This window comes from Carcharhinus amblyrhynchos, chromosome 4 (assembly GCF_965287045.1).
Source record: "Carcharhinus amblyrhynchos chromosome 4, sCarAmb.v2.hapA, whole genome shotgun sequence".
NCBI classification, from domain to species: Eukaryota; Metazoa; Chordata; class Chondrichthyes; order Carcharhiniformes; family Carcharhinidae; genus Carcharhinus; species Carcharhinus amblyrhynchos.
In genome coordinates this window covers 124,398,276-124,656,620 of record NC_137327.1, presented here as the reverse complement: position 1 = coordinate 124,656,620, position 258,345 = coordinate 124,398,276, and the positions used below count along the sequence as shown (strand labels likewise).

At 44.3% G+C, this 258,345-nt stretch overlaps 3 protein-coding genes across 3 annotated transcripts in view; 1 reads left to right on the top strand and 2 right to left on the bottom strand.

The window, feature by feature from the left end:
- Positions 1-52,048: 52,048 nt before the first annotated feature.
- On the bottom strand, positions 52,049-175,884 carry LOC145342327 (uncharacterized). Its single transcript, XM_080187815.1, has 12 exons — positions 175,678-175,884; positions 111,646-111,722; positions 98,936-99,098; positions 94,415-94,547; positions 85,988-86,146; positions 85,100-85,168; positions 77,587-77,787; positions 70,100-70,217; positions 63,484-65,094; positions 56,931-57,118; positions 55,293-55,419; positions 52,049-53,766 (listed from the first exon to the last, which is right to left on the bottom strand). Exons 1-12 carry the CDS (start codon positions 175,716-175,718, stop codon positions 53,600-53,602), a joined length of 3,054 nt encoding a protein of 1,017 aa, XP_080043941.1. The 5' UTR covers positions 175,719-175,884; the 3' UTR covers positions 52,049-53,599.
- A 47,634-nt stretch (positions 175,885-223,518) lies between these two features.
- ids (iduronate 2-sulfatase) lies at positions 223,519-246,076 on the top strand. The gene is made up of 9 exons (XM_080187814.1): positions 223,519-223,744; positions 228,619-228,755; positions 231,796-231,973; positions 233,629-233,717; positions 235,504-235,704; positions 239,234-239,404; positions 240,246-240,372; positions 241,452-241,625; positions 244,472-246,076. The coding sequence occupies exons 1-9, from the start codon at positions 223,633-223,635 to the stop codon at positions 244,927-244,929; spliced, it is 1,647 nt and encodes a 548-aa protein (XP_080043940.1). The 5' UTR covers positions 223,519-223,632; the 3' UTR covers positions 244,930-246,076.
- Positions 246,077-252,793: 6,717 nt separating this feature from the next.
- Positions 252,794-258,345, bottom strand: part of lygl1 (lysozyme g-like 1) — a 16,817-nt gene continuing 11,265 nt past the window's right edge. Inside the window, exon 5 of the mRNA XM_080188261.1 lies at positions 252,794-253,050. Within this exon, the coding sequence (XP_080044387.1) occupies positions 252,917-253,050 (134 nt within the window). The 3' untranslated portion in view covers positions 252,794-252,916. The remainder of the gene's footprint in view (positions 253,051-258,345) is intronic.

The window sequence follows — 258,345 nt, the reverse complement described above, 5'->3', positions numbered from 1 at the left end:
TGTGCCTGCTACCCACCAAACTACAGCTAACAGTCATAAAGGTTATGCTATTTTTGGTGAAGGTATTGTACAATGAGTAAACATGCTTATAAATTCCCACCTCTGCTAATTTACCGAAAGTGTTAACAAGTTGAAAATAAATAGAGCAACATTCCAGTTAGTATAGAACGGGTTAAGCATCTTGAAAATTTTGAGACTAATTTCTATCCGAAAGGTTTCAGAGTAAGACCAACTGCTGTGCTGTGATAGAAATGGAGGACAGACATGACTCAGACAGAGTGTTGCAGGAGTTTGTTCAGAGAAGATCTATAAATCTATCACTTGAACGAATCTCTCTGCGTTCCCTAGCACGGCTGATCATGATCATTGTCTCGTTTAGAGACAGTATTAATGGACTGAAAGCTGCCAAGAAAAATAGGATTTCTTCTTTTGCAAGATCATATTCACCCTTTAAATGGAAACATCCTTCACATCACTCTTTTGGGCAGACAAAGGTCACAAGTAGAAGAATATCAACATTGCACAGGAACACTTTTTTTTGGAGATAACTCACCCCTATTCATTGCTTTCTGCCCCATGAGAAAAATCCGTCTCCCAGAGAAAATTCTTTGTAATAATGATCTGAACTCAAAGGCATTTCTGCAGTATATCTCATCTCCTCGGGACATCTGAAAGCACTTTACAGCCAATGAAGTACTTTGGAAGTATAGCCACTTTTTTAATAGAGGGAGCTGATACATTTGACTTATTGTGAAGTTATTGCAGAAGACCTCATGTTTTCTAAAATTAAGTGCCGTTTGCTACCTTGCTTCAGGAATTTTGGAATCGCAGGAGTTTTCCCGCCATACATTTTATGATATTGAAAAGGGCAAGGAAGGTGCAAAAAGGACGGATTGAAAATCCTCCTTTCAGCTTTGGGAGAGTCAGGGGACATATTTACAAAGCTGCTGACACCACTGTAGTGGGTTAGATCTCAAACAATGATGAGATAAAGTACATGAAAGAGATACAGAATCTGGTGAATTGTTGCAATGACAATAATTTCTCCCTCAATGTCATTAAAGCAAAGGAGTAAGTCATCATCTTCAGGAAGTTTAGTGAAGATGATGCCCCTGTCTATATCAACGGTAATGAAGTAGAAATGGTCGAGAGCTTCCAGTTTCTAGGTATCCAGATCTCCAACAACCTGTCCAGGTCCTTCCATGCCGACACTATAGTTAAAATAAGCCCACCAATGTTTTTACTTTTTCACATAGCTAAGGGAATTTGGCATGTCTGCTATGGCTCTCACCAACTTTTACAGATGCACCATAGAAAGCATTCTTTCTAGTTATATCGCAGCTTGGTATGGCTCCTGCTCTGCCCAAGACCGCAAGGAACTACAAAGGGTCATGAACTTAGCCAAGTTTATCACAAAAATCAGCCTCCCTTCCATTGACTCTGTCTACACTTCCGACTGCCTCAGAAAAGCAGCCAGCATAATCAAGGATGCCACGCACCCCAGACAGACTCTAATCCACCTTCTTCCATCAGGAAAAAGATACAAAAGTCTGAGGTTATAACCAAATTGACTCAAGAGCAGCTTCTTCCCTGCTCCCATCAGACTTTTGAATGGACCTACTTCATATGAAGTTGTTCTTTCTCTACACCCCAGCTATGACTTTAACACCATGTTCTCCACCCTCTCCTTTCCTTCTCTATAAATAGTATGCTTTGTCTGTATGGCACTCAAGAAACAATATTTTTCACTGTGTACCAATATATGTGACAATAATAAATGAAATGAAATCAAATCAAGCACTCTGAACACTGAAGGCAACATGGTGCATGAGATCATCTTGGGTAACTCATGTCCCCAGACTTCTTTAGTTTTTATAGCTGTGGCATTGCCTTGGTACGGCATTGCCCAAATGATGATGAACCCTCTCCTCTCCCAGCTTTGCATCAACAGTTGTGAGGCTTGAGTTCTGGATGTGGCAGACTTATTGAAAAGAGAATATGGCAGAAAGCCTCCTCCTCAATAGGGGCCATGATCATACCTGATAACAGCTCAGAGCTTCAAGAGTAAAATATAGTTTGTTTAAAGAGCTGTGATCTATTGAAGATTCAGTAAGCACAGTGGTTAGCATTCCTTTCTCACAGCGGCGGGGACCCAGGTTTGATTTGACCTTGGGTCACTGCCTGTGTGGAGTTTGCATGTTCTCCCTGTGTCTGCATGGGTTTCCTCCGGGTGCTCCAGTTTCCTTCCACAGTCCAAAAATGCGCAGATTAGATGGGTTGGCCACTCTAAATCGCCCCTCCGTGTCAAGGGATTTGAAGGGTAAATGTGTGAGGTTACGGGGCTAGGGCCTGGATGGGATTGTTGTCAGTGCAGGATTGATGGGCTGAATTACCTCATTCTGCACTGTCGGGACTCTATAATTAATGAGGTTTTGTAAACCAACTGCCAATTATTATTGGGAAAAAATGGCAACTCGTGATTTTTGTGCCAAACCATTTGATTTACGAGATGGTGGTGGTTGGCATTTCTAGAAATCTGTCCCATAATTTCAAAAAGAACATGTTGGAGGGTCGATGTTTGCCTTTGTTAGAACAATGGTGATCCTAACAGCCAGACAATAACTTGTCTTTATTTATATCGTCCACATACAGACGGCAAAGGTGTGCCTTTAAATAATGATGATGTGGCGATGCCGGCTTTGGACTGGGGTGGGCACAATAAGGAGTCTCACAATGCCAGTTTAAAGTCCAACAGGTTTATTTGGTATCATGAGCTTTCAGAACGCTGTCCCTTCATCAGGTAAGAAGTCCATTCACCTGAAGAAGCTTTGAGTGGCAGATACAGTTGGGTCTTCCAGATTGGTCAAGCAATAGATTTATCTGCAATCTCTGACTGGACCACAATGACATTCCAACTGAGTTCAATGACATCTGATGCTTTCCTGAAGCTTTTCTCACCACTCAGTTGAAACAGGATGGAATGTAACACATTAGCAACTTTACAGATCTCTGGCGATTAAGAGTCTCAAAGATGCGTGAATCATCGGATAAAAATAACAACTTGATTTTATCAACAGTCTCATCCTGTCATAGAAGAGGATTAACACACATGAGCCTTACGCGGAGCCCAGTTGGCATTCCAGTTTGAAGCTTTGAGCTGGTGGGATTAAAACAGAAAGGGGAATTCAATTTAAGTGTAAAAGCCAGGGGCTAACCCCTGGGAGAAAATTTAAACTGCTTTTATACTGGTGTGCTCCTGTACTGTGCTAAGCAGCATTGCAAACATGGCAACTGTTCAAAGTCTAGTCCAGAATAAACCCTTTAAATTCCACAACCATGAGAAATATCATGGAATTGTGGGCTGAGCTAGCTCCCTCAGAATTAGTTTCTTTATCTTATGATAAACTATTCATAGAACAGTTTAATTATGGAACAATAATGTCAGTGGTGTATAACTGAGCTCTTTACTAATACCCTGCCTCATTACCTGTGAGCAAAATAGAACAATTTTAAAAATCGGCAGATAGGAAATGCATGTGCTGCTTGCCACCCACAACCGATTTTGACCAAAGGTCAGGAGAGAGATTAAGAGCGCCGGCCATTTAAGCGATGAAAAAAAAAATTAATGAGAGGAAGGATGAGCAGGAAATATGGCAAAGGAATAAAAAAAGAATGAAAGGTTAAAAAACAGAAACACCTCTTCAAATTTTTTTTTTACTCATTGGATGTGGCTGGGCCAGCATTTATTGGCCATCCCTAATTACCCTCCATTTCAGAGGGCAGTTAGGATTTGACCACATTGCTGTGGGTCTGGAGTCACATGTAGGCTGGACCAGGGGCGTATGTGGGACATGGGTGTCATTGGCTGGCCAGCATTTATTGTCCATCCCTATTAGCCCTTGAACTGAGTGTCTTGTGAGGCCATTTCAGAGGGCAGTAAGCATCAACCACATTGCTGTGTCTCTGGAGTCACATGTAGGCCAGACCAGGTAGAGGGCAGATTTCCTGCCCTAAAAGACATTGGTTAACCTGATGAGTTTTGCCGTCAATCGGCAATGGTTTCATGGTCATCAGTAGATTCTTAATTCCAGATTTTTTTTATTGAATTCAAATCTAACCATTGGTTGCGATGGAGTTTGAACCCAGGTCCCCAGAACATTAGTCAAATTTCTGGATTAATAGTCTAGTGATAATACCACTAGGCCAACGCCTTCACTTGCATTTATAAAGCTTTCACAAACACAAGTTCTCCCACAGTACTTTAGAGCCAATGACATGCATTTTGAAGTTTGCTCACTGTTCTAAGGCAAGAAATACAGCAGCCAATTTGTGCACAGCTCGATCCCATAAATACCAATATGAGTAAGATCAGATACTCCTTTTTATGTAGGATAATTATTGGCCACAATTTCTTTGCCCATTTTCAAACCAATGCAGCATGATCTTTTGGATTCAGCTGAGAGGCAGATGGAGACGTGGTTTAATATCTCAACCAAAAAGAAGGCACCTCCAACAATGTATCACCTCTCTTAGTGCTGCTATGGGAGCTTTAGCCCAGACCGAATCAAATAAATGGAGAAATGATTATGGAAAGATTTACTTTCTTTTCTTTTGATCGTATCAATCGAAACAAAATGTTCATTTTGTGCAAAAAAAGGAACATCTTATTATTGAGTAACCCAATCAAGTGAATTACCAAGTTCCTTTCATCCGTTGCTGCATATGAGCTCCTCCAGGAGATTTATGGCATCAATGCATTTTGTTCCATCAGATTTTCACATTCAGGCTTGAGCTGATAAGTAGCAAGTGACACTTTCTTCATGCAAGTGCCAGGCAATAACCATCTCCAACATGAAAGAACCTGACCATCTCACTTTGACATTCAATGGCATTATCATCACTGAATCCTCCACCATCAACATCCATGGACCAGAAGCTGAACTGGACCAACAATGTTAAAAACCGTGGCTATAAGGGCAATGAAAAGGCAATGAGTAACTTACCTCCTGATTCCCAAACCCTGCCCACCATCTACAAAACACATGTCAGGAGTTTGATGGAATACTCTCCACTTGACTCGATGAGTATAGTTCCATGCCCAAATGCAGCAAGACCTGGACAATATCTAGGCCTGTGCCGACAAGTGGAAAGTAACATTTACACCACACAAGTTCCAGGCTGTGACCATCTCCAATAAGAGAGAATCGAACCATCACTCCATGACATTCAATGACCATTACCAACACTGAATCCCCCACTATCAATATCCTGGAGGGGGGTGCGGGGGGGGAGGTGGGTGCAGAAACCTATTTGGACCAGCCATATAAGTACTGTGGCTACTACATCAGACCAGAAGCTAGGAATCCTGCAGCAAATAAATCACCTCCTAACTTCCCAAAGCCCATCCACAATCTGAAAGGCACTAGCCAGGAGTGTTGTGAAATATTCTCCTCTTACCGAGATGAATGCAAATCCAATGACACTTAAGAAGCTCAAAACCATCCAGGACAAAGCAGCCTACTCGATTGGCAACCCATCTACTCCCTCCACCACCGACGCATAATGTTAGCAGTGTCTACCACCTACTAGATGCACTGCAGGAACTCATCAAGCCCCCTTAGACAGCACCTTTCAAATCCACAACTGAAGGTGTTTAGAAGGACAAGGACAACAGATACATAGGAACACCACAACCTGCAAGATCAGCTCCAAGATCAGCTCCAAGTCATTCACCACCCTCACTTGGAAATACATCACTGTTCCTTCATTGCTGCTGGGTCAAAATCCTGGAACACCACCCCCCCAACAGCTCTGGGGGCATACCATGCCACATGGACTGCAATGGTTCAAGAAGACAGCTCACCACCACCTTTTCAAAAGGGGTTACAGAAAGAAAATGAATGCTGGCCAAGCCAGTGACTCCTTACATTCCAAGTACAAATAACAGAAAATGACCAACTATGTTCTCAGCTTTGTTCTCTGCCTTTACCGGTTAGTTACTTTTCAAAGTCCACTCTCAGTTGCACAAACAATACTTCCAGTATCTCCCCCTCAGTTATAAGTTATTTTGACAGTTCAATACACCTGAACTCTCTTGACCCTCACAACCTCCCTCAGTAGGGGGAGACAATGGTCTAATGATATTATTGCAGGACTATTAATCCAGAAACTCAGCTGATATTCTGGGGACCTGGCTTTGAAGCTTGCCATGACAGATGGTGGGATTTGAGATATCCGGAATTAAGAACCTACTGATGACCATGAAACCATTGTCGATTGTTGGAAAAACCCATCTGGTTCACTAATGTCCTTTAGGGAAGGAAATCTGCCATCCTTACCTGATTTGGCCTATGTGTGACTCCAGAGGAACAGCAATATAATTGACTCTCAACTGCCCTCCAAGAGCAACTAGGAATGGGCAATAAATGCTGGCTAGCCAGTGCCGCCCATGTCTCACGAATGAATTTAAAAAATGTTCAGTTTATACATCTCCAGCTCCATATGTAATATAATGCCCCCTAACCCTCCCAGACTCAGACCTATCCCATTTCCCACTTGATCTTCAGCAATAATGCTTTCAGCCATTTTAGTCCCATTCTATATATATTACACAGTGTTCACAGCACAGGAACATGCTGTTCAACCCAACTGGATTATGCCAGCATTTATGCTCCACACCAATCTAGGTTCACTGTCCTTCTGTTGGTACTTCTTTCCTCCTTTCGCTTTCTTGTCACTTTTCCCTTCTCTTACAACCCTCTTAAAAACTTACCACTTTGACTAAGTTTTAAATCCTTTTAAATCTGCTTAGCATCCCTGTTTTCATTCACTCAATGAAGTGGGCATCTCAGCCTAGGCCAGCACTTATTGCCAATCCCTATTTGCCCATGAGAAGGTGGTAGTGAGCTGCCTGCTTGAACTGCTGCAGTCCGTGTTGTGTAGGTACATCCACAATGCTGTTAGGGAGAGAAACTTTGATCCAATGACCAGTAAAGGAATGGCGATATGGTTCCAAGTCGGACTGATGTGAGGCTTCGAAGGGAGCTTGCAGTTGGAACTGTTTCCATCCGTCTGATCCCTTGTTCTTCTGGATGATAGAAGTCATGGGTCTGGAAGGTTCTGTTGAAGGACGCTTAGCAAGTTGTTGCAATTCATCCTGTAGATGGTACATGCTCCTGCCACTGTTTAATGTATATTTATTAGTGTCACAAGTAGGCTTACATTAATACCGCAATGGCGTTACTGTGAAAATCCCCTTGATGCCACACTCCGGTGCCTGTTAAGGTACAGTGAGGGAGAATTTAGCATGGCCAATACACCTCGTCAGCATGTCTTCTGGACTGTGGGAGTACCTGGAGGAAACCCATACAGACACGGGGAGAAGGTGGAGACTCCGCACAGACATTCACCTGAGCTGGGAATTGAACTCGGATCCCTGGTGCTCTGAGGTAGTAGTGCTAATCACTGTGCCACCATGCCACTGTGGCCAGTGGTAGATGGAATGCATATTAAAGGTGGTAGTTGGAGTGTCAATCAAATAGGCTGCATTGTCCTGGATGGTGTTGAGCTTCTTGAGTATCGTGGGAGTTGAACTCATCCAGGCAAGTAGGGAGTGTTCCATCACACTCCTGACTTGTGCCCTGTAGTTGGTGGACAGGTTTAGAGGAATCAGGAGATGAGTTATTCCTAGTCTCTGACCTGATCTTTAGTCACAACATTTATATGGCTGGTGCAGTTCAGATTCTGGTCAATGGTAGTCACACCCCATCCCCCCCCCCCCCCCCCCCCACCAACACACACACACACACACACACACACACACACACACACACACACACACACACACACACACACACACACACACACACACACACACACACACACACCACCCCTCTCCCCCACCCCGGGTAGTTATGGTTTATATTATGAAGCACTGTGGGATTTTTTCATTGTGGTAAAAGTTTAATATGAATAAAATTTATGTGACACATGAGGAAGGACATCGAGACCTTGAAGAAGGTAAAGAGGAGAATTACTAGAACGGGGCCAGGAACAAAGAATAAAAGCAAAATACCGCAGATGTTGAAAATCTGAAATAAAACTAGAAAGCTCTGGAAATACGCAGCAGATTGGGAGCACCTGCAGGGACAGTCACAGAGAGCAGAAGGAGTTCTGAAGATGATTTGGCTCAATACATTGGCTGGAATTTTACCACTCTGCTTGCTACAGAAATTGGGGCTGGCAAGGGGTGGACAATAGGAAGGTCCGTTGACCTCAGTGGTATTTTGTGGTTTTGGGAATAGCGAGGCTATAAAATCCTACTCATTAACTCTCTCTCTACAGATGTTGCCAGACCTCCTAAGTATATCCAGCACAATCTATCACAGGAACGAAGAGTGTCATTTATCTGATACCTGGGATTGTTCTTCTTTGGGAACACAGAATTAAGGGAAGTTAATTAGGGCAGCACGGTGGCACAGTGGTTAGCGTTGCTGCCTCACAGCGCCAGGGACCCCGGTTCAGTTCCAACCTTGGGTCACTGTCTGTGTGGATTTTCTTCAGGTGCTCTGGTTTCCTCCAGCAGTCCAAAGATGTGTTAGTTTGATTGGACGTGCTAAATTGCCAAGTGTCAGGGGGATTAGTAGGGTAAATATTTGGGGTTACGGAGGAAAGGACCTGGGTGAGATTCATGGGAATTGGTATCGAGTGGTTTCCACTGGCAGGGGAGTTAGTAACCAAAGTATACAGGTTTCAAATAATTGACTAACAGATCAGCAGGAAATGGGAAGAGATGTTTTGACCCAGCGAGTTCTTGTGATCTGGAATACATTGCCAAATAGTGGTGCTGGAGGTTATATTCAATAGTAATATTCAAAAAGAAACTTAATACATGCTTTAAGAGGAAAATTTTGTGGGGCTTTGGGGGATAGGAGAGGTTAGTAAATCAAACTGGATAGCTCTTTTGAGGAGACAGACAGTAACAAAGAGCAAAATGACCTTGTTTCTTGCTGTATAACCTTATGAAATAATGGAAAATTTCTGAAGAAGCTACAAGTTTCCATATTCCAGTTGAAGTTTATAGAAAGACAGGCAGGAAACAGCCTCAGACATTGAAAGCAAAGAAGGATGAGAGAAATTACAACCTCTCCTCTTTCTACACTTCAAATAAAACTTAACACAATTTTAAAATTGATACTAAAACTGCCTGTATCAAAGAATCCCTACAGTGCAGAAGGAGGCCATTTGGCCCATTGAGTTTGCACTGAGAAGAACATCCAAAAGACTATCCCACCCAGATCAGTAAAGTTTATTTATTAATCATAAGTAGGCTTACATTCACACTGCAATGAAGTTACTGTGAAAACCCCCTAATCGCCAAACACATGAGCCTGTTCGGGTACACTGAAGGAGGATTCAGCTTGGCCAATCCACCTAACCATCTGTCGGAGGAAATCGGAGCATCTGGAGGAAACCCACGCAGACACGGGGAGAATGTGCAGACCCCACACAACCAGCGGAGCGGATCCCTCGAACCCCAGAAATTTACCCCACTAATTCCCCTAACCTATATATTTTCATAGAATGATAGAATCCCTACAGTGCACAAGGAGGCCATTAGGCCCATCGAGACTGCACTGACCATAAACCCACCACGACCTATCTCCATAACCCCATGTGTTTACCCAGCTTGTCTTCCTGACACCAAGGGGCAATTTACCATGGCCAATTAATCTCACCCACAACCTTTGGACTGTGGGAGGAAACCAGAGCACCTGGAGAGAACTCATGCAAGCACAGGAGAAGATACAAACTCCACACAGACAGTGACCTGAGGCTGGAATTGAATCTGGGTCCCCACCACTGTGAGGCAGCAGCTCTAACCACTGAGCCACCGTACCTTGAGTATACGGGATTGAGGGACTATCTGACTGACCTATTCAAGATGTTAGGGTTTAATGCTGTAAACAGAGCGAAAGACTCTCTGCTGGTGCAGAATGAAGAACAGACCCGAGTAATATTAGAATTCAAGTCACACCATTTACTATCTGTCCACAAGTCCCAAATAAAATCAGGAAATGCTGCAAATATACAGCAGGTCTGGCAACATCAGCGGAGAAAGAAACAGTTAATGACTGGACCTTCCAATCCCGAGCGTGGCAGGAATTGCCACGGGTTAGATGTCATATTTAACCAACCAGTCAACGCCCCGTTATACAAAGAACAACAACACAGCACGGGAAACAGGCCCTTCGGCCCAACGAGCCCGCGCCGCCTTCAGAAGGTGCCAGGGAATCCCTGCCAATGTTTCAGGTCATGGCCGTTCTGATGGCCATCAGAATGACCAACGTTAACGTTGCTTCTTTCTTTGCTTCTTTTAACTTTGCTTCTCTCTCCGCAGATGCTGCCATTCCTGCTGAGTATATCCAGCATTTTATTTTCTTAAATTACTATTTATCCATAGTTAATTCTAAATTAGATTCATTGGGCTGCCTCTGATGTTGGCAGCACTAACCAATAGAGCAGAATGGTTATGCTAGAACAGGAAGGAAGCCTCTGGTTAGGCCGTAGCTGGACTATTGAGTTCGTATTGCCATGACAAGAGATGGTCAATAACCGGAGGGAATAGATTTAAATTAATTGGTAAAAGGGTTAGAGTTGGTTAGAGGGCAGCATGGTGGCACAGTGGTTCGCATTGCTACTTTACCGGAGCACTCAAAGAAAACCCATGCAGATATGGGAAGAATGTGCAGACTTTGCACAGCACTATAAACCTGGGTTTGATTCCCGGCTTGGGCCATTGCCTGTGCGAAGTCTGCACGTTCTCTCCGTGTCTAGTTGGGTTTCCTCCTGGTGCTCCGGTTTCCTCCCACACTCCAAAAGACACGCTGGTTAGGTGCATTGGCCATGCTAAATTCTCCGTCAGCTTTTCACAAACAGGCCCCAGAATGTGGCGAGTAGGGGATTTTCACATTGCAGTGTTAATGTAACCTACTTGTGCCACTAATTAATAAACTTAAATTTAACTTAGAAGTTAAGGAGAATTGCATTCACCTGGAGGGAGATGGGGGTCCGGGACTCATTGAAAGTGCGATAGAAGCAGAAGCTCCATCACAGTTCAGAAGTACTTGGACATGCAGCAAGTGATTTAACCTAAAGGACAATGAACTAACAGCTGGAATGCGGGATCTCATTGGGTAACACATGCTCGGATAATAAGGACACAATGGAATAAATAACCTTTTGTTTCAGAAATCTTTCTATAATTCTGTTTCCCCCTTTCAAGTAGTCTTGTTAGGTTATTAAGTGAGAATGCTCCCTCACTTGCCTACTTGGGTGCAGCTCCAACAATACTCAAGAAACTTGACACCATCCAGGGCAAAGCAGCCCCACTTGATTGGTACCCCATCAACAAACATCCACTCCCTCCACCACCAATGCTCAGTAGCTGCAGTGTGTACTATCTACAAGATGCACTGCAGCAATTCACCAAAGATCCTGAGACAGCACCTTCCAAACCCATGACCACTTCCATCAGGAAGCACAAGGGCAGCAGATAAATGGGAAAACCACCACCTGCAAGTTCCCCTCCAAGTCACTCACTGTCCTGACTTGGAAGTACATTGCCATTCCTTCGCAGTCACTGAGTCAAAATCCTCCTTAATGACATTGTGGGTCAGCCCACAGCAATTCAAGAAGGGAGCTCAGCACCATCTTCTCAAGGGCCACTTGAGATGGGCAATAAATGCTGGCCAGCCAACAACGCCCATGTCCCACGAATGAATAATAATAAAAAAATTACCCAGTCTTGCTAACCGGTAGCCTTGGTTACCCTATTGGCTTTGGTGTGGCAAAAGTCCTTTGCTTTGCCTCCACAAGACACGAGTGTCCCAGGGCACTGACACCCAACATTAAAGAGTAAATTAATGAATTTGCATTTTTTTTAGTGCTTTCATCCACCTCAGGGTGCCCCCAGTGTGCTTTACCGCTAATAATGTGCTTTTGAAGTCTCATCATTAGTGCAATGTTGGGAAACGGTGCAGCTCGCCCACAGCACATTCACATAAACAGCAATAATGGCCAGCTGAGTTCTTTATCGGACATGCCGGATCAGAAATGTTCCCCCAGCTTGTTTTCAATAGAGTGCCGTCGGATCTGGATATTCAGGTGGGGCACAGAGAGGTGGGTGCAACGTCTCATTGGAAACACAGCGTGGGTTTGGGTGAACAGCAGGATAGCCAGGTCGCATCAATTCATTTACCTTGCCGATTTAAATTACCTGCCCTGCCATTAATGATATCAAGATTAACAAACAGCTCGCATCTCTGCCTATTAAAAATCCTTCTGGAAATGAAGCATGAGAGAGAGAGCAGGAATAAACAAGTAGTTTTATTAAGTAAGAGCAAATGACTGAATAGAACACCTGGCAGTGTTATATAAGCTATTGCTGTATTCATTAAGCTTGACTGGTATTATTGTGTTGTAGAGCTCCGAGAGGCAAACAAATAGATTGCCAGTAAACAGATCTTTCCTTCTGCTTAGATGGTTGGGCTACAAATAGTCCAATTATATAATTTATTTGAAAGGAAGATTGCCACATTGTAATGTCACCCTAGTAACAGTGACAGATATTGTTACCGACTGTTACTGTTTATCCATTCGTGAGATGGTACATCGGGGGAGGTGGCGGCCTAGCAGTAATGTCACTGGACTAGGAATCCAGAGGCCAGGACTAATGATTTTTGATTTGATTTGACATTATTTATTACTGTCACATGTCTTAGTATACAGTAAAAAGTATTGTACGCTATACAGGCAGAGCAAACCGTTCATGCTAGTGATATTTAAATTCAATTGATTAATAACATCTGGAATTGAAAGCTGGAAGTGTCAGTAAAGGTGACCATAAAACCATCATCAATTGTCAAAAAACCCATCCGATCCTTTCGGGAAGGAAGTCTGCCATCCTTACCTGGCCTGGCCTCCATGTGGCTCCAGGCCCACAATAGTGTGATTGATTCTGCAGTGCCCACTGAGATAGCCCACCAAGTGCTCAGTTGTACCAAACCGCCACAAACACAGAACGAAATGAAACTAAATGACCCTCCAGGCATTGACCAAGGCATCAGAAATGGCATGCCCAGGCCCACCATCCCTGCAACATCCTCCAAACTAATATCAGAGGGCATATTGAGAGAGCTGCTTCACAGACTAGTCAAATAATAGCCTCACATCGTCACACTCACGGAATCATACCCAACCACCATCATCTTTCCTGGGTGTGAACTGTTTTACCAGAGGAGGAGGCGATACAAACATCCCAATTCTCAATGATGGGGGAGCTCAGATTATCAATGCAAAATACAAGCCTGGTATATTTGCAAACAAGAACTAAGTTTAAAGTTTATTTATTTTTGTCACAAGTAAGAAGTTACTGTGAAAGTCCCTTTGCTGCCACACTCCGGCGCCTGTTCAGGCACACTGAGGCTCAATTTAGCATGGCCAATGCACCTAACCCACACATCTTTTGGACCGTGGGAGGAAACTGGAGTACCCGGAGGAAACCCACTTCAAATCAGCCATGATCTTATTGAATGGTGGGGCAGGCTTGAAGGGCTAGATGGCTTACTCCTGCTCCTATTTCTTATGTTCTTATGTAACCCACGCAAACATAGGGAGAACATGCAGACACCCAAAGACAGTGACCCAAGTCAGGGAGCCAACCCAGGTTGCTGGCACTGTGAGTCAACAATGCTAACCACTGTGCCACCATGCCGCCTCCCCTACACACCACCCTGGCATTCTATGAAAGAATTTTATAAAAGATGAGGCCGTTGCTGGCAGGACCATCTCTAATTACCCTTGCGGAGGGAGTGGGGAGTTGATTTCTTGAACCACTGCAGTGTGCATGGTCGGATACTCCACAATGTTGGCATGAAGGGAATTTCATGATTTTGATCCTGTAATTGCGAAGGAACAGTGATATGAGTCGGGATGGAGGATGCCCCAAAGGGAGCTTTCAGGTGGTGGTGTTTCCATGCGTCTGTTGCCTTTTGCTCTTCTAGGTGGCATAGGTTGTTGATTTGTCGAAGGACCCTTGTGCATCTTGTTGATGGTGCACACTGCTGTTACTGTGCACCAATGGTGGAGGGATGAATGCTTAAGGTGCTGGGTGCAGTGCCAGTCAAGTTGCTGTTTTGTCCAAATTGATGCTGACTTATTCTTGTAAGCACAGTATTATGAGGCTCTTCCAGTTAAGTTTCTGGTCACTGGTGACCTCATCCTGCAACGTAATGCAGTTGTATTGTATACACTCTTATTTATTGACTACAGCTCAGCCTTCAACACCATTATTTCTACAAAACCCATCTCCAAACTGGCCTGGGCTCGGCTCCTCCCTCTGTGACTGGATCCCAGACTTCCTAACTGACAGACTATAATCAATAAGGAAAGGCAACAACACCTCCTCTACAATCATCTTCAACACGGGTGCCCCACAAGGCTGTGACCTCAGCCCCTCAATATATTTATACACCTATGATTGTGTGGCCAAATTCCCCTCCAACTCAACTTTCAAGTTTGCTGATGACACCATCATAGTGTGTCGAATCTCAAAGAATGATGAGATGGAAAACAGGAAAGAGATAGGGAACCTGGTGAATTGGTGCAATGACAATAATCTCTCCCTCGATGTCAGCAAAACAAAGGAGATAGTCATCGAATTCAGGATGTGTAGTAGAGGACATGCCTCTTAACACGTCAACGGGGATGAAATGGAAATGGCCAAGAGCTTCAAGTTTCTAGGTATCCAAATCACCAACAAATTGTCCTCCACGCTGATGCTATAGTTAAGAAAGCCTACTAATGCCTCTACTTTCTCAGGAGGCTAAGGAAATTTATCATATCCACCAACTTTTACAGATGCCACCATAGAAAACATTATTTTTGGTTGTATCGCAGTTCAGTGTGGCTCCTGCTGTGCCCAAGACCATACAGGTTGTGAACGAAGCCCAGTCCATCATGCAAATCAGCCTCCCATCCATTGACCCTGTCTACACTTCTTGCTACCTCTGAAAAGCAGCAAGCATAATCAAGGACCCCACGTACCCTGATCATTCTCTCTGCCACCTTCTTTCATCGGGAAAAAGGTACAAAAGTTTGAGGTCACCAACCAACCAACTCAAGAACAGTGTCTTCCCTGCTGCCTTCAGACTTTTGAATAGGCCTACCTCATATTAGAATCATAGAATAGAATCGTAGAATCCCTACAGTACAGGAGGAGGCCATTTGGCTCATTGAGCCTGCACCAACAACTGTCCCATCCTATCCCCATAACTCCACTTATTTAACCTGCTTATCCCCCGAAACTAGGGTCAATTTAGCATGGCCAATCAACCTAACCTGGACATCTTTGGATTTAAGTTGATCTTTCTCTACACCCTGGCTATGACTGTAACATTACATTGTGCACCCTCCCCTTTCCTTCTGTATGTATGGCATACTTTGTCTCTATAGCGTACAAAAAGTAATACTATTAAATGTGACAATAATAAATCAAATAAATCAGATTGCACATCCAGGAGAGGTGGTTCAATTACCTTGTGCTGGAGGTGGTCATTGCCTGGCATTTGACTGTGTCCATATGGCTTTTTAACCCGAGTTCAGATCTTGCTGCATGTGAGAATGAACTATTTTGTTATCAGTGGTATTGTAAATGGAATTGAACACTATGGGCCCCATTTTACCATTTTGTTTCTAAGTGCTGGGTGGACTTGAAACTGGGAGTGTTTCAGGTCTGACTTTTTGTCCCGTTCTCAGGCACCCCCTTACGCACTCTGCCTGATAAAATAGCAGTGATTCTGAATCATGCTGTCACTCTGTGTGTGCAGGACTTAATGCATCCAAAATCCTGCAGCTTCGACTGACGCCTCCAACTGCATGTGTGCAGAGCAAAAAGGATAGAGAAACGCTGCCCTCCCACATCGCTCCTGGGCTGGATACTGCCTCCCCCTGGTCCCACAGACATTGCTCCACCCCCACAATATAACTGACCCCCATACCCCCCCACAACCCCTGCCACCCCGACCGATCGTGGGCCCCTCCCCCCCAGCTCCCCACTGATTACACGCAGAGTGGCAGTGGATCCCCCTGCACCCCACTGATCGCATACAGAATGGCAGCGGACCCTCCCACACCCCACTGATCACACACAGAGTGGCAGTGGACCCCCTGCACCCCACTGATCATATACAGAGTGGCAGCAGCCCCCCTGCCCCACAGTTCCTCACCAAAAAGCTATTTTACCTGCCTCCCTCCCCGCTAACCAGAGAGCCATCTGACCCCTCCCCCCACCCCTCCCACCAGAGAGCCATCTGACCCCTCCCCCCCACCCCTCCCACCAGAGAGCCATCTGACTCGCCTCCCTCCGCACCCTCCCTCCCCCTCCCACCCCACCTACCCACCACCGATCTGAGTGAGAGAGCCGTTGGAAGCTCCGACCTTACCTCCTCGGAAGCTTGAGCCCGAATCGGACCTTTGCAAGCCATATCTGTTTTATGCTGAACCTGGACGAGGCCAACGCGGTGGTAAAGGGGGAGGTGCCCTAAGACTGGGTGGGCAGCCCATTAAAAGGCCTGGTCCTGACAGCGGCCATTTTCAGTCCTTGGTAAAGGGGGAACTGGTGTAGAGGCGGGCGTGGATCACGCTACTCACCTCACACCCAACTTTACCAAGTTTTTGTGCCTGAAAATGGGCGCAACTTGATAGTAGAATCAAATCCCAATTATGAGTGAACGTTTGACTTTATGATGGAGGGAAGGTCATTGATAAAGCACATGAAGGGAATTGGGCCATGGCCATTGCCCTGTGGAACTCCTGCAGCAATATATCGGGACTGAGGGTTTTCAACAAAATAACCATGTTCCTTTGTGCTCGGTACTCTCCAACCAGTGGAGAGTTTTCCCCCTGACTCCAGTTGACCTTGGTTTTGCTGGGGCTCCCTTGTGCCGCATGCGATCAAGTGCTGCCTTGCTATCAAGGGCAGTCACCCTCGCCCAGGCAGCAATGAAGTCAGGAGCCGAGTGGAGCTGTTACACAAAAGAACTGAATTGAAGAGCTTAATTGCCGTCGAATGTTACACAACAGAACTAAGAGGTAACCAGAGAATACATGTACACAGGCGTATAATTTAAATTGACTTGGAAACCAATATAATTGAAGGGTTTAGCAAGCCGCATGCACTTCCAGATTCTTCACAGCCACCTGTCGCATTATTCAACCAGTTATTATTTCTGGTATATGTAATCTTCAGGCTTGTTGCTTTGGCTTTTAACCATTCATTGGGTGCAAGTCTATTGTTTCATGTCAGCAGTCAAATCTTGTTTTTATTAACTGGGTTTCTGCAATTTATACTGCAGTTTTGAAGAGAATTTTGCATAAATCTCTCCATTGTTCTGCAAAGCACAAACCAGTATCCTTTATTGTCTAAGTAATAAAGGGCAACTGCCATCTTACCAACCGATTTTTTTTTATGCACATAGTAAATGTAATTATAACGAGATCCCGGGTAGTTTCCCAAGGATAATACGGAAACAGTGCAGTTATCAGTGGAAAGAGTTTTTCTAACTTTATTTATTAGTGTCACAAATAGGCTTATATTAACACTGCAATGAAGTTACAGTGAAAATCCCCTAGTCACCACACTCCGGTGTCTGAGGGAGAATTTAGCATGGCCGACACACCTAACCAGCACTTCTTTCGGACTGTAGGAGGAAACTGGAGGAAACCCACACAGATACGGGGAGAACATGCAGACTTCGCACAGACAGTGATCCAAGCTGGGAATTGAACCCACATCCTTGTGCTGTGAGGCAGCTGTGCTAATCACTGTGCCACAGTCGACCAAATTGAAGGAGGTGCAAGTAAATGCTGTTTAACCTGAAAGGAGTGTTTGGATCCTTGGACAGTGAAGAGGGAGAAGGTAAAGGGACAGGTGTTGTACCTTGTGCGGTTGCATGGAAGGTGAAGGTGCTGTGGGAAGGAGATGATGAGTTGGAGGCGTTGGAGAATTGGACTAGCCTGTCACAGAAGGAGCATTCCATCTGGAATGCTGATGGGGGGGAGAGGGGGGAGGAAGGAGGAGGAATGATGACATTGGGATGGGAGGGTGGGGGGAATGATGTGTTTTGTTGCAGCATCATGCTGGAGTTGGGAGGTGTAAGGTACATGCCGGAGAAACAATAAATTCTCAAGGGTGAACAGAAAGAGAAAATTAAGTTTTGTTTGGTGTGGAATATTAGGCCTGTTATTAACTTGAGTTCTTTTGGAATGTTGGTATCTTAGAAGCTTTCAGACATCTGGTCAAGAGGCGGCTGTGATTTTCGTTATCAGATGGACTGAATGACCTCAGCAGTGGCATTGTGGCTGGAACTGGGGATAGCGGCAGAAGTTCTCTGCCTTCCCAATAGCAGAGTCTGAATCCACATCAACAAGGCCCAGGGTCACATTCTGCCAGCGTAGCTGTGTCCCTACTGCGGATGGTCACCCTCCCTCAAGAGCTGCTGGCCAATCAGAAGACGGGCAACTCAACAGTATCTGCGGAATGACCACTTCTGGAAGATACATGATGAAAATATGCACTCACAACCAGGCATGTGAGGTCTGGGACCACGAGGATCTTATATGCCTTGTTTGTGAACAAAACTCCCACTTACCTGATGAAGGAGTAGCGCTCAAAAGCTAGTGGGTTTTGTTACCAAATAAACCTGTTGGACTTTAGCCTGGTGTTGTGAGATTTCTTACCCCAGTCCAATGCCAGCATCTCCACATCAGGACCACTGGAATCAACGATAGAATTCCTAGACTGCAGAAGAAGGCCATTCAGCCTATCAAGTCTGCACCATCCCTTCAAAAGAGCATCCTTATCCAGGCCCTCACCTCTGCCCTATCCAAGTTACACTGCATATTCACTATGGCTAATCCACCAAGCCGACACTTCTTTGGACATTGAGGGGCAATCTAGCATGGCCAATCCACCTATCCTTTGAACTATGAAGGGAAACCGGAGTACCTGTAGGAAACCCACGCAGTCACGGAGAGAACGTGCAAACACCATACAGACAGCAACCTGAGGCCAGAATTGAAGCCGGACCCCTAGCACTGTGAGGCAACAGTACTAACCACTGTGCCACCGTGCCGTTCCAACATCCAGGCACTGACAGTGTGAAAAGGGTTTGTGAAGGCAGACAGTGCTGTTGTAGTTGGGGGCAGCCTTCGCTATCTGGAGGACCTCCAAGGGTCAGCAAGTGCCCACACTAAAGGAAACCAGCCAGGAGGCTATCAAGGTTTATCTGCTGTTCTCCCGGCATGGCAAAGGGGCAAAGGACCCTTAGTCAAATGTAAGGAGAGGTGGCTAATTGGCTACTTAAGGGGTTCAATTGGGCTCTCCATAGTTTGCAATCTTTTCCAGTGCTTGCCAGAGGGCATGGCAACAGAAAGACATTGGGCACTCCACTCCAATCTCCCAGATTCCTGCATCTTGTCAGCCTTCCCATCTGTTACCTGTCCCGAGAGAGCTCTTATTGTTTCCATGAACGATGTGTATCTTTCTCCTTCAGTCTCTTCCTCTCCCTGTTGTTTTTTTGAGTATTTATGCCGATGTACCTCGCTTGCTTGAATATCTATGTGTGTGACACAAGTACAAATTGGCCCACATGCTTGTATATGCATGTGTTCATTTGCTGTCTGACTCCCAATCCCTTTTCATTTGTCTGTCCCCTTCACATGCATTATCCCTCTCATCCTATGGGCAGGGTGGAGGTGGGAATTTTCCCTTCCCACCTGCCACAGGAATCATAGCAGATGGCCGGGTGGGCGGAACATGCAAAGGTCCATTGACCTTGGGTGGGATTTTCCAGTTTTGGGGTGAGCCAGAAAATCCAGCCGCATATCTGTATATCCCATCAGCTAATCCTTACAGTTTAGGTTCGATTGGCCATTTGGTTTATGCTATTGAATTAAAATAATAACATCTAATTAGACTACGAGTGGGAGCTTATTATTAACATGCATCTTATTGTGTGACATTGTCAAATGTTCTCCTTGTGATATCTAGTCACAATCAAGTTTTAATTGAAGAGTTCCTTTGTCTCCATTTTCCAGTTGAATTTAAAATAACTCTAATGGGAAAGTCTTGGTCATTATCTCAATTTTATTTACTTTAAAGATTATTAGAAGAAACAATGATTCCTCCACTGCATATAATTATTGCCAAAGTGCCTGTGTGGGTGTTTATAAATGAGGCTGAGAGCTGTCTTTGCTGATGTTAGAATAATCTGGGATGATTTAAATGGTCGAGTTGTTCAGGCTGCTTTGCTTTCGCATTTTTGCCAGAAATGTGGAGAAAAGGGAAAGCTCCTTTCCTCTGTGTGGGAACATGTGGGAACCGCTCACTACTTTCATTGCATCAATCACAGATAAATCCATCCCTGGCCTCCTTCTGCTCTGTAGGGGTTCTATGATCTATAATAAAATCCACAGTGCAGAAGCAGGTCATTCAGCCCATCGTGTCTATACTGACCCATCCATACACTATGCCCATAATCCCATGCCTTTACCCTAGCTAGTCCCCATGACGCTAAGGGGCAATTTTTAGCACGGCCAATCCACCTAACCCGTACATTTTTGGATGGTAGGAGGAAACTGGAGCAGCTGGAAGAAACCCATGCAGACACAGGGAGAACATGCAAACTCTACACAGTCAGTGACCCAAGCTGGAAATCGAACCCGGGTCCCTGCCACTGCAAGGCAGCAGTGCTAACCACTGTGCTAATGTGCTACCCTTCCTTCTGCCCACCTGTTTTCTTTGTGTGTACCAAGCATTTGGCCACCATCTCTAATTTCTTCTTGTATGTGGCTTGGTGCAATACTTTGCATCATAACACTCCTGTGATCTAGCTTACCAATTACAGGACACACCACCACCCTCTCTCCCCACCAGGATTCACTCTCCATTCTGACTAGAAACAGCTAATCGCTGGTCCTTCAGTGCCCCTGGGTCAAAGTCCTAGAATTCCCTGACGAACAGCAATGACCGCATTGTTCAGGAAGGAAGCTCACCATCACCTTCAGGAGAAGGGTAATTAGGGTTTGGCAATACATTCAGGCATTGCAGCTGAAGACCCACATCCAAAAATGTATTGATAAAAGTCTGAAACCTGGTCACACTTGACTCTTGGCTTTTTTTTCAGCTTTGCCATTACCCAGTTAGTTACTTCATTAAGATTCTGAGTGATGAGGTCACTTCAGGCTGAAGCATGTCTTACATAAAATAACATACAACTTACAGCACCTAGACAATCCGTTTGCCCCATCAATGCTAGTATTTATGCTCAAAATGTGTTTGCTTCCTTGTTTCTTCTAACTCTGCCAGCATAACTCTTTATTCCCTTCTATCTGAAATACTTGTAGAACTTCCCCATAACTGTATTTAGATTATTCACTTCAACTGCACCCTGCGGTCATGAACTCAATAATGCCATGATAGATAAGTTAGTTTACACCTTTCATTCTCCATCTTTCCTCGCTGGTAAACAGGGTTGATTCCAGGATGAAGAAGCAGATGATTCTCGCTGGTTGGACTGAAAGGCATCTGAGTTGATTAGATCAAGGGTAGCAGTTCAAGAGTCAAAGCATAGCCAAGTACAGTTCAAGAGAGAAAGGTAACCAAATGTGGAAGTTGGAAATGAAGACCTGACAATCTAGCCCTAATTGAGGACAATCAAAGGAGAAATTGAATGCAAAAAGAGAAGAAGAAGAAGAAAAATTGGATGGGTGGATAACAAAAAGATATGGACTGAAGGAGGCTTGACGAAAACAGCAGAAGAAGCACGATGATGTCAAATGGTCCCATAAAATCTATTGACTGAAGAAAAGAGGATCCAACAACAGCCATTAATAAGCCGGGCTTGCCTTCTTTGCAAAACTAATTGAAATAAAGATATGCAGTTTTATAGAACATTCCACAAGTTAGACATCCCCAAAGTGCTTAGCTGCAGATTAAATACATTTGCAGTTGAAATAACTCCTCAGTTGCCAGAGTCCCTTCACCAGATTCCCTTCATTTACAGACTTATTTCTATTCTTAAGAGTGCTGCAGACACAAAGACAGGATCCAGAGTGCCAGTATATGTATATATTTATATACAGCTGAGACTCCCTGATTGGACAAACACTCATTACCTCAATCAGGGAGCTCATACTCCAAGAAGCCAACTTCATGGCTTCTTGGAGTATGGCTTCATTACAGAAGAGTAATCACTGTTGGAGTACAAGGTAACACTGCAGCCAATTTAAACACAAGATGACACAGTCAACAAGGAAACAAATCACCAGATCATGTTTTTTTTAAAAAAATACTCTATCCTTAAAATTACAAAGCCAGTATTCAGATTGGACTGGGGGCATCTGAATCCAAGCTAAGTTCATAATCCAATTGAATCTAATTTATGATTCCCACAAGACGATTTACGATCCCCACAAGATCCAAGCTGACAAGATAATCATAGAATTGTGACAGTGCAGTAGGAAGCCACTCGGTCCATGGAGTCTGCACCAGCCACAATCCACCCAAGCCCTATCCTCATATACTTATCCTGCCAGTCCCCCTGACACTAGGGTCAATTTTAGCACGGTCAATCAACCTAACTCGCACATCTTTGGACTGTGGGACGAAACTGGAGCACCCGGAGGAAACCCATGCAGAGAATGTGGAAACACCACACAGACAGTGACCTGAGGCTGTATTTGAACCTGGGTCCATGGTGCTGTGAAGTAGCAGTGCTAACCATTGTGCCACCTATAAGGCATACCACCCCACCTTGGGCTTGATCTGACGTTTGATTTTAGCTTGAGGGATCAGTGTTGGCAGGGAATTTTCTCTTAATAGTGTCTTGGGATCATTAAAGGCAGATGGGGATCTCATTTTAACATCTCAACTGAAAGATGGATTGTACAGGTACCCCAGGTAGCCATTGGTAATGGCAGTTTATCGACCACGTTCTTTCAGAGTGATTTTCAACTGTTAAAAGTTCAAAACCTTTTTATTGAAAGGAACTACTGAATAATAAAGAAGAGGTGAAATGGGGATTCTGAATTCAGGGAATGAGATGAAGAAGAACTTATCAGATTCTCTCAGAAACTAGTCAGCCCTTTTATGATAGAAGTGATAGGAGTTGAACAGCAGCAGATTGTTAGTTGCATCTAACAAGCTCATCAGTTTTGTTGTGATGGGAATGGATATTATGGCTAAGTTCAAGCTTCTTTCATGCTGTTGTAATCAGAAGATGTAACATTTCATCTTTGCATTTCGCTTCTAAGCAGAATCGCTTTTGTTTTTGATTTATTTTAAATGAATTCACCAGTTCAGAAGAGCCTTTATGTTCCATTCCATTCCATAATTTCAGGACAGAAAATTCTTGCATCATTGAGCCAGAGAGTATGTTATTAGAACAGAGATGTTGCATTTTAAAGACGCGTTTTGAGGCTGATTGTTGCAATTTTCTTGCATTCATCGAATCATTGAATCCCTACTGTGCATAAGAAGGCAATTTGACCCATCGAGTTCACACCAACTCTTCAACAGAGCATTTTATCCAGTTGTCTCAACCACACATATTCACCCCTCTAATCCTCCTAATCTACACATCTTGGAATATTGAGGGGCAATTTAGCATGGCCAATCAACCTAACCAATGCATCTTTTGGACTGTGGGAGGAAACTGGAGGAAACCCACGCAGACACTGGGAGAATGTGCAGACTCTGCACAGACAGTGACCCAAGGCTGGAATCGAACCCTGGTCCCTGGTGCTGTGAGGTAACAGTGCTAACATTGTGCCACCATGCCGTCTACAGATATGGCCTAGTTAGAGAAATAACTTGCATCCATAACTCCCTCAATCAGGATGTCCCAAAGCACTTCATAGCCAAGGAAGAAATGACATATTTTTTTAAAATTTATTATTGTCACATGTATTAGCATATAGTGAAAAGTATTGTTTCTTATGTGCTATACAAACAAAGCATACCGTTCATAGAGAAGTAAGTGAGGGAATGCAGAATATAGTGTTACAGTCATAGCTAGGGTGTAGAGAAAGATCAACTTAGTGTGAGGTAGGTCCATTCAAAAGTCTGATGGCAGCAGGGAAGAAGCTGTTCTTGAGTCAGTTGGTATGTGACGTCAGACTTTTGTACCTTTTTCCCACCAGAAGAAGGTGGAAGAGAGAATGACCGAGTGTGGGGGGCCCTTAATTATGCTGGCTACTTTTCGAGGCAGCGGGAAGTGTAGACAGTGCCATTGGCAAGTAGGCAACAAGGTAGCAGGTCTATGCACAGCCACCTACCACAGACAGCCACTTAATAACAGCCAGACAATCTGTCTTTCATTGATATCGGTTGAGAGATAAATATTAGCTAGAACACTGGGGAGAATTCCCCCGTTCTCCTTCAGAATAGTGGCATGTAATTAAACCCACCTAAGGGAAGACTGTATCTTGGTTTGATCTGAGCGAGTGTTTTGCTATGGAGATGCCAGCGCTGGACTGGGGTAAACACAATAAGAAGTCTGACCACACCAGGTTTAAGTCCAACCCATTTATTTGATAGTAAACTCAGTAAGTTTACTATCAAATAAATGGGTTGGACTTAAACCTGGTGTTGTCAGACCTCTTACTGAATGTTTTGCTGCCAGTGCAGTACTCCCTCAGTGCTGCGATTCCCTTTAAAACTCCTTAATCTTTTTCTTCCCACTATTGCAATTCCTACCATTGCACCATGACAAGACCATGCAAACACTACGACCGTGAATGAATCAATACCACTCAACAATCACCAGGCAGGAGTGCTTTCTTCCTGTCAGGGAACACTCCAGCAATCAAAGGCATTCAACCTCTGATCTTCAGGTAAGTGTTCTCAAAGGCAGCCTTCACGACACATGACAACACAAAATCACTGAGCAGAAACTGATAGCCAAGTTCCAGACACACATGATGACGGCCTCAACCAGAATCTTGGGTTTGTGTCACACTATCTGTAACTCCCACAGTTTGCCTGGGCTTGCAAAATCTCATAACTGTCCTGACTTGACACAATTCACATCTCTTTAACCTGTGCTTAACCCTCTCTCCATTCGCATTGTCTGCACCTGTAAAGACTTGATTACCTGTTCAGACTCACATTCCAACCATTACCTTGTAATTGAGTTTGTGTCTGTATATGCCCTGTTGGTGAAACAAATCCTGCACTCACCTGAAGAAGGGGCAGCACCCCAAAAGCTTGTGCTATCAAATAAACCTGTTGGACTTTAACGTGGTGTTGTGAGACTATTTATTGCACCTCAGTGCAGTCCTGACATCATGAGTCTAGTCTAGGACATGCGCCTGTCATGGTGAATGTCTCTGTGTTGGTGGACAATGCAGGTGAATGCTGTGATGGGAATCCTCTGAGGATTCTGAGTCATCAGTTGAGGTGCAAAGTGCTGGCTGATCGCAATTCCCTCTGGTGGGTACCCTCTGGCAAAGACTTAGAGGGCCCTGGCCTGCTAATGGCATCCTGTACAGATGCATCCTCCTCGGCCAGATCTGCTGGAGGCCACGGAGGCATTGACAAAGGAGAGGCAGAGCTGCAGGACACGCTTAGAGTTTCCTGAGATGATGCCTGGCTGGTGCCTCTCCTTCCTGTCAGTGCCCAATGGTGCGTCACTGACTCCTTGAGGAGAAAGTGCACCTGGCAGAAAGGTGAAGGTGTCCCATCCCCTCTTGCCTAGCCGCTGCTATATTGCACCCAGGACTGGGGTGATGGAGTGCAGGTCTGAGTGCAAATCTGCCAGCCATTGTGTTCCCTGCTGGATCTGGGTCTACAATGTGGCCACTAGCTTTTCAATGGTGGTAGCCAAGTGCCTGCACACCCAAGTCATAATTCACCCTCAGTGTACCCAATTAGGCGCTGGAGTGTGATGAACAGGGGATTTTCACAGTAACTTCACTGCAGTGTTAATGCAAACCTACTTGTAACATGAATAAATAAGCTTAAACTTAAACTAAACCTCTACTCCAGAATGGAAGGTTCTACTCTTAGGCTAGAATTTTATGACCTCGCTTGGGCGAGGCCCGTAAAATCCTATTCCGTTCTGCGAGCCTTACCCATCACGATTCTGGATCGGGGATGCCGGTAAAATTCCAGCTTTAGTATCCAATTCAACTCCTCCATTGTTCACTGCTTACATCTTCCTTAAGTTGTCTCTCTTTTGTTCAGATGTTTCTGATTATCTGTTTTTAAGGCAAAGCTGTTTCTGGATTGCTTGAACAGTATTTGTTCCATCAGAGCTCCATTTCTCATTCAAAGGTCAGTTTCGAATCAGAGCTCTATCTCTTCTGCTTGGTGAAGACTGTCCTTCTCCAATGCATTCCAGAAAACAGCTTTTAAAAAAAGTTTAATGTTTATTTATTAGTGTCACAAGTAGGCTTACTACAATGAAGTTACTGTGAAAATTCCCTAGTTGCCACATTCCGGCTCAGAAATAGGTTTCTAATCTCTTAAGGTCCTTCTCTTTCTTTCCTTACTCTCTTATTTGTGCCTAAGCCCTGATTTGTGGATGTGTTTGATCCCCATTGTTGGGGAGATGGAGAGGGGCTTGGCCCCATACTCACCCTGCTTGCCAAGTCTGGTCAAATTAACAAGGTAATGCACAAATATGTGTAAACCGATACGGCCTGTTAAGGTGGAAGTGTTAACTTTGCCTCTCTTTGGTTACTATTTCTGCATTTGCTAATCTGTACTACTGAAGCATTATTTATTTATTAGTCACAAGTAGGCTAACGTTAACACTTCAATGAAATCACTGTGAAATTCCCCTAGTCACCACAGTCAGGTGCCTGTTCGGGTACACTGAGGGAGAATTTAGCATGGCCAATGCACCTAACCAGCACGTCTTTTGGATTGTGGGAGGAAATCAGAGCACCCGGAGGAAACCCATGCAGACATGGGGAGAATGTACAGACTTACGCAGACAATGACCCAAGTCAGGAATCGAATCTGGGTGCCTGGCACTGTTAGGCAGCAGTGCTAACCACTGTGCCATCCATCATCAAAATAAGTTTGATCTAAGCTGTTGAATAACCCTAAGGTTTGATAGTAATTTATATTCCTGTCACCTAACCAGTGCTAAAGGAGTGCAGACAGGTAGTTGATAACCCAAAACACAAGGTGAATTAAATCAAACTATTTACTGCCTATTTTAAACTTCATTCTTTTCAATTAAGCATATTGCCAGATCTGAAATAAATGAAATGAAAAACTGATTGCAACAGTGAGAGTACTCCAGAAGAATTAACTGGCTGTAGAATGCTTTGGGATATCCCTGACGCCATGGTGGCACAGTGGCACAGTGGTTAGCACTGCTGCATCACTGTGTCAGGGACCCATGTTCAATTCCGACCTTGGTTGTTTGGCTGTGTGGAGTTTGTACGTTCTCCCCGTGTCTGCGTGAGTTTCCTCCGGGTGCCCTGGTTTCCTCCCGCAGTCCACAGACATGCAGGTTGGGTGGATTGACCATGCTAAACTGCCCCTTAGTGTCCAAAGATGTGTAGGTTAGCCATGGTTTATAAAGTTCAAGTTTATTTATTAGTCGCAAATAGGTTTACATTAACACTGCAACGAAGTTATTGTGAAAATCTCCTAGTTGCCACACTCTGGCACCTGTTCAGGTGCACTGAGGGAGAATTTAGCATGGCCAATGCACCTAACCAACACTCTTTTTGTCTGTGGGCAGAAACCTGAGCCCCTGGAGGAAACCCATGCAGACATAGGGAGAATGTGCAGATTCTGCTCAGACAGTGACCCAAGCCAGGAAGCGAACCTGGGTCCCTGGCACTGTTGGACAGCAGCACTAATCACTGTGCCACCATGTGGCGTTATGAGGATAGTGCAGGTGGGATGCTCTTTCTGAGAGTTGGTCCAAATTTAGAGTCGTAGAGTCATAGAGGTTTACAGCATGGAAACAGGCCCTTCAGCCCAACTTGTCCATGCCGCCTTTCTTTAAAAAACTCCTAATTTAATCCCAATTGCCCCATTTGGCCCATATCCTTCTATACCCATCGTACCCATGTAACTGCCTAAATGCTTTTTAAAAGACAAAATTGTACCTAATTCTGACAGCTTGTTCCAGATGCTCACCAGCCTCTGTGTGAAAAAATTGCCTCTCTGGACACTTTTATATCTCTCCCCTCTCACCTTTAACATATGCCCTCTAGTTTTAGACTCCTCCACATTTGGGAAAAGGTATTGACTTTCTAGCTGATCTAAACCCCTCATTATTTTATAGACTTCTATAAGATCACCCCTCAGCCTCCTGCGCTCCAGAGAAAAAAGACCCAGTCCATTCAGCCTCTTCTTATAACACAATCCATCAAGTCCCAGTAGCATCCAAGTAAATCTTTTCTGCATTCTTTCTAATTTAGTAATATCCTTTCTATAATAGGGTGACCAGGATCAACCCCTTGAGATTCCTGCACAAGGACACCTAGGTCCCTCTGCACAGCAGCATGCTGCAGTTTTTTACCATTTACATAATAGTCCACTTTGCTATTGTTCTTACCAAAATGGATGACCTCACATTTACCATTGACCATGGCTCCCAACGCTGAGCATGTGATCCTTACCTAGGCCTTGGGCAGCTGACAAACAGGCAGATCTGACCACCCTCGGAGATAAATAAGATAAATAACCCTGGCTTCTGTACTTGTTAAACAAGCAACTCACCAGCAAACCACTAGAGGGTGCTCCTGCTGCCACACTCCAATGTTACATAATCTTTGTGTTCTAACATTGTGAAGGATGTAGGGATCTGTTGGCCTCTGCATTAGGAGGTACAGGAAGAATTTTACTCCCGTATGAAACTTCATGCTATAAACTATGGTAGTGAAGCAGCAAGTGTGGTGGGGATGCTGAAACCCCTGCTATTAAGGGGCTTTTAAAACAAATGAGCTAGTCTAAAATAGGGACTATAATGTACATTATTTATACCAAAGATACCACAATGTGCCTCCTACATATATTGTATGAAGTTATTGTCTTAACCCCGTGTGTAACCAATACTATTGAATTTTTAACAAATGTTGTAACTTTTAAGTGTAGTTTTAAAGGTGTTTGTGAGCTTTGGCCAAAAGCAACTGCCCCACAGCATGATGGGAAAAAGCAGAACCAGACAGGCCACATTCAAATGGAACAGTGAAGTTTAGAACTTAATCAGGGAAAGGCTTTGGAAGACTTTGCAGCTGTGAGGTACTAGATAATGGAATGAATAGAAGGATTCAACTGCTAATTAAAATGAATGGGAGAATTCCACTGTTGGCTTGATAAGGTGTAGCCAGTGAGACAGATTGATTCCCTTTTAACTCTCATAGTATGCAGGTGGTGGGAGCAAACTTTGAACCTGTCAGATATGTGTAATCAGGTTGCTGAGCAATGGAGGGAAGACATTTGGGTCCAGTTAGCCAATGAATTCCTAATTGTGCCAAGAGGTAGAATACTGTTGGCCAAGGTAGATAATGTGTATTAATGTAATTGGACCATCCAGTTTGTATGATAGATTAAGTGGGGAATATGAATCTTCAAAAACAGTATATCTGATGTGTTCATGTGGTGTAATTTTAGAGAGTAGTCGGACTCCATCCAGCATCTCTCCCCCAATGCATATTGGTCAAATGAAGAGCATCTTTGACTGCATACTGTCTCTCATTAGTTTTGTTTCAGCTGAATTCGGCTGAATGCAGGACTCCCAGAGGGAAGCCCCAGAAAATTCCCCTAACAGCAAGATACAAGAATAAAGCATAAATTATGGTCAACATGCCGAGGAAAGAACTTGCATTTATGTAGCACCTTCCAAAATGTCCCTGAGTACTTTACAACTAGTGAAGTAATCATTGTTTTATTGAGGGAAATGCAACAGTTAGTTCGCACACAGCAAAATCCCACAAGCCACAATGTGATAGCAACAGGATTATTTGTTCCATTGATGTTCCCTGGCCAGCATTTATTATCCATCCCTACTTGCCTGAGGGCAGTTGAAAGTCAGCCATTTTGTTGTGGCTCTCAAGTCACATATAGGCCAGACTGTGTAGGGATGACAGATTTCCTTCCCTACAGGACATTAGTGAACCAGATGGGTTTCTCTGTCAATCAACAATGGTTTCGTGGTCATTAGCAGATTCTTAATTCCAGATTTTTTTTGTGTTGAATGCAAATTCCACCATCTGTTGTAGTGGGATTTGAACCTGGTTCCCCAGAACATTAGCTGAGTTTCTGGGTTAATAGTCTTCCGTTAATACCACTAGGCCATTGTCTATCCCAGCTGTAGTCATATTTAAGTGATACTTTTTTAGTTCTGGGAAGATTAAAGTTCAACAATGCAAAATGGGCCAAATGTAACTAAAGCCTTTTGGCTTCTAAAGGTTTGGGATAATGTTTATTTCAGGAGTTCACAGTTGGAAAGGTAAGCTCATAAAACAGCAGGCAAACTTCCTTAGCTGGAGAATTGAAGACAAGGGGTGAAATTTTCCAGCTACGCTCAACCCAAGATTGGAAAATCTTGCCCGAGGTCAATGGACATTTGCATGTTCCGCCCCATCGCTTGGCATGGTTCCAATGGTGGGCAGGAAGGGAAAATTCTGACCAAGATCTCTACACTGTTGGCAAACAAATGCAGTCATGATGTGGAGATGCCAGCATTGGACTGGGGTAAACACAATAAGAAGTCTCACAATACCAGGTTAAAGTTCAACAGGTTTATTTGACAGTAAATGCCACAAGCTTTTAGAATGCTGTTCCTTCATCAGGTGAGTGGAAAGCTATGATCAGAAACAGGGGATATAAAGGCACACAGTCAAGGGCATTGGGCCTCTGATCTTCGGGTAAACATTTTCCAAAGCGGCCTTCACAACACATGACAGCACAGAGTCGCTGAGCAGAGACGGATAGCCAAGTTCCGCACACATGAGGACGGCCTCAACCAGGATCTTGGGTTCATGTGACACTATCTGTAACCCCCATGACTTGCTTGAACTTGCAGCATCTCACTTACTGTCCTGTCTGGAGACAGTACACGTCTCTTTAACCTATGCTTAATGCTATCTCCACTCACATTGTCTGCACCTTTAAGACTTGAATAGCAGATTAGCTGTAAAGACTTGCATTCTGATCAGTATTCTGTAAACTGTGTGTGCCTTTATGTGCTCAGTTTCTGATTAGAATGTTCCACTCACCTGATGAAGGAACAGCATTCTGAAAGCTTGTGGGGTTTACTATCAAATAAACCTGCTGGACTTTAACTTGGTGTTGTGAGAATTCTTACTGTCTAAACAAGTGCAGCTCAGTGAGTTGTTTTGTTTTGAGGGTTAAAGCTATAGTTAATTTTGAAGCATTCAGTGAGCAAGGGCACATTGCCATTGAGATTGGAAGAATTTAAAAAGGTTCTTGTGTTTGCTGGGGGTGCAAGTGTTCTGCAGCAGGGAGAAGGCTATGTCACAAAGGTGTCCCGTTAGCAGGCTCCAGGCAGCAAAGATGTTCCTGCTTATTGCAGCTCAGGAGACATCCCAGGAGCTGTTTGATAACTCTGAACAGCTACGGCTCAAGAGACTTCCTGAGGAGCTGAGAAGGTGGCAAATGTTCACTTGCTCCATGCTGGAAAAGGTCAGGGCTCAGAAGAAGTCCTAGAAGCCATGGATAATTTAAAGCAACTGGGGACATTAAAGACCGGTGAAATCCGGGGGCTGTGCCGACTCAGTGAATTTAGCTGGTTATTAAAGAAGAACTGAAATTCCACCAGTAAATAGAGGTTAGAGTTCCATCGTGGAAATTCAGGGGAATGACATCTCAGGAGCGGCACGGTGGGTTAGCACTGCTGCCTCACAGCTCCAGGGATTGGGTTCAATTCCGGCCTTGGATCACTGTCTGTGTGGAGTTTGCACATTCACCTTGTGTCTGCGTGGGTATTCTCCGGGTGCTCTGGTTTTCTCCCATAACCCAAAGATGGGTGGATTGGTCATGTTAAATTGCTCTTTAGTGTCCAAAGATGTACAGACTAGGGGGATTAGTGTGCTAAAGATGTGGGGTTACAGGAATAGGGCCTGGATGGGATGTCAGAGAGTTGGTGCGGACTCAATGGGCTGAATGGCCTCCTTCTGCACTGCAGGGATTCTATGATTACAGTTCTATGATTCTATGATTCTTGGACATGAGACTGAAACCCTGGGAGGTGTGATCACTGAGAGCTGGAGCTGGAGCTCACAGTGTGAGCTTGGATCACTGTCTGCGTGGAGGTTACATGATCTCCCCATGTCTGTGTGGGTTTCCTCCAGGTGCTCCAGTTTCCTCCCACACTCCAAAAGACATGCTGATTACAGCGCATTGACCCGAACAGGTGCTGGAGTGTGGCGACTTGAGGAATTTCACAGTAATTTCATTGCAGCCTTAATGTAAGCCTTACTTGTGACTAATAAATAAACTTTAAAAAGATCCCAATGGAACTAGCACAATTTTGAAGATGAGATTGGGAGTTAGCCCCCATTGCCCTGGCCAATAGTTATCTGACCACCCATCAACATCACAAAACAGGTTATTTGGTCATGTTCACATTGTTTCTATGGCTTCAATGTTCCCCTCGGCTAAAACAGCGACAATACTACTTGGGTCACTATCTGTGTGGAGTTTGCACATTCTCTCCGTGTCTGCATGGGTTTCCCCTGGGTGCTCCAGTTTCCTCCCACAGCCTGAAAGACGTGCTAGTTAGGTGCATTGGCCATGCTAAATTCTTCCTTGGTGTACCCGAACAGGTGCCAGAGTGTGGCAACTCAGGGATTTTCACAGTAACCTCACTGCAGTGTTAACGTAAGCTGACATGTGACCAGTAAATAAACAAACTTTAAATAAATAAAAATGTGCAAACTCCACACAGACAGTCATCCATGACTGGAATTGAACCTTGGTACCTGGTACTGTGAGGCAGCAGTGCTAACCAGATGGATCCCATGGTACTATTGGTGTCTTGGCCAATAGATATACCTCAATCAACATCATTAAAAAAGGTGCCAGAGTGTGGTGACTTGGGGAACTTCACAGTAACTTCATTGCAGTGTTAAGGTAAGCCTACTTGTGACTAATAAATAAACTTTAGGTTAATCGCAATCACCATATTTACAAATTAAAATTAAAAGCAGCAGCTAGGAGAGCTGACATAATTGAAATAATAGCACAGAGTTTGGAAGAAAGAGTTATTCGGAAGGTGTTGTGTTGTTAGAATTCAGTTGCATACAAAACAGCTCAGAATAGAAAGAAGCAAAGAAATGAAAAAAAAAACCTGAGACACAAAAAACTGAAAAAGCCCCATATTAGAAGAGGAAAAATAAAAAAGGAAGGGTAAAAGAAATGGAAATGGGAAAGTTTTAATTTGAACTCTGGGGAGAGAAGTTAGCAAAGGAGAAAACAAATAAGGAAAGAGATAGAGAGCTTCACAGAGAGAAAGAGTTCAGACAGAATGAACTGCATGTGTCCCATTGGCAGGGGGTGACACATTGTTTGCTTGCTGTGGGATTCTCTTGTTCCACCGCTGTCTTGGGAATTTCCATTGATGTCACCCATGGGTGGGGGGAATCTGTGGGTGAGGGGTACGCTTCTGGCAGGATCGGAGAATCCCGCCAATGTGAATGGCCAGATAATTCCAGCCCAAATGTTTTGAGCATGCAAAATGAACTTAAAAAGGAAGATATGAATGCAGTGGAAGAAGATAACTTAATTGCGGACTTAACACTGAAGCACTTTCTTGTGAAGTTTACAGATGAGAAAGACTGGACTTTTCCCGTTTTGTCCGCCACGGGAATTGTAGCAGGGGAGGGGAAAGACCATTGACCTTGGGCGGGATTTTCCACTTCTGGGGTGAGTTCAGCCTAAAAAACCCACCCATGGACTCCAATAAAGACCAAAAGATGGAATTGGCACAGATTGTTTCAGGTGCTGAACTTGAAAACTCACTTGAGGATAAAAAAGGAGGAATCCGGACATGGACTTTTGAACTTTGAGAAGAAAATGTTCAGAAAATGTCATCGAAATATCTTTCTCTTAAAATGGACATGGAATTCAGCAGATTGCTGATGGAACTGTGAATTTTACTGAGCAATGTGGGTGTGGGGTGGTGGGTAATTATAATGTGCGCATGATTACAAGGAGATCAATACTAGGAACAAAATATAGAGAGGTTTGTAACTATTCGTAAGGACGGAAAGGAAGGAAAAGATAAGGAACAAAAACGAAATATAGGCCTTTATTTCAAAGGCAATGGAGTATAACAATTGGAAAGTTTTGCTAAAACTGCGCAAGGCATTAGATGGAGCACACCGGGAATAATCTGGACAGTTTTGTTTAAGGAAAGATATATTCATATTGGAGACAGTCCAGAGAAGATTCACTAAGCTGATTCCAGGTATAGAGTGATTCTCTGATGAGGAGAGGTTGAATAGGCTGGGCCTGGAGTTTAGTAGAATGAGAGGCAACCTTATTGCGATATATTAGACTCTCAGGGGGACTGACAAGGTAGATGCTGAGATGTTGTTTCCCTTTGTGCAAGAGTCTAGAACCAGAAAGCATAATCTCAGAGTAAGAAGTCACCCATTTAAGATAAAGATGAGAAGGAATTTCTTCTCTCAGAAGGTAGTGAATCTGTGGAATTCTTCACCATGGAGGACTGTAGAGGCTGGGTCATTAGTATGTTCGAGACTGAGATTTTTAATCAGTAAGGGAATCAAGGGTTATAGGGGTAAGTCAGGAAAGTGAAGTTAAGGATTATACCAGAGATGTCATGATATCATCGAATGGCAGAGCAGTCTCGATGGGCTGAAGGACCTACTTCTGTCTTATGGGCCAAAATTCTCTGATCTCACATGCCCTGCCACTGCTGTCAGCGAAAACGGAGAATTTTTCACTCAGCCAAATCTCCATTCACAGCAGTGAGACTGGAGAATCCCAGCCATGGGCGAGGTTGGAGAATTTTGGCCATGATCCTGTGGTAATAGTGTACTACTTACTTAGATTAATTCTAATATATATGACATATTGTAAGTTGCTACATTCTGAATGATGACTGAAAACGCATCATGAGTGATGTGTTTTCATTTTCCTTTAGGCAGAATATGTTTTTAATGCTTAGTTCATGAATCATAGTCATATTGGGGAAGATTAAAGTGTGACAATACTGTGCCTATAAGAAATGTATTTTAGACATGTTTCTGTGCAGGATGTTTCTAGCAGTTCCTTCCATTTTATTGGAGCTGTTCTGTCTATAACTGGCACCCTGTACTGTTACGGCAGCAACTTAATTGATCATAATTGATGTAATGTTTGTTTTAATCTGACCAAATGCAGTATTCTGTTGTTTAGTGTTTTCCCCTGAGATTTTGCAGAGTGTGGCTTGATTAGACTGATTAACAGGTATTGTCATATAACTGGGTATAGCTGGGCTTACACAGAACATTCACATCAGATTATGCTTTTGAGTTGAGAGAGGGAGCATCTCTTTTCTCCCCTCTTTGAAATTGGAGACTGGAATCTGCCAGGAGATAAGTTTCTTTCTTGGAGATTCTGCTGTGCAATAGTGGATCTTTCCCTGAGAGTTGCTGTTTTGGAAGCTGCAGAAAGAGGAGTATCCCTTTCTGTCTCTGAAGTCTAGAGACTGGGAGCTGCTAGAGGCTAAGTTTACTTCTCTGAAGTTTTGCTGTTTTGAGGATATATCCTTCTCTGGAAATTGCTACCTGGATCTCTGACCAGAAGTGTTAAAAAGCTGAAAACCCAGCATCACGTGAGCATACTAGTTCTTGTGCTAACTAATTCTGAAGAAGGGCGAATGTCTATACAATATTGCTTTAAATTGGAACAATAGAGACAATTAGCAATTAAGGATTATACTTTGCCATGTCTAAATATTTTCATTGGTAAAGTTATGCTAATTCTTTTTGTTATATTCTAACTATGTTTGTAAAAATGTTTGTTTTGATGAAAGTTTCTAAGTGCATCACATTGCTCATACTGGGAGTTAAATGCTTTATGCTCACCCTAATGTCAAAATCAAAGGTAAAAGTTAGAGTCTAGTCTAACTTCATCATATATCTTGGAGTTTCTGATCTGGTCCTTAACAAATTGGATAATTGGATAAGGTTAACTAAAGCAGCTTGAAAACTATTACACTTAAAATGTTGGGAACATGTTGACTTAATGGGTTCACAGGCAGAAAGGTAAGATCATCAAACTGTTTACATAGCTGAAGAAGTGGAGATAAAAGATCTCTAAACTGCTGGCAAAAAAATTCAGCCCAGTGAGTTGTTTTGTTTTGGGTGTTAAAGTTACAATCAATTTAAAAATATTCACTGAGTCCCGGAATGGCAAATTGTCATGGAGGTGGGTAGAGATTAAGAAAGTTCTAGGGTTTCAATTTATCTGTGTGATTGCTGGCAGAGTGAGTGTTCCATAGCAGGGGAAAGGCCAAAATACAAAGGTTCTGCTGTTTGAGGCTCCAGGCAGCAAAAGGGTTGCAGCTGACTGGCTCTGTATGGGACGCAGGAGTAGTCCTAGGAACCATTTGATAGCTCTCTGCAGTTAGGACTCAATATAAGTCCTGGGGAGCTGAAAAGGTGTTCCAGCTCTGTGCTGGAAAGGGTTAGGGCTCAGTGGAAGCCCTGGGAGCCATTTTCTTTTAAATATTATTTATTGGGATGTGGGTATTGCCAGCAATGCCAATGTTGTTCCTCCCTAATTACTAGGCCATCGTGCACATTGTTGTGGGTCTGGAGTCATATGTAAGCCAGACCAGGTAAGGATGGCAGATTTCCTTTCCTATGAGCCAGGTGAGTTTTTACAACAACCAATGATTATCTTAAGCTCACCAGTACTGAGACTAGTTTTCAATCTCAGATTTTGTGAACTCAATTGAAATTCCAGCAGCTTCCCTGGGGCAATTTGAACACATGCCCAAGCGGCATTAACCTGGACCTCGGAATCACCAATTAGTGAAGATACCACTATGCCAGCTTCTTTCCATTTGTACCTTGGGAAGATTGAAGCTGGGTGACAACCAAGAACAGTGCCAGCCCATTAAAAGCTAGCCAGCTATTAAAGAGCTGAATCACAGCAGCAAGTCTTGAAAGCTCCAGGGAAACCGGACACAGTGATGAGATTGAAAACTTTAGAGTTGTGCAATCAGTGAAGCAATCCAGGCTGGTGTGGCTTAGTCTTCAAAAATGAAAAATTGGAGTCCTGCGTAAGGCAGATGGAGTTTAAATAAGATTGGTTAACTCATAGGGTGAAATTTTATGAGAATAATTCTAAGTGCCCAGCTAGCATGAAAATGGGGGGAGTTCCTGATCCGTTTTTGGGTGCGTTTTCAATCCCAATCTTACAGGCTTAAACATTGAAAATATGGTCTAAACCATTTCGAGCTGCTGCAGACGATGGGCTGTGCTTAAATCACCAACTAGCGTGCAGAGGGAGCTATCGTACATGCACAGAACTCTGTGTTTGCACATGCACAATAGCAATAGCAGAAGGAACTATTGTGCATGTGCAGACCTGATTCCACACTTGCACAGTTCCAACAGCAAGGGTCTGACAGACAGAGAGAGAGAGAGCTGTCAGGCTCCTGCTGCTGCAGACAGCCTCAACACAGACATCCCAATAATCACAGCAGACCTGGAGTCCCACACTGCCCAAAATACAGCTCCCACTGCCCAGACCAATTGTTCCCCCATGCTGCCTCCCCACACTGATTGGAGCTGCAAAATAGCAGCAGCAGGTCCCCCTCTCTCCCTGATTGGACTGCCCCTTCAGGCCATGCCCCTAAAATTCCCATCCTGTAAGACCCACCCCTACAAGCCCCACCTGCATAGGCCCCACCCCCATAGCCTTCTGAGGCTCTGTCCCTAAAGGCCCTACCCCTATAGGTCAAGCCCCCTGGCATTGCCCAATGCCATGGTGCCTGGTGAACATTGTCAAGATGCTAGACTGGCAGTGCCAAGGTGGCAGGCTAGCATTGTCGGGTTGGAACCCCCCCTTACCCTCAATCTCCCCGGGAGGCCTCAGTGGCCTCCAGTTCTACCCATGAGGGCAACACCTGTTCCCCATTCATGGCGTATTCCTTGCCAGAATCTCTCCCGGTGGGGCCATAAAGGCAAGTAAGGCCGGCTTGCTAAAAGATGCAAATGAAGACTTGAATATATTTTAAAACGTTATTCTGCCTCTAGCACATTTCTGATGAAAGACTGACCTCACCAGAAATCTGGCTGGCATAAGATCGCGAGAGCCGAGAAATCAGGCGTGACCCTGATTTTGCAGTGCTCACATGATTTTACCATCTCACTCCACCAATCAATGGGCAGGGCGAGCCAATAAAATCCCAGCCATAGTGTTTACTGAATGAGTTGCTGAGAAATCCATGGGACCTGGCTTGGTTACATTTGTTATTTACTATATCATGTCTTGTATTTGACCACAGTTTACCTATTAATTTATATACCCCTCATGTTAACCCTGAACAATAGAAAATAGACATTGCAAATTACATAATTTTGACCTTATACGATAAAGTTTATTTTTGTTTGTTCCAAACACATGGAATCGTCTGGTCTTATTGATTGAGCAAGTGTCGTAAATCTCAAGTGTCGTCTACTTTAAACAAAATATTATTGGTCCCTATCTGATTTTACTTAAACCTTGTGCATCTGGCCTAGGATCATAATGGCACACATGAGATGGCAGGTAGAGCTGAGGTTTAATACATATATTTAAAAGACAGCACTCAGAGTATCAATCTAGATTTTGATGTTTAAAGCTCTGTAATGGGACTTAAACTTACAGTCTTCTGACTCAGGGACGCTATCCACTGAGCCACAACTGCCACTTAATGATTCATCCCATTATTTCTTCACATTTATTATATTTTAACAGTGACAATGATTGCTGCATCATTATTGTGACAAAAAGTTTCCATCAAATTCCAGTCCAATTATACTAATTGCCCACTTATAGAGACCTCCAGAAACATCACTGGATGGCTTATTGAACAGTCGTTATCAGGTTTTTTTTAACTCAAAAAGATTCCACTGTTAAAAAGATCATTTCTATGGCTTATAAAGAAGAGATGTTGGATTTTCCGGCCTCGCTTATCCCAGAAACGGAAAATCCCACCTGAAGTCCCTTGTCAGGCCTCATTTAGAGTATTGTGCGCAGTTCTGGTCGCCTCACTATAGGAAAGATGTAGAAGCTATTGAGAGGGTACAGAGGAGATTTACAAGGATGTTGCCTGGACTGGGAGGCATGCCTTATGAAGTTAGGTTGAGGGAGCTGGGACTCTTTTCCCTGGAGAGACGAAGGTTGAGAGGCGACCTGATAGAAGTTTACAAAATGTTGAGAGGAATAGATAGGGTGGACTCTCAGAGGCTATTTCCCCAGGTTGAAATGGTTGCTACGAGAGGACACAGATTTAAGGTGCGGGGAGGGAGGTTCAGAACTGATGTTAGGGGTAAGTTTTTCACTCAGAGGGTGGTGAGTGAATGGAATCGGCTGCCGTCAGTGGTGGTGGAGGCGAACTCGCTGGGGTCTTTTAAAAGACTTCTGGATGAGTATATGGGGTTTAATGAGATTGAGGGTTATAGATAGGTCTGTAGGTTGGTAGGTGTTGATGTGATCGGCACAACTCGTGGGCCGAAGGGCCTGTTTGTGCTGTAGTGTTCTATGTTCTATGTTTAAGTCAATGGAGCTTTCCATGTTCTGCCCCTCGCTGGCTCCGATCCCCGTGGCAGGCAGGACGGTAAAATCCTGTCTCTAAGTTCTGGTATTGGCTTGGATTAACAGACCCTGTTAATATATCCACAAAGGGGCAGTGTTGTACAAGTATTGTGGAAGGGGCCTCAATATATTTTATTCCAGCAGCAAAGCAATCTGTTTGTGCGCTCAAAGGAATGTAGAATCTCCCTAAAAATAATCCCCCCACTGCCCCACCCAACCCCCCTCCCGAACCTCTCAAGTTCTGTCACCAGGCACGGCCGAAACACTAAATGGTGATTATTTCGATCTGAGGGCGGGGACAATTTTGTGGGTGGAGTCAGGCTGTCGCGAACTTTGTTCGAACAAGCACAGAGGATTACAGGAACTAGATTTGTACTTGTCATATATTACACTTGAAATCCCACAAATTATGTGCTTGTTACTTTAATTTTGAACAGATCAGCCAAAAAATCAACACAACTGAGCAGAACCTCCCAGCGGTTAAGTGTTTTTTTTTGATTTGATTTATTATTGTCACATGTAATGTGATTCGGTCCGCCTTGTCGTCCAACAAGGGGCATACACGCGATGGGTCGTGCGAGGGCTGCTCTTGGATGTTGCTTCGAGAGTTGCCTAGTGCTTCACGTCGTTAGTGTATGCTTAAACTGGACCAGCTGACGGGCAACACCACAGCTCAGTGACTATCACTGTTTGCTGTGCAGATACATGGATTTGGGCCGGTGTCTGTGGGAGTTTGCACATTCTCCCTGTGCTTGCGTGGGTTTTCTCCGGGTGCTCCAGTTTCCTCCCACACCCCAAAAACGTGCTATTAGGTTGATTGGTGTTAACAAATTGTCCTTAAATTAGTCGTCCCTCAATCTGGTTATGGTTCCTTTATTGTGGAGTCCAATAGGCGTAGACAAAGTTCATAGGTAGAAGAGAGCACTCACAATGTTAAAATGGCGGCATGGGCTCGTTGGGCCGAAGGGCCTGTTTCCTGTGCTGTCTTGTTCTTTGTTCTTTGTTCTTTATGTATTAGTAAACAGTAAAAAGTATTGTTTCTTGCACGCTATACAGACAAAGCATAACCAAACATAGAGAAGGAAAGGAGAAAGTGCAGAATGTCGTATTACAGTCATAGCTAGGGTGTAGAGAAAAATCACCTTAATGTGAGATAGATCCATTCAAAAGTCTGATGGCAGCATGGAAGAAGCTGTTCTTGAGTTGGTTGGTACGTGATCTCAGACTTTTGTTTCTTTTTCCTGATGGAAGACGGTGGAAGAGAGAATATCCAAGATACGTGGGACCCTTGATTTATGCTAGCTGCTTTTCCAAGACAGCAGGAAGTGTAGACAGAGTTAATGGATGGGAGGCTGGTTTGTGTAATGGCCTGGGCTTTATCCATGAACCTTCATTCTTTCTTGCAGTCTTGGTTGGAGCATGAGCTATACCAAGCTGTGATACACTGGCAAAGGATGCTTTCTATGGTGCCTCTGTAAAAGTAGGTAAGTTGTAGTGGACATGCCAAATTTCCTTAACTTTCTGAGAAAGTAGAGGAGTTACTGGGTTTTCTTAACTATAGCGTCAGCATGGGGGGACCAGGACAGGTTGTTGGTGATCTGGATACCTAAAAACTTGAGCCCTTGACCATTTCATCCTCAGTGATGTAGACAGGGGCATGGCTTCCACCATGCTTCCTGAAGTCGATGACAATCTCCTTCATTTTATTGACATTGAGGGAGAGATTATTATCATTGCCCCAGCTCACCAGATTGCTGATATCAGCGATATTAACTCCTTATAGTTAATCGATGAAGATCCAAGTCTGTCAATTCAGCGGATAACGGTTGAATCTTCATCACTTTCTTCCTTCACCTATCTCACTAGTTCACATCCAGGCTGTGATTCTCCCATCGCGATCCACAACTTTCCTGGCGGGTTGGGGTGGGAGATGCACATCGCCGGCCTTGTTCCGGGATTTGTGCATGTGCCAGGAATGCATGCACAACTCCCAAGTAGTCACCGGTCAGACCACACTGGAAACCGGCAGGAAGACAGTTAAATAATTTGAATCATTTTTTAATATGTTTTATGTGTAGTTTGAATGTATCATCCGCAACTTATCAGTCCCGATAATGTCTCCCACCCCACCAAGAGTATGTCATTCCTGTGGGCTTTACGCTAGCTCCCCACATTTGAGGAACTAGTGAGAGACTCAGCCGAAATGAAGGGGAGGCAATCAGGGGCCCCCAGGGGGCCGGGTGGTGAAGGAGCTGGTGCTGCCTGGGCATGGGCACCCTGCCAGCCTGTGCCTCCTGGCACTGCCCATCGGACATCAGGCAGTGCCAAGGGGGCAGGGCATAGGAGTGATTGGTGGAGGGTTCCATCGCCACTCTGCATGGTGATTGGTCTGGAATGGCGAGAAGGCAGCGATTGGAGCAGGGTGGGGGGGGTGGGGGATGGCCTCCAATCCTCCTCTGAGGGGGAGTCAGCGGGTCCACTGCCAGGGATCAGTGGATGGGGGGATCACCACTGCAGGGAGAGAGGTGGGCTGCACATCAGGGTGCTCCAGGACTGGGGGGAGACCTCCATCCACTGGGGGGTGCTGGAGGGGCAGCACTGCAGGGGTCCCGGGCTGGCCAACGATCGAACTGGCCAGCAAACGGGGAGTCAGACAAATCGGGGCCACTGCGCAAGCACAGAGTTCCAGACTCCGGCACGAATAGGCCCTTGGGTTTTTAATGAGATTCATGTAAGGGGACCTCTGCAGTGATGATGTGGATATGCTGGCGTTGGACTGGGGTAAACACAGTAAAAAGTCTGACAACACCAGGTTTCAGTCCAACCGATTTATTACTATCAAATAAATCAGTTGGACTGAAACCTGGTATTGTCAGACTTTTTACTGTGTTGACCTCTGCAGTGCACAGGATGTGGAGATTCGGGTGAGAAGTTGAACTGAGAAAACAGTCGGGATTTAGAACAGTTTTCCCACCAATTCAGTGCTTTTGGGAGAATTGCAGCCATAGTTTCTAAAAGGAGGGAAAATGTCTTTTGGCCCACATTAATAAATCTGTCTGCACAATTCAGTTCTCCCCAGGTTGCAACAGCTAATTGTTTCATGAATAAAATAATCATTACTCTGTCCAGAAGTCCATTCCAAATGATGATCGCACCCTCTGTGTGAAGAAGTATCTGGCATAGTCCTAGAGGTCCCCTTTCTGAGCTTGAAGCTGTTTTCCATGGTTTAGTTACAAGTAGTACTTTGAATCAACACTCACCAAATATGTGCTGGTTAGGTGCATTGGCCATGGTAAATTCTTCCTCAGTGTACCTGAGCTGGTGCCAGAGTGTGGCGACTGGAGGATTTTCACAGTAACTTCATTGCAGTGTTAATGTAAGCCTACTTGTGACAATAATAATAAATAAAGTTTACCATTTCCTATCTGGTATCTCTCCACATGCTATCACTCCATCACAAGTGGACCTGGGATAGAACAACAGGATGGAACCATTGCACTTCTCATTTATGGGAAGACATCTGAGCAGTTTTGATGCCGGGGCGCTGGAAACTTCCATTATGAGGATAGATTTGAGAGATTAGGACTGTTGTCCTTGGAGAGAAGAAGGCTAAGAGGAGATTTGATGGAGATGTTTGAAATCATGAGAGGGCTGGATAGAGAGAAACTACTGCAGTTTGTAAAAGGATCAAGAATGCGAGGGCACAGATTTAAAGTGATTTTGAAAACAAGCAAATATGATGGAGAAAAAAAATCAATGAGTGTTTTGGGGTCTGGAGTGCACTGTCTGGATGTGTAGTGGTGGCAGGTTCAATTGAGGCATTCAAGAGGTCCAAAGTCCAAAGATGTGTGGGTTAGGTTGATTGGTCATGCTAAAATTGCCCCTGAGTATCCTGAGATGCATAGGTTAGAGAGATTAGCGGGTGGGATATAGGGGGTATGGCCTGGGTGGGATTGTGGTCGGTGTAGACTCAATGGGCCTCTTTCTGCTCTGTAGGGTTCTATGAAGAGGTCATTTGATGATTATTTGAATATAAAAATGAATTAAGGTACAGGGAAAATGCAGAAGAATGGACACTAAGTCCAAATACTCATTTGGAGAGCTGGTGCAGATACGATGTGCCAAAACGATTCTATGTTAAACAGAGCTGAGGTGTAGGCCATCAGGTGGGGAGGGGTTTGGTGTGGGGAAGGGCAGGAAATTCAGCCATTGAACCAGGGTTGGATGTTAAACAGGGAGGGGCAATCACAGAGGTAGATCAGCAACTAAGGGCCTGACAGTGAGTGGGAAGATTTCTGTAGGATCAGGAGTAGCATCCATGTACAATGAATAGGTTAGCATCTGGTTAAAGGTGTTGTGATCAGAAATGCAGGCATGAATGTCAGTTACGCTGAGATGTTGGAATTGAAAGATGGCCTCCCTTCATAGAAGTGTTGTTTCCAACACAGGCCACTGGATGATTCTCAGAAGTACAAACCCAGTCATTTCCCTCCCCAGCCTCTGTTGTGACCTCACTTTGAGGGAATATACAAATGAGCAAGTAGCCAGGATGCAGAGCAACATGTGACCAGCAGCCAATCGTGTGTGTGGGAATTACTGCTGTGTTGTCCTCGTGAACAATAGCTGTTGAGTCCTTAAAGTCCATAAGTTGATCTGTTTGCTGAACAACCTTGTACAGTCTCTTCGGAAAGAGGATGCAATGGTCAAGTGATATTATCACTGGACTAGTAATCAAGATACTCAGCTATTGTTCCGGGGACCTGGGTTCTAATCCTGCCACAGCAGGCGGTGGAATTTGAATTCAACAAAATATATCTAGAATTATGAATCTATTGATGATCATGAAACCATTGTCAATTGTAGGATAAACCCATCTGGTTCACTAATATTCTTTAGGGAAGGAAATCAGCCATCCTTACCTGGTCTAGCCTACATGTGATTCCAGAGCTATAGCAAAGGGTTTGACTCTCAGCTGTCCACTGAAATAGCCTCGCAAACCATTCAGTTCAAGAGGAACATAAGAACATAAGAACGTAAGAAATAGGAGCAGGAGTAGGCCAACTAGCCCTTCGAGCCTGCCCCGCCATTCAATAAGATCATGGCTGATCTGTCGTGGCTCAGTTCCACATTCCCGCCCTCTCCCCATAACCCTTAATCCCCTCTCTTATCAAAAACCCATCAACCCGCGTCTTAAAAATATTTAGCGAGGTAGCCTCCACCATTTCAACGGGCAGAGAATTCCAGAGATTCACCACCCTTTGAGTGAAGAAGTTCCTCCTCAACTCCGTTCTAAACCACCCCCCCTTTATCTTGAGGCTGTGCCCCCTAGTCCTACTATCCTTTCTGAGCGGGAAGAGTCTCTCCACCTCTATCCTATCCATCCCATTCATCATCTTATACGTCTCAATGAGATCTCCCCTCATTCTTCTAAACTCTAACGAGTACAAGCCTAATTTATTCAGCCTCTCCTCATAGCTCAACCCCCTCAACTCTGGCATCAGCCTAGTAAACCTCCTCTGCACTCCCTCCAAGGCCAAAATATCCTTGCGTAAGTACGGCGCCCAAAACTGCACACAGTACTCCAGCTGCGGCCTCACCAATGCCCTATACAGCCGCAGCAAGACCTCCCTACTTTTATATTCAATCCCCCTCGCTATGAAGGCCAGCATCCCATTCGCCTTCCTGACCACCTGCTGCACCTGCAAGCTGGGTTTTTGCAACTCATGCACAAGGACCCCGAGGTCCCTCTGCACCATCGCCTGCTGCAGTTTTTCGCCACGTAAGTAATAATCCTTCCTACCATTCTTCCTACCAAAGTGGACCACCTCGCACTTGCCAAAATTAAATTCCATTTGCCATTTCCTGGCCCATTTTCCCAGCCTATCTAGATCCTTCTGTAGACTCTCCCCACCCTCCGCACAATTTGCCGTTCCACCAATCTTGGTGTCATCAGCAAATTTCGACACCCTACACTCGGTTCCCTCGTCCAGATCATCTATATAAATGGTAAATAGCTGAGGCCCCAGCACCGACCCCCTGGGGCACTCCACTAGTCACCATCCGCCAATCTGAATAGCACCCATTGACCCCCACTCTCTGCCTCCTATTTGCCAACCAATCCTCTATCCACGCTAACACCCTAACCCCAACTCCATGCCCTCTGACCTTCTGTAATAACCTCTTGTGAGGTACCTTGTCAAACGCCTTCTGAAAATCAAGAAAGACCACATCCACCGGCTCTCTTCTATCCACCGCCCTAGACACATCCTCATAGAACTCCAGTAAATTTGTCAGACACGACTTCCCTTTAACGAAACTGTGCTGTGTCTGCTCTATCAAGCAGTTCCCCTCAAGATGCCTCGCTATTTCCTCCTTGATGACGGATTCTAACATTTTACCTACAACAGACGTTAAACTAACCGGCCTATAATTCCCTGCCTTTTGCCTGGCACCTTTCTTAAACAACGGCGTAACATTAGCCGTTTTCCAATCTTCCGGCACTTCCCCAGAATCCAGCGACGTCTGGAAAATAACCACCAAGGCATCCACTATCACCTCCGCCATTTCTTTCAGGACCCTCGGATGCATTCCATCCGGTCCTGGGGGCTTGTCCACAATCAGCCCCTCCAGCGGATGGGCAATAAGTGGTGGCCAGTCAGTGATGCCCATGTCGCACGATTGCATAAAAACTAAATCCATCTAACCTACATATATGCCAGAATGCTACTGCCTCATCTGCCATGGAATTGGAGCAGGCGAGCGGCAAATGATGTTCGAGTGAGACTGTAAAATTCCACCCATAGCTTCCTAGTCCTGGTGTGAGATTAGTTAGTTTGTGTAAATCAGATGTAGATCCCCAACAAGCTCCATCTCCATCCCTGGCACAGGATCTCTCAGATATAATACCTGCTTTGTGAATCCATAGGTCCAATATAGTGTAGTAAGTGTTGCAAAGTTGAATGGCGTAATTGTAGATTGAGGGGTAGGATGTTAGAATTTGATGTGTGTAAAATTATTTTAAAATGGTAAAATGCTAAGAAAGCAGTGAATGTTTCTGTTATAAATTTGTTTTTGTGCTTAGAAAAGTAAAAAAAAATGCAGGTACATATGGCCGGTCCCAGACTGAAACATTTATATCAAAGGCCAAGCAGCAGGGTTACTTTGATAACAGGCTTTTGAATTTCTTTTAAATTTACCCAATCAGTTTGAAATAGAACAGGCTTTTGAATTTACTCAGTCAGGCACTTGGATACCAGCAACCTACCAAATTCAAATCTAATGATTTTGGCAACCTGGGACCAAAAGTATAGTTGGGGATGTTAATATGTTATCACAGATATAAAAGAAGAGGGTAGTGGGAAAATAAGCAGAAGGAGCAACTCTCTTTTCTAAAAGTCTCATCCATGTCTTAAAAGAAAGCCTCATCTTGATAGCGAAGGTACCAAAGAAGACAGAAGTTCCAAACAGAAAGCCCAGAATATTTTAGAAGAGGCCAAAACTGGTTGTAATTTGGAGAGTGACTAAATCTCTTTTTTTTGTTCATTAATAAGTGGGGATTGTATCCATTAGAATCGTGTTTTATTCAGCTTGTTAATAGTTAGTTAACTTGCTCCCTGTTAGATAAATAAATTGTTACTTGTTGAATGAGAATGTCAGGTAGTTATTTTGGTTTAACCAACAAAAGTTGCTGAAGCGCAGATAATACTACTTCACACTCGCTTTTATGGATTATAAGGAGAGCTGTTCCTTTTTCAGTGGTTAGTTATTTTCATAGAGGGAGATCCACCTCCGCTTCTTAACACAGGTAAATGTGGGGCTCCATTCTGCATTGTCAAGTGTAGTTGCTCCATTCAGCCTTTGGGGATTCAGAAATCGGAATACTCTGCACCTTCAGATTGCTTATTCAGTGTATTAGAGTAGCAGAAGTCCTAGTTTTCTTATGGATTGCCCATCACTATACAGATTACAATGGAAAAAATCATAATTGGGAATTCTCAGGCTTGTACATGAAAAAGGTTTTATTGAATAATGATTGAAAATAGAGTTTCCACATAATACAATAAAGTATACAGAATAAATAAATATTGGGGATTGGGCTGTGAGCTGGAATGTATGCATACTCCATGAGGCAATAATACATTCTACTCACTCCTCGCTTCAACCACTGGCTGGTTAATCACCGAAAATGCACACAGTAAACAAGCTGAGAGTGAGCGAGTAACACTGTATTCGGCTTGTTGTTCTTGGTAAGCATCTTGAGTATTGTTGAGAAAAAAAAACATGCTATCGAATCTTTTCATCTTGCACTCATCAGGTCAGGCTTGCAAGAACACCAAGGGTGGGATTTTCTGCCTGCACTCACCCCAAGGCCTGAAAACCCAAAGTGAGCTCAACGGAACTTTGCATGGTCCTATGATTGCTGTGGTGGGCTGGACAGGAACATTCCACCCTAAGTCTCAAAGGGAGAAACTATATAACAGTTTACATTGCATAAGAGGGTGCTGATTGGTTGGCAAGTGGACTTAGAAGCAGAGTCATAGAGGTTTACAGCATGGAAACAGGTCCTTTGGCCCAACTTGTCCATGTGTCCTTTTTTGTTAAACCACTAAGCTAGTCCCAATTGCTCACATTTGGCCCATATCCCTCTGTACCCTGCTTACCCATGTAATTGTCTAATGCTTGCAGCCTACAGTGCTCCATGTACATGGCTCACTACCACCTTCTCAAGACATATATGCATGGGCATTTTATGATGGACTTGCTGGTGACAGAAACATTCCAGGAATGAATTTAAAACAAAATAGTCTGATGACTGATGAACGAAACCAATTTCTTTCGTCTGATCAAATTGTCAAACTTTACAATGTTGAGGAAGCTGATTCCTTGTGCCTGTGCCAATACTGAACTATTTATTTAACCCTTGGCCTTTCCTTATCGTGCTTCAGTTTTTTCCATTCCAAATGCTTATCCACTTCCATTTCATTTTCAACGCCATTGCGTATTGTGCACCACAAGCTCCAACAGCCATCCATCCCCATCATGATGTGGGGAAAGGAGACAGAAGTTCGAAGTAGGCCTTTCAGAAGTGAAATTGGGAGGGATCTTTTCACAGCAAAGAGTTGAAATCCAGAATTCACCCTCACTCACTAAACCTCCACCCACCCCCACTCCCACCATGAATGCTACCACCATCCCACCCCTCTCCCCAAACTCTGCCACCCCAACCAGCCCAGGAAAGCTCTGGCTACTGGGGACAGTTGGAGCTCTCAAGACTGAGACTGATGGACATTTATTGTGTAGATTATCCATGCATGTGGAGCAAAGACAGGTGAGTGGTACAATTCCACCATGATCAAATTGAACAGTTGAACAGGACAAAGTCGATGAATAGACTTCTGTTCCTCATCTTCCAACATTCTGAACCTTCTGTACAAAAGAAAATTCCTAAGTTTTCCCATTGGCAGCCAACAAGGCTAAAGCCTTTGTGAATATAACAAACAGAGGTACGTTACAAGGCAATTGAACATAGCACCTGATAGCCACTACAATAAATGGGTACAAAATTTAATTGTTGAGATCTGGATTCATTGATAAATCCTTCTAATACAAATGTTGTATCTATGGGCGGGATATTCTGGCCATGCCTCAAGGCTGGATATATCCACCCGAGGGCAACGGACCTTTGCATGGTCCATTTCCCTCCCACTCATTACGATTCCTGTGGCATGCGGGACAGGAAAATTCTGCCCACCACATTAAGAGCAACAAAAACAACACCGTATAAAGTATCATGATAGTCACAATCTCATTTATTATCAATTCTAAAGATATTTAGCAAAACTGTGGGAAAATAAGAGATTTGGCTGCATTTCTATCAGAATCTGTATGAATCCATACCTCCTACAGTCTGTTCATTTGCTTTGACGTATGCTCAACGAGAGACATTATGAAGATGTTGGAACTGAAGCACTTTCCATTTTGGGCACTTCCACGGTCAGATGTGATCCAGTTCTGCTACATTTAAATGATGAGTTTAGCCTCAGAATGACATCATTTTGGATGTGCACTGGATGCAAATTGGCAATGTGAACCAGGACCCAAGCCAAGCTCTCTGCGGAAAGTAGGCAGTGTGAATTTAGTTTGACACAGTGTGCGGAGTTTAAACCCAAGGTTCTCTCACAAACCATTGAATTGCTGAGCTCTCTAAAGGACAGTGCAGTGGCACAATGGTTAGCACTGCTGCCTCACAGTGCCAGGGACCCAGGTTCAATTCCTAGCTTGGGTCACTGTCTGTGTGGAGTCTGCACGTTCTCCCTACGTCTGTGTGGGTTTCCACCGGGTGCTCTGGTTTCCTCACACAGTCTGAAAGATATGCTGGTTAGGTGCATTGGCCATGCTAAATTCTCCCTCAGTGTTCCTGAACGGGCATTGGAATGTGACGACTAGGGGGTGTTCACAGTAACTTCATTGTAGTAATGTAAACCTACTTGTGACTAATAATTAAACTTTACCAAGAGGCTGAAATTTTCTGGCCCTTCCCACCAGTGGGATCTTGCAGTCCCACCGATGGCGACTCCCCGTGGCATGTTCCCCGGGCATGGGGCACGTAAAATCTTGTAGACCTCAGAGGGACCAGAAGATCCCACTGGCAGCTAATGGTGGGACACTGGTGCCACTAGAAAATACGCCATGGGTGAGGGGAGTGGGGAGGGCCGGGGGAGGAGGGGGAGGGCGGCGAGGTGAAAATTCCACCCATAGTAAATAGGTAAGGACTGTGGGCCAAATTCTCTGACTTCATCCAGGGCTGGAATTCTCTGGTTCTGCTGCAATGAATGAAGACTTGGCTGAGCGCCAAATTCTCCATTTGTACTGACGCGTTGGCAGGGTGTGAAAGGCCAGAGAATTCTGGCCTCTTTCTGCTGGTTGGGGTGTCAGCAACAGAATGATCATCATTTTTAAATCATCACAAACAGAGTGGCGATACTGATTAAGGATAACGTCATTATACAGAGTGTTGTTGGGGGATAAATTACCACAGGGAGTCATTAAAACAGTGACCATTACTTGCATTAAGGGAAAACTGGATACATACTTAAAGTAGAGAAAGACAGAAAGCTATTGACAGAATACGAGGCAGTCGGGTTAGTTTTGGATTGCTTTAGCAAAGAGATGGCACTTAAACGATGGGTTAGATTGTGTTCCATGAACTTCCGTGTTAACCCTCTTAATCCAATTAGTGTGGGATTCATTCTGCGCACACTCTCCAACACTCTATCAAGATTTCAATGGTTGGCCAGTTGTACCCTTCACAGTCCAGGGGACAGTAACATAGTTGTTGGCCGCAATTCTGCCATCCCTCTCCTCAAATATTTAGCTCAGTGAGCCAGGAGATTGTCACATCAGCCGATTTGCGGGGTTAGCGCGCAGGCTAAGACCCTATTAGCATCTCCCAGTGCTAGATTTCCGGTGGCAACTGCTACACGCCAGGAATCGATGGAGAGGCACAAAGACTATTAAAATAGTCATTTTAATACAATTTGAACGTGATTAGTGGTACCAGGTATGAAGTCTCCAGGCCCACGAGCATCTCCCATCCCCGCCAGAATGTTTCACTCCAACGGGGATTACAGTAGCTCCCCGCTCTCGGGGAACTAGCAGCCTGACCCCGCTGTAGTGAAGGGAGGCAACTGGGGGCCTGCAAAGGGTTGGGTGGTGGGGAGGGGGGGGTGCATGGGGCAGTGCCAAGACCATGGGCATATGGGAGGGGCAGTGCCAAGTGGGTGGGGGGAGTCTATGTCAATCTGCATAGATATCGGTGGAGGAAGGAGGGAGGGAGGCCAGCGATCATGGTAGGCTGGGGCGGATGGGGGAGGGGGCTGGTGGCGGGGGGGGGGGAAAGCATGGTCAGCCCGGTGGGCGGCATGGCACTGTGGGTGGGTAGGTTGGGACTGTCGGTGGGGGGGAAATCGGCAGTGGCGGGGGGGGGGTGCTGGAGATCGGGGCAGGCCGGGGGGAGAGGGGGATTGGAGTTGGGCCCAGGAATAGTACAGGGGCCAGCGACCGAGCCATGGGGGGGGGGTGCGGTGCAGAGAAGCGGCATTGTGGGGTCGCAGGGCTGGCCAGCGATCAAGCTGACCAGCGATTGGGAGGCCATCAACGTGGGGACACTGTGCATGCACCAATCTCGGCATTGACAGATCGACACATGTGCACTGGCCTGCTCAGCACGCTGATGTCAGCCTCTCCAATGTAGGCCCTGCCCCCTGAAATTTAATGATATTCACGCCGGCAACCTTTGCAGTGCACAGTGTGTGGGAGATTCTAATGTGAACTCTCGCTGAAAAAAATCAACGTAAATTACTCCAATGGTCGTGCGAATTTGACACTTAGAATTTTTTTGGGAGAACTTCACCTGTAATGTTACTACACTTGTAATGCAAAGGCCTGGACAGTTGCTCAGGGAGTATGAGTTCAAATCCACCTCCCCCCCCCCAAGGCAGCTGGGGCAATTTTAACATAAATCAATAAATCGGAAATGAAATTCTAGTCTCATTAATAATGATCACAAAATTTTGAAAAAACAATCTGATTCACTCATATTCTTCAGGGGAGAAAATCTGTCACCCCTTCCTGGTCTGCCTACATGTGACTCCAGATCTACAGCAATGTAGTTGAATCTTAATCGCACGCTGAAATACAATAGCAAGTCACTTAGTTCCCAGATGGAAAAAAACAGTCTGGGCCAGCATTCTTATTTCCCCATTTTACTGGTGTTCCATTGTAAAGACTATGACAAGACTATTTTAGACCAGCATTCCTATTTCCTCATTTTACTATCTATTTTTTGCCTTTTGGGTTCTGTAACAAACTGATGCAGGAGAAAGGAAGCACTGTAGGTGTACCTACTGGACTCCAGTTGTTCAAGATGGTAGCTCACCACCACCATCTCATGGCCTGTAAACGCTGGCTTTACCAGTGAAGGAACAAGTCCAAACCATTGAGCTGGTAGTCAGCTTTCTGTGAATTGATCAGACCCCATTCCAAATAGTTCCAGTTACCAGGAAAGCTGTTGTGCTCGGAATTATTGGCATTTACACAGTTTGCACTTCATCCCAGAAGTGAATGGGGTCTGCCATTGCGTGTTGATCAATGGTAACTCCCAGATATTCCAGTAAGCAATTTAAGAGATTATATGGTTAAATCACTGGGGCAGACAAGTGTAAAATAATTTGGAAATAAGGGGAACTATTTAGAAATAAAAATTGACAACGAGCTTGGACGTTCCTTCTGGTGAGGGAAGCTGAGCATACCTTGCCTCTCCCAGGCTACCAGAGATGTATCTAAAGCAATTTCAGACATGCATTTGAACAGTGAAGAGGGGAACACCACACAAATGCATTTTGCTGGCGAAATTGGAATTGGAAATGAATGCAAAATGGGGGGGGTTGTTTTGGCTGTTTGCCATCCACATCTCCAAATATTTGGTTCTATGGAAATCTTGGGGACATGGTATAATGCGCAGCCTATCTGACACGCTAGCACCACTGGTTCCAGACAAATTCCTGCGCTTCAGAGTTTGTTTTTCCACCGAATGCCTCCAAGTCATTTCCCAGCTATGGTCTGTGCCACAACAGCCGCAATATCACCGTTGATGCCAGTCACAGTTTGGGGGGAGGGGTCTCAGAAACACTTTGGAGAGCATCCTTCTTTTGACACCTGGTTGAAGTTCTACTGGACAGTCTGAGGCATGTCACTCCACGCTTTGGCCTTCTTCTTGGCAATGGCCAGCCAAGGAGGCTCCACCGTCGCCAGCGGAGCAATCTTCACATTGGGCACTGGCCGTCTCTCTCTCATTCCCGCTCCACAGGCTTGAAGTTTTGGCTGTAAATGTGAACCTAGTGAATGTGAAAGAGAAGGGTCAACTTCACAGTATCATGAAAGACATCGCACCAATGTAGACTCAAGCTGATATCAGCCCACATAAAAATTATTCGATTACATATTGTGTTTATTCAGCAAATGATTTATATTAAAGACTGTAAGTCCAATGGTTTCAAGGTGGGCGCTGGCAATGCAAAACAGATAATGCTGGCTTCAACTCCAAAGTTATCTTCAGTGAAAATTTTGTAATTAGGCATTTTCATAATTTTTGAAATAATTGAATTGTTTGAGTTCAGATTGCTGAGGAATTGGAGATGATCTGTCAGGTGCAGAGTGAAATAGCAGGCTATCCTCAAAGCCAGCTCCATAAGGAAAGGATTTGCATTTACACGTTACTTTTCATGATCTCAGGAAAAGTGTTGCGGCCGAGTAAATGTTGTAAATGTGGTGGTCAATTTACACGCAGCAGGCTCCCATAATCAACAATGTGATATTGATCCAGTAATCTGATCAATTAATGATGTTCTCTGAGAAAAGATTATTAACCCTATACACCAGGGAACCCTGCACATCTTCAAAATGGTCATCCCTCCTGGGAGGTTAGCCAAGACCCTCGTTTGATAACTTACCCAGAAGATGGAGAAGGAGCCAATTTAGTATTTGTCGATTGGCACCCAGACATGATGCTTACTTTAGGCACCTGTTAGAATTTTATAAGTTTCAATGAGATCCCCTCTCACTTTTCTAAACTCCAGTGAATACAATCCTAATTAATCTCTCCTCATATGACCGACCTGCCATCCCAGGTATCAGCCTGGTAAACCTTCGTTGTGCTCCTTTCATAGCTCCTCAAATAAGGACACCAAAACTGCACACAATATTCCAGGTGTGGCTTCACCAATGCCCTATACAATTGCAGCAAAACATCCCTATCTCTATAATCAAATCCTATCACTATGAAGGCAAACATATCATTTGCCTTCTTCACTGCCTGCGGTGCCCGCGTACTTACTTTCAGCAACTGATGCACGAGGACACCAAGGTCTTGCTGAGTTTCCACCTCTCTCAATTTACACCCATTCAAATAATAATCTATCTTCCTATTATTGCTACCAAAGTGGATAATCTGTTTACACTGCATTTGCCTTGCACATGCCCACACACTCAGCCTGTCCAAATCCTGCTGAAGCATCTCTGCATCTCCTTCACAGCTTACCCTCTCACCCAATTTTGTATCATCTGCAAATCTGGAGATAATACATTTAATTCCTCTTCCAAATCATTGACAAATAACGTGAACATTGGAGTCCTAGTGCTATGGTAACCCACTAGTCACTACACCAATCAGAAATTAAGCCATTTATGCCAACACTTTGCTCCTACTTGCTAATCAGTTTCTATCCATCTCAAGACATTATCTGCAAACCCAGAGAGTGAAATATGTCCTTAGATATTGGGGAAAGGCAATTATATCCAGCACCTCCTTATTTACAACTGTATCTGTTCATTTTGATAAACTCTGTGTTAAGTTTTTTTTTACCAGTTCCAGGTGGAGCTTTGGTCTTAGACTGATCTTCCTCCTTCACATTGATATTAATTTCCTTGCTCTGAAAGCTGGGTAAGGGATTCTTGTTTTCACTTATTTCCCACAAGGGTTTTGCTGCTTCCTAAAGGAGAAAATAAATTAAAATGAGTGGTCCAACAACAGGTTAATTTGATAATATCATTTGCTTTAATGACTGCCGATACTGGGCATGAATTTAATATTCAGGCAATTTTTCCAAAGAAGCCAATCTCCAGTGTTTTGACTTTTGCTGATGTCAAACTGTAGAGACTGAATTTCATTTGGGGGGGGGGGGTGGATGGGTAGGGAGGGGGGTGGTGGTGATGGGGATGCTGCTGAGAGCGTATTGTTAGTTCCTGTCAACTTCAAAATGACTAGCTTAAGAAAAACCCAATCAGAAACGTAAATAGTGTAGTCCCACTCCCCTCTCGTTGTTTTAAACCCCACTCCCCTCTTGTTGTTTTAAATCCCACTTCTGTCACGCTGTTAAATCCCATTTCCCTTTTACTGTTTTAAATCCGCTTCACCCCCTCCCCCACCCCTCCCCCCCTCCCCTCCCTCTCCCCTCCCCCCCCCTCCTCCCCCCCAGTCTGCTTCTCAGTGATCCTAGCCTATTTCACACTCTTCCCAGACTGCCTCTCCAGTTCTGACTTTTCCTTTTGAGATACTCCTTGCAATCTACCTCTTTTAAACAAGTCTTTGGTCACTTGCCATAATTTAGTTCAGTGCCAAATGTTGTTTGATAACAATCCTGTAAAGTGTCTCGGGCCATTTTACTAAGTTTAAGGTGTATAGAAGTTATTGCTGCACCAAACTTTTTAAAATTAGTATTAATCCTTTTCCACTGTTTCCTACTAGGACAGGAGTTGATTTGCTCCCAGGGATTACACAATATTCCGTTGTGAACAAACATTTTGGATTTGAGGATCTTCAGGAGGAACGAGCAGATGGGTGACGGGTGCAGTTCAATTAGGAAAGTTTGAGTGACTACATTCCACATGTAGCCAGATATCACCTTAAGCCACTTGTGTCCACTTCTCATTACTGAAACGGGGAGCATCCAAGAGGCAAGCTACCATTAAGACTGAACGGGAAACACTGCTTCAAACTGAACTATGAAAGTAGGGCAAGGATTTTTTTATTAATTTGTGAGAAATGGGTATCGCAGGCTGGTCAGTATTTATTGCCCATTCCTAGTTGCCTGAGGGCAGTTGAGAATCAACCACGTTGCTGTGGCTCTGTGTAGATCAGGCCACATAAGGAGGGCAGATTTCCTTCCCTAAAGAACATAAACGATCCAGATGGGGTTTTCCAACAATGGTTTCATGCTCCACCTAGCAAGTGAGAGTTTAGGATTGATATCAGGAAATTTCTCTTCATATTGGTATTGGTCAACTCCTAGGACTGACTCCCACATAGAGCAGCAGAAAGAAAGTTTGGAATTATTTAAGGTGCAGTTGAATGTTGGATTGATGAGGATTAGGCTTTCAAGATGGATTGAATGAATGGATTTCCAAGAAAAAAACACAATCTTGCTGCAAACATAAACCATTTATTCCTCACAAATGAATTGCCAATATGAATATACCATTAGTTTAATGAAAGGGATGTTACCTTTTTTGTATCCGTTTGAACCAAAGACTTGTTCTCCGAGGTTTGGGGTCTGTCCTGCGTGCCTGCATACTGACCCTGGAAACCTTTCCGTTTTTGTCTGGCCATGGAGACCCAAACTGGCTCCAAGGAACCGACTCCAGTGCTCGCATTGTCCGCTGTAGCAAATTTCTCAGGCAGTGAGTTCCTCTCTGTGTAACAGATTTGTGCAATTATAGATCGTTTCCACAGGGAAAAGTGCAATCTGAACATCTTATCTCGAACAGGCAGATTCAGACAGTGCAAGGGTTGGTTTCACTTAGACGCCGACTGGAAGGCTTCCCTCAGTTGCATAATTTTAACAGTATGTAAATAAAAGCTGGAAAAGCCCAGTTATTCTGAGTCTGCATTTGATGATGAATTAATGACTAATTTTAAACTTTCTCGAAAAAAGAGAGGACTGAGGGTGACTTTTTTTCAAAATGGTGCTGGAGCGAGGTGACTTCGAGCAAGCTGTGCCCAGCATACCTTCTAATTCTATCTTTTACTCTCGTTCTATGCTTCTAAAACTTCAGTCTGACTCTTTAAAACTCTCACTCTCTCATTTCTTTCTCCATGAACAGTATGCTTTGTCTGTATAGCGTGCAAGAAACAATACTTCTCACTGTATGCTAATACATGTGATAATCATAAATCAAATCAAATCAAATCAGATCTAACATGGTGATTGTTCATTTAAGGGTAACAGGGCCGAGTAAGGGTCACATGGCTTAGGCAACCAATCAAGATTCAGGACGGGGAATCATTCCTCAACAGGCTGCTGTTCTTGTAGATCCGGTAAATAAATCCTTTGTTGTTCATTAGTGAAGTCCCTGAAAATGCATCATTACAACAACCAAATAGATGGTTAAAATATGAAGAGGTTGGGATGTAAAGATGATAGACGGGATTTTATTTCTAAGTGTTGTCTCCGGTGGGAAAAATGACAGCCCACCAGTTGCCTTGCTGGGTTTTCCTGTTGGGTTTTTAAACACTTTGGGCGCGAATTTACCTGCTGTTCATACCACGCTCCCACTGCAGTGAGGTCGGGGAATTTGCTGACCAGATCTCCATTCGCTGCAGCGGGACGGGAAAATCCCGCCAGTGTGAACGGTGATAAGGTTTTGGCCTTTGAAAAGAAAGCCCTTTCAGCAACCTTGACTGCCGGAGGCAATGCCAGGGGTCGGTGCCACAGCGCTGTACTTACCTGTGCCCTCTTGGCAAGTGCTGTTTGCCAGGTCCCCGTTTGTCAAGATCTATTGTGAACCCCATCAAGGTGACACCAGGCCAATGGGTGGAACATCTCTAAAGTGGAGGGGAGGGGGGTGATGTGATGGTAATGATACAATGGGGAATATGTTAAGTGGATGTTGATCGGGTTCCCGACCTTTCATGTTAAGAATTCCATTACATCATTGGCATGAGGTGGGGACGATCTCAGTGGGAAATTCTCCTGGGGTAAAAGCCATTTTGGGAATCCTGCTGGATTCTCCACCCCCTCCGACCTTCCTGCCCACCAAAAACAGGGGTGGAAATTCCACCACCCACCAACGTTTCCACTTGTGATGGAGACAGAACTTGGGGCTTTAAAAATCAGGCAGACACCAATTAATCCAAAATGAAATCAGGAGACAGTGATTTGAATGTCCAAGATCACAACATGTCATTCAGATGAATAGCTGCATGCATGTAAGTAAACGCTGGTGACTTTATGAGGGAGGGAGGAATTGATGGATTTTTAAAACAATCATTCTTGGGGTGTGGGCATTGCTTGCTGGTCAACATTTCTCAGGGAGAACATGCCCCTGTCTACATCAAGTGGGACGAAGTAGAAAGGATCGAAAGCTTCAAGTTTCTCAGTGTCCAGATCACCAACAACCTGTCCTGATCCCCCCCCATGCCAACACTGTAGTTACGAAAGCTCACTACTTTCTCAAAAGACCAAGGAAATGTAACATGTCATACCCGACTCTCACCAATATTTACAGATGCATCATAGAAAGTATTTTTTCTGGTTGTATCACAGCTTGGTCTGGCTCCTGCTCTGCCCAAGACTGCAAGGAACTACAAAGGGTCATGAATGTAGCCCAATCCGTCACGCAAACCAGCCTCCCATCCATTGACTCTGTCCATGTTTCCCACTGCCTCGGCAAAGAAGCCAGTATAATTAAGGATCCCACGTACCCCAGACGTTTTCTCTTCCATCTTCTTCCGACAGGAAAAAGATTCAAAAGACTGAGGTCACGTACCAACTGACTTAGGAACAGCTTCTTCCCTGCTGCTGTTAGATTTTTGCATTAAGTTGCATTACCTCACATTAAGTTGATCTTTCTCTACATCTTAGCTGTGACTGTAACACTGTATTCTGCACTCTCTCATTTCCTTTCTCTATGAACGATATGCTTTGGCTATATAGTACACATGAAACAATGCTTTTCGCTGTATACTAATGCATGTGACAAGAATAAATCAAATCAAATCAAATTTATTGCCATCCCTAATTGCCCTTGAGAAAGTGGTGGTGAGCTGCCTTCTTGAACTGCTGCAGTGGTGTATGTGCAACCACAGTGCTGTTAGGGAGGGAGTTCCAGGATTTTGATCCAGTGACAGTTCAGAAGTGGCAATATATTTCCAAATCAGGATGTTGTGTGACTTGGAGGGGAACTTCTGGGTGGTGATGTTCCTGTGTATCTGCGGCTTGGATAGTAGTGGTTATATGTTTGAAGGTGCTGCCTTAGGCAGCTTGGTGAGATCTTGCATTGCACCTTGTAGATGATACACATGGCTGCCACAATGCCTCGGTAATAGAGAAAACTACTGTTTGTGGATGGGGTGCCAATCAAGTGGGCTCATTCCTCCTGGATGATATCAAGCTTCTTGAGGGTTGTTGGAGCTACATTCATCCAAAGTGAACTGTATTGCATCATACTCCTGACTTGTGCCATGTAGATAGTGGACAAGCTTTGGGGATTCAGAAGGTGAGTTACTCACCACAGGATTCCTAGCCTTTGATCTGCTCTGGTAGCCATGGTGATTATATGACTGGTCCAGTTTCTGATCAACGATGCCCCCAGGATGTTGATAACAGGGGATTCAGAGATGGGAATTTTTAAAATTTACTTTTGGGACATGGACATCACTAGCTGGCCAGCATTTATTGCCCATCCCTAGTTGCCCGAGGGCAGTTGAGAGTCAACCAGATTGCTGTGGCCCTGGAGTCACATGTAGGCCAGTCCAGGTAAGGACGGCAGATTTTCTTCCCAAAGGGACATTAGTCAACCAGATGGTTTTTTCCATCAATCAACAATTGTTTAACCATTATCAGTAGATTCTTAATTCCAGATATTTTTTACTGAGTTCAAATTACACCATTTGCCCTGGCACGATTCAAACTTGGGTTCCCAGAACATTAGCTGAGTGTCTGGATCAATAGTCCAGTGATAATACCACTAGGCCATTATCTCCAATGGGTAATGCCATTGAATCTCAAGGGGCAATGATTAGATTTTCTCTTGTTGGACATGGTCATTGCCTGGCACTTGTGTGGCATGGACCTTACTTGCTACTTGACAGCCCAAACCTGGATATTGTCCAGGTCTGAACGTTTGGTCATAGTAAAAAGTCTGACAACACCAGGTTTTAGTCCAACCTATTTATTTGATAATATACTCACAAGCTTTCGAGGGGACTGCCTCTTCGTCAGGTGAATGGAGAGTTCTGGCCTCAGACAGAGCATATAAAGCACAGACAGTTTAGAGATTACTGATTAAAGTGCGAATCCTTACACCTAACCTGCTGTTCAAGACCTGAAGTGGCTGATAATGTGAGTGGAAGGAGCACTGATCACAGTTTAAAGAGATGTGTATTGTCTCCAGACAGTACAGTAAGTGAGGTTTTGCAAACCCAGGCAAGTCACGGGGGTTACAGATAGTGCGACATGAACCCAAGATCCCTGTTGAGACCGTCCTCATGTGTGCGGAACTTGGCTATCAGTCTCTGTTCAGCAAACAGCTTCAATATCTGAGGAGTTGCAAATGGTGATGAACATCGTGCAGTCATCAGAAAACCTCCCCACTTCTGACCTTATGATGAAAGGAGAAACACTGATGAAGCAGCTGAAGATGGTTGAACCTAGTACACTATCCTGATGAATTCCTGGAACTGAGATGAATGACCTCCAACCACCACAACCGTTTTTCTTCGTGCTGGATATGACTCCAACCACTAGAGATTTTTCCCTCTGACTCCCATTGATTCCAGTGTTGCTTGATGCCATTCTCGGTCAAAGGTAGCCTCAAAGTCAAGGACAGTCACTCTCAACTCTCTCTGGAGTTTAGCACTTTTGTCAATGTTTGAACCAAGGCTGTACTGAGGTCAGGAACTGAGTGGCCTTGGCAGAATCTATACTGAGAATCAGTGGGCAGATTATGGCTAAGCAGGTGTTGCTTGAAAGCATTGTTGATGGCCCCTTCCATGGCTTTACTAATGATCAAGAGTAGACTGATGGGGCTGGGCTGGAATTGTTCTGCTTTTTGCATACAAGACAAATCTGGGTACATTACCACATTGCTGGGTAGATGTAACTATACTGGAAGAGTTTTGTGAGGGGAGCACCAGTTTTCAGTACAATTGCTGGAATATTGGTAGAACTTATTGCCTTTTCAGTATTCAGTGCCTTCCGCCATTTTTTTGTATCAAGTGGAGCGAATTGAATTGGCTAAAAACTGGCTCCGAGACACTAGAAACCTCCGAGGAGGCCAAGGTGGATCATTCACTCAGCAATTCTCACTTATGACTGTTGCTTCAACCTTATCTTTTGCACTGATGTGCTGGGCTCCTCCATCATTGAGGATAGGGATATTAGTGGAGCCTCGTCCTCCAGCCAGTAATTTAATTGTCCACCACCCATTCACGATTGAATGTTACAGGATTGCAGAGCTTGGATCTGATCTGTTGGTTGTGGGAATGTGAGTGGTGAGGAAGATCTTAAGATGCTCCAGGATAATTTAGACAAGTTGAGTGAGTGGGCAAGCACTGGTGTGGTATAACGTGGATAGCTGTGAAATTATCCATTTTATACAGAGAAACAGAATGGCAGGGTATTCTTTAAATGGTGATAGATTCAGAAGTGATAACATACAAAGGAACTTGGCTGTCCAAGAACATCAGTCACTCAAAGCAAACATTCAGGTGTAACAAGCAATTAGGAAGGCAAATTAGGGATGTCACAGTGGTTAGAACTGCAGCTTCACAGCGCCAGGGGCTCTGGTTCGATTCCTGGCTTTGGTCACTGTCTGTGTGGTGTTTGTACATTCTTCCCATGTCTGCGTGCGTTCCCTTCCTGTGCTCTGGCTTCCTCCCACAGTTCAAAGATGGATTGGCCATGCTAAATTTCCCCTTAGTGTCAGGGGCACTAGCTGAGTAAATGCATGGGGTCATGGGGATAGGGCCTGGGTGGGATTGTGGTCAGTGCAGACTAGATGGGCCAAATGGCTTCCTTCTGCACTGGATGGATTTGATTTCTGTATCGATGTCAAATAGTATGTTGGCCTTTATTACAAGAGGTCTTGAGTACAGGAGTAAGGGTGCCTCACTGCAGCTGTATAGGGCCTTGGTGAAACCACATCTGGAGTACTGTGTGCAGTTATGGTCTCCCTACCTAAGAACGGATATACTTGCCATACAGGGAGTGCAGCAAAGGTTCACCACATTGATTCCTGGGATGGCAGGCTTGTTGTGTGGGGAGAGATAGCGTTACTGGGCCTGTATTAACTGGAATTTAGAAGAATGAGAGGGGATGTGATTGAAATGTATAAAATTCTGACAGGGCTAGATACAGGGAAATTATTCCCTCCATCTCGAAGGGTCACAGTATTAAGATATGGGCCATTTAGCACAGGGCTGAGGAAAAATTTCTTCACTGGGAGGGTGGTGAACCTGTGGAATTCTCTGCCACAGAAAGCTGTGGAAGCCAAATCGGGGTAGATTTAAGCAGGAAATGGATAGATTTCTAGACTCTAAAGATGTCATCAGTTATATTGTTGAGATAGACGATCGACCATGATCCTGTTGGATGGCTCAAAGGGCTGAATGGCCTACACCTGGTCTGATTTCCTTCCCTAAAGGGCTTTAGCTGTTCATAACAATCAGCATTGGTTTCATGATCATCATTAGGCTTTTAATTCTGGATTTTTATTGACTTCAAATTCAAATTCCACCACCTGCTGTGATGAGATTCAAACCTAGGTCCCCAGAGTATTACTGTGGGACTCTGGACTGCTCACCCAGATACACCACCACCACCACCTCCCCTGGACTGATAGAGTTAAAAGAAGTGTAAATGGCTCAGTGCAATTATCATAACTATTGAGAAATCACACAATGATTGAGAAATCAAACATTGCTATTTCCTTCTCAATAGCAACACAGTGAAACAGATTGTAGTCATTATTAAGCTCGTCATCAGCCTAATCTTCCTCAATCCCCCTCAAAAATGAGCAAAACGCCTGATAGTTCGAGACAAACTCATGTTCCATACCTGATGCTTTACTGAAGTCTAGCTGGGTTTGACTATCCTTTCTTTCATAGTTTCCTCGTGCAGCATTGTATTTCTCTTGCGTTACAATCTTTGTTGAAGCGTCCACGGAATCAGCTTTCCCTGCCGGGCGGTACCTGGACCTGTGGCTTTCCGGGAGTAATTTGCTGGCACGTTTACCATTGTCCTTCTCCGTTCTGTTCATCGAGGCAGCCTCTCCCTCACCGTTGGCTCCGGCATCACTGCTCTCAGGCACTGGAGTCTGCGTCCCTGCCCCTGGCGGTATTCCCATCGGCTGCTGGCTGTCAACTGCTTTCTGTTCACAGTTACTTTCAGTCGAGTATTTGTGTAGAGGAGAGGTTCTCCTGAGTTTGACTCCAAATGGGTTTTCTTTGGTATCCAATCCAGTTTTTGTTTGCTGTTTTATGGCATTCTGGAGACGTGGCTTGTCAGCAGAATCTGGTTCAGTGCTATCCGATTTCACCTTTAGGGGCTGATTAAGAAACCGTTGATATTTCACGCAACTCCCCACCTTTTGACTGGACAATGCTTTATTGCCATTCTCTTCAGATGTTGTTTCATTATGCTCAGATTTTGGTGCTGTCAAATGACTACAGTCAGCGTCCAGACCTTCATTCTTTCTATTGGCCTCCAACAGGGACCTCTGCCAGGCAGATGCGATAGAGAATTTGACGGAAGCTTGATTAGAAAGCCTGTTATCTTTTTGCAAGGACTCATCAGGTGTTGAAAGCTCCATCTGCCCCGGGCTGGAAAGTAACTGTGGAGTTGAAGGACCAGATTGGATTACTAAATCTTCATGTGCATTTTCTGATGTAAATCCAATATCATCTGTCAACACATCGCTTGAAGTTTGCTCACATTCTGCCCTGTGATTTAATAAGCTCTTGATGTCCGCTGCCCCAGTTATTGAGTCATCTGCCGGGATATTTTCTTCCTGTCCTTCTTTGTCTTTGAATGAATGCAAAGCCTCATCAGGAGGAGCAACAGAACTCTCCCCCTTCATTTGTTCACAAGTTGGGCTATGCTGGATTATGTTTGGAGACTGTCCCTTTCCAGTTTCCTCTGTGTGCACTGCGATTGAGATGTTTTCCTCTGTTGGAGGTTTGTCAGCACTGGGGGGAAGCCAATCTTTCTCGGTGTTCTCAAATGTGGCATTTTCAACAGATCTAGTTCCATCATCAGCCTGATCTTTTGTCTCTGAACATTCTGTTGAATCAGTGCTGGCCATTGGTGGCATGGGAGAGGAAGATTCAATGTCTTCTTCACCCTCCATGCAGGACTTCATAAAAGTTGAGCTGAAATCTTCTTCATGGATGGCCGACACTCCCGGTGACAATCCTTGAATGGTGGGAAGCTTCTCAGGATCAGGTACATTTTCAGAGGCGATGACCTTCCCTGAATCAGATGTTACTCGAATTGGAAGATTTAGCGATACATCCCCATTCTGATCTTTATCGCTCCCATCACTGGTGGCTTCAGGTTCTGGAATGTGACTAGGAGAAATCTCAAGCTTTTTGGAATCCTTAGGAATGTTTTCTGCAAATTCCTCTCCAATTGTTTCAGATTTTATATCATCCCCTTGTGCCAACAGATCTGTTACACAATGGAGAAAAGAGGAAATAATATTTTAACATCACCTAACAATGTTAAAAATGACATGTAACAGTTTAACTTTAAAGGTTGTACATACCACTATCTCATAATATATATTGAAACACTCAACCAGCTCTTACTGCACACATTATAGATTCCCTTATTGTTCACCCCAATATATATCACTTCCATAACTTATAAATCACAAGTGGAAACATATAACCAATATAAAACCAGGTGTAATACGTTGATCCTAAATTATTCAGCACAGAGATTAAAGAAATTGTGATTGTTCTACTTAGATCAGAAAAGGTTAAGGTTGGTTTTGATAGAGATGTTCAAAATTAAGAGGTGCATTGATAGGGTTAAAAGGGCAAAACTAGTAGGGAGCTTGATAGTCAGAGTGCACAGATTTCAGAAGTTGGGCAAGAGCCTGAGGCAAGATGAAAATAGACCTTTTTTTAACAGTGAGATTTAAAGGTTGGCATGGCGGCACAGTGATTAGCACTGCTGCCCCATAGCACCAGGGACTCGGGTCCGATCCCAGCTTGGGTCACTGCCTGTGTGGAGTTTGTACTTTCTCTCCGTGTCTGCGTGGGTTTCCTCTGGGCGCTCTGGTTTCCTTCCAAGCCCAAAGATGTGCAGTTTAGGTGCATTGGCCATGCTAAATTGCTCCTCAGTGTCAAGGAGACTACCTTGGATAAATGCATGGTTTATGGGGATAGAGCCTGAGCGAGATTGTGTTGGGCCAGATGGCCTCATAGAGTCACAGAGGTTTACAGCATGGAAACAGGCCCTTTGGCCCAACTTGTTCATGCTACTCCTTTTTTCAATCCCTAAACTAGTCCCAGTTGCCTGCATTTGGCCATATCCATCTATACCCATCTTACCATTGCAATTGTCTAAATGCTTTTTAAAAGACAAAATGATATCTGCCTCTTCTACTGCCTCTGGCAACTTGTTCCAGCCACTCACCATGCTCTATGTGAAAAAATTGCTTCTCTGGACACTTTTGTATCTCTTCCCTCTCACCTTAAACCTATGCCCTCTAGTTTTAGACTCTCCTACCTTTGAGAAAAGATATTGACCATCTAGCTGATCTATGCCCCTCATTATTTTATAGACCTCTATAAGATCACCCCTAAGCCACCTACGCTTCAGAGAAAAATGTTCCAATCTATCCAGTCTCTCCTTATAACCCAGCACCATCAAATCCCTGTAGCATCCCAGTAAATTTGTTCTGCGCTCTTTCTAGTTTAATAATATCCTTTCTATAACAGGGTGACCAGAACTGTACACAGTATTCTAAATGTGGCCGTACCAATGTCTTGTACAACTTCAACTCCTGTTTTCAATGTTCTGAACAATGAAACCAAGCATGTTGAATGCCTTCTTCACCACTCTGTCCACCCGTGATTCCAATTTCAATGATCTATGAACATATACCCCCTAGGTCTCTTTGTTCTATAACTCTCCCCAATGCCCTACCATTAATTGATTAAGTCCTGAACTGATTCGATTGACCAAAATACATCACCTTGCATTTATCTAAGTTAAACTCCATCTGCCATTCGTCAGCCCACTGGCCCAATTGATCAAGATCCCATTGCAATCCTGGATAACCTTCTTCACTATGCCACCAAGCTTGGTGTCATCTGCAAACTTAATAACCATGCCTTCTAAATTCTCATCCAAATCATTAATATAAATGACAAATAACAGTGGTCCCAGCATTGATCCCTGAGGCACTCTGCTGGTCCCGGCCTCCAGTTTGAAAAATAACCCTATACAACCACCCTCTGTCTTCTGTCATCAAGCCAATTTTGTATCCATTTGGCTACTTCACCCTGGATCCTGTGAGATTTAACCTGATGCAACAACCTACCATGTGGTACCTTGTCAAAGCCCTTGCTAAAGTCCATGTAGACAACATCAACTGCACTGCCCTTATCTACCTTTTTGGTTACCCCTTCAGAAAACTCAATCAAATTTGTGAGACATCATTTTCCACTCACAATGCCATGCTGGCTGTACCTATTCTGTCCTTGCGTCTCTAAATGCCTGTAAATCCCATCTCTCAAAATACTTGTAACAACTTACCCACTGTAGATATGAGGCTCACTGGCCTGTAGTTCCCAATCTTTTCCCTGCAGCCCTTCTTTAACAAAGGCACAACATTTGCCACCATCTTCAGGCATCTCACCTGTGACTATTGATGATTCAAATATCTCTGCTAGGGGACCCGCAATTTCCTCCTTAGCCTCCCACAGTGTCCTAGGATACACTTCATCAGGTCCCGGTGATTTATTTACCTTGATGCTCTTTAAGACTTCCAGCACCTCCTTCTCTGTTATATTTACACTCCTCAAGGCATCACTATTTATTTCCACAAGTTTCCTAACAACTATGCTTTTCTCAACAGTGAATATTGATGAGAAATATTCATTTAGGATCTCACTCATCTCTTGTGGATCTGCACATAGAGGACCTTGTTCATTTTTAAGAGATCCACTTGTTCCCTAGTTACTCTTTTGCCCTTTATGTATTTGTAGAAGTTCTTTGAATACTCCTTTGCCTTATCTGCCAAATCTCATATTCACTTTTTGCCCTCCTGATTTCTGTCTTAACTTTACTCCTACACCCTCTACTCTTTAAGAGATCCACTTGATCCCAGCTGCCAATGCATGTCATGTGCCTCTTTCTTCTTCTTAAACAGGGCCTAAATATCCCGAATCACCCAGGGTTCCCTACTTCTACCAGCCTTGCCCTTCACTCTAAATGGAATGTGCTTACCCTGAACCCTGAAAGCCTCCCACTTAGCAGATGTCCCTTTGCCTTCTCACAGACTCCCCCAATTAACTGTTGAAAGTTCCTGCCTGATACCATCAAAATTGGCCTTACCCCAATTTGTAATTTTAACTTTTGGGCCAGATATATTATTCTCCTTCTGCACTGTAGGATTCTATGATTCATAGGAATATATCTTAAAAAAGATTTGGAATGCAGAGTCTGAAACAGTAATGGAAGCACAATCAATAGTAACTTTAAAATAATAATAGTAAATATTATAATAATAACTAATTTAAAATAATAATAGTAAAAATAATAATAATAGTAACTTTGTGGTTTTATGGTCTTAAAAAGGATTTTGATGTTTTGTGAGTCTCCACCTCCATCACCCTTTCAGGCAGTGAGTTCCAGACTCCCACCACCCTTTCCTCATATCCCCTCTAAACCTCCTGCCTCCTAACCTCAATTCTATGCTCTCGGTCACTGATTCGTCTACCAAGGCAAAAAGTTTCTTCCTGCATACTCTGTCTATGTCCCTCATAATTTTATACATCTCAATCATGCCCCCCTGCCCTCATTCTCCTGTACCTTGAAGAAAAGTCTATCCAATCTCTCCTCATAACTAAAGTTCTCCAGTCCAGGCAACACCCGGGTAAATCTCCTCTGCACCCTTTCCAATGAAATACATGGTCATTAGAAAAGGAACATTGCTTGGCTGAATGAACCATAATTTTTCACTGTCACTAATCTGTAGTGAGTTTGATTAAATATAAATATTTGATTTGCACCAATAATGTTATGCCTTTGGAGATTTATATTAACAGTTCCTATCCTTATATCTCATAAATATCTCATGAAATTTCCAATAAATGGAATGAAGGATTTTTTCCTTTAATTTTTTTTTCAGGAACTTCTCAAAATACGTTGCATACAATTAATTGACAATGTCATCACCACTGTTAAGCAGGCATTATGTACACACAAACTTGTGAATTCAGAGCAGGAGTAGGCCATTCAGCCCCTCGAGCCTGCTATGCCAGTCTATAGGATCATAGTTAATCTGACTGTGGCCTTAACTCCACATTCTGCCTATCCACATTAACCTTTCCTTTTAATCAAGTATCTGCCCACTGCCGCCTTAAAAGTATTTAATGCCCTACCTCCATCAGTCTCTAGGAAACAGGGCTCCGAAGACTCACAACCTTCAGAGAAAAAAAATCTCCTAATCTCCATCTTACAAGGGAGACCCCTTATTTTCCTACTATATCCCCTCATTCTAGTCTCTCCCTGAAGGGGAGACATCCTTTCAGCATCCACCCTGTCACCTCCCCTCACGATCTTACTCTTTCAAAAAGGTCACCTCTCATTCATCCAAACTCCAATGGATACAGGCCCAGCCAGTCCAACTTTTCCTCATAAGATAAACTCTCATCCCAGGTATCAGTCAAGCAAACTAACTCTGAATTGCTTCTGATGCATGTATGTCCTTCCTTAAGTAAGGAGAGCAGGACTGTACACACTACTCCAGATGGTTTCAGCAACATCTGTGATAGCAAGAATCAAGAAACAATAATGGGTGGCATGGTGGCTCAGTGGTTAGCACTACTGCCTCACAACTTCAGGGACCCAGGTTCAATTTCCGGCTTGGGTCATTGTCTGTGCGGAGTTTGCACACTCTCCCCGTGTCTGCGTGGGTTTCCTCCGGGTGCTCTGATTTCCTCCCACAGTCCAAAGATGCGCGGATTAGGTTCATTGGCCGTGCAAAATTGCTCCTCAGTGTCCTGGGCTGCATGGGTGAGAGGGATTAGCAGGGCAAATAAGAGGGATTATAGGAATAGGGCTTGGGTGGGATTGTTGTCAGTGCAGACCCGATGGGCCAAATGGCCTCCTTCTGCACTGATTCTGGATGACTAGTGGGGAGGAATGTTGTCCAACACTCTTTCTCTTCTCTGAGTAGGAATACGGAATGTACAGGGCCTTGATTTTCTCTCTTGTTTGAAAAAGCAATATTACTGTCAGCATCAGCCTATGTGATACTGTCTACTCTTAAAGGTGGACATGAAACCATAAGCTCCTCGTTCTGAATAATGCTACCAACTGCCATAAGCTATTTACTCATCACCCTGAATAAAGAGTGGCAGCATAATGACATAGTTCCAGTCAGTAATTCATTTCATCTCATAATTAAACCTGATGGCAGTAAATTAAGTCATACCAATTTCTTCTTCATTTTTGCCCAGTGCATCATTGATAGAGGATGTGACTTGATCTCTTTTGTCTTTACTTTCAAATAAGCTACATTTGGGTGTCTTTGGACTTTTAGAATGTTCTCTCTAGGAGAAAAAAAAAGATTTGATTTGACTTATTATTGTCACATGCATTTCTTGTGCACTATACAGACAAAACATACCATTCATAGAGTACATAGGAGAGAAGCAAAGGAGAGGGGGCAGAATGTAGTGTTACAGGGATAGCTAGGTTGTAGAGAAGGATCAGCTTAATATATGGTAGGTCGATTCAAAAGTCTGATGGCAGCAGGGAAGAAGTTATTCTTGAGTCAGTTGATCTCAGACTTTAGTATCTTTTTCCTGACGGAAGAAGGTGGAAGAGAGTATGTCCGAGATGCATGGGGTCCTTAATTATGCTGGCATTAAAATAATATTATGCGTGCTAATGTATCTGCATCTTAAATATCCATTCATGACAAACTATATTTTCTCATATGTTCCCAGTGGTGGGGGAATCCAGAACTAGGGGTTGTAACTTGAGGATAAGCAGTAAACCTTTTAGAACTGAGGTGAGGGAAAATTTCTTCACCCGGGGGTGACGAATGTGTGGAATTCACTGCCACAGAATGTAGTTGAGGCCAAAATGTTTCTCATCGCAAGGAGAAATTAGATATAACTCTTGGGGCGAAAGGGATCGACAGATATGGGGAAAGGGGGGGAATCAGGGTATTCAATTTGATGATTAGCCACGATCAAAATGAGGGGCAGAGAAGGTTTGAAGGGCCGAATGGCCTACACCTGCTTCTAGTTTCAATGTGATCTATGGCATAGAGTGAATATTGCTTCAAGAATATCACTGTGAAGGGGGAATTCCACCCAGACAGCTGTTATGTAATTAGCTTGATGACAGTGAATATCTGTCAAACAAGTTAGAAATACCCTTTAATCTTACATCATCCTAGAAATATTAACAATCCACTTCCAGAAAGCTAGCCTTTTCATGTTACATAAGCACAAACCGCAAAAAAACAGCTAACAGCTAGGTACAAGTCCTGTTAGTTTTAACACCATTTGCAGCAGTTTATAATTTCTACTGGCATCTGCTCTTTAAAATAAAGCACAATATTTATTGAAACTAGGTTGTTCCTGATCTATACATAGAACGATGCAGTTCTTTGAAGATGCCAAGAGCATAATTTCATTTAGAAAAGATGATAATGAACTTTTGGGATTTTAGTTGACTAAACAGAACTATGACTCATCCCTAATCCTCAGCAATTACTGTCCTTTTTTTTCAGCTTTTCCTGTGGAAAATCATGACCATAGCTGGTAGGTGGTGATTTAAAACATCAAGCTGTTTACAATTGTGAACGGGGACTTTTCTGCGTGGGAGTGGGACGGTTCTTAATAGGATGAACAGAAAAACATACGGACTAGGAGCAGGAGTAGGCCATTTGGCCCCTCGAGCCTGCTCTGACATTCAATAAGATCATGGCTGATCTTTTCGTGGAATCAGCTCCACTTACCGGCCCACTCACCATAACCCTTAATTCCTTTACTGTTCAAAAATTTATCTATCCTTGCCTGAAAAACGTTCAATGAGGTAGCCTCAACTGCTTCTTGTTTTTCCCACCCTTTGCAATTCTAAAAGGGGTGGCACGGGAGCACAATGCTTAGTGCCTCGCGGCGCCAGGAACCCAGGTTTAAATCCGACCTCAGGTCATTGTGTGGAGTTTGCACGTTCTCCCCATATCTGTGTGGGTTTCCTTCGGGCGCTCCAGTTTCCTCCCACAGTCCAAAGGTGTGCGGGTTAGGTTGATTGGCCATGGTGAATTGCCCCTTAATGTCAGGGGGATTAGGAGGGTAAATGTGTGGGATTACAGGGATAGGACAGGACCTGGATGGGATTGTTGTTGGTGCAGGCTCGATGGGCCAAATGGCCTCCTTCTGCATTGCAGATTCTATGATCTATGCAGGAGGAGAGGGATCTGGGGATATCAGTGCACAAATTGTGTGGCAAGGTAGGTTCAAAAGTGGTTAATAAAGCGTTCAGGATCCTGGGTTTTCTATTTCAATACAAAATTAACAAAAGCAAGAAAATTACGTTCAACATATATTTCACACTGGTTTGGCCTCAACTAAAGTATTCTGTCCAATTTTGGTGGCCACACCTTAGAAGGCTACAGAGATGGTGCAGAAAGATTCCTGAGAATGTTCCAAAGATGAGGGACTGCATTGGCAAAGCTGGGACTGTTCTCATTGGCGAAGAGAAGGTGGAGAAGAGATCTTGATGGAGGTGTTCAAACCATGGGGGATTTGAACAGAGTAGATAGGCAGGGGGGTACTGTTCCCATCGGTGGAAAGACTGAGAACCAGAGGGCACAGATTTAGGGTGATTGACAAAAGAACCAATGGCAAAGTGAGAAAAAAATTGGCGGGATTTTCTGATTGCCCCCGACTTTGAGACCAGAAATTCCCACTCAAGGTCAACAGACTTTTAAATGGTCCACCAATATTTCCATCCTGCCTGCAACCCCATGGAAATTTACTCCAATGTTTCTATGCAGTGAGTGTCCAGGACCTGGAACGCACTGCCTGAGAAAGTGGTGAAGGCACAATCAATCAGTACTTAAAAGAGGAAATTGGAGGTACAGCTGAAGGTGGATGATTTATAGCATTACTGGGGAGTGAGCCAAGCTGATGTGTTGGTGTAGGGAGGTGGCGATCAAGATGGGCTGACTGGCCTCCTCCTGTGTTTCAGCCACTCTATGATTTATTGTAACATTAACAAGCCGAAATGAAGATGGACGTATGTTCCCTGGAGTTTAGAAGAATGAGAGATGAGCTCATCGGAACAGGAAAATTCCGCAACAGCTTGACAGACTGAAAGGCTGTTTTCCCTGGCTGGAGTGGCTAGAACATTGAATCACAGTCTCAGGATAAGGGGTCAGCTATTTTTCAGGAGAAATTTCTCACCCTTGAGGATTGTGATTTTGTAAAAATTTCGCTACCCAAGGGAACTGTGAATATTCAGTTGTTGGTATAATGCGTTCAATAGATAAGTGAATCACAGGATTCCTACAGTGCAGAAAGTCATTCAGCCCATCAAGTCTGCATTGACTGTCCGACAGAGCATCTTACACAGGCCCTATCCCCATAAGCCCAAGTATTTATCCCGTTAATCCTCCTAACCTACACCTCATGGGCACTAAGGGGCAATTTAGCATGGCCAATCGACCTAAACTGCTCATCTTTGGAGTGTGGGAGGAAACCCATGAAGACATAGGGAGAATGTGCAGACTCCACATAGACAATGATCCAGAATTGAACCCAGGTCCCTGGAGATATGAGGCAACAGTGCAACTGTGCCACCCATCATATATGCAAATATATATATATATGATATACTGCTTCATAGACTCTCAAAGTGGGCAGTAGTATTAACTGCATTAAGGAGATTAAGGGATGTGGAGATCTGCTGGGAAAGTGAAGTTGAAGAAGAAGATCAGCAACAATTTTACTGCACAGTGAACAGGTTTCAGGGGCCTTAGCCTACTCCTGCTCCTATTGCTTCTGTTTATATAACGTCTAACAAACTGCTGGTCACACCACTAACACCCACATCCCATAACTGAATTAAAGAAAAACTCCTGTGTTGGTCAAATCTCAGGTGGACAATCTAACAAGCAATCTAGGGCGGTACAGTGATACAGTAGTTAGCACTGCTGCTTCACAGCATCAAGTACCTGGGTTCGATTTCTAGCTTGGGTTACCACTATCTGTGCAGAGTTTGCACATATTTCTCGTGTCTGTGTGAGTTTCCTCTTGACGCTCTGGTTTCCTCCCACAGTCCAAAGATGTGTGGGTTAGGTGGATTGGCCATGCTAAATTCCCCCTTTGTGCCAGGGGGATTAGTTAAGATAAATGGGACTGTGGGGATGAGGACTGGGTGGGGATGTGGTTGATGCAGACTTGAAGGGCCGAATGGCCTCTGTCAGTATTGTAGAATTTTATGATCCCACTGATACTTTCTTTTGTACAAAAGTATCTTAGCCTCAGATCTGCCTGCTTATTTCTGTTGCTGAAGTATTATGATATAAACTGGGTGAGGAAGCCATGCTGAGGAAGGGCGGTGAGGGATTGGAATGCCCTGCCTGCTGCAGTTGTAAATGCACCTAGTTTGGGGGCGTTTAAGGGATCCGTGGATAGGTTTATGGATGGAAAGGGATTGGTTTAGGTTAGAGGGTCATTGCTTTTTAACTGGTCGGCGCAACATCGTGGGCCGAAGGGCCTGTTCTGCGCTGCAGTGTTCTATGTTCTATGTTCTATGCTGACAGCTGAGGGGTGAATGGGAGTGGACGGTGGTTATGTGGGAGGATGGCTCCATTGGAGGAATCTCTTTAGAGGAATCTCTGAACCTTTACACACGGGATTTCATGCCTGTATTCTCCATTCATGGGGTTAGCAGCGGAGGTTCAAGATCCGGTAGAACCCGATTTTTGTCACCCCCTCACCAGTTACGTTATGAGGTTCATGGCCAGCATGGAAGAAAACTTGTTTTGCATTCATTCAGATAAATTTTCATCTAGTTACTGACCCCCCCTTTGCCAGATTCCACCCAACCTCCTCCTCACTATTTTTTTGTACCTTGAAAATGGGACGTCATGTCATTGAGGTTCAAAACAGGTTTAACCAGATTTGAACAAGTTGAGGGGGATTCCCTTGGAGATGCAAAGGTCACCATAGTCCCAGAGGGAGAGGGACATAGCCAGGCAAGGCCAAACTGGTGGCACAAACCTGTACTGGAACAGACCCTAGGTGGGGAGCCCTGGCACAGGGATGTACGGGGATAAATTTATTTGTGGTGGAGAAGCAGAGGGAGCAATCGCCGAATGGGGAAAATGGGCGGTGCCGTTAATGATAAGGGGGGGAGGAGGGGGAAGCGGGAGCCAATACCCGAGTACCCAGGGACCCCACCTCACCAGGCTGACAGCAGAAATCAGGCCCAATCTTTTCTAGAGTGACGAGATTCAGAGAGAAAACCGGCCAGTGGAGTTGGAGAGTTACATGTCATCTTGCTTACCAGAACTGGCATTCTGCCAAATTCTCGTAAGTTGCACCGTAAAATGTTGGCGAGCAGGCTCTCTGCTTAACATCATGACCATAAAAATATGGTGGAGGAATCTCGGGGCAGGTGGCTTCCATGCCCTTTATCACGCCCACTGCAGCACTCATTAATAGGTTAATTCCGCACGCCGTCAGTAAATATGACCCTGGGGTTCTGTCCCTCTCCCTGCTTGTCAACCTGCCTCAGTATTTGACCTGGTTCACTGCACTGTCAGTGCGATTTTCCAGCCCCGACTTGGTGGCACCAACCATAGAGGATGCTGTGGGCCAGCCAGAAGACCTCTGACTCTTGGAGGGTAGGGAAGATCCTTGTGGTGAGGGGGAGGTGGAAAATCTCGGCCCATACCTCTCCTTCATTGCCCACCTAAGTGAGGCGGCCATTGCCTAGTTCCACTCTGGCCTATAGAAACATGGGAACATAGAAACTAGAAGCAGGAGTAGGCCATTTGGCCCTTTGAGCCTGCTCTGCCATTCACTTTGATCATGGCTGATCGTCAAATTCAATATCCTGATTCCCCTCCCTTTCCCCTGTCCCAAGAGTTATGTCTAATTTTTTCCTGAAATCATACAACGTTTTGGCCTCAACTGCTTTCTGCGGTAGTGAATTCTACATATTTACCACCTCTGGGTGAAGAAATTTCTCCTCACCTCAGTTCTAAAAGGTTTACCCCTTATCCTCAAACTATGACCCCCTCGTGCTGGACTCCCCCAACATTGGGAACATTCTTTTTGAACCTACCCTGTCTAACCCTGTTAGAATTTTATACGCTTCTATGAGAAACTTCTGGTCATTTCTATCTGCTCATTAACTGCAGAATGCAGTGCAATTGCTCTCTTCCTGCTCCTGCTGTGTTATCCCATTGTTGTCCACCAAGACTTCAGCCTTAGCCCACTATTTCTCATCCACCCATTGCACTATAGTGAAAAATATGTGTCAGATGGTATGCTGCTGGCACCTAACTCCACTTTACCAGCCTCTCTCCTTGTCCTTCTGCTACCTCTGTCATTTTGCTTAGACATCACCGTGTCATCCTCCATTCCTCCCACAATCCAGAGGTGTGCTGGTTGGGTTGATTGACCATGCTAAATTGACCATTAGTCATTAGTGTCAGAAGCATTATTACGGTAAGTAGGTGGCATTACAGGGATAGGGCCTGGGTGGGATTATTATTGATCAGGCACAATGGGATGAATGGCCTCCTTTTTGGGCAGCACAGCGGTTAGCACTGCTGCTTCACAGCCCCGGGGGCCTGGATTCAATTCCCAGTGTAGGGCCCTGTCTGTGTGGACTTTGCACGGTCTCTCTGCGTCTGCATGGGTTTAATCTGGGTGCTCCGGTTTTCTCCCATAGTCCAAAAATATGCTGATTAGGTGCATTGACTATGCTAAATTGTCCTTTCGTGTCCCAGGATGCATAGGTTAGAGGGATTAGCGGGGTAAATATGTGGAGTTATGGGAATAGGGAGTAGGTGGGGTTGTTGTTGGTGCAGACTCGATGGGCTGAATGACCTCCTTCTGCACTGTAGGGACTCTATAATTGTGTTCGATTTTGCTTCACTTCTATGGGTAGTGAAATTAAGATGGGCGGACAATTGTTTTGAACGATTCAGCGAAGAAAATAACCAGAAATCTACTGAGGAGGCGACTCATGAAAATGTAAGTAATGAGAGATGATAGGTTGTGAATAAATGCCAAAAACAATTGTGTCAAACTTCTTGTTTCCATTTTAACGGCTTATTTTTCTCAATTAGGGTCTAAGGAAATATTAAATTCTACTAGGATGGGAATAAACTTTTGATTGCATTAATTCTAAAACAAATGCATTCTCGTCAATTTCTTTTTATCAATGCAGCTGCTTCATTATTAAAATACGGCGGCACAGTGGTTAGCACTGCTGCCTCACAGCGCCAGGGACCCAGATTTGATTCCCGGTCTGTGTGGAGTTTGCACATTCTCCCCGTGTCTGCATGGGTTTCCTCTGGTGCCCCGGTTTCCCCTCACAGTCCGAAAGACATGCTGGTCAGTTGCGTTGACCTGAACAGGCACTGGACTGTGGCGATTAGGGGAATTTCACAGTAACTTCATTGCAATGTTAATGTAAGCCTTACTTGTGATGAATAAATAAACTTTACTTAATATCAAAATTGGATTAAATTATGAAACAAAACCTACTGTGTATTTTTCTTTTCAATGACATTTGATAAGTTTGGTTTGAATTAAAATGTGAATTTAGATTCACAGTTTGCATTGCAGTTCATACAACATGAACATTATTGACAATGTCCAAGATTCATGTGTTTCTGGTTACTGTCTTTTGTTTTGTTGTCAGTGGATTCTGCATTCTTACAATACTTGCCTTCATCTGTTTGGCAAAGGGCTTGTGTCTGCGAGGATTAACAGCAATCCTGTGCTTTGCCGCAGAGTTATCCAAGCAGGCAAATGGGACCGCTGGGGAGCTGAAGTCAACAGGAAGTGAGTCAGAGCTGGTTGTCATGAAAACCAGCGGCGAGAGGGGACTCAGAGGTCTGGAAGAAGGCTTCGAGGATGTCTGAAAGAGAAAAATGCAGATGACAGTTTGGATTACCATTACAATAAATCATATTTATGTGGGACTTTAGTGCACCAAATGCACAAGAAAGAGATCTTTCTCACTTTGTTGTATTAGCCATGGGTCACATATCACGAGTCCCTTAAGCTACATCAGTAATGCGCTTCCACCCCTGCACTGCCAGGGAAATACTTCTCTCTGTCTCACAGCCAGAGTGAATCTGCTTAGTTACTGCAAATTGATTGATGGTTATTTAATATGACCTCTCGATGGTGAAAAATGAATTGAACAAAATGAGGAATTCCAATTTGCATAATGCCTTTCATGACCTCAGAGCCCGAAGGCACTTTACGTCTAATAAAGTGTTTTTAAATTATAGTGATTGTTGGAATGTAGGTAACGCGGGCTGACAATTTTCACACAGCAAGATCCCACGCACATCAGTGAGATAAAGGATCAGCTAATCTACATTTTCTTTCAAGTGATGTTGATTGAAGGGTAAATATTGGGCAAGGTCAAGTAAGAATGTCAGTGTTGTGTGATCCTAAATGTCCAACCAGAGAAGTCGTCAATTTAAATGTCACATTCATATAATGACAATTCTGTTAACAGCAGCAGCGATAGAACTGACATGAGGGCTGGGGGGGGGGGGGGGGGGGGGGCGGTGATCTTAACTTTCAGTCCTATCAGTTGATGGGCGGGACAAGCCGGTAAGATCTCCAGGGGGTGGAGATGATTGACAGATCTCTCTCTGTTCTGTTGCACAGAACAAAGAGAACTATGTTGTGCAATTGTGCCCTCTACTGTGAGCTGCAGGTTTTCTGGTGCATTTAGGTCCCGTCCGCTCCCCCTACTGGCAGGAAACAGGTTGTGCATTACTCGTTGCACGGAGTGTGTTGACTTTGAATTTGTGGCTTTGCTGATAAAGTAGACCTGAAACTCTGCCATTTCCACGTTTGTTCAGGACTTCAATTTTTTTTTGGTAAGATCACCCCCTAGATCCTTCATTACAAAGGCAAGGTATCTAAGATATATTTTAGGCAGACGCTCTGGATGCCCAATAATCATTCAAAGCCGATGTAGTATCAAATGTTTCCCAGCATCTTTGAGGCCCAGGACTCAAGTATATAGCCATTTTTAACTCTACTTTCCACATAGAAATCCGATCCATTAGTGACCAACTTCAATCTAGATTTCGCGGAATACATTTCTAAACAGAGCACCACCTCGGTGTTATCTCTGAAGGTCAAACACTGAAATTTGAACCAAACATTTTATTGAAATGTAAATAGAATATTCCTCTCCAGGGGCTACAGCTGGGATGTTATATATTAAATCCAGCTGAGAATCACACTGCCATAATTGATAGTTTCTGCCAAGAAATCCTCAGATGGAATCAAAATGAGAAGCAACTTGTCTAAAAAGCCAGAAACTATTATGAGGCAGGACCGAATATAACAGTCCATTCTCTCTAGAGTTTTATTGGATAACTTCTGGGATCCTGAGCCTGCAATGAAAATTAACTTTCCACAAATATAATCTCACTTCCAGAAGTGGCAAATATTATACATAAATTACTTGTCATCGCAGGATCATTCCTTTTTAATGTTTAACTTAGTATTTTGACATAGAGGAAAATTGCATTTATGAATTGTGTCTTTTGGGCTCTGAGGATGTCACCAAAATGTGTGACTAAGCATGAATTACAAAACAGTGGGACAATGGGCAGCCATAGAGTCATAGAAGTTTACAGCATGGAAACAGGCCCTTAGGACCAACTTGTCCATGCTGCCTTCTTTTTGGGATTAGCTTAGGGGAACCCCAATTGCCCACACTTGGCCCATATCCCTCTACATCCATCTTATCCATGTAACTATTTAAATGTTTTTTAAAAGACAAAAGTGTACCTGCCTCTACTACTACCTCTGACAGCTTGTTCCAGACAATCACCACCCTCTGTGTGAAAAGATTGCCCCTCTGGACACTTTTGTATCTCTCCCCTCTCACTTTAAATCTATGCTCTCTAATTTTAGACTCCCCTACCTTTGGGAAAAAGTATTGACTATCTAGTTGATCTGTGCCTCTCATTATTTTATAGACCTCGATAAGAATACCCCTCAGCCTCCTACGCTCCAGAGAAAAAAGTCCCAGTCTATCCAGCCTCTCCTTATAACCCAAACCATCAAGTCCCAGTAGCATCCTAGCAAATCTTTTCTGCACTCTTTTTAGTTTAATAATATCCTTTCTATAATTGCACACAGTGTTGCAAGTGTGGCCTTACCAATGTCTTGTATAATTTCAACAAGACATCCCAACTCCTGTATTCAATGTTCTGACAGATGAAACCAAGCATGCTGAATGTCTTCTTCACCACTCTGTCTATCTGTGACTCCACTTTCAAGAAGCTATGAACATGTACCTCTAGATCTCTTTATTCTGTAACTCTCCCCAATGCCATCAACTGACTAAGTCCTGCCCTGGTTTAATCTACCAAAATGCATCACCTTGAATTTGTCCAAATTAAACTCCATCTGTCATTCATCAGCCCACTGGCCCAATTGATCAAGATCCTGTTGCAATTGGAGATAACTTCCTTCACTGTCCGCTATGCCAACAATCTTGTTGGCATCTGCAAACGTGCTAACCATGTTTCCGATATTATCATCCAAATCATTAATATAAATGACAAATAACAGTGGACCCAGCACTGATCCTGAGGCACACCACTGGTCATAGGCCTCCAGTTTGAAAAACAACCCTCTCCAACACCCGCTGGCCTCTGTCAAGAAGCCAATTTTGTATCCAATTAGATACCTCACCCTGGATCCCATGAGATTTAATCTTATGTGACAACCTAACATGCAGTACCTTGTCAAAGGCCTTGCTAAAATCTACGTAGCCAATATCAACAGCACTGCCCTCATCTACCTTCTTGGTTATCCCTTCAAAAAACTCAATCAAATTTGTGAGATATGATTTTCCACTCACAAAGCCATGCTGACTGTCCCTAATCAGTCCTTGCATCTTTAAATGCCTATAGGTCCGGTCTCTCAAAATACCTTCCAACAACTTATCCAGTACAGATGTGAGGCTCACTGGCCTGTAGTTCCCAGGCTTTTCCCTGCAGCCCTTTTGCCACCTCACCTGTGACTATCGATGATTCAAATATCTCGGCTAGAGGACCCGCAATTTCCTCCCTAGCCTCCCACAATGTCCTGGGATACACTTCATCAGGTCCCAGGGATTTATCTACCTTGATGTGCTTTAAGTCTCCCAGCACCTCCTTCTCTGTAATATGTATGCTTCTCAAGACATTGCTATTTATTTCCCCAAGTTCCCTAACATCCATGCTTTTCTCAATGGTAAATATTGATGAGAAATATTCACTTAGAAATATTCACCCATCTCTTGTGGATCCGCACATAGATGACCTTGTTGATCCTTAAGAGGCCCTACTCTCTCCCTTGTTACTCTTTTGCCCTTTATGTATTTGTACAAGCTCTTTGGATTCTACTTTGCCTTATCTGCCAAAACAATCTCGTGTCCCCTTTTTGCCCTCTGATTTCTCTCTTAACTCTACTCCTACACCCCCTATACTCGTCAAGGGATTCACTTGATCCCAGCTGCCTATGCATGTCATGTGCCTCCTTTTTCTTCCTGACCAGGGCCTCAATATCCCAAGTCATCCAGGGTTCCCTACTTCTACTAGCCTTGCCCTTCACTCTAAGAGGAATGTGTTTACCCTGAACCCTGGTTAACACACTTCTGAAAGCCTGCCACTTACCAGATGTCCCTTTGCCTTCCCACAGACTCCCTAAATTAACTTTTGAAAGATCCTGCCTGATACCATCAAAATTGGCCTTGGCCCAATTTAGAATTTTAACTTTTGGGCCAGACCTATCATTCTCCATAGCTATCTTAAAACTAATAGAATTATGGTCACTGGTCCCAAAGTGATCCCTCACTAACACTTCTGTCACCTGCCCTTCCTTATTTCCCAAGAGGAGGTCAAGTTTTGCCTTCTTTCTAGTCAGGCACCCACATACTGAATGAGAAATTCCTCCTGAATATACTCAACAAATTTCTCTCCATCCAACCCTCTAATACTATGTCTGTAGTATTGCCATATTGCAATCCTGATGTCTATTGAAACTGGGGCAGCGGGTTGCTATCGAGTGATCAATGAAAGAAAAACTTTAGTGACAAAACAAATTGCAATAAAACAATCTACAGCATTTTCCAGCTGCGCTGGCCTCAAAACTGGAAAATCGCACCCGAGGTCAACAGACCTGTGCATGGTCTGTCCCCTGACCCGCTATGATTCCCATGGGGGTTGGGGCAGGAAAATTCCGCCTCGTGTGTCAAAGCAGGAACTATACAATGTGACTGTCACAAAATCCACGCCTGAATTCACCTTTGTAGGATCTCACACCATTCCATTGAGTATTACATTGTGTTTTATCAAGCCTTATTTTTGTCGATTAGCGGTATCGTGCTTTCAATTATTGTTAGCGGTCATGATAAATAAGACCCATGGTGACGAGCACAAAAGTGCTTCAAACAAAAGAAAAACTTTCACCACCTACGCACTCTGCAGACAATGAAGCACAGAAGTATATTTTAAGTGTAGTCATTGCTGGAGGGGCTGATTGTGGACAAGTCCCCAGGACCGGATGGAATGCATCCGAGGGTTCTGAAAGAAATGGCGGAGGTGATAGTGGATGCCTTGGTGGTTATTTTCCAGACGTCACTGGATTCCGGGGAAGTGCCGGAAGATTGGAAAACGGCTAATGTTACGCCGTTGTTTAAGAAGGGTGCCAGGCAAAAGGCGGGGAATTATAGGCCGGTTAGTTTAACGTCTGTGGTAGGTAAAATGTTAGAATCCGTCATTAAGGAGGAAATTGCGAGGCATCTTGAAGGCAATTGCTTGATAGAGCGGACGCAGCATGGTTTCATTAAAGGGAAGTCGTGTCTGACAAATTCACTGGAGTTCTATGAGGATGTGTCTAGGGCGGTGGATAGAGGAGAGCCGGTGGATATGGTCTTTCTGGATTTTCAGAAGGCGTTTGACAAAGTACCTCACAAGAGGTTATTGCAGAAGGTCGAGGGACGTGGAGTTGGGGGTAGGGTGTTAGCGTGGATAGAGGATTGGTTGTCAAATAGGAGGCAGAGAGTGGGGGTCAACGGGTGCTATTCGGATTGGCGGATGGTGACTAGTGGAGTGCCCCAGGGGTCGGTGCTGGGGCCTCAGCTTTTTACCATTTATATAGATGATCTGGAGGAGGGAACCGAGTGTAGGGTGTCAAAATTTGCTGATGACACCAAGATTGGGGGAACGGCAAATTGTGCGGAGGGTGTGGAGAGTCTGCAGAAGGATCTAGATAGGCCGGGCGAATGGGTCAGGAAATGGCAAATGGAATTTAATGTTGGCAAGTGTGAGGTGGTCCACTTTGGTAGGAAGAATGGTAGGAAGGACTATTACTTACGTGGCGAAAAACTGCAGCAGGCGACGGTGCAGAGGGACCTTGGGGTCCTTGTGCATGAGTCGCAAAAACCCAGCTTGCAGGTGCAGCAGGTGGTCAGGAAGGCGAATGGGATGCTGGCCTTCATAGCGAGGGGGATTGAATATAAAAGTAGGGAGGTCTTGCTGCAGCTGTATAGGGCATTGGTGAGGCCGCAGCTGGAGTACTGTATGCAGTTTTGGGCGCCGCACCTGCGCAAAGATATTTTGGCCTTGGAGGGAGTGCAGAGGAGGTTTACTAGGCTGATACCGGAGTTGAGGGGGTTGAGCTATGAGGAGAGGCTGAATAAATTAGGCTTGTACTCGTTGGAGTTTAGAAGAATGAGGGGAGATCTCATTGAGACGTATAAGATGATGAATGGGATGGATAGGATAGAGGTGGAGAGACTCTTCCCGCTCAAAAAAGACAGTAGGACTAGGGGGCACAGCCTCAAGATAAAGGGGGGGCAGTTTAGAACGGAGTTGAGGAGGAACTTCTTCACTCAAAGGGTGGTGAATCTCTGGAATTCTCTGCCCGTTGAAGTGGTGGAGGCTGCCTCGCTAAATATTTTTAAAACGCGGGTTGATGGGTTTTTGATAAGAGAGGGGATTAAGGGTTATGGGGAGAGGGCGGGAAGGTGGAACTGAGCCGCGACAGATCAGCCATGATCTTATTGAATGGCGGGGCAGGCTCGAAGGGCTAGATGGCCTACTCCTGCTCCTATTTCTTATGTTCTTATGCTGTGATGTAGGATATGCAGCAGCCAATTTGCACACAGCAAGATCCCATAAACAGCAATGTAACAATGATTTGATACTCTGTTTTGCTTTTGTGATGTTATTTGAGGGATAAATGTTAGTTTATGAACATATTACTCACATGGACTCATTAGCATGGAATCAGGGGCAGCACGGTGGCACAGTGGTTAGCGCGTCAGGGACCCAGGTTTGATTCCCGGCTTGGGTCACTGTCTGTGTGGAGTCTGTATTTTCTCCCTGGGTTTCCTCTGGGCGTTCCAGTTTCTTCCCACAGTCCGAAAGACATTAGGTGCATTGGCCATGCTAAATTCTCCCACAGGTGAACAGGTGACAGAGCGTGGTGACTAGGGGATTTTCACAGTGACTTCATTACCACGTTAATGTAAGCCTACTTGCGACACTAATAAATAAACTTTAATATACTTTTCCATTAAATTAGCACAAGAGTCAAGAGCCCAAGATTATTGGCAAAAGCATCAAAGGTGCTGTGAAGAAAAATGTTTTTACGCATCGGCACAGTGGTTAGCACTGCTGCTGGGGATCAGATTCAATTCTGGCCTCAGGTAACTGTGGAGTTTGCATGTGCTCTTCTTGCCTGCGTGGTTTTCCTCCGGGTGCTCCGGTTTCCTCCCACGGTTAAAAAAAGGGGTGTGTTTAGCGGATTGGCCATACTAAATTGTCCTTTAGTATTAGGGAGATTAGCATAGTAAATACATGGAGTTATGGGGATAGGACCTGGGTAGGATTGTTGTCGGTGCAGGCTCAATGGGCTGAATGACCTCCTTCACTGTAGGGATTCTACGAGCGGATAGGATCAGGTAGGCACTGCCTGGGAGTGTGGTGGAGGCAGATTCTTTCAAGCCCTTCAAGAAGGAAATGAATAACTAACCAGTTGAGAAAAGATTTTCAGGGAGGTGGGACAGCACAGGGAAGTTGGAGCAGTTGAGTTCTTGCAGAATACTAGCATAGACACAACTGGCTGAATGGCCTCCTACATAGTAACAACTTCGATTCTATAAATATCGCCTCCAAAGGAAAAAGCTAAACATTTACCTGATCTTCGTCTTCACTTTCCATTCCACCGAAACTCAAGGAGCTGTGTCGCTCAACAAGGGCAGTGGGCTGGAAGGTAGAATTAGGAAAAGGGTTAGTGGAGGCCAAAGACTGACTACTTTTTTTTGGCTAGTGCCTGTATGGTTAGGAGACAATAACATCTTATTACAACAAGAACATAAGAATAAGCAACCGCAGGAGACCAAAGGGCCCTCAAGTGTGGCATGGTGGCACAGTGCCTCACAGTGCCAGGGACTCGGGTTCGATTCTTGGCTTCAGTCACTGTTTATGCGTTGTCTGCATGTTCTCCCCATGTCTGCATAAGTTTCGTCTGGGTGCTCCGGCTTCCTCCCACAGTCTGAAAGACATGTTGGTTCGGTGCATTGGCTGTGCTAAATTCTTCCTCAGTGTACCCAAACAGACACCGGAGTGTGGCGACTAGGGAATTTTCACAGTAACTTCACTGCAGCATTAATATAAGCCTACTTGTGACACGAATAAATAAACTTCAACTCAAGCCTGCTCCACCAGGCCTTTTGGAAGAATAGAACACACCAACACATTGGAGTAGGCTTTGGTTTCTGTGGTTGATGCCAAAATTGTTGGTGAAATGGATTGCAGCCCTATTTGAGAACCCACCTCAGACCATTCAAATGCCAGTCAAGCACTGAAAATGAACCGATCATCTCATTATCTCCTTTGTCAGCCCTTTTACCAAACATTGTAAGATTGATAGAGAATGGAGAATTTCTGTCCAGGAGGTCCATTTGGCTAACTGCCAGGCAGGAGGCTGTTGAACCTTAATGAGGCCTTGCCATCAGCCTTCTTGGACCTCTGGCCAAGTTCAGCCTCCCCACACCCACTCCAGCTCCCCGTTAATGTCTGTACCTTCGGCGTGGAGCATCTCAGCACTGCATGAAGAGACGATATTTCCGGGGGGCTCCTGGGCAACCCATCATCCTCTGACAGAGTTCCTGCATCATCAGTCTTTTTGGCGGAAACCGGCAAACTTGGAGAAGCCAATCGGATGTTCTGCTGAAGTTGTAACTGATGGAAAACAATTATTCATTCAGTAAAATGAAACAAATGAAACCTATCTAAGTAGAGGTTCTGAACCAATCACACTTCAGATCTGAAACATTGGAAAGCTATCAACTTTATGCTGCTGAGTTCATACAGAAATCAACAAATCAGTTACTTCAGGATCGCTTGAGTCAGCAGCAATTACACTTTGAGACCTTAAAGAAACACTGCTTTAAATATTGTGGCATTGTTGTGTAATTGTTGGTGCATTGCTAGTTAACACTGTATCAAATGACTTATGTAAAGGAGATATACTAATTTCATCAGTAATTTGCAGATATATATATATGTATATAAAATCACATCAAATTACAACTCCTTTTGTGACATATCATTGTCCAACATTGACAAGTCCAACACTGTCCAATAATATCGGGAGAGCAGCAATTTCCTTCAATTGCTGAGAAGAGCAAAGGGAAGCTTTTGAGACATAAATACTGCGATCACAAAGACAGGTCAAGTACAGGGAAAGCAGCAACGAAAACTCACCTGCTGCCTCCCCAAAGCTTGTCCACAATCCACAAGTCACAAGTTAGGAGTGTGGTGGAATAATCTCCACTTGCCTGGATGGGTGCAGCTCCAACAGCACTCAAGTAGCTCAACACCATCCAGACAAAGCAACATCGCTTCATTAGCAACCAAACCATCATCTTAAATATTCACTCCATTCACCTCCTTGACAGCACCATGTAGCATCAACAAGATGCAGTGTAGCAACTTAAGAAGATGACGCTGACAGCAGCTGCCAAACTAAAGACTATGACCATCTGGAAGGACATGGGCGACAGGTACATAGGAATAGCATCTCCTGGAAGTACCCCTCCAAGTCACTCACCATCCTGACTTGGAAATGTATCACCATTCCTTCACTGTCACTGGGTCAAACCCTTGGAATTCCCTTCCTAACAGCACATGAACTGCAGAAAATGACTCACCACCATCGTCAAGAGCAATAAATGCTGATCTAGCCAGCGATACCCACATCCCGTGAGTGAATAAATATTTTAAAAATCACCCATGTTCACTGATCTACACTAGCTCACGGGCCAGCTAAGCTTTGGTTTTAAAATTTACAAGCTAGTTTTCATATTCCATTATGGCCTAGCCCTCCCCGTTTTTGTATCTCCTCCAGCTCAACAACCCTCTATGAATTCTGCATTCCTCAAACTCTGGCTTCTTGAGTATTCTTGATTTTAATGCCACCACCATTGGCAACTGCTTTCAGCACCCTGGGTCCTAAGCTCTGAAATAATCCCTCTAATCCTCTCCACCTCCTTCCCTCTCTCTCTTCCTATAAGACACTGCTTAGAATTGACATCTTTGATTAAGCTTTGGGTTTACTCTTCTGATATCCCCGTATGTGGCTCAGCGTTCATTTTGTTTGAGATACGACTTTTTGGGATGTTATAGATGCTGAATAAATGCAACTCGCCGCTCTTCGCCCTGGTGTTGTTTCATTGCTGGAAATACGCAAAATCAGAAGGCCACAATCACCGGTATCCACAGTTTCAGAAATTGGCAGAATGATACGAACATTCACGCAGCCCGCACAAGAAATACTAGGAATTGGCATAAAAATGACAAATTTTAAGATTAACACAAAATCTTCATCCTTCTAGAATAATTCTTAATACAACAAGAACCTCTTGGGAAATTTGACTGAGCAATGGGCCAGACTAAGTGACTCAACTTGTGGGTAGTGAGTAAGCATCAGGAAAACATTTTAATCTGTCCCTGTGGTGCTTTTGCAGTGATTCGGCAGAATTCCTGTGGAAGCTTTATGGCACGAATGGCTGGGAAAAAGCACATAAAAATAAGGGAAGATTTCCTCTCGATGCCGGCCACGGGGCTAAACTCATTGACAAAAAAATCGAATTGCAGCGTGAGTGTAACTAACGCAGATAGAAAACCTTCACACGCAGGACTCATTTTACTCAAAGTAATGAATTCTTATAGGCAGGGGAGGTTAACTTAAAAAAACCAAATTCTCCTTTTACTATCCAGAAGGTGTTTTTAATTTGCTTCTGCCTTTATAAGCCATAAGTGTAATTCCCAACTCCTCCGCTTTGATGCGATCCAATTTCTATCAATAACCCCCACAGCAACTCGTGATCGGGTGAACTTAGAGTGCGTTTAATGCACACACTTAAACACATAAAACACTTACAGGGAGGTGATAGTGTAATGGTTTTGTTGCTGGACTAGTAACCCAGAGACCCAAGGTAATGCTCCATGTACTCAGGTTCAAATCTCACCTCGGCAGAGATGAAATTTGAATTCAGCAGAAATCTGGAATTAAAAGTCTAATGCTGATCATGGCACCATTGTCGATTGTGGTAAAAACCCACCTGGGTCACTAACAATCCTTTGGGGAAGGAAATCTACCATCCTTACTTGGTCTGGCCTACAAGTTGTAGAGATGCCAGAATTGAACTGGGATGGGCACAGTAAGAAATCTCACAATACCAGGTTAAAATCCTTCATCAGATGATAAAGGAGCAGCACTCTAAAAGCTCATGATCCCAAATAAACCTGTTGGACTTTAATCTGGTGTTGTGAGACTTCTTACTGGCCTACTTGTGACTCTAGGCTGACTGGATGAGGTTGATTGGTAACTGGCTTAGCAAACCACACACTTCAAGGGCAATTAGGGGTGGGCAATAAGTGCTAGCTCAGCCAGTGATGCCTACGTTCCCTCAATGAATAAAAACACAGGAGCAGGGCTGCCTATGGAGTTGTGTAGTAGAAGGAGGATAGAGGAAGGAATGATTTACAGAACAGACGCCACAGAGAAAATAATAATCATTTTGCATGGGTCCAGAATCCAAAATAATTTCTTCACAGAGGGCAACAGATTGAAAACTCATGCTGTATAATTCACTTTTCCAGTAAGTTGGCTTCACACGAGGTGTTTTTTTTTGTTTATATCCAATTCAACCCAATCAAAGTCCATTCAAAGTCTCAGCAAGTGAGACATTCCAGATCCAAACTGACAAGGCAGGCCTCCCACTTCTTGGCTTGGGCTTGATCTACTTGATCCAAGCTGATTGGAGCAGGCTTTGCACCTCCTACAAGGCTTGATCCCATTTGCATCTTAGCCAAAAGGCTGAGACGCCGCTTAAAAAAAAATGCTTCAAATGAAGTCTCAGTGTCACCTCGTGACTTCAACCAACTGCAGGATGCCAAAACTACACTTGATCTTAGCCAAGAGGCTGAGAAGCGAGGCGATGGGCGATGCAAAGATAAATCAGAGTGGTTGGTGATGGTACGGAAACAGGGTAGATGGGGGCAGGAATCTAATCAGGGCACTTTTCTGAGAGACTGATTGTCGATGGTAAAATGGCAGACTGAGCATCCAGTCAAGATTACCAACAATTCATAAGAACATAAGAACATAAGAAATAGGAGCAGGAGTAGGCCATCTAGCCCTTCGAGCCTGCCCCGCCATTCAATAAGATCATGGCTGATCTGTTGTGGCTCAGTTCCACTTTCCCGCCCTCTCCCCATAACCCTTAATCCCCTCTCTTATCAAGAACCCATCAACCCGCTTCTTAAAAATATTTAGCGAGGCAGCCTCCACCACTTCAACGGGCAGAGAATTCCAGAGATTCACCACCCTTTGAGTGAAGAAGTTCCTCCTCAACTCCGTTCTAAACCGCCTCCCCTTTATCTTGAGGCTGTGCCCCCTAGTCCTACTGTCTTTTTTGAGCGGGAAGAGTCTCTCCACCTCTATCCTATCCATCCCATTCATCATCTTATACGTCTCAATGAGATCTCCCCTCATTCTTCTAAACTCTAACGAGTACAAGCCTAGTTTATTCAGCCTCTCCTCATAGCTCAATCCCCTCAACTCCGGTATCAGCCTAGTAAACCTCCTCTGCACTCCCTCCAGGGCCAAAATATCCTTGCGCAGGTGCGGCGCCCAAAACTGCACACAGTACTCCAGCTGCGGCCTCACCAATGCCCTATACAGCTGCAGCAAGACCTCCCTACTTTTATATTCAATCCCCCTCGCTATGAATTCATGTCACATGACGCCCACTTCTTCACAGTACCTTTGAGAAAAAGGGCTGCATCATGCATTGGGGTCCCCGAGATAGTTAAATGTTCCCTACTTACCTGTGGGGAATACTCACCTGTGCCCCACCTCCCACCCCCTGGTTGGTTTCCTTTGACTGTCTCACGCTTTTCAAAAGCAGTTCTAAACCTGACTAACACAACAGAATTATAAATGTGGGAAATCATATGACAGGGAAGCATGATACTTGTATTTAAATTTGCTAGGATATATTTAAATGAGGTTCCCACTCGTTATGCCAGCAGCAAGGACAGGGAAAGTGAAATCCCATCTCGGCAGAGATTCTTGTAGGCCAGACCAAGTAATAACAACAGGTTCCCTTCCCTGAAGGATATAAGTAAGCCAGATAGGTTTTTACAACATGATGACAGTTCAATTTTTGATTTTATTGAATTCAAATTTCACCAGCTGCCATGGTGAAAATCCAAGTCTCCAGAGCATTATGCTGGGTCTTTGGATAACTAGTGTAGCGAGAATAGCACTACACCACTGCTTTCCACAGTGCTGAGATAGAGTTGAGACCTCAATCAGATCAACCATGATCATGGGACAGTGGGACGGCGGCGCGGGCTCGTTGGGCCGAAGGGCCTGTTTCCCGTGCTGTGTTGTTCTTTGTTCTATATTGAGCAGATGCAAAGAGTTAAGTGGCCTAAAGTCCTATGTTCCCAAGCTGGACAGCACTATTAGCATTGCTGCTTCACAGTGCCAGGGACCCAGGTTCGATTCCCAGCTTGGGTCACTGTCTGTCCGGAGTTTGCACCTTCTCCACATGTCTGCATGGGTTTCCTCCCACAGTCAGAAAGATGTGTGGGTAGGTGGATTGGCCATGCTAAATTCTCCCTTAGTGTGCCCCAACAGGTGCCGAAGTGTGGGACTAGGGGATTTTCACAGTAACTTCATTGCAGTACTAATGTAGGCCTACTTGTGACACTAAATGACGTAATTATTTTCCTTTAGGAGCTTGATACTGAGCTGGATGCATTGGGAATTTGAGTTTTAAATTTGATTTGGCAAACCAAAACAATTGGATATGTGTGAGTGCACAACTGCTGGTCATGTGGTGAAATGACCAAAAGGTTTTTCATCTGACAGTGAAATTTATGGAGTCCTGGTGAATCTGCGCCAGAATGTGCGCATTACCATAAACTGGACCTGTTGTCCTCATTCCCAAGCATTTATCCCCCAGATACTGCCAAGTTTGCAGAGTATCTTAAACATTTCCTGTTTTTATATTCGCTTTCCAGCATCTGCTGTATTTTGCTTTCCTTTAAACTCCTTCAAACATCTGAAAGGTTCACATTCTCCTAAATTGTTTTTAAGTGCCTGGAATTTGAACTCCTGTGGTGCCAGTCCTTAAATATAAGTCTGGTGAAAACACAGGGGACAGTAATGGCTGCCTACGGAGGTTTTAAGGTTAGAAATACCAAGCAAGAGATGGTTTTGTGGATATACAGGAATGTCGGCCATTTAACAATAGCCCTTTCAATGTTGTTTTATGACGGCATAACATTTAACCCAATAAATACACTTTATTTTGAGCTTTGGGGACATTGTCAGAGAGTCTGACTGAAGCAGGGGGCTTTATGTTGACACTGGGGACGGAATTTTTCCATCCCGCCTGTCACAGGAATCACAGCAGGTGGGGAGTGGACCATTCAGAAGTCCGTTGACTTTGGATGAGAATTTCCAGTCTTGGGGTGAGCATGGCTGGAAAGTCCCATCCTGGAAATCTGAAATATGAAGGCCGATTCTCTCATTCGCTCTAGTTTTCATTATTTTTAGAGGTGTTCTTGTTCAAAATGAATTGGTTCACCGCTCCACTAAAATAACAAGAAGGAACATTCATAATGGCCACTTAATCCTTTCCATATCACTCCCTCCCTTATAACTTTATTTTTTTTTAATCCTGTGTACAGATCGAAGAAAAGACATATTAGCATCAAAGACAGTTCAGAGAAGATTCACGAGGAAGTCTGGAAAGAATGCAGCTGAGATGCTGTAAAAGCAAGATAATTACTCATTTTAGCCATATAGTGTTTATTCAGCAGAAGGCCAACACACTCTTGTTTATAAATAGAAAGGACCCCTGGGGTTGTTTGATTAAAGTGATAGAAGGTGAGTGTAGACATATAGGGTCATATGATCATGAGTTTGATAGGAGGAGCTAGTTTTTAGCAGAGAAGCAGCTTTCTGTGGTTAGTTGCTGACTGGAGCTGTTTAAAGACAGAATCTACTCTCTCCCTGCAAAGTCTCACTGACAGCTTCAGGATCTTCTAGACTAATTTAAAGCGATTGTGCCCGAGTTTGCTAACTATAATTAAATGAGTTTAAGCCTATGGGAAGACTGCTGCTTACTTGGAACTGAAATGATGATAAGTTAGAAAATAGAGTTGTTTCTTTTCATGTTTAAATGTGGTTCAATTGTTACGAGTTACATTGTTTCATTTTGTTGGAGCTACGGTTAAACTGTGTTACGAAGAAAGCTTGTTTTGATAAAAGATCCTGAGAAGCATCCTATCCTTACATTTATGCCAAAATGAAAAGAATTGTTGGGGTTTAGTCTGGCTCCAGAACCTTAAGGTTCTGATTGGGATCCTAACAATTCCTTTCTCCAAAGTGCTTATTTAGCTTTTCATCACAAATATTCCTTGCGGTGCTGAATTCCTGGGTAAAGAGGTTTCTCGCAAATTCTTTAATGGATTTATAACTGACCATCTTAAACTCATGGCCAATAGTTCTGAACTTGCCTCACAAGTGAAAGCATCAGTGAGGTGCCGTGGCAACAACCTCTGATGTACTCTGCATGCAATTCAGATGGATAACAATGACAGACTTTCCATGTCATGGTTCTCACAATGCTAAGATTAGACTAACCTCTCTGCCCCCACACCACAACAGCTACTGACGCGCCCAATCCTAAGCCCCAGTGCCCACAGGAATACTGTTCCTGCTACTTAGTGGCATCTGGTGGGAAACTATATTTTACAATGAACAGTTTTGACTTATTTATTATACATTTGTTAAGTGTCTCTCTCTCTCTGTTGCAGTTTGAAGCTGTAATTTTAGAGACATGCAGCACTTGCACCTGCTTTCAGAGACGTCAGTCAATAAAAATGTGCATTTAAATAGTCAAGCGATGGCAGTGTCATCTATAAATCAGGGCAAATAACAGGAGGAAAAATGGTAGAATAATGTGGGTGGCACTGTGGACAGTGGTTAGCACTGTTGCCTCACGGCACCAGGGACCCAAGTTCCATTCCGGCCTTTGGTGACTGTGTTGAGTTTGCGTGTTCTCTCCACGTCTGCAAGAGATTCCTCCCACAGTCCAAAGATGTGCAGGTTGGGTGGATTGCCCATTCTATCTTACTCCTTAGTGTCTCAAGAAGTGAAAGTTTGGGGAATTGGCAGGGCAAATATGTGGGGATGGGGCAGGGATGGGCTTGGGTAAGATGGTCCGCCGGAGAGTCAGACTGGGGCTCTGTTGAACATCTGATTTGAAGAACAGCGCGTCTGACAGTGCAGCACCCCCTCATTACCACATGGAGTATCAGCCTTGATTCTCTTTTTTCCACAGAAGTTAAACTTGAAGCCATGAACCTTTGACTCAGTGACAGGAATGCCTGAGCCAAAGAGGACATTTTGGGCGGGATCTCCAGCCTTGCTTACCACAAGACCGGAAAATCCCGGCCGGAGTCAATGGAGCCCTTTGCATGGTCCCGTCCCGCCCGCTATGATTCCTGTGGCAGGCAGAATGGGAAAGTTCCACTCTTTGAGTTTGTTTGTTTAATATCTAACATACATATTAAGAGAGGCAGGAGGGATAGAAAGCGTCAATCAGGAAAGGACCAGCGCCTTTGGAGTGGGACAGTAAGAAGTCTCACAATACCAGGTTAAAGTCCAACAGGTTTGTTTGGAATCACAAGCTTTAGGAGCACTGCTTCTTCATCAGGTGAGTGGGAGCAGTGCTCTGATTCCAAACCAATCTGTTGGACTTTAACCTGGCGTTGGTGAGACTTCTCACTGTGCCCATCCCAGTCCAAGGCTGGCGTCCCCACATCTTTGGTGTGGGACAGTCCCGATGAACCATTTAATCTCCTTCTTTGTCATTAACGTTTGTCCGTCTGAACATTCCGCTGCTGCTCTCGCTCACTCACCTGCAAAGCTTTCACTCTGCCAGGCACATTTTCCTGTGACGTCACTCGGACCGGTACGGTCTCCGAGGTGGATAGTTCCGGAATAAAGATGCTGTCATGTGACACGGCTCTGTTTCCAATGCTGCCCTGAGAACTGAAATAATAAATATTAATGGATAAAGCACCGCAGATTATTGTTTAACACCTCTGAGGAAGGAAAAGCACATTAGGAGATTGTTTTCTCTTAATCACTCACTTTCAATGTTATCAGTGATATACTGGCACCACAGCAGGAAGCAAGACATTATTTCTAAACAGCAGTAAATGCTGACATATGTTCCTTTTCATTTCATATCCTAATTCCAAAAAACTGTTGTTCACTCTATTAACAGTTGAGTAATCATCCTCCTGATTCCTTCCCACTGTTTTGTCTGGGATGTTGGCCGACTCATTTTAAATGGCGCGGTACCGTGCAACAGAATAGTGGGCCTACAGGTCGAATGCTTGTTTCCTAAGCTCAGTAACAGCACCTTCTAAGCCAGGAGTGGCCTCACCATTCTCACCTGATGAAGGAGCAGCGCTCTGAAAGCTCGTGATTCCAAATAAACCTGTTGGACTTTAACCTGGTGTTGTGAGACTTGTCACTGTGCCCACCCCACCCTAACACCGGCATCATGGCCTCCATCGACACTACAAGCCGCTGACTCAATGTGGAAAGGAACTCCACTCACCTGATGAAGGAGCAGCACTCCAAAAGCTCGTGATTCCAAATAAACCTGTTGGACTTTAATCTGGTGTTATGAGATTTCTTACTGGGTATGTGAATCTTTTGCATCCACCAACCCAAATCTAACTTGACTGGTCCAGTCTGATTTCTGGGATTTGACCACATAGCCACACCCCCCACCACCGCACCACACCACACCGCCCCTCCCCCTCCCCCCCCAACCAGTAGCTGCTGTTCCCACGTGTAGCCTGTAGAGCACCTTGCTGCACTGGATTGTCTGCTTGCTGTTGCCTCAGCTGTGGAGGGATTGTTGCCACTGAACTGGGGTAAAAGAGCGGTTGGGGGGGAAACCAAAAACAGCTAGAGGTGACCAGAAAAGGCTGGGTGGGGTGTAGGGCTGTGTTTGGGGGGTGGGGAGTTGATAGGTGGGGTGAGCGAGAGCAGGCATGGAGGGTGGGGAAGCTAAGAATCAGGACCTAGGATTTGGGCCCTGGAAGCCACTTCGCTTCACTCCAGCTCTCCCACATCTGGACAAGGTGGAAAAATACAGGTAATGGCAAGGGTGAAGTAGGAGGAGGGGATGAGTGAGTGTGGCTGAATGGAGAGGGTAGGCGTGAGTGAACAGTGACTGAGTTGGGAGGGAGGGCATGAATGAGTGAGTGAGTGAGAGAGTGAGTGAGTGAGTGTATGGTGGCTGAGTGCAGAGGAAGGGCAAATAAGTGTGTGCAATAATCATAAAACAGCTTGCCTGTATCTTGGGGCTTATGAATATCTTAAGATTACTGTATGCAGCTCAAGGGTTCTGAAGGTTTGACATTCCTTGTTCGAGGCTAAACTGAAATTGAATATATTTCTGTGAGGCAACAATATTAAGACTGGATGGAATTAAGATACGGGTTAGCCATGATCCTACCTCCTGACTCCCCAAAACCTGTCCGCCATCTACAAGGCACAAGTCAGGAATGTGATGGAATATTCCCCATTTGCCTAGGTCAGTGCAATCCAGCAATGCTAATGAAGCTCAACATCAGTTAGGATAAAGCAGCCCACTTGATCAGCAGCCCCTCTATTAGCTTAAACATTCATTCCTTCCACAATAGGAGCACCATGGCAACTATGTGTGCCATCTACAAGATGAACTGTAGCATCTTGCCAAACCTCCTTCAACAGCACCTTCCAAACCCACCTTGATCTATACCATTTGAAAGGGCAAGGGCATGAAAACACCACCACCTTTAAGTTCCCCTCCAAGTCACACACCATTCTGACTTGGAATCTGTATTCCTTTGAGGAGAGAAGCCCAAGGGAAGATTTGATAGAGGTATTCTGTAGGGATCTAGGACTTACCCAAAACCGTAATCTGTCTGGTGGAAGCTGAAAAATAGCGGGACAAAAAAAAAATGAACCCCTGAAGTGTAACAGCCTTAAAATTGTCAAGAGAAGAATTTCAAGAAACATGCCTGCCTGGACGCCAATTGCCCAGAGCACAACTTCAGCTCCCAGTTGTTAATGATGGGTCGGGGAAGAAGGAATGATCTAAAGTTGACTTGCTCCAAAACTTTGCTGCCCTTGTCCTAACACATATTCGCCCATCAACTTGTGCTCACTGATTGCACAGTTTCTGGTTAAAGCAATGCTTCAATTTTTAAATTGCCATCCTTGTTTTTGAATTTTGAGGTCTGGTCTGTGCCAATCCTGCAATCTCCTCCAGTCTCACAACCGTCTGAGGTCTCTGCACTTCTTTAATTCTGGCCTCTTGACTATTCTTAAACTGAAATTGCTCGACCATTAGTGGCCACATCTTCAGTTGCAAGGGCCCTAAGCACAAAAACTCTCTTTGAAAACCTCTCTGCCTCTCTACTGCACTTCCTTCTAAGAGGCTTCTTAAAACTAATCCCTTTTATCAAGGGTTTAGTAATCTGCCCTCGTATCTCCTGATGTAGTTTGATGTCAAAGCATTTTATATTATTACTATGAAATGCCTTGGGGTTAATTAATAATAATTAGCCAATTATGTTGGATGCAATTTGGTGTGGCTTGATTTGATTTATTACAGTCACATGTATTGGGATACAGCGAAAAGTATTGTTTCTAGCATGCTATACGAACAAAACATACCGTTCATAGACTACATATGGGAGAAGGAAAGGACAGTATAATATCGTGTTACAGTTATTGCTAGGACTTAAATATATGAGATTGCATTGCCTTCTAATGCTTGAGAGCTAAACAGACTAAGTGTAGAATTGCAACTTTGAGAAGTGATTTTTAGAAGTGAATGGGATTAGATGTAATTCAGGTATAAAGCAGAAATTGCTGGAAACTCTGAGCAAATCAGATAGTATGGGCATGGGCAGAGAAAGTTTCAGATTAATGACCTTTCATTCCAACTGGTCGAGTTATGCTGGCAAAAGGCTATTGAGCTTAAACACTAGCACCAGAACTCTCTCACCTTGCCTGCGGCTAAGGTTCTTTGGTGCTGCTGAATAGAGTTCTAGCTGAGTGCCAAATTCTCCATTCTCATTGGCAGCGAGGTGGGGGGGGGGGGCACAAAACTGGAGACTCCAACCCCTATACCTGGTTTCCCTCGCACGGATACTACCTGATCAATAGCATCAGTAGCTCCCTCTGCAGGCTAGCTGGTGAATTAAGCCCAGCCCACTGCCTGCAGTAGCGAGAAACAGTCTGCAACATTTTAAGTACATAAATTGGGTGTGAAAACTGATCCAAAAAACAGATCACGAACTCTCCCATTTTCATGCTAGTTGGACACTGAGAATGATGCTCATAAAATTCTGCCCATTGAATTTTGTGAGAACCCATGTTTCCAGAGCTTTAGTCTGAGTCTCTGGACAGACATTACCAATATACCACCATCTCTCTCTCTACACGTTTCCCAACTATATTTCAGATTTCCAACATCCAAACCATTTTCCTTTCGTTGTGGGTATATTTTGTCCCAGGACTGTTCATGCATTTTATGTACTCTTGGTCAGTAGAATTGGGAAATATTTTTGTTAATGGAACCCTCAGTATGAGATGCGAAAGATTACAGTATACTGACCTGATGCATCAATATTCGCCACAATATAAATGATATTCAGTTTATTGGAGACTGGGTCATGGAAACTACTAAGAGAGCACAGTTTTCATATTTTCTGTATTTGAAAGTTAATGTGTCAAAGCTTACATCTTCAAATTTTACGATCACACAATTTAAAAAAAATCATTCATTGGCCATGGGCGTCGCTGGCTGTTCAGCATTTATTGCCCAACCCTAGTTGTCCTTGGAGGACAGTTGAGAGTCAACCACATTGCTGTGGATCTAGAGTCACATTTGGGCTAGATCAGGTAAGGATGGCAGATTTCCTTCCCTCAAGGACATTAGTGAACCAGATGGGTTTTTCTGACAATTGACAATGGTTAATTGCAGATTTTTTTGCATTGAGTTCAAATCTGCCAGGGTGGGATTCGAGCCCAGGTCCCCTGAACATGAGCCGAATTTCTGGATTAATAGTCTGGCAATAATGCCACTAAGCCATCGCCTCCCCTTGGAATTGATGCAATGATTGGTTGACGCGGGTTTTGTGAATCAGGTAAACTTTGCAAAATGGCATGGGTGCTCTTGAGGTTACTGAAAATTTGAACCATTTCCTTTAACTGCCCCTGGCTTCAAGCTGCAACCTCCCCAAACCCCCAGTCCCCCACTCCCCTCCTCTCCCTCATCGCTTCCCCGGAATTTGCCAGTGGCAAAACATGGTCTGCTATAGTATATTTATGTGAGTTAACACCTCATTGGGCTGCCTTCTTCTTACCCTGTCTCAGAGTCAGGCAGTGCTGCGGAAGGTTCTGGAATGTTGACATTGCTGCTCGATTGGCACTGTTTCAAACCGTTTTCTCCTCTTGAAGCCGTGGGACCTGTCCTCTTCTTCTTGGCAAAGAAGTTTTTGAAGGTTTTAAATTTTGACTTCTTCTTCCCTGTAAAGAACAAGTAAAGCTCTGAGTGCCAGGTGGACAGGCAGCACAGCTAATTCACTGTCTAATCGCGCGTTATTCATCACACTATTAGCTGCTCTCCCATGAGAGTTGCTCACGACTAGTCTAGGATTTGCAGTCCATTTGCTATAATTAAGTTATTAACTCTTTAGGAGAAATAGCCTAATTAGTTGCTGAGGTCAAATTGAGTTGAATTCTTTCTTGTGGAGGGAAGGTTGCAGGTTGGCCCATCAGTTGTACATTTCAAGCTCCAGGGGTTGAAGTGGAGATCAGATGTGACCTCACAGAATAGCAGAGCTTGCTTGTGGGGCTGAATGGCCTCCTCCTCTTTCTATTTTCCATGTTGCAGACCAGAGGAGGCCCCGGGGTGAAATGAATGTCATTATTTCTCTATTTTTAAACAATTCTAATTACACCATGCATGAGAATTCAGCGGTCTAGCCTTTATTTTCCAATACACACATATGTCTCTCTTTTACTTCCCCTTTTTCTCTCCCTCGAGGGTTTGCTCTTCTTTCCCACGCAAACCAATAACAACAATCCATTTGTACTTCAGTAATTGAAACTCAGGATTTTGTAAATGCTGTGATCGTGATCCTTTGATTGTGTACTGGGGCAGCACAATGGCACAGTGGTTAGCATTGCTGCTTCACGTGCCAGGGATCGGGGTTCTAATTCCTGGCTTGGGCCATTGTCCGTGTGAAGTTTGCACATTCTTCCCGTGTCTTTGTGGGTTTCCTCCAAGCGCTGCGATTTCCTCCCACAGTCCAAAGACGTGTGGGTTTAGTGGATTGGCCATGTTTAATTGCCCCTAGTGTCATGGGGAGGGTACCTGGCTAGGGTAAATGCATGGGGTTATGGGAATAGGGCCTGGGTGGGATTTTGGTCAGTGCAGACTCGATGGGCCAATTGGCTACCTTCTACACTGTCGATTCAATGTATGAAGCGTAAGGAAAGCCTAAAGCCTGAGAGAAAAAAAGATACATTCGACTTTTTTGTAAGTAAAGCTAGCGAAGATAACCAAGATAAGGGCATAAGAACTGGGATCATGGGAAGGCCATTTGGCCCATCAGGCCTGCTCCACATCAAATGGAAATGACTTTTTTGAATATGGCCTTTATTCCACTTCCTTGCCTGCCCCCAGTTACTTGCCCCTCAACTTGTCAATTAAATATCCAGTTCACTAGCCATATCCTGCATTACTCTCTGGGGAAGAGAATTCCAAACTTTAACCACACTCTGGGAGCAGAAATTCCTCTTCCTCCCCATTTTAAATGGGACTCCCCTTATTCTGAAACTGCTAGCGTAGCTGGCAAGCACTTACATCAAAGGAGATTTAAAATCTGCTGTTGAACAAATGTGATATTTGAGATTCTGTAAGATTAGTCAGTTCACTCTACTACTCAGCTTATAATGTTTAATACAAACAGGGATAATTTTGACTTTGTGTGATGGTTAACAACGGGTGTTACTGAGTCAGTATCCTGCTTTACAGTTCTTATTACTAAGTCAGTGGAAATAAAAACAGAGAGAGGTGTAAAACGAGCTGCCAATTTGCTGATTGCCCATTCTAACACTGTTGCACAGAAAATAAATACTTACATTTATATAGCAACTTTCATGAGCACCATCTGTCACAAAGGACTTTAAAGTTAATGACGCCCTTCTGAAGTGTAGTCACAGTTGTAACATTGGAAAGATGGCAGCCATTTTGTACTGAGCAAGTTCCCAGGAACAACAATGTAATAATCATCAGATTATCTGTTTTTATTGGTCGAGGAGCAAATATATGGCCAGGACTTCCCTGATCTTCTTCAAAGTAGTTGCCTTGATTTTACTATTCATTTGAAAGATAACACGTCTGATAGTGCAGCACTTCCTCAGTATTGCATTGGAATGCAATTGGAATCATAGAATCCCTACCATGCAGAAGGAGGCCATTTGGCCCATTGAGTCTACACTGACTACAATCCCACCGAGACCCTATTCCCATAACCCCACATTTGGAGTACTGTGTCCAGTTCTGGTCGCCACACTACCAGATGGACATGGAGGCTCTAGAGAGAGTGCAGAGAAGGTTTACCAGGATGTTGCCTGGTATGGAGGGTCTTAGCTATGAGGAGAGATTGGATAGACTGGGGTTGTTCTCCCTGGAAAGACGGAGAATGAGGGGAGACCTAACAGATGTGTACACAATTGTGAAGGGTATAGATAGGGTGAATAGTGGGAAGCTTTTTCTCAGGATGGAGGTGACGATCACGAGGGGTCACGGGCTCAAGGTCAGAGGGGAGAGGTATAACTCGGATATCAGAGGGACGTTTTTTATGCAGAGGGTGGTGGGGGCCTGGAATGCACTGCCAAGTAGGGTGGTGGAGGCAGACATGCTGGCATCGTTTAAGACTTACCTGGATAGTCACATGAGCAGACTGGGAATGGAGGGATACAAACAACTAGTCCAATTGGACCAATGAGCGGCACAGGCTTGGAGGGCCGAAGGGCCTGTTTCCTGTGCTGTACTGTTCTTTGTTGTATATTTAGCCTGCTAATCCCCCTGACACTAAGCGTCAATTTAGCATGGTAAATCAACCTAACCCAAACACACCTTTGGACTGTGGAAGAAACCGGAGCACCCATACGCGTACATGGTGTGAACATGCAGACGCCACACAGACAGTGATCCAAATTGGAAATCGAACCCGGGTCCCTGGTGCTGTGAGGCAGCAGTGCTAACCACTGTGCCACCATGCCACCCCTAATGAGAATTGAATGAGAATGGAAAATCCTGCTGGTGTGAACAGCGGTAAGATTCTGACCTACGAGTTTCATAAGAACATAAGAACAGAAGAAATAGGAGCAGGAGTAGGCCATCTAGCCCTTCGAGCCTGCCCCGCCATTCAATAAGATCATGGCTGATCTGTCGTGGCTCAGTTCCACTTTCCCGCCCTCTCCCCATAACCCTTAATCCCCTCTCTTATCAAGAACCCATCAACCCGCTTCTTAAAAATATTTAGCGAGGCAGCCTCCACCACTTCAACGTGCAGAGAATTCCAGAGATTCACCACCCTTTGAGTGAAGAAGTTCCTCCTCAACTCCGTTCTAAACCGCCTCCCCTTTATCTTGAGGCTGTGCCCCCTAGTCCTACTGTCTTTTTTGAGCGGGAAGAGTCTCTCCACCTCTATCCTATCCATCCCATTCATCATCTTATACGTCTCAATGAGATCTCCCCTCATTCTTCTAAACTCTAACGAGTACAAGCCTAGTTTATTCAGCCTCTCCTCATAGCTCAATCCCCTCAACTCCGGTATCAGCCTAGTAAACCTCCTCTGCACTCCCTCCAGGGCCAAAATATCCTTGCGCAGGTGCGGCGCCCAAAACTGCACACAGTACTCCAGCTGCGGCCTCACCAATGCCCTATACAGCTGCAGCAAGACCTCCCTACTTTTATATTCAATCCCCCTCGCTATGAAGGCCAGCATCCCATTCGCCTTCCTGACCACCTGCTGCACCTGCAGGCTGGGTTTTTGCGACTCATGCACAAGGACCCCGAGGTCCCTCTGCACCGTCGCCTGCTGCAGTTTTTCGCCCCGTAAGTAATAGTCCTTCCTACCATTCTTCCTACCAAAGTGGACCACCTCACACTTGCCAACATTAAATTCCATTTGCCATTTCCTGGCCCATTCGCCCAGCCTATCTAGATCCTTCTGCAGACTCTCCACACCCTCCGCACAATTTGCCTTTCCCCCAATCTTGGTGTCATCAGCAAATTTCGACACCCTGCACTCGGTTTCAAAGCAACCTGCAGACATCTGTCTTTAAACAAACTCAGCCAGCACTGAAGGCCTCAAAGAGACACAGCTTCACATTAATGGAAAATAAAACATCATGCATTCCACATAAACACCATGGCTACAAGAGCAGGTTCGGGGCTAGGCATTCTGCAGTGAATGGTTCACCTCCTGACTCAATATGTCACAAATCAAGAATGTGATTAAATACTCTCCAGTTGCCTGGATGAGTGCAGCTCCAATGACACTCAAGACACTTAACAGCATCCAACACAATGCAGCCCACTTGATCAGCACCCATTTTACCACCATAAGCATTCACTCCTTTAACCACAGATGCACAGCGGCAGCAGTGTGCACCATCTACAAGATGCACTGCAGGGACTTGTCATGGCTCCTTCAACAACCCCTTCCAAACACACAGATTTGTAAAAGTTAGATCATACTTGATGAAACTGAAGAGAGCATGATTAAAGTGATGGACAGGAAAATGTCCATGAATGCTACTGATACGAACTTCTGGAAGTATTTGAAAATGTCCCTCATGAGAGACTGTTAGCTAAAGTTGAAGCTCATAGATTGATGGCAAATTTAACTCTGCTACAAACCTAGGTCCTCCCATTAATCACAGCTTGCATACCTAAACTCACCTTCCCTCCATTTAATCAAAAACCCCAGGGAGCTTTTCTTTTTGTAGTCAAAAGTCAGTTAGCTCTCTCCTACGTAAACAGTACAAAATTAAAATGAGTAATTATTCTGCTCTTCCAGCATCTGAGCTGCATTCCTACCAGACATACTGACCGCCTATAGAAAAAAAAGCTTCAAAATAGACCCCTTAAACATAAATAATACATATCTACAGCAATAACGCACTATCATCACAATCTCTCTACACATGCACTGTAGGAGCTATTGCTGACTTAAACTGTCTACTAATTATTCAACGAGCCCCTCTTTTGATTATAAGCCTGTGACATTTGCTTTAAGATAGAATAAAGTGAAATAATTAAATATTTTGAAACATAATTAAAATCCATGTAGCATCTTCAATTGCAAAGATTGCTACATGCATTTGTCATGCACTTTTTAATAATAGTGTTAGCCATAATTAGAATTTTAGATAATACATTAATCCTGCTAAATTGTTGGTAAATAAAGCAATGTTGGAATTGTGCCAGAGATAACAGTGCTCATTTGTAATCATTTATGTGTATTCATAAGATATTAAGAGCTTATATCTTTTACCTTGGTCACTGACAAGTATTAAAGAAAGTGGGTGAGATCTGGTGGCACCATTTGCCATGAGTTCAAATCCTATCATGCAGCTCAATCTCATGTGAGGGCAAAGTGGGCTGGCGAAATCTTGTTTTGAGATCCGCACATCCCCTTGTGACATGATCACTGGGCATGACTCTGAATAAAGTTCAATGTAATTAAACAGCTGAATGTTGTGGCGTCCGCCCACAAATATCCTCCACTTCCTGCTGATGTGATGTCATGCGAATCACTACTGGTTTTCAAACACAAAAGCCACTGTGATGGCCACACTATGAGGGGGGGGGGGGGGCAGGGGGGAGGGGGAGCAGTGGGTTGGTGGTTGCACAAGTGCCTGGAGGACATGGGGGTTGAAGGGCAAAGTTGGGCATTGTCCCTTGGGCAGTCCAGAGGAATTGGGCGCTGCCAAGTGGACACCTGTATGGGGCAGTGCCAAGGGGGCTCTGGCAGAGGGGAGGTAACCCTCCTCCATTGTGCGGGACCGGGGAGAGGGGAGGTGTTCGTCTTAGTTTTGTTGAGGGGGGGGGGGGCAGAGGAAGGGGGAGAGGGGAGAACCCAATGAAAGCACTGGGGTAGAGGGAGCGCAATGTAAGCATTCTTGTGGGCGGGTCAGTGCCCTGACACTTAAAAGGGGCCATGATTCCAGAATCCTGGTATGTTTAGGTCCAGTCCCTCCTGCTCGATCCTCACCAGTGCTTTGATATTACACAGAGAGCAACTTAATCAGTCAAGATTAGGGCTTTATGGAGCCAGCGAGTTACACACAGCTTCTCTTCCCTGATTCAGCAGTCTGTGCAATTCTGGAAAAATTCTGCCCTATAACTCCCATAGTCAAATTATTGGATATCCACCACATACATTCTTACAGGAGACAGAAGTACTTAGAAAAAGAAGGCACTTTAGAATTGGATTCCACAGAGTTCTGAGCAACAAGCTGAATAATAAACTAATCGTGAATTAACTGGATTTCATATTTATGTATCGATTACATTTTGAAGCCTCAAAGAGACACAGCTTCACATAAAAAGAAAACAAAACATCATGCATTATACACAAACACCATGGCTACAAAAGCAGGTTAGAGGTTAGGCATTTTACAGTGAATGATTCATCTCCTAACTCTCCAAGAATGTGATTGAATACTTTCCAGTTGCCTGGATGAGTGCAGCTCCAACAACACTCAAGACACTCAACAGCATCCAACACAATGCGGCCCACTTGATCAACAACCATTTTACCACCATAAACATTCACTCCTTTAATCACGGATGCACAGTGGCAACGGTGTGAACCATCTACAAGATGCACTGCAGTGACTTGCCATGGCTTCTTCAACAGCAACTTCCAAACACACACATTTCTAAAAGGTAGATCATACTTGATGAAACTGAAGAGAACATGACTAAAGTGATGGACCTGGAAATATCCATGAATGCTACTGATATGAACTTCCAGAAGCGTTTGATAAAGTCCCTCATGAGAGATTGTTAGCTAAAGTTGAAGCTCATGGATTGAAGGCAAATTATTGACCTCGTTGGGAACTTGACTGGAATGAGGCAGTGAGTAGGGACAAATGGGCAGGCATCCTAATCAGCAGAATATAAGAACATAAGAAATAGGAGCAGGAGTAGGCCATCCAGCCCTTCGAGCCTCTATCCACGCTAACACCCTACCCCCAACTCCATGTCCCTCGACCTTCTGCAATAACCTCTTGTGAGGCACTTTGTCAAACGCCTTCTGAAAATCTAGAAAGACCACATCCACCGGCTCTCCTCTATCCACCGCCCTAGACACATCCTCATAGAACTCCAGTAAATTTGTCAGACACGACTTCCCTGTAATGAAACCGTGCTGCGTCTGCTCTATCAAGCAATTCCCTTCAAGATGCCTTGCAATTTCCTCCTTAATGACAGATTCTAACATTTTACCTACCACAGACGTTAAACTAACCGGCCTATAATTCCCTGCCTTTTGCCTGGCACCCTTCTTAAACAACGGCGTAACATTAGCCGTTTTCCAATCATCCGGCACTTCCCCGGAATCCAGCGACGTTTGGAAAATAACCACCAAGGCATCCACTATCACCTCCGCCATTTCTTTCAGAACCCTTGGATGCATTCCATCCGGTCCTGGGGACTTGTCCACAATCAGCCCCTCCAGTCTGTCGAGCACCGCCTTTCTAGTAACAGTAATGTCATTAAGACCCTCCAGTCCTACCACCTTTCTATCGCTAACACCCGGCAAATTATTCACGTCCTCCTCCGTGAAGACAGAAACAAAAAAGTTATTCAATACCTTAGCCATATCATAATAATAATAACCATAATCAGCAGAATATGTCATGTAAGGATCTGTTTTGAGGCCTGAACAATTTAATAATGACCTAGATTATGGCAGAGAATGTCACACATCCAAGTACATCAATGACAGAAAGGTGATAATGGCATTACGATGACAATGGAAACTTTAATAAACAGTAATAATGTACTTAACACTTCCTCCTTGACCCACTTGCTTGTCCTGAGCATCGCAAAAGTGATTGTGACTAATTAAGGGTTGGACATAAAAACAATCAGGGAGTCCCCAACTTAATCTCAGTCTCACTCTCACATTGTTGCCACAATTAGATTTAACAAAATCATACCTGGAATGGCTGGGTTGTTTCATGAGGAAAGGTTGGACAAGCTCAGCTTGTGTCTGCTGCAGTTTAGAAGAGCAAGACTTGATTGAATCACATAAGATCTTGAGGGGTCTTGACAGTGTGAATATGGAGAGGACGTTTCCCTTCTGTGAGAGGCTCTAGAACTAAGGGTCACTGTTTAAAAATAAGGCGTCAACCATTTTAAATGGAAATGAGGTGAACTTTATTCACCGAGAAGGTCATGAGTCTTTGGCATTCTCTTCCTCAAAAGTCGTGGAAGCAGAGGCTCTGAATATTTTTAAGGCAGAGGTGGATAGATCCTGATAAGCATGGGAGTGATAGGCTGTCAGGAGTAGGTGGATTTAAGGTTACAATCAGATCGGCCATAACCTTATTAAATGGCAGAACAAGCTCAAGGGACTGAATGGCCTGCTCCTGCTCCTTGTTCATACGTTTGTATGTTGACCAATGTGGATCAAGTACACCATAAAATATTACTGGGGGGTTTGTTGTTAGAATCATAGAATCCCAACAGTGCAGAAGGAAGCCATTTGGCCATCGAGCTTGCACTGACCACAATCCCACCCATTTTGACTCTGGATATTCGATAGAGAAATCCACTTATGTTGCAACAAAAATGGACACAACAATATTAATTCTTAGAAAAGGCTTTGAACTGAAATCTGCCAGGAGAAATACTGAACTCAAACTAGCCACAGATACAAGGTGAGTCTATTTAGCTCATTGAACACAATCTTTCAGTTAGGTCATCGCCTGTCTTTATTTATTTATTACTGTCACAAATAGGCTTATATTAACACTGCAATGAATTTAGTGTGAAAATCCCCTAATCGCCACACTCTGGCGCCTGTTCAGGAAAACTGAGGAAGAATTTAGCATGGCCAATGCACCTAACCAGCACGTCTTTTGGATTGTGGGAGGAAACCAAAGCACCCGGAAGAAACTCACGCAGACACCAGGAGAATGTGCAGGTTCCGCACGGATAGTCACCCAAAGTGGGAATCGAACTTAGATCCCTGATGCTGTCCTAATCACTGTGTCACTGTACCACACCCCTCCACTCCCCTCTTCAACTTCACCTACCTTCTGTATCTCTTAACACACCTTCCCAACAAAATTTCTACATTTAGATCTAAAGTTTTGATCACGTTGAATTTTATTTGACTTTGATACTGTGATTTGCTACTTTGGCCAGGAGGAAGTACAGTAAGGAAAATTTGTAATTTCTATAAGAGTCTATGGAATCTGCGAGAGTATGCGTGTGTGTGTGTGTGTGTGTGTGTGTGTGTGTGTGTGTGTGAATGATAGGCAGTTTAATGGGTTTATTACTGACATCAATAAAGGAGTCTTTGGCGAATCTACACCATCAAAGCTGTCGCGGATGTAGCTAAGAAAGTTCTACAGGCTATACTGTTCAGGTGATGATCCTCTCCGTGGTACTCAGATGGAATATGGCAGCTGACAAAAGTTATTCGAGAGGCCAATTGATTGAGTGGAAAAATGAGAGATCCCACATAGCAAAGGCTGAGTTAGGGGACATCGGAACTGCACTAGGTGCCGCATGTCTGAGGGCAGTGACGCAGGCACTTTGTGGTTGTGTAGGATGAGTCTTTGTTGTGCTGATTATTTAAAATGAAACTTACCTTTTCTATTTGAAGTATCATTTGCCTGTTAATTCATGTTTAATCTGCACTGATTTTAATCCATGTAAAAGTAAAAGATACAAAAAGTAAAACGTTGTTGACATTCTTTTTCATTTAGAGGTCATTTGGTACATTCTTCCTTGCTGCCATCAGACTTTTAAATGGGTCTATCTTATATTAAGGTAAAAGCAAAACACTGCAAATGCTGGAATCCGAAACAAAAACAGAAAATGCTGGAAAATCTCAGCAGGTCTGACAGCATCTGTGGGGAGAGAATAGAGCCAATGTTTCGAGTCTAGATGACCCTTCATCAGAACCTTATACTGAGTTAACCTTTCTCTATACCCTGGCTAGAAATGTAACACTATATTCTGCACCCTCTCCTTTCCTTCCACCAATGTACTCCATGAATGGTATGCTTTGTCTGTATATCATGTAAGGATCAATATTTTTCACTGTATACTAATATACGTGACAATAATAAATCAAATCAAATCAAATCACCATTCCCCAGAAGGATCTTACCAGTTTCTACCAAATTTCATAGCAAGACTGTGATAAAATTTGAATTTTAGTTGTTGCCACGAGATCAGTCAACAGAATTTTATTCCATTGGCTTGTAACTTCAATAGATTTTACACATATAGTTAATGTCATTAATACCACAGGCTAAAACCACACAAGAAGCCCCCAGCCAGATGGATTGTCTCCCTTTTATCAGATTGAAAACCGTCATATGTGAAGTTAGCATTTTCTCCAACCTTCTATCCACATTGATTTAACTCCAGGCTTGAAACATTTTTCTGTTTGTTTTGCAACCTAACCTGGCACTTGGCACATAAACATGTGAAGCAAATGTCACTTCAAGGCTTGTTCCTATAGTCTGGAAGCAATTCCAAATGTTACACAGTAATGCCATGTAATTACTCTGGGGAAGAGAAGGATGTTTGTGCTGACTGATGGGGTTTTAAACAGCCAACCATTATTGTTATCTATAACATGAGGTAGGGGAAAACCGCAGCAGTAGCTTCTTTATTTTTGTGCATTTTTTTTTCTTTCCTCACATGTAATTAGCTTGCAGAGAAATCTAATTCAAAACACCCACAATGTTTTTGTTAGAAGATTGCCAAGCTTGTGGATAGAGAAAGGATGAACACGTGACTTTTGTGAAACAGCAACTCCATGTACAGTGTCTCTCTTGCTTAATTGAAACACAAATGCCTAAATACATACTGGGTCATTGATTTTTCTGGCCTGAGACCCACCCAGTCAATGCCTAGAGACAGCGTAGACAGCGAGGCCAAACTTGTCAGTCAGTTCAATGAAGGAGAATGCCTCACAGCTGAAGATTTATCTTTGGCTTACGCTGAGCCTGCATGAAGAACTACAGCTAGGACTCAATGATAAAGTGCACTGGATAACCATTGGTTGGTGTAGTGCCTTTGACACTAGCTGTTCGCAACTGGGACCTGGGCTGATGGGCTGAAGGCCTTTATCATCTGCTGGTTGCATAAAATCCCTAGTGAAACAAGTTTTGGGTAGTCTCAATCAATGTCCATATCTATATGGCTCAGTTCTCTGAGTGAGAATGTTGTGTTCACAACCCCACTCCAGGACATGACTGCAAAGGTCAAGTGTGGCCCATGGGGAGCCTGTGGCCTAGTGGTATTATAGCTGGGCTATTAATCCAGAAACTCAGCTAATATTCTGGGGACCCGGCTCTGAATCCCACCACAGCAAATGGTGGAACTTGAATTCAATAAAAAATATCTGGAATTAAGAATCTACTGATGACCATAAAACCATTATTGGGAAAACCCATCTGGTTCACTAATGCCCTTTCGGGAAGGACATCTGCCATCCTTAGTTAGTCTGGCCTACATGTGATTCCAGAGCCACAGTTGACTAGCAACACAGAGTGACAGACTGGGTATGGTTCATTTATAATGACTACATTAAAAAAGATATAAAAAAGAAAATGCTGGAAATTTGATAAGAAGTATTCAAAATGACGAGGGGTGTAGACAAAGTAGATAGGGAGAAACTTCCTTTCGGTGGATGGCTTGAGAAAGAGAGGATCCAGACTTAAGGTCATCAGCATAAGAAACAATGGAGACGTGAAGAAGAAAGTTTTACAGGTGAATGGTTAAGATCTGAAATGTGTTGGCGTAGTGTGAGATAGAGGCAGATTTAATCAAGGCAAAAAAGAGGAATTGGATTATTATCTGAAAAGGAAGAATGTGCAGGGTTAGTGGGAATGGCACTAAGTCAATTGCTCCTTCAGAGAGCCAGTATAGGCCAATGGGCCGAATGGCCTATTTCTGTGCTGCAACAATCCTGTGATATCCAACAGGTCAGGCAGCATCCGTTGGAAAAGAAACAAGAGTTATTGGCAAGAAGTCTCCGGCTGTTTGCGTCCTGCTGCTGCCGCCACCTAGAACGGTGAATTTGGCACAGTGGGCCTGGAGATTTCCAGTTGGGGGCGAGGTTGGAGAATCTGGCCCAATGGTTCAGATCAATGATGACCCTTCATCAGAAGCTTCAACAAAGACAGTCCCTCATACCAAGTGTCAAAGCTGTCAATGAATTAATTCCAAATTCAAGAAGGTCATCTTACTTTATCTGCTGGGAATATTTGAACATATTGGAAAAGAACGGTAGCTTCAGTATCGCAGTTTTCTGATGCCTGAAAGGTTTGCATGCTGTATAATGGAAAAACAATCCAATAGCTAGATGTCAAAATTATCCTTATTTTCTCACTCAAACCATTTTGATTTTCACTCCTGTCAAGTTAATGCAGATACACAAATCAACTGATACCAAAGCCTTGATGTCTTTTATCACCGAATTATGATATTGATGGTAACCTGTGTCAGTTGGGATGCAAAGTACACAGGCAGCATCCCGCAAGGACATTGGGTCTACTTCCTCATTCTAACGCTCTTGGAAAATCAATCTGACAGTTTGTGAGCCCCGTAGAAAGTCAGAAAGCTTTACCTAGGGAAGTAAATCTCTGGAAAATATTTAAGGTTGAAATGATGTCAATATTATCACGAGTTCTCAGTATTCACTACTCAATAGGCGAAGACCTGAGCAACCAGTTCCAACACAAAGTCCCATCGGCTTCTACAATATGCTAAATGGATTAATCAAAAATAACATACCTGAGCATTCTTCATTGAGCTCTTCAGCCTCTGAAGCCTGCCTTATGTCTGACAATCCAGTAGCCATCTTGTGCTCCCTGTAGGGGAAGAAGTCAGACCATTATTGAGGCAAGAACTGAAGGAGCGAAGAGACCATAGAATCGCAGAAGCCCGATTGTGCAGAAGAAGGTCTTTTAGCCCACCAGGCCTGCACCAACAACAATCCTACACAGGTCCTATCTCCATAACCCCATATATTTACTCTGTTAATCCTCCTGATGTTAATGGTCAGTTGGGCATGGCCAATCCACCTAACCTGCACATGTTTTGGACTGCGGGAGGAAACCGGGGCACCTGAAGGAAGCCCATGCAGACGTGGGGGAGAAGGTGCAGACTGCACAAAGACAGTCACCCAAGGTCGGAATTGAACCGGATCTCTGTTACTGTGAGGCGAAAGTGCCAACCACTGTGCCACCATGCCACCCAAAGATCTCAGAGGATTCTAAGATGGGAAGAGGCTTCAGAGTTCGGGAGGAGAGGGGCCATGGAGGGGTGTGAAACAAGTATTTGTTTCATCACATGTATGGCTAAGTGACTGAAAAGTGAAGAATCACACAACCTCAAAAGGTTTTTTTGTCTGGAATCATTCCTGTCTCTTTCTCAGACGGTTGGATCTTTATAACATTCCCATTGATGTTTAGCAGCTGCTCTGCGCCTTGTGATTCCTTCAGTACAAAAGTGTAGCATTTTATCGCTGAACATTACTGAATTTTAAATATAAGCAGCTGATCTAGTCATAAAGTTTTCCAACAAGTACTTTGGTATGTGACTGATGTTAAGTCTAATTTGCTCTCTTCCCTCTTACAGTCTTTCACTTTCTTCTTCTCCACCACCAACGCTGTCACTGAGTGGGAATTATTGGACCACCCATTGGACAGATCGATGCTGAGCGTCTGTGAGATAACAGAGTGTTTTTTGTCCCCACTGAAGACTTCCCTTTCCACCCCCATATCAACCCCTTTACCCCTCCCCTGCTTCCTCCAGTTTACCCCTTCTCTCTTCTCCAAATGAATTGACTAAAAAATACACCCAAGGAATTAACTACCTACCTTGCATTACGTTGATCTTTTTCTACACCCTAGCTATGACTGTAACGCTACATTCTGCACTCTTTCCTTTCCTTCTCAATGAATGGTATGCTTTGTCTGTATAGCGCGCAAGAAACAATACTTTACGCTGTATACTAATACATGTGACAATAATGAATCAAAATAAAAAAAAGAGACAATAATGGGATCCAAATTTTCACAAAAAGACTTGTATTTATATAGCACCTTTCACCTCCTGAGGCTGCCCCAGATGGCTTTCTCAACCAGTAAAGTATATATTCTGCACAGTCTATGCTGTAGTGTGGGAAAACAGCAATCAATATGTGCACAGTAAGCTAACACAAGCAGCAATGTGGTACTGAGAAAGTAACCGGCTTTCATTCAGTGGGGCAGCACAGTGACATTGTGATTAGCACTGCTGCCTCACAGTGTCAGGGACCTGGGTTCAATTCCCGGCTTGGATCACTGTCTGTGTGGAGTCTGTTCTCTCTGTGTCAGTGTGAATTTCCTCTGGGTGTTCCAGTTTCCTCCCACAGTCCAAAAATGTGCTGGTTAAGTGCATTGGCCATGCTTAAATTGTCCCTCCTTGTACCCTAACAGGCGCTGGAGTGTGGCGCCTAGGAGATTTGCACAATAAGTTCATTGCCGTGTTAATGTAAGCCTATTTGTGACCAATAAATAATTCTTAATATTTGATTTATTATTATACTGTGTTAATACACATGTGAAAAGTATTGTTTCTTGTGCCCTGTACAGACAAAGCATGCCATTCATAGAGAAGGAAACGAGAGCGTGCAGGGATGTAGTGTTACAGTCATAGATTGCATTAAAGCATTGTTAGAGAGTTTAAAAGAGTTAGAATGAAGTTTTAGAAGCATAGAATGAGAGTAAAAGATAGAATTAGAAGGTATGCTGGGCATAGCTTACAAGAAGTTGCCTCACTCCGCAGCCACCTTGATTATGACAATTTGGTTTAGGGATGAATGTTGGCTGAGGATTCAGAGGAGACCCCCTCCCCCCTCCTCGGTCTTCTTGGAAAATGTGCCTGGTGATCTTTTATGTTAAAGTGACAGACAGCAGGTTAACTCTTCTCCAAAGAACTGCACCTGCAACAGTGTAGCAGCCCCTCTGTACCACGTTGGAATATTAGCCTAGATTTTGCGCTAAAGCTGCTAGGTCGCGGTTTGAATTCCACAACCATCTGACGCAGAGATGAGAATACTGCCAGCTAAGTCACAGCTGCGTCTGTGTGTCTCTGACACTGAGCTCAGTGCTCTAATGAGGGGGCCCTTGGGCAACACTTCATATTCAGTCTTTTATAGGTCTGATGGGAAAGCAATATTGTGGGGTCTCATCTCTTAAGTGTTAGGAGCTAATTGATTTATCAAGCAGAGGTGTTGAGTGGAACAAAATATAACCAAATAGTTCTACTGATTTTCCTAGGCTTTCATTCTGAATGCTTTAAATGTACAGAATATCATAATATCATATCATAGAATCCTTACAGCGCAGAAGGAGGCCATTCAGCCCATTGAGCCTGCACAATCCCAACCACCCCATCCCCATAACCCCTGCTAATCCCCCTGACACTAAAAGGTAATTTAGCATGGCCAATCCACCTAACATGCATATTCTTGGAGTTAGAACAAGTTGGAATCTAACGAGTGCTTTGTCAGTCCGATCTGCAATATCTATTTCTTAAGGGCTAAGAATTGGTAATAAAAACAGAAAGTGAACACAAGGACACAAGAAATAGAGACAGGAGTAGGCCACCAAGCCCATGAAGCCAGCCTCACCATTCAATTTGATCATGGCTGATCTATGCCGGCCTCAGTTCCTTTTAAAATAGGACCATAGAAACCCTACAGTGCAGACGGAGGCCATCCGGCCCACTGGGTCTGCACCAACAACAATCCCCACCCAAGCCCTATCCCACAACCCTACGCATTTGCCCTACTAGTCTCCCTAACACTAAGGGGCAATTAAGCACGGCCACTCCACCTCAACCACACATTTTTTCTGTGCCATTTCCCCGTTTTCTCCTATTCCTCAATCTATCAAATATTTATCCAACTCCACTTTAAATATTTCTCGCCTCCACCATCCTTTGGGCCAGAGAATGCCAGAGATTTGCCATCCTTTGCAAGAAGAAATTTCTACACACCTCCCTCTATCTTGCAACTCTGTCCCCTTGTTTGAGAATCTTCCACCAGTGAAAACATCTCACCGCCTACCCTATCGAGACTGCTCAGGATCTTATATGTTTGAAATACTCAGCAAGACTGAGAGTGATTGAGATGATTTCAATCAAAAGTCATCGACCGGAAAAGTCAACTCTGTTCCTTTCTCTGTAGATGCTTCCAGGACTCCTGCGAGTATTTCCAGCATTTTCTGCTTTTAGTTACAAATTCTAGCATCCACAATATTCTGCTTTTGGCTAAAAATTGTTGCTGGCCCACCCATACCCTTGCGATTGGAGATAGGAAAGACACAAACTTATTGTTATCTCTTCATGTGCCTGATTGTAATGTTGCTCCAACTGGGGCACATACTGCCCATTGCCTGTCTGCTAAGTTTGGGGGGGGGGGGGGGGGGGGCAAACAAAGCATACCGTTCATAGAATACTTAGGGAAGAAGGGAAGATGTGCTGCAGTTACAGATAGGGTGAAGAGATATATATGATAGGGCCATTCAAAATTCATGGCAAGGTGGCACAGTGGTTAGCACTGCTGTCTCACACCGCCAGGTACCTGGGTTTGATTCCCGGTTTGGGTCACTGACTATGCAGAATCCACTTGTTCTCCCCATATCTGTGGGTTTCCCCCTGGTATTCTGGTTTCCTCCCACAGTTTGAAAGATGCACTGGTTAGGTCCATTGGCCGTGCTAAATTCTCCCTCAGTGTACCTGAACAGGCATCTGAGTGTGGCGACTTGGGGATTTTCACAGTAACTTCATTGCAGTGTTAACATAAGCCTACTTGTGACACTAATCTGACAACAATACCACCCAGGCCCCATCCCCATAACCTCACACATTTGTCCTGCTAATCTCCCTGACATTAAGGGGCAATTTAGTACAGCCAATCCACCTCACTCACACATCTTTTCTTTGCCATTTCCCTGTGTTACCCTATTCCTCGATCTATCAAATATTTATCCACCTCCACTTTAAATACTTCTAATGATTCAGCCTCCACTACCCCTTGAGAATGCCAGAGTTTCACCACCCTCTGCGAGAAGAAATTTTGGAATGTCTAATACAGATAGGAAATATACAATAAATAGCAGAATCCTTAACAATATTGATAGGCAAAGGGGTCTGGGTGTACAGGTACACAGGTCACTGAAAGTGGCAACGCAGGTGGAGAAGGTAGTCAAGAAGGTGTACAGCATGATTGTCTTCATCGGCCGGGGCATTGTGTTTAAAAATGGCAAGTCATTTTGCAGCTTTATAGAACCTTAGTTAGGCCGCACTTGGAATATAGCATTCAATTCTGTTCACCACAATACCGGAAGAATGTGGAGGCTTTGGAGATGGTAAAAGAGGATAGAAAAGATTTACCAGGATGTTGCCTGGTATGGAGGGCATTAGTTATGAGGAGAGGTTGGAGAAACTTGGTTCGTTCTCACTGGAGTGACGGAGGTTGAAGGGAGACCTGATAGAAATCTACAAGATTATGAGGGGCAGGGACTGAGTGGAGAGTCAGAAGCTTTTCCCCAGGGTGGAAGAGTCAATTACTAGGGGGCATGGGTTTAAGGTGCAAGGGGCAAGGTTTAAAGGACATGTAAGAGGCAGATTTTTTACACAGAGAGTAGTGGGTGCCTAGAACTCGTTGCCGGGGGAGGTAGTGGAAGCAGGTACAGTAGTGACTTTTAAAGGGTGTCTTGACAAGTACATGAATAGGATGGGAATAGACGGATAGATGGATATGATCCCCAGAAGGATAGGGGGTTTTAGTTAAGTCAGGCAGCATGGTTGGTGCAAGCTTGGCGGACCGAAGGGCTGTCATTTTCTTTGTTCTTTAATAAACGCACTTAAAAAGTCTGCTGGCAACAGGGAAGAGGCTGTTCTTGAGTCAGTTGGTACATAATCTCAGAAGTTTGTATCTTTTTCCCGATGGAAGAAGGTGGAAGAGAGTATATCCAGGGTGCGTGCGGTCTTTGATTATGCTGGCTGCTTTGCCGAGGCAGCTGGAAGTGTAGACAGAATCAATGGATGGGAGGATGGTTTGAGTGATAGATTGGGCTTTGTTCATGACCCTTTGTAGTCCCTTGCAGTCCTGGGCAGAGCAGGAGCCATACCAAGCTGTGACAAAACCAGACTGAATGCTTTCTGTGGTGTGTAAGGTTCTATAAGGTTGTCTCTCAATCTTCCAAACTGCAATGGATGCAGGCCGGCCATTCCTTGTAAGATACCCAATGCCTGTCCCAGGCACTGGTTGAGTGAACTTTCTTCTAACTGCTTTCTGACATAGCCAGCAGACCTGGCTTGTGATTGCTTGACCCCAACTCTGGATGGTCCAGATGAAAGGTGTTGCTCAGTCTTGATGCTCTAACTATGATAGCTTACACAAAACAACTTCTAAAGCTTGTTGCTCTTCTCCATCGAGTGCTTTGCCTGCATCATCTAATTTCTAAACACTTCCTCACAACATACGCATACGATTTATTTCCCCAGTTCAAATACTGAAGCCCTCCAGCCCTTTTGTTGTCTGCCAATCTGATAGATCTGCTCTTCCCAGAAATGTGTATGTGTTTAAAGTAACATTTAAGGAGCTTTGCCAAGCTTGTGAGGTGTTTGTTTATTATAACTGGTTTATGTTCCAAACTGCCTCGCCACAATGAATCAGAGAAATAATCGTTTGTAAAATCAATGGCTTCAAGATCACTTGAATTTAAATTACATAATAGTTTGTAAATCACTCAATTCTAATGCATAATTGTAACTGGAAGGGCAAATGTTAACCACAACATCAGCAGCATTATAGGAGGCAGAGGTTCAGTGGTAATGCTCTGGGGATTTGTGTTTGAATCCCACCACAGTAGACGGTAAAATTTGAATTCAATACAGATTCGGAACTAAAAGTCTAATGATGACCATGAAACTATTGTCGATTGTCATAAAAATCCATCTAGTTCTCTAATGTCCTTTAAGTTAAAGTTCATTTATTAGCCACAAAAACGCTGCAATGAAGTTACTGTGAAAATCTCCCAGTCGCCAGACTCTGGTGCCTGTTTGGGCATACAGAGCAAATTTAGCGTGGCCAATGCAACTAATCGGCACGTGTTTCAGACTGTGGGAGGAAACTAGAGCACACTGAGGAAACCCATGCAGACATGGGGAGAACATGCAAACTCCACACAGTGTCCCAAGCCGGGAATCGATCCTGCGCCCCTGCTGGTGTGAGGCAGCATTGCTAACCATTGTGACGGCAGATTACTTTCCTTTAGATAATTACCTGGGTCTGGTCTATATGTGACTCCAGACCTACTGCAATGTGGTTGACTCCTAAATGCCCTCAGAGATGGGCAATAATCACTGGCCCAGCCAGCGAAGCCCTCACACTGTGAACAAATGAAAAAAAAAATCCCATTCTCTTCAGTTGAATAATGTTATGGGATTATTTCTTCTCTTGTTTATTCTTTGAGATAAAGGTGACCACATTCATCACCTGCCATGTTTTGGTTGGGTTCCAGCAGGTACGTTTTAAGTAATGTGTTGTTTTATGGGATTTGGGTATTGCTGATAAAGCCCATCCCTAATTGCCTCCGACAGTGGTTGCTCGGCCACTTCAGAGGGCAGTTAGGGATCAATGCTGTGGATCTTGGGTCACATGTAAACCAGACAAGGTAAGGATGGCAGATTTTCTTCCCTAAGGTACATTGGTTAAACCAGCTTTACAATAATTTATGACAGTTTTATTGTCACCATTACTGAAACCAGCTTTCAATTCCAATTTTTTACTGATTGAATTTAAATTCCCAGGAGCACAAGTAAAAGGAGCAGGTGCCCAAATGTGGTCTTCTGGATTACTCTTGCTCCCGTAGGAGACTGCCAAATCTGGTATCTGTCCAAATGGCTCTGCTGCCAACAGGACAGGATACTGCACATGACTGGATTTTGGAAGAATTGCTGGGTTGGGATTTCTTCTTTTTGTGTTCCCCTCTGCTTCTGATACGTGATTACTATCAAAGGAAGCTGCAGCATTTTGCAACCTGCGTAAAACCCCACCCAAGGCTCAAAGTCAATGTCAAAACTCCTAAGAGAAGCCTTCAGACTGTTCTTGTAGCATCTTCTATGACCACAATGAGAGTACACCCCAGATTCAAGCTCTCCATAGAAGTTTCAGTTTGGTGAGTGAATATCATGTATTTTGGCTACATGATTTGATTTGATTTGATTCATTAGTGTCACATGTATGAGTATGTTCTGTTAATTAAGCACTAGACGGACAAAGCGTACCGTACATAGAGAAGGAAAGGAGAGAGTGGAGAATATAGTGTTACAGTATAGGGAAAGATCAACTTAATATGAGATATGTTCATTCAAAAATCAGCAGGGAAGAACCTGTTCTTGAGTTGGTTGGTACGTGATTTCAGACTTTTGTATCTTTTTCCTAACAGACGAAGTGGGAGAAGTATGTCCAGAGTGCTTGGGGTCCTTAATTATGTCGGCTGCTTTTCCAAGGCAGTGGAAAGCATAGATAGAGTCAATGGATGGGAGGCTGGTTTGCGTGAAGGATTGGGCTACAGTCACGATCCTTTGTAGTTTCTTGCAGTCTTGAACTGATCAGGAGCCATACCAAGCTGTGATACAACCAGAAAGAATGCTTTGTCTGGTGCATCTGTAAAAGTTCATGAGAGTTGTAGCAGACATGCCAAATGACCAGCCGGACTGAGTGGTGACTCAGGTGTCCTGCTGGTGTGAACGCTTGGCATGCCAGCTCAAGTGAACAGCTCAGTGTCTGGTATTTTGTCTGCCAACTAAACTTTAGAAGCTCTGAAGGTGGCTCGTGTAAAAGTGGTTGAGTCTCTTGGCATGAGGCGATTAGACAACGTTTGCTAAATAATGCTCAGTTTGCTAAAAATTACGCTGACATCCAATTTAATACTTTCAGTCAGACTCACAGTGTGGCACATTTGCCTGTATTGGAATCTACATATATTAATACACAGGGCCTGGTTCTTTGCAGACAGAAAGATCAGATATACACATTGTACCTGTTACAGCTGAACAAAATAAATTACAGCCATTTGCTGGTTTATTCCTTGGGGCAACATCTCGACCAATCAGGGTCAAACCACCTGGCTTAAATTTATACAAGGCTTGGCAGTTAACTGTCAGTCACCTGGTGCATTCTTCATGGCAACACTTCTACCAATCAGAGTCTACTTGCCAGCCAATTAGCTTATGCAATATAAACTGCCGTTATACTCTTTTATTGGTATTCGTGCAAAATATTCTGATGCGTGCAAGACAGAAAAGCTTCGACATGTCTCTTTTTCCAGTAATACTTTCAGTTTTGTTGGCAGACTGACTCCCCTTTGTTCCCAGACTGACATTCAAATCTGCTGAAGGCTACATGTGTTAAGGTAATTCATGCATGTGTCTAATCGTCATATAGATAGCTCAAGAGAGTGTGCTGCCAAGACAATGTACTCACTTCTTGCAGGTTCTGCTCCCAGGCTGAAACACTGGGTTTGAGATAGGCTTTTCCTGGAGCAGGCTACATGCTGCTTGGAGGCTAAGTTGGTTGCATGCATTGGAGAACAAGTGCATGCCACATTGCATGTCCAGCTCTGAACCAGCAGCTAGAGAACAGCCATCAGCAAATAGGGACATTGCAAAGTCTATCCTTGGAGGCATCCACTTGAAGAGACAGGCAAGTCTCGGTATAATGTCTCATCTGAAAGACAGCATCTTTTGACAGTGCAGCACTCCCTCAGTGCAACAGCATAGTTGTCAGCCTAGAGTACATATTCAGGATTCTAGAGTGGTGATTGAACTCCTAACTTGCTGGCTCAGAGATAGTGAGATGGCTACTCACTAAGTGAGCCATGGCTGACATCCAACAAATTCTGGACTACAACTCAGTAGCTCATCCAAACGAATTTGTGTTTTAAAATCTCTCCACGGCAGTGTATGGATCAAGATTAGTTAGTGAAATAAAATTAGAGTGAAACTCCCTTCCGTATATAAAGATTTAATTTCTTTCAGTGGCACAGTGGTTAGCACTGCTGCCTCACCGCGCCAGGGACCTGGGTTCAATTCCAGCCTCCAGTGACTATCTGTACAGAGTTTGCACATTCTCCATGTGTCAGCATGGGTTTCCTCACGCAGTCCAAAGATGTGTGAGTTAGGTTGATTGGCCATGCAAAATTGCCCCTTGGTGTCAGGGGGATTATCAGAGTAAATAAGGGAGCGGGGGTTACAGGGATAGGGTCTCGGTGAAATTGTTGTTGGTGCATCCTTGATGGGCTGAATGGCCTTCTTCTACACTGTAGGGATCCTATGATTTTATAACCAGTTCTGAAGAAGAGTCATACTTAATTTTCTAAAAATTCTTTCATGGCAAGTGGATGTCGCTGGCTAGACCACTATGTGTTGCCAATCAACCGCCCTTGAACTGAGTGGCTTGACTGGGCCATTTCAGAGGGCAGCTAAGAATCAACCACATTGCTGTGGCTCTGGAGTCACATGTAGGCCAGACCAGGTAAGGATGGCAGATTTCATTCCCTACAGGACATTAGTGAACCAGATGAGTTTTAAAACAAATCAGTGGTTGGATGGCACAGTGGTTAGCACTGATGCCTTACAACACCAGGGACCCACAGGTTTGATGCGACTTGGGTGACTGTATGGAGTTTGCTCATTCTTCCCGTGTTTACGTAGGTTTCCTCCGGGTTGTCTGGTTTCCTCCCACAGTCAAAAGATGTACAGTTAGGTGGATTGACCATAGTAAATTGCCCTTAGTGTCCAAAGGTTTTTTTTAATTGAATTCAAATTCGACCACTGTCTATGATGGGGATTGGAACTTGTGTCCCCTGAGCACATAGAGTCATAGAGGTTTTCAGCATGGAAACAGGCCTTGGGTCCAAGCTGTCCATGCCGCTCATTTTTTTTAGAAACCCCTAAGTTAATCCCAATTGCCTGCATTTGGCCCATATCCCTCTATACCCATTGTACCCATGTAACTATCTAAATGCTTTTTAAAAAATAAAATTGTACCCGCCTCTAATACTACCTCTGGCAGCTTGTTCCAGACACTCACCACCCTCTGTGTGAAAAGATTGCCCATCTGGACACTTCTGTACCTCTCCCCTCTCACCTTAAACCTATGCCTTCTAGTTTTAGACTCCCCTACCTTTGGGAAATGATATTGACTATCTACCTTGTCTATGCCCCTCATGTGGGTCTTTGGATTACTCGGTCAGTGACATCACTATGGCACAATCTCCCCTCTACAGATGCTATCAACGTGCCGATTATCTCCAACACCTTCTGTTTTTACTCAATGTTAACCTGAAGTTCGAATGAAGTCCTATCTGTATATCTACCAACACCACTAGAACAGATTATCTGATTGTTATCTCATTGCTGAATCTGAGAACTTGCAGTGTGCAAAATGGTAAGGATAAAACCAGCAACTACAGACTAATCAGTTTGACTTCAGTGGTACTGAACATATGAAAACCATAGGTCAGGACAAAATCAATAGTCACTTTTTATTTTATTTATTAGTGTCACAAGTAGGCTTATATTAAGACTGCAATGAGTTAATTGTAAAAATCCCCGAGTCGACACACTCCAGCACCTGTTTGGGTACACTGAGGGAGAATTTAGCATGTACAATGGACCCTAACCAGCACATCTTTCAGACTGTGGGGGGAAACCGGAGCACCCAGACAAAACCCATGCAGACATGGGGAGAATGTGCAGACTTAGCAGAGACAGTGACCCAAGGCCAGAATTGAAGCAGGGTCCCTGGTGCTCTGAGGCAGCAGTGCAATCACTGTGCCACCATGCCGCCTGATGTGGTGTATGAGGATTCTCAAAAGGCATTTGATACAGTGCCACACAACAGACTTGTGAACAAAACTCTAGCTCTCAGAGTGAAAGGGAAAGTAGGCGTTTGGACAAGAAATGGGCTGAATGACAGGAAACAGTCAGTAGTGAGAAGTGGTTGATTTTCAGATTAGAGGAAAGTGTGTAGTGGCGATCCCCAGGGGTCATTGTTGGGGCCCTTGCTCTTCCTGATACATACTAATGACCTAGATTGTAGTGTTTTAAGACATGATTTCAAAATTTGCAAATGGTACCAAGATTGGAAATGTTGTCAACTGTGATGAGGATCGTCATGGGCTGCAATCTTCTGACCCTGTCATGGCGGGACCTGATGCAGGAGGTTTGGCAGCACAGCCAAAAGTCCATTGACTTCTAACAGGGCTGGACAATCCCAGCGATGGATGGGGCTTGGACATCCTGAACTTCAAAAGGAATTATACATGTTGGAAACTAGGACAGACGAGTGGCAGCTGAAGTTCAATGCAGAGAAATGAGAGGTGATTCATTTTGACAGGAAGAATATGACAAGACAGTCTAAAACACAGGGAGGAAATCTTCAGGAGGTGCAGGAAAAGAGAGATCTCAGTGCATATGTCATTGAAGATGGTAGGGCATGTTGAGAGAACAGTTAATAAAGCAAATACAATGTTAGGTTTTATTTATTGGAGCATTATGTAGAAGAGTAAGGAGATCATGTTGAACTTGTATGAAACGCTAGTTGGCATCTGGAGCTTTGCTTCCAGTTTTCATCTCCAAACTCCATGGCCTGGGCCTCGGCTCCTCCCTCTGCAACTGGATCCTGAGCTTCCTGACCCACAGACCACAATCAGTAAGGATAGGCAACAACCATCCTCACCATCATCCACCATCATCCTCCACACCAGTGCCCCACAAGGCTGTGTTCTCAGCCCCCTATTATACTCGTTACACACCTCTGACTATGTGGCCAAACTCCCCTCCAATTCAATTTTCAAGTTTGCTGATGACACCACCGTAGTGGGTTGGATTTCCAACAGTGACAAGAAAGAGTACAAGAATGAGATAGAATATCTGGTGAACTGGTGCGGTAGCAATAATCTCTCCCTCAGTGTCAACAAAATGAAGGAGGTTGTCATCGACTTCAGGAACATGCCCCAGTCTACATCAGCAGGGATGAAATAGAAATGGTCAAGAGCTTCAAGTTTTTAGATGTCCAGATCACCAACAGCCTGTCTTGGTTCCACCTCCAACACCAACCCCTCCCCCAACCTCCCATCCCTCCACCCCCCCACCCCCCATGACGACACTATAGTTAAGAAAGCCCGCCAACGCCTCTACTTTCTCAGAAGACTAAGGAAATTTGGCATGTCAGCTACAACTCTCACCAGCTTTTACAGATGCATCATAGAAAGCATTCTTTCTGGTTGTATCACAGCTTGCTCTGCCCAAGACTGCAAGGGAATGTAACCCAATCCATCATGCAAACCATCTTCCCATCTGTTGGCTCTCTCTACACATCCTGCTGCCTCAGCAAAGGAACCAGCATAATTAAGGACTCTCTTCCACCTTCTTCCATCCAGAAAAAGGTACACTAGTCTGAAGTCACGTATCAACTGACTCAAAAACAACTTATTTCCTTTTGAATAGGCCTACCTTGCATTAACTTGATTTTTCTCTACACCCTAGCTATGCTGTAACATACATTCTGCTCTCTCTCATTTTCTTCTCTATGAACGGTATGCTTTGGCTGTATAGCGTGCAAGATTCAACATTTTTCACTGTTTGCTAATACATGTGACAATAATAGATCAAATCAAATCAGAAAGTTCTGGATGCCACACTAGAGGAAGGATATGAAAGCATTGGAGAGGAGATTCACAAGAGAGATTTCTGGGAGAAAGAACTATTGATATGAAGATAGATTGGAGAGGTTGGGACTGTTTTCATTAGAGAAGAGGGCTGAGGGGAGACTTGAGATAGTTATTCAAATTCCAGAGGGGATTGCACAGGAGGAGGAAAGTTTAAGGGAGATGTGCGGGGGATATTTTTCATGCAGAGAGTGGTGGGTACGTGGAACATGCTGCCAAGGGAGGTGATGGAAGTAGGAACATTAGTCGCATTAAAGACGCATCTGGATGGTTACATCAATAGGGAGGGAATAGAGGGAAACAGGACGGTTTATTTTTTGTAGTCTAGTTAGGGCATCATGAAAGGCATCCTGTGTTGGTGCAGGAAAGGTGGGCTGAAGGGCCTGTTCCTGTGCTATACTATTTTTTGTTCATTGAAGTTTGTTCTTTATTCTTATGTCACTTATACTCCTTTTTTCTATCATTTTGAATCGGTGCCCTCTAGTTCTTGATGCTCCCAAGTGGGAACAGTTTCTCACCATTTATCAAAGAACAAAGAAAAATATAGCACAAGAACAGGCCCTTCAGCCCTCCAAGCTTGTGCTGGTCATGACGCCCTAACTAGACTACAAAAAAAAATCCGCCCTGTCTCCCTCTATTCCCTCCCTATTGATGTAACCATCCAGATGCGTCTTTAATGCGACTAATGTTCCTACTTCCATCACCTCCCTTGGCAGCATGTTCCACGTACCCACCACTCTCTGCATGAAAAATATCCCCCGCACATCTCCCTTAAACTTTTCTCCTCCTGTGCATTCCCCTCTGGAATTTGAATAACTATCTCAAGTCTCCCCTCAGCCCTCTTCTCTAATGAAAACAGTCCCAACCTCTCCAATCTATCTTCATATCAATAGTTCTTTCTCCCAGAAATCTCTCTTGTGAATCTCCTCTCCAATGCTTTCATATCCTTCCTCTAGTGTGGCATCCAGAACTTTCTGATTTGATTTGATCTATTATTGTCACATGTATTAGCAAACAGTGAAAAATGTTGAATCTTGCACGCTATACAGCCAAAGCATACCGTTCATAGAGAAGAAAATGAGAGAGAAACACTGTTTGCCTCTATGCAGTCTGTATCATTCTATTCTCAACCATTCAGGTATCTGTCAGGATGCCTTTTAAACGTTGCTATTGTATCTGCTTCTACCTGGGAGCACCTGGCAGCAGCTGGGAAAGTGGTAGAGGGAGGTTTGATTGAGATATTCAAAAGGGAATTGGATTGCTATCTGAAAGGGAAGAATGTGCAAGGCTATGGGTTAAAACAGGGGAGTGGGGCTAGGCGGAATGTTCTTTCAGACAGCTAGTGCAGGCTCGATGGGCCAAATGGTCTCTTTCTGCACTGTAGGGGTTCTATGATTCTATGAATAGACAAAACTACTTTCCAGGTAGAAAAACTCACCCAATAAACTGAAAGGAAGTTTAAAGAAATTACAGACAGTCCTCAAGGTTGTGGAATGAGGAATGTTAGCAATGTAAAAATATTTAGTTTTCTGAAGTTTTCCCTCAAATTCCAGATACGTTAGACCTCTGAAGCCTCTTGATGTACAGTATATTATTGCTTTCAACGCTGACCTTGTTATTCTGCAGAGTATTTTCCATGCTGTGATTAATTAGGCTCCAGTTACTCCTCTCAGAGAGGGAATTTTGTGCTTGGAAAGCCTTTATTTGCAATTAATCACCGCCAAGGTTATCAGAAGTTGGGACTAGGTTTTCTTAGCTGCTTGGACTGTTTACTCTAACATCCTGATATCGTTCAGTGGACTATCATTCTTTCTCCATATCAGCGAAGTGCAGTCAACATATTATTTGGGTCTCGGATATTTATTTTCTTTATTTCTTCCATCTCCCCTCCTTATCCACACCCTCCAGTTCCCAGTGACCAACACAGACAGTCTGCTGTGTATCTTCAGGACTGACAGTCGTCTGCTGTTTAATCCAGTTGACCAGCTTTTCTGAGTGAAGGCAGACATTGGGAGCATCTCCAGCTAACAGGATCCTGCCTTCACTGATCTCTCCATGTTACAGTGAAGGTGGCTGTTCTGACGTAGGAACTATTAGAAGCTGGAACTAATTAAGTTGAGGAACAGGAACTCAGGTTTTATTCTGCTACAGGAACAGGAATAGGCCATTCAGACCATCGTGCCTGCTCTGCCATTCATTATAATCACTGCTGATCAGGCACTTCAATGTGCACAGTGGTTAGCACTGCTGCCTCAGAGCACCAGGGACCCAGGTTCAATTCCAGCCTCGTGTGCCTGTCTATTTGGAATCTGCACATTCTCCCCATGTCTGCGTGGGTTTCCTCCAGGTGCTTCAGCTTCCTCCCACAGTCCAAAGATGTGCAAGTTGGGTGCATTGGCAATGCTAAATTGCCTCTTAGTGTCCTAAGATGTGTAGGTTAGGGGGGTGAGCCAAGTAAATGCATGGATTAGTTTGATTTATTGTTGTCACCTGTTGTCACAGTGAAAAGAATTGTTTCTTGCGCGCTACGCAGACAAGACATACCGTTCATAGGGAATGAAAGGAGAGAGTGCAGAATGTAGTATTACAGTCATTGCTAGGGAAAGATCAACTTAGTGCAAAGTAGATCCATTCATAAATCTGATGGCAGCAAGGAAGATGATAGACATGATGTAGAGATGCCGGCTTTGGACTGGGATGGGGACAGTAAAAAATCTCACAACACCAGATTAAAGTCCAACAGGTTTTTTGGAATCACAAGTTTTTACAGCCCTGCTCCTTCATTAGGTGAACAGTGCTCCGAAAGTTCATAATTCCAAATAAACCTATTGGATAGACTGGGACTTGTTTCTCCAGAACGCAGGAGGCTGAGAGGTGACCTTATAGATGTCTATAAAATAATAAGGGGCATAGGTAAGGTAGATAGTCAATATCTTTTCCCAAAGGTAGGGGAGTCTAAAACTAGAGGGCATAGGTTTAAGATGAGAGGGGAGAGATACAAAAGTGCCCAGAGGGGCAATTTTTTCACACAGAGCGTGGTGAGTGTCTGGAACAAGCTACCAAAGGTAGTAGTGGAAGCGAGTACGATTTTGTCTTTTAAAAAGCATTTAGATAGTTACATGGATAAGATGGTTATAGAGGGATATGGGCCAAATATGGGCAATTGGGATTAGTTTAGGGGTTTAAAAAAAAGAGTGGCATGGACAAGGGCCTGTTTCCATGCTGTAAACCTTTATGACTCTAGGATTCTATGACTTTAACCTAGTGCTGTGAGACTTCTTACGGCAACAGGGAAGAAGCTGTTCTTGAGTCGATGCGGTTATGGGGATAGTGCCCAGGTGAGATTCTCTGTTAGAGAGTTGGAGTGGACTTGATGAGCTGAATGGCCTCCTTCTGCACTGCAGGGATTCTGTGATTCTATATTTTACACCCATTTATATCAATGTTGATCAGGAATCCATCAATCTATCTGGCTATTCTTTCTGACCACCTGGGAGTTAATCTGCTAGTTCATTGATCTTCACTCATCTTTATCAATCAGCAACAAACTAACATAACACCACTGATAATTACCCACTTCTACCCGGATAAGAGCAATCTGAATTTATATAGCAGCCTTCACAGAGTTAATGTGCTCAGCAGAGCCGAGCTGCTTACAGGCTGCCTGCAAAATGGGGTCTGAACCTTAACATCATAGGGAGAAATCATCTCTGGGATAGACGATATTGCCAGGAAAACGTATCATGAAAACTGTCTAAGCTGTTGCTTGTCTGGAGGAACTCAAGGACAACAACAACTCGCAATGATATAGTGCTGTTACATTAGTAAAACACCCTGAGCAGCTTTACAGGGATGTAATGGAAAGAAAGGTTCACACCAAGCTAATGGAGACATTAGGACAGGTGGCCTACATGTTCATAAATAAGGAGAGAGCGGGAGAGGCACAGAGGTTTGGAGGAAATCAAAATAACAAAGGGATGGCTACTGATGGTGGAGAATACAAAACAGGCTTGGTGTGTCGGTGAGGTACATTCTGCATCTCAGTGAGGGCAAAACCTTCTCCACCAATGGGGAGTTAGAACAGATGATAGTCAACCATTACAAATTATTCTATTTAAGGGAAATTTATCACAGGTGGTTAATTTATCATTCATTCTACACCTTTTGTGAAATTGAATATTAGGTGGCGCGGTGGCACAGTGGTTCACACTGCTGCCTCACAGCATCAAGGAACCGGGTTCAATTCCAGCCTCGGGTTTCTGTCTGTGTGGAGTTTGCACATTCTCCCCGTGTCTGTGTGGGTTCCCTCTGGGTTTCCTCCCACATTCCAAAGATATGCGTGGTAGGTGGATTGGCCGTGCTAAATTGCCCCTCAGTGTCAGGGAGATTAGGAGGATAAAGCCATGGGGGTTACAGGATAGGGGCTGGACGGAGGTGCAGGTTTGATGGGCTAAATGGCCTCTTTCTACACTGTCGCGATTCTCTGATCCCAAGTTGCTTCAAGGGAGCCCTTGGCCTGCAATCTGTCAGCTGCAAGACGAGGTTCACAGTTCAAAGGGCAAAGATGAACAAAACAACAATAAAGGTCAAGTCGCCATTGTCTCACATGACCATAGGTTGCTCTACCTTTCGAGAGCTGACTGATGGTGATTTAACCTGAGGGTCACCACACCTCAAATAAGAGGCACAGAAACATAGAAACTAGCAGCATTCAGCCCTTCGCGCCTGCTCCACCATTCATCATGATCATGGCTGATAATCAAATTCAATATACTGATCCCCTCCTTCCTCCCGTACCCCTTTAGCCCCAAGAGCTATACCTAAATTCTTCTCGAAATCAGGTAATGTTTTGGCCTCAACTACTTTCAGTGGCAGTGAATTCCACACATTCGCCACCCGCTAGGTGAAGAAATTTCTCCTCAACTCAGTTCTAAAATGTTTATCCCTCATCCTCAAGCTATGATCCCTAGTTCTGGATTCCCCCACCGTCGGGAACATTCTCTCCGAATTTACCCTGTTTAAGCTGAGAAGGTGGGGTCTTCATGAATAACCTCAGTTGGTACGGGCAGGAATTGAACCCATGCCGTTGGCATCGCTCTGCATCATTAACCAGCCATCCAGCCAACTGACACTCAAAATAGCAATAATATACTGAATAGGGGTTACACACTTCCAGACTTGGAACAGTATCAGTGTTCTTTCCTTGTTCTGGGTGAAAACCCCGGAACTTCTGCTCTAACAGCACCGTGGGTGCACCTACATAACGTGGACTGCAACATTCACAAAGGTTCAAGAAGGCGGTTCACTGTCACATTGTCGAGGGAAATTAGGGGTGGGCAACAAATATTATCCTGACTCGCACTTCCCACATCCCACAAACGAATAAAAAACATTGAGTTATCTCTCATCTGAAGCCTGGTGATACATCTCTCGTCAGCACAAGACAGTAGTTATATTCAAAGTCTGCAAAAAATACTCTACAAAAATGTAGCAAGGCCAAAAGGAAATTTACTGAAAAATATTCACTATCAGTGACATTAGGTTAAAGCTGAGCATGTCATAGAATCCACAAAATCCCTACAGTGCAGAAGGAGGCCATTCAGCCTATCGAGTCTGCACTGACTTTCTTTCAGAGCAACTTACCCAGGTCCTAGCCCTGTTGACATATATTTAAAGTTTTAAAGTTTATTTATCTGTGTCACAAGTAGGCTTACATTAACCTTGCAATGAAGTTATTGTAAAAATCCCCGAGTCGCCACACTCCAGCACCTGTTTGGGTATAAGAACATAAGAACATAAGAAATAGGAGCAGGAGTAGGCCATCTAGCCCTTCGAGCCTGCCCCGCCATTCAATAAGATCATGGCTGATCTGTCGTGGCTCAGTTCCACATTCCCGCCCTCTCCCCATAACCCTTAATCTCCTCTCTTATCAAAAACCCATCAACCCACGTCTTAAAAATATTTAGCGAGGCAGCCTCCACCACTTCAAGGGGCAGAGAATTCCAGAGATTCACCACCCTTTGAGTGAAGAAGTTCCTCCTCAACTCCGTTCTAAACTGCCCCCCCTTTATCTTGAGGCTGTGCCCCCTAGTCCTACTGTCCTTTCTGAGTGGGAAGAGTCTCTCCACCTCTATCCTACCCATCCCATTCATCATCTTATATGTCTCAATGAGATCTCCCCTCATTCTTCTAAACTCTAACGAGTACAAGCCTAGTTTATTCAGCTGAGGGACAATTTAATATGGCCAATGTACCTAACCAGCATGTCTTTTGGACTGTGGGAGAAAACAGGAGCACCTGGAGGAAGCCCACACAGACATGGGGAGAGCATACAGTCTCCGCACAGATAGTGACCCAAGCCAAGAATCGAAATCAGATCCCTGGTGTGTGAGGCAGCAGTGCTTACTGTCGTGTTAACATGCCGCCCACATATTTAGCCCACTAATTCCTCTAACCTATATATCTTTGGACTCTAAGGGGCAATATAAAATGGCCAATCCACCTAACCTGTACATCTGTGGACTACGGGAGGGAACCAGAGCACCTGGAGGAAACTCACGCAGATACGGGGAGAATGCGCAAATTCTGCATAGACAGTCGATATGAGATTCCACTGCCAGGGACAACATGGTGGCACAATGATTAGCACTGCTGCCTCACGGCTCCAGTGGCCTGGATTCAATTCCCAGCTTGGGTCAATGTCTGTGTGGGGTTTGCACGCTCTCCCTGTGTCTGTGTAGGTTTCGTCCGGGTGCTCAGGCTTCCTCCCACAGTCCAAAGATGTGCAGGTTAGGTGCATTGGCCATGCTAAATTGCCACTTAGTGTCCCGGGATGTGTAGGTTAGAAGGATTAATGGGGTTATGTAGGGCCTAGGTGGGATTGTTATGGGTGCAGACTCAATGGGCTGAATGACCTCCTTCTGCACTGTAGGGTTTCTAAACACGTTTTATTTTGAGTGAATCAAACGCTTCAGAAAAATAACAGAGAAAGGATGTCATATAAATGTGTTAAACATCTGGTGATGCTGGTGATGCTGCCCACAGTAACTCAAAGGGAATAGCAGCACAACATGCAGGAAGTATATTTTGCTAGGACGTTGTGATGGCTGCTAATGCCTTACCCAGTGCTTTGATGGGATTTAACATTTTTCTGCAGTAATGCTGCCAAAACGCCACTGTTGAAACTTTTATATGTGATCCAATATAAAATGGGGAAGGTTCAAATAACTACCGTATGCCAGTTTGGAACTGGGTCAACAAAAACAGTTCTTTTGTATTCATGGTTGTTTGAAACTCAATGACTCATTTCACAGTTCATCCAGGCTGTAGTATTTATTATTTGATAAGTTTTAATGTTTAATTATTAGTACCGCAAGCAGGCTTACATTAACACTGCAATGAAGTTACTGTGAAAGCCCCCCTCAGTCGCCAAAGTCAGACACCTGTTCCAGTACACCGAGGGAGAATTCAGCATGGTCAATGCACCTAACCAGCAGATCTCTCAAACTGTGGGATGAAACCAGAGCACCCGAAGGGAACCCATGCAGAGATGGGGAGAAAGTGCAGACTGCGCACAGACGGTGACCCAAGCCAGGAATCGAATCCAGGTCCCTGGCACTGTGAGGCAGCAGTACCAAACTCTGTGCCACCGTGTCACCTTAAGCTATGAATGGGCTTTGACAATTCAGGAAGTGTGGCATTTTGTAAATTAATTGCTCAGGGCTCTGCTAACTGTGGCACCGTGCACCTATGGCAAAGTACTTGCATTTATACTGCACATTTCATGATGTCAAAACATCCCTAAGTATTTGGTAGCCGACGGAGTCTTGTTTTTTTAAGTGAGGTGAAGTTCGAGAGGACTGGAGAATAGCCAATGTTGTTTCCTTGTGAAGGAAGGAAGCAGGGATAATGCAGCAAATTATAGGCCGGTGGAGGCCTATAATTCTTCTGTATAGAAGAGTTCAAGACATATGCATTTGTTTACAGTTCCAGTATAGAACTAATCCACAGATCACAGCCAATGCAAGGGAGGTCACGGCTGCTGTGAGGAGGACACCATCCTCCTCGGAGCCTGACATTAGTGGTGGAAATGGCAGACCAGTACAAAAACTAAAACCAAATGAAATGTGAGGTGGGCTGGTGAGATGGATGCAGTACTGGCTTGGTTATAGAAGGCAAAGAGTAGCGGTGGAAGGATGCTTTTCAGAATTGAGATTTGTAGCTAATGGTGTTCTGCAGTGATCAGTGCTGGGACTTCTGTTGTTTGTTGTATATATAAATGATTTGGAAGAAAGTGTGGTTGGTCTGATTAGTAAGCTTGCAGATGACATGAAGATTGGCGGAGTTGCTGATAGTGCTGAGGATTGTCAGAGAATACAACGGGATAGAGATAGGTTGGAGACTTGGGCACAGAAATGGCAGATGGAATTTAATCCAGCCAAATGTGAGGTGGTGCATTTTGGAGGATAAAATTTGGGTATGAATTATACTGCGACTGGCAGAACCCTGAGGAACAGTAACAAACAGAGGGATTTGGGCATGCAGGTTTACAGTTTCTAATAGTGGCAACACAGGTGGCCAAGGTGATTATGAAGGCATATGGCATGCTTGCCTTCATCAGCCGGGACACTGAGTACAAGAGTTGGGAAATCATGTTGCAGCTATATAAAGCCTTGGTTAGGCCACATTTGGAGTTTTGCATGCGGTTCTAGTCACTATATTATCAGAGGACGTGAAAGCTTTGGGGGAGAGTGCAAAGAAGGTTCATCAGGATGTTGCCTCATCTCGAGAGTGTTGGCTATGAGAAGAGGTTGAATAAACTAGAACTGTTTTCACTGGAAAGGTTGGGAGACCTGATAGACGTCTACAAAATTATGAGAGGTGTCGACAGGATTAATAAGCAGAGGCTTTTTCTCAGGATGCAAGTGTCAATTACAAGGGGGCACGGGTTCAAGGTGAGAGGTGAAAGTTTAAGGAAGGCGTGTAGGGGAAGTTTTTTGTGCAAAGAGTGGTGGATGGCTGGAACGTGCTGCCAGAGGATGTGGTTGAAGCAGGCACAGTAACAACATTTAACAGTATCTGGATTTGGACACAAATTGGGAGGGAATAGAAGAACAGTAAAGGCAAAACTTTTTTTTTAATTAGGACATCATGATCGGCACAAGCTTGCAGGGCGGAAGGGCCTGTTCCTGTGCTGTACATTTCTTTGCTGTATGTTCTAATTCCTGCTTCAATGTAGGAAACATGGCAGCCAATTTGTACACAGCAAGATCCAATAAGCATATGGCCAGAACATTTATTTATCCAGTGCTGGATAAAAGAGTGACCTCAGTTGAGGAATTAACTAGCATTTTCAGGTCAGGGCAGCAGTATCACTCTGGTTGAAAAACTGAACTTTCTTCCGTTCTACTGTTGTCTCTTAGGAAATCTGTCAGAGCCATGAAAGATGCAAAGTAAGTTCTTTGATGAGTGGTTGCTATATATAATGGACAGAACTTGATTCTAACTGTGGCAGTAATGAGAGATGGGGACTACTTTAATTTGAATCTTGTCCTCTTCAATAAATTATATTCAAAATGTAACTTTTGCAAGTTAGCCACCCAAATAATATGTACCTCTAAATATAGCCACTGTAGTGCACACAACAGATAAATCCAAGCATCTTTTCCACAATTCCAGACATATCATGCACAGGGTTGTGGGATAATACACTTAATTCTGAAATGTGTGCCTTCATTAATTTAGCTAGTTCATTAACAGTTGAGAATGAATCAGATTGGTGTACCACTCAAAACAACTTGGAAAAGATGATTTACACAAACAAATTTTGCAGAAGGGTAAGGAAATTTGGCACGTCCACTACGACTCTCACCAGTTGTTACAGATGCACAATAGAAAGCATCCTTTCCGGGGTCTCATAGCTTGGTATGCCTCCTGCTCTTCCCAAGGCCACAAGAAACTACAAAGAGTTATGAACATAGAGTCCATCAAGCAAACCAGCCTCCCGTCCATTGAGTCTGTCAACACTTCCCGCTATCTTGGAAAAGCAGCCAGTATAATTAAGGAATTTACATACTCTCTTCCATCAGGAAAAAGATACAAACATCTGAGATCACATACCAACCAACTCAAGAACAGCTTCTTCCCTGCAGCCATCAGGCTTTTGAATGGACCTACCATTATTAAGTTGATCTTTCTCTACACCCTAGCTATGACTGTAACACTATATTTAGCACCCTTTCCTTCTACCCTAAAAATAAAGTTTACTTATTAGTCACAAATAAAGCTTACATTAACACTGCAATGAAGTTACTGTGAAATTCCCCTAATCGCTATACTCTGGGGCCTGTTCGAGTCAATGCACCTAACCTATGTACTCTATGAATGGTATAGTTAAAGGTTAAAGTTAATTTATTAGTGTCACAAGTAGGTTTACATTAACACTGCAATGAAGTTGCTGTGAAATTATGTTTTGCAAGTATAGTTCAAAAGAAACAATACTTTTTACTGTATTGCGATACATGTGACAATAATAAATAAATACAATTCAAATTAGATAGCTATTATTTTGCACTGATAATTTTAAGGGCTACATGATTTGTTGTAAATCATTTTGATATGCAATTCATATTCACTCTGAATAATAAAGTGGCTTATGCCTTAAAAAAAACAGAAAGGCATTTAGATTTGTTTTACAGATGCATCAGCAGGCAGCTTGGGGATGAGACAGGTTGCAAGTGTTATATAATGGGATATGCGATCTGTATAACAGATGGCAGCCCTTAATGACTAAATGCAGCCTGCAATAGAATCATACATAAGCTTGAAAGCAGAGAGACCCATTAGCTGGTTAGCAAAAAAAAAAACTAGCTTTTCACATTTTTGGGAGTTGTCAGCATATTTCAGAGAGATCCAGTAAATGTAGATTGCCATTATCCCACAGCGCCAATCCTGTTGCATGTACGATCTGGAATCAAGGAAATGATATGTGGATCACTTGGCATGTGCACAACAGCAATTATATGTGTTCTTCACAGCTCAGAAAGAACTGCATTATTTATTAATCAACTGATTTATTTTAAAAAAATTAAGAGAATTCTCAAGAAGAAAATATTCCGCTAATAGACTCATCTGCAAACAATGTGTTTTAAGAGGCTTCAAGATTTGAAATGTAGTCCAACTACACTTCTAGAAAGGATTACTCTTATGATTGATATCATGAGAGGACTTGGAATACTGCAACAAACATTTGTGAAGGTTGGATTACTGAATCATTTTAGTCAGGTTCCAAACCAGCAAAAAGGCTCCTGTTCCATTAACTTGGCAGATACCCTGATAAGATCATCAGGACAGCACGGTGGCACAGTGGTTAGCCCTGCTGCCCCACGGCGCCAGGGACCTGGGTTCCATTCCGCTCTTGGGACACTGTGGAGTTTGCACACTCTCCCCGTGTCTGCAAGGGTTTCCTCCAGGCGCTCCGGTTTCCTCCCACAGTCCAAAGGTGTGCAGGTTAGGTCGATTGTCATGGCTAAATTGTCGATTATTGTCAGAGGGATTAGCAGAATAAATATGTCGTGTTAATGAAATAGGGCCTGGGTGGGATGGTGGTCGGTGCAAACTTGATGGGCCAAATGGCCTCCTTCTGCACTGTAGGGATTCTATGAGAATTAGTATTGTCTTAGTAATCATAAACAGCACCTAAAATATTATTTGATTTTTTGCTGCCTGTTTTGTCAATTAAATTATTGCTCCAAAGCACTTCATTTGTTCCTGTGCATTGTCACGTACTGTAAGAAACAAGATGAGGAATCCAACTCTGTCAGAGATTCCTGGCTAAACACAATGCAAGTGAAGAGTATGCAATGACATCACCTCCATACCAGCCACGTGGAGCAATTCTGAGTTCTAATTGACAAAACTGGAGCTCATCATTTGCAAACAATAAGCCAAATCGTAAATGAGTCAATCACTCTATGTAAAATTGAATAACTACAAGGCGATTGGAGATGAGGGCTAAATTTAAATATGCAATCAAGTTTTTGACAGAAAAGTTAGCTAGATGGAGCAAATGGATTTCAAAGAAATGTTAAAAGATTATGCCACGTGTATTATAAAGTTAGGCACGTGTTCTATCATCTCCAACTAAATATTGATAGCACAGCAAAAACTACATCAACTCACTCACTCTCTCTCTGCTTAATAACCTATAGCAATCTAACGTGTGAGAGATGGATTGGATTAGCTCTCATACACATGTGGAGAATTTGCAGTCAAAATTACTCCATCATGTTATGTAACTGCAACTATTCCTGGTTTACCATAATTAGGACGCACTTCAAGAATGTGTTAATAATAAAAATGAATGTAGAAGATCCTCAGTGCATTTATCCCACCTATCCAGAGTCCTCCCATAAAACCATAAGATATAGGAGCAGAATTATGTCATTCAGCTCATCGAGTCTGCTCCATCATTCAATCATGGCTGATTCTTTCTCATTCCCATTCTCCTGTCTTTTCTCCATAATCCTTGATCCCCTTATGAATCAATTCTCCCATGGTAGATTACAAATAGTCCACTTGTTGGCAGGTAGTCACAATATTACCCAAACAGTAATTTAAAAGGGACAGCAACTTCAAGAGGTAATACGTATTTTGAACAGAATTGAATGTATTAATGAAATCAATACTCTTAATACAACTACTTCACAGGTCACACTATTAGTTTAAAAGGTTGATTCAGTCACCAAAATGGCCAATTGTTTCCCTTCACTATTGTAACCCAGGATAAAAAAGACTTTAACCAGGCTTGGTTCAATAAACGTACTGGCTTATTACAAAACCTGCCTTGTCAAATGGAAAGTCAAAGCTCATTAATATACACAATGAAATATGGAAGAAGTATACTCATCACACACATGCAGTTAAAAGTTGAAGGAAAAAGGGAAGGTGGTGCAGTCCTTGAAAAAATGGCCGGATGCTACTCTATTTGCTGCTCCCAATGCAATCTCCTCTACCTTAGGGAGACTAAATGAGACTGGGCAACTGCTTTAGGGAGCACCAACACCTTCATGGCAAGCAAGACTCCAGCCTTCTTGTTGCTTGCCATTTCAACTCAGCATCATGCCCACATGCCCACCCTTTGCTCGCTGCAATGTTTCAGTGAAACCACATGCAGCTGGAGGAGCAGCACCTCGTCTTCCAATGAGGCACGTTCCAGTGCTCAGCACATTGGCCGGGATTTTACCACCTCGCTGGGGTAAGGCTGGTAAAATTGTGCCCGAGGCCAACAGAGAATTCCATTCCGCAAACATCGTCCTCCCGATTCCGGGGCTGGCGTGCTGGTAAAATTCCTGCCATTGAGTTCAACAACTTTAGACTGCTTGGGTCACTCTCTGTGCAGAGTCTGCATGTTCTCCCTGTGTTTGTGTGGGTTTCCTCTGGTGCTCTGGTTTCCACCTACAGTCTGAAAGACGTGCTGGTTAGGTGTGTTGGCCGTGCTAAATTCTCCCTTAGTGTCCCTGAACAGGGACCGGAATGTGGCAACTAAGGGATTTTAAGAACATAAGAACATAAGAAATAGGAGCAGGAGTAGGCCATCTAGCCCTTCGAGCCTGCCCCGCCATTCAATAAGATCATGGCTGATCTGTCGTGGCTCAGTTCCACTTTCCCGCCCTCTCCCCATAACCCTTAATCCCCTCTCTTATCAAGAACCCATCAACCCGCTTCTTAAAAATATTTAGCGAGGCAGCCTCCACCACTTCAACGGGCAGAGAATTCCAGAGATTCACCACCCTTTGAGTGAAGAAGTTCCTCCTCAACTCCGTTCTAAACCGCCTCCCCTTTATCTTGAGGCTGTGCCCCCTAGTCCTACTGTCTTTTTTGAGCGGGAAGACTCTCTCCACCTCTATCCTATCCATCCCATTCATCATCTTATACGTCTCAATGAGATCTCCCCTCATTCTTCTAAACTCTAACGAGTACAAGCCCAGTTTATTCAGCCTCTCCTCATAGCTCAATCCCCTCAACTCCGGTATCAGCCTAGTAAACCTCCTCTGCACTCCCTCCAGGGCTAAAATATCCTTGCGCAGGTGCGGCGCCCAAAACTGCACACAGTACTCCAGCTGCGGCCTCACCAATGCCCTATACAGCTGCAGCAAGACCTCCCTACTTTTATATTCAATCCCCCTCGCCATGAAGGCCAGCATCCTATTCGCCTTCCTGACCACCTGCTGCACCTGCAAGCTGGGTTTTTGCGACTCATGCACAAGGACCCCGAGGTCCCTCTGCACCGTCGCCTGCTACAGTTTTTCGCCACGTAAGTAATAGTCCTTCCTACCATTCTTCCTACCAAAGTGGACCACCTCACACTTGCCAACATTAAATTCCATTTGCCAGTTCCTGGCCCATTCGCCCAGCCTATCTAGATCCTTCTGCAGACTCTCCACACCCTCCGCACAATTTGCCTTTCCCCCAATCTTGGTGTCATCAGCAAATTTCGACACCCTGCACTCGGTTCCCTCCTCCAGATCATCTATATAAATGGTAAATAGCTGAGGCCCCAGCACCGACCCCTGGGGCACCCCACTAGTCACCAACCGCCAATCCGAATAGCACCCATTGACCCCCACTCTCTGCCTCCTATTTGACAACCAATCCTCTTCACAGTAACTTCTTTGCAGTGTTAACATAAGCCTACTTGTGACACTGATAACTAAACTTTACACTTTATCCCCATGACCCCATACATTCAGCATGGCCAATCCACCTAACCTGCACATCTTTGGGAGGAAACTGGAGCATGCGAAGGAAACCCATGCAGACACAGGGAGAAGGTGCAAACTCCACACAGACAATCCCCCAAGGTTGGAATCGAGGTTGTGTCCCTAGTGCTGTGAGGCAGCAATGCCAACCACCATGCCACCCCGTACAGCCGTGCCGCCTGCACCTTTTCAGACAGTCCTGAGGAACATTTGCTGATACTCTATTCCAGCATGCACAGCAATTTCGGAGAAGCTTCTATTCTGGATTGCAAAACGGCTGCTTTTTGCTTTTCACAAACAGTTGACCCTTCTTTTTAAATAAATCAAAACTAAAAGCAACTTTTAAACAGTTTTCCAGGCATGCTTTTTTTTTAACCCAGACTCATAAACTCCTTTTGTAAACAGTCCATCAGGGTCAAGAGGTTTCCAACTTCTTTACAACAGTTTCATTACATTTTCTAGTAAAAAATTTTCTTTTCCAGGAATAGCAACTAGAATCCTGCATTGATCCTTTAAGAAACAATAATTCTTCCAGAATGTTTTTAGTGCTTGAGGAAGAACTATTTTATATGATTATAGAGTTCATGACAAGATCATTCATTGACATACACAACTTCTGTCTGAGTTTTCCAAAACATCGAACTCTACATTTTTATCTCCCTGGGCCAGCAGTGTAACCCATCTTCACTTAACAAAACTGGGATGTTGGACAAACACTAATATTACAGGAACAAAGCCAGTAGGACTTACGTAATATCAATGTAGAAACATAGAAAATAAATCAGCTGTAAAACACCTTTGTGTCCTGAGGTCAGGAAGGGCACTATATAAATAAATACAAGTTTTCTTTCCTGACTTTGGAATGCATTATGGTATAAAAACACCCTTAAGGGGGTGTGATCCTTTCCTGTTGAATGTTCTGAGCCCTTGGTCGACCCTTATTTTTATCTTTTGGTGTCAGTTGGGTTTTTTTGGTTACGATGTTGTCAAAGTGATTTATTTCCATTGTGTTCCCTGGCATATGGACTGTGGGGGGTAGGTAATCACAGTAAGAAATCTCACACCAGGTTAAAGTACAACTGGTTTATTTGGTAGCAAACGCCACCAGCTACCAAATAAACCTGTTGGACTTTAACCTGGTGTTGTGAGACTTCTTACTGTGTTTACCCCAGTCCAACGCCACCATCTCCTCATCATGACTCCCATTGGGGGTAGGTAATAGCATGGTGCAATTTGAACTTCTGATAGTTTTGGTGGTGTCCCCTTGATGCAGGTCAGTTGTGAACTGCTGCAGCTCAGCATATGAATTGCTAGCCAAAAGGTCCAGGTGCATCTAATTCAGTCTTTAGGTCCTGTTGCTCGTGTGATACAATGATAATGGCATTGTTGACTTATCATAGCAATCTTGCAATTAGTCCACAGACAAGAACAAGGAAAAACTGGTGGAGAATTTTCAGAAGTGCAGATCCAAAATCACCCTTTTTTTCTGTAATATGCTGCATTTAGGGCAGCATGGTTGGTCCAGGCTTGGAGGGCCGAAGGGCCTGTTAGAACATAGAACATAGAACACTACAGCGCAGAACAGGCCCTTCGGCTCACGATGTTGCGCCGACCAGTTAAAAAGCAATGACCCTCTAACCTAAACCAATCCCTTTCCATCCATAAACCTATCCACGGATCTCTTAAACGCCCCCAAACTAGGCGCATTTACAACTGCAGCAGGCAGGGCATTCCAATCCCTCACCACCCTCTGGGTAAAGAACCTACCCCTGACATCCGTCCTATATCTACCACCCCTTAATTTAAAGCTATGCCCCCTTGTGCTAGCTTTCTCCATCCGAGGAAAAAGGCTATCACTGTCCACCCTATCTAAACCTCTAATCATCTTATATGTTTCAATAAGGTCCCCTCTTAGCCTCCTTCTTTCTAACGAAAACAACCTCAAATCCCTCAGTCTCTCCTCATAGGACCTCCCCTCCATACCAGGCAACATCCTGGTAAACCTCCTCTGCACCCTCTCCAAAGCCTCCACATCCTTTCTATAATGTGGGGACCAGAACTGCACACAATACTCCAAGTGCGGCCGCACCAGAGTTTTGTACAGTTGCAACATGACACTGCGGCTCCTAAATTCAATCCCCCTACCAATAAACGCCAAGACACCGTATGCCTTCCTAACAACCCTATCTACTTGATTCCCAACTTTCAGGGATCTATGTACACATACACCTAGATCCCTCTGTTCATCCACACTATTCAGAGTCCTACCGTTAGCCCTATACTCTACACATCTATTATTCCTGCCAAAGTGAATTACCTCACACTTTTCTGCATTAAACTCCATCCGCCACCTCTCGGCCCAGCTCTGCAACTTGTCCAAGTCTCCCTGTAAACTATGACACCCTTCCTCACTATCTACCACACCTCCGACTTTGGTGTCATCAGCAAATTTACTAATCCACCCAACTATACCCTCATCCAGATCATTTATAAAAATTATAAACAGCAGTGGCCCCAAAACAGATCCCTGAGGCACACCACTTGTAACTGAACTCCATAACGAATACTTACCATCAACCACCACCCTCTGTCTCCTATCTGCTAGCCAATTCCTGATCCAATTACCTAAATCACCCTCAATCCCATACATCTGCATTTTCTGCAGAAGCCTTCCACGGTGAACCTTATCAAACGCCTTACTAAAGACCATATATACCACGTCAACTGCCTTACCCCCATCCACCTCTTTGGTCACTTTCTCAAAAAACTCAATAAGGTTAGTAAGGCACGACCTACCCTCCACAACACCATGCTGACTATCCCCAATCAATTCATTACTCTCTAAATAACTATAAATCCTATCCCTAATAATTTTTTCTAAAACCTTGCTCACAACAGAAGTAAGACTCACCGGTCTATAATTCCCGGGGAAGTCTCTGTTCCCCTTCTTAAACAATGGGACAACATTCGCTATCCTCCAATCTTCTGGCACTATACCTGTGACCAACAACAACCTGAAGATCAGAGCCAGAGGCTCTGCAATCGCCTCTCTTGCCTCCCAGAGAATCCTAGGGTAAATCCCGTCCGGCCCAGGGGACTTATCTATTTTCAAACCTTCAAGAATATCTAGCACATCCTCCTTATCAACTGCAATACTGTCCAGTTTACAACCCTGAAACCCAGTATTCTCCACAGCTACATTTATGTCCCCCTGTGTGAATACTGAAGAGAAATATTGGTTCAATGCCTCTCCAATCTCTTCCGGTTCCACACATAACTTCCCACTGCTGTCTCTAACTGGCCCTAATCTTGCCCTAACCAACCTTCTGTTCTTAACATATCTATAGAACGCCTTAGGATTCTCCTTAATCCTATCAGCCAAAGTCTTCTCATGCCCTCTTTTAGCCCTTCTTAACTCACTCTTTAACTCCCTCCTAGCCAATCTAAAGCTTTCTAGTGCACTGCCTGAGCCCTTAAGTCTCATCCGGCCATAAGCCTCCTTTTTCTTTTTAACCAGCGAATCAACTTTTTTAGTGCACCACGGTTCCCTAGCTCGACTATTACATATCAAGGACTCGCAGTAGCTGCTCCTTGAAAAAACTTCCCAGACCCTGTAGTCTCCTAGTCCAACCTATGCCTCCTAATTCTCTCCTAATAGCCTCATAATTACCCTTCCCCCAGCTAAAACTACTGACCCGACGTTCATGCCTATCCCTTTCCATCACTAAGGTGAACGTAACCGAATTGTGGTCACCATCACCAAAATGCACACCAACTTCCAAGTCTAGCAGCTGGTCTGGCTCATTTACATAAGAACATAAGAACATAAGAAATAGGAGCAGGAGTAGGCCATCTAGCCCTTCGAGCCTGCCCCGCCATTCAATAAGATCATGGCTGATCTGTTGTGGCTCAGTTCCACTTTCCCGCCCTCTCCCCATAACCCTTAATCCCCTCTCTTTTCAAGAACCCATCAACCCGCTTCTTAAAAATATTTAGCGAGGCAGCCTCCACCACTTCAACGGGCAGAGAATTCCAGAGATTCACCACCCTTTGAGTGAAGAAGTTCCTCCTCAACTCCGTTCTAAACCGCCTCCCCTTTATCTTGAGGCTGTGCCCCCTAGTCCTACTGTCTTTTTTGAGCGGGAAGACTCTCTCCACCTCTATCCTATCCATCCCATTCATCATCTTATACGTCTCAATGAGATCTCCCCTCATTCTTCTAAACTCTAGCGAGTACAAGCCTAGTTTATTCAGCCTCTCCTCATAGCTCAATCCCCTCAACTCCGGTATCAGCCTAGTAAACCTCCTCTGCACTCCCTCCAGGGCCAAAATATCCTTGCGCAGGTGCGGCGCCCAAAACTGCACACAGTACTCCAGCTGTGGCCTCACCAATGCCCTATACAGCTGCAGCAAGACCTCCCTACTTTTATATTCAATCCCCCTCGCTATGAACCAAATCCAATATAGCCTCACCTCTAGTTGGCCTATCTACATACTGAGTCAAAAAACCTTCCTGCACGCTTTGTACAAAAACTGACCCCTCTAATGAGCTAGAGCTATAGCTATTCCAATCAATATTAGTAAAGTTAAAGTCCCCCATAACAATTACCCTATTACTTTCACTCCTATCCAGGATCATCTCCGCAATCCTTTCCTCAACCTCTCTAGAACTTTTAGGAGGTCTATAAAAGACTCCCAACAGGGTGACCTCTCCTTTCCTGTTTCTAATCTCAGCCCATACTACCTCAACAGACAAGTCCTCATCAAACTTCCTCTCTGACACTGTGATACAATCCTTGACTAATAATGCTACCCCTCCCCCCCTTCTACCTCCTTCTCTGCTCCGACTGAAGCATTTGAACACCGGAACCTGCAACAACCATTCCTGACCCTGCTCTATCCATGTCTCTGAAATGGCCACAACATCAAAGTCCCAGGTACTGATCCACGCTGCAAGTTCATCCAGTTTATTGCGAATACTCCTCGCATTAAAGTATACGCATTTCAAACCCTGCTCTGCTCCACCCCCACGATGCTGTGCATTGCAGTCCCCATCTATGCCCCCCTCACTTTCACCCCCGCTACTCAGGTTCCTGGGCTGTAACTTTCTTTGTTCTTATATTTGTCAGGAGGAGGCCTTTAAGTCTGCTCTGTCTTTCAATATGATCATGGCTGATCATCCAGTTCAATAGCCTCATCCCTGCCTTCTCCCCATATCCTTTGATCCCCTTAGCCTCAAGAGCGATATCTAATTTCTTTTTAAAAACACACAGGGTGGGATTTTCCAGCCACACTCTGCCCCAATGCCAGAAGATCCAGCCTGAGATCAATGGACCTTTGCATGGTCTGTGTCCCGCCTGTTACAATTCCCACGGTGGGCAGGAAGGGAAAATTTCACCCACAATGTTTTGGCCTCAACTGCTTTCTGTGGTAGAGAATTCCACAAGCTCGCCACTCTCTGGGTGAAGCAATTTCTCCCCATCTCAGTCCTAAATGGTTTACCCCATGGGCAGCACATTGGCATAGTGGTTAGCACTGCTGCCTCACAGCTCCAGGGACCCGGGTTCAATTCCAGCCTTGGGTGAGTGTCTGTGTGGAGGTTGCACCTTCTCCCCTTGTCTGATTGGGTTTCCTCCGGGTGCTCTGGATGAGATGCCCCTGAATTTTGACGTACCAATAATGGGTCATACACTGAGCAAAATTGTTGGTGAAGACAGCTGGCCATGACAAGAGTAGATTCACCATTGTGCTGTTCTGTATGCCCAGTGGGACAGAGTCATAGAGGTCCACAGCACAGAAAAAAGGCCCTTCAGCCTATTTAGTCTGCACCGCTCAAAGACAAACCACCCAACCATTTTAATCTCATTTTCCTGCACTTGATCCATAGTCTTGTATGCCTTGGCATCACAAGTGCACATCTAAATACTTCTTAAATATTACGAGGGTCTCTGCCTTCATCACCCTTTCATAGAAACATAGGAAAACTGCAGCACATTATAGGCCCTTCGGCCCACAAAATTGTGCCGAACACGTTCCTTTCAGACAGTGATTATACTTTTTTGTCGCAGCTTGGAACAACTGAATGGCTCATTTGGCTATTTTAGAAGGAAGTTAACAGTCAACCACTCTTGATTTGGCGTCACATACAGTTCACAATGGGTAAGAATGGCTAATTGCTTTTCTTAAAGGACACTTGTGAACCAGCTGAGCTTTATTTTAAACAATCCAGTCATTACAGGGGATTGGACTTTACAGGGAGCCCTGGACCCTGCTTCCTCATTTCAACTAAATGTATGTGGGGAGGGGACACCCACTCTAGATCCTAATTCAAGAGGTCAGGATGGAGAGATAAACAGGAGGGCGAAGAAAGGGAGGGTGGAATTTGGACGGATGACTCCAATGTGTCCAGGAAGATTCCGCCCACCTCCTCACCCACCCATCCACCTCAAATGAGCCCACCCCAACCTGACAGAAGCTAAAGCTGGCAGACTTACCATGTGGTGTGGGCCTCCTCCTCCCCAATAGGAGTGGCGAGAGGCTATCATGTGGCATTACTTGGCCATTTAAGGGCCTCAACAGACCCGAGGGCAGGCATGCCACACAAAAGCCTGAACGGGAAATGGAGCGGAGGAGCCAGACCGTGGAAAGATCCATTGATCTCAGGTGGAATTTTATGGTTTCGGGACGAGTGATACTGTACGAGCCTACTCAAAGCTATCCTCATCTTCTGTACAACATCAGGCAGGTAAGGGGCAGATGGGTAGACAGCACGAAGGCCACTCGTTGGAATTTGCATTCCCTACCTTCAAACCTACTGACTAGGGAGCATAAAATCCAGCCCATGGTCAACACTATCAATTCCAGATTCATCTAAAGAACTGAACTTGAATTCCCAGCTGTTCTGGTGAGATGTGAATTCAAGTCTGTGGAATACTAACCAATAGCACAACCAATATAACTCTGCACCCACGAGATGAAAGAGATAGGTTGGCTGCAGAATGGGAAGTTTATTTATTAGTCACAAGTAAGGCTTACATTCATACTGCAATGAAGTTACTGTGAAATTCCCCTAGTCGCCACACTCTGGCACCTGTTCGGGTACACTGAGGGAGAATTTAACACGGCCAATGCACTTAACCAGCACGTCTTTCAGATTGTGGGAGGAAACCAGAGCACCCGGAGGAAACCCATGCAGACATGAGGAGAACGTGCAAACTCCACACAGACAGTGACCCAAGCCAGGAATTGAACCTGGATCTCTGGCGCGGTGAGGCGGCAGAGTTGGAAAAGAGGGTGAAACAGGTGAAGTGGATTTGGAACGAATAGCAGAGATTAGGGCTGCTTAAGGCTCTCACAACATGGATAAACAAATGGAGCTAAGGATGTATAAAAGGTCTGAGTCGGAGTTCCTGAAGGGAAATGGGGATGGGATGTAGGGTGGCAGGGGAGATCACAGAGATAAGATGCAATTATTAAGATGCCACAGAGGAACTTAAAGACAGTTGGGAGGCAATGCTGTTCAGTAAATGGCAGAGCCATCAGGAGCATAGCCATACAGAGAGATCTGCGAGTACAGATCCACAGATCCTTAAAAATGGTAGCATGTGGACAAGGTGGCGGAGAAAGCATGTGGCATGTTTGCCTTCTTCAGACAAGGCATCAAGTATAAAAGTTGGCAAGCTATGTCACAGCTATATAAAATGTTGGTTAGGTCACATTTGGAATACTCTGTCCAATTCAAGTCACCACACTACCAGAAGGGTGTAGAGGCTTTGGAGGGAGTATGAAAAAGGTTTACCAGGATGTTGCCTGAAATGGAGGGTATTAACTATGAGGAGAGATTTAGTAAGCTAGGATTTTCTCCCTAAAAAGATGGAGGCTGAGGGGCATAGATAGGGTGAACCTGGTAGAAGTTTATAAAATTAGAAGGGGCATAGATAAGGTGAACAGTTGGAAGCTTTTTCCCAGAGCATATATGACAATTGCAAGGAGGCACAAGTTCAGGAGAATCCAAAAGATTCAGTAGAGATGCACATAAGAACATAAGAACATAAGAAATAGGAGCAGGAGTAGGCCATCTAGCCCTTCGAGCCTGCCCCGCCATTCAATAAGATCATGGCTGATCTGTCGTGGCTCAGTTCCACTTTCCCGCCCTCTCCCCATAACCCTTAATCCCCTCTCTTATCAAGAACCCATCAACCCGCTTCTTAAAAATATTTAGCGAGGCAGCCTCCACCACTTCAACGGGCAGAGAATTCCAGAGATTCACCACCCTTTGAGTGAAGAAGTTCCTCCTCAACTCTGTTCTAAACCGCCTCCCCTTTATCTTGAGGCTGTGCCCCCTAGTCCTACTGTCTTTTTTGAGCGGGAAGAGTCTCTCCACCTCTACCCTATCCATCCCATTCATCATCTTATACGTCTCAATGAGATCTCCCCTCATTCTTCTAAACTCTAACGAGTACAAGCCTAGTTTATTCAGCCTCTCCTCATAGCTCAATCCCCTCAACTCCGGTATCAGCCTAGTAAACCTCCTCTGCACTCCCTCCAGGGCCAAAATATCCTTGCGCAGGTGCGGCGCCCAAAACTGCACACAGTACTCCAGCTGCGGCCTCACCAATGCCCTATACAGCTGCAGCAAGACCTCCCTACTTTTATATTCAATCCCCCTCGCTATGAAGGCCAGCATCCCATTCGCCTTCCTGACCACCTGCTGCACCTGCAAGCTGGGTTTTTGCGATTCATGCACAAGGACCCCGAGGTCCCTCTGCACCGTCCTCGGGGTCCTTGTGCATGAATCGCAAAAACCCACAGGTGGAGTTTTTTTACACAGAGGGTGATGGACGCCTGGAATGCACTGCGAAGTGAGATGATTGTGGCAGACACATTAATGATGTTTAAGACTTATCTGGATAGACATACAAACAGATGGATAGTACAATGTGCTCGGCGCAGGCTTAGAGGGCCGAAAGGCCTGTTCCTGTGCTGTACTGTTCTTTATTTTTTGTTCTAATATGGTGAAGCGAGGTTAAGAGAGATGGGATATATACAGCAGACCCATTTACAAATAGATGTTAATAGAAAGAGCAAAAAATAATTCAGCCATTGGACATGTTTGTGAACTGATTCAGTCTGTAAACAGTAGACTGCCTGAGAGACATGCTGCAGATAACTGTATTGGGTCTGAACATGTTCCGTTGGCACAGTGTTGAGACATCAGTGTGCCACCAGCAATATCAATTAGTATTTAATCAGCTTGTCCAGGCACATTACTGTTTTGGAGTATTATAGCAGAATGAAATAAATAAAAGTTAATCTGAATAAAACAATGTTGGAATATAGTGCCTTGATTATGTTAAATACTTTCTTCCAATTTTAGACTGTAAATAATATGTTTCTTTGGGTTTAGTCTGAATAATATAGTTCCCAGTTTAAACCCAATTTAGTCTGGGAGCAGTATATTTATCAAGTTGGGTCTATAATTTTTAATGGGATTTCTTTAGTGGCTCTTATCCCGGATTATAGAACATAAAACATTACAGCACAGTACAGGCCCTTCAGCCCTCAATGTTGTGCCGAGCTATGTCCAATCCCAAGATCAAGCTACCCCTCCCTATAATTCTGGACTGCTCCATGTGCCTATCCAATACCACTTGAAAGTTCCTAAAGGTGTCCGACTCCACTATCACAGCAGGCAGTCTATTCCACACCCCAACCATTCTCTGAGTGAAGAATCTACCTCGGACATCCCTCCTATATCTCCCACCATAAACTTTATAGTTATGCCCCCTAGTAACAGCTACATCCACCTGAGGAAATAGTCTCTGCACGTCCACTCTATCAATCCCCCTTATAAGCCTCTATTAAGTCTCCTCTCATCCTCCTCTGCTCCAAAGAGAAAAGCCCCAGCTCCCTCAACCTTTCCTCATAAGACCTACCCTCCAAACCAGGCAGCATCCTGGTAAATCTCCTCTGCACTCTCTCCAATGCTTCCACATCCTTCTTATAGTGAGGTGACCAGAACTGAACACAATATTCCAAATGTGGTCTCACCAACGTCCGGTACAGTAGCAGCAGCTTGGCTTATGTTGGCTTTTGCACCTTAAATCGATGCTTTTCAACTGGTGTCCCGCGGGGCATGCAATTGTGCCGGAGTGCGTGGGCATGTCTCTCTCTCTCTCTCTGCCTTCACTGTGTGCTCAGGGTGTGGGGTAGGCCTCCAGTCCCTAGTCCCAGTTGATAGCAGTGTTAAAGACGAGAGAAGGTGCTAATAGTGGCAAAAAGATAAGTCAGCAGGAAGTGTTGATGGCAATACAAGGGTCAGCAATCCATGAAAGCATAACTTAAGGACAAGTGACAGATGGCCCTGTGGGAGAGGAGGTGTGGGCACTGAGACAAAAAACTGGATTCAAAAAAAGGGGGTCAAGATGTAGGACAGAGTTCATGCTCTGAAGTTGTTGAACTCAATGTTAAGTCCAGAAGGCTGTCAAGTGCCAGTTTGGAAAGTGAGGTGCTGTTTCTCTGGTTTGGGAATGTTAGTGTTGAAAGAGCAAGCAACAGGAATGTCGGGGTCATGCTTGTGGACTGAGTAAAGGAGATGGTAAATGATTTATGGGAGATGGCCTGAATATGACTGGAACAAGGAATGTTCCACATACCCCACAAAAAGACAAGCATAACTAGGGCTCATGCAGGTACCCATTGCCAGACATTTTATTTAGAATCATAGAAAACCTAAAGTGTAGAAGGAAGCCACTCAGTCTGCACTGACTCTGACAGAGCATATCATCCAGAGTATGCACATTTATGGAGTGTAGGAGGAAACTGGAGCATCTGGAGGAAATCCACACAGACTCAGGCAGAATGTGCAAACGTCATCCAGACAGTCACCCGAGGCTGGAATTGAGCCGGGTCCCTGGCACAGTGAGGCGACAGTGCTAACCACTGTACCGCCCCCATGTTTTATGTTTGAAAACCGACCACACTAAAAAAAGAAGCATGTATTTTGTTACTAGATGAGGGGAAATTTAAATAAATCATAGAATCATACAGTGCAGAAAGAGGCCCTTTGGCCCATTGAGTCTGCACCGACCACAATCCTACCCAGGCCCTACCTCCATATTTTACCCACTAATCCCTCTAATCTAAGTATCTCAGGGCACTAAGGGGCAATTTTAGCATGGCCAATCAACCTTACCTCCACATCTTTGGACTGTGGGAGGAAACTGGAGCACCCGGGGGAAACGCACGCAGACACGAGGAGAACGTGCAAACTCCACACAGACAGTGACCTGAGCCGAGAATCGAACCCAGGTCCCTGGAGCTGTGAAGCAGCAGTGCTAACCGCTGTGCTACCGTGCCGCCCCAAATGGTTTGAGAGTTGGGTGCCTTTCTATCCAAGCATGTTCTCTGTCTTGCCTGAATTTATAAAATAATCCTCACATCCAGTGCAGACCCATGGAAACAGCCCCTTCAAGGACATGTATCATTCCATTCAGCTGCTCACGAAAGAAGGAGCTAGGCTCTAGAAAAGAAAGACTAATGATGGCTTCCATAATGTATATGCCAAATTTTACAAGCACTCTGTGATTCATCTGGAATTTACACCTGCTTATTTCCTGTGCTGGAAAATAAGTTCTCCCGCCACCCCCTACCCCACCACCCCTCCATCCCTGCCTCTGCTCAGACTTTCATACATTTTAAAATTGCTATGTTTTTCCTCAATATTGCTGTAAGCCCTTCTGACTCCACCATCCTAGAAAACACACTACACTTAAGAGTATATGAAATAGAAGCAGGAGATGGCCATTTGGCTTCTTGAGCCTCCACATCTTGTACCATGGACCAAATTTAGGTACCTATTCTAAGAGATTTGCTCAGCTCTTAGACAATTGGAATCCAGTTTCTCAGTGGGCGGCACAGTGGCTCAGTGGTTACCACTGCTGCCTCACAGTGCCAGGGAACCAGCCCGATTCCTGGCTTGGGTCACTGTCTGTCTGTAGTCTGCATGGTCTCCCCATGTCAGCGTGGGTTTCATCCGGGTGCTCTGGTTTCCTCCCACAGTCTGAAAGACACGCAGTTAGATGCACTGACCTGAACAAGTGCCGGAATGTGGCGACGAAAGGAATTTCACAGTAACTTCATTGCAGTGTTATTGTAAGCCTTACTTGAGACTAATAAATTAATATTTTGCATTTATGCAATTCAGTTAGTTTCAGTCTGTTGAAAAAAATCAGCTAATGGTCTCCAGCATAAACCTTGCCTCCACCTCTTAACTCAAAGGGGCACTCGGACCCCTTAGAATGGGACCACCACCCTCCGCTCTCCATCTGACTGATGAATGAGTCAAGGGTTATGGGGAGAAGGCAGCAAAGTGGAGTTGAAGCCACAGTCAAGTCAGACATGGTGTTATTGAATGGTGGGGCAGGCTCATGGGTTTGAATGGCCAAATGAATGCGGCGGCACAGCGGTTAGCACTGCTGCCTTACAGCACCAGGGACCCGGGCTTGATTCCCGGCTTGGGTCACAGTCTGTGTGGTGTCTGCACGTTCTCCCCATGTCCGCATGGGTTTCCTCCTGGTGCTCCGGTTTCCTCCCACAATCCAAAAATATGCGGGCTGGGTTGATTGGACATGCTAAATTGTCCCTTTGTTTCAGGGGGATTTTCAGGGTAAATACATGAGTTATGGGGATAGAACCTGGGTGGGATTGTTGTTGGTGAAGGCTCAATGGGCTGAATCGCCTCCTTCTGCTCTGTAGGGATTATATTCTATGCATCTATGACTCCTTCTCCTAGTTTTTAAGGCATGTTCTCCCAGCTCCAGATGCTCACCGCTCTCTTTTCCAAAGGCACAGACAAAGAACTAGGAAACACCTCCTCATCAATGTACAATTAGTGAGTAGCCCTCTCCATTCTGTGCCAGATAGTTGCAGAATGACAGTCCCAATCTAGCGACTTGAGTATCTAATTTAGGTATTGTTGCTGGTTATGAGGGATATAAAACTGAAGAACCATCTGCACTCTCGGATGGATGTAAATGGTCCCATCATACAATGATACAAAAGACCAGGAGCATTCTACCCATTGTCATCACTAATGTATCTTCCGCAACCTGTAACACTAAAACAGATTACCTGGTCAATTTCACCTTGCTGTTTGTGGGAGCTTGCTGTGTGCATATTGACCACTGAGGGCGGACAATGGATTTGAGCTGCAGATCAACCATGATCACATTGAATGACCGGGCAGGTTAAGGGGCTGGAATGGACTCCTCTTCTTCTAAATGTTCCTACGCTCCTAAAAGTATCAAATCATTATCATAGTCTGTGCCTTCTGGTACTGGTTCTGCCATTCATTCTGTATTACATTGCAATAGCGACTACGCTTCAAAAGTATTTAATTGACCACAAAGTGCTTTGGGGCATCCTAAGATGGCTCAAGGTGCTATATAAATGGAAGTATTTTCTTATTTTTTCTGTGCTGCAGTCTAAATTAGGCAGCTCATTCAAAATTCAACATTGACACGGCAATGCACTGATTTCAACCAAATATTCAGACTAAAAATAAATTACTGCAGACACTGGAATCTGAAACAAAAACAGAAAATGCTTGAAAATCTCAGCAGGTCTGACAGTATCTGTGGAGAAAGAGTAGAGGCAACATTTCAAGTCTGGATGACCCTTTGTCAGGCTCTATTCTCTGTTCACAGAGGCTGTCAGACATGCTGAGATTATCCAGCATTTTTCTGCTTTTGTTTCAGTTAATTAGTCGTCAATTGGGTAAAAACTAAAGATTGTGGGTGCTGCAAATTTGACATGAAAATAGAAAATATTCCACATTTCTGGCAGCATCTGTGCAGAGAATCGGAGTTAATGTTAAATCTGACATATTCAACCTGAATCACGAACTCTGTTTATCTCACCAGTGTTGCCAGATCTGCTGGGCAATCAGTTCTAGATTGGAGATTTATACCGGATGAGAGGCATGTTTGGACTGCTGAACGTGAGACCGTTTCCAACCAGAAAATAGAATAAAATCCTATTATTATTCCCCTAATGTTCACAATTGCATTTAACAACAGTGTGGCAGGAACAACACGGTAACAATATAATCAAGGCTTCAGTATGTCGAGAACACTCTCTTAGAAAGAAACAAACGTCCGTTGCCAATCATTTCTATTAAGAAAACATTGCAGCAACAATCAGTCGTCTGGCAGAACAGAGCCAGGAAATGGCCAAGGATTAGAAACATTAAACCATCAATAACAATCCCTCTGTGCTAAGTGATAAGAAGATGCAAAACAGATCCATTGTCTGACAATAATGGATCCTACAAGTTGAATTCAAACAATTAACTTTGTATACTGCACTTCTGATAATAGTCTCAACATGAAGAAGCTGAATATCAGGGTTATTCGACATGCTTCTGCTCAACGTATTTTAAATAACAACATCGATTTACCTAAATTCAGGCTCGCTGCAAGCCATGTTTCTTTTATTGATAGTGGTTGTTTCACAATGGTAGCAACCTAGGGAACATGAATACAAAGCCCACAGTGGCAATTTTATCTATGGGTGGCAAGGGTGGCACATTGGTTAGCACTGCTGTCTCACAGTGGCAGGGACCCGGGTTTGATTCCCAACTTGGTTCACTGTCTGTGCTGAGTCTGTATGTCCTTCCCATGTCTGCTTGGGTTTTCTCCAGGTGTTTCCTCCAACAGTCCAAAAGTCATGCTGGCTAGGTGCATTGGCCATGCTAAATTCTCCCTCAGTTTGCCTGAACAGGTGCCAGAGCGTGGCATTCATATTGAGAGGGCTAGAATACAAGAGCAGGGATGTACTTCTGAGACTGTATAAGACTCTAGTCAGGTCTCATTTGGATTATTGTGAGCAGTTTTGGGCCCTCTATCTAAAGACGGATGTGCTGTCCTTGGAAAGGGTCCAGAGGAGGTTCACAAGAATGATCCTTGGAATGAAGAGGAACGGTTGAGGACTCTGAGTCTGTACTCGTTGGAGTTTAGAAGGATGAGCAGGGATCTTATTGAAACTTACAGGATACTATGAGATTTGGATAGAGTGGATAGAGGAGATATTTCCACTAATAGGTAAAACTAGAACCAGAGCGCACAACCTCAGGCTAAAGGGATGATCCTTTAAAACAGAGATGAGGAGAAATTTCTTCAGCAAGAGAGTAGTGAATCTGTGGAACTCTTTGCTGCAGAAGGCTGTGGAGGCCAGGTCATTGAGTGTCTTTAAGACAGAGATAAATAGGTTCTTGATTAATAAGGGGATCAAGGGTTATGGAGAAAAGACATGAAAATAGGGATGAGAAAAACATCAGCTGTGATTGAATAGCGGAGCGGACTCAATGGGCCATGTGGTCTAATTCTGCTCTTATATCTCATGGTCTTATGGACTAGGGGATTTTCACAGTAACTTCATTGCGGTGTTAATGTAAGCCAAATTGTGGCACTAATAAATAAACATATTATTTGAATTCAGTTGTTTTTTGGTCCTGAAATAAAATGATGGCAAATTTCATCTCCAACCCACTTACTTTAAGGCTTCTCTTAAATTTGCCTTGGTGGCACGGTAGTTAACACTGCTGCTTCATAGCATCAGGGACCCAGCTTTAATTCCAGCCTCGGATGACTGTATGTGTGGAGTTTGCACATTCTCCCTGTGTCTGTGTGGGTTTCCTCCGGGTGCTCTGGTTTCCTCCCACAGTCCAACGATGCACAGTTTAGGTTGATTGGCCATGCTAAATTGACTCTTATTGGCAGGGGGAGTAGCCTGGTAATTACGTGCGGTTACGGGGAGCTGGCCTGGGTGGGACTGTTATTGGTGTAGGCTTGATGGGCCGAATAACCTCCTTCTGCACTGTAGGGATTCTATGAACTGAGCTTTTCCTTGGCCAAGCTAATTTCCCACTCTTTGGACTTCTGTCTGACTCCACTCCTATCGAATTTCTTTGGTCATTTTCTTATCTTTTCTCTAGATCTGTGGCTGGGTGGTCAAAGACAACAGTGGCAGCAGTAACAATAATAATGGTTAAGAGTTATAAATCAAGCATTCTGGGAATTTTCATCAAGTTGTGATAAACACAGATACAGATCAGAGAAGGCTGAAGCAAGTTATGACCTGTCCTGTGACATATGACCTTTCGCTTCCTGTGCTGACCAAATAAGGATGGCTGTTAGGATGGATGCCAGGCAGACTGGAACCAACGTTATTGCCTTATCCCATCGATGGTGCAGTCATGTGGCTTAAGTGCATCTCGGTAGAAACATTTGAGATTTGTTTATGAGAATTGAACACTTGATCAGTTTCTGGTAGTATAATTGATTGAGTGCTGGATAATTTCCTGGAAGGATGTACAAAGTTTAAGACATAAAGAGGAATTTTGAGTGTTTTCCTCAATAGAAACTTGAGCATCACATTCGCAACGTATATCCTGAAGAATAACAAAGAACCACAAGGAAGATTCATATCCATGGTCGGACCTGGCCAGCTCACTCAAGCGGGCAGTATTTGTTTTTAGTTAAAGTTAAACACAGTTAAGTTTATTTATTTATTAGTCACAAGTGGGCTTAAACCAACACTGCAATGAAGCCACTATGAAAATCCCTTAGTAGCCACACTCCAGCACCTATTCGGGTATGCTGAGGGAGAATTTAGCACGGCCAATCCACCTAACCAGCACGTCTTTGGAAGAAACCACAGTACCTGGAGGAAACCCATGCAGACACGGGGAGAATGTGCAGACTCCATACAGCCAGTGACCCAAGCCGGGAATTGGACCCAGGTCCTTGGCACTGTGAGATAGCAGTGCAAATCATTGTGCCTCTATGCTGCCCCAGTTAAATGAGTTAAAGTTAAATGAGTTTGAGTTGAAGTTAAATGTGTTAAAATTGAGGTTGAAGTTAAATGAATGGAAAGTTAAAAGGGTTGCAACCAATGTAAGTTTATGTTGAGTATTGGCACCTGGGCTGTTCAATAAAGTGTATGAGCATACAGTGTATGAGCAGCATGCCCTGGAGATGGGGGGAACAAGACTCAAATGGTCACACTGGCCTCTGGCATGCAAGTAAACATCAGTTGAACCTGATCCCAATGCTATTTGGAACCCTATTATTTCTCTGAAGTAAGTACCATGCTGCACAGGCTGTTTTCCCTCCGTTCCCCTGGTGTGTGCTCTTTTTTACAGTGCTCGATCCTGATGCACCAGGCCCTTCTGGTGTTGCCCCCTCCTTCCCCGCTGCTCCTGAAGATAGCCCCCAGGACACCTTGGACAACACCTTGGAGGGAGGCCCTAAGGAATCCTCTGAGGATAGCACCAGCAATTCAGCACAGGCATCAACAACACAGAGACCGTCACCACGGTGGGTCATGTGAGTGCTGAGGCTTCTGGGTCACTTACAGGTGAGTGCATCACAGACGCTGATGCACATCGGGTGGAGGTGGTCACATCCAAGGGCTCGGGCACACGGACGGCTGCCGGAAGCGAGGATTCAGCTGGCCCCAAGCCAGATGCCGGGCCTCTGTGTTAGTTCATCCCCAGGCTGGTGGAGATGCATCAGGAAACCCGGGGAGTTGTGGAAGGGCTGTCAGCAACCATGCTGCCACTACATGGCTGTTCAGGGGAGTCAATCAGAGTGCAGTTGCAGGAGGTGTTGTCGGCACAGCATGAGACCCAGGCCAACATTGTAAGGGTGGTGACCGCAGTGGGAAGTCTGGTCAGGGATCTGGCCTCATGGGTGACAGAGTCCAGGCCATCCAGGTGGCTGTGACGCAGTGGGCCACTGCAGAGGGTGTTCCTGGCATCCTGGAAGCACATCGGTACATTGGCCTTAGGTGTCAGGGGCAAGTTGGAGACACTATTGGCCATGGCTGGGGCTCTCGCTGGCATTGGCTGGACTTAAACCTGGTGTTGTCAGACTTCTTTCTGGAGTCAAGGCAGGCCTCGTCTGTGAGCTTTGATAACTTAGCCCAGTCCCACAGGGCTAACACTGAGGGACTCCAGAGCCTGGCTCGATCACAGAATGCTGTAGCAGAGGGGCTCCAGAGCTTGGCCCAGTCTCAGAGGGTCAGAGCTGAGGGATCACAGACTGTGGGGCAGACATATCAGGGCCTCCAGGACTGGCTGAGCCAGGTGACCCCAAGACTTCTGGATCTCAGTCCAGCTACCCTGGCGTCCCATGGAGTGTCCGAGCACCCCGAGGGGGGAGCAGGGACTAAAGCCCATGTCGCAGCTTTCCACCCAGGGGATTCTGGATGTCTCAAAACCTTCCAATTACCCCCTTCCTCACTCCAGGGCAGCCCAGGGCCAGCGAGATGAACAGGGTGGCACAGAAATATCAGAGTCATCCACAAGTCGGCAGAGCCTTCCAGATCCGCCCCCCCCAAGGAGAAGTCCACCAAGGGCGTCACAAACAACGGGGCGCGGATCATAACTGGATACTTCCACCTCTGATGTGCGTCCTGGGGAAGCACCTAGAAAAGCAGTAGGCCAGACAAGACTTTGTAGGGTCACTCAGAGGGCACGAGTGAGGATTTGCAGCAGTCAGGGTTAAACTTTGGAAAATGTTAAGAGCGCAATAAACTGTTATCTTCGCCTCACAGCTGTGACTAATCTGTCTCTAAATCTCCCCCCAACAGAGCTGTGTTTCCCCAATCCCACGTACTGAGGCACAGACTGCTGTGCTGCAAGACACCAGCATCTCAGCCAAATGTTTTACACCGCCTGCCCTGCTTTCCCCAACATCTCCGAGACTCTTAGTCACCACCCGCAGTCCCTCCCCCACTCCCTCCTGCCTCCCAGTGACACCCCTGACCCATTGTCCCAATGGCAGTGTGCATTCGGAGAACAGGTAGGAGTCAGCCTTGATTGACAGTGTGATCCCAGTGTGCCTTCCAGTGAGTCAGTCTTCACTGAAGTCTCACTACCATTGCCAGGCCAGGCTCATTAACCAGTTGTGATATTTCCCGAGGTTGGAGAATGGTGCGGGGTGTGGGGGGTGGTGGGGGTTGGGGGGGAGGGCTGAGAGAGGATGGAGAAGGGAAAGGGTCATGTGGGTTGAGTGTGCAGCTTTGAATTCTGGAGGGGTGATGGCTGGAGTGGCTCCTGGGATGTGGTGGAAGGGTGTTGGGAACAAACCCCCCCCCACACCGGATGTCACCAGCTATGTGAAGCGGGCTGCTCCCTTGCTGCCCTGCCCTGCCGGACCCTTGCCATTCCCCGCCTGCCCTCCACGCTCAGGCTCCTCATACGGCAGGTCCTCCAGTTCTGCCTGGTTCCAATCCTCCTCTTCCTCCAGCTGGTCTACCCGTTGCTGCGCGGTGCTTTGGAGGACTCAGCAGACAATGATAATGGGGAAGGCACACTCAGAGTCACACTGGAGGGCACCCCCATAGCAGTTCAGGCAATGGAATCGCATCGTGCTGTGCAGCACTCTACTATGGACCAGATGGCAGCGTGGGCCTTATTATAATGGGTCTCCGCTTCAGTCTTGCGCCTCCACACTGGTATCACCCCCAGACTCCGGCCTCCGCACAGGCGCCATCATCACAGCGGGTAGCCCTTGTCCTCCACAAGCAGCCTGTGCTGGTCTTCAAAGAGCCCTGGGATTTCTGACTGCCTCAGCACAAAGTTGTCACGGACACGCACAGGGTGGTGTGCACAGACCTGATGATCATTCGGTGGTCGCAGATGATTTGGGCATTAAGGGAATGGAACCCCTTTTGGATTATTAATGGTTGCTCCTCACTTCTCAGGGACCTTAGGGCGATGTGTGTCTCATCCACTGCCCCCTGACATCACGGCAATGGCGGCGAAGCCTGCAGCCTGGGCCTCCTGCTGACCCTGTCCAACACCAAAGTGGATGTATTGGCCTGCCGGGCGAACAAGGCATTTGTCACCTGGAGAACACATCCGTGGACTGAGGCCTGTGAGATCCCACAAAGGTCACCACTGGGTGCCTGAAATGACCCAGCTGCATGGAAGTTAAGGGCCGCCATCAACTTAACTTCTACTGGGAGTGGGTGGCCGCCCCTCCCTCAGGTGCCAGGTGTGTGAGCACCTCACACAGGTGCCGGACCATGTCCTTGGTCAGGCGGAGGCATAGGACATCTGCTAGCCCCTCGAAGGATGTCCTTTGACTCTGCACCCTCCTTCTCCTGGCCACACTTTCAGGGGACTGCTTTCCCACCACTTGGCCTTCAGTGGTAGCCCCCTCCCCTCCTTCCTGAGGGCCTACCACTGGCTGCTCCTCCAGTAGCCTCCCTATGCTCTGTTCCTCTTGTGATGCCTCCTCCTCCTCAGCCAGCTCCAAATCAATCAGTCTCATTCTGCACAGTTGGTGTTGGAGAGAGAGAGATTGATAGATTCATGTCATTACTTGCATCTACCCCAGCAGAACCCTCATTCCACCTCCCACCACCCCCCCCCCCCAATTGCCAATCCCTCACTGGGTCCAGTACCCCCTCTTGTGGGTGCTGGCAACACAACACAACCTGTGGTGCCACGTGTCACCTGATTAGGTTGCCTGCTATTGGCATCATGAGCATGGTTGGCAGGGAGAGTATACAGGTTGCTATGCGGGCGTGGCCAGTGCACACCCTTGAGCCAGTGCCATGACTGCAATTACAGCATTCCCTTCCAGGCACGCAGGTCAGGGACACAGGGCAGGTAAAGACTCTTAATTAATGACTCTTAATGGGTTTCCATTCATTGCAGAGTACATGCAGTAGGAGGGTCTATGTTAACCTGAGCACCCCTGCTTGGAGTACCACCACCTGAACTGATGAGCCCTCGAACAGCGCATGGTGAACTCTCCCCCACCTCACTAAAACCCCAGCATTCAATCCAGTCCCTCGCCACAGGCCCAGCCTGGAACAGCCCCAGTGACTGCAGACAGCAGCCTGACCAGCACTCAGTGAAGGACAACACCCCACCCCACAGCGATTACATGAAACATTACTGGGCCTGGGGACAGCTCTTCCAGTTCCCCAGGAAGTGCCCCCCATGGCAAGCAGAGAGTTCGCAGGTGTTGGAAGGGGGGGATGCAAGGCGGAGATTCTAATCGCGAACCTGCTACTAACGTGCAAAGGTATGTAAATGCATGGTAAGATCGTTCACGTTGATTTTCAACGTGGTTCCATCCACGCCAAAAAAAAATGTAGTCTGGGAGATATGCAGAAATCCCAACGCGAATCGCACCAATTGGCCGCTGCTCGACCTGCTGCGTTGAAAAATTAGCGCAGTGGCATAGGGAAATCGCACCCCAAATCTTTTTATATATTGCATATTCATGAATGATGTTTATGTGCTTGTTATATGGATATATGTGTGTGTATACATGTGTGAGGAATTCCATATGAAATGCACATATAGACAGCTTTCTTTTACAAAGTGGCTGTGTGCATTAAATACCATTCTTTGTTTACAAACCACTAATAGATTGCAGCTGCTCTGCCCTTGGCTGAATCCTGAAATCCCGTGCAAAGGGAAAGGAAATTCTTTCAGGGCAACAACCTCATCAAGCCCCACCACTCAAAGAGAAGCAAGTTCTGGTAACCTCCACTCTAAGGCTACATGCTGAAATGACTCATCGAAGCTCTCACTGGTAACACTGCAACACAAAATAAAATGCAGCTCTTGCATGCTGGCCTCTGGGAAACGTTAAACTGATCCAAGTGGAAAAGAGGTGGTCTTGCTGTAAAAATACACCACTGGATATCGGTTGAGGGATTCATTTCAGTTCCAACTACTTCTGAGACTTCCTAGAATCATGGAATCCCATTCTGTCCATCAAGTCTGCACCTGATAATTATTCTACCCAGACCCTATCCCTGTAACCCCATGTATCTACCCTGCTAGTCCCCATGACACTAATTTATGTGGCAATTTACCACAGCCAATCAACCTAACCCACACATTGGAGCACCCAGAGGAAACCCGTGTAGACACGGGGAGAACTTGCACACAATCACATTAACAATCTATTGATGACCATGAAACTGTTGCTGATTGCCGGAAAAACCCATCTGGTTCACTAATGTCCTTTCGGGAAGGAAATCTCCAGTCGCCCAAGGCTGGAATTGAACCCGGGTCCCTGGTGATGTGAGGCAATGCTAACCACTGTGCCATCCCTTGCCACCACATCACCCCCATTGTTTGGTTGAGAGTTCAATGTTAAAGCATTGGAACTCCTGCTGCTGTCAAAAGTATTCTGGTTGAGATTTGGCTATGGGACTGAGGGAAAAATTGGCATAGGGTTAATCCTTTTAGTGCTGTTCAGATGTGTCACATTGGAGGCCGTAAGAAATGTCACAACACCAGGTTAAAGTCCATCAGGTTCAATGGAATCATGAGCTTTTACAGCGGTGCTCCTGTATCAGGTAAGTCCACTCACCGCTCACCTGATGAAGGAGCAGCACTCCAAAAGGTTGTGATTCCAAATACACCTGTTGGACTTTAACCTGGTATTGTGAGACTTCTTACTGTGCCCAACCCCGTCCAAAGGCGGCATCTTCACATACATTGGAAGTGATCCAGCTATATCATGGGTCACATTGAAAATGACCCATGAGATAGCTCTCTCACACTTAATTTCCATTTTCAGGACTTGTGACTTTATGGTATATGATGAGGGAACCTCCTTCTCTACAGGAAATAAAGTGTAACCTCATACTGAGTTACTGCAATTCCTGCCCATTGACATTTCAAATACAAAAGAATTACCATAGCACAAGGGAGTAGTGTGGGATATCTGTTTGGCAGTCCAATAGGCAATTAGCTTTGTCAAACACTATAACAACCTTCACTGTAACAAACGGTGTTTCACAGGTGCATTAGAAAGCAAATTTGATACCGAGCAGGTGACCAAATGATTGGTCAAAGTGGAAGGTTTTGAGAAAGTTCTGAAGGAACAAAAAGTAGAGAGGGGGGATATGCATAGGGACAAAACTCCAAAGTGTAAAATTAGGGCACCTAAAAGCCTGTCCATCAGTGATGGAGCAGCTAAAATTCAGGATGACGAAGAGGCCAGAATTCAATGAGCACAGATACCTCAGTGGGTTGTAGGAAATTACAGGTTGGTAGTAAATCTTTAATTTTTTTTATTCATTCATGGGCCATGGGCATCGCTGGCTGGCCAGCATTTATTGCCCACCCCTAGCTGCCCGAGGTAATCAATCACATTGCTGTGGATCTGGGGTCACATGTAGTCCAGACCATGTAAGGATGGCAGATTTCCTTCCCTAAAAGACACTAGTGAACCAGATGGGTTTTTCCAGCAATCGATAATGGTTTCATGGTAGATTCTTAATTCTTGGTATTTTTATTGAATTTAAATTCCACCATCTGCCATGGCTTCCCAGAACAATGGCTGAGTTTCTAGATTAATAGCCCAGCATTAATACCACTAGGCCATTGCCTCCCCTTAAATCAACTCGGGATACTGTCTCTGACCAGCATTTCAAAGGATGGGCTTAAATAAACTCGTCAGAATCACAGCAATCTCCTTTGTGGCCCACACTCCTCCCTCAACTGAAACCAAACAAAAAATCATTTGGCCATTCTTTCCTGGTTGTAGGACTCGTTGTGCTATGATTAGCTGTAATATTTATTCATATAGCAAGAGTGAATGGGGTGAAGGACTTCAGTTACACTTGGGAAGTGGGAAGTTCAGAGAAACTGCATTTGTTCTTCTTTGAGCAGAAATGATTAAAAGGAGATTTGATAGAGGTGCTAAAATAATAAGTAGCATTTCTAAAAACTTTGAATCAAGTTTTAAACTTAAATATAGACAGAATCATAAAAATTAGATTTTTTTTACTCTACTGGCCAATATTTTTTCATGTCCCCTCTTTGATTTGCTAATTTAGTTCTTAATTTCACTCCTACACTTTCTGTCTGCTCGGCTTTCTGTAACATTGAGCTTTAGATATTTGACATAAACAACCTTTTTATCCTGGCACGGTGGCACAGTGATTAGCACTGCTGCCTTACAGATCACAGGGAGCCGGGTTCAATTCCAGCTTCGGGTCACCGTCTGTGTGGAGTTAGCATGTTGTCCCTGTGTCTGTGTGGGTTTCCTCCGGGTGCTCCGGTTTCCTCCTGCAGTCCGAAAGATGTGTGGGTTAGGTTGATCGGCCATGCTAAATTGACCCTGGAATGTCCCAGGATGTGTAGGTTAGAGGGATTAGCAGGATAAATGTGTGAGTATATGGCACTGGGGTGGGATTGTTGCCAATGAAGACTCAATGGGCCAAGTGGCCTCCTTCTGCACTGCAGGGTTTCTATGATCCCACCCTATGCCATAGGCTCTTTGAAATCCACAATGCCGAATATTTGGAAGTCCATCCATTTTATTTGGAGAAGACATCAGTTCTGAACACTCTCTGCTCCTTCTTGTGAAGGAGAAGCATTGGTGAGGCTACACCTGGATTATTGTGCGCAGTTTTGATGTCCTTATCTGAGGAAGGACGTCCTTGCTATAGAGGGAGTGCAGCAAAGATTTACCAGGCTGATTCCTGGGATGGCAGGTTTGTCATATGAAATTAGGATTATAGGAGCTTAGAAGAGTGAGGGGAGATCTCACAGAAACTTATAAAATTCTAACAGGGTTACACAGGGTGTATTCAGAAAGAATGTTCCCAATGGTGGGGCAGTCCAGAACGAGGGGTCATAGTTTGAGGATAAGGGACAAACCTTTCAGAATTGAAAAATTTCTTCACCGAGAGGGTGGTGAATGTATGGAACTCACTACCACCGAATGCAGTTGAGGCCAAAACATTGTCTGATTTCAAGAAGACATTCGATATAGCTCTTGGGATCAAGGGATATGGGAGGAAAGGGGATCAGGATATTGAATTTGATAATCAGCCACATTCAATGTGAATGGCGGAACAAGCTCAAAGGATCAACTGACCTCCTCCTGCTTGTAGAATCATTTCATAAGGCACATTTTAATTGTGTTACTCAATGTGAAACTTACCTTTTTAATTAATATTTGATCCATGTTGATTTCAGTTTGTTTGTTACAATAAAAGTCTTGAAAGTGAAATCTTGTCCATCTGTTTATGTCTATTGGTTGTTTAGGAAATTAATCTGTTTTTATAAGTTATCAGTCTCTATCATATTCTGAAATGTGAGTGTCCCTTTTTGTGTTCCCTGGTGATCTTGCTGGTAAATTATCCTGTAATCAATATTGTGACCCTGCTCCTTTTTATTCTTCTCGCTATCCCATCTGAAAAGCCCTGTAACCAGGAATATTGAAGTGCCATTCCTGGCCTTTTATTCCTGTTCCAATAATAGTTATGTTATCAAATTTCCAAGTGTCTATCTGTGTCTTCAGTTCATCTGTCTTCTTTATTTTGACTCTTTGCATTGATGTATATGACATTAAACACTGCTAAACTCCTTTGTTGAACACTTTGGGCCTCTCTCTTCTCTGCCTTCTAAATTCACTGACTGATATCTGCCTTCCATTTGCAAGTTTACATCTCTCCTTTCTGAATCTGTGCTGAGGATCCCAACTCCCTGCCAAGTTTCAACCATTCCCAACAGCTTAAGCGAACATCCCCACAATGATTAAAAGCAAATTACTACGGATGCTGGAATCTGAAACCAAAAGAGAAAATGCTGGAAAATCTCAGCAAGTCTGGTGGCATCAGTAAGGAGAGGAAGGAGCTGACGTTTCGAGTCCAGAGACCCTTTGTCAAAGCTTTGATCCCCACAATGGCACTGGTCTTAGAGTTTCACTTCAGTGTCTAGTGCAGAAGGAGGCCATTTGGCCCATCAAGCCTGCACTGACAACGATCCCACCCAGAACCTGTCCCTGTATCCTCATATGTTTATTCTGCTAATCCCCCAACACTAATGGACAATTTATCATGGCCAGTACACCTAACTCGCACATCTTTGGAGTGTGGGAGGAAACCGGAGGACCCGGAGGTAATCCACACAGACACAGGGAGAACAGGTCTGTTGAAATGCATTCCTCCCAGAATGTACAGGTCTCAGTTCCTCCAAAACAGGTCCCAGTGCCCAGGGATCCACTGCCCTCTCTGCTGCACCGTTTCTTGGACACTGCATTTAACAGCACTATTCACCTATTTCTGCACTCATGGGGGCATGTCACTGGAACTAATTCAGAGATTACTACCTTTGGGATCCCTATTATTCTCATTCCGAGGTCCCCAGGGCAAGCTCATCCTTCTTTCTTCCTGTGTCATTGGTGCCCATTTGCACCCTGACGCCCAGCTGTGTGCTCACCCAATCTCCCAGGGTTGCGCAGTGACGTGGTTGACCCAGGCATAAGGGAGGCACCATACTATCCTGAAATCATGCCCGTTTGTCTGTCCCCAACTACAGAATGCATTTTCATTACTGTGTTCTTGACATTGCTCTTCCACCTCCCTCCACCCCCACCCCCACACACATCCCTCTCCACCACCGGCCCCCAACTCCCCGCAACACCTATCCATACCCTTGTATCACCTGTGTGCACTGGGCATGGCTCTGGCTGCACTCTCCAGAAAACCAGTAGACCTGCCCACATACTCAAGGGATTCCTGCCCTACCCATCTAATCTTCCTTGTCTATCTGGCAGCCACTCATTCTGTCTCTGCATGCATACTCTTAAGCCAGGAGATGACCTCCTCCTGAAACCACCATAAATGGAGGAGCAGAAGTAGGCCATTCGGCCCACTGTCTGCTCCACCATTCAGTGAGACCTTGACTGATCCGATACGAAAATACTCAAATCCACTTGCCCACCTTGCCCCTGTAACATTTGATTCCCTCATTGATTAACATGCTATCTGTTTTGATAAAGTAAACTAGGATAAACTGATTCCTCTGGTAGGTGGATATGTATGATGTAGAGATGCCAGCGTTGGACTGGGGTAAACACTGTGATAAGTAGCCAGAGGACTGAATTTTAAGATGAAAACTAAAGATGATACAAGGAGAAATGTGTTGTGCAGTGAGTTGATGTTGTCTGAAACGAAAGTGGAAACAAATTCAATGGTGACTTACAAAAGGAAATTGAAACATTGTGCCGGGTTATGAAAAGAGAGGATCATAAAATCCCTACAATACAGATGGAGGCCAATTGGCCCATCGAGTCTGTACCAACTACAACCCCATCCAGGCCGTATTCCTGTAGCCTGTTAATCCCCCTGACAATTTAGCATGGCCAATCAACCTAACCCACACATCTTTGAACCCACATAGACAGGAGGAGAAAGTGCAAACTCCACACAGATAGTGACCGGGGCCAGAATTGAATCCGGGTCCCTGGTGCTGTGAGGCAGCAGTGTTAACCACTGTGCCACCATGCCACCCTAATTGGATAACTTGGGTCTAATTGGAGAACTGCTGTATGATTCTATGACTCAATTTTAAAAATAATTGCTTATTAAATACATTGGGACATCTTGAAGATACAATAAGGTCCCTTATAAACTAAACTTTTTACTTCCATCTGTGATATATCAGGGTGAATTTTAATGGGAATTATAGTTGGTGAGGGGTGAATCATGGTCAGATCCGTTGACCTCGGGCGGGATTTTCTGGGATCATTGTGGGGATGTTCGCTTGTGCTTTTGGAAATAGTTTAAAATTGGCAGGGTTTTGGAATCCTAAGCATAGATAAGTCGTTGTCTGCTTTTGGGGAGAGCGTGGCCTGGAAGTCCTGCAACTCAGGTCTGCAGTAAGTATCCGGAAGCACTTTAGATGCTTCATAGTCAGGTATGAAACATTGTCACAATGTTCTCTTAATGTACATTTTGGAAACAAACAGGAATCCCAGGCTATTCCTTTTACTGATATTGCCAAACAAACATATAAAGTCATGGAAACTATTACTGTTCCATGCAATGAGGCAAGAAAAGGATTATTCACTAACGACGAATGTGTAAAAACAAGATAAATCACCTCGGCATCTGCCAAAGAGCTGTAAAATAAAAGCAACTGACTGCAACAACACAGAAGGTGATGTCACAACATTCAGTCCCGGTTGCCATTCCCTGCATCTATCTGGGTTACCTCTCTCTCAGAGTGAAGCAGGCATGCACAGTGGCACCGAGGTTAGCACTGCTGCCTCACAGTGCCAGGGACCTGGGTTCAATTCCGGCATCGGGTCACTATCTGTGTGGAGTTTGCATGTGTCTGCGTGGGTTTCCTCCGGATGCTCCAGTTTCCTCCCACACTCCAAAGATATGTGGGTTATGTGAATTGACCACACTAAATTACCCCTTAGTGTTGGGGGATTAGCAGGGTTACAGGGATAGAGTATAGCTGGGATTGTTGTTGGTGCAGGCTCAATGGGCCAAATGGTCTCCTTCTGCACTGTAAGGGTTCTACGAGCAAATTGCCAGCTCAAATCCAAAATTTGCACAATGCGAAAGAACTGGGTATACAGGGATATTGGCCAACTGCGGGCAACTGGGACTAGCTTAGTGGTAAAAACTGAGCAGCACGGACAAGTTGGGCCGAAGGGCCTATTTCCATGCTGCAAACCTCTATGACTCTCTAAATACTCTATATAATTGCTTAGGAATAATTAATGGTCATTTTGACCCTCTATAAAATGGAGGGTTATGGCCCCCAACTCAGTGGCTTTGTCATTTTGTTACTGCTTCAACTCATTTTTCCAGTGAATTTGGACAAGATGTTAATCTCAGAACAAGCAGAAAAGCAAGGAGACCAAGCAGAACCTCCTGTGGCTCATGGGTAATCTGTCAAGCAACATAGTTGTGTGGAGAAAGACGGAACACTCCCATAGCATGAATGAGAGCCAACGCCACTCATTCCACATCGGTGGATATGCTGTAAGTCTGGCCCAAAGAACACCAAACTGTGGAAATACTGAGTAAGTACCCCGATCACCAATTGGTTGTCTTTTTACATGCTGGTGTCTATCTTACACCAACAGTGGCCAGTGTTTCATTTCCTGTAAAGCACTCTGTGACATTCCAAGATTGTGAGAGGTGCTATCTAAACTCAAATCTAAACACAAATGTAAACACCACCACCAAAGTTAACAAAGACTTTTCAGTCAACTTGCTTCCCTTTTTCTACTAATTTCTTTCCTTTTCCTGAAGTGTTAAGCATGATCACCTTTCTCAGGAGTGCAGGTTTCCATACGCTACTTGGTTCTTGTTTCTTGTGCTAAAACATTCTGACAACCCTTTGCGTTTTACTCCATCTGGTCAAGTTCCAATCTTTTGCTTCAAACCCTACACCACCTTCAAGTGATTAATCCTCTTTTGAATGAATATTTGGACAACGGCTTGTGAGAAAGCTCCTGTTCAAAGAGATAACTTGTTGCCCCTCAAACTCCTTCTCACATTACCTTATATAGTTGTGAGTAACTTCACTGATATCTATCCTTCATTACAACGTGATGACAATTCAAAAATTACTTTGTTGTCTATAAAGTACCTTTGGGTGTTAGGATGGAACTGAAGGCCATGCGGGGGGGTGGGGGGGGGCTCATCAATAGATCTCCCTGTGAGTTTTGAGGATTACTAGCTAACTTTTTGAGCGAGTGGAGGCTCGCCCACTGGAAAGTGGTCAGCAGGAGTTATTAAACCTGTTATTTTACCCAGACCGAGGTTGTAGGTCCCGAGGTGGAAACTAACTGACTGACCACAATTCGGTTACGTTCACCTTAGTGATGGGAAGAGATAGGCGTGAACCTCGGGTCAGCAATTTTAGCTGGGGTAAGGGCAATTATGAGGCTATCAGGAGTGAATTAGGAAGCATGGATTGGATTAGGGGATTACAGGGACTGGGAACATCTGAAATGTGGAATTTTTTCAAGGAGCAGCTACTGCGAGTCCTTGATAGGTATGTCCCTGTCAGGCATGGTGGATTTGGTAGATCTAGGGAACCGTGGTGCACTAAAAGAGTTGAGTCGATGGTTAAAAAGAAAAAGGAGGCTTATGTTCGGATGAGATTGGAGGGCTCAGATAGTGCACTAGAAAGCTTTAGATTGGCTAGGAGGGAGTTGAAGAGTGAGTTGAGAAGGGCTAAAAGAGGACATGAGAAGACTTTGGCTGATAGGATTAAGGAGAATCCTAAGGCGTTCTATAAGTATGTCAAGAACAGAAGGTTGGTCAGGGCAAGATTAGGGCCAGTTACAGACAGCAGGGGGAAGTTGTGTGTGGAACCGGAGGAGATTGGAGAAGTATTGAACCAATATTTCTCTTCGGTGTTCACGCAGGGGGACATGAATATAGCTGAGGAGGACATTGGGTTGCAGGGGTGTAAAATAGACAGTATTACGGTTGATAAAGAGGATGTGCTGGAAATTCTTGAGGGGCTGAAAATAGATAAGTCCCCTGGTCCGGATGGGATCTACCCTAGGATTCTCTGGGAGGCTAGAGAGGTGATTGCAGAGCCTCTGGCTCAGATCTTCAGGTCGTCATTGGTCTCTGGTGTAGTCCCGGAGGATTGGAGGATAGCGAATGTTGTCCCATTGTTTAAGAAGGGGAACAGAGACTTTGCCGGGAATTATAGACCGGTGAGTCTTACTTCTGTTGTGGGCAAGGTTTTAGAAAAAATTATTAGGGATAGGATTTATAGTTATTTGGAGTGTAATGAATTGATTAGAAATAGTCAGCATGGTTTTGTAGCAGGTAGGTCGTGCCTTACTAACCTTATTGAGTTTTTTGAGAAGGTGACCAAAGAGGTGGATGGGGGTAAGGCAGTTGACGTGGTATACATGGATTTTAGTAAGGCGTTCGATAAGGTTCACCATGGTAGGCTTCTGCAGAAAATGCAGATGTATGGGATTGTGGGTAATCTAGGAAGTTGGATCAGGAATTGGCTATCAGATAGGAGACAGAGGGTGGTGGTGGATGGTAAATTTTCATCATGGAGTGCAGTTACGAGTGGTGTGCCTCAGGGATCTGTTTTGGGGCCACTGTTGTTTGTAATTTTTATTAATGATCTGGATGAGGGTATAGTTGGGTGGATTAGTAAATTTGCTGATGACACCAAAGTTGGAGGTGTGGTAGATTGTGAGGAAGGGTGTCATAGTCTGCAGGGAGACTTAGATAGGTTGCAGAGCTGGGCCGAGAGGTGGCGGATGGAATTTAATGCGGAGAAGTGTGAGGTAATTCACTTTGGTAGGAGCAACAGATGTGTCGAGTATAGGGCTAACGGGAGGACTTTGAATAGTGTGGATGAACAGAGGGATCTAGGTGTGTGTGTACATAGATCCCTGAAAGTTGGGAATCAAGTAGATAAGGTTGTCAAGAAGGCGTACGGTGTCTTGGCGTTTATTGGTAGGGGGATTGAATTTAGGAGTCGCAGTGTAATGTTGCAACTGTACACTACTCTAGTGCGGCCGCACTTGGAGTACTGTGTGCAGTTCTGGTCCCCGCATTACAAGAAGGATGTGGAGGCGTTGGAGAGGGTGCAGAGGAGGTTTACTAGGATGTTGCCTGGTATGGTGGGGAGGTCCTATGAGGAGAGACTGAGGGATCTAGGGTTGTTTTCGTTGGGAAGAAGGCGGCTAAGAGGGGATCTTATTGAAACATATAAGATGATTAGAGGTTTAGATAGGGTGGATAGTGATAGCCTTTTTCCTCGGATGGAGAAAGCTAGCACGAGGGGGCATGACTTTAAATTAAGGGGGGGTAGCTACAGGACGGATGTCAGGGGTAGGTTCTTTACCCAGCGGGTGGTGAGGGATTGGAATGCCCTGCCTGCTGCAGTTGTAGATGCGTCTAGTTTGGGGGCGTTTAAGAGATCTCTGGATAGGTTTATGGACGAAAAGGGATTGGTATAGGCTAGTGGGTCATTGTTTTTGTAACTGGTCGGCGCAACATCGTGGGCCGAAGGGCCTGTTCTGCGCTGTAATGTTCTATGTTCTATGTTCTATGTAAGGCGCAGGCGTGAACCTTTCCTTTGGTGCACAATGAAGGATGCTGGTTACTGGAAACTGGCATTTGGCTGAATGATTACATTGGGTTGTGAAAAATGCTGCGTCAATGCAACTTTTTCTTTGTTGGTATCCAAGTGACTGGGAAAACAATCGGTGGAATCCCCCTGTCCATTAAGGGTGGGGCAGACCACGCAGAGGTCTGTTGATCTCGGGTGAGATTTCCCAATCTTGTGGTGAGAGGGGCTGGAAAATCCCACCCAATGTGTTGTTGTTGTGCCTTATCCCAATCTTCCTGACTATGGAAGGCTGCTATTTGCTTGCCCTCATTTTGTGCTGCAGCTGGATACAGTTTACAGACACTTTGCTTGTCTGAACTCAAAATGGAGCATGGATGCCACACCTCAGGGAGGACATACTGATCTTGGCGAGGGTGCAATATGGATTCAATTTATTGATACTGGGTCTGAAGGAGTTAAGTTATGAGACCAGTTTGCACAGATTTGGCTTGTACTGCCATGAAGATTAAAGGCGTAATCTAGCTGCAGTGTTTAAAATGATTGAAACACGCGATGGGGCAGATAGAGAGAAATGATTTCTTCTGGTAGGTCTGAGCGCAGAAAAAAAAATACTGCCTTAAAACCACAGGTCAGCCGTTCACACGGCCTTTTTCAAACTATTGGAAAGTCTTGAACGCCCTGCCTCAGAAAGCTGTTGAGCTAACTCAGAATGTTAGTAGTCGAGTAATCCAGACTAAAAGAGTCAGAGAGCTTCATTTTATAGGGCCCCTTCTCCCTACAAAGAAATCCTGGGGTGGGCCAGAATTCAGGTTTAGGGAGGGAGCTGTAGGGCTAAGGGCCCTGATGACTGAAGGCTTGGCTACCATTGGTGAGGTAAAGGTAATGGGAGATTTGATTTGATCTGATTTATTATTGTCACATACATTAGCATACAGTGAAAAGTATTGCTTCTCGCGCGTTATTTAGACAAAGCATGCCGTTCATAGAGAAGGACAGGAGAGGGTGCAGAGTGTAGTGTTCCAGTCATAGTCAGAGAAAGATCAACTTAATATAAGGAAGGTAAATTCAAAAGTCTGATGGCAGCAGAGAAGAAGCTGTTCTTGAATCAGTTGGTACGTGAAATTAGACAGATGCTCAAAGAGGCAAGAGTTCGACAATATTAAAAGCAAGTAAGCTTGAAATTGTCTTCTGTATGATCTCCTCATGATTTTAATGGAACAATTGCAGGGAGAGGAGTATGAGAATACTGTGATGATAATTGTTATTAACTCGGTTATTAACATATTTTGATTCTTGACCTACTCTGAATCATGGCTAAACAAACCACGTAAAAATATGAAACTTCCAAAAAAAACTTCAATTTTTGCATTGTGCTCATGTCAAATCTTCACAGTGATTTCAATGGCAGAATAACAATTGTTCAATGCTGGTGGCAAAAAATGCTCGTTCATTGAAACCCAATTGGCAGTTGGCTGTTAATTCAAGCAGTTAATTGTGTGATTCTCGATAGAGAATGCCATGTATCAGAATACTCAGGTAGTCAGCTGTCAGCTGTAAATAATTTGTATCCTGCAGCTGATTTAGGTAAAAGCTCTTGATCACAATAGAAACATACAAACATAGGAGAAGGGATTATGAGGAGGCCTTTTGGCCTTCGAGCCTGCTCCGCTATTCATCGTGATCGTGGCTGATCATCCAACTCAATAGCCTAATCCTGTTTTTTCCTCATAGCCTTTGATCCCTTTCGCCCCAAGTGCTATATCCAGCCACCTCTTGAATAATTGAATGTTTTGGCATCAACTACTTCCTGTGGTAATGAATTCCACTTCCTGTGGTAATGTGGTAATCAAACAAAAAGCAAGACAAGAGTCTACCACTTCATTGGAGGGGGGTGGAGCATCATCTGACCCTCTACCACGGCTACATACACAGCCGAGCATCCATGAGGAGGTAGCAAGTGTCCAAGGACTCTGTTAACACCTTTGTGCCCCCAGGGACTGGGGTGCATTATTATCCCCTTTAATCACATTTTGGTTTGATGTTTTAAGTTTCCTTCCTACGTTGTCATTTGTTTTGGGTGGTTCCCGTCCTTTTGGGAGCTGCTGCCCTTTAACTTGTCCCTCAGGTAATTTGATTTAGTTTATCTGGTTGACCAAAAAAGATTGACACTTCATTGGAACACACCTTGTTAATTATTTTTACTTGTTCATGTGAAGAGAACGTTAATGGTTAGGCCAGCATTTATCACCCACCCCTAACTGCCCACGGGAAGGCAGTGGTGACCTGCTTTCATTAACCACTTCAATCCATGTGGTGTAGGGACACCCACAGTGCTGTTAGGGAGGGAGTTCAAGGATTTTGACCCAGTGTCAGTGAAAGAACAGCAATATAATTTCAAGTCAGGGTGGCTTGAAGGGTGTTAAATTCTCTGCTACTGGAGGTGTATCCCAAGAAATGACTCCATCGATGCACCATGCTTTAGGCATGTATTGAAGATTGAGGTTAACTCAGTCAGTGTTTAAATTGCCAGCCATGTACATAGATACCTGTGCTGTTCAACTTCTATCTCACAGATTCATAGAAACCCCATTCACCAAGTCTGCACTGACTCTCTGACAGAGTATCTTATCTTGGCCCTCTTCCCCCGCCCTATCCCAGTAATCTATACTTTTTTTTATTCATTCATGGGACATGGGTGTTGCTGGCAAGTCAGCATTTATTGCCCATTCTTAGTTGCCCTTGGAGGGCAGTTGAGAGTCAGTGCTGTGACTCTGGAGTCAGAAGTAGGCCAGACCAGTTGAGGATGGTAGATTTCCTTCCCTAAAAGGTATTATTGAACCAGATGGGTTTTTCCGACAATCAAATGATTTCATGACCATCAGTCGATTCTTGATTCCAAATTTTTCTTTTACTATGGCTAATCCCTCTAACCTACACATCTTGGGACATTAAGTGGCAATTTAGCCTGGCCAATTCATCTAACCTACACATCTTTAGATGACTCACATCGAATGTACACAGTGAATATTAGATGATTACAATAATATGGAAATATCTCGGAATGCAACTTGCTCTAAGTAGGCAACATAAATGCCTGTGCACCATTTGTCATAACCATTCTGAAATTTCTGTGATGTTGCTTTGAATGTATTGAAGCATCTCAAGATGACACATGATGAGAACCTCAATATTATTGTCCTTTGTGTAAGTGCCATTTTGAAACATCTGTAATGTTCTTTCAGATATTTTCTGAATAAAGTCTATTTTTGCAAAACAAAAGCTGTAAAACATTGAGATATAACGTTGGACCATGAAAAGCACCACATAACCGCAAGTCATTCTCTTTCGTCAGAAGTATCCATTATTACTTAGCAGACAATGCTCTGGGGAAATGACATTTCAAATGGAGTTCCAGTGAAAACTGATTGTTAAGAGTTGCATATGATGGTCTATTAATATTGTCACAGCTAGATACCATTCGAGCATTCTACACCGCGACCCATCTCCCTCTTTCTCCTCACACTATTGCGCCTGGACTTTGATCCGTTTGCCTCGCAGTGAAACTACAAACTGAGCCACACTCCCTGCCACTAGAACACTTTGACAGCCAGAGACCATTCGTAGAATTGTAAAATAGCCATCTCCCGGGAATAAAAACAAAGATCCTCGTGGAATTTCCCCTGTGGATCGAAGCTTCAAGACAACAGATTTTCTTTTTAAAAGAACAGCATCTAACACAGTTTGAATGTTCTGAATACTTAGCAGTTTAATTAGAGGCAGCGTTTTGAGTTGTGTACTTCATCATTTAACCTGCTGGTCTCTTGACCCTAAGTTAACTGGATCTCCGAAAATAAGCGAATCTGGGAGAGTTATTTTAAACACACACTGTCCTTGTTAAAGAGAGTTCATTCTTTCATCACTGTATTGAACCAGATGCAATGCAATGTTGAGAGAGAAAGTGTTCACCAGCGCATAGCCAATGACAAAAAAAAAGCCCTTTAAAGACTTGTGTCGATAACGAGTCGCTTAAATGACTTTAGGACGATAAAGAAGACACAATCAGAGATACATGCTGCACTCTCAATGTTTTGCAGTTGTACATTTAGAAGTTCCCCACCCCCTACCCAATTCCTGGATTTAACCAGTTCCCGGCCCCAACGCAAGCTTCACTTTCAAATCCCCACTGCCAACAATCCTCTCAAACTATTCAGGATTTTAACTGGGAGTATTGTTCCTCTGTGTATAGGATATACACTGCCCGGGGAAAGGCACCATCCCCTTCTCTTGAGTACAGCAGCGAGAGTCCTGCAATAACACAGCAACACATGATGCCAAAAAGAAAACTTTCCCTTACCCTGAACTGCCTCGCAGGCAGCAATAAACCCCGGCCATCATCTGTCAGAGAGTACTCAGCAGCCCCCACTCTGTCCCCATGAGTGCCAAGCGCTAAACAGCCGCTCACAAAAGTTTGACCCCTTTCAGTTGGGTAAGTTGACCATCACGGATAGGGAATCCAGAAGTGCGTCTGTAATCTCCAGCCAGCTCAAGGGAACTGCTCACTTTCAAGAACTCATTGAGTAAGAGAGGCCCCAGCATCAGCACTGTGAACGGCGTCCAAAAGCTGTACACACATGTAAACACAGCACTGAACCCCTTTCCCTTCCCACACCTCCCGCCTACTTTCTTTCCAACACTCCTCCCTATGTCCATCATATCTAACAGGACAAACATGTTTCCTTGCTTGACACTGCATTTATCTACACAGACAAGGAGTGTTCGCCGGCTGCCCCCCTCACCCCCATCCCCTACCCCCCTCCCCAGCCACCACCCACCAGTTACTAATTGGCATCAAATTGCCCCAAGGAAATAATTGCATTTTTGGCAGTCTTGAATGAATAGAATTGTGTGAACAAAATGCCAGCAGACTCCACACCCACACCTGATTTCATCCCAGTTTAAAAGGAAACACACACACACATACATATATACATAAAATGTTATTTTAAATACCAAAGCAAAATAATACTAGATGTCTGAAATGTTAAAATAAAACAGAAAAGGCTGAAAATACTATGCAGGTCGAACAGCATCTGTGGAGAGAAAGCGAGTGAGTTAAGATTTCAGGTTGGTCAGAGCTGGAGTATCGCTGAAACAATATATTAAGAAGCAAGATCTTTCTTCAGTTTTGGTGAAGGGTCATCAACCTGAAATCCTGCTCTGTTTGCCTCCAATGATGCTGCCTGACCTCTGCCTTTCTGCCCCGGGCTCCAGAAAGCCTACCTCTTTGTCCAAGCTTTGGTTCATCTGTCTCAGCATAGTGGTTAGCAATGCTGCCTCACAATGCCAGCAACCCGGGTTCGATGCTCGGGTCACTGCCTGCAGAGTCTGCTACGTTCTCCACGTGTCTGCATAGGTTTCCTCCAGATGCTCTAGCTTCCTCCCACAGTCCAAAAGACACACTGGTTAGGGACATTGGCCATGTTCAATTCTCCCTCAGTGTACCCGTACAGATGCCAGAGTGTGGCGAGTAGAGGATTTTCACAGTAACTTCATTGCACTGTTAATGCAAGCCTTACTTGTAATTAATAAATAAACTTTTCCTTATATGGTTTTAATTCAAATTCTGTTTATTTACATTCCTGTGAAGCACCTTGGGCTCTTTTACTGTATTAACTATATTGACATTTCAGAATGATGTTAACAATGGTTCTGCACATCTACAGACCACTAGTGACACAGAGTGCTGCATAAATGCAAGTTGTTGTTGTTGTCGAGGACACCCAAGAGAATTTTCCTGTTCTTTGAATAATACCATCATACTCTAATCCAGTCCCTGTAAGGGCAGATAGTGCCTTGGTTCATCAGTTCAAAGAATCATATAATCAAAGAGACTTTACAGTACAGAAAGAGGCCACTCGTCCCACTGTGTTATGCACTGACAACAATTCCACCTTTTTTAAAAGATGGCACCACAACAGCACATTGCAGTTCTGCATTGGAGTATCAGTCTGGATTAATTATCTTTGACTCATACATTATAACAACAATTTGCATTTATGTGGCACCTCTAATTTACTAAACATGCCATTGCACTCCACAGCAGCCAATGGTAGTGTGAAGGGAGGGGGGGTGTGGACAAGCAGTCAGACTTATCGGAGCATAGAGATCTTTGGAGGGGTGTAGGTCTGGAGAATGTTGCTCTCAGGGAGGGACAAGGCCAAGGAGGGATTTGAACACGGGGAAGAATTTTAACATATTAGAGATCGATCATACCCCTCCTTAATATAGGTCAAAGAACATGGAGGTCATGGATAAACAATGCGCACAGTGGGCTGCAGGGTTGAACATGGGAAGGCAATCTTGAGATAATTGCAATGGTGGATCAATAGCTCCCTTCAGCAGAATGCCTTCAATCTGCCAGATGGCTTGGAAGGTAGTGACACACAGACCTCATCCAAAACTAATTAGGGTCATGTTTCCTCATGTAAGATGGAAGGGCCATCCATACCGTAATGAATAATAAAGAACACAGGAAAGCCAGACAGGAGGTTTCTCTGAAAGGTGATCTAGTTTGAGCTTCATGTCCCAACTGATGTATTAAATCAGGTTAAACTGCATTCAAATCAATATTTGAAAGTAGGAAAGATATATCAGACCTTAAGACCATAAAACATAAAGGGCAGAATTAGGCCATACGGCCCATTGAGTCTGCTCTGCCATTCAATCATGGCTGATACGATTCTCATTCCCATTCTCCTGCCTTCTCCCCGAAACCCTTGATCCCCTTATTGATCAAGAACCTATCTCTGTCTTCAAGACACTCAATGACCTGGCCTCCACAGCCCTCTGTGGCATCGAGTTCCACAAATTCACCACCCTCTGGCTGAAGAAGTTCTTCCTTATTTCAGGTTAAAGGAGAGTCCCTTCACTCTGAGGTTGTGCCCTCAAGTCCTGGTTTCTCCCATGAGTGGAAACATCCGCTCCATGTCCACTCTATTGAGGCCTCTCAGTATTCTAAGTCTGGTCATTCAGAAGGTGCAGCACAGAATCACCACAACGATTCTGGGGCTAGAAGTGTTAGATTATCTTAAAGAAGCTGACTTTTTTGATACCATATCTATTCAGCATGTTGAACGTTAACTCCCCCCATCACTGGCGCACAGTGGCAGAAATGTGTGGCTACATGGTGCACTGCAGCCACTCACCAGGGGGGCAGATCAAGAGAAATTATTTCCTTTGACAATGGGATGGGGGGTGTGTGGAGATAAAGAACAAGAGGACATAAATTTCAAATTAGAGCTCAGGGAAAGTCAGAAAGCAGTTCTTTCAAAGAATTCTAGAGTTCTCTTCCCCAAAAATATTGGGGAATCAATGGAAAATTTTGAAACGGAAATTGATGGATTTTTTTCTGTTGGCAACACTATTAAATAATAGGAGCTTGATACCAAAGTGAGGTGTGTAGATGGAGTTAAGATGCAGATCAACCATCACGTTACCCCAATAAGAATATTACTAAACTAGAAAGAGTGCAGAAATGATTTACCGGGATGCTACCAGGACTTAATAGTTTGAGTTATAAGGAGAGGCTGGAGAGACTGGGACTTTTTCCCCTGGAGTGTAGGAGGCTGAGGGGTGATCTTATAAAAGTCTTTTAAAAAATAAGGGGCACAGATCAGCTAGATAGTCAATACCTTTTCCCAAACGTAGGGGAGTCTAAAACTAGAGGGCATAGGTTTAAGTGTCCAGAGGGGCAATCTTTTCACACGGGGGTGGTGAGTGTCTGGAACAAGCTGCCAGAGGTAGTAGTAGAGGTGGGTACAATTTTGTCTTTTAAAAAGCGTTTAGATAGGTACGTGGGTAAGATGGATATAGAGGGATATGGGCCAAATGCGGGCAATTAGGACTAGCTTCGGGGTTTAAAAAAAGGGTGGCATGGACAAGTTGGGCCGAGGGGCCTGTTTCTATGCTGTAAACCTCTACGACTCTATGTTACTGAATGGGGCAATCCTGGTCTATGTTCCTCAGAAGCAATTCCCTTGCCATACCATGCCAACTTGGGATTTCAGTGGGATTGGTTGGAACGGTGGCTCAGTTTTGACATCCTAGATTCAAATTCTGCCATTTCCTGAACACAATAGATGTAATTCTTCCCCTTAAATTCTAAGGGTGGGATTTTCCAGACATGCTTGCTCCAAAAAGTGACAAATCCTGCCTGAGGTCAACAGACCTCTGCATGGTCCACTGCCCCCACCCCCCAACACCCCTCACCCCGCCACCCTCCCCCCCTCTCCTGGCTACAATTCCTGTGTGACAAAAGTCTGAAAACAGGAGCGTTTCACTCTGGGTTTTTTCAGCGAGCTACCACATGCAATTTTCTCACACTTTGTCAATTTTTCTGACAGTAGGGAGTTTCACACCAGTAGGAGAGGCGATGCCGAAGCCCCAGTTTTCAGACTGAAATCTCAGACTTTTGTGACAGTCAGGGAACCAAAAGGATTCCAAGTGCTAACTGAGTGGAAAACCTGGAGACAATCACACCCATTTTTTGGGTGAGTTAATAATCTATTCTGAGCAAAGAAATGAAGCAAGATATGTTTCCCCCAGCAGGGCAAGGGGAGGGGCCTAAGCTCACCGTAAGCCAGCAGATCATAGCAGAGGGCACCATTGCACATGCGTTGATCCCTCTGTTCTGTGCAACAGCCCCCCCCCCAACCACAACACAGACAAGCTGATTGCTCCCCACTGAATGCTAGCCTCTCAACTGCTGGCCCCAATCCCCCAATCATTGATCCTGACCCACAATCGTCGGCCCCAACACCAGCCACCAACCCCCAATGCAGAGTTCTCCCCTTCTCTCCCCTCCTACACCACCCCCCCCCCCACAAGTCTGGCTTTGCCCTTGCTTGCCCCCCACCATGAAGCCCCACCCCCTGGGGTCCTGCTCCCTTATTCTGCCCGGTGCCTGGTGGGCAGTGCCAGGGTGTCCAGTTGGCAGGGCCAGGCTGGCACTGCCCGAGGGCACTGCCCCCTGCCTATGACCCTCCAGTGGGCTTCAATGGCCTCCAGCCTCACCAGCGAGGCCATTACGTCTGGTCGTCATTGCTGGGGACCAACTGCAATCCTCGTCGGTGACAATCTCCGCCGGCGAGTTTGGAAAGGCAAATGAGCTCGGATAATAGCATCTGGAGCTCACTAAACACACTTAAGTTAGGGTATGAATATTAAAATCAGTCTTACGGCTTTCCCTGGTGTAAGGCTAATGATGTCAATAAAAGTGGCCTGACAAAATTAGGATTTTTTTCTGTCCTGTTCAAATTTCCCACCCCACTATGGTACTCGGCCAGTGCAGCGGGGCTGGAAAATCATACCGAATATTTTTTCAAAATGGTGTTTGCCAAGATATTTCAGTTTGCACAAACTGCTGTCGCTGCAGAAGAATTTCATTCAACCCTCAAGGGCAGGTTCAGGATTTTCAAAAATGACATTTGATTTTCCACTGTTTCCATCCTGTGAATGATTACACTGCCCTCCTATGAATATTAGTTTCTTGTTGCTGATTTCAACTATATTAATCCTGCCACTTCTCCATTATCAGTATATGTTCAACAGCACCATTTTGCTTATGTAAAGTTTTGGTGAATTGATGAGGGGGTTTAATAATTTAATCGAAACTCATTATCTATAATTTAGTGCTGAACGAGTTACAAGTGATTACGTGTGTGATGCCTAATGAGTTTGTTCCACTAGCAAATCAGCACTGCTGTTATAAATCTTCTTTGCATGGGATAGTCCGGTGTTTGCTGTGTCTCAGCTGACAACACTCGCATTTCTGAGGCGGGCAGCTTGTTGATTCAAGTCCCATTCTAGGATCTGAGCACAAAAAAACAAAGCTGGCACTCCAGCACAGTAGCGAGGGAGCGCGACACTCGATCAAACTGAGTTTCCATCTGCCTTCTCAAGTGGAAGCAAAATATCCCACTGCAATTTTTGAAGATGAACATAAGAACTAGAAGCAGGAGTAGGCCATCTGGCCCCTCGAGCCTGCTACACCATTCAATCAGATGATTGATCTTTTCATGGACTCAGCTCCACTTACCTGCCGTAACCCTTAATCCCTTATCTGTTCTATCCATCTATCAAGAGCTAACCCTGGAATTCTGACCAATATTTATCTTTTAATCGACAACGCAAAAATAGATTATCTGGTCAGTGTTCCGTTGCTGTTCTTGGGGCTATGTTGAGTGCATGTTCCCCATCACATTTTCTGCATTGCAAATGTAACTACAATTCAGAGAAACATGGAAGCATAGAAGATAGGAGCAGAAGGAGGTGACTTGGCCCTTCGCGCCTGCTCCACCATTCATCACAATCATGGCTGATCATCCAACTCAAAAGCCTAATCCTGCTTTCTCCCCATAACCTTTGATCCCATAGTGCTATATCTAGCTACCTCTTTAATTCAAAAATATCTTGGGCCATTCCGCAGTTATTTTTTTTAGAATCCTACAGTGCAGAAGGAGGCCATTCGACCCATTGAGTCTGCACCAACCTAAATCTCACCTAGCCCTCTCCCCATAACCCCATGCATTTACCCTAGCTTGTTCCCCTGACATTAGTCTTTTTTATTATTGTCACAAGTAGGCTTACAATCACATTATAATGAAGTTACTGTGAAAATCCCCCAGTTGCCACATCCGGCACCTTTTTGGGTAACACTGAGGGAAAATTTTACATGGCCAATCCACCTGACCTGCACAACTTTGGAGTGTGGGAGGAAACCGGAGCACCCGGAGGGAACATACGCAGACATGAGAGGAATGTGCAAACTCCACACAGACAGTGACTCAAGCCAGGAATCGAACCTGGGTCCCTTGTGCCGTGAGGCAGCAGTGCTAACCACTGTGCCACTGTGTTGCCCAACACTAAGGGGCAATTTAGAATGGCCAATCCACCTAACCCGGACATCTTTGGACTGTGGGAGGAAACCGGAGCACCCAGAGGAAACCCACACAGACACCAGGAGAATGTGCAAACTCCACATAGAATATAGAACATAGAACATTACAGCACAGAACAGGCCCTTCGGCCCACGATGTTGCGCCGACCAGTTAAAAAACAATGACCCTCTAACCTAAACCAATCCCTTTTCGTCCATAAACCTATCCACGGATCTCTTAAACGCCCCCAAGCTAGGCGCATTTACAACTGCAGCAGGCAGGGCATTCCAATCCCTCACCACCCTCTGGGTAAAGAACCTACCCCTGACATCCGTCCTATAACTACCCCCCTTTAATTTAAAGCCATGCCCCCTCGTGCTAGATTTCTCCATCAGAGGAAAAAGGCTATCACTATCTACCCTATCTAAACCTCTAATCATCTTATATGTTTCAATAAGATCCCCTCTTAGCCGCTTTCTTTCCAGCGAAAACAACCCCAAATCCCTCAGTCTCTCCTCATAGGACCTCCCCTCCATACCAGGCAACATCCTGGTAAACCTCCTACATGGACAGTATCACAAACTGGGAACAGAACCCAGGTTCCTGGCGTTGTGAGGCAGCAGTGCAAATCCTGTGCCACCGTGCCGTCCCGCATGGAAGAAATGAAATAAATGTAAGCCTCTCCTTTTTTCCTTTCTTGATCCAACATTACGCATCAGAAACACATCCTTCGAGTGTGGCACCTTCATTTGCAATGTTTAAATAACATTGCCAATTGGTGCTAAGTTGGCAATAAATTATACACTCTCTAGTTATGCCTGCCAGGAAGTGGATTGAGAACGAATATGACATAAACATACGACACAACAAAAATTAGTCTTAAGCAAAAAACCTGGAAAAGATTATTTCTTCATCCAATTCCCTCCAAGTTCCAGAAAACTCCATAATAAAGTTAAAATAAAAGAATTTAGGCAGAAGTTAACCCAATATATAAATAGTCAGTGTTAGGAGGTTAGCTTTAAAAGCTCTTATTTCCATGTGACTTGAATCCCACATGTTTTGAGAATCTTGGGCTATTTTAATATTCCATAGTTCACAGCAAGGTCTGTAGCTATAGAACAGAGAAGCTACTCATTAAGCTAATGAAAGGAAGTCGTCCATCAAACATGTGTAAACATGAGGAATTATCAGCAGGAAGATTAATGTTTTCCTGTTAGCCAAACGCAAGATGCCTACTAGATGGGACTATGTTAACAATACATTGCTGAATTGAATTTAGCTTTACAAAGTTAATTTCATTTTTTTTTAAATTGTTCACCATTACATCTAACTTACATAGCTGGTGTAGAATTTCGAATCCAAAGAGTGTATACCTCCAATTTTGGTTTTCTCTCCATGAATTGTGACAGATAAAGAATCCCGTGACCTCTACCTACCACCATCCACCACCCCCCCCCCCCCCCCCCCCACCCCCATCCCTCCCCCACTGTTCTGCAAACCCAAATTCCTGACATTGGCTCTTTATTTTGAGAAGGGATATACTGGCACTGGAGAGGGTGCAAAGGAGATTCACTAGGTTGATTCCAGAGTTGAGAGTGTTGGCTTATGAGTAGGCTGGAGCTATACTCATTAGAATTCAGAAGAATGAAAGGAGATTCTATAAGATTATTAAACTTATAAGATTATGAAGGGAATAGGTGAGATAGAAGCAAAGAGGTTGCTTCCACTGGTGGGTGAAAATAGAACTAGAGGTCATGGCCTCAAAATAAGGGGCAGTAGATTTAGGACTGAGTTGAGGAGGAGCTTCTTCACACAAAGGCTTGTGAATCTATGGAATTCCCTGCCCAGTAAAGGAGTTGAGGGCTACCTCATTGAATGTTTTTAAGGCAAGGATAGATAAATTTTTGAATAGTAAAGGAATTAAAGGTTATAGTGAGCGGGCGGGTAAGTGGAGCCAAGTCCACGATAAGATCAGCCATGATCTTATTGAATGACAGGACAGGCTCGAGGGGCCAGGTGGCTTACTCCTACTCCTAGTTTTTGTGTTCTTATAACAGGTCAAGTTTGGTACTGAGAAAGGAATTTTGTAAAAGTTACCCCAAAACTTCCTTTATTCTTCAGGTGAACGTCACCAGCTCTTCAAGTTTATTAGTCTAACAATATTAGTTGGACCTTAGAGATCATGGAATCAGAGAATAATAGAATCCCTACACTGTACAGAGGGAAGCCATTTGGTCCATTCAGCCTGCACAGACAACAATCCAACCCATGCCCTATCCCAGTATCATCACATATTAAGTTTACGTTTATTTATTAGTGTCACAAGTAGGCTTTAACACTGCAATGAAGATACTAAGGACAATGTACCAGGGTCAACCAACCTAACCCTTTGGAGTGTAGAAGGAAACCAGAGCACCCAGAGCGCCATGGTCTGGACGGTATTAGTTATGAGGAGAGGTTGGATAAACTCGGTTTGTTCTCACTGGAATAATGGAGGTTGAGGGGTGAGCTGATGGAGGTTTACAAAATTATGAGTGACGTGCACACAATAGATAGTCAGATGTTCTTTCCTAGGGTAGAAAAGTCAAGCACATAGGTTTAAGGTGCGAAGGGAAAAGTTTAGAGGAGATGTGCGAAGCAAGTTTTTTTTTTAACACAGAGGGTGATGTCTGGAACGTGCTCCCGAGGAGGTGGTGGGACCAGATACAATAATGGCATTTAAGGGGCAACTAGACAAATACATGAATAGGATGGGAATGGAAGGATACGGGCTCCATAAGTACATATGATTTTAGTTTAGGCAAGCATCATGATCGGTGCAGGCTTGGAGGGCCAAAGGGTCTGTTCCTGTGCTGTACTCATCTTTGTCCTTTTAAACCCATGCAGACACAGTCAAACTCCAACACAGACAGATGGGAGGGAAGAAGTCACTAAATTGACCAGTTTAGCAAAAGATTATTTTGTGTCAGAACTGAGATAACTTCTAATTCCTATGATTACTCTGAGGATAAGACATAAGCTCACAGCTCAAAGTGGTTTAAACAGAGCTGCTCATGAGTAAAGTTCAAACATCAGGGGAGGATGGTGATTTCTGTCTTTGCTGACTGTAAGGTTATCTGTGGGAGAGTGGGGGGGTTGGGGGGGCGGTGGGGAGGTTTGTACCTTAATTATAGAATCCATCTGATGTTCATTCCATTGTAATCTATGTGAATAAAAATCGACCACCTAAACTGTGCCCAAATTAATTTCAGGGTGGAATTTCAGCGCAGTATTGAAGGAGTACTGTAAGTTGATGATGCCATCTTCTTGATGAGGTGTTAAAACTTAGCCCAGTTTACCTTCTCAGGTGGACTTTCAAAGAGCTTATATGCTTTCTTTTGAGTAAGAGCTGGTGCATTATCCCTGTTCTCCTGATAAGTATGGATCCCTTAATCAACATAACCAAAAAAAAAAATTTGGTCATGGTTACCATGGGCCAAATGGAATTTGATGATTCTATTACATTGAGGGAGCCTGTCAAGTGTGACTTAGTTGCTGTAACTCCTACACTACAACAATAATTACACTTCAAAAAAAGTACCTGGTTGACTGCAAGGTATTTTGAAAAACGGTACTATGGAAATGCAAGTTCTTCCCATTTCTTTTCTTTTAGATTTGAACCTGGCTTGAAGAATTGTTGTTGTACGTGTCAGTAAACAGTCTGTGCTTGTGAGTACATTATTATTATCATTGGTCTGCCTCTTGGTCAATTGGACAATTGCTCACTGAAGACTTACTCATAGCCACAGTGAGAGGGTTAGAAAATAACTGTGTTTTACATTTTTGGGTTTAGGGAGGATGCTTGCCGGTGGTGAGTGCATATCTCATTTCGTCAGTAGGCCTGTGTTTCTCCCGACGACATGGGGGAGAAATGTTTGATCCGTAGCCCGAGAGCTGGTTACCGAGCTCTGATGACAATGAACAAGCAATAAATCTGGCTGAAGGAAATGGAGTGACTTGACTATTCTCTGGAGACTCTTCTTCGAAAAAGCACATTTCTGACCTTAGCCCTGATCTTTCACCTCGAACTTTCACCCTGATAATATCAAATGGAAGGTTTCTCTAAATGTCGTGACTTAACTCGGAATTTCATGGTATCCTCTGTTTTAATGGATAGTATTTTAATGAATGATCAAAGACAATTTCAGTGTCTTGTTCCACTGATGCAAACAGTTCCTATAATTATTTATCACTAAGCCAGACTGTCTGAGCATTATGTACTGCATATGTGTCACAGCGACACATTATTTAAACCTATGGCTGCCAGTTTTACTGTGCTGTGTATATGATTCTTCTTATTGTGAAGAATGAATAAGCATTGGCCCAGCAAATTATACCCAACCTCTCCCAATTGCCTGAATCTCACTGCCTATTTTCGCTTTGGTAATACCATTCTGACTCCAATCTTGCCTCAACTCATTAGCTGCTGAAACTGTCAGCCAGGCAGTTATTACTAAACGATTTGGATTATTCAATGTCTTCCTGGCTGACCGCCTACATTTCATCTGCTGTATACATGTAAACTCTGCTTCCTGTCTCCAATGAGCCTATAAACATGGAAACAAGAAGCAGGAGGTGGCCATTTGGCCCTTCGAGCTTGCTCCACCATTCATTTTGATCGTGGCCGGTCATTAAATTCAATGTCCCAATTCCCCCCTCCCCTTTCCCCCATATCTCTTGATCCCTTTTGTTCCAACAGCTATATCTAATTTCCTCTTGGAAATCAAACAATATTTTGGCTTCAACTACTTTCTGTGGTAGTGAATTCCACGCATTCATATCCTCTGGATGAAGAAATTTTCCCTCATGTCAGTTCTAAAAGGTTTACCCCTTATTCTCAAACTATGACCCCTAGTTCTGGACTCCCCCACCACTGGAAACATTCTTTCTGAATCTACTCTGTCTCACCCTGTTTGAATTTTATAAGTTTCTGTGAAATCCCCTCTCACTCTTCTAAACTCCAGTGAATAGAATCCTAACAGACTTAGTTTCTCCTCATATGATAGTCCTGCCACCCCAGGGATCAGCTTGGTAAACCTTTGCTGAACTCCCTCTATGGCAAGGACAGCCTTCCTCAGATAAGGACACCAAAACTGCACACAATACTCCAGGTGTGGCCTCACCAATACCCGATACAATTGCAGCAAACCATTTTTTAAAGGTTTATTTATTTTTTAGTCGGAAGTAAGGCTTACGTTAACACTGGAATGAAGTTACTGTGAAATTCCCCTTGTCGCCACACTCCGGCGCCTATTGGGGTCAATACATCTAACCAGCACGTCTTTTAGACTGTGGGACGAAACCGGAGCACCCGGAGAAAACCCACGCAGACACAGAGAGAACATGCAAACAGGCAGTGATCTAAGCTGGGAATCGAACTCGGGTCCCTGGCGCTGTGAGGCAACAGTGCTAACCACTGTGCCACCTTGCCACCCGAGCCACTGTGCCACCGTGCCAGCCATCCTTATCTGTAAACTCACCAGCTCTTTCAATTATGCCAACTTAATTCCATTCAAGTGAAATTTTGTTGAAATAAATCCCCATTCCTTTGCCGTTAAGTCAGTTTATGGAAATACCATTTATAATCTGAGTGACCATTCATTTCCTGTATTTCCATCACTTGTACTTATCTCTTCTGTCAACGTGGTCTCTGCAGTTAAGCTGTGGTGTCGAGATATAACACCAAACTGTTCATTCTTGGTATGAAAAGGAGAGACATTACATCAGGAGAATGTTTGTGGATCAACTTTATCTTTTAGTTAACAGTTCTCCTGTTCTAAGTTTAGGCTGTGGAATTCTGCGGGCCTCATTTCACATCAGAATCTGGAACCTCTGGGGAAATTGGCCGAGGCCTACTTGGGCCAAGAGGTTAATTACAGCCTGGTAAAAGACAGTGATCATTTCTCATTGTCCTCCACCCCCTCAAAGGCAAATGACAGCCAGAGGAGGGAGCCAGATAGAGGGATGTCAATTGTAACACTTTTGCCCTCGCCAGGCTTGGTGGAAATTAGACTCAAGGTTGGAATGGTTGGTTGCTGCTAAAACCGAGTGGTGAACTCACTCAATTTTAAATTGTAGGTAGCAGAGAAATTCCCCCTAAATGGGTTTCTGTTACAGCATTAGCCCCCGTATCATGAAGCCTGAGTAGGGTAGCATTCCCCTGACATGCAAAAACAAAGTGACAACTGCTGTCAGGATCAGAAAAATATCTGAGTCACTAAATGGTTTCAAGAAAGAGATAGATATATTTCTGATTTTAAAAAAATGGGTTCAAGAGATATGGAGAACAGAGAGGTGGATTTGAGACCAGGGAGAGATTAGCCATGATCTGATTGAATGGCAGAGCTGGTTCAAAGGGCTGAAATGCCAACTTCTGCTGCTGATTCCTATGTTTCCTATGTTTTTGTTCCATGTATCCCTAACTCCCGCAAGCAAATCTTGAGTCTTCCTTGTCACCCTTGCCCACTTCACCGCTTGCAATACATGATAGGCAGGTATCATGCTGTGAATCCTCAGCTGCAGCCCTCTAGTTGGCCCAAACTGCACTCACACTCCACTGTCTAGGGCACTGTTATTCCAGCTCAGGCTCAGCCGCACTCTGATCTTATGGCTGGGATTTCACAGCCTTGCTCAAGTGAGCTTGGAAAATGCCACCTCAAAGCAACGGACATTTCCGTTGTCTGCCCTTCGCCCGCTCCGATTCCATGGCGGGTGGGGCGGTAGAATTCTGGCACACATATGGAAATGACAGGGTAGAGAGTGCCCCAGTCTAACTCCTCAGCTGAAAGACAGCATCACCTGCAGTGCAGCTCCCCCTCAATACAGCATTGTAAACCCACCCTGAAATGAAACTGTGCAAAGCTTGGATGGTAGATTTTTGTCCACACATATCACAGAATCATAGCAACCCTACAGTACAGAAGGAAGCCATTCAGCCCATTGAGTCTGCACTGACCGCAATCCCACCCAGGCCCTACCCCCATATCCCTACATATTTACCCACTAATTCCTCTAACCTACACATCTCAGGACACTAAATGCAATTTTTAGCATGGCAATCAACCAAAATATTTCAATGATTTCAGTGGGTTGAATATCAGGTGGATTCTGTAATTAATGTCTCTCTGAGATTGCCAAAGAAATCAGTGAAGAAAATAATCACTCCCAACATGTTTGAACTTCAATGAGAAGCAGTTCCATCTGGGTTACCTTGGACACTGAGTTAGCTCTAATCTGGCAACACTAATTTCCACAACCACCCTATTGTCCAGGTGGTAATCCTGGCTCAGTCTGGGTACCCTATTGGAGCTAAACCCTCACCAAGCCCAGGAATGTAAGCTTGGTGCTGCCACTTTGCCCTTGCATTCTGATCCTGGCCCAGCTTTAAAATCAAGGCCATGGCTTCCCTTTACGAGGAGAACTTACCTCTGTAGCTTATTTGTAACTTGGCATCACTGGTCAGTCTGCTAAGTGCAAGGAAGCCCACAGACCTCTTTGATTTGATTTGATTTATTATCACATGTTGTGGTATACAGTGACAAGTATTGTTTGTTCGATGCTATACAGACAAAGCATACCGTACATAGAGAAGGAAAGGAGACAGCACAGGCTATAGTGTTACAGTCATAGCTAGGCTGTAGGGAAAGATCAAGTTAATGCAAGGTAGGTCCATTCAAAAGCCTGACGGCAGCAGGGAAGAAGTTGTTCTTGAGTCGGTTGGTGTGTGAGCTCAGACTTTTGTATCTTTTTCCGATGGAAGAAGGTGGAAGAGAGAGTCCTGGGGTACGTGGTGTCCTTAATTATACTGGCTGCTTCGCCAAGGCAATGGGAAATGTAGACTGTGTCAATGGGTAGGAGGCCGGTATGAGTGATGAACTGGTCTTCATTGATGATCCTTGGTAGTTTCTTGTGTCTTGGGCACAGCAGGAGCCATACCAAGCTGTGATACAACCAGAAAGAATGCTTTCTACGGTGCATCTGTAAAAGTTGGTGAGAGTCGTAGTGGACATGCCAAATTTCCTCAGTTTCCTGAGAAAGTAGAGGCATTGGTGGGCTTTCTTAACTAAAGTATTGGCATGGAGGGACCAGGACAGGTTGTTGGTGATCTGGGCACCTAAAACGCGAAGGCTCAACTATTCCTACTTCATCCCCATTGATGTAGGCAGGGGCATGGCCTCCTTTACACTGAAGTTGCAATGTAGGTGCCAGTTGTGGATCCATTGGTCGCATTCTTATCTCTGAGTCAGAATTTTGTGAGTTTTGTGAGTACTGAATCGATCCTGACACTCCAGCACTGTATTCAGAGCCTGCACCACCATTCAATATGATCATGGCTGTTCACGCACTTTCAATATACCACTCCTGCTTTCTCTCCATATCTCCTGAACCCTTTAGCTACAAGAGCCATGTCTGGCTTCTTCTAGAACATATCTAACAAACTGGCCCGAATAGCTTCATGTGGTAGAGAATTCAACAGGTTCACATCTCTCTGAGTGAAGAAATTCTTCCTCATCTCAGTCCTGAATGGCTTACCCCTTATTCTTAGACTGTGACCCCTACTTCTGCACGTCCCCTACATCGAGAACATTCTTCCCACATCTAGCCTGTCCAGTCCCATCAGGATTTCACATGTTTCTATGTGATCCCCTCTCAGTATTCTAAATTCCAGTCAGTACAAGCCCAGTTGATCTAATCTCTCTTCATATGTCAGTCCTGTCATTCCGGGAATCAGTCTGCTGAACCTGCGCTGGACTCCCCCAATAGCAAGAATATCCTTCCTCAGACTAGGAGACCAAAACTGCACATAATACGCAAGCTGTGGCCTCACCAAGGCGCCAATATAACTGCAGCAGGACATCACTACTCCTATACTCAAATCCTCTTGCTATGAAGGCCAGCATGCCATTAGCTTTTCTCACAGCCTATTGTACCTGCATGCCAAACTTCAGCAACTGTCCCACCGGGTAGCGCAGTGGCACAGTGGTTAGCACTGCTGTCTCACAGCGCCAGGGACCTGGGTTCAATTCTCAGCTTGGATTGCTGTCTGTGTGGAGTTTGCATGTTCTCCCCGTGTCTGCATGGGCTTCTTTTGGGTGATCCGGATTCCTCCCACCCTCTGAAAGACATGCTGGTTAGGTGCATTAACCCAAACAGGTGCCGGAGTGTGGCGACTAGAGGAATTTCACAGTAACTTCACGCAGTATTAATGTAATCCTTACTTGTGGCTGATAAATAAGCTTTAAAAATGACACCCCAGTCATGTTGCACTCCCCGTTTTCAGATAGTAATCTTCCTTCCTGTTTTTGCCAGCAAAGTGGATAACCTCATGTTTATCCACATTATACTGCATTTGCCAAGTATTTACCCACTCAGCCAGCCTGTCCAATCAACTTGCAGCCTCTTAGCATCCTCCTCACTGCATACACTGCCATCCAGCTTAGTGTTGTCTGCAAATTTGGAGATATTGCATTGAATTCCTTCACCCAAATCAGTAATATATGTTGTGAATATCTGGGGTCCAGCACTGAACCCTGCGGTACACGACTAGTCACTGCTTGCCGCTCTGAGAAGGACCTGTATATTCCCACTCTCTGCTTTCTGTCTGCCAACCAGTTCTCTATCCACGTCAATACATTACCCGCAATACCATGAGTTGAATTTTGCTCTTTAATCTCTTGTGTGGGAACACCTACTGGTTCTCCCGTGTCCACTTTACTGGTCACATCTTCAAAAAATTCCAGAAGATTTGTCAAGCACAATTTTCCTTCAGTGAATCCAGGGTGAGTTGCTAAATGGATACAAAACTAGCTTGATGACAGACCGAGGGTGGTTATCGAGGGTTGTTTTTCAAACTGGAGGCCTGTGACCAGTGGCGTGCCTTAGGAATCAGTGCTGGGTCCACTGCTAATTGTCATTTAAATTAATAATTTGGATGAGAATATAGAAGGCATTGTCAGTAAGTTTGCAGATGACACCAAGATTGATGGCATAGTGGACAGTGAAGGAAGTTATCTCAGATTGCAACGGGATCTTGATCAACTGGGCCAGTGAGCTGACGAATGGCAGATGGAGTTTAATTTAGATAAATGCGAGGTGATGCATTTTGGTAGATCGAACCAGGACAGGACTTACTCAGTTAATGGTAGGGTGTTGTGGAGAGTTACAGAACAAAGAGATCGAGGGGTTCATAGCTCCTTGAAAGTGGAGTTACAGGTGGACAGAGAAGGCATTCAGCATGCTAGGCTTCATTGGTCAGAATATTGAACACAGTAAAAAGTCTGACAACACCAGGTTTTAGTCCAACCAATTTATTTGATAGTAAACGCACAAGCTTTCGGGGTTAGTCCCTTCGTCAGGTGAATGGAGAGTTCTGGCCTCAGACAGAGCATATAAAGCACAGACTGTTTAGAGATTACTAATTAGAATGCGAGTCCTTACACCTAACCTGCTGTTCAAGACCTGAAGTGGCTGATAATGTGAGTGGAAGGAGGACTGATCACAGTTTAAAGAGATGTGTATTGTCTCCAGACAGTACAGTAAGTGAGGTTTTGCAAACCCAGACAAGTCACAGGGGTTTGCAAAACCTCACTTACTGTACTGTCTGGAGACAATACACATCTCTTTAAACTGTGATCAGTGCTCCTTCCACTCACATTATCAGCCACTTCAGGTCTTGAACAGCAGGTTAGGTGTAAGGATTCGCATTCTAATTAGTAATCTCTAAACAGTCTGTGCTTTATATGCTCTGTCTGAGGCCAGAACTCTCCATTCACCTGACGAAGGGACTAACCCTGAAAGCTTGTGCGTTTACTATCAAATAAATTGGTTGGACTAAAACCTGGTGTTGTCAGACTTTTTACTGTGTTTACGCCAGTCCAACGCCGGCATACCCACATCAGAATATTGAATGCAGGCGTTGGGATATTTTGGTGAAGTTGTACAAGTCATTGGAGAGGACACACTTGGAATACCCTATAATAGAAAGGGTGTTATTAAACTAGAAAGATTGCAGAAAAGATTTACTAGGATGCTACTGGGACTTGATGGTTTGAGTTACAAGGAGAGACTGGATAGACTGGGACTTTTTTTCTCTGGAGCATAGAAGGCTGAGGGGTGACCTCATAGAGGTTTATAAAATAATGAGGGGTATAGATTAGCTAGATAGTCAATATCTTTTCCCAAAGGTAGGGGAATCCAAAACTAGAGGGCATAGATTTAAGGTGAGAGGGGAGAGATACAGAAGTGTCCAGAGGGGCAAATATTTCACACAGAGGGTGGTGAGTGTCGGGAACAAGCTGCCAGAGGTAGTAGCAGAGGCGAATACAATTTTGTCTTTTAAAAAGCATTCAGATAGTTACATGGATAAAATGGATATAGAGGAATATGGGCTAAACACAGACAATTGGGACAAGCTTTGGGGTTTAAAAAAAGGGCGGCATGAACAAATTGGGCCGAAGGGCCTGTTTCTATGCTGTAAACCTCTACAACTCTATGACTCTATGAATCCATGCTGACTTGGACTGATCCTATCACCTTAATAATTGATTCCAGCATTTTTCCACCACCGATGTCAGGATAACTGGTCTATACTTCCCTGTTTTTTTGTCTCCCTCCTTTTTTAAAAAGTAGGGTCGCATTAGCAACCATCCAATCCACTGGAACTCTTCCAGAGTCTATAGAATGCTGGAAAATGATCACCAACGCGTCCACTATTTCTTGGGCCAATTCCTTGAGGACTCTGGGATGCAGAGCATCAGGCCCTGGGGGCCTATTGGGTTTTAATCCCAACAATTTACCCAATACAATTTCCTGACTAATAAAGATTTTCATCAGCTCCTCTTTCATGCTAGGCCCTCTGCCCCCTAGTATTTCTGGAAGGTTATTTGCGCCTTTCTTAGTGGAGACAGATGCAAAGTATTTGTTCAGCTGGTCTGCCATCTCTTTGTTGCCCATTCATGGGCAGATGAAGGGCAGGGGAGGCATGTCGGGGGGGCTGCCAGAGTATCCATTGGGAGGGGTCTGAGGCCTCGATGCCGGCAAACCATGTTGGTGTGAGGGAAGAACATGCAGCCGATGAAGGGGAGGGGAGGGGATCCAATGTCTATCGGGGTGGGGTGGGGGTACGGTTGGCAGGAGGAGGTCTGTCAGTTCACCGGCAGATTGGGGCGCAAAATGGAGTCCGAGCGCTCTGAAGCCACTTTCACCTCCTCCTCCGTCTATTCCCTACCAGGCCTCGCCCCCACTCCCAAACCTCCTCCACCACCACCAGCCCGTACCAGTGCAAAGCTTCTGGCTGCCCAGAAAAATGACTGAGTCCCAAAAGATTGAAATCCAGAACGCGCTGAAAAGACCAGTGCGGAGACTTCCATTTTTTAAAAAATTCATTCATGGGGCATGGGTGTCACTGACTGGCCAGCATTTATTGCCCATCCCCAGTTGCCCGAGGGCAGTTGAGAGTCAACCACATTGCTGCGGCTCTGGGGTCACATGTAGGCTGGACCGGATAAGGATGGCAGATTTCCTTCCCTAAAGGACGTTAGTGAACCAGATGGGTCTTTCCGACAATTGACAATGGCGACATTTTGCCACAAGTGTGACCCTTTGGGAAAATTCTGCTCACAAAGAATGCCTGTTCAGTTTTTGCATTTTAAAATAATTACAACGTGACATCTACTTAGAGAAATAATTGGCCGCATTGCTTCAGCATTAACATAAGAAGCCCCAAATCTGTGTGGGTGGCACAGCTTATTTAAACAAGTGGGATTCCCAACCTATCACTGTTACTGATAGAACCACAAATAATAATTTAGGGAATCAGAATTCTGCAGCAGACAACAGAAGCTATTTAGTCTGTTGTTTCCATGTCACCTCCGAACAATGTTTTATTTTTCAAATGCTTATCCATGTCTTTGTTAAAGGTTATTGTGTGTTCAGTTTCTTCCACTGCTTCTGATGAGGCACTCAAAGTCCTCATGATCTTCCCCAGAAAATAATCCTTCTCTCCTTTCTGTCTTTGCTTTCTGGTGTTGAGTGACAGTTGTCGGGGCCTGAGAGGGTTAGCAGTTGACAATGTTCAGGATGTAATTGTTGGAGTTTAGAAGGATGAGGGGGGATTTTATTGAAACTTACAGGATGCTGCGAGGCCTGGATAGAGAAGGCATGAAGAGGACATTTCTACTAGTAGGAAAAACTAGAACTAGAGGACACAACATCAGGGTAAAGGGACAATCCTTTAAAACAGAGATGAAGAGGAATTTCTTCAGCCAGAGAGAGTGGTGAATCTATGGAACTCTTGACCTCCCCTCACATCCGAAACAGCCTTTGTGAATACTCAGTTCCCTGACCAAGTTTTTGATATTCCCTCCCAATATTTCATTCTTTGGCTTGATGTTCATTTATTTTATCACACCGCTGTGAAATAGCTGAGGCTAACTTCCTCTGTTAAGTGCACTAACTAAATGCAAGTTCTTATTTTTGGCTTCAGTGAAAACAAAATAAATGTACAAAAATTGTGACATGGTTTGCTGACCCAGGCAGAAACCCCAGGTGTTTTATGAAGTTAGCCTAGACTCAAAGTTTTTCCCATTTGATTTTGTCGTTAGGGTGAGCATAAGGTATTTTACACCAGATATGATTCAAGTGACCTACTAGGGTGCTTTTATCAAACAAAGTTTATTTAAGAACACAGTTAGAATATAATAAAAAGAATTAGCATAATTTTTACCAAGCTCAAGCCTTAAACATGACACAGTATAACTTCTGACAGCTAACTATCTCTGTTGTTCCAAGTTAAACATGATCCCACAGATACACACCTTTCTTTAGACATAGCACAAAAAGCAAGTATGCTCATGTGATGCTGGGCCTTCAGCTTTGTAACACTTTTTGGATGGAAATCCAGGCCAGCTATTTGCAGAGAAGGGTATATCTTCAAAACAGACAATCTTCAGGGAGGTAAAAAGTTAATGTCTGGTGGCTTCCAAAAACAGCCACACAGAGAACAGACACTCCAGCTCCAGAGAGAAGGAAAAAAGCACTATTGCTTCTCTCCATTCAATCTATTGCAGAAATACGAAACTAAAAACTGGACTTTTCTCTAAAACATTGCTGTCCCTGGCCACGATACAACCTGTCAATCACCTCCAATCAAACTCCACTCAGCAATTCTAGGGGACACTTTAAAACTACAAACATTGCATTAGCTCAGATTAAAATCAACATGATATCAATCATATCTCCTCAGCAACAATGAGCGACTCTAGCTACAGGCAACACAGTGCTAACAAATTGCAAGCACTGCAGAAACAGCCTGCAGAGAAACATAATTAAAATACATTTCTTAAAGGCACAGTATCATCACATGACCCACAATCAACCATTGCACACTACTGCACAAAGTGCTCTGCGTGGAACAATATGATACAAATTTATTGCCACCCAACCTAGCAATGTAAATGTAGCCCAGCTATACACCATTGCCTCCATTTAGCCCCACCAACATACCAGGCCGAATACTATTCGAATCTGTTCCGCACAGTGCCCCCTGGATAACACTCATAGACACAAAAGGGCAGCCTAAAATGTAACAAAATATAGAGCATGCTTATAGCATAAAAATCTCTTATAATGTGGAGTCAGTTTACTAATGTCATTCTTAAAAGCAGCATTCCCCATTACGTTAGCCACCAGCCACATGGAGGCATGATGGCACAGTGGTTACCACTGCTGCTTCACAGCGTCAGGTTCCTAGGTTTGATTGCCAGCTTGGGTCACTGTCTGTACAGAGTCTACACATTCTCCCCATCTCTGTGTGGGTTTCCTCCGGATGCTCCAGTTTCCTCCCACAGTCCAAAGATGTGTAGGTTAGGTGGCTTGGCCATGCTAAATTGCCCATTAGTGTCAGGAGGCTAGCTAGGGTAAATGCATGGGGCTTAGGGGATAGAGCCTGGGTGGGATTATGGCTGGTGCAGACTTGATGGGCCGTAGGATTCAACTTGGAATCCAGATGAGGTTAATTGTATTACTGGTTAGTTATTAAAAAGATGAGTAAATGACATCATTGGAGCTGCAAAAAACATAACCCATAGTGTTGGAGAGTTTTTATGTGGATTTTAACATTTCTATTCATTTGTTACAAGAATGGTAAGATGGAAGGCAGATCATGCAGTGTTTTTAAGTTGCTGTGTGCTTTGTTCTCTTGGTTACCACATTTTGGTTGTCAACCAGAATTGTGTGTAACACGTGAAAATACACAGGGCTTTCAATATCATGGATCTTGCCCGCAATATTGCTGGGATTTTTTTGGTATTAACTGTGGTGGGTTTCATTGCAAGTGGGACGGAAAAGTTGATGTACCAGCCAAAAGGTCCATTGACATTTTGGGAATGCTGGAATATCCCAGCCATCATATGGAGAGCAAGGGCAGTCACTGGAGACAGCATGACCAACTAGAATTTATGGTGCAAATTTTGTCATTTAATCAACCCCTAACCACCATCCTATCACAGATTTCTTTGGTTCATTCTCCAATGGCTCTTTTCTTGTTCAGAAACAGTTCATCTCTCACCCGTTTTGGTGGAAGGTCATTGGCCTGATATGTTAACTCTCTTTCTCACCCCACAGATTCTGCAAGATCTGCTGAGTGAAAGAAACATTTGAATGCAAATTACATTACACTAGGTTTGTACTCCCTTACATATACAAGCATAAGGGGTGATCTTATTGAAGCATTTAAGATGATTAAAGGATTCAACAGGGTAGGTGGGAGAGAAACTATATCCTCTGATGGAGAGTTCAGGGCAAAACCTAAGATACAGCTAGGCCATTTCAGAGTTGATGTCAGAAAGAATTTCCTTACGTAAAGCACACTGGAAATATTTCCGCAAAATAGCTATTGAGGCTGGGAGTCAATCTAAAATGAATAGATGTAGTTTGGCAAGGTGATGAAGGTTATGGAACCAAGGTGGATTGATGGAATTCAGGTACAGATGAGCCAAGGTCTAAGTTCATGGCAGGATCAGGCTAGAGGGGCTGTAAAGTCTACTGTTGTTCCTATATTCTTGGGCAGCACAATGGTTAGCACTGCTGCCTCACAGTGACATGGGTTCGATTCCTGTCTTGGGTCACTATCTGTGTGGAATTTGCACATTCTCCCCGTGTCTGTGTGGGTTTCCTCTGGGTGCTGCAGTTTATTCCAATCCAAAGATGTGCAGGTTAGGTGGATTGTCCATGCTAAATTGCCCTTTTGTGTCTCAAGATGTGTAGGTTAGATGGGTTAGCAGAGTAAATACGTGCAGTTATGAGGACAGGGGGTGGCCTTGGGCAAGATGCTCTGTTGGGCAGGCGGGGCAGACTCGATGGGCTGAATGACCTCATTCTGCACCGTAGGGAGGCTATGATTTTGTGATTGATTCTTATGATTGTCATGAATTTTGTTTCCAGCATGCTGCATAGCAGTATAACTCTGCGTCTCTCTCCCGTGTTGTCCTCTCTATGTAAGTGCCCATTTAAAATTACTACTTTCAAAGTAAATGATTAAAAGGCAGACAGGAAATGTACTAGAATCTATAGCGAGTGCTGCCTAAGCAGATAAGTGCATGTCTCCAATATAGCAACTGATGATAGAGTACATGAATAAATTGGCAGCGAGGGTTGAAAACTCTGAGGAGCAGAGTTCACGTCCAAACACTGGACATGTTTGTACTGTGCTACTGCATGGATTACTTTCATGGCATTAACTATAAGTAGCAGTCAACCTCTTGCTCCACCTTGGCAAAAACTCCTGTCATAAGCTGCCATGAAGACCCAGTTATACAAGAAACTTCCATGGGTTGATGTAACCAGTGACACTTGCCAATCAAAAGACAAAATGCTGGAAAATCTCAACAGGTCTGGCAGCATCTGTAAGGAGAGAAAAGAGCTGAAAAGGGCCATCTGGACTCAAAATCTCCCTACAGATGCTGCCAGACCTGTTGAGATTTTCCAGCATTTTCTCATTTGGTTTCAGATTCCAGCAACCACAGTAATTTGCTTTTATCCGATATTTGCCAACACTTGCCAGAACAATACAGGAAGTTAGCATAGGGTTTCATAATAAAACAGAAGGTTATAGAAGGGATAGCTTTGGAGAGGAGAGAAACTTTGCTCACAGTGACACTCAGCACTGCTATCAGACCTCTGCGGACCCCGAGCAGTCTCTGAACTGGTTGTAATCCAACAAATTCAGCAAATCACAAGTAAAATATAAAAGGCAAAATACCGTGGATGCTGGAGTCAAACAAAAAGAGAAATGCAAGAAAATCTCAGCAGGCCTGGCAGCATCTGTGAAGAGAAAACAGAACCAATATTTTGAGTCTGGATGGCGGCGTTGGCTCTATTCTCTCTCCACAGATGCTGTCAGACCTGCTGGGATTCTCCAGCATTTTCTGTTTCGGTTACAACTCTACTTGGCTGTAACCTGTCCAATTGCAGAATGGATTACCACGTAGCCACGTAACTAGTTCCAAGCACTGTTAATTTCTTGTCAATTGCAGTGTTACAGTTTGTTAATATTATGTCAACTATTGCTGATGCTTTTTCCGTTGCATTGTTAAGTTTGGTTAATGTCAGTTGTTCAGGTTAAGAGAAGCAGGTATTAATTATGTATTGCTGAAGAAAGAGAATTTTTGATGAAGTTTTTTGTCCTGCACTCATCAGGTAATTTGCGAGAATACAAATCTAAGGGAAACCAACCCACTGATGTTGTATGAGAAGAGGGTGCTGATTGGTTGACAAGTCTGATGAATCACTGATGAAGGGTCAGCTCTGACCGAGAGGCATCCAGACTTGAAACGTTGGCTCTATTCTCTTTCAATAGATGCCGTCAGACCTGCTGAGATTTTCCAGCATTTTCAGTTTTCGAACCAGATGCGGTTGCGTCCCTTTCAGTAAGTTAATGAACACAGTAAGAAGTCTCACAACACCAGGTTAAAGTCCAACAGGTTTATTTGGAATCATGAGCTTTTGGAGCACTGCCCCTTCATCAGGTGATGATGAAGGAGCAGCACTCTGAAAGCTCATGATACCAAATAAACCTGTTGGACTTTAACCTGATGTGCGGATTTCTTAGCTCAGTCCAACAGCAGCATCTCCAAATTTAAGTTAGTGATGCAGATTTTGTTAGTGGGCTGGGGAGGGCCATTCAAATGTTTACAGGACACTTTAGCATGAGAGCAAACCTGAAAAAGCAGTGGGGGCGGTTGCTGCCAGAATTATAATAGCAGTGGAGAGAGGGGAGTGTGTGAGTCGATGGGAAGGGGAAGGGTGGAGTGTAGGTTTTGGGCGGTGCTGGTGTAGGGGAGAAATTGTAAAAGGGGTGCTGCTGGAATTCTTCCAGTCTGCAGAGCTTGAGGGTTGAGGAGAGAAATTAAAATGCAGACCTTCACAGATACTAATCTCTGGATATATGAGCCACATGCCAATTGGCATTGGGACACTCAGATTAAAAGGTTAATGAGACAGATGCTGGAGACTTGTTATGAAACAGAATGCAGGAAAAACACAGCAGTCCTGGCAGTGTCTGAGGGAGACTCGATGTTTTTGAGTCCGATATGCCTCTTCTTCAGAAACCTTTCTTTGGAAGGTTAAATACATTATAGAGAGAATCATACAAGAGGCAGGAATTTTGATTTCTGGGGCTCTGACACCAGTCCTAGGAAAAGAGAATAAAAGCAAAATAATGTGGATGCTGGAATCTGAAACAAAAGCAGAAAAATGTTGGAAAATCTCAGCAGGTCTGACTGCATCTGTGGAGAGAGAGAATAGAATGAATGTTTTGAGTCTGGATGACCTTTCATCAGAGCAAAAAGAGGAAACTGTTATATTGAGCTGAGCTCCATTAACCTGGGCTGGGACCAGTATTCTGGTACACTAAATAACCATGGTGGGAGATAAGGTTTTGAATTAATGAATTTGGGATGTGAGGTTTCAGGAAACAGTAAATCCAAAATAAGGGAGAAAAATGTCAGGGTTAGAGAGCAGCAATTTGGTTAAATCAAATGTTGTGGATCCAGTAGAGACAAATAACTTATTAAAGGTAACACGTCATTAGAAAATAAGTAAAAAAAGAAAAAGAATTAAAGTTAAATGCACTATATCTGAATGCATGAAGCATTTACAAGAGTGAGATGAATTAACTTATTTTCAAATGCAAAGTCTCTAAGCTAAGAAGTTTCTTCCAGCCCTGTTGAGCGTGGATAGGTCTTCATTGAGTCTGTAGATTGGTCACTCTTCCATGATGTGGTGCATAGTTTGCTGTCTCCCGCAGCCACATAAGGGGGCTGGCACTAATGCCCCATCTGTGGACATTTGCCAAGCTGGTGGTTGTGGGCAGTCCTGAGAGTGGACCACTCTTTCCTTGGAATATTCAAACCAGGCAGTTGTTGGGTTGGGTTTGAGACCAGGTACTTGTTTGTCATGTCCAATGATTCCCATTCATTTGTCCAGGTAGAATGTTGAAGTCCTGTGTGGGAGAGTTTTTCCGGATCAGCCTTTTTGATGGGAGTCGGACCTTGGATGGGCTGAAGGAGCAGGTGGGCATTGCAAACTTTTTCTATCATTCTGTGGGTTGTTGCAAGTTGGTGGGAATGTGGAGGAGTGATGTTTGCCAGGACAGGAAGCCAAGGGAGTAGAGTTGAGCATAGTCTTCCAGTAATGAAACACGTTTGTGTGTGTGTGTGTGTGTGTGTGTGTGTGCCTGTGATGATGATCTTGATCAAACAGGGGCACAGTATTGTGCTACTGAGTATGAGGGTTCAGAGGATAGCAGCACCTACATTGCCAAACAAGCTGGCTCAATCAAGTTGTTTCTGGATTTGACCATGGCTGCAGTTGTTTTTAGGTGTTCCGGGAAGGTCAGTGTTCTATCTAGGATCACTGTGAGGTTCGTTGGAGTTGGGTGGTGCTTTAACTTTTAGCTACTCATTTGAAAGTTGATCTCTTTATTGAGTTTTGGATTGTAGGCACAGTAAGAAGTCTCTCAACACCAGGTTAAAGTCCAATAGGTTTATCTGAAATCACGGGCTTTCGGAGTGCTGCTCCTTCATCAGGTGAGTGGAGAGGTAAGTATCTATTTGTGCCGTGTTTGTGAAGAAGACACAATGGCAAGATAATGGTTGGAATGCGAGTCTTTTCAAGTAATGAAGTCTTTACTGTTACAGACAGTGAGAGTGGAGAGTGGGATAATCACAGGCTAAAGAAGTGTGAATTGTCTGAAGCCAGGACAGTGAGATGTTGCAAGCCCAGGCAAGTCGTAGAGATTACAGATAGTGTGACAACAACCCAAGATCCCAGTTGAGGCCGTCCTCATGTGGGTGGAACTTGGCTATCAGTTTCTGCTCGGCGATTCTGTATTGTCGTGTCTTGAAGGCCACCTCGGAGAACGCTTACTCGAAAATCAGAGGCTAATGCCTTTGACTGCTGGAGTGTTCCCCTACAGGAAGGGAACATCCTTGCTTGACAATTGTCGAGTGGTGTCCGGTCATCCGTTGTCGTAGAGTCTGCATGGTCTTGCTGATGTACCATGCCTCGGGACATCCTTTCCTGCAGCGTATCAGGTAGACAACGTTGGCCGAATTTCATGAACATGTACTGTATACCTGGTAGGCGTGTGTGATGGTGGTATCCATGTCAATGATCTCTCATGTCTTGCAGAGGTTGCCATGGCAGGGTTGTGTGGTATCGTGATTGCTGTTCTCCTGAAGGCAGAATCACCGAGCAGAAACTGATAGCTAAGCTCCACACGCATAAGGATGGCTTCAACTGGGATCGTGGGTTCATGTGACACTATCTGTAACCCCACCATTTGGCCTGAGCTTGAAAAATCCTACTAACTGTCCTGGCTTCAGACAATTCACACCTCTTTAGCCCGTGATTATCCCTCTCTTCACGCGCACTGTCTGTACCCGTAAAGACTTAATTACATGTAAAGGCTCACATTTCAACCATTATCTTGCAATTGTGTCTCTGTCTATATATGCTGTGTTTGTGAAACCTACGTCTCCACTCACCTGGCGTAGGAGCAGCGCTCCAAAAGTTTGTGATTCCAAATAAACCTGTTGGGCTTTAACCTGATGATGTGAGACTTCTTACTGTGTCCACCCAGTCCAACACCGGCAACTCCACATCTTTTGCATTGTGGAGATGGAATAAGTTGGACATTGTTTATGCAGGGTGTGCCTTCAAATACCATGTATCATTTAAATTTCACATGTCTTTGTTTATGGTGAATTGATAGCAAGTAATGAGTGAAAGACTGTTACAGAGACAACACGACCAAGGTTGGAAACTGAATGCACTAAGATACTTATTTTTTAGAAGGGGTAAGCAAAATTGAAAGAGAGCAGGAACTTTTATCTGTCTTCACGATAGAAGACGCAAAGATATTGTGATTTATGAAAATTGAAGGAAGATATATATAGGTAACAAAATAGTAGGAGATCTTGTGGAACAGTGGGTCATGTCTATGAGGCAGAAGCTCTGGCTTTCAGTCTCACTCCAGGCTTGGTGGCCTAGGGAGGTGAGTCCATAATGTGGCCAAAATATTTCAGCATTAATCTGCAAATCCTTCTAACGCGTACCAATGTCAGGTGGTAAGTGTGGGCAAGATTCCTGTTCAACATTTGATAGAAAGAAAATTGGAGATTCCACCATTACTGTTCCAAACTCTGGAATACAATGTGCTTCTGTCCGTGACATGCAACTTGGACTTCCTGAGCAAACAGTTACATATCAAAGAAATAATACTGGGGAAATGAATTTAATGTAAAAGTTCATAAAGCCCCAGAATCAGATGGCCTGTATCCTAAAAGATGTAGCTACAGCAGTGATGGGCTACCTCGGCTAATGAATGATTCACACGAGTGACCCTCCTTCATGTCAGTGGGCCGTAAGGTTGAAATCGGGCTTGTTCACTACCCATGACCTCGTGGATAAGATTAAGTATATTTAATACATGCTGAATATTTCAGAATGAGTTATAGAAAATACTTAATCATTTATATGTCAACTTCAAATAATAAAAACAAAAAAATATATACTTTGGATACAGAGGGAGTGCATGACTCTCACAATGTTGTAAACAATCGGCACACACTTCACTTCATTTGCCCTTGTTTCATGTGTCATCTTCAGTCACACGGGTCGGAAATAAAACAACATGGATAGAAATCAGTGAAATGTGGCAATCTTGTACATGGACAATGGTCAACAAAATATCTCGTGGGCCGCACTCTGAACCCAGGTGGACCAAATGCGGCCCCCAGGATAAAGGTTACCCACCACTGATTAACAGAGATGAAGGGAATTGATTCAGTTCAGTTGCCTGGACAGCTGGTGAGATGCCAACAGTGTGGGTTCAATTCCCGTACCAGCTGAGGTTATTCTCCTGAGATATGGTGACCCTCAGATTAAAATCAGTACCCGTCAACTCTCCCTCCTCAAATGTCTATCCTTGCCTGGGCACTGTGGTGACTTTACCTTGTAAGAAGTCTGACAACACCAGGTGACTTTACTTTTACAGAGATAAGTGAAGCATTCATTATGATCTCCAAGATACTTGCTTCTTACAAGTTAGTGGGGGCCTTTTTTAACTTTAACTTGCTTCCATTTTTCTGTCATTTCTTTGTGGAAGTTTTACTCTAAAACTCCAAGAAATGAGGCTATGATTTTGTGTGTTTAAGTTGCCATTAGTTTCCAACATTTTGTCCCACCAGAAACAAAGTCACATTTATTAGCAAAGTTCAAAGAATTAATTCCCGGAAGCTGTTCTTTCATTTGTAGCATTAAACGCTTTGTGAATTGGTCCAATTAATAGCCATGGAGAAATTACCACATGTGACTTCAAAAACAAATCTCATACAAACTGTGAAGTGGTGACTATTTTTGTTTGCCATGTCGCATCTTTAAAAAAGCTTTTATATTCTCACAGGGGGATGGGAAGTATCTCCAGTTTTAACTAGCTGTGATCAAATTGCAAATTCATTGATAAAGAAATCATCATAGATTCCCTCCAGTGCAGAAGGAGGCCATTTGGCCCATCGAGTCTGCGCCAACCACAATCCCAACCAGGCCCCAATCCTGTAACCCCACATAGTTACCCTGCTAATCCCCAACACTAAAGTCAATTTAGCATGGCCAATCAACCTAACCCGCACATCTTTGGAGTGTGGAAGGAAACCGGAGCACCCGGTGGAAACCCACACAGACATAGGGAGAATACGCAGACTCCACATCGACCGTGGCCCGAAGTCGGAATTGAACCCAGGTCCCTGGCACAGAGACGCAGCAGTGCTAACCACTGTCCCATTCTCATGTTGACAGAAAATCTTTTTGCAGTGTAATCACATTCAGTTCAGCTCCTCAAATGCCCTGATGTTTCTGTCATGTCCTGGAAGCTTCTGAGGACATTAAGCCGAGGCACTATCTGCTCTCTCAGGTGGATGTAAAAGATCCAATCACACCATTTGAAGAACAGCAGGAGACCTCTCCCTGCTGCCCATTGTAATAGTTTACCTTGAACTAATGTCCCCCAAAAATGTATCATGTTGCTCTTTGTGGGATCTTGCTGTGTACAAATTAGTTGCCTCCTTTTTTACATTACATGTACCTGGATGAGCACTTGACATGTTTTATCATTCAAGGTTATGGGCTGGTAAATGAAATTAGGTGGGAGGAAAGGTGTTTTTCACATGTCGGTGAAGTGTCGATGGGCTGAAGGGCCTCTTCTGCATTGTATGATTCTAGAAGTGGCTACATTTTAGAAGCACTCAGTTGGCTGTAACATTCTTTGGGGTTGTGAAAGGTGTTATATAAATTCAAAGTCTTTCTTTCACATGTGACTGAGCCTAGCTTTCATTCACTCCAACCACACAATATTCTGTGCACTGCGAGGTACAGCGTCAATTCATAGATCCATGTACGTCACACTCTACCCAGTGTGTTGTCTGCAGTTATTGGTAAATCATATCACTCCCCTCCTCGCCCACAGACTGAGCCATCACACTGAACTCCTGGCTTCATGCGCAGGAATAACTGGACAGTCATCAACATGAGGCTGACATTGCCCAAGTAATGTCCCTGTTTAAATAGACAGAGCAGGAAGGCATCTGTCGGGACTTGAGTCTATTCTCCCACTGTGCCAATGGGTAGACAGGACATAGAAACTATGGTGACTTCGCCAGGCTAATGAGGTTGGCTTGCTAGAGTATGAACCTTCTGATGCGTCTTAATTGGTGGTTAAATCAGAGAGCCTCATGCTCCCTATTTAAAGCAGGTATGTCAGATGCCCAGCCTACATTCAGCAGGGAGCAACTGGAGAGCTGGCTGTGTACAGATGAATGGTGTAAATAAAGTAGTTTGGTGATGTGACTTTTGCCTCTGTGGAGTTATTACAGAAACATAGGAAAAAGGAGAAGGAGGATGGCCATTTGGCCCTTCGAGCCTGCGCCACCATTCATTATGATCATAGCTGATCATCCAACTCAATAGCCTGATCCCACCTCCCCCCATATCCTTTTATCCCCTTCACCACAAGTCTTATATCTAACTGCTTCTTGAAAACATTTTGTCCTCAACTACTTTCTGTAGCAAATTCCACAGGCTCACCACTCGCCGAGTGAAGAAATCTCTCCACATTTCTGTCCAAAACAGTCAACCCTCTATCCTCAGACTGTGACCCCTGGTTCTGGACTCCCTTACCATCAGGAACTCATTCCAACATCTACCCTGTCCAGTCCTGCTAAAATTTTATAGGTTTCAATGAGATAATCCCTCATTCTTCTGAACTCCAGCGAATACAATTCAATCTCTGCTCATACTTCAGACCTACCATCCCAGGAATCAGCTTGGTAAATCTTCTCTGCAATCTTTCCACAGCAAGAACATCATTCCTCAGATAAGAAGACCAAAACTACACACAATATTCCAGATGTGAACATTGGTTGCTTAGGATCATCTTATTTTCTTGATTTAAGTAAAAATGGATTGGTAAGTAAATAATTTTAGAGGAAAAACTGCACTGTAGCCCCCCAGACAATTCATATTGGCAAATGAAAATAGTCTTGCAACATCATTAAAATAAAGAAGCTTGTCATCGTCTTCAGAAAACGTAGTGGAGGACGTGCCCCTGTTTACATCAACAGTGATGATATGGAGATGGTCGAGAGCTTCAAGTTTCTAGGTGTTCAGATCACAACAATCAGTGCTGGACCCTCCAGACCAATGTTATAGTTAAGAAAGCCCCCCAGTGCCTCTACTTTCTCAGAAGGCTAAGGAAACTTGGATGCTCATCAATTTTTATGGATGCACCATAAAAAAGCTTCCTATCCAGCTGTATCGCAGCTTGGTATGTCACCTGGTCTGACCAAGAACGCAAGAGACTACAAATGGTTGTGAACGAAACCCAGTCCATCACACAAACCAGCCTCCCATCCATTGACTCCGTCTACACTTCCCACTGCCTCGGCAAAGCATCCAGCAGCAAAGATCCGACGCACTCCGGACATATTTTCTTCCACCTTCTTCCATCCAGGAAAAAATATAAAAGTCTGAAAACATGTACCGACTGACTGAAGAACAACTTCTTCCCTGTTGCTTCATATCAGATATTTGAATGATCTTTTCATATATTAAGTTGATCTTTCTCTTTATCCTATTGGTAACTGGAGCATAAAATTCTACACCCTCTCCTTTTCCTTGTCCCCTGTGTGCTCTATGAATGGTATGGTTTGCTTGTATAGCTCACAATAAACACTTCATTGTGCCCCAGTACATGTGGCAATAAATCAAAACCAATTAATTATTAGAATTAAGATAAAAGCATAATACTGCAGATGCTGGAATCTGAGACAAAAATGGAAAATGCTGGAAGATCTCAGCAGGTCTGTTGGCACTTCTGTGGAGAGAATAGAGCCAACATTTCGAGTCCAGGCGTCTAAAGTCTAGATGACTCCCTGCTCTGACAAAGGGTCATCTCGATTCATAGAATCCTACAGTACAGAAGGAGGTCAATGGTTCGAGTCTAGATGGGTAAACGGATGGCATAGTAGCACAGTGGTTCACACTACTGCCTCACAGCGCCAGGGACTCGGGTTTGATTCCCAGCTTGGATTACTGTCCGTGTGGAGTTTGCATGTTCCCCCTGTGTCTGCGTGGGTTTCCTCTGGGTGTTCCGGTTTCCTCTCGCAGTCTGAAAGACATGTTGGTTAGGTGCATTGACCCAAACAGGTGCCGGAGTGTGGCGACTAGGGGAATTTCACAGTAACTTCACTGCAGTGTTAATATAAACCTTATTTGTGACTAATAAATAAATAAGCTTTAGATGACTCCCAGCTCAGACAAAGGGTCATCTCGATTCATAGAATCCTACAGTGAAGAAGGAGGCTATTTGGCCCATCAAGTCTGCACCAACTACAATCCGACCTAGACACTATCGCCTTTACACCATGTATTTACCCTAGCTTGTCCCCCTGACTAAGGGACGATTTAGCCAATCCACCTAACCCACACACCTTTGGGGGAAACTGGAGCACCCGGAGGGAACCCACGCACAGATACAGGGAGAACATACCCTGCATGGACAGTAACCTAAGCTGGGAATTGAACCCGGGTCCCTGGTGCTGTGAGGCAGCAGTGCCAACCACTGTGTCATCCTGCCACCCCAACTCAAAACGTTGGGCTCTATTCTCTCCCCACAGATGCTGTCAGACCTGCTGAGATTTTCCAGCATTTGTGTTTCAATTATTAGAATTTTTGTGTTAGCGAGAAGGAACGGGGATGGTATTTCCGCAGGGTGCTGTATGCTGGGTTTGGCCATCTCACGGGACCCAGTCATACACAGAGCCGGCATTGTCGCCAATGAGCCAACAAGCAGAGAGCTCCAGAGAGAAGACCATCACTCAGCAAATTTCAGGGAAACTTCACGCTAAATGTAGCAATTACAGAAAGACTCATACCCACCTCCCATTTATTGAGCACTAAACACTTCTCTTGTCTACTTTTCCGACCAGAACTAAATCCGAACGTCCCCGAAACATTCCCCAATCTGAGTAGGGTTCGTTAAGTGCCCCAATCTTCTGCTGCCGCGGTGCTGAAGATGGCTGGAGATATTTACACAGGACAGAGCTTAGTTTGCTCTCTGGCATATCTGCCACTCCAATTCCCAAATCATTTCCACAGCGGTCAGTCAGACCTCAAATCCCAGCTTTTCCAGATCGTATCAGACTTTCCAAGTTCACTCACCTTACACACAAGTCAATCTCTCTCCAACAAAACACAGTTACAGAATCTAGACAGTGCAATGCAAAAAAAAAACATGTCAAGAGTGACTTACAGTCTCTGGGGTTCACCTCCTCCTCAGTGTTCTTGTGATTTTTCTCCTTTATTTATCTGTGATAAAATGTCTCGCTTGCTTGCTCGAGTTCTACAATTTGCAGCTCTCTCTCTCTCTGTCTTTCCGCCCAAGCGATTAAACAGTTAAGTCTCAGTGGAGGACCTCCCTCACTTACCATAAAAGGGGACTGAACGAGACTACACGGAAAACCAGCAGAGCAAGAGGAGCCCCAGCAAATAACAGGGGGTCGATTGTTGCAGGCAGCCCAAGTTCATTCCTCCTGTGGTATAACCATTCCAGATCACAGACTACTCTCCCCGCCACTGCTGAAGGCATACACATGCACACCATGTGTTGTTGCAGTGAAACGACCCAAATATGTATGTCTGAAACAACAGCGGTTCGTTTGTAGAACGACTTTAACATACACTAAAAGATCTACTCATCTCACAGCATCAGACCCTGGCACCAAGCCTCGAAAGGGTGGCACAGTGGTTAGCACTGCTGTCTCACAGCACCAGGTACCCGGGTTCAATTTCAGCCTTGGGTCACTGTCTCTGCAGAGTCTACACATCCTCCCCATGCCTGCATGAGTTTCCTCCAGGTGCTCCAGGTTCCTCCCATAGTCCAGAAGATGTGCTGATTGGGTGCATTGGCCATGCTGAATTCTCCCTCAGTAAGCCTGAACTGGCACCAGAGTGTGGTGACTAGGGAATTTTCACTGCAACTTCATTGCTGTGTTAGTGTGAGCTGCTTGTGACACTAATAAATAGACTTTAAACTTAAACTTTAAGCTTAACCTGTTGCCTCACGGCACCAGGCACCCAGGTTTGATTCCCAGCTTTGTCGTGGCACAGTGGCTAGCAGTACTGCCCCACAGCGCCAGGACCCAAGACCTCAGGTGACTGTGTGTGCGGAATCTGTATGTTCTCCCTGTGCTTATGTGGGTTTCCTTCGAAAGCTCCAGTTTCCTCCCACACAGTCCAAAGATGTGCAGGTTAGGTGGATTGCCCCTTAGTGTCTCAAAATGTGTAGGTTAGATGGATCATAAATATGTGGGGTTACAGGGACCGGGTGGGGGAGAGGGCCAGCACAAGATACTCTGTAAGAGTCGTTACAGACTCGATGGGCCAAATGGCTTCCTATAGGAACTCTATGAAGGAAGTTGACTAAAAGCTTGCTTAAAGAGATTGGCTTTAAGGAACATCCTAAATGAAGAGGTGGAGAGGTTTGGGGAGCTGGGCTGCCCAATGGTGCTGTGATTCAGGTTGGGGATGCAGAAGGGGCCAGAACTGGAGGAGTGCTGAGAACTTTGGAGTGTTGTAGAATGGGGAAGCTTTTACAGAAAGACTGAGGGCAAAGAAAGGAACTGAAAACAAGGAGAGAGAAATGCATTTCTAATTAGCCATTGCTTGCACTTTTGAACATCTGTGATGAAGCATGGCAGAATGATATGCTGCATTTAACCAGCCTCACTGCTTTAACATGAGAATGACATTCACATTATAGATGTGTACAAAATTACACAGTAATTGGGTTTTGGTGGTTTGGAGGGCTGGCCATAATTCTTTTCAGATAGATCTGGTTTAATGTTGTTCGGTTATTTATTTCCACCCATGGAGCGATGTCTCAGAGCTTTCACCAATGGGAGGGGAACAAGACAGTACACAACTTAAATGTATGAAAAGAAGCACTCATCCGTGGCGACTGGAGTACCAAGGCAATAAAGATTTAAAGTGATTGGTAAAAGAAACCAATAGAGGACATTTTCTTTTACACAGCAGGCTGTTGTGGTCTGGAATCACTGCTTGGAAGGCTGATGGAGCAGATTTGATAATGAAACTGGGTTTTTATGTGAAGGAGAAAAAAGCAGTGCAGAGCAATAGGGAAAGAACAGGGGAGTTTGACTAATTAGATAGCTGCAGCAAAAAGCCAGCACAACCATAATGGACCAAATAGCCTCTTTCTTCACAATATCTTTGAATTAAGAACATAAGAACATAAGAAATAGGAGCAGGAGTAGGCCATCTAGCCCTTCGAGCCTGCCCCACCATTCAATAAGATCATGGCTGATCTGTCGTGGCTCAGTTCCACATTCCCGCCCTCTCCCCATAACCCTTAATCCCCTCGCTTATCAAAAACCCATCAACCCGCGTCTTAAAAATATTTAGCGAGGCAGCCTCCACCACTTCAACGGGCAGAGAATTCCAGAGATTCACCACCCTTTGAGTGAAGAAGTTCTTCCTCAACTCCGTTCTAAACCGCCCCCCCTTTATCTTGAGGCTGTGCCCCCTAGTCCTACTGTCCTTTCTGAGCGGGAAGAGTCTCTCCACCTCTATCCTATCCATCCCATTCATCATCTTATATGTCTCAATGAGATCTCCCCTCATTCTTCTAAACTCTAACGAGTACAAGCCTAGTTTATTCAGCCTCTCCTCATAGCTCAACCCCTCAACTCCGGCATCAGCCTAGTAAACCTCCTCTGCACTCCCTCCAAGGCCAAAATATCCTTGCGTAAGTACGGTGCCCAAAACTGCACACAGTACTCCAGCTGCGGCCGCACCAATGCCCTATATAGCCGCAGCAAGACCTCCCTACTTTTATATTCAATCCCCCTCACTATGAAGGCCAGCATCCCATTCGCCTTCCTGACCACCTGCTGTACCTGCAAGCTGGGTTTTTGCGACTCATGCACAAGGACCCCGAGGTCCCTCTGCACCGTCGCCTGCTGCAGTTTTTCTCCACGTAAGTAATAATCCTTCCTACCATTCTTCCTACCAAAGTGGACCACCTCGCACTTGCCAACATTAAATTCCATTTGCCAGTTCCTGGCCCATTCGCCCAGCCTATCTAGATCCTTCTGCAGACTCTCCACACCCTCCGCGCAATTTGATTTGATTTGATTTATTATTGTCACGTATTTACAGTGAAAAATATTGTTTCTTGCACACTATACAGACAAAACATACTGAGCATACAGAAAGAAAGGAGAAAGTGCAGAATGTAGTGTTACAGTCATAGCTAAGTTGTAGAGAAAGATCAACTTAATGTGAGATAGGTCTATTCAAAGGTCTGATGGCAGCAGGGAAGAAGCTATTCTTGAGTCGGTTGGTTCATATCCTCAGACTTTTGTTTCTTTTTCCCAATGGAAGAAGATGGAAGAGAGAATGTCCAGGGTGCGTGGGGTTCTTAATTATGCTGGCAGCTTTTCTGAAGCAGTGGGAAGTGTAGACAGCTTCAATGGGTGGGAGGCTAGTTTGCGTGATGGACTGGGCTTCATTCACGACCATTTGTAGTTTCTTACAGTGTTGGGCAGTGCACAAGCCAGACCAAGCTGTGATGCAACCAGAAAAAATCTCTCTGTGGTCCTAGCTTTAATATCAAGAACTTGCAAGTGATGAAGGAAAAACAGCAATTAGCTGTCAGCCTTTTGGCCATTTAATCATTCTGCTCTCTATGTTGCCAGATCTCCTCTTTAGATTAATTCTCCATCTCCTACACCCCTTTCCCTGGTTCTGTGCTTAATAATAGTGTTTTATTTAAGAAATACATTCACAGCCCAAAGGCTGAATTGCAATGTGCGGTATAGTAATGTGATGCAGCCAAGATAAAAGAATGGAAATGTTGCCACACGGTGGGTTACTTAACTAGTTAGTGGAGTTTTATTAGATATGTGTTGCTTATTTACAGTTTGAGTTCTTTGAATTCCTGGGATTTTCATTGCCTTCAGTCATTCTCTTGACTTTTTGTGTGGATATAGGTGCTTTCTTGTGTTTACCCATCTTTATGGTTTGAGGATTCTCTCTGGTCCATCATGCCTTGGTTGTGTGACCTTTCTTGCCATAATTACAATATTTGCTTTCTTAGCACCAACATCCTTGTTGAGAATACTGCACCTGGACACATCTATTGCATGCCTTCATGTTGGAAGACCTTCTTTATTCAGGATTGCTCTTGAGTATTTTGGCACAGGCCTGAGTTGGGAAGCTTTCTTAGAGGCCAAATCCATGGACACTGTGATTTCATCAGCAGGTTTTAGTGTTAAAGAGCTTTGGATGAGCAATTCTCTTAGAATTGCTTTATTTCAAAGCCCCCAAACAAGTCTGTCTTGCACTGTGTCACCAAGGGTTAGGCCAAACTCACAACTCTGCTAGTTTCCGTACTGTAGCTGCAAATTATGGAATATTTTCACCATCTTCTTGACTTAATCAATGAAATCTTATTCTCTCTGCTGTGATTAACTGATTGGGTGAGAAGTTTTCTTCAAGGATCTTAGTCAATTCCTTGTTAGTTTTTTGCACAGACTTGGCAAGTTGGACAAGACTTTGTAATAGAGTGAAGGTTTTCCATCCTATTACACACAGGAGAGTTGCTACTTTAATTTCATCCAGAATCCTGTTTGCAGCAAGATAATATTGAAATCTCTCTTCACAGGTTGTCCATAATTCCATATTTTTTTGAATGCTTCCATAGCACCTTCTTCTCTCCTCATCGTAAGTTTCCAGTTCTTAAGTTGTAATACTTGCTTTAACGTTTCCTCCCCTCTAACTTCTTTTCTCCTCCAATTAAATTTATATGATTTCTTCTGTTGGAAAAGACCCCTCAACTTTGGTAAGTCAACTGGTTTTAAGGCTGTCTGCTCCCTTATTTTCTAACATTGCTCAGTTTCTAGGAGAGTTTGAGCCCAGAAATTGTGTTAATCAATTCATATAACTGTGGATTCGGTGGCTGAAAAAAGATTTCTCTTCCTGCCTCTGACTCTCGGAAGGCTCCTGGCGTCAAGGTCAAGTTAAAAAAAATTAAAGTGTGTTCCAGAATTCTTTTTATTTATTTTAAAATTAATGTGCGCCCTTAGCAAAGGTTAAAAGCCTGTTTTCCATGGCCAGATTTACCGCACTTCAATCAGTGGTAGACTGATTTCCTGAGACTCGAGGTCCAGGAATTGTTTCTCCTAACTATTTTTACTGGGAAACAATCTTTGTCACCAGTTTTATCTTAAAGTAACCTTGGTTGATGACGTTGCTGGGGATGACGCACCTCGTTACCACTTTTATCATAGAGTCATAGGATCCCTACAGTGCAGAAGGAGGCCATTTGGTTCATCAAGTCTGCACCAACCACAATCCCATTCAGGCCCTATTCCCATAACTCCACACATTTACCCTGCTAATCCCCCCTGACGCTAGGGTAAACTTAGCATGGTCAATCAACCTAGCCTGCACATCTTTGAACTGTGGGAGGAAATCGGAGCACACGGAGGACACCCACGCAGACATGAGGAGAATATGCAGACTCCATACAGACAGTGACCCGGGTCCCTGGCACCATGAAGCAGCTAACCAGTGCTCATCACCGTGCCACCATGCCTTGTCAGCAGTTTTATCTTCTATTGTTGTATAATTAAGTGGCCAGCTCATTTATCCAGCCAAGATAAAAGAATGAAAAGGTTGCCACACAGTGGATTCCTCAACCTGTTCCTAGTGCTTTATCAGACAGGTGTCGCTTGCTTACAGTTCAGGGTGGAAGAGAGGGAAAATCTCCCCAAAGCCTCTGATGATATCGCCATGTGATCATGTGGCACTCTACACAGAGATGCATTGGTTTACAATACATAACACACTGTTACTTCCACTGAAATTCACATATTCCCTGAAAAATAATGTTAAAAACATGCAAGCATGTCACCAGGTAACAGGGTGGATGGGATATTAAAAAAAGAGTAATGTACTAAATTTATATAAAAATTTCAAACCTATACACCATTCCTACATTACAGGCATTGAAGTAAATAGAAATTGCACCATGTAAGTGCTTCACTGAGGACTTGAAGCATTGTCGGGAATAGTGCTATATTGATATATTCCTGTCCTATATCTTACTGGATTGAGTTTAGTCAAACTTCAGAGTTGTCTTGTTTGCTCTGGTGGTAACGAGTTGTGAAACTGGGCTGATTGCATAAAGGATTTTTCAAAGTTAGTACAAATATTAACTCTCTTTTTTGTTGCAGAGAGGTTGAGACTGTTCTCCTTGGAGAGAAGAGTAAGGAGAGATTTGATAGAGGCAGTCAAATCATGAGGGGGCTAGAGAGAGCAGATAGGGAGGAAGGAACCGTTTCTACTCCTAAAAGGATCAAGAATGAGAGAGCATAGATTTAAAATGATCTGTAAAAGAAGCAGATGTGATGTGAGAAAAAATATTTTCACACAGCGAGTGGTTGGGGTCTGGAATGCACTACCTGGAAATGTGGTGGAGGCAGGTTCAGTGGAGGCATTCATGAGGGCATTTGATGATGATTACTTGAATAAAAACATTGTGCAGGGAAATGGGGGAATAGCAGGGGCCTGGCACTAAACCATAATGCTCATTTGGAGAGCTGATGCAGACACAATGGGTCAAGTGGCCTCCTTCTGCTCCATATCAATTCTGTGATTCTGTGATCGTATAACAAGTAGAAGTTAAATTACAGCAAAATGTTCAACTGAAACAAGTGAGGGTAAACTGTGGTGTGAAGTTGACATTGGAAGTGAGTCACTTAATTGAATGAGAAGTGACAACTTTTCAATATCAATAATAAAGGACATTAGTGAACCAGATAGACTTTTACATCAATCAACAATGTTTTCATGGTCATCATTAGAATTTTAATTCTAGATTTTCATTAAATTCAAATTTCGCTATCTGCCATGGTGGGTTTCAAATCTGGGCCCCAGATCATTACCCTGGGTCTCTGGGTGACTAGTTTGGCAACAATACCATTACGCACGGTAGTGGTACCATGAGGGCGGCACGGTAGCACAGTGGTTAGCACTGCTGCTTCATAGGTCCTGAGTTTGATTCCTGGCTCGGGTCACTGTCTGTATGGAGTTTGCATGTTCTCCTCGTGTCTGCATGGGTTTCCTCCGGGTACTCTGGTTTCCTCCTACAGTCCAAAAATCTGTGGGTTAGGTTGATTGGCCACGCTAAGACATTGCCCCTTAGTGTCCAGGGATGCGTAGGTTAGAGGGAATAGTGGGCATAATATGGTGGGATATGGGGTAGGGCCTGGGTGGGATTGTGTTCGGTGCATACTTGATGGGCCAAAGGGCCTCTTTCTGCACTGTAAAGTTCTATGATATGCTACTGCCTCCCCAAAGGGGAATTCAGTCGTAAATTATGCTAACAATGAAATCCAAATCAAATCGAGCAGTGAGCTTCCTTATCTTTGGGCCATTGGAGACATTTTTGCTTGTAAACCTTTGACTATTCTTATATCCATGTTGTTTGAGGTCGTTTCCTTCTGAACCTTCTGCACTGAACTGATATGGACTTTATTGGGCAATTTACTGAAGTTCAAAGTCCCCGTAACAAATATCATCTGAAGCTCTCAAAGAGGTGATGAAGGTCTGTTTAATAGTCGTGATTTGAAGATTTTTAAATGCCACATGAAAAAGAACAAGCTGAAACTGTCAGGAGTACAGATAGGCACTATTGTGCCTGTCAATATGACTCCAGGACAGTGCATTGCCTCTCTGGTGCCGGGGTCCAGGTTGTCTCTGAACGGCTGCAGGACATCCTGAAAGGAGAGGGTGATAAGGCAGAGGTTGTGGTACACATTGGCACCAATGACATCGGTAGAAAGAGGGATGAGGTCTTACATCAAGAATTCAGGGAGTTAGGCAGCAGATTAAACAGCAGGACCTCTCAGGTTGTAATCACTGGATTACTGACAATGCTACTTGCTAGCAAGCACAGAAATAAGAGAATAACACAGATGAATGTGTGGCTTAAAAGCTAGGTGCAAGAGGGAGGGTTACAGATTCCTGGGTCAGTTTCTAGAGAAGGTGGGATGTGTACAAGTGGGACGGTCCACTTCTGAACCAGAGTGGGACTAACGTCCCTGCAGATGGATTTGCAAGTGCTGTCGGGAAGAGTTTAAACTAATTCGGAAGGGGGAGGGGACACAGAATGTTAACAGCATAGGAACACAGTATCATACAGTAAAGCAATCAAGTCAGAGGGAGTGCAGTTTTATTCAGTTTCAAGGGAGTAAGGCCAAGCTGGACAGCCTCTATTTTAATGCCAGGAGTATTACAGGTAAAACCGATGAGTTAAAGGCAAGGATTGACACATGGAATTGTGATATAGTAGCTTTTACAGGGACATGATGAAAGGAGGGGCAGGATCGGCAGTTCAACAGTCTGGGATATAGAATCTTCAGGCAAGACAGGGGAGGGGGTAAAAGAGGAGGAGGCAGTGCATTTTTAATTAAGGAGTCAATTACTGCAGTAAAGAGAGATGATATCTTGGAGGGAGCAACAAGTGAAGCTTTGTGGGTAGAACTTAGGAATAAAAAAGGGGCAACTGCATTGCTGGGTGTTTAATACAGATGCCCAGATAGTCGGTCGTTAATTGAGGAGCAAACATGTACCAAATGGCAGATATCTGTATAAACAATAATAGTGGGGTAATTATGTTAGGTGGCTTGCTGCCCCTTGGGCAGCACGGTGGCACAGTGGTTAGCACTACTGCCTCACAGCACCAGGGACCCAGGTTCGATTCCGGCCTCAGCTTACTGTGTGTGGAGTTTGCACGTTCTCCCCGTGTCTCAGTGGGTTTCCTCTGGATGCTCCAGTTTCCTCCCGCAGTACAAAGATGCACAGGTTAGGTTGATTGACCATGCTAAATTGCCCTTTATTGTCAAGGCACTTAGCATGGTAAATACATAAATGTTGCTTTTGAGTTAAGACAGAGAGACAGCAGTGTCTCTCTTTACCCTCCCTAGAATCTGAAAACTGGAAGTCGCCAGACACTAAGTTTACCTCTCTGAAGTTTGAATGCTTTGAGTATATGCCCTTCTCTGAAAACTGCTCGCTTGGATTTCTATCCCTAGGTGTTGCAAAGCTGAAAATCTAACATCATGTATACATACTTGTTTTTGTGCTAACAAAGTATGAAGAGGAGTGTGTGTCTGTGGGTTGTTGCTTTAACCTGGAACAACAGAGATAGCTAGCTGTTAGGAATTGTACTCTGTCATGTTTATATTTTGTAATTGATAAAAGTTATACTAATTCTTTTTGTTATATTTTAACTGTGTCCTTAAATAAACTTTATTTGATAAAAGCTTCCTAATGGGTCATTTGAATCATATCTGGACTGAAACACCTTATGTTTGCCCTAATGCTAAATTCAAATGTAAAACTTAGGGAGTCTAGGCTAACTTCACAAATGGCCTTGGAGTTTCTGGTCTGGGCCTTAACACAGCTGAAAGAGGTGTTGTCAACTGAATGTGTTCAGGATGAGTTCATTGCAATCATCATTGATCTAGAATCATAGATTCCCTACAGTTCAAAAAGAGGCCATTTGGCCCATTGAGTTTGCACTGACCTCAATCCTACCTAGGCCCTACCCCCATTACCTACATATTTACCCTTCTAATTTCCTGACACTAAGGTGCAATTTAGCATGACCAATTCACTTAACCTGCACATCTTTAGACTATGGGAGGAAACTGGAGCACCCGGAGGAAACCGATGCAGAGAATGTGCAAACTCCACACAGTCACCTGAGGCTGGAATTGAACCCAGGTCCCTTGCACTGTGAGGCAGCAATGCCAACCACTTTGCCACCACGCCACCATTCTCTGCAGTGCTAAGCACTACACTACTGTACCACCCTTCTCTTCAATTTCTGCATTTTTTAATGAAGAAATGGCACACATAACTTACACTTGAATCTGCTTTCAGAGCAGGAGTGGGGGAGGGCAGTGTAAGTGAAATAGCACCCTTGTACTCCTCTGAAAATGAAGAGCTTTCTAACCACTTTCAGCAACGTGGCTGAGGTTCAGTTCCATTAAAGCAAAGAGTAGTAACATTTTCGTGGCAATATCCTTGGCAGAGCTCAATGAAGGATTTAACTGCTTTAGCGTTGGTTGGCAGTTCTCCCACTTTTAAATTTGTTGACAGGTCCCTTTACTTTTGAAGAATGATCTTCTCAAAATTAATGTACAACTAACTTGCATACATCCGGGAGGAAACAGGTGCACCTGGAGGAAACCCACACAGACACAAGGAGAACGTACGAGCTCCACACAGACAGTCAACCAAGGCTGGGATCGAACTGAGTTTCTGGCGCTGTGATGCTGCAGTGCAGGTCACCCTCCCACCTTACTATTTCTTCAACTAGAACTCAACCAACAATCTGCTGTCCCTATCCTGACTCCTTGGCTACACACATCTCATCTATCATTCTTGTCCCTCTGACCTACAGCGACTCCCTGTTTGGCGATGCCTCAGTTTTGAAAATTCTCACCCTTGTTTTTAAATTTCTCCATGACCTCGCCCCACCCTCAGTATCCCAGTAACCTCCTGCCGCTGCAGAACTCCGAAATCTCTACCCTCCACCAATCCTGGCGCCTTGCACGGCCCCCATTTCCATTGTTCTATCATTGCAATAGGCTGCCTGATCCTTATGCTGCTTTCTAAACCTCTCCACCTCTTTGAGCTCACTCACCCATTCCATGTAGCACTCAGTGCCATATTGTATTTGATATCATCCTGTGAAAGGCCTGGGGATGTTTTACCAGCTTTAAGGTTCTGCACAAACACGGGCTGATATTCTTGCTTCTGATACTGAACTCCAGTTAACTCTGACTAGTCAGCCTGCCCTGTAAAGGAAATGGTTTCTTTTCCAAACAGGCCACAACTAGTGGAACATTCCATATGTGGGAACTGATAGTGCTGCATTACTGTAAAGTGACTGGCTTTTCAAAAAAGCACAGAACCTTTCGTTCATGTTTTTGTTTATAGAGCTGCGATTTCATTGGCAGCATGCTAATGCAACTCTTTTGTATGTTCTGGTTTTACACATAAATCATTCCACTAAACATCCTACCCCATAACATCCTGAGCACTGACTATACTGGGATTGCACATTTTCTCTACCGTTTTCTCGACACCAACATCAGTTTGTGGCATTATTCCTGCTTCTGCACCCTGCTACGGGTAGTTTGGCAAGTTAAACCAACAAGATTCAATCGTTTATTCCCCCACACTTAACTTGCACTTAATGCCGCTACAATAGGGTGGGCATAATGGCACAGTGGTTGGCATTGCTGCCTCACAGCATCAGAGACCCTGGTTCAATTCCAGCCTTGAGTGATGGTTTGTGTGGAGTGTGCATGTTCTCCCTGTGTCTGTGTGGGTTCCCTTTGGGTGCTTCGGTTTCTTCCCACACTCCAAAGGTTGGCCATGCTAAATTGCCCCTTTGTGTTAGGGGGGATTAGCAGGGTAAATACATAGGGTTCTGGGGATAGGACCTGAGTTGTATTGTTATTGGTGCAGGCTCAATTAGCAAATGGCCTCCTTCTGTACTGTAGGTATTTTAGAAAAAGATGTGTATAAAAGAACATAAAGAGCCTTGATAGGACAGACACTGAGAGGTTGTTTTCCCAGGCTGTGGAATCTAAGACACGGGGGCACAGCCTTGGGGTAAGAGGCTGATCATTTAGGCAGAGTGAGAGGAGGGATTCCAACACTCAAAATGAGTCTTTGGAATTTTCTATCCTTAAGGGTAGTTAGTGCTGTAATGTTGAGTGTATAAGACTGAGATTGATAATTATTTTGATCTCTCAGGGAATCAATGGACATGAGGAGCAGGCAGGAAGATAGAGTTGAAGTAGAATATTAACCATGATCATACTGAATGCTGGAGCAAACTCAAGGGGCTAAATGGTCTACTCCTGCTCATTGCTACCTTGTTGTATGCTTTTGTGAATCTAATTATTTTTTTCCTGTGATGCTATGGGTAGTGTCCCTGCCGCTGAGCTAGGAGTTCCAGGTTGGAACTTCCACTCCAAGACTCAATGGAGTCCATTGGTGAACTGCAATAATTGTGCATTCCTGTCCGGAGTAAAAGTTAAAAGGGAAAAGGTGACCAACCCATGGCTTACAAGGGAAATTAGAGATAGGATGAGATTCACGGAAAACGAATATAAATTAGCCAAAATAAAACAACAGGCCCGAGGAATGGGAACAAATTAGAATTCAGCAAAGGCAAGCAAAGAATTGTTTAAGAATTAGAAAATAGAATGAGAGTAGGCGTGTTAAAAACTCACTGTAAAAATTTCTATAAATATGTGAGGAGAAAATGATTGATGAAGTCAAATATAGGTCCCTTACTATCAGAAACATGGGGATTTATAATGGGGAACAAAGAAATGGCTGACCATATAAATACATACTTTGATTCTGTCTTCACAGAAGAGACACAAATAACACACCAGAAATGCAGGGGAACACAGAATTTTGTGAGAGGGAAGAACTGAAGGAAATCAGTAAAATTAGAGAAATGATGTTGGGGAAACTCTTGGGGTCGAAGGCCAAGGCGGGTGGCATGGTGGCAGAGTGGTTAGCAGTGCGGCTTCACAGTGCCAGGGACCTGGGTTTGATTCCCGGCTTGGGTCACCATCTGTGTGGAGTTTACATGTTTTCCCCATGGGTTCCTCCAGACGTTCAAGTTTCTTCCCACAGTCCAAAAATGTGCAGGGTAGGTTGATTGGTCATGATAATTTTTTTATTCATTCTTGGGACATGAGCATCACTGGCTGGACCAGCATTTATTGCCCATCCCTAGTTGCCCTTGAGGGCAGTTGAAAGCCAACCACATTGCTGTGGCTCTGGAGTGACATGTAGGCCAGACCAGGTAAGGACAACAGATTTCCTTCTCTAAAGGACATTAGTGAACCAAATGGGTTTTTTCTGACAATGCTTTCATGGTCATCAGTAGATTCTTAACTTTAGATATTTTTATTGAATTCATATCCCACCATCTGCCATGGCAGGATTCGAACCCAGGTCCCCAGAATATTAGCTGAGTTTCTGGATTAATATCTTGCGATAATACTGCTAGATCATCGCGTCTCCTTAATTATCCCAGGATCTACGGGTAAGGGTGATTAATGGGGTAACTGTGAGGTTTGCACAAATCGGGTAGGGTGTGCTGTTGAAGAGTCAATGCAGGCTGGATGGACCAAATGGCCTCCTCTATACTGTAGCAAAGTTTTGGGGTCACACAAGTGGGCTTACACTAACACTGCAATGAAGTTACCATGAAAATCCCCTAATCGCCAGACTCTGGTGCCTGTTCAAGAACTTAGCATGGTCAATGCACCTAACCGGCATGTCTTTCGGACTGTGGGAGGAAACTGGAGCTCCCAGATGAAACCCACACAAACACAGGAAGAACATGCAGACTCCGCACAGTTGGTGACTCAAGGCCAGAAGCCAACCTGGCTTCCTGGTGCTGTGAGGCAGCAGTGCTAATCACTGTGTCATCATGCAGCCCCTAATCAAATTGACTCTAAACAATAATACAATTGCTATTCAAGGGAGAACAACTGGTTGAAAGCCAGATATTGGAATCTTAAACAAAAACAGAAAATGTTGGAAAATCTCAGCAGGTCTAACAGCATCTGTGGGGAGAGAATAGAGCCAATGTTTCGAGACCGGATGACACTTCATCAGAGCTTGAAACGTTGACTCTATTCTTTCTTCATGTTGTCAGACCTGCTGAAACATTCCAGCGTTTTCTGTGTTTGCTTGAGAACGGCATGTTGCCCTTGTGTAATGGGGAACAGTCGCTGTTTCAGCCACACCTGTTATTTCAATTTAAAACGTTTCTGAAAGCGGATGAAATTGACCAAATGTTTTGACTCGCCGACCAATCACCGCAAGTGTTGCCTTTTTTTGTTGTTGTGCTTGGTTGGGGTGTGACTTGTCATCTCAGCTCCCTAAATTTCCGGTGCTGTGAGGCTGGCTGGATTGAATGAATGGCAGCAGATTGCACCATCAGGGTTCACAGAAGGCAATGGAAGGCGGGCTCTGAGGGCTGGCTGGAGACCTGCGGAAGCTCCCGCTTTCGGCTGGGTGTCTGCGAGCAATCCGGCTTGGGGATACGAGCTGAATCATCTGCCCCGCAAAGGAGGCTTCTCAGAATGAGCGGCAAGCAGGGGCTGGAAGAAGCGCTGGTGGCGGTGGTGTTAATCTGTTGTGCGGGCTCCGGGCAGCTGGATCCCAGTGCAGCGCAGGACTGTGTGCGGAAGGAAGGTACACCGACAGGACTAGCACAGGGAATCTGCCGTCGGATCACTTGATCTGGGATCAAAGGATGCATCCACAAACTGAGTGCCAGAGCACAGTGACAATACTGGGGTTGGGTCAGAAATAAAGCTACATGAAGTACAATTTCAGCCCAAAGTTTTTTTATAAAATACTTTTGAATTGCAGTCATTGTTGAAAAGGAGGAAGTGGGATTTGTCTTTTCAATGATGTTAGCTGTTTAGCAGCAGAATCAGAAAAATTACAGAGGCGGAAGAGGCCATTCGACCTATCCAGTCTGCACTGACTCTGACAATATTTTAAAAATCTCAGCAGGTCTGGCGCATCTGTAAGGAGAGAAAAGAGCTGACGTTTCGAGTCCACATGTCCCTTGGTCAAAGCTTTGACAAAGTTTGACAAACTATCTCTTTAAACAGGGCTTTGACAAAGGGTTATCTGGACTCCAAGGATCAGCTCTTCTCTCTCCTCACAGATGCTGCCAGACCTGCTGTGATTTTTCCAGAGTTTTCTCTTCTGGTTTCAGATTCCAGCATCTGCAGTAATTTGCTTTTATCTAACAATATTTTACCCTGAACCACCCTATCCCTGTAACCCCATACATTTACCATGGCTAATCCTTCTAACTTACAAATCTTGGGACGCTAAGGGACAATTTACCCTGGCCTATTCATCTAGCTCGCAGAGCTTTTGATTTGATTTATTATAGGTACATATATTAGTATACAGTGAGAAGTATTATTTATGTGCTATACAGATAAAGCATACCGTTCATAGAGAAGGAAACGAGAGAGTGCAGAATGTAGTGTTACAGCCATAGCTAGGGTGTAGAGAAAGATCAACTTAGCCCAAGGTGGGTCCATTCAGAAGTCTGATGGCAGCAGGGAAGAAGCTGTTCTTGAGTTTGTTGGTACGTGACCTCAGACTTCTGTATTTTTTCCACGACGGAAGAAGGTGGAAGAGAGACAGTCTGGGGTGTGAGAGTTCCTTACTTATGCTGGCTGCTTTTCCAAGGCAGAGGGAAGTGTAGACAGAGTTGATGGATAGGAGGCTGGTTTGATTGATGGACTGAGCTACATTCATAACCTTTTGGAGTTTCTTGTGGTCTCAGGCAGAGCAGGAGCTATACCAAGCTGTGATACAACCAGAAATAATGCTTTCTACGGTGCATCTTCAAAATTTGGTATATGGGACATGCCAAATTTCCTTTGTCTTCTGAGAAAGTAGAGATGTCTTTGGTCTTGGGAAGAAATCGGAGGACCCGGAGAAAACCCACGCAGATACAGGGAGAACGTACAAACTCTGCTTAGACAGTCTCCCAAGGCTGGAATTGAACCCAGGTCCCTGGCACTGTGTGGCAGCAGTTCTAACCACTTACTTGTGGAAATATTGTCACAGCGTCATTTGACACCCACTGCCAAGGGCAGTTTGAGCGTCTGTTTAATTAATTATTTCCTCAGTATAGTGCTGGGGGTGTCAGCTGATATTTGTGCACAAAGCCTTTTAGTGGAACTTGAATCAGCAACTTCTCTGCTTCAGAGGCTAGAATCTGGGGAAAACCCACCATTCTATCCCTTTAAAAAGGGTATTTTGGCTAGAGTTTGGTGAGTAATACATTGAAAAGATTCTGAATGGACTTGATAAGGTAGATGCTTCCACTGCTCAGGGTCTCAGGATCAGGGGCTGTTCATTTAGGAATGAGACGAGAGGAAATTAGGCCAGAATTCTCCGATGTCTTTTGCCTTACTGGCGAGAATGGAGAATTTGGCACTTGACAACAGGACTGGAGAATCCTAGTCGGGGGCAAGGGATGCAAAATGGATACAATCAGTAAGAAGCAGGTCATCCTTGAGAAAGCAAAAAACCTTGCAGGGCTATGGGAAGAAAGCAGAGGGGTTGGTCTAATTGGACATGCTTTCATAGGTCTGGCACAAGCAAGATAGGCTGAGTAGTCTCCATGAAAACCATCACTGTTAATTGTAGTGTTATCTACTGTACACAGTTGCATTTGGTTGGAAACTTTTGCAACCATACCTTTATGTTAAAGGAACTAATGTCAAGTTTCGTCACTTTGCATAATTGATTAATTGGAAATGGCACACATACTGAAACTGATGTAGGGAGTGAAAAAAAGAAGTTTGAAATCTCAGGACTTGTTTGATCCGGCACGATGCTTGCTTTAAATCTGGCTGTCTGGGGGAGGCAATGACCAAGTGGTATTATCACTAGACTATTAATCCAGAAACTCAGCTGATATTCTGGGGACCCGGGTTCGAATCCCACCAAGGCAAATGGTGGAATTTGAATTCAATAAAAAAATGTCTGGAATTAAGAATCTACTGGTAAAACCATTGTCGGAAAAACTCATCTGATCCACTAATGTCCTTTTAGGGAAGGAAGTCTACCACCCTTACCCGGGTCTGGCCTACATGTGACTCCAGAGCCACAGTAACTCTCAACTGCCTTCGGGCAACTAGGGATGGGCAATAAATGCTGGTCAGCCAGCGATGCCCATGTCCCACGAATATAAAAAAAAGTGTTCACTTCTGTTAACAATCGTAGACCTAGCCAATTCTGATACTGTTGGAAGAATTATCCCAATTCAATATCAAGTCATGGAAGAAATTGCAGATTGCGTATCAGTCATTTCTAAGATAGGTTGAAAAACTCTATGTGTGTATTGAACACCAAATTTCATTGACACACACAAGGAGAAAGTGGTCTTCTATAATAAGTAGGAGACAGCGAGGCAATGGTCCATTACGAGCTGCCCAGGAGGCCCCAGTGGTAAAGAAAGTGAATCAGCAGCCTGGTTTATGTCAACATTGGAAAGCAGTTTCACTCCGTCCAATTACACTCTTCAAAAATGTCCTCCAAAGCCGTTGCTGCTGATGTACTCCAGGGAGGTTTTGATTAGAATTGTAAGATGTGCATATTGATGTCATGTAACGTTAAATCAAATAGTTGTTTGGTAATGCAGAACTTGAGCATTGCTGCTGAAAGAAACTTTTTTTTGGCAAAGCTACTCTTACACTAATCAGAAAATTAGCAAGAATGCAATAAGGGAAATCAACAAGTTTACACTGGATGAGAAGAGCGTGCTGATTGGCTTGCAAGTGGTCTCTTATTGGTAGAGTCATTGCCATGGAGACTGCACTAGGTGATGGTGATTGATAGTTAACTGCCAAGCATTGTTTGAAATTTAAACTAAGCAGCTTGACTGTGACTGGTCATGGCATTGACCTCAGGAATGAAGCAGTGAATGGCTGTCACTCAAAAACAGAAAATGTCAGTAGGTCTGACAGCATCTGTGGAGACAGAATAGAGCCAACACTGAGAGATTGAATGACCTTTTGTCAGGACTTATTTGTTTTAGCTGAAATAGGTGCAAAGTGTGTATGCTTTCATCCTGGCTGCAAAGAACAGAGAGGGCTTTCATGCTTGCATGTACTGGAAGTGACATATTAGTATATGTCGCTTCCAGTACACGCAAGCATGCCACACTATGAATCCAACTGATAATCTTAACGTGGTTGACAGTATAATTCTTGGCAAATTATTTAACAAATGTTGATCAATTGCGGAGTCACAGCTCATGTTGGACACTGCGCTCCGTGTTTGCAAGCATGGATTGGTTTGGCGTGATCTGTACATTGCCTGTTGTGAACAGTGTAAGGGATATGTTGTTGGATACAGTCCGCCAGTCTTTGGGAGGCACGGCCTGTATATGTAGCATCGCACTAACACTGAAATTCACATCCCACATTATTTATTTGTGTGAAAGGCGGAATGTCCTTCTGGCCGGATTGTAGCATCCTGTTACATAGAAACTAGAAGCGGAGTAGGGCATTCGGCCCTTTGAGCCTGCTCTGTCATTTTGATCATGGCTGATCATCAAATTCAATACCCTGATTCCCCACTTCCCCCCATATCCCTTGATCCCTTTAGTCCCTGCTGCTATATGTAATTTCTTATGAAATCAGACAATGTTTTGGCCTCAACCACTTTCTGTGGTAGTGAATTCCACACATTCACCACCCTCTGGGTGAAGAAATTTCTCCTCATCTCAGTTCTAGAAGGTTTACCTCTTATCTTCAAACTATGACCCCTAGTTCTGGACTCCCCAACCATTGGGAACATTCTTTCTGAATCTACCCTGTCTAACCTTGTTAGAATTTTATAAGTTTCAATAAGATTCCCCTCTCGCTCTTCTAAACTCCAGTGAATATAATCCTAACCAACGTGGTCTCTTCATATGACAGACCTACCATCCCAGGAATAAGCCTGGTAAACCTTCGCTGTACTCCCTCTGTAGCAAGGACATCCTCCCTTAGATAGGGACACCAAAACCGCAGACAATATTCCAGGTGTGGCCTCACCAATGCCCTATTAGTGGAGAATGCCACCATGTTGCTACTGCATGTTAGCAGTGTGAAACGGTTGATTTAAAGTAAAAGTAAAGTTTATTTATGAGTCACAAGTAGGCTTACATTAACACTGCAATGAAGTCACTGTGAAATTCCCCTAGTCACCACACTCTGGCGCCTGCTCAGGTCAACGCACCTAACCAGCAAGCCTTTTGGACTGTGGGAGGAAACCAGAGCATGTGGAAGAAATCCAGACAGACACGGGGAGAACGTGCAAACTCCACACTGACAGTGACCCGAGCCGGGATTCAAACCCGGGTCCCTGGCACTGTGAGGCAGCAGTGCTAACTACTGTGCCGCCCCTGCCAAAGTGCCACCCACGGACATCCCTTCCACCGTAATCTTGCGAATATGAGTACAAGTCAAACACCTGCGAAAAAGATGTCCTTTCTTTACAGCAACATAAGGTTACTAATATTGAACTTTTTCTGCCATTAGGGAAGATGAATGTCCTCTTCATTGTTGCTGATGATCTGCGCACGAGTCTGGGATGTTACAATGATCCGATTGTGAAATCACCCAACATCGACCAGCTTGCCTCCAAGAGTGTCGTTTTCAAAAATGCATTTGCCCAAGTAAGTTAAGCAGTTACTGTGTATGAAAATGAAACCACAGCATTGTACTTGTATAATCCAAAACAGAATTATCTGGCATAATACATAAGAAATAGCCTTTGGCTTAGTCAGGCTAATTCAATCATACTTTAATTCTTGTTCCCTCTGTTTCCATTTAATTTATTCAGAGAATCTTGAAGTACAGAAGGGCTGATTCAGCCAATCATGGTCTCCTCTTGAAATTTACTAGGATGCTACCAGGGCTTGATGGTTTGAGTCATACGGAGAGGCTGGATAGACTGAGACTTTCTCTGGAACAAAGGAACCTTAGGGGTGATCTTATAGAGGTCTATAAAATAATGAGGGGCAATGATCAGCTAGATGGCCAACATCTTTCCCCAAAGCTAGGGAAGCCTTAAACTAGAGAGCATAAGTTTAAGGTGAGATAGGAGAGATATAAAATGGTCCAGAGGGACAATTGTTTCACACAGAGGGTGGTGAATGTTCGGAACTAGCTACCAGATGTATTAGTAGAGGCGGGTACAATTTTGTCTTAAAAAGCATTTATACAGTTACATGGGTAGGATGGGTGTTGGAGGATATAGGCCAAATGCAGGCAATTGCGACGTGGCTGAAAAAAAGGGCTGCCTGGACAAGTTGGGCTGAAGGGTCTGTTTCCATGCTGTAAACCTCTGTGACTCCATGACTTTATCTAAATAGTAACCCCTCCTCCCTTTTCCTCCACGGTCTGGCATTTCTCCTTCGAATATTTATCCAATTTTCTATTGAAAATGAATCTGCTTCTGTCGCCAGTGAAATCCAGATTATCATAACCTGCTGTCCAAAGATCACCAAAATATTAACAAATTTCCCCGTCACCTGGAAATCTAAGTCTTGTACTTGTTATGCATTTAACAGCACTGTTGCAATATCTTATTTCAAAATATAGATGCATGTCCTTTTCCCTCAGGTGTCCTTTGATCAAGGCTCCCAAGTTTTATGTGTAGATATTTGCTGTTTCTAATAGACATTCCCCAATATTTATCCACTTTGCTTATTAATTGAAGGTTCAATTCTATTCAAATGCAACGGATGGGATTTTCCAGCCACGCTTCCCCCAAAACTGGAAAATCCCACCTGAGGTCAGCAGACCCTTGCATAGTCCACCTCCCATCCACAACGATCCCTCTGGTGGGCGGGGAAGCAAAATTCCCCACAATGAATTGTTTTTCTATTCATTTATTTGTCCACATATCAGTCAAGAGAGGAAACCTTGTCTGATTTTACCATCCCTAATCTGTAGATGGTGAGGATAGATCCACTTTGTCAACTGTGACTCAGTAGTCACTCTCTTACCCCTGTGTTGAATGGTTATAGGTCTCAAACTAGAGACTTTTAGTTTGCAGTCCTTTATAGCTTCTTCTCTGATTAACAGTCCATTCTGACACTCCAACTCAGCACTGAGGGAGATACTGTCTTTCAAATGAAACTTAAAAGAGAGGCTTTGTTTCCTCTCAGGTGGGTAAAATGCACCCCAAATGTTGACACCTAAAGGGCTGATTTCCTCTAGTGCAGAAGGAGGCCATTTGGCCCATCGAATTGGCACCAACTCTTACCCAGGCTTACCCCATAATGCTATGCATTTACCATGCTAATCCCCCTAGCCTATGTATCTTGGGACACTAAGGAGCATGATCAATATGATCAATCCACCTAGACTCCGTACACTTGGAATGTGACCGCAGCATCCAGGGGAGATCCATGCAGACATGGGGAGACTGTGCAAACTCTACACAGACAGTGAGTGAGGCTGGAATCGAACCCAGGTTGCTGGCGTTGTGAGGCAGTAGTACTAAGCACTATGCCAGCATGCCATCCACACATCCCATGATGTTATTTCTATGAAGAGCCAAGTATCCCCAGGCATGAACTATATTTATCCCAGAATCAATATCACAAGAACAGATTATCTGGTCATCATCACATTGCTGTTTGTGGGAGATTGTTCTGTGCAAATTGACTGTTGTGATTCTTACATTACAACAGTGAGTACACTTCCAAAGGGCTTTATTGGCTGTCGATCTCTGATATCCTGAGGCCATGAAAGTTTCTGTCAACATACAAGTCTTTATATCTACTCCAAATGTGACCTGCACGGGTGAAAGCTCAAGCCTGATTTCTCTTTGCACTCACAAAGAAAATGTTTGGCATGCGCCTTTATACTGGTCATTGAGAGTTTTGAGTTCTGAGAGTCCCACATGTATTCTGAGTTAACAATGAACACAATGTGCTAAAGATACTGAAAATTTCTGTGGTGAGTTTAATGGACAATTGATTAGAAAACTGCCAGTTCTTCAAAATAGCTGGAAAGGTCAGGAATTCTCCCTTGGTGAAGAATTCTAGAACTGGGGACATCGATTCAAGATGAGTGGCAGTAGCTGCAGAGGGGACATGAGGAAGAACTTTTTTACACAGAGGGTGGTGGGTGTCTGCAATTTGCTGCCCGAGTTGGTGGTGGAGGCAGAGACCCTAAACTCATTTAAAAATACCTGGATCTGCACCTTAAGCGCTGTAAGCTACAGAGCTATGGGCTGGGCGCAGGAAGGTGGGATTAGAAAAGGCACCTTTGGATATCTTCAAGGTGGGATGGACAAGATGGGCTGAATGGCCTCCTGTGCTGTGACGTTTCCATGGTTCTCGATGCGGTTTGTGCAAAAGCAATGCAAAGTGACCAGCAAGTCCTGGAGATTTGTGATGAATTTCTTAATCTCCTGAATTTGCCCATTAATAAATGAGTCCTGTTGACACACTGGGCGGGATTTTCCGGCTACCCTCGCCCTGAAACTGGAAAATCCCACCCGAAGTCAACAAACTTTTCCATGGTCTGCCCCTCTCCCAGTCTGATTCCCATGACGGGCAGGACGATAAAATTCTCCCCACTGTTATTTTTTCTGTGAGGTCTTTCTGATGCATGTCCGGTGCAACTTGAGGAAGTTGCTGATATGAATCTAATGTATGAATTTAGGACAGCAAGTAACTCTTCTCTTTCAATACCTTGCAGCAAGCTTTATGTGGGCCCAGCAGAACATCATTTCTAACCAGTCGCCGACCTGATACCACTCGGCTTTACGATCACAATTCGTATTGGAGGACGCATGCTGGGAACTACACCACACTGCCTCAGTATTTGAAGATGCATGGATACATAACCTTGTCAGTGGGAAAAGTCTTTCATCCAGGTAAGGTCCCTGCTTCTGCATTCCACATTCCCATTCATCCCTGATTACTTTTCCTCTTATTATTATTCTCTGGCTTATCAAAGAATTTATCTACCTCTGCCTTAATACGATTCAAAAACTGCTTCCAGCACATTTCAGAAAGACGGATCCGAAGACTCATGATCCACTGAGAGAAATAAATTCTTCGTGTCTTTGTCTTAAATGAGCAGCACCTTTTTTATAAACAGTGACCCCCTCATCGTAGGCTCTTTCACAAGAGGAAGCATCCCTGCCACATCCTGTCAAATGGAGGGGGCAAGCTGGGCGTGGTGGTCAGGGAGCGTGGGGAGTTACTGCAGGGTACGGGTGTAGTGGGGGTCAATGGGTGGGTATAGTGCGTGGATAATTGAGGGCGACAGGTAGAGGAGGTGATTGGGGCGGGGGGCATGATGGGGTTTGGGAGGATAGTCGGAGATGCAATAATCAGTTCAGGGCTGAGCCAGGAATTAGGGGACTTTCTATTTGGAGAATTCAAGCACACCCTGTCATAGTGAGTTCCACATTCTGACTACTCACTTTTGCCTATTTCCCGATTTGGATTTATTAGTTACAATCTTCTGGTTATCCCTCGCTATTTTGGATTCTCCCAGAAGTGGGAAATGTTTTCTTCATGGTTTACGCTATCCAATCTGTTTATAGTATTAAATTTCCGCTCAGCACCCCTCCCTTGGCTTCCTGTCTTCGCGAACGTAGTGGTATGGTGGCACAGTCATTAGCACTGCTTTCTTACAGCACCAGGGATCTGGGTTCAAAAGACGTGCTGGCTGGAGGTGCATTAGCCATGCTTAATTTACCCTCAGTGTACCTGAAGAGGTGCCGGAGTGTGGCAACTAGGGGATTTTCACAGTAACTTCACAGAACGTTTTTCGGACAGTAGGAAGAAACCGGAGCACCAGGAAGAAACCCATGCAGACAAGGGGAGAACGTGCAAACTCCTCATAGACAGTAACCCAAGCTGGGAATTGAGCCTAGGTCCCTGGCGCTGCGAGGCAGCAGTGCTAACCACTGTGCCACCATGCTGCCCTGTTGGTCACTGTTCTTCCTATATCAGCAAAGTGACTGCACTTCAGAAGTAAATAATTAGCTGTAAAGTGCTTTGCGAGATCCATGAGCTGAGAAAGGCACTTTTTAAATGCAAGACCTTCATCATTTACTTGCAACCCAGGACACAGAGCACACTGTACAGATCATAGGCAACAATTCTTGTGTTGAGAGAGATGTTGAGATTTGGGGCAATTTGATTCATTTCACAAGAGTTTCTATTGACACAAGCTGATTAAATAGAAGGATATATTTTTCGGGCTGGATGGAGGGGAAGAAACTTTTATGGAGCATAAACATTTGCTCAGACCAAGGGGGCCGTTTGTCTGTAAAAGTAATCTTTGTAACTTCTGCAGTGTTAAGATTCACATTGACTGTACATAGCAGAATGAGGTCACTAATTGAAATGATGATCTTTCTTTACTTACTGGACTAGCAATGTGGCATAAAAAAAGCTAACATCTGGCTCCCTTTTATCTCCAAATGTTTGTGCCTTTGATATGTTTCACTTTAATATAGTCTTTGAGGCTCGATCAGTGACACTAAACTGAACTGAAATGTCCCTTATCTTTCAGGGATTGTGTCCAATCATACAGATGATTATCCTTACAGCTGGTCCATCCCTCCGTTTCATCCTTCAACACAGAAATATAAAAATGCAAAGGTAACATTTAACTGTTATGTTTAGTGAAGGGGATGAATATGATGCTGACAGTGCTGCTGAGGACACTTAGGCAACCAATGTGGATTTGTGTCAAGCATAAGCCAAGGCTTCTTCTATAGTATGTCGCAAGCCCATGCCTACTTAGAGGGACATGGGCAGCATACGCATGGAAAAACCATTTCCAAGCTGCACAGCATGCTGACCTTGACAACGTTCATCTGTTCGGGACAAGGTGTATTATGAAGTTAGACCAGACCCCAACTATTTCTGATTTTAGCATTAATGTGAGCATGAGGTATTTTACGCCAGGTGTGATTCTATTGACCCATTCGGAAGCTTTTATTAAAACAAACTTTATTTAATAATACAGTTTAACTACAACAAAAATAATTAGCATATATTTACCAATTAGAACACTCAAACACAACAGGGCTATCTTTATTAGTTCCAATTTAAACAATACAACCATAGATGTACACTCCTCTTCAAAAATGCACAGGCTTACATGAGTTGCCAGTCTTCAAGCATTTTAACCCTGTGGACAGAGGTATGGAAAGATGCTTGTCTTCTGACTCTCAGATAGATGTCTCCAGAGAAAGACACATCTTCAAACAGCAGATTTCCAGAGAGAGAAAGAGCTGCTCCTTTCAAATTCAAACAGCAACTCCCTGTTTTTCTCATCGTAAGCCTTGCTCCGCGCCATTCACATGATTCGCTTTTCTTGTCAATCAGCCTAATTAAACCTGACCCTGCACCCCCAGTGGACAGCCCTTAAAGTAACCAAAAAATGCAATAGGTGAGATTAAAACAGACACCCCAGCAACTTTTCTCCTGCACTATCAACATGTCAGTGTGGTTGTAGACAAATTGACACTGTTTAAATGGAGTTGAATTGGAGAAAGTCCCTTCACAAGGAACATGACACAAATGCACAGTATCATCATACTTCAGTCTTTCTATCCGAAGGTGATTGTCTGTAACTGAGAAAATTTGCTCTTGGATCTGTTGCAATGGAGTGCTGACAGATCATCTCATCTTCACAGATCTGTGACGATACCTCAAATGTTGGAGCTCGATTTGGCAACACTGCCACAGTCGACGCCTTTGTTTCAGAGCGATGATTCATTAACATCTTTATCTGATTGTACTGCCTGACATTTTGACAGCCAGAATAATTTCAGCCAAAAATCATGGAATTTAAGATGGGAGAGGTTCAGCTTTCTGTTGTTCCATTCTCTCCACTATCTGGTTTGAAGTTAGTGTATGTTCACATGAGGCTGCATCTGAGTATCACCAATCAAATATAGGCAATGAATGGAGCTGTGACCGGATTCTAAAGACCAGAGACTGTACTCAATTCTGCCAAAGGACCTGAAAAGGACAGTGATGACCATGGGATTTGATTTTATTGGATTTTTGATTTGATTTATTATTGTCACATGTATTAGTATACAGTACTGTTTCCTGCTTGTTATCCAGGCAAAGCATACCCTTCATAGAGAAGGAAAGGCGAAAGCGCAGAATGTAATGTTATAGTCATAGCTAGGGTGTAGAGAAAGATCAACATAGCAAAGTAAGTCCATTCAAAAGTCTGATGGCAGCAGGGAAGAAGCTGTTCTTGAGTTGGTTGGAATGTGACCTAATGTATTCGATAAAAGAACATGTGTTTCTGCAATGAAAATTTACCATTGAATTTCTGCGAGTGACGTGTGGCGTGACAGCCCATTCGAAAGATGGATGCCAAAAACAAAGAGAATGCCATTAACTGTGTGCTTCCTTCTGCTAGGTCTGCAAAGGACCCGATGGTAAAAAGCACGCAAACTTGGTTTGCCCAGTGGATGTTGAGGAAATGCCAGAACGCACACTGCCTGACATACAGAGTACCGAAGAAGCAATTCGGTTATTGAAGAACGTGAAAGGCCTGGAAAACCCGTTCTTTTTGGCTGTTGGTTATCATAAGCCACACATCCCACTGAAATATCCCAAGGTAACAGCTCCATAGACGAATGAAATCTCTGGGGGCTGACTAGTGTGTCTTTCTGTGCACATTAGTTTAGCAAATACCGCAGAGATTGCTGTTTAAGTATGCATAGTATATGCTTGCAACATAGGGTGACATGGTTGCACAGTGGTTAGCATTGCTGTTTCACAGCATCAGGGACCTGTGTTCAATTCCGACCTTGGGTCGCTGTCTGTGTGGCGTTTGCACATTCTTCTCATGTCTGCGTGGGTTTCCTCCGGGTGCTCCAGTTTCCTCCCGCAGTATGGAGATGTGCAGGTTAGGTGGGTTGGCTATGTTAAATTGCCCCCCAGTGTGTAAGTTAGGTGCATTAGCAATGGTGGATATGCTGTGTTGCAGAGGCATAGGGCCAGGGTGCCATGCTCTTTGGAGGGTCGGTGCAGTCTCTTCGGGTCAAATGGCCTCCTTCTGCACTTTGTGTTATAGAATCATAGAATCCATACTGTAATTATGCTTCTTGTAAAAAGATCTTGTCTTCCACGACCTCAGAATATCATAGCATCAAAGAATCATAGAATCCTTGCAGCACAGAATGCCATTCGTCCCACTGAGTCTGCATTGATTATAGTCCCACCCAGGCCCTATCCCCATAAACCCATACATTTACCCTAGCTATTCCTCCTGACACTAAGGGGCAATTTAACGTGGCCAATCAACCTAACCCGCATATCTTTCGACTGTGGGAGGAAACCGGAGCACCTGGAGGAAACCCACTGTGACACAGGGAGAACATGTAAACTCCACACAGACAGTGGCCTAAGCCAGGAATCGAACCCGGGTCCCTGGCACTGTGAGGCAGCAGTGCTAACCACTCTGCCACCTTGCTGCCCAAAGCAATGAGGCTGTAAAATACTTTTGAGTCAATGGAATACTGTTGAAGTGCAGTCTGTATTGTAATCTAGAAAATGCAACAGCCAATTTGCACACAGCAAGTTCCCTCAAACAGCAATGTGATAATGATCGGATAATGTTTTGGCAATGTGATGAATATTGGTCAGGATATGAGAGAGCCGTCTGATACTATTGTACCATTGCATTGTGCCCGAAAATGGGCGCGAGAATGTGATAAAGTCGGGTGTGAGGCCATTAACGTGACCCGCGCTCACATCTGCGCAGATTGCCACTTTACCAAAACCCGGAAATGGCCACAGTCCACTTCGTGCCCAAAACATGTGCAACGATGATTTAAATGCATTTGCATGCATTTCAATTGAATTAATGAATTGTCCGCCCTACTTTATCAGTATTTCCCCCTTTACCACTGTGTTCGCTAATCTGGAATCACGCCGAAATGGAACTGCTGAATAAAAGTCTGAATCAAGCGCTCCAGCTGCTGAAGAGGCGAGTTCAGAGCTTCCAGCGGCTCTCTGACTCAGACCGGTGGTGGGGGAGCAGGGGGATGGAGGCAGGTCAGATCATTCTCTGGTTGGGGAGTGAGACCAGATCATTGTCTGGTTGGGGAGGAGGAGGCAGGTCAGATGTATCTTTAGTGGGGAGGGAAGGAGGAGAGGCCCGATCATTGTCTGGTGGAGGGGGAGGGAAGGGCCGATCGTTGTCTGGTTGTGGGGGGAGGGCCAATCGTTGTCTGATTGCGGGGGGGGTTGGTGCCAGATCTGGTGAGGGGGTGGGGAGGGATGAGGGAGTGAGGCCAGATCCTTCTCTGCGGGGGTGTGGGAGTGAGGCCAGATCATTTTCTGGGGGTTGATGGGGGGATGGGAGTGAGGCCACGTCATTCTCCGGTGGGGAGGGGAGGCCCAATCGCTCACTGGTGGTGGAGCGGGGGGGTGGGGGGCAGACGGATCTCTGGTAGCGGGGGGGAGGGTTGTGTCCGCTGCCACTCTGCGTGCGACTGGTTGATCGGTTGGGAAGAAGGAGCAGGGGGGTCACACAATCAGTCTGGGTAGTGGGGCTGGTGGGTGGGTAAGGGGGACAGTGACGTCAGTGGGGCCCCTCGCTCCTGCTTTTCATTCCTGGGCCACTTTCCGTGGCCTGGGAGCGATCTGACACGGGCGTACTTTTTCAATTTTTTTCCTAATTGCGCATGTGCAGTCCAGAGCTCCGATCATTTCAGGCAGGCTAAGCCCTGCCCACAGTGCGAATGGGATTCGTGTTTTCTTTTCAGGCTAAGTGCTAATGGGGGATCCTGAAAGCAGATTTCCAAGTCGGATATGAATTGCGCCCAGATTCAGCACTTAGAATGAAAATGCTAAAATCAGGCCCTATGTTTCAAAATAGTGCTGTGGGGGTAAAATGAGCCTCTGATCCTGAAAAGCAGCTCCCCTCTCAGTGCAACTCTCCCGTGACCCTGAAGTGAAGGGTTAACCAAATTTTGTGCAGGGGAAATGGATGGAAACTTGAACTTTTGGAGAGCATGTTCCATATGAATTGCATGACTTGGAACAAATGCTGAAAGTTTGTGTGTATTTCTATTCTTCTGATTTTATATTAACATTGAGGCCAGAATTCTCCCATCCTGCCCACCACTGGAATTTTAGCGGGGAGGTTGCGGAGGATGTGAAACCCCGTTTGAGATCAGTGCGGCCAGAGAATTCCGTCCTGAATCTGTGGATGTTATCCTGATCCAGAATAAAAGTGCTGCATCAGTGGAGGTGCTGGACAATTAGTTACAGAACTATCATTGTGCAGACCACTCTTTAAACCTGAGATAAAAGCAAAATACTGCGGATGCTAGAGTCTGAAACAAAAATCGAAAATACTGGAAAACCTCAGCAGGTCTGATGGTATCTGCAGGGAGAAAATAGAGCCAACATTTTGAGTCTCATTGAATCTTCGTCAGACACTCTTTAAACCTATTGCCTTGTACTCACGTAGGATGCAGTTCTGTGGGCCAGTGTCTGATACTGCTGGGAATAAATGGCAGAGAGCTTGGAAGACATAAGAAATGAGAGCAGGAGAATACCATACAGCCCCTAGAGCCTGACCCACCATTCAATAAGATATTGAATTTGATGATCAGCCTTGATCACAATGAATGGTGGAGCAGGCTTGAAGGGCTGAATGGCCTTACTGCTGCTTCTATATTTCTACAAAAGCATGGCTAGTCTGTTCTTGGCCTCAACTCCACTTTCTTCCTCCTCCCCCAAAACAACCTTGTTGATCAAAAATCTATCCAGCTCAGCATTGAGTATATCCAATGATCCAACCTCCACTGCTCGCTGGGGTAGAGAGTCCCAAAGATTAACAGCCCTAGGGAGAGAAAATTCCTTATCCTGAAACAGTGTCCCCTGGACTTTCCCCACAAGGGAGGAACATCGTCTCAACATCGACTCTGTCAAAACCTCTCAGAATCTTGTCTTTCAATAAGATCACCAATGCTTAATGCATCTAGCTCCAAGTCTTCTCAAACGCTACTTGAACTGATTTGATACTGGGGGATGCAGGAGAGTTCTTACATTTTTATGAGGCTTTTGAGGCTGCATTTTTGTCAATTTTTTTTTGCATACATCCAAACTTGTGTGATCTCTGTTCTGTTCAGGATTTTTTAAAACTGTATCCACGTGAAAAGATCCCTTTGGCACCTGATAATAAAGTCCCACTGAAACTACCCCCAGTGGCTTATAATCCATGGACTGACCTAAGAATCAGAGATGACGTGAAGGCTCTCAATATAAGTTTTCCATATGGCCCCATTCCTGATGACTTTCAGGTAAGTGTTTAATCTTATCTTAAAGAGGAAGCTCAGCTTCCTATACACATGGTGAAGAGATGGATTTGTAACTTCTATACTTCTTGACTGGGTAAAATTTTAAAGTTTATTTGTTATTGTTACTATAGGCTTACATTAACACTGCAACAAAGTTATTGTGAAAATCCTCTAGTTGCCACACTCTGGCTCCTTTTCAGGTACACTGAGGGAGAATTTAGCATAGCCAATGCACCTAAGCAGCATGTCTTTTGGACTGTGAGATGAAACTGGAGTACCTGAAGGAAACCCACACAGACACAGGGAGAATGTGCAGGCTCTGCACAGACAGTGACCCAAGCTGGGAATTGAACCTGGGTTCTTGGTGCTTTGAAGTAGCAGTGCTAACTACCATGCCACCCAATGGTGATGTATTCAAAGCCTTGTTATGGATTTTGAACCATTTCATGAGATGATGTCCTCTTTAGAAGCTTTCAGTTTCTCCCAATGTCCAACTTTTCGTTGGTCTCTGGAAATGGAACATTTTTGCCTATATTTGAGACTTGGATGTTACACTATATTTTTGATGTTGCTGTCATCAGCAGAAATATGTTATCCATCGATGTTCAGCATATCTTGCGTATGAACATTGAATGAGCCTTTCACAGAATTCAGCAGCATAGAAGGAGGCTGTTTCTCCCCCCACTCCCATCCAGCTATTTTGGAATGGCTCAGTGCTCTTCCAGTCAGTGGAATGTTCCATTATGCAGGTGGAGGGTGACGTGATGGGAATTTTAGCCCGAATGCCAACACAAGAGATTTTCAATGATGAGGCAGTGTAATTTGTGATTTTTGTATCTTGCAGGTCCTAATTCGCCAGAGTTACTTTGCTGCCGTCTCCTATATGGACACTCAAGTAGGCCGACTGCTGAATGCACTGGATGAGCAAGAACTGGCCAATAATACGATTGTTGTGTTTACTTCTGACCACGGTAAGCTATAAACTTATGTCATAGAGGTTTACAACATGGAAACAGGCTCCTCGGCCCAACTTGTCCATGCCGCCCTTTTTTTTGTTGAAACTCCTAAGCTAGTCCCAATTGCCTTCATTTGGCTCATATCCCTCTATATCCATCATACCCATGTAACTGTCTAAGTGCTTTTTTAAAAGACAAAACTGTACCCGCCTCTACTACTGCGTCAGGCAGCTTGTTCCAGACACTCACCACCCTCTGTTGGAAGAATTGCCCCTCTGGGCACTTTTGTATCTCTCCCCTCTCACCTTAAACCTATGACCTCTAGTTTTAGACTCCTCTCCCTTTGGGAAAACATGTTGACTATCTACTTGATCTGCCCCTCATTATTTTATAGACCTCTATAAGATCACCCCTCAGCCTCCTACGCTCCAGAGAAAAAAGTCCCAGTCTATCCACCCTCTCCTTATAACTCAATCCATCTGTCTGATTGGGTAAAGGAGAAGCTTGGAATCCATGCAGAAGGAAGCCATTCGGCCCATTGAGTCTGCACTGACAGCAGGCCGACCTAGGCCCTATCCCCATAACCCCACATATTTACCCTGCTAATGCCCCTGACATGAAGGGGCAATTTTGCATGGCAAATCCACCTAACATGCACATCTTTGGAATCATAGAACCCTACACTGCAGAAAGAGGCCCTTTGGTCCATCGAGTCTGCACTGACCACAATCCCAGCCAGGCCCTACCCCCATGTCCTGACATATTTTACCCTCTAATCCCTCTAATCTAAACATCTCAGGACACTAAGGGGCAATTTTAGCATGGCCAGTCAACCTAACCCGCATATCTTTGGACTGTGGGAGGAAACCGGAGCACCCGGAGGAAACCCACACAGATGCTTCATCCAGTCCCCCACTGAGCGACGCTGTTCAATAGCCCACTAGTTCAAGGAATTTCCAGAATAATCCAGTGGAATAACAAATTTGCTGTTAAATTCCAAACTTGAAATCTCAGTGTACCAGATTCCTCATTCAGTATTATTTTAGTATTGTGGTTTTGAATTGTTGTAGACCTATCGTCTTGTTTGCTTTTAGGTTGGGCACTGGGCGAACATGGAGAATGGGCTAAGTATAGCAACTTTGATGTGGCCACCCGTGTCCCTTTGATGTTTTATGTACCAGGAATGACTGAAGCTTTTCCCCGTCTGGGTCAAAGGATGTTTCCTTTTATTAATCCCTTTACAGATAAAGTGGGGCATATGCCAACAGGTAGGTTTAAACTGAACGTCATGGTAAGTCTATCTGAAAAATTTCTGTGAAGGTGGAATAGGGATTTTGTTATCACAACTGGACTCTAGTGTTCAAAATTCAAATGTACTTTACTTTGAAAATGTGTGATATATATAAAGTCTTGTTGAGTGTACTAAAGAAAGAAAATGTAACACTGTGCAAAACTGATCAACTCCACATTATAGCTGCACAATATTTCAATCAGTTCCTATTTTCCTTACTTTTAACTGATGCATTGAGACATTAGTGACTGTGTGAATCAACGTTTTCCCAGAGTTGAAATGTTTAATACCAGGGGGCATGCACTGAGAAGATGAGATGGGGAAAGTTCAAAGGAGATGTCAGGGGTAAGTTTTTTATACAGACAATGGTAGATGTCTGGGACACACTGCCAGGGATGGTGGTGGAGGCAGAGACGTTTAAGGAACTTTTAGATCAGCACATGAATATGCAAAGAATAGAGGGATATGGACCAAGGGCAGGCAGGGGGATTAGTTTAATTTGGCATCATGTTCAGCGCAACATTGTGAACCAAAGGACCTGTTCTTGTGCTGCACTGTTCTATGTTCCAGATACCCACAGTGCTGCTAGAGAGGGAGTCCCATGATTTTGGCCCAATGACGGTATTTGGATCCAAGTCAGGATGGTCTGTGACCTGGAGGGAATTTGGCCTTCCAGGAAGTAGAGGACGTGGGTTTGGAAGATGCTGTCAAAGGAAGCTTGGCGAGTTGCTGCCGTATATCTTGTTGATAGTATGCATGGTTGCCACTGGTTGGTGGTTGGTGGATGGGGTGTTAATCAAGTATGCTGCTTTGCCGTGGATGGTGCTGAGCTTCTTGAATGCTTTTGGAGCCATACTCATCCAGGCACCTTGACAGATTATCACACTCCTGACGTGTGCCTTTGTAGATGGCAGATAAGCTTTGGGGAGTCAGGAGCTGAGTGAATTGCTGCAGAATTCCTGATCTCTGACCTCTTTGTGAGTGTAATAACAGAAAGAAGTGAAATTAATAAAAGCAGAATAGTGTGGATGCTGGAATCTGAAAAATGAAAATGCTGGAAAAACTTGAAGTCTAGCGCACCTGTTGAGAGAGAAAATGGTGTTAATGTTTTGAGTCTTCAGAGCTAAAGAGAGGGAGAAGTGTGTTGATAATACACCGAGTAAGAGAAGGCAGAGGAACTGGAACAGAGTATAATGTTAGGGATTGGTGGAAGCTCGGAGAGACTGCAACAAAGATGTGTGGATAACAAGATAAGGAACTGCTAATGACAGGAGAAGGTGCTAGTAGTTGCATAAAGGTACTAGAATGTGTTCATTGGAGAATAAATGTCCATATTCAGTGAAAGCAAAACTTAAGAGCAAGCCTGGTGGTGGGCCGGGGGTGGGGATTGGAGGTGGGTGTATTGGGACAACAAATGGTTGATATGTTTGAAAAAAAGGTTAAGGTGGAGAAGAAGGGTCACAGTCTAAAGTTGTTGAACTCAGTGTTGAGTCCTGAAGGCTGTAATGTGCCTAATCAGAAGATGAGGTGCTGTTTCTCCAGTTTGCGATGGTGTTCGCTAGAACTGGGTGGCATGGTGACACAGTGGTTAGCACTACTGCCTCACAGCGCCAGGATCCCAGGTTCGATTCCCAGCTTGGGTCATCGTCTGCCTGTTCTCCCCGTGTCTGCGCGGGTTTCTTCTGGGTGCTCCAGTTTCCTCCTACATCCTGAAAGATGTGCTAGTTAGTTGCATTGACCCGAACAGGTGCCGGAGTGTGGCGACTAGGGATTTTCACAGTACCTTCATTGCGGTGTTAATGCAAGCCTTACTTGTGACTAATAAATTAAAAAAATTGCAACAGGCCATGGATGGACATATGGACAAGAGGGCAAGATTCTGCATTCAAATTGCAAGAGACTGGAAGGTTGGAATCATGCTTGCAGACTGAGCAAAAGTGTTCGACAAAGCAGTCACCCAGTCTGTACTTAGTCTCCCCGGTGTAGAGGAGACCGCATTGGGAGCAGCAAATGCAGTAGAAATGAAGGAGGTGTAAGTGAAATGTTGCTCCACCTGAAAGGAGTGTTTGGGGTCCTGGATGGTGAGGAGGGAGGAGTTAAAGGGCAAGCGTTGCCCCTCCTGCGATAGCAAGCAAAGGTGTCATGGGAAGGGGATGAGAAGTTTGAGGTGATGAAAGAATGGACCAGGATGTCACAGAGGGAGAGGGCCATGAAAAATGCTGATAGGGGATGAGTGGACAGATATGGTTAACTGAATGAATTTAATTAAGTTAAACCATCCTGATGCTTGCTATTTCAGTTGAATAAAGAAAGGTCACAGAGATGTAAGATCATGAAGGTTTTTAGACACAAGTGTCTTAACCTTAATTTGGCTCTTTACCTCAGCATTTCCCATGTTGGGTAAGGTGTTAGCGATGTCCCTTGACATTAAGGCAGTGTTTGACTGAGTGTGGTAGAAAGGAGCCTGAGAAAAGCAAGACTCAATGGGAAGCTCTCCACAGGTTGGAGCCATACCTAGCACAAAGGAAGATTTTTGTGGTGGTTGGATATCTGTCATCCCAGTCTTGGGGTTATGGGCATAGGGCCTGGATGGGATTATGGTCAATGCAGGCTCGATGGGCCCAATGGCCACTTTCTGCACTGTAGGGATTCCATGGATGACCACTTTTTGTTTTTGACACTCCTTATGCAGTAAGCCAGTTCTACTCCTGTGTGTAAAATAGCAGCACTGACTGGACAAACACCCTATTTTCCTACGTGCTTATTAGTGTAATTTAGCTTCTATACAAAATGAATTGATCAAGCATTTAAATTTTGTTACAGGGTCGATGACGAATGTCAATGTGGAATTGGTGGACCTTTTCCCGACACTCTGTCAGCTTCTTGGGTTACCTCGCCCTCCAGTATGTCCCGCATCTTCCTTTCATGTCGATCTTTGTACCGAGGGAACGAGCATGGCCAAGTATTTCTCCCCCAAGATGCGGAACCATGAATCGATCGTCTTCAGTCAGTATCCCCGGCCAGCAGACACACCCCAACCCAACTCTGACCTCCCTCAGCTGAAGGACATTCGAGTCATGGGATACTCAATCCGTTCTGTTGACTACAGGTACACGGAATGGGTCAGTTATAATGCATCCACGTTCAGCGCCAACCTCAGTGACATTCACGCTGGAGAGCTTTATTTGCTGAAAACTGACCCAGGAGAGGATAACAACTTGTACACCAGCACTGAGTTTGCTGGAGTGAAACAAAAACTTTCAGCCTTGCTTAAAACATGAGTCTTTTCTTTTGTGAGATAGTTGTGCTATATTTTTGAACAGCATTATGACCTCTGCAGATGGGCAAAATGCCCGAGGGATGAACATCCAGATTTTGTCTGCTATTCTTTATTTTAGTTTTTTACTAAATGTAATACTGCTTTCATATAACTAATCAAACAGAAGTAATTTTATGCTCTTGAGATTGGAAGGAGAGCAATTTCATTTGTCTAACACCTCGGATGTCCTAAAGTGTTTCATTCTTTTGAACCACATGCATTGTTATTTGTTAGGCAAAAGTGACAAACCAATCAGTAGCAACATTCCAGAAGTGCACCAACGTGCAGGTACAGCAGGCGATAAAGAAGGCAAATGGTATGTTGGCTTTCATAGTGAGGAGATTTGAGTAAAGGGATAGGATGTTTTACTGCATTTGTATAGGGCATTGGCTAGGCCACACAATCCTTATCTGAGGAAGGATGTCCTTGCAATCGAGGGAGTGCAGTGAAGGTTTACCAGGCTGATTCCTGGGATCGACATTTGAGGAGAATCTAAATCGGTTAGGATTATATTCATTGGAGTTTAGACAAGTGAGAGGGGATCTCATAAAAACTAATAAAATTCTAACAGGGTTAGACAGGGTAGATTCAGAAAGAATGTTCCCAATGCTGGGGGAGTCCAGAATTAAGGATCATAATTTGAGGATAAGGGGTAAACATTTCAGGACTGAGGTGAGGAGAGATTTCTTCACCTAGAGGGTGGTGAATGGGTGGAATTCACTACCACAGAAAGTAATTGAGGCAAACTTTGTTAGAAATTAGATATAACTCTTGGGGCTAAATGAATCAAGGGAGAAGGGGGGATTGAATTTGATGATCAGCCATGACCATAATGAATGGCAGAGCAGGCTCGAAAGGCTGAATGGCCTCCACTTACTTCTATTTTCCATGTATGTTTCTATGTAAGGTAAAGTCGCCATTGTCTCAGCTGTCTCTTTGAGAAGGAGAGCTGACTTGGTGTTGATTTAACCCAAGGATCACCACACCTCAGGCAAAAGGTGAGTTTGAGAAGGTGGGGCCTTCATGAATGACCTCAATGTTTCTGTGAATGTAAACATCAAATGTGAATGTATTCTTGATTGCTGAATAAATTGTTTGAATAAACTGTTTGCTGAGGGCATCAAGAAAACTCCCCTGCACTTATTTGAATAATGCCATGGCATTATTTCTAGGATTTTGACCCAGCGCCTGTGAGGGAACGGTGATATATAAATGCAAGTCTCCACCACAAATGTCCCCCACTCTCTGCCTCACCTCTTGTAGAACTTCTCAAAACAATTGGTGCTTATGTAAGCCCCTCTCTCGCACTGTCTCCTCCCCCTGTCAAACACACGCACAGACACACACGCACACACTCTCTCTCTCTCTCACAGCCTTCGGTCATTCACCTACTCAGGCACCATTGGACTCTGCTCCTGCAGTCCATCCTATACTTTGGATGCCAACCCGCCTTCTCAGCATCTCAGTTCCTGGGCTCAATACTCGTGAGCTCTACAGCCGTCAGCTCCCAGCTGTTGAGCTCTTTGACTTTCAGCTCCCTATTCTGTGGTTCCCCGTTCCTGGGCTCCCCAGTGCTGGGCTCTTCAGTCCTGGGACACCCTGGCCCCCGCTCCCCAGACCCCGAACACACCGTGGCTGATGTTCACTACTCCCCCAATCACAGCTTGTTTCTCTCCCACATTTGCTGCTGAAAGGCTCACTGGTCCTTCGATTTGATGATGAGAAGCTCGATGCAAATTCTCCCATTGAAACGCACCTGTTTGACAGGGATTCTAAAAACTGACTCCAAGGCCCACATATAGGGGCCTTTGCACGTTGCACAAGTCTGTTTTAAAGCCTTTGTTATATTTTATTGAGTCTGGAACTGTTTTTTTTTAACTAAAAGGAATAGTTAAAAGCACACCCATCAAAGCCAGTTTAGAAATGATTTTGTAACCCTGTGAAATGATTAATGTGAATGTAATGATTGTTTCTACAAGGCAAAGAGGAGGCTCCTTTTTCCTTTTGATCTAAAACCTCATTTTGATTGACAGCACCATAAACTAGACTGCAACCTTTGAATAGCTTAAAGGTGTTCAGTGATTGAAAAATGTCTCTGCTACTTTGCTTTAAGATGATTATAAACTGGTTTTACAGACAAATCAATACAAGGGAGCCATAATGATGTTGGGAGGGGTGGGGATGGAGATAATTAATTCCATCTATTTTAAGAAGTCCCTCAAATTGATGCAGAATCAACAGTCCAGTTAATTGCCTGTTTCTCAATGACTTCCCTTTCACAGCCTCACGCTACTTTTGCACTGCATTGATTCTTACTTATATATTAGAACTGATGTATATCTTCAATATTCTCAAACGGTGACTGAGCTACAAAACTACGAGGGAAAATTAAAGTGTAGGCTATCCAGAGTTCATTGGGGAATAAAAACTAAAAATCATAGAAACCCTACAGTACAGAAAGAGGCCCTTCGGCCCATCGAGTCTGCACCAACCACAATTCCACCCAGGCCCTACCCTCAACCTGTACATATTTTACCCACTAATCCTCTCTAACCTGTGCGTCTATGGTCAATTTAGCATGGCCAATCAACCTCACCCGCACTTCTTTGGACTGTGGGAGGAAACCAGAGCAAACCCACACAGACACGAGGAGAATGTGCAAACTCCACACAGACGGTGACCCAAGCCAGGAATTGAACCCAGGTCTTTGCAGCTGTGAAGCAGCAGTGCTAACCACTGTGCTACTGTGCCGCCCCAAATGTTGGAAAAATCCAGCACGTCTGGCAGTATCTGTGAATAGAGAACCAGAGCTAATGTTTCATATTCATTGGAGTTTGGAAGTGTGAGAGGAGATCTCACAGAAACTTACAAAATTCTAACAGGGTTAAACAGGGTAGATTCAGAAAGAATGTCTGAGATGGTGGGGGAATCCAGAACTAGGGGTCATAGTTTGAGGAAAAGGGGCAAACCTTTTAGGATTGAGTGACAAGAAATTAGTTGAGAGAAGGTAGTTGAGGTCAAAACATTGTTTGATTTCAAGGAGAAATGAGATATATCTCTTGGGGCTAAAGGGATCAAGGAATATGGGGGAAGGTGGAATCAGGGCATTGAGTTTGATGATCATAATGAATAGCAGAGCAAGCTTCAAGGTCTGAATGGCCTACTCCTGCTTCTAGTTTCTATGTTCCTATTTCAAGTCTGTATGACTTCTGAGTCATACAGACTCGAAACATTGGTTGGAATTTTACCGGCACGCCTGCCCCGGCAGTGCTTCTGGGGCGAACGAGGCTCACAGAATGGAATTCTTTGTTGACCTCGGGGAAGATTTAATAAGCCTTGCATGAGAGAGGTTGTAAAATATCAGCCGTTAACTCTGTTTCTTCACAGACCCAATGGATGGGATTTTTCTCTCCCACTGTGGTCATAGAGGTTTACAGCATGGAAACAGGCCCTTCAGCCCAACTTGTTCATGTTGCCCTTTTTTTTAAACCCCAAAGCTAATCCCAATTGCTCGCACTTATCCCATATCCCTCTATACCCATCGTACCTATGTAATTATCTAAATGCTTTTTAAAAGATAAAATTGTACACTGCTGCTACCTCTGGCAGCTTGTTCCAGACACTCAGCATCCTTTGTGTGAAAATACTGCCCCTCCGGACACTTTTGTATCTCTCCCCTCTCACATTAAACCTATGCCCTCTAGTTTTAGACTCCCCTACCTTTGGGAAAAGATATTGACTATCTACCTTGTCTATGTCCCTCATTATTTTATAGACTTCTATAAGGTCACCCCTCAGCTTCCTGCGCTCCAGAGAAAAAAGTTCTAGTCTACTCAGCCTCTCCTTATAACTCAATCCATCAAGTCCCGGTACTATCCTAGTCAATCTTTTCTGCACTCTTTCTAGTTTAATAATATCCTTTCTATAATAGGGTGACCAGAATTGCACACAGTATTCCAAGTGTGGCCTCACCAATGTCTTGTACAACTTCAATAAGATGTCCCAACTCCTATATTCAAAGTTCTGATGGATGAAACCAAGCACGCCGAATGCCTTCTTCACCACTCTGTCCACCTCTGACTCCACTTTCAAGGAGAGTGTTTCACATTGGTGGGAGATGGCATGCCTCTTGCTGATGGTGGGGTTTTATGGTTTCCCAATGAACGCAATCCAGTTGGTCCCACCATCTCTGAAGAAGAGTCATGCAGGCTTACAGTGTTGACTCTGTTTCTCTCTCCTAAGAAGCTCTCTGCTAAGAAGACCTTTTGCACACATCAGCATGTCATGCATTCTCATTAAAACTCTGGAATTAAGATCCCCCTCCAAATTAAGCTCCCTGCCTGTGAGAAATTGCAATGTTGACATTCACAACTGCATGCAAGTGTTATGCCCTTGGTTAGGGACGCCTCTCTCATGATTAACAATGAGTCGCCGCTAATTGTCCTCTTTGTGGAATGCCCATGAATGCCAGTCTCTGGTTGTGGCAATGCAAGTTGCGTGACAGATGACCGAAGAAGAGAGGGCGGGGTGTATGGGGCAGAGGCCAGGTGAAGTTGGAAGCATTAATGCAGGTTTTCCAGGTGCCCTTTCAACATGGCATTATGACCTTTGACCCCGTGACGTTGTCGATGGCTGCTCACTTGCGGGTTCATACGTATTGAGCTGAACAATGCAAGATTGTACATTGTCAGCCATCCCAGCACCCCCACCCCATCCCCATACCTGTAAAACCACTCTCCCTTCCATGCTCACCGACAAACATGGACTAAAGAACAGTCAACTTCTCTTCTGTGACTGATAGATGCTTACAGACTCTGACCTCTGCTGGAGGATAAAGAGAAGTGAACTGAGTTTTGTAATGTAATTAATAAGCAGAAAATGAAAGCATAGATGAAATAAATTCTGCAACGTGCTGGCTGTTAAAATACACTTGCCTTCCCCACCCCAGCTCTGTTGTATGTCAGTTTCCATGCCCTTGAAATAACCTTTTACGAACAAGGAAAGTGAAGTTTGTTTATTGGTCACAAGGCTTACATTAATACTGAAAGTGAAATTCCCCTAGTCACCACCTTCCTGCACTTGTTTGAGTCAATGCATCTAACCAGCACATCTTTCAGACTGTGGGACTATACCAGAGAAAACCCACACAGACACAAGAAGAACATGTAAGATCTGCACAGACGGTGACCCAAGCTGGGAATCAATCCCAGGTCCCTGGTGCTGTAAGGCAGCAGTGCTAACCACTGTGCCTCACCACCATCCCACCCTGGGCCCATTGGGACCCCTGGGTACATTGCAAAATACTTCAAATTTCCTGCCATAGACTTCCTGATTATTAACCACATAAACTTTGTTTGCGATGTAGCCGAGTTTCATTTTGACAGAATCACGGGAGAGGTGCGAGTAGTGGCAATTCAGATGGGCAAGGGTGAGAAATATATTATAAATTTTAGGACTTCCATTTACTTCTCTTCATCCTCCAGCAGGGGTCAGTGTCTGTACAAATCAGTCAGTCACAGTAGAGAAAGTGACTACCTGCACCTCAACACCAACTTAAACATTTTGATTTGATTTGATTTATTATTGTCACATGTATTAGTATACAGTAAAAAGTATTGTTTCTTGCATGTTATACAGACAAAGCATACCAAACATACAGAACAAAAGGTGAGAGCGCAGAATGTAGTGTTATATTCATAGCTAGGGTGCAGAGGAAGATCAACTTAATGCAAAGTAGATCCATTCAAAAGTCTGATGACAGCAGGAAAGAAGATGTTCTTGAGTCGGTTGGTAAGTGACCTCAGATTTCTGTATCTTTTTCCCAATGGAAGAAGGTGAAAGAGAGAATGTGCAGGGTGCATGGGGTCCTTAATTATGCTGGCAGCTTTTCTGACACAGCAGGTTGTATAAACAGAGTCAATAGATGGGAGACTGGTCTTTGTGGTGGATTGGGCTACGGTCACAACCCTTTGTAGTTCCTTGCGGTCTTGAACAGAGCAGAAGCCATACCAAGCTGTGATACAACCAAAAAGAATGCTTTCTATGGTACATCTGTAGAAGTTGATGACAGTCAGAGCGAACATGCCAACTTTGTGCCAAGGTACTGCTGAAGCTTATAAAGCTTATAAAATGTTGCTTGTAACTGTAGCACAGCAAAAACTACAAGCCCTTTAAGCATCAGTGTGTCACTCATAATAGTGCATAATAGCATGTTACAGTGGCACAGTAGGTTATCACTGTTTCCTCACAGCGCCAGCGACCCAGGTTTGACTCCTGGCATGCATCACTGTCTGTGAGGAATGCGCATGTTGTACCCATGTCCGTGTGGGTTTCCTCCAGGTGCTCCAGTTCCCTCCCACAGTCCGAAAGATGTGCTGGTTAGGTGCATTGGCCATGCTAAATTCTCTCTCAGTGAATCCAAACAGGCACCAGAGTGTGGTGACTAGGGGATTTTCATAGTGACCTTATTGCAGTGTTAATGTCAGCCTACTTGAGACACTAATAAATAAACTTAATACTTGCATCACATCAGAAGGATGTGCTTGGATGTGCCAACAATTCGTGCATGCGCTTGGAGAGGAACCAGCAAGTTCAGGGGAGCCAATTGTTCAAATGAATGTGATTGTGCCATCCTGTAAGAAATATGTGGTTAATTTTGTCTGTTGCTGTGTTGTAATTTTCTCTTAAAGGCACAATAAACTTGTGACTGGTGGAAAACCTTTGGAAATCTTGAGCGTTTGTACAATTTCCTGTTGAGTGGGGCGCCATTTGGAGCAGCTACCCTTTCTGAAGCTTGACTCCCCGATGAACAGTTGTGCTTTGGTCATGCAGAATAACAAACCTAAAATCTTCCATGAGCAATTGCAATTATTTGTTGTTGGTTATTTCTTTGTATTTCTTGCTGTATGTATGGATGGTAAGGTAAGTAAGGTTCTTTTGTTGGTCCCTGGTTGGTTTCTTAGTATATTGAAAGCTTCTCAATGTGTAAAATATGTCAACTATAATCAATTCACCTTTGCAAATTCTTCAAATTTGATGGGCCTTCCCAATCTAGCAGAATTACACCCTTTGATCTTAGTTTTGTCCAGCTCTTCGGATGTGGACTTAACCAGACAAAACCAGGTTGGCACGGTAGCACAGTGGTTAGCACTGCCGGCTCAGTGCCAGGGACCCAAGTTCGATTCCCGGCTTGGGTGACTGTCTGCACATTCTCCCCTTGTCTGCATTGGTTTCCTCCGGGTGCTCTGGTTTCCTCCCACAGCCCAAAAGACGTGCTGGTTAGGTGCATTGGCCATGCTAAATTTTCCTTCAGTACACCTGAACAGGTGACAGAGTTTGGCAACCAGGAAATATTCGCAGTAACTTAATTGCAGGGTTAATGTAAGCCTACTTGAGACACTAATAAATAAACTTTAAAATATTCCAAAGATGTGCAGGTTAGGTTGATTGGTCATGCTAAATTGCCCCTTAGTGTCAGGAGGAATAGCAGGATAATACATGGGGTTACAGGGATAGTCCTGGGTGGGATTGTTTTGGTGTGGGCTCGATGGATCGAACGGTCTCCTTCTATACTGTAGGGATTCTACAACCATACAAATTGAATCTTGAACTAATATGACAGATCACAGAAAGCTCAAGAATAAGTGATTTGAAAATAATTTCTTGCATGGAAATTCCTGGATCTTCTGAGTTGATTCAACCCAAACTGGTGCTAAAATTACTGGTGTAACCAATTAGAAGCTCCATTTCAGTGTGTTATCTAGTGATTGTTTCTTTCTTGAAGAAACATTTTGAGGCATTTTATTGTTGAATAAATCTCTTTGTGATTCAGGTTCAGTTGTTTTTATTCACCAGTATTACATGGAGGTTTTACAGAATGCTGACATTTTACAAACTGCAATATTTGAAGAATTATTGTCAGCATTAACGAGACGACAATCAAAGAACAATCAATATCCATGCATTTTAAGCCATTGTGCTCTTGCAACCGTGTCATTGGCATAGTCGTCTCCCGGGGTACCAACATCCATTCTTTCATAAGTTCGGACATTACCCGGTCCAGCATTGTATGCTGAAATCCCACCTGTAATACAGAGATCACAAATTGCATTTACTAAAATAATATTGGGTTATTATATAATGCCTTTCCCATAGTAAAATCTCCCGAGGTGCTTGGACTTTCACCAACTTTTACAGATGCACTGTAGAAAGCATTCTTTCTGGTTGTATCACAGCTTCGTATGACCCCTGCTCTGCCCAAGACTGCAAGGAGCTACAAAAGGTCATGAATGTAGCTCAGTCCATCACACAGGCCAACCTCCCACCCATTGACTCTATCTACACCTCCCACTGCCTCGCAAAGCAGCCACGCACCCTGGACACTCTCTCTTCCACCGTCTTCCGTCGAGAAAAAGATATAAAAGTCTGAGTTCACGTACCAACCGACTCAAGACCAACTTCTTCCCTGCTGCTGTCAGACTTTTGAATGGACCAACCTTGCATTAAGTTGATCTTTCTCTACACCCTAGTTATGACTGTGGCATTACATTCTGCACCCTCTCACTTCCTTCTCTATGAACAGTATGCTTTGGCTGTATAGTGCACAAGAAACAATACTTTTCACTTTATGTTAATACACGTAATAATAATAAATCAAATCAAGTCAAAATCAAATGGGACAAAACAAAATTTAACTCTATCCATATAAGGAGATAAGAACATAAGAACATAAGAAATAGGAGCAGGAGTAGGCCAACTAGCCCTTCGAGCCTGCCCCTCCATTCAATAAGATCATGGCTGATCTGTCGTGGCTCAGTTCCACATTCCCGCCCTCTCCCCATAACCCTTAATCCCCTCTCTCATCAAAAACCCATCAACCCGCGTCTTAAAAATATTTAGCGAGGCAGCCTCCACCACTTCAACGGGCAGAGAATTCCAGAGATTCACCACCCTTTGAGTGAAGAAGTTCCTCCTCAACTCCGTTCTAAACCGCCCCCCCCTTTATCTTGAGGCTATGCCCCCTAGTCCTACTATCATATTGGGACAAGTTACCAAAAGCTTGGCAGAAGAATGGCGGAGCAGGCACGAGGGACCGAGTGGCCTCATTTGTATGTTCAGATATATGTCCATAGAACCAGAGAAAAATTAAAGCACAGAAGGAGGCCATTTGACCCATCTTGTCCTTGCCAGCCTGAGGACACCCAGCTGCCCTTTCAAATCCCACCTTCCTGCACCCAATCCATAGGCCTGTAGCTTACAGCACTTAAGGTGCAGATCCAGGTACTTTTTAAATGAGTTTAGGGTCTCTGCCTCCATCACCGACTCACGTAGTGAATTCCAGACACCCACCATCTTTTGCGTAAAAAAATGTCTTCCTCCCTTGACACCTACTGCCAATTATCTTGAATCTATGTTTCCTGATTCTTGAAGTTTCCTCCAAGGGAAACAATTTCATCCTGTCCACTCTCTCACACTTCCCCTCGGAATTTTGTACACCTCAATTATGTCACCCCTCAGCCTTCTTTATTCCAAGGAAAATATCCCAAACCTTCCCAATGTCTCCTCCTAGCTACATTTTTCTAGCCCTGGCAACATCCATGTAAACTTCCTCTACACTTTCTCCAGAGCAATTATGTTCTTCTGTACACCAGGTGGACTGCAGCGGTTCAAGATGGTGGCTCACCATCACCTTCTCAAGGGTAATTAAGAATGCGCACGCTGATCTTGTCAGTGATGCCTATATTCTGTGAACTAATTAAAAAAAAATGTAGTTTTCAAAATGTACACTGGATTGACAACTTAAAGAGACAGATCACCTTTATGCTCCACAAGGAACTCTCAGACAGACATGGAAATGCAGAAAACACTTGATCATACACCAGAACCCATGCAAGAATCTCAAAATTTGTACATACCGCCAATGTGCAAAGCAAGGGCATTCTGTGACTAAGTACTGGTGCAAAGATGTGGGGTGGGATTCTTTGGCTGCGCTTGCCTGAAAACTGGAGAATTCCACCCGACCTCAATGGGCCTTTACGTGGTCCCCCACACCTCCCTCCCCCGCCTTCTAGAATTCCAGTGGCCAGCAGCATGGGTGAATTCTAAGTCAAAGGGAAAAAGGACATAGAACGTGCTTGCTGGAATAAAAATCAAGCTCTGAACAAAATTAAGAAACTCAAACAAACCAAGACAGTATTTAAGCAGAACAAAGGGAGAAATATTCTGCTGTACCATAGAGTTGAGAGAAATGTAGTGACTCATAGTCTGAGTCATTGCTGGTGCTACACATCAAGATACACATTTCATACACAAATTTACACATCAACACATCAATGTAGCACAGTGGTTAGCACTGCTGCTTCACAGATCCAGGGACCTGGGTTCAATTCCCGGCTTGGGCCTGTGTGGAGTTTGCACATTCTCCTCGTGTCTGCGTGGGTTTCCTCTGGGGTGCTCTGGTTTCCTCCCACAGTCCAAAGATGTGCGGGTTAGATTGATTGGCCACGCTAATAAAATTGCCCCTTAGTGTCCTGAGCTACGTAGGTTAGAGAGATTAGTGGGTAAAATATGTAGGGTTATGGGGGTAGGGCCTGGGTGGGATTGTGGAAGGTGCAGACTCGATGGGCCAAATGGCCTCTTTCTGTACTGTAGGGTTTCTATGATTCTAATACTGGGCTACTTCACTGCTGGATGGACAGCCAGTAAGGATGGAAGTTGACACACGGGCAGAAGTCTGACTGCTACCGGAGATTGTTTACAAGGGGAACTTAAACACATTCCCTGGAAGCCTCACAGGTGAGGTGGTTCCGCTGAAGATCCTCATTGAAATAGTTGTGCAACTTAATGGACTAACAGCAGATTTGCCTCTACATGTAGTAAAAGGCAACTATCCAGCATTGATGGATCATACATGGCTGGAGAAGATTTACCTGAACTGGGCCGAAGATCTTATGATGACCAATGGGCAGCACGGTGGCACAGTGGTTAGCACTGCTACCTCACAATGCCTGACTGTGCAGAGTTGCACATTCTCCCTGCATCTATGTGGGTTTCCTCCGAGTGCTCCGGTTTTCTCCCACACTCCAAGGATGTGAAAGTTAGGTTAATTGGCCAAGCTAAATTGCCCGTTAGTGTCAGTGTTTGAGCAGGGTAAATGCGTGGGGTTTCGGGGACAGGGCCTGGGTGGAATTGCTGTTGGTGCAGGCTCAATGAACCGAATGGTCTCCTTCTCCATTGCAGGGATTCTCTCGAATCAGATTTCACAAAAATTTTAAAAAGGCTTGCAGGTGAGAATTAGGGAGCACTTAAGATATTAGTGCTAAACTGAAAATAAAAGAAGGAAGTCAAGCAAACTGCTTGAAGGAGAAGGTCTGTACCATGTGCTATTAGACCAAGGGTGGAAGCTGACTTGCATTGACTTGGGTGGTACAATGGTTAGCACTGCTGCCTCACAATGCCAAAGATCTGGGTTCAATTCCAACCTTGGGTCACTGCTGTATGGAGTTTGCACATTCTCTCCATGGGTTTCCTCCAGGTGCTCCAGTTTCCTCCCATACTCCAAAGATGTGTGGGTTAAGCTGATTGACCATGCTAAGTTGCCCCATAGTGTCAGGGGGACTAGGAGGGTAAATATGTGCGGTTAAGGGGCTAGGACCTGGGTGGGGTTGTTGTTGGTGCAGGCTTGATAGGTCAAATGGCCTCCTTCTGCACTGTAGACTCCATGGTTCTATGACTTGGGAAGATGGGAATCTTTGAACCTGTCAGAATGAGTGACTGGGCCATTCCAATAATTCTAGTCGCCAAGAAAGATGGATCCGTGAGCACTTGCAGAGACCATTAATCCAGTGTTATGTGCCGAACAGTACCCGTTAGCCTAAATTGAAGATTGGATTGTGGGATTGGCTGGAGGCCAACGTTTAATCAAAATCAACATTCATCAGGCTTACTTTTGGATGAGTATGGACAAGAAGTCACAGAAACCGCTGACAATTGTGACACATAAAGGCTTATTCCAGTACCAAGGATTGCCATTTGGTATTATCTCAGTGCCTGCATTGTTTCAAACAGCAATGGATTAGATGGTGAGTGTACTGAGCGGAATCCAGTGCTATCTGAATGACATCCTGATCACTGGAAGAGATGAAGAAGAAGACCTTCGAAAGCGGAATGCCTCTGTAAAGAGGTTGGAAGATTATGGACTGAGAGTCTGTAAGAACAAGTATGAGTTTTTCCAATCCTCCATTGAATGCCTGGGACATTTGATTGATGCCACCAGCTTTCACAATTCTCCTTCTGAGATTAAGGCTATTACAAAGGCACATGGACTACTGAATATTAAGCAGTTCCATTCTTTCCAATGATTGCTGAACTATTACGAAAACTTTGCTTCAAACTTGGCAACAATTCTGAATCCATTACATAACCTCTTGTGCCAGAACTGGAAGTGGAAGTGGTCAGGTCAATGCAATAATGAATGCTTCTGTGCAAGGCACAGAAACATTATTTGAATCTGAAGCTCTTAGGCATTTTGATTGTACTTTACCCTTACAGTTAGTTTGTGATGTATCTCCTAATGGTATAGGAGCAGCGGTCTCCCATACCACATCAACGAGTGAAGAAAAAACCATTGCTTTTGCATTTTGAGCAAGGCTGAAAGTGGCTATTATAGAATCCAGAAGGAAGCCATTCAGCCCATCGAGTTTTCACCGACCACAATCCCACCCAGGCCCTATTCCCGCAACCCCATACATTTACCCTGCTAATTCCCTGACACTAGGGTCAATTTAGCATAGCCAATCAACCTAACCCACACATCTTTGGACTGTGGGAGGAAACCAGAGCACCCAGAGGAAACCCACATAGACATGGGGAGAATGTGTAATCTCCACACAGACCCAAGGCTGGAATTGAACCTGGTCCCTGGAACTGTGAGGCAGCAGTGCTAACCACAATGTCACCGTGCTGCCCACAGATTGAAAGGGAAGCATTAAGGATCATCTCTGGAGTAAAGAAATTCCATCAGTTCCTCTGCAAGAGAGAATTTACATTGTTGACTCTGCTAACAACCATTTTTGAACCACACACAGGAATTCCGTTACTAGTAGCAGGTAGAATGTAAAGATGGACATTGCTTTTGTCATACTTATACCATTAAGTCACCACAATAAAGTCTACATGGTAATGTGGATGAACTTTTAAGATTGCCACTGCCAGGTAGTTCATCAGGCTACTCAAACAGGGATATCTTGTCTGGACAGGTAGGCAACAAACCTGCCACTTCCAGGCAAGTGAGAAAACACACACAGAGTGACCCCATGATGGATCTGGTTTATGAGGAAAGACCCCAGAACTAACACCTAACCTGAAACCCTACTATTGC

Coding starts and splice junctions, on each gene's coding strand:
- ids (XM_080187814.1), top strand. CDS start 223,633: ATGAGCGGCAAGCAGGGGCTGGAAGAAGCGCTGGTGGCGGTGGTGTTA. Junction 223,745..228,618: donor GGACTGTGTGCGGAAGGAAG/GTACACCGACAG, acceptor TTCTGCCATTAG/GGAAGATGAATGTCCTCTTC. Junction 228,756..231,795: donor TCAAAAATGCATTTGCCCAA/GTAAGTTAAGCA, acceptor AATACCTTGCAG/CAAGCTTTATGTGGGCCCAG.
- LOC145342327 (XM_080187815.1), bottom strand. CDS start 175,718: ATGATGGCCGGGGTTTATTGCTGCCTGCGAGGCAGTTCAGG. Junction 86,147..94,414: donor GCAGAGTGAAAGCTTTGCAG/GTGAGTGAGCGA, acceptor GTTTTCCATCAG/TTACAACTTCAGCAGAACAT. Junction 55,420..56,930: donor TTCAAACGGATACAAAAAAG/GTAACATCCCTT, acceptor TTTCTCCTTTAG/GAAGCAGCAAAACCCTTGTG.